We start from the raw sequence: 288358 nt of genomic DNA, 5'->3' as shown, positions 1-288358 counted from the left end.
ACTGTTCCCTTGTCCTGTTTGTCCTCATCAATTATCATTTCAATCCATCCTAAATACCATCTCAGTGAAGTTTCTGCTAGAAGAGTTATTCCATCTCGGGTGCCGAGCATCCATCCTTTGCATTCTTGTCAGGAACGCCAAGAACACAAAAACTCTGACTGCTCTTTATCCTGGTTAGTTCTCAGCTTCGTGCTTACAGAGAGCCGTCTTGAGGGCTGATGCAGCTTCTTGCTTGCTGCTCACTATAAAAATGGTAAGTTCCTTAAGCTCGCGGTTCCTCTCCTATAACACAACACTTGGCATGTGCAAGCATCCATCTAGCCCCACCTGCATGCCCCATGGGATTGGGGAGGCAAGGGGTTCTGATGCCAATATCATGCTAGTGCTGGTCACTGTGCTGTGACTAATAGTCATTTGTCTCTGCCCTAGAAATCGTGTATCTTCTCCCAGTATCTATGAAACATTACCAGCCTAGCCTGTTAACTTCCAAGTAGGGTTGTTGTTTAGTCACCAAGTCATGTCCAACTCTTTTGCAATCCCATGGACTGTAGCCCACCAGGCTCCTCTGTCCATGAGATTCCTGGGCAAGAATACTGGAGTGGGTTGCCATTTCCTTTCCCAGGGGATCTTCCAGACCCTGGGATCAAACCCAAGTTTCCTGCATTGGCAGGCAGATTCTTTACTACTGAGCCACTAGGGAAGCCCCTCTAAGTAGGGCAAAATCCCATATTCTTCACAGACGTTGATAGTTTCCCTTCTCTCCAGATAAGGTCTGTGGCCTCTTCTATCTGTGATCCCACAATATTTGCACAAATAAAATATTATTACAGGAGGGCATGGTTTATGGCATATGGGAAATGTTAAAATAAAATGTGTCAAATAACTATTTTCAGTGTAGTAAAGGTCTGTGCTCTGAGAACTGCTTCACTGTCGCCTAAAACTGGACCTATTTAAATAGAATAGAAAAAGGGAGACTGTTCTTTCATTGTCTAAGGCGAAAGTGAAAGTCGCTGAATCGTGTCTGACTCTTTGTGATCCCCATGGACTATGCAGACCGTGGAATTCTCCAGGCCAGGATACTGGAGTGGGTAGACATTCCCTTCTCCAGGGAATCTTCCCAACCAAGGGATCACACCCAGGTCTTCCACATTGCAGGTGGATTCTTTACCAGCTGAGCCACAAGGCAAGTGTTCCTGAAATGACTGGTGCTCCGAAGACCTTGGAGAATCCAAGAGTGACAGTATTAGGCTCTTTCAATCTTGCTTCAGGTTCCCCCAGTGGCTCAGATGAGAAAGAATCTGCCTGCAAAGCAGGAGATGCAGTTTGATCCCTGCATTGGGAAGATCTCCTGGAGAAGGAAATGGCAATCCACTCCAGTATTCTTTCCTGGGAAATTTCATGGACAGAGGAGCTGTCCGGCAGCGGTCCATGGGGTTGCAAAGAGTGGGACATGACTAAGTAACCAACACAAACATACAATCTTGCTCAAGTCAATTACATTTGGCCAGCATGATCCTGTTAACAATTCCAAGGCTTAAAAAAATCCATTTGAAAGCATAGTTTTTCTAGTCCGTAGTATATGTTTTCTGTCCTTAAGAATTGAAGGTTGAGTCTACATTTCAACATTTTGAATGATTTTTTTTTTCTTCTGAATGTTGTAAGCTGGGGGGAATAAAAACTCTCATTAATTATTGAATTTTTCCCAGTGATTCTATCATGTTTTTGCAGCCAGAAGGCATGGCAGTATATTAATAAGCTGAAAAAAATAAATGCATTAATAGACTCTTACTTGGTTATGAGATCATGAAGAGAAACTGAAAAAAATGCCAAGTAACAAACAGAAGCAGCTGTTAGAAAGCCCCGGTAGTGGAGATATCATGAAATAATAAGCATCTCTAGCCAAAGGCAATAGGTTGGTGTGCCAGGTGGAAGCCAGAGTCACCTCACTAATGGATGGTACAAGAAACACTTCCTCCTGCCCAAGAGGTGGGAAAGTAGGAATAATGTACTCTATTCACTTCAAAACTAGTTGAATGCTTGTATTTAAATTAACTAAAGTCAAAGACTCTCATGTTTGAAATCAGATTTATGTTGATGAAATATGCAACTGATTTTTAAGATAGCATATGCACAAGGCTAGGGGCTTTCCTGGTGGCTCAGATGGTGAAGAGTCTGCCTGCAATGCAGGAGACTTGGGTTTGATCCCTGGGTCAGGAAGATCCCCTGGAGAAGGAAATGGCAACCCACTCCAGTATTCTTGCCTGGATAATTCCAGGGACAGATGAGCCTGGCAGGCTATAGTCCATGGGGTCACAAAGAGTCAGATACGACTGAGTGACTAACACACACATGTACAGGGTTGAGTTCCTGCTGGAAATGAACCTTTTTTTAAATGCAGGAGGCAGATTCCATCCCTCAGTCCCTGATGGTATGGTGACCCATGAGGTCACCCCAAAGTTACAGCGCTATATGTCTGTGTTCCAAGCAGCACCGTTCACCTCACACCCTGGCTCCAGAGCTCGATTAAGGTGGAGAGTTGAATAAGATAAGGATGTTTAGCCAAAACATTCCAAAATTTGGAGTGGCTTGAGAGAACATTGCACATTTTATTCAATCTTAATCTGCCTTCCTTATTTTTTCCAACATTTGAAAGAAGGAAACAGGAACCATGAAAATACCATTAATCAAAGCAACATGAAAAGAAAGGCAGGATGAGTCTTCTAATAATTGGAGGAAAGGATATCTTCATAATTTTGGCACCTATGCTGTACTCCCCTTACTAAGGCTCAAACCAGAATCTGCATCTTGGGGCTCTGGGAGGTGGGTAGATAACTCCTATGAGCTTTATTCAGGATTTCAGTGCTGCCTCCACTACTGACACAGTTCAGTTCAGTTCAGTTCAGTCACTCAGTCGTGTCTGACTCTTAAAGACCCCATGAATTGCAGCACACCAGGCTGCCCTATCCATCACCAACTCCCAGAGCTTGCTCAAACTCATGTCCATCAAGTCAGTGATGCCATCCATCCATCTCATCCTCTGTCTACCCTTCTCCTCCTGCCTTCAATTTTTCCCAGCATCAGAGTCTTTTCCAATGAGTCAGTTCTTCGAATCAGGTGGCCAAAGTATTGGAGCTTCAGCTTCAGCAGTAGTCCTTCCAGTGAATATTCAGAACTCATTTCCTTTAGGATGGACTGGTTGAATCTCCTTGCAGTCCAAGAGACTCTCAAGAGTCTGCTCCAACACCACAATTCAAAAACATCAGTTCTTCGGAGCTCAGCTTGCTTTATGCTCCAGCTCTCACATCCATACAGGACTACTGGAAAAACCATAGCTTTGACTAGACAGACCTTTGTCGGCAAAGTAATGTCTCTGCTTTTTAATATTCTGTCTAGGTTTATCATAGCTTTTCTTCCAAGGAACAAGTGAAGAAAGAAGCAAAGAAGAAGAAAAGGCAAAGGTGAAAAGGAAAGACATACTCACCTGAATGCAGAGTTCCAAAGAATAGCAAGGAGATATGAGAGCCTTCCTCAGTGATCAATGCAAAAAAATAGAGGAAAATAGTAGAATTGGAAAGACTAGAGATCTCTACAAGAAAATTAGAGATACCAAGGGAACATTTCATGCAAAGACGAGCACAATAAATGACAGAAGCAGTATGGACCTAACAGAAGCAGAAGATATTTAAGAAAAGGTGGCAAGAACACACAGAACTACTGACACAGAGGAGTGGGAAATGAAATGACCTAGGCATGTTCTCTATTTTGGCCATTGTCAATGGCACACACTTATCCTTTTTTTAATCATTTGTTTATTTATTTATTTATTTAGGGCTATGCTGGGTCTTCACTGCTGCTCTCAGGCTTTCTCTAGTTGTGGTGAGTGGGGGCTACTCTTCCTTGTGGTGTGTGGGCTTCTTATTGCAATGGCCTCTCTTGTTGTGGCACACAGGCTCTAGGCTCAAGGGCTTCAGTAGTTGCAGCTCATGAGCTCTAGAGCACAGGCCCAGGAGTTGTAGTGCATGGGCTTAGTTGCTCTGCGGTATGTGGAATCTTCCCGGACCAGGGATCGAACCCATGTTCCCTGCATTGGCAGGCAGATTCTTATCCACTGCACCACCAGGGAAGTCCCACCTCCCCTTTTTACCACAAAGCTGGAATGGCAAGGTACCTTCTCCTTCAAAGCTTCATGTGCCAGTTGTAACTCTCACTCCACCAATAACCTTCATGATAGCTCAGGGGCCAGGAAAAATGAAATTGTGTTAAACCATTAGCCTTGAATGATTAGATCGTTCATTTAGAGAACTCTAGATTCAGTGGTGGATGAGAAATGGGAAATGCTATTGAAAACAAAAACAGTTCAGGAAAAAAGAAAAACTCACCAGTCTCAATACTTCCCTCCCCTATTCATCTTCCCTGTTCTACAAGCCAGGGTCCTTTACCTCCACTCCAAATTCCTATCACCTTGTGGAATCCCACTGACAGCTCCAACAGGGAAGATGGCTGTGATTCCAGACTGTCAAGGATGTATGTTTTGACATGTTCTGTGCTGCAATCTGATCTAGTGGTGTGAAGACCAATGACATCATCCCCAGCACCATCGTGTGTGCTTGGGTAGTAAGACAAGGACCACTGACAGAGACATCACAGGTACCCCAAGGAAATTTCTGGTCTATGCATCCTAATAAAAGTCTCTCTTACCGGTCATTCAGGGTGGTGCTTATATCCACTAGTTGTGGGTTTGGGTTATTCTGGGCTAACCCAGATAAAGCTTTCTGGGGGTTTTGCTTCTATCCTTTCAAACTGGGGAAATAACTAACAAGGGAAAGCTGTTTTTAACTTCTTCATTTGTAGTAAGAAAAGTAATATAACAGGACTCAAAAATGAGGGTCACCTAGTTTCCGCTCTGCTTAAAGTTTGCCTAGTAGGGCTGGTACTTTCCCAGGTTCTCTACAGCAGTATCTGCACAAGCCCCACCCCAGGGTGGAAAGGTAGGGGTCACAGAAACAGCCTTACATACATGTTTCTCAGAAGTCGACTTACTAGAATTCCTAATCATTGGAAAAGACTCTGATGCTGGGAGGGATTGGGGGCAGGAGGAGAAGGGGATGACAGAGGATGAGATGGCTGGATGGCTTCACTGACTCGATGGACAAGAGTTTGGGTGAACTCCGGGAGTTGGTGATGGACAGAGAGGCCTGGCGTGCCGCAATTCATGGGGTCGCAAAGAGTCGAACACGACTGAGCAACTGAACTGAATCTTAGCTAATTTATGTGTGCTGTGCTCAATCGTGTCCATCTCTTTGCAACGCTATGGCCTGTAGCCCGCCAGACTCCTCTGTCCATGGGATTCTCCAAGCAAGAAGACTGGAGTGGACTGCCATTTCCTCATCCAGGGAATCTTTCTGACCCAGGGGTCGAACCCTTGCCTCTTGCATCTCCTATATGGGCAGGCAGATTCTTTGCCATGGCACCACCTGCGAAGCCCCTTGACCAATTCATAAGTACCATTTAAAACTCAATTACCCTAAGCCACATTTCTCACGTAATTCTAAATAGCTGTTATCCATGATCATCGTATTTATGTTAATAGCACCAATATTCTTTTGTTTATCCAGCCATAAAGTATCAGATTATCTCTGACTCCTTCATGAGGCCCCTTCCCCACCCAATCAATTGTCAAATCCCCTGTTGGTGGTAGTTGAGTCTTTCAGTCATGTTCAGGTCTTTGTGACCCCACAGACTATAGCCTGCCAGGCTCCTCTGTCCATGGAATTTCCCAGGCAAGAATACTGGAGTGGGTTGCCATTTCCTCCTCCAGGGGATCTTCCCAACCCAGGGTTCGAACCCATGTCTCCTGCATTGCATGCAGAATCTTTACCACTGACCCACAGGCAAAGCCCCATCAAGTCCCCTGATTCCTTAATAAAATAATCTTCCCTTCTACTAATACCCTAGTTCTGATCCTCCCTGGCTTTAAACGGTCTCCCAGCTCCAGGCCCTTCCTACCTCCATTTGGCAAATGGCAGTTTGATTAATCCTCCTGTTTCATCATTTTGGTTTTAGGACCCATGTGTTTAAAAGTTCTTCAGGACTTTTTTTTTTTTAAGATTTACTTATTTATTTTTTGCAGCTATGAAGATTGCTGCATGCAGGCTTTCTCTAGTTGCAGCAAGAGGGGACTAGTTGCAGTGGGAGGGCTTCTCATTGTGCTGGTTTCTCTTGTTGTTGGAGCACAGGCGCTAGGGCACTCAGGCTCAGTAGTTGCCTCACAGGCTTAGTTGCTCCTCTGCATGCGGATTCTTCCCTGACAGGGATTGAACCAGTGTCTCTTACACTGCAAAGTAGATTCTTAACCACTGGACCACCAGGAAAGCCCCGGGACTTTCTATTTTCTGCAGCAAGGTTTTTCAGCTGGTAACACACAGCACTTTGTCCCTGTTCATTGCATGCTTTGCAAACATCCTGCCACCTTTTGACCAATAAGGTAAATGTAGGTTTGCCCAGCATTCAAACTTTTAACAGCAGTTTCTGTCAAACAGAATGCTGATCTGAGCAACTTGGGGGCGGTGTTACCTAGAGGACCACTTGAGTGGGAGGAAAGAGGCTTGAAGTAACATCAAGAATGTGCCAAGGAAATGATCTTGGGATTACTGGAACTTGTGACATCAGCAGGTGTTTAAGATGCACCATCTGAGAGTAAATAGCTCCATTCCCAAAGAAACACGCTGAAGGCCAACAAAGTAAGCAGTGTGGTATCTATGGATGCTTTCAAAAACAGTTAGACCTTCATTGCACCATACCATGGCTTGTGCTATAAGTGCTGCTGGCTTGTTTACTGTTTCCAGACTTTTAATCTTTTCCACTGTTACAGCACCAGCCCAAAAGACAGAATCACTAGCCAATAAGACTTAAGTCCAAATTCTTTACCACAATCTACAAGGCGCTTCTCACTTTGACCCCAACCTTCCTTTCCTGCCTCAGCTCCCAACACTTTCCCCTTGAGTCACATGGGACCACATGTTGCTCTTTGACTAAACCAGCCATGGTCTTTGGGACTTTGTATGCAGGAGAAATGCTATGTTCTTATTTTTTCTGTGCTCATTCATCAAGACCCAGTTACAATGGCATCTCCTCTCTGGTGTTTTCTCTGACTCTCCCCATGAGGGGTGATGGCTCCCAAATTCTTCACATGGATCTTCATGACAACATGTAAATTAATACCTTCACTTTTTGTAATCAGTTCAGTTCAGTCACTCGGTCATGTCCCACTCTTGGCGACCCCATGGACTGCAGCACACCAGGTTTCCCTGTCCATCACCAACTTCCAGAGCTTGCTCAAACTCATGTCCATCAAGTCAGTGATGCCATCCAACCATCTCATCCTCTGTTGTCCCCTTCTTCTCCTGCCTTCAATCTTTCCCAGCATCAGGGTCTTACCTATGAGTCAGTTCTTCGAATCAGGTGGCCAAATTATTGGAGCTTCAGCTTCAGCAGCAGTCCTTCCCATGAATATTCAGGATTCATATCTTTTAGGATTGACTGGTTTGATGTCCTTGCAGTCCAAGGGACTCTCAAGAGCTTTCTTCAACACCACAGTTCAAAAGCATCAGTTCTTCAGCGCTCGGCTTTCTCTATGGTCCAACTCTCACATCCGTACATGACTACTGGAAAAACCAAAGCTTTGACTAGATGGACCTTTGTTGGCAAATTGCTGTCTCTGCTTTTTATTATACTATCTAGGTTGGTCATAACTTTTCTTCCAAGGAGCAAGCATCTTTTAATTTTGTGACTGCAGTCACCATCTGCAGTGATTTTGGAGTCCAAGAAAATAAAGTATGTCACTGTTCCTGTTGTTTCCTCATCTATTTGTCATGAAGTGATAGGACCAGATGCCATGATCTTTGTTTTTGAATGTTGAGTTTTAAGCCAGCTTTTTCACTCTCCTCTTACACTTTCATTAAGAGGCTCTTTAGTTCCTCTTCACTTTCTGCCATAAGAGTGGTGTCATCTGCATATCTGAGGTTATTGATATTTCTCCCGGCAATCTGGGATTCCAGCTTGTGCTTCATCCAGGTTGGCATTTCTCATGATGTACTCTGCATCAGTTAAATAAGTAGGGTAACAGTATACAGCCTTGACATACTCCTTTCATCAACAGGTAATCGGTGCACTCTGCTATCTCCAAGGCATCAGAGGTTGTATGTCTGAGATACTGAGAGGTTTGCTTCATTCATATTTGAGCTCTCAATTCTTGAGATATTACAAGCCCTCAATAAATGTTTGTAGGACTGTTTTTCCTGAGATTTCATAGGCCATCTATGACCTGTTGCTAACCAATCTTTTGAAAATCACTTCCCACCACTCTGCTTACATGTGCTTTATACTCAAACCCAGTCAGACCTCTCGCTATTCCTGAAACATGACTTCTCCATTCCCACCTCTACAAATGTGCTCATGTAACTCAAAGGATTCTTATATTTGGGACATCCATCCTCTCTCCCTGAAAGCCTTCCACAATATTCTGCCTACCCCAAAAAACCTCACTCAAATCCAAGTTCTCCCAAGATGCCATCCCACATGCTCAAACGAAGCATTTTCTCTGGCCGTCTCCATGTTTTGATTACATGGTTTTCAGGACACTTAAAACAACCTTCTCTGGATCATAGTCACTTGAATATCTTTTTACCTTCCTTACTAGGTTACAATCTCGTTGAAGTAGGAAAAATGCCTTATTAGTTTTTGTTTTCTCAATGACACAAATAAACTTACTTATAAAACCAAAACAGACTCACAAATTTGCAGAACAAACTTACAGTTACCAGGGAGGAAGTGTGGGGGAAAATGATAGACTGGAAGTTTAGGATGGACAGATACACACTGCTATATTTAAAATACATAGCCAACAAGGAAGTCTGTTGGAAGTCTATAGCACAAGGAAGTCTGCTCAGTATTCTGTAATAACTTAAATGGGAAAAGAAGTTGAAAAAAATACACGTATGTATATGTATGACTGAATCACTTTGCTGTACAACTGAAACAAATACAACATTGTTAATCAACTATGCTCCAATATAAAATAAAATTATTTTAAATTTTGTTTTCACATTAGCACCCATGCAACATTTTGCCAACAGAAGGTAGTTTTTCAAATGCATGAATGAATGAAGTGATCATTTGTGCAATGCCTCATACGATACACTGTATTCTATTTACATCTGCCATCATAGAGTTAAGCTGTGGTTTATGTAATAGGAGTCACTGCAACATTTCCTGGGCACATTATGCAATTGTTATCATGGGAAGCAAATTCTTATATCATGTTTTCAACACTATTGCAGGCCTGTTTCCTTAATAAGATAAATTTTTTAAACACTACACAGAATGAAGATGTTAACAAACCTTATCATTGGTAATCATTTCACAATATGTATGTGCATCAACTCGCCATGCTATACACCTTAAACTTTCACGTTAGATGTCAATAGTACCTCAATAAAGCTGAAAAAACCTACACAGGTATTCTCCTCTTACTCCGGAATGTGAAAAATCATAATTTATAACACAGGTAAGAGGACTGACAAGTCCTAATACAAGTGAATTCCTTTTTTTCCACCTGCAGGCAAAGTTGATTTCTCTCTTTACTTCAGTTCACATATCTATTATAGCAATAATTTCTATTGTTTTGTAATTATACGTGTCTACCTTATGTCATCTGCTAAATTTTGAGCTTCTCAAGCCCAAGAATCACGTTTTATCTATCCAGATCTATTGATCAATCTATAATAATCAATTTGCATATATAAATATATGTATATATTTTATTTACTTTATATACTTATGTATAAACATATTTATATACTTAATATTTATATAAATTTATAAATAATATAAATTTACATAACTAATTTGACTGACAATACTTTCCATTTGACAAATATCAACATTACTAAAATAATGAATGGACATTTTAAACAGCACTTTTTATCACTAGCAATTTGTTTTTAGAACTACTAAAAGGAGAAAAGAAATAAAGCAAGGCTATTAAGACCCATTGCCCCTAAATAGTAATTGAAAATGAATACAAAACTCCTATGAAGTAATTTTTTAAAAAGCCAAGACTCAATCATGATTCAATTTTTTAAATTTATTTTTTAATTGGAGGGTAATTGCTTTACAATATTGTATTGGTTTCTGCCATACATCAACATGAATAAGCCATAGGTATACATACGTGTTCCCTCTCTGTTGAATCTCCCTCCCACCTCCCACCCTATCCAACCCCTCTTGGTTATTACAGAGCTTCGGTTTGAGTTCCCTGAATCATACAGCAAATTCCCATTGGCTATCTATTTTACATATGGTAGTGTATATGTTTCCATGCTATTTATCATGATTCAAATTTGACAGGACTTTGTAGTTTAATAGTATTGGTCCATAATTTGATATTATTTAGCCACTGGGGTAATAACGATCTTCCACTGCAGTTTAGAGCAATGTTTCCCAATCTTGGTTAATGAAAAGACCCCTTTTTAAACATCAGAATCCTCCAGACTCATACACTTGCCCTAATTTGTGCTTGTTGCTGTTCAGTCACTCAGTCATGTCCTACTCTTTGTGACCCCATGGACTGCAGCACGCCAGGTTTCTTTGTCCTTCACCATCTCAGGAGCTTGCTCAAACTCATGTTCATTGAGTCAGTGATGCCATCCAACCATTTCATCCTCTGTCATCCCCTTCTCCTGCCTTCAATCTTTCCCAGCATCAAGGTCTTTTTCAGTGAGTCAGCTCTTCCCATCAGGTGGCCAAAGTATTTGAGTTTCAGCTTCAGGATCAGTCCCTCCAATGAACACCCAGGACTGATCTCCTTTAGGATGGACTGGTTGGATCTCCTTGCAGTCCAGGGGACTCTCAAGAGTCTTCTCCAACACCACAGTTCAAAAGCATCGATTCTTCAGAGCTCAGCCTTCTTTATGGTCCAACTCTCACATCCATACAGGACTACTGGAAAAACCATAGCTTTGATTATATGGACCTTTGTTGGCAAAGTAATGTCTGCTTTTTAATACACTACCCAGGTTTGTCATAGCATTTCTTCCAAGGAGCAAGCATCTTTTAACTTCATGGCTGCAGTCACCATCTGCAGTGATTTTGGAGTCCAAGAAAATAAAGGCTGTCAGTATTTCCATTGTTTCCCCATCTATTTGCCATGAAGTGATTCATTTTCTGAATGTTGAGTTTTAAGCCAGCTTTTTCACTCTCCTCTTTCACTTTCATCAAGAAGCGCTTTAGTTCCTCTTCACTTTCTGCCATAAGACTGGTGTCATCTTCATATCTGAGGTTATTAATATTTCTCCCGGCAATCTTGATTTCAGCTTGTGCTTCATTCAGCCCAGCATTTCACATGACATACTCTGCGTATAAGTTAAATAAGCAGGGTGACAATATACAGCCTTGACGTAGTCCAGTCCGTTGTTCCATGTCCAGTTCTAACTGTTGCTTCTTGACATGCATATAGATTTCTCAGGAGGCAGGTCAGGTGATCTGGTATCCCCATCCCTTGAAGAATTTTAAACAGTTTGTTGTGATCCACACAGTCAAAGGTTTTAGCGTAGTCAATGAAACAGAAATAGATGTCTTAACTGGACATTACATGAATTCAAAGTACATGTCCAAATCATTTCGGTGGCCCTTTATTATTTTTTTTCCTAATGTTTACTTATTATGGCTGTGCTGGGTCTTTATTGCTTGTGGACTTTTCCTGTAGTTGCTGCAAGAGGGGTATATTCTCTAGTTGTGGTGCGTGAGCTTCTTATTGCCGTGGCTTCTCTTGTTGCAGAGCACAGGCTCTGGGGCCTGTGGGCTTCAGTAGCTGCTGCTCCCGGGTTCGTGAGCATAGGCTCAATGGTTGTGGCACACTGGCTTTGTCGCTCCAAGGCATGTGGGATGTTCCTGGGTCAGGGATCGAACTCATGTTGCCTGCATTGGCAGGTGGATTCTTTACCACTGAGCCACCAGGAAGCCCTGCCCTTTACCTTTGACTCATTTTGTATGGAATAGAAGTCACAAACAGGAAAAAAAAGAAAAGGAAAAAAAATAGCTTTCTCATCCCTTGTGGCAGCATGGTGAGAAGTGCAGGATCTAACAATGTTGGCAAACTTATGCCCTGTCCACACTTTTCTGATTTCAGCAAGTACTTCTCTGAGAGAAGACCAGCCTGTTTAACTGTACACAAAGTAATAGCAGATCCTCTTTCTTCCATCCTTCACATGTGGCAAAGTTCAATGGAAATGGCTGACAACCCTCAACCTTTTTTTATTTAGGATGAACATTTTATTAATAAACACAGTGTAACTTTTAGAAAGGTGATACAGGATCAAAGAATGCATTGGTGATTTTGTTTCCACTATTATATATAAGATCTATCATCTTATAGAAATCTCCTAACTCTGTTCGTTTCTGTGTTCCCTTCCTCGAAAATCTCTTGTGAGTTCCACCATCTGTTTTTATTTATTTTTTAATTGGAGTATAACTGCTTTACAATGTTGTGTCAGTTTCTCCTATAGGACAATGTGAATCAGCGAGAAGTATACATATATCCCTTCCCTCTAGAGTCTGACTCTTTGCAACTCCATGGACTGTAACCCACCAGGCTCCTCTGTCCAGGGAATTCTCCAGGCAAAAATACTGGAGTGGGTTGCCATGCCCTCCTCCAGGGGATCTTCCTGACCCAGGGATTGAACCCACAACTCCTACGTCTCCTGCATTGCACGCAGATTCTTAACCCACTGAACCACTGGGAAGCCCTAATTTATTTTATCCAGGACAAAATAAATATATCCACTTCAGACAGGCTGGCCTCCTTCACACCAACAATCGTCTCTGAAATTCTACAGGTCATCCAGGTTCAATGGACAGGAAAAAAAAAAAGCTTCACAATCTGCAAATTCTCAGAATCATCCCTTCTTTCTCTTTCTGTCGGCAAACCACAAAGAAATTAGGAGTAGAGGCCAGGAGTCCCTGGTTCCAGACAAGTCCCAACTCCTCTGAAGGGAGAAACCCTACGTGCTGGAGCTGACAGGGCAGCGTATTGACAAACTAGAGTGTGACTACAGTAAAATGGTCTTGGTTATCTGGTAACACAGAAACAGGCTCTAGAGGTAATCTCTAAAATATTTTGATCACCAGCCCAGCCACTGGAATGGAAATTTAGTCTCCTATGCAGATCTTTGATGCACCATTCTGGTCATTGTTTTCTGTTTTTATTTTGCTTTAATATGACTTAGATCAAAGACCACCTCTCTATAAAGCTTTCTTGTCAAAATTAATTGTCCTCTCCACTTTATATCCATAAATGTACTTCTACTGAATATGTTTCATTATATTTTATGTTGTGATTAGTTGTTTAAAATGTTTCATATTGCAAGTCTCTTGAGAGCAGCCATTAATTTTAATCATATTTGTACCCCTTAAGTTCTGTGCTGGTGCTTAGAAATAGCAAGTATTCAATACATGTTTGTTGATTTGGAGTAAAAACCTGCTAAGTTGATATTTAGATTAATAACAACTATAAGAATAGTGAGTCTGTGTCACATGATCTTTAAAACTATGTGGCAGGGCTTCCCTGGTGACTCAGCGGTAAAGAATCCTCCAGCCAATGCAGGAGACATGGTTTCGATCCCTGATCTGGGAAAACCCCACATGTCTTGGAGCAACTAAGCCCCCGCGTCCCAACTATTGAGCCTGTGCCCTAGAACCCGGGAAGCACACCTTTTGAGCCGTTGCACCACAACTACTGAAGGTGGAGCGCCCTAGAGCCCATTCTCTGCAACAAGAGAAGCCACAGCAATGAGAAGCCTGTGCACCACAACTAAAAAGTAGCCCCCGCTCGCTATAGCTAGAGAAAGCCCTGGCAGCAACAAAGACCCAGCACAGGCAAAAAATTTTAAAAAACTACATGGTGGCTAAGAAGTTCAGGCTTTCATGATAATGGACATGGACATCTTTGGAAACATTTTATCCACGATGTATGGGAAGCACTTTGGAAACCTTAGACCATTATAAAAATACTAGTGGTTTCTATTAGGCTCTGAGATGAACAAAGTGTATAGCATTTCTATAGCTAGGTAGTGTAGTCAGGCAATTTTGTTAAATGTGGTTATTTAAAATAAAATGTAGTGTAATAAACATCATGGCTATAATTAACTTGCATTTCACTGAAATCAGAATTCATCATTAGGATCATATGAGCTGAAATATACCTTTACCAATAGCACATGGTTTTGCTAGAGAGAGAGAGAGAGAGAGAGAGAGAGAGAGAGAAGAACAAGAAAGCAAGCTGTTTTCAAAGAGTTTGACAGCCCACATAAAAAAATTACAATAAAGTAATAGTGGTATTGTAAACAACTGTTTTTCACAGAGACAAGTACCAAGGACCACTACTTGCCAACACCCTGGCCCAATGGAGGGGTGTCTCTATGGCTACTGCATTTGAAAATATTAAAGCTGCTTAGCTTCAAAAAATAGCATTCATTCATACTTTTCCTTTAGCACAGTTAGTAAGGTGACTAACACTGGCATAGTTTGTATATCTTCTACATGGTTTATTTTAAATTGTTATGGACATGGCACATCAGAGAAACTAGGAAGTCCAACAGTTACAGAAAAAAATCACTTCAAAAAGATAGTAACGGACAATTAGGGGGAGCGGGGAACCTTCCATTTTTGTGAGCATTCAAGGCAAAAACCTGATGACATTTGCAGCAATGCACTATTGTAAAGCTTAACAGAGGATCCCTCTGCAATTAGCAAAGGAAGATCATAAAGACCAAGATTGTAGAGAACTTAAACACACTGCTACCATTAGAAAATCATAAATTCTGGGGAAAAAAAAAAGAAAATCATAAATTCTGACCCATTGGCATTTAGTCTCATGTGCTACTGTTATTGAACAGCTAATATTTGAGGGACTTCAAACTTCACCCAATGGTAAACACTTTGAACAGAAAGAATGAAAGTAGAAGTTATGCAGCATTTTCAGAAAAACAGGGGTAGAACTCATAAAAGGTCTCAGCAGTTCAGATATATTTCACTGAGTCTAGGTTTCCCATTCTTCAAATTATTTCTGTTACTTTTAAGTGGAAAATAGAAATATTTTCTAATCTCAGTTCAAAAAATTAAGCAAGGCAAACCACTCAGAAGCACTCCCTAAAGTCAGCACTCAAGTGGGAAAGAATTTAATATTGGATTTGAGGAAGTATGTAACCAAAGTCAATGATACTTGCCAAGAAAAGACAAAATTCTATGAACTTTAATTTTAAGGAATAATATCTCATGTGATCATACATTCAGTTTTCTATTATAATTTTTCTGAAATAATATTTGAAATACATTGCAAGTTATTCATGTTTTTCAAGGTATTAAGTAAGCTGTTAATATAAAAATCTCGGTAAATGAAAATGCCACATTACTGTATTTCAGTGTTTTCTCTGTCAGGCCATCTCCTAATCTGATGTCTCATGAACTTATTTTTATATACCTCCTTTATTACTCACATGGAAAAACTAGAAAATATAGACAAGCAAAAAAGAAAAAAATTGTATATTGTTACCATCCAGATAAGCAATATAAACATTTTTATTTATGTCCTTTCAGACTAACTAAAGCTCAATACATTCATCATATTATAAGTTGATTTTTCCCCAATTACTACAATATGAACATCTTTCCATATCAGCATATAGACATACCATCATTTTTTTCCTTTTTTAAAAATTGAAGTATAGTTGATTTACACTATTAGTTTCAGGTGTACAACATAGTAATTCAACATTTTAATAGATTATAATCCATTTAAATTTATTGTAAAATAATGGATATATCCTTATTGCTTATTTTACTAATAATGGTATTAATAATTACAATTGTTGCCTATGTACTATTACTATGTACATGGTAATTTGTATCTCTTAAGCACTAGTAACCACTAGTTTGTCCTCTATCTGTGGGTCTGTTTCTGTTTTATTTGTTCATTTATTTTTTGGATTCCACATGAGTGATAACATACAGCATTTGTCTTTCTCTATATGTATAAGTGTATTTCACTAAGCATTAATACCTTCTAGGTCTGTCCATGTTTTTGCAAATGGCAAAATCTCATTCTTTTTTTACTGCTAAATAGTATTCCATTGTGTGTATGTATGTACATGTGTGTGTGTGTTTATATATACATATATATATGTAGCATTTTCTTTACCCATTTATCCATTGATGTACACTTAGATTGCTTCCATATCTTGCCTATTGTAAATAATGCTGCTATGAACATTGGAGTCCATGTATCTTTCCAGATTAGTGCTTTCATTTTCTTTGGAAATATATCCAGGAGTGGAATTGCTGGATCATATGACATTTACATTTTCAGTTTTCTGAGAAACCATCATACCATTGTTTTATTTAACCAATTCTGCATCAGTAGATGTTTAGGTTGTTTATTATAAAACACTGTGATAAGCAATCTATCCTCTATCCTGTACCCAGAATGAATTTTTAAAACATAAATTAGGTAAGTTATTCCCCTACTGATCATTTCATTTTTCTCTTGGGAAAAAGACTAACTCCTCCCTTAGCCTATAAAACCCTACCTAAAATAGGACCCTGGCTCCTGGCCAAGAACCTCTTCCCCTTGCTCCTCTCACTTATTTACTCTGGCTTCACGTTTCTCTGTGGTCAGACACGTCAACAGTATGGTTTCTGCATCAGGGCCTTTGAACACACTTTTTAACCAGACACTTTGTAGCAAACTCCTCACCATCCAGGCTTCTGTGCCTTGTGGGGCCTTTGCTGACTACCCACCCAACCACCTCTTTTCAGTTATTTCACTTCGTACTGCCTTATAATACCATATTTCTTTATTTTTCTGAATATTTTCTGTCACTCTTCCTAGTTTACATATAAGATGCTGTATGTACTCTTAGTGGAATATCAGACTTCCCTGGTGGCTTAGATGATAAAGAATTCACCTGAAAGGCAGGAGACCCAGATTCAATCCCTAGGTTGGGAAAATCCCCTGGAGAAGAAACTAGCCAAGTATTTTTGCCTGGGAAATCCCATAAACAGAGGAGCCTGAGCCCGGTGGGCTACAATCCACAGGGGCTGCAAACAGTCAGACACGACTGAATGACTAAGCATAGACACACACAGACATACACACACACACACGCCCCTCAACAAGTGTTTGAATTAATCAGTTAATTCAGGACAGAAACTCAACAAATGCTGTCGTTCTTCTTTTGTCTCCTCAGAGGCAGCAACTGCAGAGAAAAACACATTAGTTTAGGAGTAAACCAGCGTTTTCTAATCCTGGGCAGATTAAACGTGTCAGGGAAACCTTGCCTCACTCGTCACCCTTCTCTCCTTTCTGCCACTGCCACACCCTTCCAGACAATACCCAGAAATTTCCCTCTGTGGTAACCACCATAGTGGTTACTAGATTATTCACATCATTATTTGTTTAAAACATTTCTCCTCCAGGAGACCAAAACTCTGTAATAAGACTAGGTCGTATTCCCTGCTGAGTTCCCAGCTCCAGGAGTAATGCCTGGCATGAAATAAGTACACAGAAATTTCTTTTACTTGTTGAATGAAAGAAAGATTAGTCGTCTTTTGACTGCAAACGCTGGGGTTTAAAAATAAATTATAAAGCGCCAAAATTTTTATTTTCTTAAAGCTGCACCAGAACTCTTCTTAGGAAGGGAAACACCTTGGTAAGGAGCAGGAGGTGAACACCTGTGGTCTGTGGGAAGGTGCTGAGGCAACAGAAATGACTTACAGGTTCTGAATGACACAGCAAGAGGAATTTGTTTTGCCTCAGAGTGGCAGGAGGAGCTCAGGTGATGAGAATGTGAAACCAGGGCACCAGGTAAGATGGAGAGAGTGAGAGAGAGTAAAATTTCCCTTGGAATTCTCTACTTCCATCTCTCTCTTAGATCTTCAGTAAGGTCCACTTACTATGCAAACTGGGGCTTCCCACATGGTGCTAGTGGTAAAGCACTATTCTGTACATTTGTGTAATCTTAGAACACAGCCTGATGCAGGAGACTCAGGAGATGGTTTCAATCCTTGGGTTGGGAAGTTCCCCTAGATGAGGAAATGGCAACCCACTCCAGTATTCTTGCCTGGGAAATCCCATAGACAGAGGATCCTGAGTCTCGTGGCTACAGTCTATGGGGTTGCAAAGAGTCGAACATGAGTGACCACACATGAACACACGGTGCAAATCACCTTGTGGGAGCTGTGTGTGGGTAAGAAAACTGGGAAAGAGCCTGAATGTGACATCTGAGTCAATGCATTGCTGAACAGAACCAAACACACGAGACACCAGAACAATCCATAAACAGGAAATAAAAGTTTGGAGCCAGAGGACTTTAAGACAGTTAACTGCCTAGGTATTTAAGGAAACCAGCCACAAGCCTTGGAATTGGAGAACTGATTTCATTCCACATAGACCTCAAGGGACAGGGACACCCCTGGATTAAAACAACCAGGGACTCCTCTTTCTTGTTACCCCAGTTCTGGTTTAGGTTGCAGCTCATCCTTTCAGCAATGTGGAATTTGGGGTCTGAAAGATTGAGAAAAATGGGGAAAGAAAAAAAGGAATGAGAGACCCTTTTCTTTTGTCAGATAAACTCAGCCTCACTAAAATGTCCCTTCCTCCTTGTCTTAGAAGACAGAATATAGCAATTTCGTGATTGAAAGTCCTTTGGGGAAAGGTACTCTATAAATAAGCAACATATCCTTTGCAGTTATAATTGTCACTCAAAGTAAATGCCACATGCTTTTCTTGATTTTACTTGATTACTCAAACAGATTTTTGCCACTTGGAAATTTCTTTGGAGTATGAATTGCATTACTGTTTTCAGCTCCCTACCTAAGGAATCTGTAAGGACAGTCCTATGAAAATCTTTGATGATGACTCATGAGCGACCTGCCAGGAGAAAAATATCTGATATCAAGAGTACTATTCTGTACATTTGTGTAATCTTAAATCACTGCAGGAGGAAGGAAACAGTTGCCCAGTCAGACATAAATTGTTAGAATAAATATATAAGCTGGGTCTTTTCATTTTCACAGAGCTCAATAGGCTGAAGCATGCTTTATACAAGGTTATGTTACAAGTGTGGACACATAAGGGTTTCATGGCTGCCAATGGCTGCTGTTTTCATTGGAACAACCCTGATTCTTCCCAGAAAGAGTTTGCAAACTTTCTTGCCAAAATTTGGTCAACTCATAACTCAACACACACTAACATATTCACTCTACTTCCACTGGCCTCGGAATTTAGAACATGCAGGGCCAACTGGATGGACCACTTACATCCAAAGTAGCTTTATTGATTATAACTAAGGTGTTGTTTCAGATTTTCTTTTTTTTTTTCTTTTTGATGTGGACCATTTTAAAGTCTTTATTGAATTTGTTACAATATTTTTTCTTTCTTTTTAGTGTTTTGGTTTTTTGATTCCAAGGCATGTGGGATCTTAGCTCCCTCACCTGGGATCAAACCCACATCCCCTGCATTGTAAGCAAAGTCTTAACCACCGGACCACCAGGGAAGTCCCAACTAAGGTGTTTTAAGGCAGGAAATTTGTGGTAATATGTTATGGCAGTAGGAAACTAATACAATGGGTAATTCTGGTTATCTTTCCTGGGGGATTTCAAAAGAAAGGGGGTTTGATATTTGCCAAATTTTATATACAGACATACCTCAATTTATTGTGCTTCCATTTATTACGCTTTGCAGATATGGCATTTTTTCATATACTGAAGGTTTATGGTAACCCTGCATTGTCCAACAATAGTTTGCAATTTTTGGCAAGAAAGTATTTTTAAATTAAAGAATGTCCACTATGTTTTTTAGACAGAATTCTAATTTATATTAGAATAATGTAATTATTAAATTATATATTAAATATATTATAATGTAAATTTAACTTTTATATGCACTGGGAAACCAAAAAAAAGTATGACTTACTTTATTGCAATATTTGCTTTATTGTCTGGTCTAGAACTGAAACTGCAGTATCTCCAAGGTATACCCATGATGTATATACATTCAGTTCAGTTCAGTCACTCAGTCATGTCTGACTCTTTGCAACACCATGAATTGCTGCATGCCAGGTCTCCCTGTCCATCACCAACTCCCGGAGTTCACTCAAACTCACGTCCATCGAGTTGGTGATGCCATCCAGCCATCTCATCCTCTGTCGTCCTCTTCTCCTCCTGCCCCCAATCCCTCCCAGCATCAAAGTCTTTTCCAATGAGTCAACTCTTCGCATGAGGTGGCCAAAGTACTGGAGTTTCAGCTTTAGCATCAGTTCTTCCAAAGAAACCCCAGGGCTGATCTCCTTCAGAATGGACTGGTTGGATCTCCTTGCAGTCCAAGGGACTCTCAAGAGTCTTCTCCAACACCACAGTTCAAAAGCATCAATTCTTTGGCGCTCAGCTTTCTTCACAGTCCAACTCTCACATCCATATATGACCACAGGAAAAACCATAGCCTTGACTAGACAGACCTTTGTTGGCAAAGTAATGTCTCTGCTTTTCAATATTCTATCTAGGTTGGTCATAACTTTCCTTTTAAGGAGTAAGCATCTTTTGATTTCATGGCTGCAATCACCATCTGTAGTGATTTTGGAGCCCCAAAAATAAAGTCTGACACTGTTTCCACTGTTTCTCCATCTATTTCCCATGAAGTGATGGGACCAGATGCCATGGTCTTCGTTTTCTGAATGTTGAGCTTTAAGACAACTTTTTCACTTTCCTCTTTCACTTTCATCAAGAGGCTTTTTAGTTCCTCTTCACTTTCTGCCATAAGGGTGATGTCATCTGCATATCTGAGGTTATTGATATTTCTCCTGGCAATCTTGATTCCAGCTTGTGCTTCTTCCAACCCAGCATTTCTCATGATGTACTCTGCATATAAGTTAAATAAGCAGGGTGACAATATACAACCTTGACGTACTCCTTTTCTTCTTTGGAACCAGTGTGTTGTTCCATGTCCACTTCTAACTGTTGCTTCCTGACCTGCATATAGGTTTCTCAAGAGGCAGGTCAGGTGGTCTGGTATTTCCATCTTTCAGAATTTTCCACAGTTTATTGTGATCCACACAGTCAAAGGCTTTGGCATAGTCAATAAAGCAGAAATAGATGTTTTTCTGGAACTCTCTTTCTTTTTCCATGATCCAGCGGATGTTGGCAATTTGGTCTCTGGTTCCTCTGCCTTTTCTAAGACCAGCTTTTATTTATTTATTTTTTACTGAGGTCCTTCTTTTTTAACTGGAGGATATTGCTTTATTATATTGTGTTGGTTTCTGCCATACAGCAACAGGAATCAGCCACAGGTATACATATGTGTGTACACATTACCTTCATAATCATAAAAATATCAGGTTTATTATTTTCTCCCAAAATACTAAAATGGTAATGAGAGCTGTGGTAGAAAGTTTTAAGCACTGAGGCTCAAACTGACAACACTCCAATCCTTAGAGTCTAGTGTCATTTATTGAGAAAATCAGCTTATGAGGATTCATGAAACGAAAAGTGGCAGAGTTTATTTTAATCAAGAACTCATAAACAAATAAAACTCAATTTATTAGACATTTATCGAGGACCTGTTGTATATCAGGCATTATTTGGATCCATCAGGTGTATCTTTTTAACAGACTTCTTTAAAGGACAGAATATAACATTCTCTCTGCACAGGCCAGTGTGCAACCACTTTCTGACACATTTCCAGTGCCTGAGCTTTGTGCCTAGTGGCTGTGGTGGTGCTCCCAGCAGTCAGAGCTGCTGGGGGAGGAGGTTGTCAGACATGGCCATGATCTTCGTTTTCTGAATGTTGAGATTTAAGACAACTTTTTCACTCTCCTCTTTCACTTGTATCAAGAGGTTTTTTAGTTCCTCTTCACTTTCTGCCATAAGGGTGGTGTCAACTGCGTATCTGAGTTTATTGATATATCTCCTGGCAATCTTGATTCCAGCTTGTGCTTCTTACAGTCCAGCGTTTCTCATGATGTACTCTGTGTTTAGGTTAAATAAACAAGGTAACAATATACAGCCTTGACATACTCATTTTCCTATGTGGAACCAGTGTGTTGTTCCATGTCCAGTTTTAATGTTGCTTCCTGACCTGCATGCAGGTTTCTCAAGAGGCAGGTCAGGTGGTCTGGTATTCCCATCTCTTTCAGAATTTTCCACAGTTTATTGTGATCCACACAGTCAAAGGCTTTGGCATAGTCAATAAAGCAGAAATAGATGTTTTTCTGGAACTCTCTTGCTTTTTCCATGATCCAGAAGATGTTGGCAATTTGATCTCTGGTTCCTCTGCCTTTTCTAAAACCAGCTTGAACATCTGGAAGTTCACAGTTCATGTATTGCTAAAGCCTACTTGGAGAATTTTGAGCATTACTTTACTAGCATGTGAGATGAGTGCAATTGTGCGGTAGTTTGAGCATTCTTTGGCACTGCCTTTCTTTGGGATTGGAATGAAAACTGACCTTTCCAGTCCTGTGGCCACTGCTGAGTTATCCAAATTTGCTGGCATATTCAGTGCAGCACTTTCACAGCATCATCTTTCAGGATTTGAAATAACTCAACTGGAATTCCATCACCTCCTCTAGCTTTGCTCATAGTGATGCTTTCTAAGGCCCACTTGACTTCACATTCCAAGATGTCTGGTTCTAGGTGAGTGATCACACCATCGTGCTTATCTTGGTTGTGAAGATCTTTTTTGTACAGTTCTCCTCTGTATTCTTGCCACCTCTTCTTAATATCTTCTGCTTCTGTTAGGTCCAGACCATTTCTGTCCTTTATCGAGCCCATCTTTGCATGAAATGTTCCCTTGGTATCTCTGATTTTCTTAAAGAGATCTCCAGTCTTTCCCATTCTGTTGTTTTCCTCTATTTCTTTGCATTGATTGCTGAGGAAGGCTTTCTTATCTCTCCTTGCCGTTCTTTGGAACTCTGCATTCAGATGCTTATATCTTTCCTTTTCTCCTTTGCTTTTGGCTTCTCTTCTTTTCACAGCTATTTGTAAGGCCTCCTCAGACAGCCATTTTGCTTTCTCCCATTTCTTTTCCATGGGGGTGGTCTTGATCCCTGTCTCCTCTACAGTGTCACGAACCTCCGTCCATAGTTCATCAGGCACTCTGTCTATCAGATCTAGTCCGTTAATTCTATTTCTCACTTCCACTGTATAATCATAAGGGATTTGATTTAGGTCATACCTGAATGGTCTAGTGGTTTTCCCCACTTTCTTCAATTTAAGTCTGAATTTGGCAATAAGGAGTTCATGATCTGAGCCACAATCAGCTGCTGAATGCAAAGAAATAGAGGAAAACAACAGAATGGGAAAGACTAGAGATCTCTTCAAGAAAATTAGAGATACCAAGGGAACGTTTCATGCAAAGATGGGCTCGATAAAGGACAGAAATGGTCTGGACCTAACAGAAGCAGAAGAGATTAAGAAGAGGTGGCAAGAATACACAAAACTGTACAAAAAAGATCTTCACGACCCAGATAATCATGATGATGTGATCACTAATCTAGAGCCAGACATCTTGGAATGTGAAGTCATGTGGGCCTTAGAAAGCATCACTATGAGCAAAGCTAGTGGAGGTGATGGAATTCCAGTTGAGCTGTTCCAAATCCTGAAAGATGATGCTGTGAAAGTGCTGCACTCAATATGCCAGCAAGTTTGGATAACTCAGCAGTGGCCACAGAACTGGAAAAGGTCAGTTTTCATTCCAATTCCAAAGAAAGGCAATGCAAAGAAATGCTCAAACTACCGCACAATTGCACTCATCTCACGTGCTAGTAAAATAATGCTCAAAATTCTCCAAGCCAGACTTCAGCAATATGTGAACCGTGAACTCCCTGATATTCAAGCTGGTTTTAGAAAAGGCAGAGGAACCAGAGATCAAATTGCCAACATCCGCTGGATCATGGAAAAAGCAAGAGAGTTCCAGAAAAACATCTATTTCTGCTTTATTGACTATGCCAAAGCCTTTGACTGTGTGGATCACAATAAACTGTGGAAAATTCTGAAAGAGATGGGAATACCAGACCACCTGACCTGCCTCTTGAGAAACCTATATGCAGGTCAGGAAGCAACAGTTAGAACTGGACATGGAACAACAGACTGGTTCCAAATAGGAAAAGGAGTACGTCAGGGCTGTATATTGTCACCCTGCTTATTTAACTTCTATGCAGAGTACATCATAAGAAACGCTGGACTGTAAGAAGCACAAGCTGGAATCAAGATTGCCAAGAGAAATATCAATAACCTCAGATATGCAGGTGACACCACCCTTATGGCAGAAAGTGAAGAGGAACTAAAAACCTTCCTGATGAAAGTGAAGGAGGAGAGTGAAAAAGTTGGCTTCGACATTCAGAAAACGAAGATCATGGCATCTGGTCCCATCACTTCATGGGAAATAGATGGAGAAACAGTGGAAACAGTGTCAGACTTTATTTTTTGGGGCTCCAAAATCACTGCAGATGGTGACTGCAGCCATGAAATTAAAAGACACTTACTCCTTGGAAGAAAAGTTATGACCAACCTAGATAGTATATTCAAAAAAGAGACATTATTTTGCCAACTAAGGTCCGGCTAGTCAAGGCTATGGTTTCTCCTGTGGTCACGTATGGATGTGAGAGTTGGACTGTGAAGAAGGCTGAGCACCAAAGAATTGATGCTTTTGAACTGTGGTGTTGGAGAAGACTCTTGAGAATCCCTTGGACTGCAAGGAGATCCAACCAGTCCATTCTGAAGGAGATCAACCCTGGGATTTCTTTGGAAGGAACGATGCTAAAGCTGAAACTCCAGTACTTTGGACATCTCATGCAAAGAGTTGACTCATTGGAAAAGACTCTGATGCTGGGAGAGATTGGAGGCAGGAGGAGAAGGGGATGACCCAGGATGAGATGGCTGGATGGCATCACGGACTCGATGGACGTGAGTCTGAGTGAACTCTGGGAGATGGTGATGGACAGGGAGGCCTGGCGTGCTGCGATTCATGGGGTCGCGAAGAGTCGGACACAACTGAGCGACTGAACTGAACTGGACTGAAATGAACTGAACTGAACTGATGGAGCTTCTCCATCTTTGGCTGCAAAGAATATAATCAATCTGATTTTGGTGTTGACCATCTGGTGATGTCCATGTGTAGAGTCTTCTCTTGTGTTGTTAGCAGAGGGTGTTTGCTATGACCAGTGCGCTCTCTTGGCAAAACTCTATTAGCCTTTGCCTTGCTTCATTCCGTACTCCAAGGCTAATTTGCCTGTTACTCCAAGTGTTTCTTGACTTCCTACTTTTGCATTCCAGTCCCCTGTAATGAAAAGGACATCTTTTTGGGGTGTTAGTTCTAAAAGATCTTGGAGGTCTTCATAGAACTGTTCAACTTCAGCTTCTTCAGTGTTACTGGTTGGGGCATAGGCTTGGATTACCGTGATATTGAATGGTTTGCCTTGTAAATGAACAGAGATCATTCTGTCCTTTTTGAAATTGCATCCAAGTACTGCATTTCAGACTCTTTTGTTGACCATGATGGCTACTCCATTTCTTCCGAGGGATTCCTGCCCGCAGTAGCAGATACAATGGTCATCTGAGTTAAATTCACCCATTCCAGTCCATTTTAGTTAGCTGATTCCTAGAATGTCCATGTTCACTCTTGCCATCTCCTGTTTGACCACTTCCAATTTGCCTTGATTCATGGACCTGACATTCGAGGTTCCTATGCAATTTGCTCTTTACAGCATCAGACCTGCTTCTGTCACCAGTCACATCCACAACTGGGTATTGTTTTTGCTTTGGCTCCATCCCTTCATTCTTTCTGGAGTTATTTCTCCACTGATCTCCAGTAGCATATTGGGCACCTAATGACCTGGTGAGTTCCTCTTTCAGTGTCCTATCATTTTGCCTTTTCATACTGTTCATGGGGTTCTCAAGGCAAGAATATAGAAATGGTTTGCCATTCCCTTCTCTAGTGGACCACATTCTGTCAGACCTCTCCACCATGACCCTCCTATCATGGGTGGGCTCACACGGCATGGCTTAGTTTCACTGAGTTAGACAAGGCTGTGGACCGTGTGACCAGATTGGCTAGTTTTCTGTGAGTATGGTTTCAGTGTGTCTGTCCTCTGATGCCCTCTCGCAACACCTACCGTCTTACTTGGGTTTCTCTTACCTTGAGTGAGGGGTATCTCCTCATGGCCCCCCTCCTGACCTTGAACATGGAGTAGCTCTTGGCCCTCCTGCACCCGCGCAGCCACTGCTCCTAGGAAGTGGAGTAGCTCCTCCCGGCCGCCGCCCCTGACCTCGGGCGTGGGGTAGCTCACCTCTGTCACCGCCCCTGACCTCGGACGTGGAGTAGCTCCTCTAGGCCGCTCCTGTGCCGTCGCAGCCTGACACCCTCGGTTGCCGCCTCTGACCTTGGTGAGGGGTAGCTCCTCTTGGCTACGCTTCTGCGCGGTCCGTCGCAGCATAATTAACTTCAATAACCAAGCAGAGACCACTCCCACCCCTACCAGCTGAACTTACTTTTCTCTTATAAAACATGGGGAAGAGGGGTTTGGGGATGACAGATTCTGGGAGACTGGTTTAACCTGTTGGCTCTAATATTCAGGCAAATAAAAGCAATGGAAGTACAAACCAGATTTGAGACTCTGCATGCAGTTACTAAAGAGATTCTCTTTGTGACCCCATAGACTATAGCCCACCAGGCTCCTCTGTCTATGGGATTTTCCAGGCAAGAATACCAGGGTGGGTTGTCATTTCCTTCTCCAGTAGATCTTCCTGACCCAGGGATCAAATCCACATCTCCTGTGTCTCCTGAATTGGCAGGCAGATTCTTTACCCATGTGCCGCCTGGGAAATTAAAGAGATTCAAAGCCAATTAAAAGCAGCACTGATATAAATGAAAACTATTAACATGTCAATTTCACACAAATATTTTCCGTCATTTGAAGAGCAAGGGGGTCTGATCATTCTTAGAAGAAATAATTTGTGGATGCCTTTCAGGAATGGCATCTCCCCAAATTATTTTGTTTATTTGCCACTAAGTGAGGCAAGACTCTAGAAACAAGTACATATTTATAAAATAAAAACTCTAACATAAGCAACACAAAGAGATAGCTCTTTTGTCAAAATCTGTTTATTTCCAAAGTTCAGGGTTAAATTCTATGCTTTGAAAATTTTCTCTTCCTGTTTCTCTCTTTGTGTGTAAAAGTAAATATTTTTTCATTTATTTTACCATATCATGTATTTTGCAAAACTACATAACTATTTAAATTAGAAATAAAAAAGAGAATGTATTTCCCCCAAAATAAAGCTTCCTCATACCAGATTTTTTTTTTTCCTGAAACAAGTGTTTCCAGAAACAGAGACTTCTTTTTGTGGAATGTGTTTTTCCACTTGCGAGAAGGAATGAATTAAAAGAGCCATAACTGTCTGTTGCTGGCTAGAGCAGAAAGTAGGAAAAAACAGTCATTTCCCGCCCCCCCCCCCCCCCACTCTCTCAATGACCTCCTCTTCTCCATCAGGAAAGCATGATTATCCTAGCATCCATGCCCCCTGATCTCTGTGGTCAGAAGGAGGAGGCTGACGAAGACCTGGTACTGAATTCCCTGGAACAACACATACCTAATCTTCAAATATAAAAGCAGAAAGGAAAGGCAATCATGTACAAATACCACCATTTTTCTTCCCCAGTCTTTCTCTCTGAAATATATAACCAGTTATACACATGTTAGCCCTGGGCACATTTTAGAATATGAAGGAATTTTTAAAGGAAAGGAAAATGAGAGTCCATTTTATGAACTCTAGATTCTACTCACCCTTGCCAATGGCCAATTTTGTCATTTAGCAATTATGTTACAACTTCAAAAATGAATGGTTTCCAAGAGTGTTGGTGGACCAGGATCCTTCTAGCTTTCATTTTAGAAGGAAAAATAAAAATGGAAAAAAGCAAGGGGAAGGAGTGGAGCGGGAGTAGGAAAGTTTGCAGCCGTATTCTTCAGGCTAATGTTTATTAACATAACTAGATTCCAAGTCAAGGTTAACTAACCAGGTCTTAATTATATTTCGTGGAGCAAATTTAACCCTCTACAGCAGTAGTGCTCAAACTATCAGAATCACTACAGGATCTTGTTAACACACAGCTGGGCCCTTCTCTCAGATTCAGAACTTCCTTGCTGGCTCAATGGTAAAGAGCCTGTCTGCCAATGAAGAAAACACAAGTTCCATCCCTGGGCCAGAAAGAACCCTGGAGATGGAAATGGCAACCCACTCCAGCATTCTTGCCTGGGAAATCTCATAGACAGAGGAGCCTGGTGGGCTACAGTCCATGGGGTCACAAAGGAGTCGGACACTACTTAGTGACTAAAACAACAACAAACCTGGGAGTCTTGGATTTAGCAGGGCCCAAGCATCTGTCTTTCTAACAGGTTCCCAGGTGATAATGCTGCTATTGGTCCAGGGGCCCCACTTTGAGAGCTGCTGTCCTTTAGCAGCAGCTATTTGCAATCCTGCCTTGCATCAGAAGATTCTTCTTAGAGGGTTTATAAAATCCTGATTCCTAGGCCCCATCCTAGATCCACAGAAATAGAATCTCAGGGGTAACTCTTGTCAAAGACAAATCAATATACCAGTTAAAGCAGTAAGGATAGAGTTTATTCAGTAATAACAACTGTAACAGGGAAGAGAGTCCAGCGTGAATAGAAATCAACTTAGTTGAAACTAAAGACAAGAGACTTCTTTTTTTATTTGGTATGTATTTATTTTATACTGGGGTGTAGCCAATTAACAATGTTGTGGTAGCTTTAGGTGAACAGTGAAGGGACTCAGCCATCCATATACATGTATTCATTCTCCCCCAAACTCCCATCCAGGCTGACACACTGAGCAGAGTTATGTGCTATACAGTAGGTCTTTGTTGGTTATCCATTTTAAATAGAGCAGTGTGTAGGTGACTTTCCCAGCTATCCCTTCCTCCTGACAACCATAAATTCATTTTCTCAGTCTGTGAATCTCTTTCTGTTTTGTAAGTTCATTTGTATCATTTCTTTTTAGATTTCACACATAAGGGGTACCCTGTGACATCTCTCCTTCTCTGACTGACTGACTTCACTTAGTATCACACTCTCGAAGTCCATCCATGTTGCTGCAAATGGCAGTAACATCCTTTCTTTCTTTTTAATGGCTGAGTGATATTCCATTGCATATATGTACCATATTATCTTGACCCCAGTGTTCATTGCAGCACTGCTTACAATAGGCAAGACATGGAAACAACCTAAGAGACTTCTTAAAGATAGGGTATTATAGGGAAAGGAATCAAGTGGTGTTAAGGGTCCACGTGACTAGGCCATTTGGGTTTGTTAATTGATGCTTACCCAGGGGAGAAGCAAACTTCTCCTAGCTTTACAACAGGAGGTTGAGACATCCCTGGTGGCCTAGTGGTTAAGACTTCGCCTTCCAATGCCAGGGGTGCTGGTTTAATCCCTGGTCGGGGAGCTCAGATCCCATATGCCTGATGGCCAAAAAAACAAAATATGTAGAGTGAAAACCCAGCAATATTGTAACAAATCCAGTTGTTGTTGTTTAGTGGCGAAATCAAGTCTGACTCTGTGTGACCCCCTGGACTGTAGCCCACCAGGCTTCTCTGTCCATGGAATTTTCCAGGCAAGAATACTGGAGTGGGTTGCCATTTCCTGCTGTAGGGGATCTTCCCAACCCAGGGATCGAACCCAAATCTTCTGTGTCTCTTGCATTGGCGGGCAGGCTCTTTGCCACTGCGACTCCAGGGAAGCCCAACACATTCAATAGAGATTTGAAAAATGGTCCACATTAAAAAAAAAAAACTCTTAAAAAAAACAGGAGGCAGTGGTGCAAGTTGATGCCCTGAACCCACCAAAGTTCAGCCTTTACTCTCCCTAAAGGACTGGGAGCCAGATTGAAAGGTAGCTCCTTAAAAGTTTACATTTCAAAGAAAGATTCTTGAAATTCCTTTTTTTCCCCTCCTCATCCCCCGACCCACAACTTTTTTTTTTTTTTCTCCTTGAGATTCTTGAGAAAATAGTTCTAGGTGGTAGAGATTAATGGTTCAAAGTGGGATTGAAAGGATTTATAATTGCAAGCTTCCTAAAGTCGGGCTTCCCCTGGTGACTCAGATGATAAAGAATCTGCCTGCAATTCAGGAGACCTGGGTTCAATTCTTGGGTCAAGAAGATCTCATGGAAAATGGGATGGCAACCAATCCACTCTAATATTCTTGCATGGAGAATTCCATAGATAGAGGAGCCTAGCAGGCTGCAGTCCATGGGGTCACAAAGAGTCAGACACAGCTGAGCAACTAACATTTTTCCTAAAGTAACTGCTCTAAGAAGGGGTTTATGAAGTCTATCTGCCTATCACCAGTTTGAGTTGGAACAAACAGTAAATTGTCCTCGCAGCCCTGAGCTTGCTCAGGAAGAAATTTAAGGGGACACAGCCTTGAGTTTTTAGAAACTAGTGTAGTGTTTCTTCAGTTCTCTAGAATATGAGGTTGATGGGGTGGGAGAAAGCAAATCATTTATGCTGAGAGTCTGGTTAAGAACAGGCATCAGAAGAGCCTGACTGGACTTTGGTCAAGGAAAGAATCTTTGTTAGTGCAGGCATCTGTACACTGAAACTGTGAAAACTGTCCATAGATGATTTTAATGACCAGGGTTGAAAGGCAATTCGTACAGTAAGGAGATTTACAATTCTAGATGAGAGGTAAGGTTTGCTTAAAAGTATTTCTTTTATAAGTTGTTCCTAATACTTACACAACTTCAGGGGTAATTGGCAAACAGGAAAGATTTCTGCACTTCTCTATGGTATGGACACATAGCTTTTCAGAGCAGCTACAGTCACCTCATATTTTATAAAGTAACATTTCAAGAAGTTCCAAGTCAAGGAAGATAAGGGACTGAGAAGTAACTGCCAAAAGCACCCTGAACCTTTTTCCCAATATTTAAAAACATGTACTTAAGGACATGTGATTGCTAACTGTGGAAGACCTAGGCCAAGCCCCTGTGTCTCCCAAGTCCAGAGCCACTGCTACACATTCCCAGGGAAAATCAAACCAAGTGACACCCCCTGGCTGCAGCATTTTTGCTCAGGGAAAATTATGTTTAAATAAAGAGTAAGCGTGGGGCTTCCCAGGTGGTGCTAGTGGTAAAGGACCCACCTTCTAGTGCAGAAGACCTAAGAGAATCAGGTTCAATCTCTGGGTCAGGAAGATTCCCTGGAGAAGGGAATGGCAACCCACTCCAATATTCTTGCCTGGAGAATCCCATGGACAGAGGAGCCTGGCAGGCTGCAGTGCATGGGGTTACAAAGAGTCAGACATAACTGAAGCAACTTAGCACACACGTGTGCAAAGAGCAAGCACAGTCTTGATTGGGATAAGAATTCCAAAGGACATGTAGGCTAAGAGGGCAATTTCTTTGATGATCGTGGGAGTGGAATTCTTTGTGGATCTGCTGAGGACTGAATTGGGTCCTCCTGAAATTAATGTGTTGAAACCCTAATCTCCAATGTGACTATTTGGAGATACAGCTTTAAGAGGTAATTAAGGTTGAGGTGGCTCAGATGGTAAAGCGTCTGCTTGCAATGTGGGAGACCCGGGTTCGATTCCTGGGTCGGGAAGATCCCCTGGAGAAGGAAATGGCAATCCACTCCAGCACTCTTGCCTGGAAAATCCCATGGACGGAGGAGCCTGATAGGTTACAGTCCATGGGGTCACAAAGAGTTGGCCACAACTGAGTGACTTCACAAGGTTGAATGTTAAGGTTAAAAGCAGAGAGGTTACTTGGCTGACAAAGGTCTATATAGTCAAAGCTATGGTTTTTCCAATAGTTGTGTATAAATATGAGAGCTGGACCATGAAGAAAGCTGAGCACCAAAGAAGTGATTCTTTTGAACTGTGGTGTTGGAGAAGGCTGTTGAGAGTCCCTTAGACAGCAAGGAGATCAAACCAGTCAATCCTAAAGGAAATCAGTCCTGAATATTAATTGGAAGGACTGATGCTGAAATTGAAGCTCCAATACTTTGGTCACCTAATGCAAAGAGCTGATTCATTGGAAAAGACCCTGATGCTGGGAAAGATTGAAGGCAGGAGGAGAAGAGGACAACAGAGGATGAGATGGTTGGATCGCATCAGCAACTCTATGGACATGAGTTTGAGCAAGCTCTGGGAGTTGGTGATGGACAGGGAAGCCTGGCATGCTGCACTCCATGGGGTCACAAAGAGTCTGATGCAACTGAGTGACTGAACTGAAGGGTGAGTGAGGTCATTAGGGTAGAATCCTAATCCAACAGGATTAGTGGTTTTATAAGAAGAGAGAGAGGGAGAAAGAGAGAGAAAAGAAAAAATGAAAGGAAGAAAGAAAGGAGAGAGGGGAAGATGTCTCCATGCCCACACACTGAGGAAAGGCTATACGAAGAGAAGACACAGCAAAAAGGTGGCCACCTGTGAGCCAGGAAGAAGGCCATCAGTTCAGTTGAGTCACTCAGTAGTGTCCAACTCTGCAACTCCATGAATCGCAGTACGCCAGGCCTCCCTGTCCATCACCAACTCCCGGAGTTCACCCAAACTCATGTGCATCGAGTCGGTGATGCCATCCAGCCATCTCATCCTCTGTTGTCCACTTCTCCTCCTGCTCCAATCCCTCCCAGCGTCAGGGTCTTTCCCAATGAGTCAACTCTTCTCATGAGGTGGCCAAAGTGTTGGAGTTTCAGCCTCAGCATCAGTCCTTTCAATGAACACCCAGGACTGATCTCTTTTAGGATGGACTGGTTGGATCTCCTTGCAGTCCAAGGGACTCTCAAGAGTCTTCTCCAACACCACAGTTCAAAAGCATCAATTCTTCGGCGCTCAGCCTTCTTCACAGTCCAACTCTCACATCCATACATGACCACTGGGAAAAACATAGCCTTGACTAGACGGTCCTTTCTTGGCAAAGATGTATCTCTGCTTTTTAATATGCTAACTAGGTTGATCATAACTTTCCTTTTAAGGATTAAGCATCTTTTAATTTCATGGCTGCAGTCACCATCTGTAGTGATTTTGGAGCCCAAAAAATAAAGTCAGCAACTGTTTCCACTGTTTCCCCATCTATTTCCCATGAAGTGATGGGACCAGATGCCATGATCTTCGTTTTCTGAATGTTGAGCTTTAAGACAACTTTTTCACTTTCCTCCTTCACTTTCATCAAGAGGTTTTTTAGTTCCTCTTCACTTTCTGCCATAAGGGTGGTGTCATCTGCATATCTGAGGTTATTGATATTTCTCCTGGCAATCTTGATTCCAGCTTGTGCTTCTTCCAGCCCAGCATTTCTCATGATGTACTCTGCATATAAGTTAAATAAGCAGGGTGACAATATACAGCCTTGACGGACTCCTTTTCCTATTTGGAACCAGTCTGTTGTTCCATGTCCACTTCTAACTGTTGCTTCCTGACCTGCATACAGGTTTCTCAGGAGGTGGGTAAGGTAGTCTGGTATTCCCATGTCTGTCAGAATTTTCCACAGTTTATTGTGATCCACACAGTCAAAGGCTTTGGCATAGTCAATAAAGCAGAAATAGATGTTTTTCTGGAACTCTCTTTCTTTTTCCATGATCCAGCGGATGTTGGCAATTTGATCTCTGGTTCCTCTGCCTTTTCTAAAACCAGCTTGAACATCTGGAAGTTCACGGTTCACGTATTGCTGAGGCCTACTTGGAGAATTTTGAGCATTAGTTTACTAGCATGTGAGATGAGTGCAATTGTGCAGTAGTTTGAGCATTGTTTGGCATTGCCTTTCTTTGGGATTGGAATGAAAACTGACCTTTACCAGTCTTGTGGCAACCGCTGGGTTTTCCAAATTTGCTGGCATATTGAGTGCAGCACTTTCACAGCATCTTCAGGATTCGAAATGGCTCAACTGGAATTCCATCATCTCCACTAGCTTTGTTCATAGTGATGCTTTCTAAGGCCCACTTGACTTCACATTCCAGGATGTCTGGCTCTAGGTGAGTGATCACACCACTGTGATTATCTCAATCATGAAGATCTTTTTTGTACAGTTCTCCTGTGTATTCTTGCCAGCTCTTCTTAATATCTTCTGCTTCTGTTAGGTCCATACCATTTCTGCCCTTTATCGAGCCCACCTTTGCATGAAATGAGCATCATCACCAGAAACCAAATCATCCACCACCTTGATCTTGGATTTCCGTTTTCCAAAACTGTGAGAAGTGGGTTTCTATGGTTTAAGCCACATGGTCTATGGTAGTTTGTACAGCGGCCTGAGCTAAGACAGGATCATTTGTTTGTTCACTCATTTATTCAACAACTGTCTTTCTTTCAGCCACTCTGGAAATAAAGTTCCAGCCTTTGAGGAGCTTATATTCTAAAGAAGGGCAAAAAAAAAACAACAAAAATCAAAGCAATATGTAGTGTGAGAAATGGTAACTGCCATGGCTCTAGATTAGTGATCACATCATTATGATTATCTGGTTGAAGATCTTTTTTGTACAGTTCTTCCATGTATTCTTGCCACCTCTTCTTAATATCTTCTGCTTCTGTTAGGTCCATACCATTTCTGTCCTTTATCGAGCCCATCTTTGCATGAAATGTTCACTTGGTATCTCTAATTTTTGAAGAGATCTCTAGTCTTTCCCATTCTGTTGTTTTCCTCTATTTCTTTGCATTGATCGCTGAAGAAGGATTTCTTATCTCTTCTTGCTATTCTTTGGAACTCTGCATTCAGATGCTTATATCTTTCCTTTTCTCCCTTGCTCTTTGCTTCTCTTCTTTTCACAGCTATTTGTAAGTCCTCCCCAGACAGCCATTTTGCTTTTTTCATTTCTTTTCCATGGGGATGGTCTTGATCCCTGTCTCCTGTACAATGTCAGGAACCTCATTCCATAGTTCATCAGGCACTCTATCTATCAGATCTAGGCCCTTAAATCTATTTCTCACTTCCACTGTATAATCATAAGGGATTTGATTTAGGTCATACCTGAATGGTCTAGTGGTTTTCTTCACTTTCTTCCATTTAAGTCTGAATTTGGTAATAAGGAGTTCATGGTCTGAGCCACAGTCAGCTCCTGGTCTTGTTTTTGTTGACTGTATAGAGCTTCTCCATCTTTGGCTGCAAAGAATATAATCAATCTGATTTTGGTGTTGACCATCTGGTGATGTCCATGTATAGTGTCTTCTCTTGTGTTGTTGGAAGAGGGTGTTTGCTATGACCAGTGCGTTCTCTTGGCAAAACTCTATTAGCCTTTGCCCTGCTTCATTCCGTACTCCAAGGCCAAATTTCCCTGTTACTCCAGGTGTTTCTTGAGTTCCTACTTTTGCATTCCAGTCCCCTATAATGAAAAGGACATCTTTTTTGGGTATTAGTTCTAAAAGGTCTTGGAGGTCTTCATAGAACTGTTCAACTTCAGCTTCTTCAGCTTTACTGGTTGGGGCATAGACTTGGATAACTGTGATATTGAATGGTTTGCCTTGGAGACGAACAGAGATCATCCTGTCCTTTTTGAAATCGCATCCAAGTACTGCATTTCAGACTCTTTTGTTGACCATGATGGCTACTCCATTTCTTCTGAGGGATTCCTGCCCGCAGTAGCTGATGGTCATCTGAGTTAAATTCACCCATTCCAGTCCATTTTAGTTAGCTGATTCCTAGAATGTCGACGTTCACCCTTGCCATCTCTTGTTTGACCACTTCCAATTTGCCTTGATTCATGGACCTGACATTCGAGGTTCCTATGCAATATTGCTCTTTACAGCATCGGACCTTGCTTCTGTCACCAGTCACATCCACAACTGGGTATTGTTTTTGCTTTGGCTCCATCCCTTCATTCTTTCTGGAGTTATTTCTCCACTGATCTCCAGTAGCATATTGGGCACCTAATGACCTGGGGAGTTCCTCTTTCAGTGTCCTATCATTTTGCCTTTTCATACTGTTCATGGGGTTCTCAAAGCAAGAATACTGAAGTGGCTTGCCATTCCCTTCTCCAGTGAACCACGCTCTGTCAGACCTCTCCACCATGACCCGCCCATCTTGGGTTGACCCGCAGGCATGGCTTAGTTTCATTGAGTTCGACAAGGCTGTGGTCCTAGTGTGATTAGATTGACTAGTTTTCTGTGAGTATGGTTTCAGTGTGTCTGCACTTTGATGCCCTCTTACAACACCTACCATCTTTCTTGGGTTTCTCTTACCTTGGACGTGGGGTATCTCTTCACGGCTGCTCCAGCAAAGCACAGCCGCTGCTCCTTACCTTGGACGAGGGGTATCTTTTTACTGCCGCCGTTCCTGACCTTCAACGTGGGATAGCTCCAGTATTCTTGCCTGGAAAATTCTATGAGCAGAAGAGCTTGGTGGGCTCCAGTCCAGGGGCCTCAGAGAATCGGACATGCCTGAGTGATCAAGCACATGCATGCTAGCACGCGTAAACACACACACACACTTACACCCAGGAGCTTGGATTTTCTTTTTTGACCTTTGGTTCTGGGTCTTTCTAGGATTCCTTTTGGTTCTTCAGTAAAATTCACACAGTTTGCTCACGGACCTGTCTCTATTCTGATATATTATCAACTTGCCTAATAATGTAGGGCTGTTGGCACCATCTTCCTCCAACTCCAGCTTTCCTTTGGCTGTATTTTCTCATGCTTGAAGGTGCACATAAATCCCCTAGGAAGGTCTTTAATTAAAATGTTGGTTCTGATTTGATAGATCTGGGGTAGGTCCCAAAGAGTCTGCATTTCTAGCCAGCTCCCAGTGCTATCTATCCTCAGCCAATATTTTGAAGAGCAAAATACGATTCAAAGGATTTTACACACTTTAGATATTCTTTTTGTGAAGAAAAAAAATCAGACAAATATATACAATTGAGGTAGTAGATAGAGAGGCCCCAGGCAGCTGTAGCTGGTCTCTTGCTGATGCTTCAAGATGGGGTACCAGGAGGAGCATTGGCCCCACTCGGGTGCATTCTTGTGAATTTCCACCCCCCAACACATGCACAGAGAAGGCCCTTAGTCTAGGGGGAGGACAAAAGGAGGGAGAGGCCAGCAGGAATCCATCTTAGGTGAGAGATGTGGAGACGACTGGCCAGAGATAACCCAGAAACCTGCCCCCAGGTAAGCAATCTAAGCCACCCCATTGGGTGCAACTCACTCTGCGCTCACCTGTGTGTTCTTTCATACGTATTTTGCTTTTTCCAAATGTACTTTGCTGCTGACAAAACTTTTATCTTTTTCATAATCTTGGTCTCTTTGCTGAATTCCTTCTTCAAAGAAGATAAGAACCAAGGTCCTTATTCCAGCTTTTCAGTACTGGAATCACTGAGAAATCTATTCTTCAGTATTTTTCTCTTGAGTGAGAATTTTTGACCCCAATAAAGAAATCAAATTATTGTTTCTTCTTTTTCTAGGCAGTTTTTATAAAATGCACAGGTATTCTTTGCAAAGAAGAGGGAATAACATTTATTTTTGTAATAAGCAATGTATTTACAGGGTTCAAAATATAAAATACATAAAATGGTCATCAGTGGTATATTCCAACTCTCACTCCTGAACACTTAATTCTCCTCTTCTATATTCTTCCAGAAACAGTCTAAGCAAATAGTATAAATACACATGCATGTGTATGTATGTATATATACAAACTTTTCCCCCATTTTTGCACAAGTCATAGTGTATTAAGTCTACTATTCTAGTTTGCTTTTTTTACATCTAATATGTATTAGGTGTAATTTCATATCAGTACATTAAAAGCATTCTCATTCCTTATTATGGTTTTGGAATATGCCATTAGATGCATGTGCCATAGTTTATTTAACTAGTCTCAAAAGGTAGCTTTAAATTAATATAATTGGAACTGGCAACTCTAAAAACTGCAAATGAAAACAATTATAATTCAGTTTTCCAACCACAGAGGAAACATATTTATACACAAGATAAAGACTAAATTGTTCCTATAATAAATGCAAATTTGTCTTAAGTATTTAAAAAACTTAAGAGATTTTACTTACCTGCACATCAGTGGTGATATTTTGAAAAGAAAATAATCTTGACATCTTCTAGTATGTAAGGAACTCCTTTGGGATTATGAATAGTGTGTTAGGAAATTGCAGAAACCCTTTTAGTTTGAAAACAGTGGTAAATCACCAAAATGAGCTTTGGAAGTAAGTGTTCCTGTAGTTGTTTAGTTGTTAAGTTGTGTCCGACTCTTCTGCCACCTCATGGACGGTAGCCTGCCAGGCTCCTCTGTCCATGGAATTCTCCAGGCAAGAATACTGGAGTAGGTTGCCATTTCTTTCTCTGGGATATCTTCCCAACCCAAGTATCAAACCTGCATTTCCTGCTTGGTAGGCAGATTCTTTACCACTGAGCCACCTGGTGTTTCAAAAAATATAATTGATTGCAGTGGAATGATTAATACACTTCAAGAGTCTTCCTTACTTACAGGTGAGTGGGATCTTGTGTAATGATCCAAAAAATTCCATTCATGGCCTATCTGGATGATTGAGACTCTTTTATTAACCAGACACATGCCCTCACCAATCCTACTTACTTTTTTTTTTTTTTTTTTACTGCTTGATACAGCAAATCTGTTTCTTTCAATTACCTAAAATATCTATCTTCTGTCCAGTGGGTCCTGATTTAGTAGTTTCATTGAGATACAATTGATATTTGGTGTTAAAAATAGAGGGCTTCCCCAAGGGCTCAGCAGGTAAAGAATCCCCCTGCAATGCAGGAGACACAGCAGACTCAGATTCAATCCCTGGGTTGGGAAGATCCCCTGGAGAAGGAAATGGAAACCTACTCCAGTATTTTTGCCTGGGAAATCCCATGGACAGAGGAACCTGGCGGGTTACAGGCCAATAGGGTGCAAAGAGTTGGACACGGCTGAGCAACTAAGAGGGCTTCTTAAATTATCATATGGTAAAACTGACTTTTTCCAGTGAGCATTTCTATAAATGTGAACACATGTATGTACAGATTCATGTAATCACCACCATAATCAGAATACAGAACATGTTAAGCACTGATATCCTCTCTCCCCCCCATGCAAAAGAAAACAAAATAAAATTAAAAACCTCCTTTGTGCTATCCATATGTCCATAAACACATATTTTCACCCCAGTAGTTTTGTACTACTGTTCATCCATTTACTCAGTGAAAAAGATATGAGTTGTTTCCAATTTTAGTGAGTATGAATAGAATTTCTATAAACGTGTGTGTTAGATATATGAGTGAAAGTCACTCAGTTGTGTCTGACTCTGCGACCCCATGGACTATAGCTCACCAAGCTCCTCTGACCATGGAATTCTCTGGGCAAGAATACTGGAGTGGGTAGCCATTCTTTTCTCCAGGGGATCTTCCCATCCCAGGGATCGAACCCAGGTCTCCCACATTACAGGTGGATTCTTTACCGTCTGAGCCATCAGGGAAGCAAAAACGTACGTGTACATGCTTTTTTTGTGGCTATAACTGTTAATCCCCCTTGGATTAATAGAGAGGGATTGCTGGGTCACAGGGTAAGTGTTTAACTTTATAAGAAACTACCAAACTGTTTCTCCAGAGTTGCTGTGTACATTTTGCATTTCTGACAGCAATGTGGGTTCAAATTCTTCCACATGCTCTCTGGCACCTGATATTGTCCATTTTTTTAGTCATTTTAATAGCTGTGTAGTAGTATCTCATTAGGAGAGGGCAATGGCAACCAACTCCAGTACTCTTGCCTGGAAAATCCCATGGACGGAGGAGCTGCAGCCGTGGGCTGCAGTCCATGGGGTCGCTAAGAGTTGGACATGATTGAGCGACTTCACTTTCAATTTTCATTTTCATGCATTGGAGAAGGAAATGGCAACCCACTCCAGTTTTCTTGTCTGGAGAATCCCAGGGATGGGGAGCCTGGTGAGCTGTTGTCTATGGGGTCACACAGAGTCAGACACAACTGAAGCGACCTAGCAGCAGCAGCAGCAGTATCTCATTGTGTTTTTAATTTGCATTAATGGTTAATTTGTGACCCTTTGGACTGTATCCTGCCAGGCTCCTCTGTTAATCGGGTTTTTAAGGCAAGAGTACTGGAGTGGATGCCATTTCCTTCTCCAGGGGATCTTCCCGACCCAGGGATTGAACCTGAATTTCCTCTGTCTCCTGCATTGGAGGTGTATTCTTTATTTATCCGCTGAGTCATCAGGGAAGCCCTTTTAATGCTTATTTGCATTGTATATCCTCTTTAGTGAAATGTCCAAGCTTTTCACCCATTTTTGAAAATTGGGTTGTTGTTTTTTTAGTAAGTTTCAGGAATTTAAAAAATATATATTCTGAATACAAGTTACTTGTCAGATACATGATTTTCAAGCATTTCCTTCCATTTTGTAATTTGTCTTTTAGCAATGTCTTTCACCGAGCAAACGGTTTAAATTTTGTCAAGTCTAATTTGTTAATTTTTTTCTTTTATAGATCATGATTTTGGTGTCATGAAGAAGAAACTTTTGCCTAACCCTAGCTCATGAAGATATATCCTATGTTTACTTCTGAAAGTTTAATAGCTTTATATTTTACATTTAGGTCTATGACTTATTTTGAGTTCATTTATGTACAAAGTATGACCTTTAGGTTGAGGCTGTTTATTTCTCCCACATATGGATGTCTTAATTTTTTCAACACTATTGACTGAAAAGACTATCCTTTCTTCACTGAATTGTCTTTGAACCTTAGTCAAAAATCAACTGGCTATATTTCTATGAGTCTATATCTGGACTTTCTATTCTGTTCTGTGACCTGAATGTCTATCTTCTAGCCAATGCTGTATGTCTTGATTATCACAACTTTATATTAAGACTTCATATTGGGTATTATGATTCATCCATTTCTATTCTTTAAAAAATTCTTATTACTCTTCTAGTTACATTGCCTTTCCATATAAATCCTAGAATCACCTTCTCTATAACTATAGATTTGAAATTATACTGTACCTATAGATGACATCTTTACCATGTCTTTCCATCCATGAATATGATGTCTCCCCATTTCTTTAGGTCTTCTCTGAGCTCTTTCATGAGCATTTCAAAATTTTCATCATACGATCTTGTATATTTTGTTAGATTTACAATTAAACCTTTTATTTTTGCCTTTATTTTAAATGGTATTTTTAAAAGGTTGGTTTCCAATGCATATGAATAATATGTAAATATAAAATAGATTTTTGTACATTGATTTTGTATCTGACCTTATTAAACTCAGTGATAAGTTCTAGATATATTTTGGTAGATTCCTTGCGATTTTCTGCATAGACAATTATGCTGTCAATGAGGAAAGCCTGTTTCCTCCGTTCTGTGTGCGTCTGTTTTGTTTTACGGTGCTGGCTGGGACCTTCAGTGTGATGCTAAATAGGAGTAGTGAGAATGTACACCCTTGCCTTGTTTCCAATATTAGCATTCAGGTTTTCACTGTTGAATTTTTTCACATTTGAGTATGATGTTGACTATAGCTTAAAAAAAATTTTTTTTCAAGGATACATATTTTTTCAATTTTCTTCATTATTCAATATTTATTGAGCAGTGACCTTTTTTTTTTAATTGGAGGGTAAGAGTTGGGTTTTTTTCTAAGATGTCCCTAATCGAGTTGAGGATGCCTGCTCAGAGTTTTTACAATGAATGAGCGTTGAGTGTTACCACTTGCTTTCCCCTGACCTGTTGATAAGATCATGCAGTTTTTATCTTTTCTTCTGTCAGTGTGGTCAGTTACATTGCTTGGTTTTCTAATATTGAACCTATCTGCATCCTCAAGATGAACCCCTCCTATGGGTTGTGGTGAACTTTCATACACTGCTGAATCTGATTTGCTAATATTTTGTTGAGGATTTTTACATCTATATTCATAGGGGTTATGGTCTGTAATTGTCTTTTTGTATTATTTTTATCTAGCTTTGGTTTCAGGTTTATGCTGGCCTTACGATTTGAGAAGTGTTCCCCTCTTCTATTTTTTGAAGGAGATAGAGTTGATGTTATTTCTTCTTTAAATGTTTGATAGCTTCACTAGTAAATTCTATCTGGGCCTAGAAATTTCTTTTTTCAGAAGGCTTCAGATTACAGTTTCTTTAAAAGACAGGCTTTAAATAAAAATCTCCAAGTAAAAATTTTCTTTAAAAACCTGACCTCCAGAAAATTAATTCTCACTTAGTAATTAATGTGTACTTGTTGTTGGCAGTTGTTTCAAAAGAAATAAAAGATACGGGTCTGCTTCCCAGGTGGCACAGTGGTAAAGAATCCACCTGCCAATGCAGGAGACATGGGTTCTATCCCTGGGTCAGGAAGATCCTCTGGAGAAGGAAATGACAACCCACTCCAGTATTCTTGCCTGGAAAATCCCATGGACAGAGAAGTCTGGTGGGCTACAGGCCATGGGGTCACAAAGAGTTAGACACGACTAAGCAACTGAGTAATTAATGTGTACTAGTTATTGAGAGTACTTTCAAAGGAAAGAAAGATGTGGGCCTGCCTTAATATAATTATGGCACAGCATTGGTCAAAAAGCACTTATTCAAAATGTGACTAAGAAAGACAGGATAGAACAATGGATAAGAGCATGCATGAACTTCGGCAAGGGACAAGTTTATATTTGGTACAATTAACTTCTCTAACCATTTCCCCCTCATTTGTAAAAGAAGAATAATAACATGTACATGGCTGAGTTGTAAGAATTAAATGAGTTAATGCTTGTCAAGGGCTTCATACAAAGTAAACACTTAATAAGTAGTAGTTAACATTAGTGTGACTTTACAGGAAAAATTATAACAATGTATACAGAAAAGAACAGTACCATGGATTGAAAGTAAGTGCTTTCCATCCCTCTAGAGAGAATTATATAACTTTAAATTTTTAATGAAATCTAAGTGCTTATATTTTCAGTTTTATTATTCTGTAAATATTTAGCACTGAATGATTTAAAATTTATGGAAAATTATATTACTTCCAATTTCCAGCTCTAGATTTATAATTTTTTTTTAACCACAACATTTAATTTTTTTGAAACTTCACATTATCAAATACCACCTCTTGGTATTTGATATAGATATAAATTTAATTGCAAATTTGTTTGCTCTTCTTATATTTTCTAGATGAATTTCTTCAACCTACCATGCTCTTCTTTTATCTGTGCTGTTCAGTGTATTTTGACACTTTTTCTGCAGAATAGTGAGCAGGACCTCTGAGTTTAAAGACACATTTTATTCATTTACTTCCTTATTAAACAAGATGAAAACAAGCAGACTGATAAATAAGGAATATCAAGTTTTCAGACTAAACTCTTTAAATGAAAAGCAAGAAAACAGACGAGAAAAATGACTTTGGAGATGGCCTCTCTCATTCATGTCATTATCGTGGTCTCAGCAAAACTGATTATGTTTCTGGATTTAATCCATGTTTCCCATCTTTTACTAAGTTGCCTTCTTTGTGCATGTTAGTTGCTCAGTCGTGTCTAACTCTTTGAAACTCCATGGACTGGAGCCTGCCAGGCTCCTCTGTCCATGGAATTCTCCAGGCAAGAATACTGGAGTGGGTTGCCATTTCCTTCTCTATTGCCTTCTTTATCTTTTCTTAAATCCCTGGTCTCAAAAACTTGCAGTCTGATTAAGCACCACCACGGTTATATACTTAGGTATAAAGTATGAGGTAGACAAAGATATGCGTGCGTGCTCAGTTGCTCAGTCGTGTCCGATTCTTTGCAACCACTCCCAGGCAAGAATACTGGAGTGGGTTGCCATTTCATCCTCCAGGGGATCTTCCTGACACAGGGATTGAACCCAGGTCTCCTTACATTGGCTAGTGGATTCTTTACCACTGAGCCACCTGGGAAGCCCAGAAAAAGTTATACAAGGCTAGAAAAGGGAGGGATTTGTGCTGTTGGAGGTAAAAGGAGAAAACTTAGAAGTGGATGAATTCCACTGAGGTTTGGAAGGTTGGGAAGACTTTGGGGAGAGCGAAAAAAGAGAGGTGGTAGTGGGTGCTCTGGACTGCTGAATGATGAACAAAGGCATACAGGGGCAGGAAAGCTTTGGGTTTGTATGGACGTGTGGTGTGGGGATGAGAGGAAGGGAGGAGGTGGGCATGAGGGAGGAATGGGTTGGAACTTGAGAACCTACATCTGTATTTCAGTGGAGGAGGGAGTGGACAAGGAAGGAGGTTACAAGACTGTTCAGAGGCAGTATGGCTTAGTTGTTTAGAGTACGGGCTCTGGAGCCAGACTTTCCAAGTTGGAATTCTGGCTCTACCACATATAATTTGCATGATGTGGACAAGTCATCTAAATTTTATTATGTCTGTTTCTTCATCTATAAATCAGAAATAATAATGGAAACTTATTTGAGTTATTGTGCTTGGCTTATAATGTGGTGGTGGTTTAGTCGCTAAGTTGTGTCCAACTCTTGCGAACCCATGGACTGTAGCCGCCAGGCTCCTCTGTCCACGGGATTCTTCAGGCAAGAATACTGAAGTGGGTGGCCATTTTCTTCTCCAGGGGATCTTCCTGACCCAGGAATTGAACCCAGGTCTCCTGCATTGCAGGCAACTAAGCTATGAGGGAAGCCTATACTATATGTAAGCTCAATATAAATGTTAATAATTATTGCCATTGCCATTGAGACATTAGTTGGAAGGTCAGAGAAGCATCAGATTACAGAATGTTTTGAGATCACATGAGACTACTGGAGGCATCATAGCTTCTTTTTAGTCAAGTGAATATGATGCTATTTTTGGATGTTAACCAGTCTTGGCTTTTAACATCAGATATACTCAGCATTAATTAAAATTTTATTCACATTTTATTTTCATGCTACATCTATATTTAAAAGGATGATAAAGCACACCAACCAAGACTCTAAGATCTGGGTCAAAGTCTTTCATTGTTTGATATTATTTAATGATCTGGAACCCAAAAAGTCAAGGCAACTAATATACAACAAAGTTATAGACGAAAGAGAAAATGATGAGTGGTAATTAATGATAGGAAGGTGAGATTACAGACAGAGGCAAAAATAGACTCAGTAAAGCAATCATGTATAAGAAAAATATATTTTAACATTTAAAGGATGGAAATTGGTAGAATTTAAGTGTGTGGAAAACAATGAGTCAAATATAAGTAAATACTGAAATTGAATTTATTTAAATAGATTGGATAAGCACCAAGCAGCGACATTAATTTTTAAAGAAGGAAACATACGTACAGGGAAATATACTCAAATTTAATGTAAAAATTGCCTGAGCCTGACATCCCTTCCACTATAATTGAAAATAAAAGAGTAAAAATATCATCTTTCCCTTATCTTTAAAAGGCATCTGCTTTAGCGTCATACTTACTTTTTGCTCCAGACAGGTAAGAGTTAAATGTCTTGAGTTTCAAGTTGGGTAACAGGTGTCCAACTCCCAAGGCTGTGCACCAACCCCCCATAACCCACCCCATCCCACCCCTATCCCCACCACAGTTTGGATGACAGCTAGACTCAGCAAAGGGGAAGATGGATTGTCCTCTGGGAGAAAGGAGGGTGGAGGCCATTACTTCTGATCGTCAGGTCATGTTTCACAGGCGTAGATTCTTCTAAAAATTGTACCCTCACCCTCAGACATGCTCTTATCCCAGTCTAGGCCATCTCAATAAACAGCATTTCTACTCATCCGTGGACTCCAGGCAGAAACATGGCATTCATCGTGATCTCTCCTTTCTCTTTTCTTCCCTCCAATTCATTACTAGATCCTGTCCATTCTGCTACCAAAGTACAACTCAGATCTGTCCACTCTGCTCCATCACCACTGCCATCACTCACAGCACTGGTCAAGCTAACATTTATCCAAGTTAGAAAAAGGAGCCCCTTCCTCTTGGCAGATGCTGGGGCTCAAGTCCAGCCCCATTTTGCTCTGTGCAGGGTGTGGTCTCCCAAGCTTTGCATGATAGTCCAGGACCCCAGCCTAAACCATGTGGCACTGTTGTAACCATCTCCTCACTGTTCTGTCCACATACAATCTCATCCCCTTCTAATTCATTCTACAGATAGAGGGACTACTTTTATATTGCCAATTTGATAACTTAACTCAATAGATTTCCATTGCTAGTGGGATGAAATCCTAAACCCTTAACATGAAGTCCATAACCCTTAACATGCCTGTATGACCTAGTTCCCTCTTTATCTTTACTAGCACCATTTCCCCTTGATAACTTTCAGCCATGCTGCCTTATTCTGGTTCCTGAAACTTGCAAGCTTCTCCCCAACCCCAAGAGACTGCCAGGAATGTTCTTTTCCAACTTAAGTTTGACTAATTTTTCCTCTTCCTTCAGGCCTCAGTTAAATGTTACTTCAGGGAATCATCTCTGAACCCCAAATCTAAAGTAGATCTCCTCATAGCACCTTAATCATACATTTGTGATTATATATTCACTAATGATATACTTTAGTATCTTTTTCCCTACTATATACTGGAAGCTCCTAAGTCACATGTGATCTTGGCTTAACCTAGAGTCTTTCATTCAAAGTTTCAAGTTTCTACCAAATGCATTTTCTGTGCCAGTGACTACACTAGATGCTAGGCTTATAGAAATGGATAGATGACGTTTTTGCTCTGTATTATCCATTAATGAGTATCAAGTGCATTTATTAGGATAAGGCTAGCTGCTCAATATACCCTTTTATTTTGCCCATGTAAAGTCCAAAACAAATATTGGCTGACTCTCCATCAAGTTGTAATTTCAGGGACCTTGGCTCCTTGTAACTTGTGGCTCTGCTGTCTTTAGTGTGTGGCCAATGAAGGGAAAGAGCATGGAAGACTGCTGGTGGAAGATTTTTGTTTTTTTTTAATGAGCTAAATCTGGATGCTAAGTTGCTTCAGTCCTGTCTGACTCGTTGCAACCCTGGGACCGCAGCTGGTCAGGCTCCTGTCCATGTGATTCACCAGGCAAGAATACTGGAGTGGGTTGTCATTTCCTCCTCCAGGGGATCTTCCAGACCCAGGGATCAAATCCATCTCTTATCATCTCCTGAATTGGCAGGCAGGTAGGTTCTTTACCACTAGTGCCACCTGGGAAACCCAAATCTGGATGGCTACACTTAACTGCAAGGGAGACAAGAAAACACAGTATATGTCTGTAATGAAGAGTAAATAGATTCAGTGATCAGCTAGCACCTTCAACAATACCTGGTACAACACTGGCATGACAAAGAAACAAAAATTAGAAATGGAGCTTGTTCTCAAATCTTATTACCTATGAGAGTGAAGACAGAAATCAATAGTATGTCTGATCTAGTATACCAAATCTCTAACTTCCAGGAATCTAGATAGAAACAGCTATTAAAAAAAAAATGAAAAAACAGCTACTGGAGTGAAATTAATCAATTTATGGATTTGTCTCTTAGGATAAGAAAGTTTTAAAAAACTAATCTATTAATACTAGCCCGCTTTAATTCTGGATCACCTTCAAGGTTTCCATTTTTATTTCCCATGGTTTTTAGCCTGCTCCAAATTACAGCCTCTCCTTTTAAGTTTAGTTGGCTGCATTAGGACAAGTCCACAGTCAAGGCCCCTGGAGGAGGGCATGGCATCCTCCTCCAGTATGGTCCTACCGAGTCGGACACGACTGAAAGCGACCAAGCAGCAGCAGCACAGTCACGGGAATCGAATTGATCAGAACAGTGAGAGACACATTCTAATAATTTGAGATCTAGTATTGATAGAGCCACACAGTAGCTTTGAGCTTAGAAAGATGTGCACCTAGATCACCATGTAAACGAATTCTTCCCATTTAATGGTTTCCCTTGTTATTTTCTGTTCTGAATGAAAACACTGTGGAAATCTGAATAATTCTTTGGTATCAAAGTAGGCACACGGTCACCTGTGTGACTGCGGTAATGTTTGTACTTAAAGCTTTTCCATTCTGAAACTGGTTTTCATGTCCTCGACCGAACCTTAGTATTAGAGGTACAGGCAATACAAAGCTCTAAAGGGCCTCGTCAATCAGAAGCATTCATCTGTTCCTTAACTTTAGTCTCAATTCAGAAGAAATCTCAAACCTAGAGATTCCTGATTTACCCTACGGAGATGAAGAAGTGATGAAACATTCGTGCATCCTCGTCAGATCGGCTGTACTCTTCACAAGAGAGAATCCTGAGGTAGTCGGGGGACACGGTCTGGGATCTAGCAGTTTCGTGCAGCTGGTAATTAAATTGAAAAGTCGAGCGCTGCAGGTGGAAACAGTGCCGCCGAGCACCGGCCACGCGGCAGGTGGAACGAGTGCGGTCGAGCTCCGGCCCTGAGGGTGTTTCCGTGAGTCCCAGGGCGGAAGGGGCTGAGCGCGCGCCCACCCACGGGCACTCTGGAAAGGGCGAAGCGCCCGCAGCGGAGCCCGGAGCCGCGTCCGCTCGGCGGCTTCGGCGGCGCCGGGGGTCACCGGAGCCCGAAGCGCCCAGCGCGGCGCCGCAGGACGCCCGCCACGCCCCGCGCCGCCCTGCAGGCGAACGCGGGAGGAGGCGAGGCCCCGCCAGGCCGCCGTAGCGCTGCGGCTCGAGCCGCTCCTCCCGCGCCGCCCTCCGCCCCCTGCCTCCCGGCGCCGCGGCAGCTCTGGGCAGCCAACGCCGCCGCCGCCGCTTCCTCCTCTGCAGCCGTTCGGCCGCTGCGTGACGCGTCGTTTCCTCCCAACATGGCGGCCGGGGCAGGTCGGCGGTGATGGAGGCCAGTCCGCGGCCGCGGCGGGTGCTCGTCCCCACAGGAGCCAGAGCAGCCCTGCTCTCTCCGGGCCTCTGACCCGCCGCCTCGTTTCTCGGTCGCCCAGCCTGACGGCCGCCGGGCTGGGCTCCCTCGCCGTCTCCCGGGCGGAGGGGCGAGTGAGGGGGAAGGTGGTGGTGGTGAGGCCGGGAAGCGACCCCCGGGCCGGGAGAAGCAGAGGTCCCACGGGCGCGGCCCTTTGGGGGACGGCTACGACCTGCGCGCCCCTCGCCCGCCCCGCAGCCGGCCCAGCTCCCCCGCCCCTTCCTGATCCCGCCGCTGCCCTCCACGCCTCCTCCTCTTCCCCACCGCCACCCCCTCTCCTTTCTCTCGGCTCTTCCTCTCCCTCGTCGTCGTCCTCCTCCCCTCCAGCCGCTGGGATCCGCGGGTCGGACGAGCCGCCGCCTCCTTCTCTGCGTCCATGTATGAGGGGAAGAAGACGAAGAACATGTTCCTGACCCGGGCCCTGGAGAAGATTTTGGCCGACAAGGAAGTGAAGAAGGCGCATCACTCCCAGCTGCGCAAAGCGTGCGAGGTGGCGTTAGGTGAGCGGGGAGGAGGCCCGAGGGATGGGGGTGGGGAGGGTGCGGGGCGGGGGGAGGGAGGCCGGCGCGGGAGGTGGGGTCGCCGGGGGCGAGGGGCTCGCCCCTGGGCCGGCGCCACTGACCTCCGGGAGGCCAGGCGAAGCTCTGGGGTTGCGTGGCAGGAGTTGACAGTAACTCGGCTCGATGCGGGGCAGGGTGGAGGAGGAATGGCAGTGAGCCGGGCCGGGTAACGCGGCCGGGCTGGGGGGTGGCGGGGGTCGCCTGGGGAATCTGCGAAGGTTTGGTTGGTGGACCGTGCGGTGCGGCCGGGGCATCACCCTTTGTGAAGAGGCAGGACAGGGGCTGTTGTTTATTCGCTGAGAAAATTGAGGTGGAGCTGACTTGTCAAGATGGGGCGTGGGAAGGGTTCCGTCTCGTAATTTCAAATAACTTTTCGTTTAGCGTGGTACTTTGGGAAGAGAGGCTGAAGTTGTTCCCTTGTTGACAGTGTCGAGAAGGGGTTTGCGAGAGGTGCAGCCTGTACTGACATCTCTGCGCCTCCGCCACGGGAAAAACAGAGAGTAATGTTGTATCCGACTGGGCTGACCTGGAAGAACAAGACCTGAGGTTAAGGGGTGGGGGTGGCGAGATAAAAGCCGGGAAGGAAAGGACCTTTAGATAAGCTGGCTTTAGTGACAAGGAAGGGAGGCTTTGAACGGGGGAAATGAACAAGACAATGACACCCACCAGCCACATGTCTGGACCGTGACAGCTGCTCGCAAGCTTGAATTGTGATTTACAGTTCAGACGAAAGGGATCTAGTGTCGTGAAGCCCATAGCAGGGTAAATGCAAACAATACCTACAGCGAGGACTGGCAGATGAGGAATTGTTAAGGGGGACCACTGATGGATCTTTTGCATTCATCAGGAATGAAATCCTTTAAGGAAGGACCAGGACGTTAAACGCAAAGATGAATTCCTAATGCTTGGCTTTAGTTTATAGCGCTGGAAACAGACTAGATTAAGTTGACGAGAAAAGGAAGCGTGTTAAGTGGGTTTGGAAAAAAGCATTCTTAAAAGGGGCAAAAATCCAGAATAACTTGGATGTATGCTAAAGGGTCAAGATAGCTCAAAAGCAACTTTGCCTTTTAATTATTAAAATAAAGACTTTTTAACTTACTGTAATAAGCGGTTTTTTATCTCCTTTTTGGATCCTCTAAAGTGATGTGAGAAGTATTATTGAAGAAATTTTCATTAAATTTTTTTGAATTTTATGTATAATGAATTAAAAAAATTTTTTATCCCTTCATGGATCAGAAGTTCACCTTTTGTTTTTCTTGTAGCTAGCAAAAGACTATTCTAAATTTATGAGAGGATGTTGTACAGTGGTAAAAATTGAATTTATAGCTGGGTCTTAAAGACATAATTAAGGTGAAGCAGGATGAGGGAAGGAGTGATTTGGGGAGTTTTTTAAAAAAATTGTTATGTGTAGGTTTTTAAATAACTTGTAGGTTAAAGAAGTTAAGAGTTCAAACTAAAGTTTTAGTTTTTGAGGTCAGATTTTCTGTGTTAAAATATACCTTTCATATACTAAAGTATAAGTATTAGAGTGTTAGACTAAGGAAATGGAGTGTTATGTGTGTGTATACATATATATATATATATATATATATTTTTTTTTTTTCCCCCTCTCCAAAATGCTAATATAAGTATCTGTTCTAAACGGAATGCTTACTGGAAGGAGACTCAGATCCTGGCTTTAAATTGCAGTTCTGTTACATTGCAGCATAGTCAGGTCTCTGGGCCTCAGTTTCCTTCTCTGTACAGTTAGTTAGGATATTGAACATAGTGGTTGTAATGTTAGGTTCCCCTCTAATGTGCCACGAATGTGAACACAATTGTTTTGTTAACTTGTACATTCAGAGTATTCCTGTCACTCTTGATTGGCATCTTTAGAGGCTTTAATGGCTTGGTCCTTGCTGTTTTGAGAGGGAGGGACTACTTGCTCCTGTCTGCCTTGGCTCTACAACGATTATTTCAGATTTTGCCAGTTTTCACTTGTTTGTTCCTTCCAAATAGTTAGCAGAAGCTTGTGAGGAATGTCCCAGAGTACTTTCTTTACTTGAGATATATAGGGCTTTTTCCTTGTATTTCATAGTTACATTTAGTCTCCTACAAAATCTCATTGAGCAATCTCAGGATAATTAATCCCTGATGACCTTTGTTTCTTCCCTTTTAGTCATCCATGTACATTACCGCCCAAACATAATTTAATAGAGATGACACTTATCTTTGCAGAAAGTATAATGTCCTGTAGTAGATAGTATCCCCAAATGCATCCCTGGAAACTGTCATAGACCTCCCTCTTCCACTTCACTATTGAGACCTGGGTCAGGCCACCTTTGGTTTCTTGATAATCTGTATGGCTAGCAAGCTGGATGGGAAAGTAAACTGGAATGGCCTGGTTTGGTCATTCCTTATCTCTGGGTTGTGAGTGGGTAGGAGTTGGCTGGTAGTGGTAGAGAGGTGGGTGTTGCTCTAACTCTTCTAAATAGACTTTGTAAATAACCCGCCTAAATATACCTGCCTTCATTTATTCTGTGTGTCGTTCCCCCCACCCCCCACCCCCGTTTTTACTGAGCACCTACCATGTAGCTAAAGGGAACAAGAAAATACATCTAATCCTTTTGTGTTTTAAAATCATGTTAGTGGTGTGTGAGTAGATTTCAGAGCACTAGTATTCAAAATTCAGTTACCTTTTAAAATAAGATGACCTATAATAAATTGATTTTCTGTAAATTATACTCATGAAATTACAGTTCATCTCATGTTCTTAAGAATACTGTATTTTTTTCTTTTTTCTTTGGTCACAATATAGCTTTTTGGAAACCTTACCTAGATAAGGGGAGATTTTACTTTATTAAAACAAAACCCAGTCTCAAAAACACCACATAAAGGAGCTTTTATTTTCATGTAAAGAAAGATAATGAAAACTTTAAAGCAGATTGTTGGAAACTTTTGTAAAATTATCTTACATTTTAGACTTTATTTTGAAGTAAAGTGGTTAAAAAAAAAAGAAAAAACAAAATCCTTCTCACCTTGACTTTATTTTGAAGTAAAGTGATTAAAAAAAAAACAAAACACCCAAATCCCTCCCACCTATGTTGTTGCCATCAGTGTAAAGCCCACAGGCCCAGGAACAGCTCCAGGTTGCCCTCTCTTGGTACCTGCCCCACACCAGCTTTCTGCAGCAGCCACTGAACTTTGCAGAGTCAGGGCCTCCAGGCTGCCCTAGCTTAGCTTGATCCATTCCTGCTCTCTAGAATCCTGAATTAAAAATAGTCTGGCCATCTGCTGGCAGATGAGACAACAGCTGAACTATTTTTAGTTTTAAAGAATTTAGGATTGTTGAGGGATTGGGCTTGAAGGTAGCATTGTTTGTCTTATAGGGAGGGGAGGGTGCAGTTGGGCCGTATTCCAGCCAGGCCTCTAAGTTTCAAGAGTTTCTTTGATGTTAGGGCTATGACTAGTTCAGCTTTTGCCTCTAACATTGAGTATCTGTGAAGATATCCTGCAAATGTTAGGGTGAGTGAGTTCAAGGTTGGAAGCTGGCACTGATAGAGAATAGAAGTGAAAGAGGTGACCAGAAGAAGGTTTTAGAGGCAAGGGAGGCCTGCAGAGGCAGCATTAAGGTTGGGGTCCCTGCAGAGATACTGAGGAATGATGGCAAAAAAGAGGGATTGCTAGGAAAGTAATTTTTGCATCATACAGGGTGTGAATTTGTGTTCATCATGTTCTAAAGTGATCCTACTGATTTTTTTTATGAGTTTGTTGTCTAGCTTATAGTCTTTTCCAGAAATGCAGATATCAATATCATATTTAGGCTAAAAACTTAACAAAACTTGCTTTGTTCTGCACCTCCAGTCTCGCCCTTGTTTTGGTTAGTGGCGTTCTAAAAAAGAAGTATGAGTCGGCGGGGGCAGGATTATTTGAGTGCATTTGATTTTAGTTTTATGCTACTTCTGGTAATTTTATTAATTTTTGTCACTCTTAACTATTTACCAGAAAATGACTTTGTCTCAAATAATACCCTGCAGACAGTGAATTATCTTAATTATAATTTAAATCCATTAGCAAGTCTCTTTTTAAACCTTCCTTGATACCTAAAATAAAAGGTGTTTTCAGTAAGTCAGACTGCCAAAATTTTTGAGGTAGCTAGGAAAGAAGGGCGTGATGAATGAAGTGACTGAAAGAGTATATTAGGTTTGAGTGGAAAAAAATAAGTTTGGGTTACAGTGTATATACTCTTTCCATTGTGGAGATTTATACTGCACATTAACATAGTTAAAATTCTGAAGAGTCCTCTATGAAAAAAAACCGGCTCAGTTTTGCTTAATGAAGTTTTCCCTAAATTTGACCCTTTTCAGTATCTGTTAACACCCCTTGGAAACGTTGTTCCTTGAAATTTACTTTGGAACACTGCTCAAGGGAAAAAAAACAAATGCGGATAGAATGGCCCTAACTACTGAGGGAACCATTCTTATGTTTTTGGAAAGCAGGAGTTTTGTTGATAGTATCTGAAGAAATGAGGTGTAGTTGGACAGAGTGGTATCAGGATCAGAGGGCCGTTTGGTTTCTAGCTCTTTCTTTCCTATCCTGTCTAATGGCAAGCAACTGCTCATCTCCAGTGTTAGTGTTCAACTCTTAGAGAAACTTCTGTCGGTAATTATTGTTTCAAACCAGAGTAAAAATGTATTGTGAATGGGAAATAATTTGGGGGAATATTTGTCACAATATTCATCACAGATTGGATGAGGGAATATCTGAAAAGGGGAAACACATGAACAAATTATTGTTGCCATTCCAAGTTAAGTACATTCTTTATTCAGATACTTGGTTGAACTAGTATGGGCCAGGTAGTGTTTCAGCGCTGGGCATAGAGCAGTGAGCCAAATATGCTTTCATGGAACGTATTTTCTAGTTGAGGCTGAGAGTAAAAAGCTGATGATGTATTGTCAAATTGATAATTGCTATTATCTGAGGAAATAGTTCAGAAAGGTAAAGGGAGAATGGCCAGGGGGGCAAGTATAGGTAGGGCTGTCAGGAAAGGCCTTTTCAGGAGGTGACATGTCAGCAGAGACGTGATAGGTCCAGTTTCTCAGATGGCCTGGGTTTCACAGGCAGAGGGAACAGTGATGCTGGTGTTGTGCTTCGTACCTTCCAGGATGAAAGGAACCTTGTGTGGCTAGAGAGGGAGGAGGAGAGGAAAGCAGCTTTGGCTTTTATTACGTCTGTGCTCTAAGTCCCTGGAGAGTTTTACAGGGGGTGACAAAGCAGGTTTACATGTTAAAAGGCTCTCTTTGGCCAGAGGTGATAGTGATTTAGGCTGATGGTGGTGGAGGGAATGAGAATTGGTTGCATTTGAAATATGTATTTTTTCCCCGTGGGGCACAGGGTGCCACATGCAAAGCCTCAGTTCTTTTTTCGTTGTTGTTGTTGTTGTTGTTTTAATATTCATTGATTTGACTGGTTATGGTTTTAGTTGCAACACATGGGCTCTTCCTAGACCAGAGATCAGACCGTCTGCATTGGTAGGCGGATTCTTATCCACTGTCACCAGGGAAGTCCTGGAATATACTTTGGAGTTGACAGGATTTGCTGATGGGTTGGTTGCCTGACAACAAACAGAACCAGAACCAGGTTATTGGAGAAGGCGTTCACTATGATGGGGAACACCAGGAGAGAAAACATATTAGTAAAACATTTTATTCAACTCTTTGTGTATTTTAGAATTTTTTAATGATAGAATTTCCTGCTGATATAATAGGATATTTTCTACTGAGAAAAAGGCACACTTAAAATGATAGAACATAGTCTAGTGAGAAGGCACAAAACAATTTCAGATTTGACTTGTCAGTTTTTTCTCTGAGGTTTTTTCCTAAGAGAGCGCGTCTTTCACATTGTTTCAGTTACAGTAAACAATTGATCTGGTCCCTTTTCAGGGATAGGAACTTGGCAGATGTAATCAGTTAAAGATCTTGAGATGAAATCATCTTGGATTTAAGGGTAGGTCCTAAGTCCAGTGACTGGTGTCCTATGTTGAGGGAGAAACACAGAGACACACAGAGGAAGAGAGGCATGTGGAAATGGAGGCAGGCAGAGATCGAGGTTATGTTGCTGGAAACCAAGAGATGCCAGGTGTCACCAGGTTGAGACAGGGCAAGGAAGGATTCTTCCTGGAGCTTTTCATTGGTGGAATGGCTCTGCTAACACCTTTAGTTCAGACTTCTGGCCTCCAGAACTGAGAGAAAACGAATTTCTAATGTTTTAAGCCAAGTTTGTGGTAGTTTGTTAATAACAGTTTTCTTTATCCTGACTTTAGACCCACTTTGATTTGTTTGAGCTTCTCTTTAGAGTGCAGAGTGTACTTGAACAACATGGTGGTTAGGGCACCCTCCCTCCAAGCAGTTGAAAATTCAAGTGTAACTTTACAGTCGGCCTTCCCTATCCATGACTCCGCATCCTTGGATTCAGCCAGCCTTGGATCATGTAGTGTTTCTTAAAGAAAATCTGCATATGAGTTCAGAAGACCAAACGTGTATAAATAATAAAATACTGTCTTTGGTCTCTTTCATAAACTTAGAAAGGAATTATTCTCAGGCTTTAATGTTCGTGAGTCTTAGGAAACTTCTTTTAGTAAGAGAGTCCTGGGCCCAAGTGTTTAAAAGTTTTATGTTCTACTTTTGATAAGAATTCACTAATCAGCTGTTTAATAACACTCATCTGTCCACACCTTGCTACGAAATTAATCAGTAAAAATGTAAGCAAGCAAAGTAGTATCATGAAAACCAAGGACTGTTTTCATAGGAGAGTCCTTGTGCCTTTACTCAGTTTACTTTTAATTACATGTAAGTCCAATAAATTTGGCAGTTTACTTTTGTAAAAACATAAATCCTTTTCTTCAAACCATTTTCAAAAGTAGAACTAGGGGTAAAAAAATCACCCATCACAATAGAGGTAACTCTTGTTACCTTTATTAAAAGTTTTATTGAAGTCACAATTTACAGTCTATAAAATATGCCCATTTAAAATATATTTTTTACTAAATTTCATTGAAGTGTGCACCCATCACCATAATCCAGTTTTAGAACATTTCCATCACCCCAGTAAGGGCCCTCATGCCCATTTACAGTTAATCCCAGTTTGCAGACATCCACTAATCCATGTCTTTGCCTTTACTGGAAATCTGTGTGTTACACATATGTGGTCTTTCATGCCTGACTTCACTCAGCATAATGTTTTTGAAGTTCATTCTTGTAGCATGTATCAATATATTTTTTTTTTTTTTTGCTGAATAGTATTCCATAATGTGGATGTGCCTTATTTTTTTTGCTTGTCTTCACACAGTTGATAAGCATTTGGGTTGGACATACAATGCTGCTATGAATATTCAAGTGTAAATCTTTATTCAGGTCTAATATTTTATCTCTGATAAATACCTAGAAGTGGAATTGCTGAGTCATATGATAACTTTGTTTAACTTTTAAAGAAACTAAGTTGTTTTCCAAAGTAATTGCATCGTTTGGCTTTCTCATACAGCCTTGCCAGTCAGTATTTTTTATTTTCTGTTTTTGATTTTAGCCATCCTAGTTAAGATGAAGTTATTTCATTGAAACAGTGTTAGCTTTTTGAGGCATTTTTTTTCCCCCAGACTTTGTACACATACACATGAACAGATAAATTCTTCCAAAAGTTGAGCTATTTAACTTGAGGCAGTAATAGGAGGAAAAGAAATAACTAACATTTATTGAATGTTTACTGTAGTCCAAGTTCTTTGCCAATTAAGTACTTCATTAGCTATATCTCAGTTAGTTGTCAGAACAATCCTGTGCGCTCTGGTGCTATTCTTTGCGTTTTGCAAAGGAAGAAACTGAGGTTTAGAGCTGTGTTTAGTACAGTTGGAATGTGTGTGCCTTTTGGCTTAATGTGGCCGTCCTGAACTGTACCCTAAGTCACAGAACTGTTTACAAGTAACAAATTAAAAAATGAGATAAGAGAGCAATCACAGAAAGAAAGGCATGCTAAGAAAAGATAAGAACAAAATACATAAAAGAGAGAAACAGTCAACCAAAGGCAACGGAAGAAAATATTGCTCTGTACGTTTCAGTGAGTCTTGAGGGTGTTTATGTACTGTGTGTTCATAATGGTGTCCCTGAGTCCATCAATAAAAAATAATTTTATTGTATGTTCTACCTAGAAAGTCAGACAGATTCTTGTGCATTTCTCTGTGTCTTTTGAAGATTTTTACCAAATTTTAAAGTAAGATTTTTATTTGAGCTCTTTGAAAAATTCAGCTGGGCTCTGAGTCCCAAGGACTCTGGGCAGGCTAGCTTTCATTGTTTCTGTAGTCCTAACCCTGTACAAATACACTACTCTCTTGTGCTTTCTTTCTTAATGTTCATAGCATTTCAGATCATTTTAAGAATTGAAATGAAAACAAGATCTTATTAAAATGTCATCTTATGGGAAATTACAAATAAGACTTAACCTAAAAATAACTGGTTGTATATCTCAGTGGCTTCTTTTATAAGTATACAAATGTAACTTTTGTGTAATTGTCATAATTTTTGGTTGTATAGTCTCATTATTTCATATGCTGTATCTGTGTCTTCCTACCTAGCATTTTAATAAGATGTCGTTTATTTAAATGTTTTTGACTTTGGGAGTATTTACATATAAAATTTGCTTCACAGATTTTTCTTTCAGTAATCCCTGCAAAAATTCTTTGAGCATTTTGTTAGGTATGCAGAATTATCTAAACATTAAGATGGAACTCACTGGGGTATTAGAGTGTGGTCACTTACGGTTCTCGTTCTTTAGGCAAAGTTATCATAAATATAGTTGTGCTGGGTATGACTGTACATAACAGCAGAGTATGAGGAAAATAAGTCAGGGTATTCATCCTCTTTAGATTATTGATTTTGATCCATTTTTACTGTAAGCATTCTTTTTCATTGTTTCTTTGCGCTTTTTCTTTTTTGTCCTAAAAGTAGGAATTAAAGACATAAAAACTGTCTTTTTATAGTTAGGATAAGTATAATTTTGTTTTCTATAAATTTTATTAATTTTTTTCATACTTTTTTCCTTGATATTTATTAAGGTATAATGAGTTTTATATTTAATAAGTTCACCTTGTCTCAGAATTGATAATCAGGTATTGAAAAGCAATTACTAAGTTAGAAAAGCATTTTATCACATCTTATTCCAGTATTTCTGTTTAGTGCTTAAATTGTATCAAATATGATTGACTAGTCCTCATTGCCCCTTAACTTTTTTGTAACGTTTGATTTTCTTTCCCAAATAATTTTAGGATTTTCTTCTTTAATATTGTCTTTATATTCTCTTAGTGACTTATTAACATAATACTTAATCAGCATTTGTTACCTTATTCTTGTGTATCAGATAAAAAGTATTATTACACTTGGGAATAAGTTGGTTATTTTGTTTCATCTATTTTATTGGGTCCTCATGCTTCTAGTCTCTTAAGTGTTAATTCTTACAAAATTGAGAATGTATTTAATGCAGTGCTAAGCAAAAGCTTAATTGTGATTTCTAATGTGCTTGTTTGTATCTTTAGAAATGGAGATGGAAAACATGCATCGTCTAGTATTAGGTTGGTGCAAACGTTATTACGTTTTTGCATTGTTGAAATTTGCCATTTAATATTGGAATGCATTCTTAAATGTGGTTATGTTATACATCATTTTAATGTGCATTTCTCGCTTTGTTTTTTTTTGCTAATGACTTATTACTTGATGTTTGTTTATTTTAAACTATGGAAATGATGCTAGACAAAAAGCAAATTCAAGCGATTTTCTTACTTGAGTTCAAAATGGGTAGTAAAGCAGTGGAGACAACTCAAAACATCAACAGTGCATTGGCCCAGTAACTGCTAACAAACATACAGTGCAGTGGTGGTTCAAGATGTTTTGCAAAGGAGATGAGAGCCTTGAAGATGAGGAGCACAATGCCTGGCCGTCAGAAGTTGACAACGACCAATTGAGAGTCATCATCAAAGCTGATCCTCTTAACGACTACATGAGAAGTTGCCAAAGAACTCAAGGTTGCCCATTCTATAGTTGTTTGGCATTTGAAGAAAACTGAAAAGATGAAAAAGCTTGATGAGTGGGTACCTCATTAGCTGACTGCAAATCAAAAAAATTATCGCTTTAAAGTGTTGTCTTCTCTTATCCTATGCAACAACAATGGACCATTTCTCAATCCGATTGTGACGTTCACTGAAAAGTGGATTTTCACAGTGGATTTTCAACCGGTTGTCGCCGGTTGGTCTGAGAAGACACTCCAAAGCACTTCCCAAAGCCAAACTTGCACCAAAAAAAAAAAGTCATGGTCACTTTGGTGGTCTGCTGCTCGTCTGATCCACTGTAACTTTCTGAATCCCGGTAAAACCATTACATCTGAGAAGCATGCTCAGCAAATTGATGAGCTGCACCAAAAACTGCAGTGATTTAGCAGCCAGCATTGGTCAGCAGAATGCGCCCAATTCTCCACGACAATGCCCTACCGCACCTTGCACAGCCAGTGCTTCAAAAGTTGAATGAATTGGACTGTGAAGTTTCGCCGCCTCTGCCATATTCACCTGACCTCTTGCCAACTGACTACCGCTTCTTCAAGCATCTCAACAACTTTTTGCAGAGAAAATGCTTCCATAACCAGCAGGATGCAGGAAAAGTTTTCCAAGAGTTCATCAAATCCTAAAGCACATATTTTCATGCTACAGAAATAAACTTATTTCTCATTGGCAAAAATGTGTTGATTGTAATTGTTCCTAATTTGATTGATAAAGATGTGTTTGACCCTAGTTATAATGAGTTATAATGATTTAAAATTCATGGTCCAAAACCACAATTACTTTTGCACCAACCTATTAATAGAACAGAAATAAGATGTAATATGTTTGATACCAGTTAATAATTAAATTAGCACTTGTTAATAATTAAGCTTTTAAAGCATATACCAGTTCCAAAATGGGTATTTTTTAAATTTTCTTTTCCCACAGTGGGTATTTTATAATGATTAGAGAACAGAAGTTTTACAGTAAATACTGTGTCTGCAGATTATTTTGCCAGGAGAGACATGGACAGAAGGTAAACTTACATTATCAGAATGTACTTTTTTCCTAAATGCAGTGATGAATCTTTGTGTTTGGATATATGAAGTGAAAAAGTATTTTATTCTCTGTTCCCATCTCAGGTCTCATTTTTATGGCTATTGGGGAAGTCTTGAATGGCAGATTAGAAAGAAAGGTACTTTTGTTAGTAATGTGTAGCAACACACACACACACACACACGAGCTTGCTTGGCAGGAGTACTGGAGTGGGTTGCCATTTCCTACTCCAGCGGATCTTCCCACCTCAGGGATCAGACCTGCTTCTCTTGCATCCCCTGCATTGGCAGGCAGATCTTTACCACTGTACCTGCCGCCTGGGAAGCCCCAGTGTGCAGCATATGCTTCCTTACAAAGTCAATGAACATGCCAGAACCAAAGCTTTTGTATGTGGTCATATCTTCATTGAGTTGTTTTCCTTTTGAAATAGTCAAAACAAAGATTTTCAGTTTTTTAGACTTTCTTTTACATTTCAAAAAGCACACTTGATTAGGTGATCAATAATGCTGCAGTCTGGTTCCTTATAATAAAGTTCGGCATTCAAATCATAACCCTTATAATTCTTTTTGTTTGTTTTTTCTTGTTTTGAATGAAAAATGTCTTTAGGAAAGATTAGTCTTTTTCTGTTTTATTACTAAGTTAAAATTACATTCATGAATATTTTCTGAACAGTTTAGGATTTTATGTCAAATTGAATATCTTTTTTAAATGCTTCTACACTTGGTTTCTTTTAATTTGGTCTTATTGAAGTTTTTTATTTTTAACATTTCTTAAGGTTGTATAATTGTTCATTTATAACATTATGACAAATAAGGAGCTTTGATTTTTGCCATTTATGTATGCCTCTTGCTGTTCTGTGTCATGAAGTTCTCTCTCACTAGTTTGCTTGATCAAAGCTTCTTAATGTATATTTTGTTGATTCAGTAAGTTAATGTCCCCAAGTATTTTGTCTAGGATAGTCACTGTTAATAATTTGGCTTTCCAGAAGATGGATTAAAAAAAACAAAAATCTTTTGAGTTTGGAAATTAAATATCAAGAATGTTTGCTTTTCCTCAGTTTTTCCATTTTTTTTTTAAATTTGTTTTTTATCCTAAACTTTTCAGTAAAAAAAATCGCAGTATTTCAGTTCATTTTATGGGAACCATTCCTTTTATGTTCATTTCCTACCTGATTCTCTTTTCTCCTTCTGAAACCTTCATAAAGACATATTTTAAAGCTGTTGAAACAATTTAAAGAGAATCAGTGGGTAATCTGACATCTGGTTAGCAACCTTTGATGTGACCTTCCAAATGACCACTAACTTGTAGAAATGGAGGAAAATTTACTATGTTGTGGAAAACCGTATTGATAGCAGTCTTACTAGACCCAGGAGGAATGAATGAAACTAAAAGAATGAGAGAAAAGAGCACAGGTATGGAGGACAGAAACCAAAACTATTCCACATGAATAGTTTCCTAAACACAGAACAAGAAAATTAAAAATTGGAAATTACAAACAGAAGAATAATCAAAGACATAATAAAGAAAACTTCACCAAGAAACACCTATGTATGAAAACTGCTGTATCCCAGGAAGAAGAAAACTCAATGTAAAGAGACTCTTACAACTTTCAGTCTAGCAGTATTATTTAAAATTAAAGAGAATAAAAAAAATATCCTATGAATTTCTAGGCAGAGATAATAAGCTTTCAAAGAAGCAATTGTAAATTTTTAGTTAAGATTACAAGTTTCACCCTAGGTAAATAGGGTGAAATAATAGAAATGATAGAAATGTGCTAAATAATAGAAATGTGCTGAAAATGATAGATAGCAGCTCTGCTAATAAATTCAGATACAGTGTTTTATGAAGTGAAATATATTTTTATTTTTTTTAAATTGGTCTTACTTCACCTCTTTATTTTCCCTGTTTCTTTTTTCCTCTCCTCCTGTCTCCTTCATCTCCACTCCTCTCATTCCTTTTATCTTAAATTCTACTTCTAAAAAATTATTAGAAAATAATGATGCATGTTGTGAAGATAGATGTACAGATTTATTCATCTTTGTGATTTAACATATTTTTCCTGAACCATCTTTTATTTGCAATCTTTTGTTGATTTCTGTAGAGCAAAGTCAATCAGTTATATATGTATCCACTTTTTAAGATTCTTTTCCTGTACAGGTCATTACAGAATACTGAGTAGAGTTCTCTATGTTCTACAGTAGATCCTTACTAGTTATATCTATCTTATAGTGTGTATATGTCAATCCCAATTTATCCCTCTCCTTTCCTCCACACACTGTAATCATAAATTTATTTTCTATATCTGTGCCTCTTTCTGTTTTGTAAGGTTCATTTGTACCATTCTTTTAGATTCTGCATGTTAAAGTGATATCATATGATATTTGTTTTTCTCTGACTGACTTCACTCAGTATGACAATCTCTAGGTCCATCTATGTTGCTGAAAATGTTACTATTTCATTCTTTTTAATGGCCAAGTAATATTCCACTGTGTATATGTACCACGTCTTTTTTATCTGTTCCTCTCTTGATGGACATTTAAGTTGCTTCCATGTCTTGGCTATTGTAAATAGTGCTGCCATGAACACTGGGGTGCATATATCTTTTTGAATTATGATTTTCTCTGGATATATGCTCTGGAATGGGATGGCTGTATCATATTATAGCTCTGTTTAGTTTTTTAAGGAACCTCCATACTGTTCTTCATAGTGGCTGTACAAATTTACATTCCCACCAGTGTAGGAGGGTTCACTTTTTTGATGATGACCATTCTGACTGATGTGAAGTGATACCTTGTTCTAGTTTTGATCTGCATTTCTCTGATAATAGTGATGTGGAGCATCTTTTAATGTGCTTTTTGGCTGTCTGTATGTTATCTCTGAAGAAATATCTAGTTAGATCTTACACCCATGTTTTGATTGGGTTGGTTTTGTTTTGTTTTTTAATATTGAGCTGCATGAGCTGTTTATATATTTTGGAGAACAAACCCTTGTCCATCTCTTCATTTGCAATGTTGGTTGTCTTTTTGTTTAAGGTTTCCTTTGCTGTGCAAAAGCTTTTAAATTTAATTAGGTCCTATTTGTTTTTGTTTAAACATTATTCTAGGAGGTGGATCAGAAAAGATCTTACTGCAATTTATGTCAAAGTATTCTGCCTATGTTTTCCTCTAAGAATTGTATAGTATCCAGCTTTACAGATAGGTCTTTAATCCATTTTGATTTTATTTTTGTATATGGTGTTAGGGAGTATTCTATTTTCATTCTTTTACAAGTGGTTGACCAGTTTTCCCAGCACCACTTATTGAAGAGACTGTCTTTTCTCCATTGTATATTCTTGCCTACTTTGTCACTGATTAGGTGGCCACAGGTGCGTGTGTTATCTCTGGAGTTTCAGTCTTTTTCCATTGATCTATATTCCTGTTTTTGTGCCAGTATCATATTGTTTTGATTACTTTAGTAGTATAGTATGAGGCAGGGAACCTGATTCCTTTAGCTCTGTTCTTCTCTTTCAAGATTGCTTTCACTATTGAGAGTCTTTTGTGTTTCCATGCAAAATGTAAAATTTTTTGTTCTAATTCTGTGAAAAATGCCGTTGGTAATTTGATAGGAATTGCATTGAATCTATAGATAGCTTTGGGTTGTATAGTCATTTTCACAATATTGATTCCTCCAATTCAAGAACATGGTCTTCCTCTCCATCTGTGTGTGTCATCTTTGATTTCTTTCATTGGTGTCTTATAGTTTTTCAAGTACGGATCTTTTGCCTCCTTCAATTCAGTTCAGTCACTCAGTCCATGTCTGACTCTTTGCAACTGCATGGACTGCAGCACGCCAGGCCTCCCTGTCCATCACCAACTCCCAGAGTTCACTCAAACTCATATCCATTGAGTTGGTGATGCCATCCAGCCATCTCATCCTCTGTCGTCCCCTTCTCCTCCTGCCCCCAATCCCTCCCAGCATCAGGGTCTTTTCAGATGAGTCAGTTCTTCACATGAGGTGGCCAAAGTACTGGAGTTTCAGCTTCAACATCAGTCCTTCCAGTGAACACCCAGGACTGATCTCCTTTAGAATGGACTGGTTAGGTAGGTTTATTTCTAGCTATTTTATTCTTTATGATGTGATGGTAAATGGAATTGTTTCCTTAATCTCTCTGATCTTTCATTGTTAGGGTATAGGAATGCATAGATTTCTGTGTATTAATTTTGTATCCTGCAACTCTACCAGATTCATTCATGAGCTCTAGTAGTTTTTTGGTAGCATCTTTAGGATTTTCAATGTATAGTATCATGTTATCTGCAAACAGTGATGGTTTTACTTCTTTTTTTCCAATTTGGATTCCTTTTACTTCTGTTTATTTTCTAATAGTCATGATTAGGACCTCCAAAGCTGTGTTGAATGAAAGTGGTGAGGGTGGACATCGTTGTCTTGGTCCTTGTGTGTGTGTTTGTGTTTTAATTGCTAAGTTGTGTCCGACTCTTGAGATCCCATGGACTGTGCCTGCCAGGCTCCTCTCTCCATGGAATTCTCCAGGGAAGATTACTGGGTTGGGTTGCCATTTCTTTCTTCAGGGGATCTTCCCAACCCAGGGATTGAACCTGGGTCTCTGTCACTGCAAGTAGATTTTTTACCGTCTGACCAACAAGGGAAGCCCCTAAGCCCACTTTCAGGAGAGTTTTTAGTTTTTGGGTTTTGTTTTTGTTTTTTTTTTTTTTTAAATCATAAATGGACATCAAAAGCCTTTTCTGTGTCTATGGAGATGATAACCATATGATTTTTATTCTAAAAATTGTTAATGTTGTATATAACTTTGATTTTGCCTATATTGAAGAATCCTGCATCTCTGGGACAGATCCCACTTGATCGGAGTATATATCTTTTTTCTTTGGCTGTGCAAGGTGACATGTGAAACTTTACCAACTGGGGATCAAACCATGCCCCCTGAATTGTAAGTGTGGAGTTTTAATCACTGGACCGTCAAGAAAGTCCTGTACAGTCCTTTAAATGTATTGTGAATTTGTGTTTGCTAGTATTTTGTTGAGAGTTTTTGAGTATACGTTCATCAGTGAAACTGGCTTGTAATTTTCTTTTTTTGTGATATCTTTGCCTGGGTTTGGTATCAGAGTGGTATTGTAGAATGAGCTTGGGAATGTTCCTTCCTCTGCTATTTTTTGAAAGAGTTCAAAAGGCTAGGTGTTAACTCTTCTGTAAATGTTTGATAGAATTCACCTATAAAGTCATCTGGTCCTGGACTTTGTTTGTGGAAAAATTCTTAATCTGTTTCAATTTCAGTATGCTTGTGATTGGTCCATTCATGTTTTTTGTTTCTTCCTGGTTCACTCTTGGTAAAGGTTATATCTTTTAAAGTATTCATCTGTTTTTCCTAAGTTGTTCATTTTATTGGCATATTGTTACTTGTAATCTTTTATGATTCTTTGTATTTCTGTGGTGTCCATTATAACTTTTTTCATTCTAATTTTATTGATATGAATTCTCTCCCCTTTTCTCTTGATGAGTCTGGCTAAAAGTCTATCAATTTTATCTTCTCAAAGAATCAACTTTTAGTTTCATTGATCTTTGCTAGTGTGTTCTTTGTTCCTGTTTCATTTATTTCTGCTCTCTCTGGTTTCTTTCCTTTTGCTAACTTCGGGTTTTGTTTGTCTTTCTCTCGTTGCTTTAGGTGTAGGGATAGGTTATTTGTTTGAGATTTTTCTCGTTTCTCGAGGTAGGATTGTATTCCTATAAACTTCACTTTTAGAACTGCTTTTGCTGTGTACCATAGGTTTTGGATTGTTGCATTTTCATTGTCATTTTGTCTGTGGGTGTTTTTTTTATTTCCTCTTTGATTTCTTCAGTGATCCATTGGTTATTAAGTAACATTGTTTAACCTCCATGTGTTTGTGTTTTTTACAGGTTTTTTCCTAGAATTTTATTTCTAATCTGATAGTGTTGTGGTTGAAAAAGGTGCTTGATACGGTTTCATTTTTCTTAAATATACTGAGGTTTGATTTGTATCCCAAGATGTGATTTGTCCTGGAGAATGTTCCGTGTGTACTGGAGAAGAAACTATTCTGCTGCTTTTGGATGGAATGTCCTATAAATATCAATTAAGTCTATCTGGCATAATCTGTCCTTTAAGGCTTGTGTTTCCTCATTGATTTTCTGTCTGGATGATCTGTCTATTGGTTTAAGTGGGATGTTAAATCCCCGACTCTTAGTTGTGTTACTGTGAATTTCCCCATTTATGGTTATTAACATTTGCTCTATATATTGAGGGACTCCTATGCTGGGTACATATATAGTTAGTTATAGCTTCTTGGATTGATCCCTTGATCATTGGGTGGTGTCCTTGTCTCCTGTAACAGTCTTCATTTTAAAGTCTGTTTTGTCTGATATAAATATTTCTGCTTGAATAAAAATATTCAATAAATATTTCTGTTTCTTTTTTTCTTCTTTGCATGGAATATCTTTTTCCATCCCCTCACTTTCAATCTATATATGCCCCTAGGTCTGGAGTGGGTCTCTTGTAGACAGCATATATATGGGTCTTGTTTTTGTATCCATTCATCCAGTCTGTGTCTTTTGGTTGGAGCATTTAATCTATTTTTAGTTAAGGTAGTTATTGATCTGTATGTTCCTTATGTCATTTTCTTAATTGTTTTGAGTTTGTTTTTGTAGGTCTTTTTCCCCCCTTACTCTTTTTTCTTTTTTAATTTATCTGTTTTAATTTAATTTATCTGTTTTAATACTGTTTTACAGTATTGTGATGGTTTTTGCCATATATTGACATGAATCAGCCTTGGGTATACATCTGTCCCCCATCCTGAACCCCCTCCCTCCCCATCCCATCCATCAGGGTCATTCCAGTGCAGCAGCCCTGAGCACCCTGTCTCATGTATCAAACTTGGACTGGCGATCTGTTTCACATATGATAATATACATGTTTCAGTGCTATTCTCTCAAATCATCCCACCCTTGCCTTATGCCACAGAGTCCAAAAGACTGTTCTATAAATCTGTGTCTCTTTTGCTTTCTCACATACAGGGTTATTGTTACCATCTTTCTAAATTCCATGTTTATGCGTTAGTATACTATATTGGTGTTTTTCTTTCTGACTTACTTCACTCTGTATAATAGGCTCCAGTTTCATCCACCTTATTAGAACTGATTCAAATGTATTCTTTTTAATGGCTGAGTAATACTCCATTGTGTATATGTACCACAGCTTTCTTATCCATTCATCTGCTGATGGACATCTAGGTTGCTTCCATGTCCTGGCTATTATAAACAGTGCTGCAATGAACATTGGGGTACATGTGTCTCTTTCATTTCTGGTTTCCTCGGTGTGTATGCCCAGCAGTGGGATTGCTGGGTCATAAGGCAGTTCTATTTCCAGTCTTGTAAGGAATCTCCACACTGTTCTCCATAGTGGCTGTACTAGTTTGCATTCCCACCAGCAGTGTAAGAGGGTTCCCTTTTCTCCACACCCTCTCCAGCATTTATTGCTTGTAGACTTTTTGATAGCAGCCATTCTGACCATCATGAGATGGTACTACATTGTGGTTTTGATTTGCATATCTTTGATAATGAGTGATGTTTTAGCATCTTTTCATGTGTTTGTTAGCCATCTGTATGTCTTCTTTGGAGAAATGTCTATTTAGTTCTTTGGCCCATTTTTTTATTGGGTCGTTTATTTTTCTGATATTGAGCTGCATGAGCGGCTTGTATATTTTTGAGATTAATTCTTTGTCAGTTGCTTCGTTTGCTATTATTTTCTCCCATTCTGAAGGCTGTCTTCTCACCTTGCTTAAAGTTTCCTTCTTTGTGCAAAAGCTTTTAAGTTTAATTAGGTCCCATTTATTTATTTTTGCTTTTATTTCCATTACTCTGGGAGGTCGGTCATAGAGGATCCTGCTGTGATTTATATCAGAGAGTGTTTTGCCTATGTTTCTCCTCTAGGAGTTTTATAGTTTCTGGTCTTACGTTTAGATCTTTAATCCATTTTGAGTTTATTTTTGGATATGGTGTTAGAAATGTTCTATTTTCATGGTTTTACAAGTGGTTGACCAGTTTTCCCAGCACCACTTGTTAAAGAGATTGTCTTTTCTCCATTGTATATTCTTGCCTCCTTTGTCGAAGATAAGGTGTCCATAGGTGCATGGATTTATCTCTGGGCTTTCTTTTTTGTTCTGTTGATCTATGTTTCTGTCTTTGTGCCAGTACCATACTGTCTTGATGCTGAAGCTTTGTGCTATAGCCTGAAGTCAGGCAGGTTGATTCCTCCAGTTCCTCCATTGTATATTCTTGCCTCCTTTGTCAAGGATAAGGTGTCCATAGGTGCGTGGATTTATCTCTGGGCTTTCTTTTTTGTTCCATTGATCTATGTTTCTGTCTTTGTGCCAGTACCATACTGTGTTGATACTGAAGCTTTGTGCTATAGCCTGAAGTCAGGCAGGTTGATTCCTCCAGTTCCCTTCGTCTTTCTCAAGATTGCTTTGGCTGTTCGAGGTTTTTTTGTGTTTCCATACAAATTGTGAAATTATTTGTTCTAGTTCTGTGAAAAATACCATTGGTAGCTTGATAGGGATTGCATTGAATCTATAGATTGCTTTGGGTAGTATACTCATTTTCACTATATTGATTCTTCGGATCCATGAACATGGTATATTTCTCCATCTATTTGTGTCATCTTTGATTTCTTTCATCAGTGTTTTATAGTTTTTATATATAGGTCTTTTTGTTTCTTTAGGTAGATTTATTCCTAAGTATTTTATTCTTTTTGTTGCAATGATGAATGGAATTGTTTTCTTAATGTCTATTTTCTCATTGTTAGTGTATAGGAATGCAGTGTATTTCTGCGTGTTAATTTTATATCCTGCAACTTTACTATATTAATTGATTAGCTCTAGTAATTTTCTGGTGGAGTCTTCAGGGTTTTCTGTGTAGAGGATCGTGTCATCTGCAAACAGTGAGAGTTTTACTTCTTTTCCAATCTGGATTCGTTTTATTTATTTTTCTTCTCTGATTGCTCTTTTCTTGTGGTTTGATGACCATCTTTATTGTTGTTTGGGTTGTTTTTTCTCTTTTATGTGTGTATCTTTTGTAGTTTTCTGGTTTGCATTTCCCATGAGGTTCTGATATAGCAGTCTGTATATACACAAGGTTGTTTTATGTTGCTGATCTCTTAATTTCAAACATATTTCCCATTTCCTGCATTGTTTCTAGTTGTGGCCTTCTGGCCTCCCCAACTTCCTCATTGTATTGATAAACGTTTGCCATAGCCCAGTGTTGAAGAGGCAGGGGCTTGAACTTAAGGCCTTGTATTGAGAGCTTAGATCTCAGTAAACCAACAGGACTTCCTAACTGTTTGGGTATAAGAAGTGAAGGAAATGAAGGCATTTAGGATGATTCTGAGGTTTCTAATGGGGGATTTCAGTCTGTTTGATTTCATTCACCAGAAATGGTAGTATATGAATAAAGCACATTTGAGAGCAGGAATTGAGGAAGAAAATGGATTCAGTTAAGGTTAAAATGAGTTTGAGGTGCATACGGAGCATCTAAGTAAAAAGGTTTCATCTTGTTGACAGTTGTTAGTAACTTTTGTTTTTTATTTGTTTATGACAGAAGCTTGAGAGAGAGAGAGCGCTGAGCTGTAAAGAGAAGTTTAGCTATTACCAGTATGTAGTGAACCACTTAGGTCCTTTTGGAGAAAAGGAGATGTATATTAATTTGCCCAGGAAATTTACTCTCATTTACTGTTTCTTCAAGAAACATTTGTTAAGTACCTATTTATTCCAGAGTTTATGCTAAGTTTGAGAAATAGAAATTTAAAGAGGATGACCTTTGCTGTTAAGGAGCTAGTTGAGGGAAATGGACACACAAAATAATTTCAGTGTAATAAGGTAAGCGTTGGTGATAGTGATAACCAGAGGGAGGTATGGGATAGAAAAGTATAATTACTTTAGCTTGGAAGTGCATCAAAAGGGTTTTTTGGACTTGACAGCTGTTTTTTTTTTTCCTAGAATGAATGGGTATGTGCCAGGAGAAGATGGGTGGGAAAAGAATTCTGGGGAGGGAGGAGCATCATTAGGTAAAGGTTTGATCAACAAAAAAACATGAAGTGTGGAAGACAGTTACCCAAAAGATTGGCATTTTAAGGGTCTTAAACATGAGGCAGGAATGGAGGAGATGAGGTCCATGGACAGTGTAAGTGGTGGTGAGCGTGGGCAGAAAACCACTGAAGGTTTTCAGTTGGGAGTGACACAGAACATGTCATGGAAGCTGCTCTGAAAAGTGTCTGCCAGACAAATTCTTGGTGGGGCAGAATTCCAGACAGAGGGTATGGTTTGAGCAAAAGCCTAGAGGTGTGAAATAGCAGATCACTTCAGGGGATTTAGAGTATTCTTTTATTATTGACTTGTGGAACTCAAGGGAGGGCATGCAGAGAGATGAGAGTGACAGGGAGCAGATCTTGGAGAGTCTTGTGTGCCATGCTAAAGTGCTTGAACTTTATCCTGGTAAAGGTCACTCTGGCACTAATAAGGCTCAGGAATGGGGATGAGGAGTCAGTAGGCCTGATGAGAGATGAGGGCCAACCTAATGAAGTAGAAAAATGGAGAAATCAAATTTAAGAAGTTATGTAATAGTTCTCATCCTTGGCTAAACACCAAGATCACCTGTGGAGCATCTTAAAAATGCAACCATCTGCATCACAGTACTGGACGTTGTTATTCACTAAGTTTAAACATGGGCCTGAACATCCTATTTAACTTTTTAAATTTTATGTTTTTCATTAACATAGAGTAAAATTGACTTTTTTTTTTACTGTACAGTTCCATGAATTTTAATCCATATAAAGATTTGTGTAATCTCTGTCAAAACTGAGATACAGAACAGTTCAAGCACCCCAAAATTTTCTGTATTGATCTCTCTTTATAACTGTACCTTTCTCACCATCTCTGATCCCTGGCAAGTTCTGTATCATTATAGTTTTGTCTTTTTGAGACTGTTGTGTACAGTGAAGGCAAGCTTTTGAGACTTACTTCTTTAACTTAGCATATCTTTGAGATTCATCTAGATTGTTGGATGTTTTAATCGTCTGTTCCTTTTTATTGCTCAGTAATATTCAACTGTATAGTTGTACTACAGTTTGTTTATCCATCACTCACTGAAGAACATCTTAGTTGTTCCCAGTTTTTGGCAGTATGACTAGAACTGCTGTAAACATTTGTGTATAGATTTTTATTTGAACATAAGTTTTCATTTCTTTAGATTAGGTACCCAGGAGTGGGATTCCTGGGTCACATGGTAAATATATGTTCAACTTTATAAGAAACTTTTAAAGTGTTTTCCAAAGTGGCCATGCCATTTTACGTTCCCACCATCAGTGTCCAGGAGTTCAGTTGTTTCAGTCTCACCAACTCTTGCTGATGTCCCTATAAACTGTTTTATTAGGGGTGTAGCAGTATCTCATTGTGGTTTTCATTTGTGTTTCTTTAATGGTTAATGATGTTGAACATCGTTTTGTGTATTTGTTTGGCATGCATATATCCCTTTGATGTGTCTTAAGTCTTGCTCAGTTTTTTTTTAATTTGGTTATTTTCTTACCATTGAATTTTAAGTTTTAAAGTAAATATATATTCTGTATATCTAAATATGTATATACAAACACAAAACCTATGTCAGATACATGATTTGCAAATGTCTTCTGTAGCTACCTTTTCATTTTCTTAACAGTGTTTCTCACAGAACAAAAGATTTTAATCTTTATTAAGTCCAATTTAATTTTTCTTGTGTCTTATTGGTCCAACACCATTTGTCAGAAAGACAGTCCTTTTTCCATTGAATTACCTTTGCACTTTTGTTAAAAAACAATTCGTTATGTTTCTGTGTGTCTTTGTTTGGACTCTGTGTCTATCTGTTCTTCAGTACCATGTTGTTTAATTGTAACTTTAAAGTCCTACAGTGAAATCTGTTTCTTCCTACTTTATTCTTTATTAGAATTATTTTATCTATTCTATCGATGTTACATTGCTTTTTTTATTTTATAGGTAGTTACATAGGTCATTCCCTTATCTACGTATGGGACATTCTGCTGGACTGTTACTATCCGTGGCTTAAATCTGTGGACCAGTTGGAGAGAATTGACAAGCCTTTACTGCTTTGAGTTCTCTAATCCATGACGATGATGCGTCTCTCCTATTTAGTTTTTCTTTGATTTCTTTCAGTATACATCCTGTACTTGCTTTGTTAGGTTTATACTTAAGAATTTTATTCTGGGGAGAGCTATTATAAATAGTATAGTTTCTTCAGTTTTGGTTTCCAGTTGTTGGTATATAGAAATTTGATTTATTTTTGTGTGTTTAAACTTTGCACAATAAATGCACTTATAAGTTGTAAGTGTTTTTCTTCCAGATTTCTTGGGATTTTTTTTTTTTTAGATAATTATGTCATTTGTGAATAAGAACATTTTTATCTATTTCTATACAATTTGCGTGACTTTTATTTCTTTTCCTTGTACTATTGACTTGACTGGGATGTTTGGTACAAAGTTGAATAGAAATGGTGACAGTAGCCATTCTTGCCTTGTTCCAGATCTTGGGGGAAAGCATTCAGTTTTTCACCATTAAACTTGGTGTTAGCTGTAAGTTTTTTATAGTTACTTCTTGAAGTTTCTTTATTGCTAGGTTGCTAAGAGTTTCTTTTTAATCATGAATGGATGTTGAATTTTGTCATATGCTTTTTCTGCATCAATTGTTTGATCATGTGATTTTTCTTCTTTTGCCTGTTTATGTGGTAGATTACATTGGTTGACTTTGTCATTGGTCGATCATAATATATAATTCTTTCTATAGGTTTCTGTAGGTTGCTGAGGCTTCCCAGGTGGTGCTTAGTGGCAAAGAACATGCCTGCCAGTGCAGGAGACATAAGCGACACAGGTTTGATTCCTCAGTGGGGAGATTCCCTGAGGAGGGCATGGCAACGCACTCCATATTCTTGCCTGGAGAATCCCATGGACAGAGAAGCCTGGCAGGCTATCTAGTCCATGGAGTTGCAAAGACTCGAGAGATGACTGAAATGACTTAGCACATATAGGTTGCTAGAACAGGTTGTTTTATTTGCTAATATTTAGTTGAGGATTTTGATATTTTTACTCATGAGTGATACTGTTCTCTATTTTCTTTTTCTGTACTGTCCTTACAGTGTAATTCTTACACTACCTACCTGGGATCAGGCCAGATTTAACAGGTTAGGGGCACCGTCCTCCACAAAATGCCTCATTTAAGACCCTAGCCCCAAGGTCCACAGTGTCCAGGTCATTTGTGCTTCTAACCAGTTGGCTACAAATTGGGGGTTCCCACTGTCCCCTTAGATTTGCCAGAACAGCTCACAGAATTCAGATAAGTGCTTTAATTAGGGTTGTAAACATGCACTTGGTTTTATTAGAAAGGATGCACATCAGGACAGTCCCTTGGGGTGAGCTCTCACAGAGCCCCAATTGCAAAGCTTGCGTGGCTTCAGGATGGACCACCCTCTGCCACGCCAGTGTGTATCACCAACCAGGAAAACTCACCCCTAGCTTCGGGTGTCCAGGGTTTTTGTTGGGGCTTCATTTCATGAGCATAATTGATTGTGTAGCCACATGATTGAACCCAGTCTGCAGTCCCCCTCTTCCCCTTTTGGAGGTCAGGCTGAGATCACATGACTGATCTTAGTTGATCTTTCCAGTGTGACTAGCAGCTATCCTGAAACTGCCCTTAGGTCAATCATGAATAAAATGGATACTCTTTTGGGACTTCCACTGCAGGGGTCATGGGTTCAATCCCTGGTTGGGGACTAAGATCCTGCATGTGGCACAGTGCAGGCCCCCCCCCCCCCCCCCCCCCCCGCCAAAAAAAAAGATACTCCTTTAACTGGTAAAATCCAAGGGTTTAGAGACTTTCTTCCTTCCAGCACTAGGGACAAAACCCAGCCAAGACCTTAATTATACAGCAGTCCAGTTTTATCATCAGGGTAATACTGACTTCATAAAATGAATTGAAAAGTGTTCTCTCCTGTTCCATTTTCTGAAGGAGAGTGTAGAGAATTGGTGTCAATTTTTCTGTATTTGGTAGAATTCTCCAGTGAAAACATCTGGTCCTGGAGATTTCATTTGTGGTTGTTTTTAAACTGGAAATTCAGTATCTTTAATAGTTGTAGAGCTATTCAAATTATTTCATATTGGGTGAGTTGTGGTAGTTTGTACCTTTTTGAGAAATTGGTCTGTTTGATCTCAGTTGTTGAATTTAAGCATATAGGGTTGTTCGTGCTAATCCCTTTAATGTCTGGTGTTTGTAGTGATACTCTTATTTTGGATTCTGGTGATAATTTGTGTCTTTTTTTGTTTCAGTATTGCTGGAGGTTTGTTAATTAAATCTTTTCACAGAACCAGCTTTTTCATTCATTTTTTTCTATTGTTTTTCTGTTTTCAGTTTCATTGATTTCTTCATATCTTCATTTCTTTCAGCTGTGAAAGTGAAGTGACAGTTGGGATTAGGTTTATTCTGCTTCTCCTCCTTAAAGTGAGAGGTGAGATTTGAGAACTTTTCTCTATTATAAAAACGCTGAAGTTGATTGGCAAGAATACTTAAGTTCTGCTCTTAGCAGATTTATACTGTATAGTGTTATCAGCTGTATTTACCTCATTATATATTAGGTCTTGATACTTCATACATCTTATGACTGCAAATTTGTACCCTTTTACCAAGCTTTCCCTCTTTGCCTCAGCCCTTGGCAGCCAGTTGTAATTGTGGCTCCTCTCTGTAATTGTGAGTTCAGTATTTTTTCCCACATGTAAGTGATACTGTGCAATATTGGTCTTTTCTGTCTGGCTTATTTCACTTAGCATGTGCCTTCCAGCTTTATTCATGTTGTTGCAAAGCTGAATGATACTTTATTGTATTTATATGCCGTGTCTTTTTCATCTGTTTATCTGTTGATGGACAGACACTTAGGTTGTTTCTGTATCTTAGCTGTTACAAGTAATATGAATGTGGAGAACAGATACCTCATGGAGATAGTGATTTTGTTTCCTTTGGATGTGTACCCCGAAGTAGAATTGCTGGATCATATGATGATTCTATTTTTAATCTCTTGAGGAGCCTTCATACTGTTTCCCACAGTGACTGTACCAGTTTGCGTCCACCTACAGTATAGGGAAAAGGTCAGTTTTCATTCCAATTCCAAAGAAAGGCAATGCCAAAGAATGCTCAAACTACCGCACAATTGCACTCATCTCACATGCTAGTAAAGTAATGCTCAAAATTCTCCAAGCCAGGCTGCAGCAATATGTGAACTGTGAACTTCCTGATGTTCAAGCTGGTTTTAGAAAAGGCAGAGGAACCAGAGATCAAATTGCCAACATCGACTGGATCATGGAAAAAGCAAGAGAGTTCCAGAAAAACATCTATTTCTGCTTTATTGACTATGCCAAAGCCTTTGACTGTGTGGATCACAAGAAACTGTGGAAGGTTCTGAAAGAGATGGGAATACCAGACCACCTGACCTGCCTCTTGAGAAATCTTTATGCAGGTCAGGAAGCAGCAGTTAGAACTGGACATGGAACAACAGATTGGTTCCAGGTAGGAAAAGGAGTATGTCGAGGCTGTATATTGTCACCCTGCTTATTTAACTTCTATGCAGAGTACATCATGAGAAACGCTGGACTGGAAGAAACACAAGCTGGAATCAAGATTGCCGGGAGAAATATCAGTAACCTCAGATATGCAGATGTTACCACCCTTATGGCAGAAAGTGAAGAGGAACTAAAAAGCCTCTTGATGAAAGTGAAAGTGGAGAGTGAAAAAGTTGGCCTAAAGCTCAACATTCAGAAAATGAAGATCATGGCATCTGGTCCCATCACTTCATGGGAAATAGATGGGGAAATAGTGGAAACAGTGTCAGTCTTTATTTTTTTGGGCTCCAAAATCACTGCAGATGGTGATTGCAGCCATGAAATTAAAAGACACTTACTCCTTGGAAGAAAAGTTATGACCAACCTAGATAGTATATTCAAAAGCAGAGACATTACTTTGCCAACAAAGGTCCATCTAGTCCAGGCTATGGTTTTTCCTGTGGTCATGTATGGATGTGAGAGTTGGACTGTGAAGAACGCTGAGTGCTGAAGAATTGATGCGTTTGAACTGTGGTGTTGGAGAAGACTCTTGCGAGTCCCTTGGACTGCAAGGAGAGCCAACCAGTCCATTCTGAAGGAGATCAGTCCTGGGATTTCTTTGGAGAGAATGATGCTGAAGCTGAAACTCCAGTACTTTGACCACCTCATGCGAAGAGTTGACTCACTGGAAAAGACTCTGATGCTGGGAGGGATTGGGGGCAGGAGGAAAAGGGGATGACCGAGGATGAGATGGCTGGATGGCATCACTGACTTAATGCACATGAGTCTGAGTGCACTCCGGGAGTTGGTGATGGATAGGGAGGCCTGGCGTGCTGCGATTCATGGGGTCGCAATGAGTTGGACACGACTGAGCTACTGAACTGAACTGAACTGAACAGTATACCGGGGTTTCCTTTTCTCTGCTTCCTTACCAGCATTTGTTATCAGTTGTAGTTTTGATAATGGACACCATAACAGATAGTAGTATCTCATTGTGATTTTGATGGTGAGCACATCTGATTGACCAGTGATATTTAGCACCTTTTCTCTTACTTGCAGGCTGTTTGTATGACTCTTTGGAAAAATTTCTCTTCAGGTCTTGTGCCCATTTTAATTGGATTATCTGTTTTTTTGTTGTTGAGTTGTATGAGTTCCTTGTATATTTTGGATATTAAACCCTTATCAGGTAAGTGATTTGTGAATATTTTCTCCCTTTCCATAGGTTGCTTTCATTTTATTGATGGTTTCCTTTGCTCTGAAGAAGCTTCTTAGTTTCATATAGTCTCACTTTTTTATCTTGCTTTAGTTGCCTTTGCTTTTGATGTCAAATTCAAAAAAATCATTGATGAGACCAATGTCGAGAAGCTTACTCTTTGTTTTCTTCTAGGAATTTGATAGTTTCATGTCTTCTGTTTGTGTTTAATCCATTTTGAGTTGATTTTTGTGTATGGTGTTAAGATAAGGGTCCAGCTTCATTCTTGAATATGATTCTCTAGGTTTTCCCAACACCAGTTACTTGAAGAGACTATTCCTTTCCCCATTGTATATTCTTGGATCCTTTGTAGAAGATTCATTAACCATATTTTATGAATGGGTTTGTTTCTGGAGCCTGAATTCCGTTTCTTTGATCTGTGTGTCTGTTTTTATGCCAATGCCATAGTTCTTTGGATTACTGTGGCTTTATAATATAGTTTGAGTTCAGGAAATATGATGATTCCAGCTTTGTTCTTCATTCTCAAGATTGCTTTGGCTAGTCAGGGTCTTTTGTGAGTCCATACATATTTCAGGATTGTCTTCTGTGAAAAACGCCATTAGAATTTTGATAGACATCGTATTGACTCTGTGGATTGCTTTGGGTAGTGTGGACATTTTAATGATATTTAATTTTTTCTGTCCATGAATGTGAAGTATCTTTTTGTTGATTTGTGTTCAGTTTCTTTTATCAGTGTCTTACAGTTTTCAGTGTATGGATCTTTCACCTCCTTGGTTATTTCTGATTATTGTATTTTTTTGAGCTGATTGTAAATGGGGTTGATTTCTTAAAAAATTCTCTTTCAGATAGTTCATTGTTGATGTATAGAAGTGCAGCCAACTTCTGAATATTGATTTTTGTACCCTACAACTACTGATTTCTTTTATTAGTTCTGGCAGTTCTTGGGTGGAATCTTTGGGATTATCTATATATAAGAGCGTGTCATCTGGAAATGAACAATTTTACTTCTTCCTTTCCATTTTGGATGCCCTTTATTTATATCATTTTCTTGCCTGTTACCTCTAGCTTAGGGTTTCCAGTACTATATTGAATGGAGTTGGCAAGAAAAGGTATCCTTATCTTGTTTTTGAGCTTAGCGGAAAAGCTTTTCACCACTGATTATGACGTTAGTTATGGGGTTTTAATGTATGGTCTTTATTATGTTGAGTGCATGCCTTCTATATCCAATTTCTTGAGTTCTTACCATGAAAGAAGGTTGAATTTTGTCCATTTTTTCCTGCATGTCTTGAAATGATATGGCTTTTATCTTTCATTTTGTTAATGTTACAGATTTTGGTATGTTGAACTATTGTTGCATCCCGGGAATAACTTCCACTTGATCTTCTTTTCTAATGTAAACATTCACAGCTGTAAATCTCCCTCTCAGTACATTTTAGTTGTGTTTGTAGTAGTTTTGCTTTCATTTGGTTTCTGTATTTTTTAAATTTCACTCTGGACTTCTTGACCCTTAAATTGTTTAGAAGTGTATTACTTAATTTCCAGGTGTTTGGAAAATTTACTGTTATCCCTGTTCATTTCTAGTTTTATTCCATTGTGGCCAGACAATATATTCTGTATAATTTCTGTTCTAAATTTGTCGATGTTTATTTTATGACCTAGAATATGGAGTGTCTTGGTGAATATTTATGGGCGTTTGAAAAGAATGTATTCTTCTCTTGTTGAGGAGCGTGTTCTGTGAGTTCAGATCCTGTTTGTTCTGGATCCTTGAAGTTTTTGTCTAGTAGCTCTGTTGTGAGTGGGGTATTGCAGTCTTCCATTGATAGTGTAGATTCTGTTGTTGCATGCGCATGTAGGATTGCTATGTGTTCTTGTATTGGACTCTCTTACCATTATGTAATGCATGTCCTTTGTTCCTGGTCATTTTCTTTTTTGTTCTATCAGTACTTTGTCTGGTATTGATTAATCATTCCTGCTGTCTTTCAATTACAGTTAATATGGTATATCTTTTCTGTTCATTTACTTCTAACCTACGTGTATCATCATATTTGAAGTAGTTTGATGTAGATAGCATATAGTTAGTTCATACTTTTTGAATCTAGTCTGCCAAACTGTCTTTAATTGTTATGTTTAGACCATTTACATTTAATGCAATACTGCTATGTTAGAGCTTGATTCTGCCTTTTATTTTTGCTTTTTGTTATTCCTTCTGTTTTTTCCCCGTGTGTCACTTTTCCTGCCTTCATGCGGGTTGCTTGAACAGATTTTTAGAATTCAATTTCAGTTTTTGTTTCAGTTGAACTTTTAGGGTAGATCTAGTGGTGACAACTTTCTTTTTTCTTTTTCTAAGATTTTGGTTTTACCTTCATTGATAGTTTCACTTAATATGGAACCCTGGGTGACAGTTCTTTTCTTTCAGCTCTTGAAAATGTGACACTGCCTTCAAATACTGGCCTCCCTAGTTTCTGATGAGAAATCCACTGTCATTTGAATCATGCTCCTCTACAGATAATATGTCTTTTTTTTTTTTAACCTGCTTTCAAGTTTTCTTTGTACTTAATTTTGTGAAGTTTGATTATGATACATTTTGGCATGGGTTCCTTTTAATCCCTGTCCTGTTTGGATTTGCTCAGCTTCTTAAGTCTATGGTTTGCACATTTTGTCACATTTGGAAGATTTCATCCTTGACTTCTTCATATACAGCTAAGCCTTGAACATTGTGGGGGCTGGGGCACCAGTCTCTTCACTGATGTGTGCAGGCATCTTTATGTGTGGCTTTATAGTCAGTCCTCTGTATCCACAGTTCCCTGTTCATGGATTTAACAAAACATGGATAGTATAGTACCATAGCATTTATTGGGAAAAAAAAATCTGCGTATAAGTGAACCTGTGCAGTTCAAGCCCATGTTGTTCCGTGGTTATCTGTACTCTTTCGGCCCCCTCCTCTGTTTTTGTTTTAAATGATGGCCACTTTAAAATCCTGGTGGTGTGTGTTTGTGTGAGTCGCTCAAGTTGTGTCCAGCTCCTTTGCAACCCCATGGATTGTAGCCCGCCAGGCTCTTCTGTCGATGGAATTCTCCAGGCAAGAATACTGAAATGGATAGCCAGTCCTTTCTTCAGGGGAGCTTCCTGACCCAGAGATCGAACCCCAGTCTCCTGTATTGCAGGCTGATTCTGTTTGCAATCTGAGCCACCAGGGAAGCCCTAAATTCTGGTTAGATAAGTCAAATATCTGTGTCGCTTGGGATTGGCACCTGTCAATTCTATTTGCTCACTGAAGTTAATTTAAGATTTTCCTGGTACTTGGTATGATGGATGATTTTCAGTTGTATTCTGGGTGTTTCTATGTTATGTTGTAAGATTCTGGATCCTATGTATGGCTCGCTTTGCAGTTCCCCAGTTTAGGTGTAGTGCACACAGGTTCAGGCAGCACCAGAGTAGATGAAAACAAAGGGCCTACTTAAACTGTCTAGTTGCTGCTGGGCTGGGAGGTGAAATTCAACTCTCCCTCACTGGACCCTTCTGACACTATCTCTGTCAGGAAAGAGGATTGCCAAGCTAGCATCACCGAGCATCGCTTCATCCTGCCTTTTTGCTGTCTTGTGGGATTGGGAGTTGAACTGCCCCATTGACATCACCTTAGTGGGAAAAGCTCATGGTCACTTGTCCTGCCTCACTGACACCAGGTGGGACCTAAGTCCAACTTGCCTCACTGGCACTGCAGGTGTAGTTTTTTCCTTTAGTCTTTGGTTAAAATTGGGCACACGTACTAACAAAAAGTTTTCTGTTCTGTTGGCTACTTTTCCCTGTCCTTTGGCTAGAGAGACAGGGCTTTTCCTGAGGGTGTTTTTCGTTTGTTTTTGATATGTGCCTGTTGGCAGTTACAGGTTGGAGGCTTCTTCAGCATGCCATTAAGGATGTATGGGAGACTCAGAGAAACCCAGGGAGTTCACTGTGCTGCTCCGAAAGTCCCAGGGTCCCTGAGGCATTTTGCCTTCTTTCTACCATTCAGTCGTCCTTTGTGTGTTGTATTACGTACCCTAGGAGTTTTTAGTTGTAAGGGGGAGGACTGGCAAGGAATAGGGCTTACTCCATCTTGGCCAAAACAAATTATCTATGAGTCTTTTTTCTTTATAATTGTGAAAAAATAGACATATCATAAAATTTATCATCTTAGCCTTTTTTTTTGTTTTGTTTTGGTTGCACTACACAGCTTGCAGGACCATAAGTTCCCTGACCTGGGATTGACTCCTGGGCCACAGCAGTGAAAGCACCAAGTCCTAACCACTAGACCACCAGGGAACTCTCCATCTTAGCCATTTTTAAGTGTGGTACAGTTAAATAATCTTAAGTACATTCACATTGTTGTGCAACTCATCTCCAGAATTTTCTTCATCTTGCAAAACTAATGCTTATTACTGTTGAACAGCTTTTCCACTCTCCCTCCTTTCCTCCAGTCCCCAGCAGCTATTGTTTATTCTGCTTTCTGTCTTTATGAATTTGATTACTCTAGGTTCTTCTTATAAATGAACTCATACAGTATCTGTCTTTTTATGACTGGCTTATTTCACAAAATGTAACGTCTTCAAGGTTAATCCATGTTGTAGCACATGTCAGAATTTCCTTCCTTTATCAGGCGTAATAATAGTCCACTGTATATGCAGTTGACCCTTAAAACAACATAGGTTTGAACTACAGGAGTCCACATATACGTGGTTTTTTTCCGTTGGTAAATACTACAGACCTACATGAGCCATAGTTGGTTGAACCTACAGATTTGGAACTACGGATAGGGAGGAATCGCAGGTCTGGAAGAATTATAGCTACGTCAGTCAACTTAGCTGACTCTAAGTTGCTTGTAAATTTTCCACTGAGTGGAGAAAGTTGGTGCCCCTAACCCCTGAATTGCTCATGGGTCAACCGCATTTTGGTTATTGTGAATAATGCTGCTGTGAACCTGGATGTACAAATGTTTGAGACCCTGCTTATAATTCTTTTGGGTATATATTCAGGAGTGAAATTACTAGATCATATTATATTTTAAGTGTTTTGAGGGATTGCCATACTGTTTTCAGTAAGCAGCTATACCAGTTTATATATTCCCCCAAACAGTGCACAAGGAGTTCAATTTCTCCACCTCCTCACCTCTTGCTGCCTTTTTTTGACAGTAGCCATTCTGATGGCTGTGAAGTAGTATCTCAATGGGGTTGCTATTTGCATTTCCCTGATGATTAGTGATGTCGAGCATCTTTTCATGTTCTGGTTGGCCCATTTGTCTTTGGAGAAATGTCTGTTCAAGTCCTTTGCCCACTTTTAAGTCAGAGTTTTGTTTGTTGAAGTTCCTTATATATTCTGAGTATTAACTCTTGAATAAATGAGTTGCAAATATTCTCTCCCATTCCTTAAACTACCTCTTCACTCTCTTGATTATATTATTTGATGCACAGTTTTGGGTTATTATGTAGTCTAATTTATTTTTACTTTTGTTTCCTGTGCTTTTGGTATCATATCCAACAAATCATTGCCAAATCCAGTGTCATGAAGCTTTTCCTTTATATTTTTTTCTACAAATTTTAGCTTTTACTTTTAGATATTTGATCCATTTTGAGTTAATTTCTGCATATGGTGTAAGGTAAGAGTTCATATATTTGTCTCTTTTAACATCAGTCTTAGTTTTAGAAAGATAACAAAAGCCTTTAATAGTAGAAGTTGTTAATAAGCACAAAATTCTAAACAGATTTGAGTTGCTTGGTTATTAGACGTCTCTTTTTAACTTTGGTGACCTGCTAAAGCTTCTGTAGTAATGCACACAAATGTACTTAAGCTACTCTTTTATAAAAATAATATTACTGTTTAAATTGTCTATGGTAGCCATGAGTGTTGTGTAAAAAAGTAGAAAAACAAGTAATTATAGAATAAGAGAGAAGGACCAGCATTCTCTTTTTGTTTTTTTTTATAGTGTTCCAGCTAGATTTCATGGTATGGTGGGAAAAAACCCAGATAGGCAATTTTTAATCTGGATTTTGTTATTTATTAGCTCTGAGACCAAGTTGTCAAGTTTCTTTGGATCTCTTTTGTTCATCTGTAGTGCCTCCTTCATAGTTATTATAGAATTAAATGAGATAGTATATATAGGCAATAAATGTGAAGTTCTTACCCCCTATATTGTGATTTTCAAAGAATGTATATACAATTTATTTACAAAACTAAGTATCTGCATAATATTAAAATAGTTGTTTAAGTCATTTGAGTTTAAGTCATTGAGTTTTCAAAGTAAAGTGACAGTTACCCTTTACTGTTTGTGAAGGAGAGGCTATTGAGCTTACAACTCTTATAACACTTATTACTCATATATCTTCCACCATATATATTATACTTTAATAAAAAGATTACTCTCAAAATATTCTACAGTATAGTGTTAACTAGATTTATATCTATATTCTGGGATCATGGTTGGTGTTTTTTTTCTTTTTTATACTTTCCCTATCTTTTCCAGATTTTCTGAACTGATCATGGTTACTTTTAAAATTACGTTGTAAAAGACATTTTAAAGGTAATTTCATACTGAAGTGTTTATAGATTAAATGGTATGCCTTGAATTTGTGTACCATTGAACTGAACTCATTGGGGAGGGGAGCGTGAAGTGGGTGGAGGGTATAAGTGGAGCATGGTCATTGTTGAAGGTAGATAATGGGACATGGGGATTCGGTATATTATCCTCTACTGTCAAATGTGTTTGGAATTTTCAGTAATAAAAATTTTTTTTCACTATTAAAATGAAAGAGTACACTGTGAAATGGGAGACTTAAAAAGGACTAAAGAATAAGATGATTTTCTTTTTTCAAGAAGAGCAGTTTTTTTAATCTCAAAGTTGCTCTGTGATGTGTGGGATCTTCCCTGATCAGGGATCAAACCCATGTCTCCTGCACTGGCATGTGGATTTGTTACCGCTGAGTCACCAGGGAAGCCCTGATCCACTCTTTTTGACATTCTTTTCCCATTTAGGTCATTACAGAGGATTGAGTTACAGTTACCTGTGCTAGGTCCTGACTAGCGATTTTATATGTAGTAAAGAACCATAACTTTCTTCAATTCTCTAAAGGCTAAGAGAGGTAAGGAAACTGCAGAAGCAAAGGTTGAAGCTGGCAAAGATTGGTTCATGAGGGTTAAGAAAAGAAGCTGTCTCTAGAATATGAAAGGGCAAGGAGAAGCAGGAATTGCTGCTGTAGAAGCTGCAGAAGTTTCCAGAAGATCTAGCCAAGATCACTAATGAGGATGGCTGCCCTAAAAAGCAACTTTTCACTATCAGTGAAGCAGCCTTGTATTTCAGTATCAATGAAACAGTGAAACCATAACCACTGGATCACCAAGGGATTCCCCCAAAGTATTTTTTAATTAGAGTATGGACATGTTTTTAAGGCATAATGCTATTTTGGCACACTTAATAGATTACAGTATAGTATAAATATAACTTTTATAGGCCCTGGGATGCCATCTAGGACTTTCATAGCTAGAGAGGAGAAGTCAGTGACTGGTTTCAAGGCTTTGAAGGACAGGCTGACTCTCTGCTGCTGCTGCTGCTGCTGCTGCTGCTGCTGCTGCTAAGTCGCTTCAGTTGTGTCTGACTCTGTGCAACCCCGTAGATGGCAGCCCACCAGGCTCCCCCGTCCCTGGGATTCTCCAGGCAAGAATACTGGAGTGGGTTGCCATTTCCTTCTCCAATGCATGAAAGTGAAAAGTGAAAGTGAAGTCGCTCAGTCATGTCCAACTCTTCGCGATCCCATGGACTGCAGCCTACCAGGCTCCTCCATCCATGGGATTTTCCAGGCAAGAGTACTGGAGTGGGGTGCATTGCCTTCTCCGCTGACTCTCTAGTTAGGGGCTAATTAATGCGGCTGGTGACTTTAAGTTAAAGCCAATCTTTATTTGCCATTATGAAAGTCCTCAGGGCCCTTAAGAATCATGCTAAGACTCCTCTGCCTGTGCTCGGTCAATGCAGCAACAAAGCCTGGGGGATAGCATATCTGTTTACAGCAGGGTTACTGAATATTTTAAGCCCACTTTGGAGACCTACTGGTTAGACAAAAGATTCCTTTCAGAGGGTTACTGCTCACTGACAGTATTCCTGGTAACTGAAGAGCTCTGTGGAGATGCACAACGAGATTCATGATGTTTTCATTCCTGTTAATAACGCATTATCCATCCTGCAGCCCTCAGAGCAAGAAGTAATTTCCACTTTCAAGTCTTATTAATGAAGAAATATGTTTTGTAAGGCTATACCTGCCATAATAGTGATTCCTTTGATGTTTCTGGGCAGAGTAAATGAAAACCTCTGGAAAGGATCCACCATTCTAAATGCCATTAGCATTTGACTCATGGGAGCAGATCAAATACCAACATTAACAGGAGATTGGAAGAAGTTGATTTCAACCCTCATGGGTGACTTTAAGGAATTTGAGGGTTCAGTGGAGGAAGTAACTGCAGATGTGGTGGAAATGGCAAGAGAAGTAGAATTAAAAATGGAGCCTGAAGATGTGACTGAATTGCTGCAGTCTCATGATAAAGCTTTAACAGATGAGGAGCTGCTTTTTATGGATGAGCAAAAGAAAGTAGTTTCTTTAGGTGTAATCTATTCCTGGTGAAGATGCTGTGAAGATTATTGGAATGACAACAAAGGATTTAGAATATAACATAAATTTTGTTGATAAAGCAGCAGCAGATTTTGAGAGGATTGACTCCAATTTTGAAAATTCTATTGTGGGTAAAACACTGTAAAATAGCATTGCATGCTACAGAGAAATTGTTCCTGAAAGGAATAGTCAATTGATGTGGCAGACTTCATTGATGTCTTATTTTAAGAAATTGCCATAGCCACCCCACTCAGCAACCCCCACCCTCATCAGTCAGCAGCCATCAACTCCAAGCAAGACCCTCCACAAGGTGAAGGTTTGGATGACTGATAGTATTTTTAGCAATAAAATATTTTTTGTGTTGTTTTGGGAGGAGTGGTACCACACCGCCTGGCTTTCAGGATCTTAGTTCCCAGACCAGGGATGGAACCTGTACCTGTGCATTGAGAGCGTGAAGCCATAACCACTGGATCACCAGGGGATTCCCCCAAAGTATCTTTTAATTAGAGTATGGACATGTTTTTAAGGCATGATGCTATTATGGCACACTTAATAGATTACAGTATAGTATAAACACAACTTTTATAGGCCCTGGAAACCAAACATTTGTGTGCCTTTATTGTGATACTTGCTGTATTGCAGTGGTCTGGGACTGAACCCTCCAGGATCTCTGAGGTATGCTTGTATACATTTATGAAATGCTTTCATAAAATCAAGCTTGGTTGGTTGTCCGCTGCTGCTGCTGCTGCTGCTGCTGCTGCTGCTAAGTCGCTTCAGTTGTGTCCGACTCTGTGCAACCCCATAGACGGCAGCCCACCAGGCTTCTCCGTCCATGGGATTTTCCCGGCAAGAGTACTTACTGGAGTGGGCTGCCATTGCCTTCTCCATCACACTTCCTGGATGCTCCTAATATTCTTATGAGTGGTTGTTTAGTTGCTAAGTCATGTCCAACACTTTTGCGACCCCACAGACCGTAGCCCGTCAGGCTTCTCTGTCCATGGGATGTCCAATGCAAGAATACTAGAGTGCATTTCCATTTCCTTCTCCAGGGCATCTTCCCAACCCAGGGGTCAAACCCCTGTCTCCTGCATTGGCAGGCAGAGTCTTTACTGCTGAGCCACTGGGGAATCCCCATTCTTAGGAGATAGAAATCTAAATATTATTATGCCTGTTTGAAAAGTCTATAAACTGAAGTGTAGGAAGGTCATACAGTGGCAGACCTGGGGTTTCACTCTCAATATTTCGGGGTTTCTAACCCATTTCTTGCTACTGTATTTTGCTTATCTAGCCAAGTTGAAATAGAACTCAAGGGCCTGAATTAACACAAGTGCAGTATTCTTTCCATGATCCCATAGCTGTGGCTTCTGCATATCTTCCTTTGAGCAGAATCTATGAAATGTCGATTGTTTATTTACCAGTAGGGATGTTAACACTGAGAACAATAACTGTTCTTGTTGATTTTCACTGTAGCCACTGCAAGTTGTTAATCGAAGACAGCCGCTGCATTCCTTTCTGTCCAAATATTTAGTTCTGTTAAAGGACGATGTTCATAATTCATGGTTTCACTAAGAGTTTATCTTAGTTTTCTTTAAATTTGGCTTACCTATATTTATCCCTTTAGTGTCATTAGACAGGCACTTGATCTGAATTCTATTGAGATTTTTTATTTTGTATTTTATACATGAAGTCTGGAAAAGAATGATTGAGTTGAAATATTTACTATTCAAATTACATTTCTAATTTTGATTTTCAAAATATGATTTTTTTCTACTTCTGAATTAACAGGCAGCACAGTGGTTTTTCTTTTGTTAGAACTTGTGTGGGCACATTGGAAAACTACAAAAACAACGTTGTTCTAAAATTAATATTCTTTTAAAATTAATATGTCATTGAAATTTAGTCCTTTGATTTATGCTTATTCCATAGCAAGTCATACTTAAATCATTCTAAATCCTTCTTGTCATCTTGGGTAAGTCACTTCAGGTTTTTTATTCAGGTTATTTAATCTGTAAAATGGACATGTTGTCAGTACTGTCTGGTGTTCTAAGAAATATATGTAGAACTTCTTGGTAAATTGTAACATGCTACACAAATACAAGATATTTTTGTTGTTTATTAGACTTGTTTGTATTTGTGTAATTTTGGTGAGCTAATCAACAATTTTCATTATCTTAGAAGACATTTCTCACTAATCTCGGTATTATTGATGTACCACACATTGAAGAAACAGTTTCAGTCTATTAGAATTTTTCTTTCCTAGTTTTAAGTTATTTACCATGGAAAAATTACTTAAGTACATATGAGAACTTAAATTTCAGTAGTATGCCACGTCTGCAGGGAATGTTCCAAAATCCCCAGTGGATGCTTGGAACAGTGGGTAGCTATTGAACCATCTGTATGCTGTGTTTTTACCTAAACGTACATACCTATGGTACAGTTTAAGTACAGTAAATTATGAACAATTAACATAGAACAATTAAAGCAATATAAGGTAATAAGATTATGTAAATATGGTCTCTTTCTCTAAATATATCTTATTGTAAAAATTTAATGCCTTTTCCATCTTAACTAAGCACTTAACACACTATGGCTGTAACTTTTGCAGTTTGAGGTGTGACAGCAAAATTAACACAAATTTCTTTTTCTGTCTTCACAATTTTGTATGTAGAAGGTTCGTTTTTACCAAAGATTTTAGCAACCTGAGTCTTCAGTTTTTTCCTTTCCTTGTTATGTCAAGAACTTACACCTTTTCACTTAAGGAAAGCACGTTTAGTTACATGAACACGTGCTCAGCTGTGTCCTACTCTTTGTGACCCCATGGACTCTAGCCCGCCCGATTCTTCTGTCCATGGGATTTCTCGGGAGAGATTACTGAAGTGGGTTGCCATTTCCTTCTCCAGGGGATCTTCCCAACCTAGAAACCGAACCCACATCTCTTGCTTCTAGGGATCAAACCTATGTCCCTTACATCTCCTGCATTGGCAGGTGGATTCCTTATTCCTGCACTACCTGGGAAGCCCAAAAGAAAGCACTTTAAGTGAAGCTAAAACTTCTCTTTGCCAGCATCACTGCTCTTGCACTTTGAGGTCATTTTTCAGTCACATACGGGTTACTTGAACACAGCACTATGATACCATCTGTGACTGTTGATCCTGATAACCAAGAGTGATAATAAGTCAGAGCAGGAAACTCTGAAGAGATAGATGGTTCATGCCCTTGATGGGACCAAGCAGGATGGTGTGGGTCAGCACAGGATTTCATCACACTGCTCAGCATATCATGCAGTTTAAAACTTCCGTTTATTTCTGGAACTTTCCATATAATATTTTCAGACTGCAGTTGACATTGGGTAATTGAAATTTCAGAAAGGGAACCATGAAAGGCGGTCTACTGTACATGTAATCTTTGGCTAGAAATCAGGGTCTAAATTTAAAAGTTGTACAGTGCCTTTCTGTTACAAGTAATGAACAATCTTTTCAAATGTTAACTTTGGGGATTTTAAGTTTGAGTGACCTCAGGCTGACTGTGGCTCTTGTGTCCAGTTTTCATTTAAGTGGGAACATCCCGTCTCTTCCCCTTAGGTGGCTTCTCCTGCTTTATGGTGGCAATTTCACTTTACACCTTTATTCTGAAAATTTCACCAATATTCAACCCATTGAGGATAGTTAGAATGTTTGCAGTCAGAATTTTGCCCTTTTTGACACATCCTCCAGAACCATATTGGGTTTCCCAGGTAGCTCAGTCGGTAAAGAATCCTCCTGTCAATGCAGGAGACATGTGTTTGATTCCTGGGTCAGGAAGATCCCCTGGGGAAGGAAATGACAACCCACTCCAGTATTCTTGTCTGAAGAATTGCATGGACAGGGGAGCCTGGCAGACTGTCGTCACTGGGGTCACAGAAGAGCCGGACTCGACTTAGCGACTAAGCACACACGCACACTGGAGCAATAGTATCAAGTGGGGCTCTGCTGGCTTTCAGTAGGGAGGGCAGGAATATTGGCTTTTGAATGAAAATCTATTCTTCTCCCTTTCATATTTCAGAAAATAGCCGTGCCTGTCTAGTCCTGACTGTGATACAAAAACATTTATTTGGCATTCAGCAGGAAATTTGGTAATACAAAGGACTGCTCAGTTTGGTTTGTGGTGCTTGTTTCCTTTTATAGAAGACTGCAAGGTAGATTTTAGCTTAGCTCAGGGCCAAATGATTACAAATACATAATCAGTAAACTTTCTAAGCTGTGTAAGAGTACTTAAATTATTGCATTGATAGCTGAGGCAGTTTTTATTGTAAGCCATGGCGATTGATAAAATCTTACAGTATAAGATCTTTTTGCTTCCTTTAGATTGGAAGGAAGATGGTGGTGGGAGTAGTAGTGTTAGGAAAGTTACCTTTCTGTTTTCTGGCTGCTAAAAAGAAACTTCAACTGGTCTTTTGTTTTAAATCGCTTTGTACTTCATAGCTATCAGTTGTTTATATATGATTTAGTCATAATTTTGTAAATGAATTTTGCAGAGGACCTCCAAGTCCTGAGGAGGCTGCTAAATATATTACAAGGGTAGACGTCCAGGCTGCATTTTTATACCTGTTAATCACCTGGACTCCAGTTGCTCAGAATCCACTGGAACTTTCCACATTCCTGGCAGGTTTTCTTTATGTGTGTATGTGTGCTCCTCAGTTAGCTGTCTCTCCCATTTGCCAGAGTTATTTCAAACCCCAGTCTCCTCCCACCTCCTTAGCCCTTTCTTAGGAGGCCCAGTTACCTATTGCTGTATGGTAGACCAGTCCAAGACTTAGTGATGTGACTCAACGACCATTTTATTATGCTCAGAGTCTCTGTGTGTCAGGAATTCAGGTGAGCCATGTTGCTGCTCCACAGTGTCGGGAGTCTCAGCTGAGAAGACGCAAATGCTGGGGGAGACGTGATTGGCCGAGAACTGGAATCCTCGGGAGGGTTCTTCACTCAACGTGTTTGGTGCCTGGGCTGTGATGACTTGAAAGCTGGACTCAGCTGGTGGTGTTGACTGAACAACTTACATACAGCTTCCCAGTGGCTTGGACTTCCCACATCAGGGCCTTTGTGTTCCATGAGTGGGTGTCTGGAGACCCAGCATTCCAGAATTGGTCAGGAGCTGTTTGGCCTTTTCTGACCTGAATCTTGGTGGTGTTCCCTGTCACTTCCACTGTATGCTGTTGGTTATGAATGAATTTCTGAGGCCAGCCATACGTAAGAAGGATGAAATTAGACTGTCTTCTCTTGGTGAGGTGTGCAAGGTTGCTTTGCAGAAGGGCATGTGGGGGTGGAAAATAAAATAGTGACCATTTTTGAAAATACAGTCTGTCACATTATCTCTTGATCTTCAAATTCATACACCTGAGTGCCTGCTGAATGCTGCCACGTGAACATCCCCATTGCTTAAAACAAGATAATACCAAATTTTCCTCCTCTTCACCTTCACCCCAGCTAGTGCACAGGGAGAAAACTCGTGTCTAAATTAGTGGTACCTTTATTATCCAGTTAGGCAAGCCCCATCTTCTCTTCTTGCTCCTTCTCCTCCTCCTAGATAAATGAGATTGTTTCATTGTTTTTCCTCCCACGATGTCCATGGAATCACATTTACTCATCCCTGGTGTCACAGCTTTTGTTCAAGCCATTATCTCTCTCTTCCATAAATACTGTAACATTCTATTTAATGCCTGTATTTTTGTTTAATCCTTAACTGTATGAAATGTGATGCTAAAGTCATAGGATTGGCTTTGAAAAAGTAAACCTAACACAATATATATACATCCAAAGGCATGTTATTTTTCAAAGTGATCCCTTACATTTATGTAGTATTTTAGAAATGTTTTGTTTAAAATTGCTTAAATGTATAGTCATCTTTAGTCATTGTTGATCCAAATTACTGCTTTTAATTAATCCTATATCATCTTTATAGGTTGGGTTACAGACTTCTTTCAGAATCCAATGAGAGTTACATACTTTTTCTAAAACACTGCTTGCAAACTGACAATTTGCCATGATTTGCAGAAGCACTGAAGTTAAGAACTTTCGTTTTGAGGTCACATACCATTCTTCATGCTTGGCTCCAAACCAGTTGTGGTTAATTGGTGGTTAGACTTTGATTCCTTTTCTAGAGATTTTTTCCTTCTATGAGATTATTCATTTAAAAGAAGGAAGCAGGCAGGAAAGAACTGCAGGCAATGAATTCCACAAATATTTTTGAATACTGGCAGTATTATGATAATCGAAGCATAACCTCCTACAATTACTGTTTTTAAGGAGACAGTACATTGGACGTGTAAGTTTTAATATGTTTATTACAGACTCTTCCATTTGGCTTTGTCTTTCCTTAGATTGGAAGCTTCCCTGGTGGCTCATATGGTAAAAAGTGTCTGCTTGCAATGCGGGAGATCCGGGTTTGATCCCTGGGCTGGGAATATTCCCTGGAGAAGGAAATGGCAACCCACTCCAGTACTCATGCCTGGAAAATTCCATGGATGGAGGAGCCTTGTAGGCTACAGTCCATGGGGTTGCAAAGAGTCAGACAAGATTGAACAACTTCATTTTCACTTTTCCTTAGACTGGGGCTTCCCTTGTGGCTCAGCTGGTAAAGAATCCACCTGCAATGCGGGAGACCTGGGTTCAATCCCTGGTTTGGGAATAACACCTGGAGAAGGGAAAGGCTACCCACTTCAGTATTCTGGCCTAGAGAATTTCATGGACTGTATAGTCCATGGGATCACAAAGAGTCAAACAACTGAGCGACTTTCACTTCACTTCTTTAAATTATCAGTTTGCTTTGAGTAAGTGCTGTTGCTCTGTAAGCTGTAAGACAGTGATGTCATGAGAAGTGAAGTGATGTCATGAGAGGTAGGTGTAAATCACATGTATCGTACGTATGCATTTTAATAGAATTTCTTGAAATCTGTATAAATGTCATTTTGAAGTTTATATTGTACTGTCAGTGGAGGAAAAGAAAACTGCTCAGCAAGTTGATGGAAATCATATTATGAGAGAGAATATTGAATATACTTGGGGAACCAGGTACATAACTTGCATGTGATCAGCTTTTTTTTTTTTAAATAAATCATTCTTTCCTGCTCATTAAACAAGTCCTGTGCCTTATTAACTGTTCTGGTAATTTAATATACTTCGTTTGCAGTAACTTAATGTACCCGAAAGGAGTAAAACTTGTGTTTCTTTTAAAATACTTTAAAATCTATACTTTTCTGCTAATTTACACTGACCTATTTCCTCCAATTTTTAACCTTTTCCTTTTATATATAATATAGTGGTTGTTTCTAAGGTTTTAGAAACATTGTACAAAAATGGTTGTGAAGGGATAGGGCGAGTTAATGGCTAGAGAGAGAATGATTCCTGAAAGAATGTCAGTAATAAAGTGTTATGACTACATATTTAAAACAAACAAATCCAGTGTCTGGTTTTTGTCTTATTTCAGCTCAAGAGTGAGGACTTTTATTATCACATCTGGTATTGTCTAGTTGCGTCGTCTAGTGTTTCCAGAGCAATGTCAGAACTATTTTGCTGTTTGTGGTCATCCTTGTAATGAGTCTGACTTTAATGGGAAAGTATTTCACAGTTAAGCACCAAGTGGTTTTGAATTTGAGTATACTATTTCTTAATTTGATACGTTAGTATTTTGTTTCTTCTGGGTTTTTTTTCTTTAATAATTGAGAATTAATTAGTTTACAGTTGAGCCTTGAACAGTGCAGATTTGAACTGCGTGAGTCCACATGTACATGGATATTTTTCAGTAGTAAATACTGCAGTAGCACACAGTCCTTGGTAGATAGAATCATGGATACAGAGGAACAGCAGAAGTGGAGGGCTGACTGTAATTTAGCCCTCACCTTGTTCAAGGGTCAACTGTACTTCTTGATTCTTCTGTTGAAGGCCAACCTGAAGCAAACTCTTTCCAAGCCCTGATTTATCAGAGAGGCAGTTTCCTTGAATGAGGTGTTACCAGGCATTTATTGCAAGTTAAGAAATATGTTAGTCCATGTAAAACGTAATAGTGCTTATCCCATAGTAAATACTCAATAACTGTGGTTATTATTAATGGTATATTTGAATGCTTTTCTTACAAATTTCCTACAGGTTTAATCAATTAACCAGATTCCTCAATTTATTATTAAATTTAAGGTTATTCTGTGACAGGTACAATTCCTCAAATTTACCTCATCTCTTATGGATATAAATAGCAAAAGGGAAAATTTCCCATTAAACTGGGCATGTGTATATTATAGTGCCTTGTATAGTCATAAGTAGAAAAAATGGTTAAATGTCAACATATCTGTACATGATCAAGAAGTTATAGTCCTGGCCTGATAATCTCCTTGAGATAATCCCAAGGGGGTGTCTTGAGTTATTTTCCTCACTCACATGTGTCTTATATTTTGTCATTTGAATACAGTATACATATTATTCTGTTCTTAATACTAATGCCTCTGGTTAATGCAAATACTAACTTGACCCTCCTCCCCCAAGAAAAAACTACTTTGAGAAAAGGAAATGCTTTGAAAATTAGTAATCTGTAATTTGTACCTATTCTTGTGGTTGTTAATGTATGTTCTTCGTAAGTCTTATAGAATTACATTATTTGTGCAAATGAATACATTTGGCAGCAACAGAGTTTTAGTACCTAATTTTTTTTTGAAATTGTATCCTTCCTGACATCTTATAGAAGTTATAAATTAAAGCCTGTAATCAGATTAGTGAATGATCTTTCTCTTGTCAAGTTTTCTAATGTATGCTTCTTTTCTCCCCCCGCCCCCAACCAGAGGAAATAAAAGCGGAAACTGAAAAGCAGAGGTTTGTGGGTTTTTCTTTCCTTCAGTAAAAATAATTTGCAAACTTATTAGTCTTGGCAAAATAACAATGTAATCATCTCTGTTTGGATGTGGCAGATTTTCTGTATGTGACCTTTATAATAAAATCAATTGTGAAAAAATGATTTTGAGAAATATTATAAACATACTTATAAATACAAAAAGATTTTATAAATAAGGGTATTTCTGAAATACTGTAAGATATGCTTTGTCTTTGCTTAAAGACTGACTCATGTTAAGAAAGATGACTAAATATTTAGTAACCTATATAATTTAAAAATTAATTGTTTAATTAATTAAATAATTTTCTTAAGTTTAGTTATAGCTTTGATGACTAGCTTATGACCTGTAGCAAATCACTTCACTTCTCTGGGCTTTGGTTTCCTCATGGAATATGAGAAAATGAAGATTGGTTTAGCACAGTGCCTTTTAGAATTGGAATTAGAGTGAGAATATCATCAAGATGATGAGTATGATATTCTAATCAAACTCTTCTTTTTTCCTTTAGTCCTCCTCATGGAGAAGCAAAAGCTGGATCAAGCACCCTTCCACCAGTGAAATCAAAGACAAATTTTATTGAAGCAGACAAGTACTTCCTCCCCTTTGAATTGGCATGCCAGTCCAAATGTCCCCGCATAGTCAGTACGTCTCTAGATTGTTTACAGGTATGTATAAAATGGCACTATCTAAAAACCCTCCAATTTGAATGTATTCCTATATATTACAGTTGATGAATAGCTCAGGCATTTTCTGTGAAAGCCTTGATTATTCTTTTTGTGGTAAGAAACTAAATGGTTTCTTACACTCAAGAGAAACAGTAGTTGGAAAAAGATGTTTCTAGGTTAAGGGTAATACAGATCATTAGTTAGCTTAGTGAGAGGCAGTCTTTTCTAAGGTTATTAATAATGAAGGTTAACCTGCTGGTGATTTTGCATACGTCATTATTTGCAGTGATTTTACTAGATGCTTGCTGTTTTATGTAAAGTGGTAGGTTAATACTAACAGTTCAATATTTATACTTACTACAAAACTTTAGCACTGACCTTTTTTATATCAGAAAATTCTTTTTTGTTTTCTATTTTACTTAACACACACAAACGTGCACGTGCGCATGTGTGTATACAGATTCTCTTAGATATTTGTGAGACAAAACTCCAGAGAGAGAGTCCTTCTCTTTTCAGGTATTTTCATGTTTGGGGATTATACCTTTTAAACTAACAATTGAGTGGAAAAAATCATATCCATATGATTTGTTGTTAAGATAGGTTAAGGATAAGTTCATTTGATTTGTGGCCTTGTTTCTCTGAAAAATCAAAATTATAATATCTAAGGCCTTCCTTCCAGGGTTGTAATGATAATGATACATGAACAAATATGTGATACATTGTGGCCAGTGTGTGGAAATTGGGTTTCAGCATATTCACAGATCTAATTTGGAAACAGATTTGGATTGTTTGAGTGTGTTAAGATAGCTTTCACAAAAGCAGTATTAGTAATGTTTGAATAGAAAGCAGTGAGTTGTTACAACTCATCAGAGACAAGTTCTAAGGCCTGCCTTTGTCAAAGTATTGCCTGATGGTTTTGTTATCATTATTTTGCTGTTTTTGTGATTATTACAAGTGTAAATGTTTTCACATGTTTATAGCTAATAAAGCTTTCTTCAGGAAAAGTTGGTATAGCCTTGACTTTTGCTATATCTTAATATTTTTGTGTAAAAGTTTAACATATAATCAATTTGTATATTATAATTTTAATGTGTATTTCATTACTGTGTGTGTGTGTGTGTGTGTGTGTGTGTGTGTGTGTGTATTTGTTAGCTTAATTAGGATCTTTTATCTTCTTTCTTGGTTTCAGAAACTTATTGCTTATGGGCACTTGACTGGCAATGCTCCAGATAGTACAACACCAGGCAAAAAATTAATTGATAGAATTATTGAAACAATTTGTGGCTGTTTCCAAGGTCCTCAAACAGATGAAGGAGTTCAGTTACAAATAATAAAGGTAATTAATTATAAGAACTGAATTTGTTATTCATTATCTGTACTCTTTAAAATCAGAAGCCTTTTACCTTGACTTCCCTGGTGGCTCAGAGGGTAAAGCATCTGCCTACAATGCGGGAGACCCAAGTTTGATCCCTGGGTCAGGAAGATCCCCTGGAGAAGGGCAGCCCACTCCAGTACTCTTACCTAGAAAATCCCATGGACAGAGGAGCATGGTAGGCTATAGTCCATGGGGTCACAAAGAGTCGGACATGACTGAGCGACTTCACATTCACTTTTACCTTGAGAACATTGGGAAAAATCATTTTATGTGCTTTCCAGATAAGATAAAGTTCATTTGGGGGCTTTTTAGATTCTGTTTCAGGGGACTTTATTGTTAAATGCTGAGAGTTCACTAGGCGAAGACTCTTATTTTGAAGGTCCCAATTTAGGCCCCCAGAATCTTCCAGAGCTTTTCAGTTTCTGGCCTGATCTATCTTTTGAGCTTCAGGGCCCCATGTGAAGGCCCCGTGGCCCTTCTGGTTTCTTGTTCTCCTGCCATACCCCTTGTAGTCTGCTTTCTAGTCCCAGGCTTCACCATGTGAAACACTTGTGCACATTTCCCTGCTTCCCTTACCTGTCAGTCTGCTGAACCTGCTCGGGTGATCGTCCTAGGTTTGTGCTCTGATACACCTGGGTCATTAAACTCCTTTAAAGAAAAATCACTCATCTGTGTTTTCAGTCTGCTATGTAAATAATCAATTTTTAATGTTACTGCTAATAGTAGTGGTGGTATGTTGATTTGTCAGCAAAATTCTCTTGTACTATTAGTACTTTAGTTTACATGTATAATGTGTTCCTTTATGTGTGGTTATCACCCCTCTGAGCTTTTCAGTCTCATAGCAGCATTCTCTTCATAAATCATAAAATATCTTGATTCTAAAAAAGCGATCCAGTCTGGCCTCTCACTTGCAGTTTCATGTCAGCTGTGGTTTGTTTAGTATGTGCTCAGTGCTGGCCTGCATAGCACTGAACAGCATATTAATGGAAGGACAAAGATACGAGTCCTTGCTTTTGAGAAATTGAGTAATGTGTGACAGTTCACATAAATTAAAGCTGTTCGTTTTATTGGAGGATTATTTTAAATGTTTTATTTTAAAACAGTTATCTTCAACAATAACAACAGCACACTGAGTTCAGTCTATAAGTTAGATCTCAGAAAAATTTGAAAGTGAATAGGACACAATATGTATTCTGTAAAGTTGACGTTTAGCTCAACAGATACATCATATGAAGCATATATCTGCTATACTATGACAGTATTAATGTTGTGCATTTCAGTAGACTAAAATAATATTTCTGTTAAAATGACACAGTTGATGATATATTTAAGGTAGGTAGAAGCTCTTGTATACTTTACTTTAAAGTGGTAATGGTGTCTGAAAGGTTTAATTCTGATACAAAAATAGCCATGTATTTTTGTACTGAAACTCTGGATGTGAAAAATTGCTTTATCTTTGTTTTCTTTTTCTATTTTTTTTAAGGCTTTACTAACTGCAGTAACATCTCAACACATAGAAATTCATGAAGGAACTGTACTGCAAGCTGTGAGAACATGTTACAATATATATCTAGCAAGCAAAAATCTCATCAATCAGACAACAGCCAAAGCTACTCTCACTCAGATGTTAAATGTTATCTTTGCACGCATGGAAAACCAAGCAGTAAGTATTAAAAAATGAGAGAGATGGTATAGAACACCACAGGCACCAACTATAGAAAAGATTTTGCAAAAATTATAATAAAATCTTTTGTGACTGTGCAGAAAATATCTTTGTTTACAGTTTTATGTACTGGAGATCTGTGGTATTTTGTTTTGACCGGCTTACTGACTTGTTTGGTTTTGGATTAAAATGTTTTGTGTTTTTTTTCTCATCACAAATAGAATTTGAAAGAGATTGATTGGTATCCTGATGGAAGTGTTTATGAAGTGATATTTTTATTGCTCTCAAGCTTAGATCAGTGAATGTAGTTAGAAAGTTACCTAGTTTGATCTATTCTTATAGAAAATTATTCATTGAGCCTTTAAAAAGTGAAATAAATTTCTGTAGTAATGGAACATATTTGGGGAGGAAAGTAAGAGACCAGCAGCTAGAGAATCTTTTTTAATTGTTTCAGTTCAGTTCAATTCAGTCGCTCAGTCATGTCCGACTCTTTGCGACTGCGACCCCATGAATCGCAGCACGCCGGGCCATCCTGTCCATCACCAACTCCCGGAGTTCACTCAGACTCTCGTTCATCGAGTCAGTGGTGCCATCTAGCCATCTTATTCTCTGTTGTCCCCTTCTCCTCCTGCCCCCAATCCCTCCCAGCATCAGAGTCTTTTCCAGTGAGTCAACTCTTCACATGAGGTGGCCTAATTGTTTAGGTCTTCATAATTAAAAACCAACTTCTGACTTTTTATTTTGAACTGATTTTAAACTTAAAAATTGCAGAGGTATTTGCAGAGATTCTCTTTATTCTACTTTTCTTAATACCGATGTCTTGCATAATCATATTACAATGTTGAGAAACAGGAATTTACACTGGTATAATACTATTAAGTACAGTAACCCTGATTACTTGCTTAAAGTGGTATCTTCCAGGTTCCTCTACTGAAAATTTATTCTTTTACATTTAATAAATATCTTGGAGATTCTTTTGCACTCCCCCACACCCAATTTGAGTATCCCTCAGTAGATCTTGTTGGCAACAGTTATTACTGCAATGTTTTCCTGGTGCAGGTTTTTGTTTCCCTCTCCTTATATATTTATTAACCAGAGTTAACTCCCCTTTCATATTTTTTCATTCAGTTTTTAATTTCTATCAGTCTGTATTCATGAGTGTTTATTCTGTGGTTTCTAATCTAATTCTGTTATTTTGTTGCCCCAAATATTCCAGCTTTGGCCTCTGTCCTTTTTGACAAGCCCCTGTCCTTTTTTGAGTACTTCTGGAATCTCAAGTTGTTCCTGGCTCATTTTGAATTTTTTCTGCTTTATTTTTATTTATTTATTTTTTTTTTAGAAACTGATTGAGACCTTTATTTTTTAAAATTGGTTACATACAAACATTTAAACAATGAATATTAATTGAGTGTTTACTCTATGACTGGGCACTGTTCTTAATTCCTTCTATCAAGATTTTTTTTTATAGTTTTTTATTTTTTTAATTTTAAAATCTTTAATTCTTACATGTGTTCCCAAACATGAACCCCCCTCCCACCTCCCTCCCCATAACATCTCTGTGGGTCATCCCCATGCACCAGCCCCAAGCATGCTGTATCCTGCGTCAGACATAGACTGGCGATTCAATTCTTACATGATAGTATACATGATAGAATGCCATTCTCCCAAATCATCCCACCCTCTCCCTCTCCCTCTGAGTCCAAAAGTCCATTACACACAGCTGTGTCTTTTTTCCTGTCTTGCATACAGGGTCGTCATTGCCATCTTTCTAAATTCCATATATATGTGTTAGTATACTGTATTGGTGTTTTTCTTTCTGGCTTACTTCACTCTGTATAATCGGCTCCAGTTTCATCCATCTCATCAGAACTGATTCAAATGAATTCTTTTTAACGGCTGAGTAATACTCCATTGTGTATATGTACCACAGCTTTCTTATCCATTCATCTGCTGATGGACATCTAGGTTGTTTCCATGTCCTGGCTATTATAAACAGTGCTGCGATGAACATTGGGGTACATGTGTCTCTTTCAATTCTGGTTTCCTTGGTGTGTATGCCCAGCAGTGGGATTGCTGGGTCATAAGAGAGTTCTATTTGCAATTTTTTAAGGAATCTCCACACTGTTCTCCATAGTGGCTGTACTAGTTTGCATTCCCACCAACAGTGTAGGAGGGTTCCCTTTTCTCCACACCCTCTCCAGCATTTATTGCTTGCAGATTTTTGGATCGCAGCCATTCTGACTGGTGTGAAGTGGTACCTCATTGTGGTTTTGATTTGCATTTCTCTGATAATGAGTGATGTTGAGCATCTTTTCATGTGTTTGTTAGCCATCCGTATGTCGTCTTTGGAGAAATGTCTATTTAGTTCTTTGGCCCATTTTTTGATTGGGTCGTTTATTTTTCTGGAATTGAGCTGCATAAGTTGCTTGTATATTTTTGAGATTAGTTGTTTGTCAGTTGCTTCATTTGCTATTATTTTCTCCCATTCAGAAGGCTGTCTTTTCACCTTGCTTATATTTTCCTTTGTTGTGCAGAAGCTTTTAATTTTAATTAGGTCCCATTTGTTTATTTTTGCTTTTATTTCCAGAATTCTGGGAGGTGGATCATAGAGGATCCTGCTGTGATTTATGTCTGAGAGTGTTTTGCCTATGTTCTCCTCTAGGAGTTTTATAGTTTCTGGTCTTACATTTAGATCTTTAATCCATTTTGAGTTTATTTTTGTGTGTGGTGTTAGAAAGTGATCTAGTTTCATTCTTTTACAAGTGGTTGACCAGTTTTCCCAGCACCACTTGTTAAAGAGATTGTCTTTACTCCATTGTATATTCTTGCCTCCTTTGTCAAAGATAAGGTGTCCATATGTGTGTGGATTTATCTCTGGGCTTTCTATTTTGTTCCATTGATCTATATGTCTGTCTTTGTGCCAGTACCATACTGTTTTGATGACTGTGGCTTTGTAGTAGAGCCTGAAGTCAGGCAAGTTGATTCCTCCAGTTCCATTCTTCTTTCTCAAGATTGCTTTGGCAATTCGAGGTTTTTTGTATTTCCATACAGATCTTGAAATTATTTGTTCTAGTTCTGTGAAAAATATGGCTGGTAGCTTGATAGGGATTGCATTGAATTTGTAAATTGCTTTGGTAGTATACTCATTTTCACTATATTGATTCTTCCGATCCATGAACATGGTATATTTCTCCATCTATTAGTGTCCTCTTTGATTTCTTTCATCAGTGTTTTATAGTTTTCTATATATAGGTCTTTAGTTTCTTTGGGTAGATATATTCCTAAGTATTTTATTCTTTTTGTTGCAGTGATGAATGGAATTGTTTCCTTAGTTTCTTTTTCTACTTTTTCATTATTGGTGTATAGGAATGCAAGGGATTTCTGTGTGTTGATTTTATATCCTGCAACTTTACTATATTCATTGATGAGCTCTAGTAATTTTCTGGTGGAGTCTTTAGGGTTTTCCATGTAGAGGATCATGTCATCTGCAAACAGTGAGAGTTTTACTTCTTCTTTTCCAATTTGGATTCCTTTTATTTCTTTTTCTGCTCTGATTGCTGTGGCCAAAACTTCCAGAACTATGTTGAATAGTAGCGGTGAAAGTGGACACCCTTATCTTGTTCCTGACTTTAGGGGAAATGCTTTCAATTTTTCACCATTGAGGATAATGTTTGCTGTGGGTTTGTCATATATAGCTTTTATTATGTTGAGGTATGTTCCTTCTATTCCTGCTTTCTGGAGAGTTTTTATCATAAATGGATGTTGAATTTTGTCAAAGGCCTTCTCTGCATCTATTGAGATAATCATATGGTTTTTATTTTTCAATTTGTTAATGTGGTGAATTACATTGATTGATTTGTGGATATTGAAGAATCCTTGCATCCCTGGGATAAAGCCCACTTGGTCATGGTGTATGATCTTTTTAGTGTGTTGTTGGATTCTGATTGCTAGAATTTTGTTGAGGATTTTTGCATCTATGTTCATCAGTGATATTGGCCTGTAGTTTTCTTTTTTTGTGACATCTTTGTCAGGTTTTGGTATTAGGGTGATGGTGGCCTCATAGAATGAGTTTGGAAGTTTACCTTCCTCTGCAATTTTCTGGAAGAGTTTGAGTAGGATAGGTGTTAGCTCTTCTCGAAATTTTTGGTAGAATTCAGCTGTGAAGCCGTCTGGACCTGGGCTTTTGTTTGCTGGAAGATTTCTGATTACAGTTTCAATTTCCGTGCTTGTGATGGGTCTGTTAAGATTTTCTATTTCTTCCTGGTTCAGTTTTGGAAAATTGTACTTTTCTAAGAATTTGTCCATTTCTTCCACGTTGTCCATTTTATTGGCATACAACTGCTGATAGTAGTCTCTTATGATCCTTTGTATTTCTGTGTTGTCTGTTGTGATCTCTCCATTTTCATTTCTAATTTTATTGATTTGATTTTTCTCTCTTTGCTTCTTGATGAGTCTGGCTAGTGGTTTGTCAATTTTATTTATCCTTTCAAAGAACCAGCTTTTGGCTTTGTTGATTTTTGCTATCTGGAGTAGTAGACACATAAACAGGGAGCCCTGGCTCCTTTGAATGGTAATAGGAACCAAAATCTGAGGTCTAGGTGTGTTCGTTGCAGCTGGGTTGTTATTGCTTCCCTCTCAGCAGATTGAACTAGGAAATACATGTGTGCATACTAACTACCCACCCTACCCTACCTCCCCCACATCTGTATGTGACTACACATCCATATGTATTAAAACTTATGTGTTCATACTGATACTTCTAATTCCAATACCACAGGGTTCATTGCAGCCTCCTCTCTTTATTTGTAACTTCTCTTTATACAGTGAGATAAAAGGCTTTCATTTTCTGTGATAAACATTATTTGTTCAGGCCTATTACATACATATGATAGTTTTTTAATTGCTGACTCATTCCACTGTGAGAAGCAAATTTATAACATTATAACATTTTTTTTTTTTGTCTTCTGCCTTATAGTATCTATCCATTTAGAGTGGTTCCCAGAGTTACTTAGGTTAGTTCTTTTCTTCTCCATACTCTTCAATGGTATAATATTATTACTTTATAATACAGTTAAGTTCATTTATTACTGCCTGTTTTCCATTTCAGTACCCCTCACGTTCTGGTTTAATTGCTTGCTTGTTTTTTAAGTAATTTAAACCCTACTGTGCCTTAAGAGGTAGAGATCTACAGAAGGTCTGCTCATTCTTACCATGCCAGTCCTCTCCCTCCTGCCTTTCCTCCTCTTGGATGTAGCTCATCTCTGTGGTTTTTGGTTTATCCTTCTGCATTTCTTGAGCACAAGTGAGCACATGTATGTATGGTTTCATGTATCACCTTCTGTACATATCTATCACTGCATAGCAGATCACCTCAAACTTCAGCTGCTTAAACCTCATAGTTTAGCTGCTCATCTCTTATAGTTTCTGAGGGTCCAGAACCCGAGTGTCTTAGCTGGTGGCTGTGGCTTGGATTTCACATGAGGTTGCAGTTAGTTGGCTGTGTGGATCACAGTATTAACTGGGGATGGGGTCATTTAAAGCCTTTACTGGGCTAGAGAATGAGAAGAGAGAGGAACAAGGCAGAAGCCATTATACATTGTCTGTCTCATGATCTGAAGTATCACCCAGACCACCCTGGCACGGTGTGGGAGGGAACTGTACTGGGGAAGTGAGGGTCGGAAGTGGAGATGGCTGGTGGCCGTCCTGGGAAGACTGGCTTCCACACTGCTCTGGATACTCTTTCCTACTTTACTTTTTTCAGTCAGCAGTATTTCCTGGAAAGCATTCCATGTCTGTCCTTTAAGAACTTCCTCATTCTTTTTGACTGATGGTATAGTACTCAAGGATGTACCATAGTCTATTCAGTCACTCTTCCTGTGTTTTAGATTATTAGCATTGGATTATTGCTCATATTTTACAACCACAAAAAATAGTTTTGATGCTTTTTGAGGAACCACTACAGTATTGTAAAGTAATTAGCCTCCAATTAAAATAAATAAATTTATATGGAAAAAAAGAAGTGAATGAGACTAACTTTATCACTTTTTAATGACTCGATCAGCAAATTATGCTGTGTTCTTTTTATTTTCTTGGCACTGTTCTTATTCTCAGTTATACAGTGCTGGACAAAACCAGCACTGAATGGACATTACTCTCAAAGAGCTTAAAATCTGTGGAGAATAGAGGGAAAAGTGAGTTTTAAATAATCACACAAATAAATATATAACTGAATTATGATAAAGGCTATGAACATGTGTCAAGTCATGAAGCATATTTACTTCTGTGCTATGGATAATTAGAGAAAAGTAGGAAAGGGAAGAGAGTGAAAATTAAAAGGGGGACAGAGTGATTTTCCATGTATCCTAAAATATGCTAAGCTGGATGTGTAATTCATTTATATATATAACTGATAACTTTTCCTCACCTTTCCAAATAAAATCACTGTAAAGTGTTCACTTCTAAAATTTTTAAGGAGAAAATGCTAGTTTCTTTCTCTAGAGTGGTCGTCTTCAACTGGAGGTGCCCAAAGCCACATTTGAAACACTTGCTGGGGTGAGTCATGACCTGTCATGGACTGGGATGTTGCTAAATTCTGTTCAGTACACCAGCCAGTGTCCACCCCATCCCAGCTCCACTCACATATAATAAAGGATCATCTGATTCAAATGTCAGTCGTACTGATAGTGAGAAATCCTGCTCTAGAAAGTGTGAGAGTATATAGAAAATGTTTAAAGTGTGAGAATATATAGAAAATGTTTAAAGGTTATTTTCAGTACCCTTTCTAGGGTTTATACAAGTCTGGGATAAGTAGAAGAAAGCTAGAATGCAACACTGTGCTTGTCTGTAGTTCCAAAACGTGTGCTTACCCTACTAAACCGTAGTACAAATTAGCTGAGGTTAGGCTGAGGGTGAAATTGGACTGCAGGTCACAGGTTCCTCACTGTTAATTTGGAAGTTGACTTTCTCATAAATGGGCTAAAGCTTTGGTTTGAGAAGTCTCTTCTGATTCTGTGTGCAACTCGTCATGCCCATTTCCTTATCTGTAAAACAAGGGAGTTAGATGATGTTGATTATAAGTCTCTTCCTACCTTTTGAGCATTAAAATATTTTAATTCAACTTTAATTTATAAATTCATATAACTAATTCTGATATTTCTACATAACCTAGAATTTTTAATTTTTTAAATTAATTTTTATTGGAATATAGTTGCTTCACATGTTATGTTAATTTCTGCTGTACAACAAAGTGAATCAAAAAGAAAAAAAAGAATATATATATACACACACATATTCCCTCTTTTTTAGTTTTATGATACACATAACCTGGAACGTTACTAGAAGTATGAAATGTTCATATTTGACACTGTAAAGTATTTATCTTTGTGGAAATTAATTCTGTGAGAATGTTTCTTAATGGTCATGAAGACCAAAAGAGATGTGTCTAAAAGCAATAAAGTGCTAAAAAAATGAAACCCTGTGATCTTGATTATTACTGTTCTTAGCATCCTGTAAGTGAGCTAGTTTTACACGTGGTATTATATACATAAAAATGACAGGTCTCCTAAATAAAACTGGAACATTTATAGATAGTTTTTTCATTCTTTAAATGACTGGTCAGAGGCATTTAAGTACTTACTGCCATTTTATTTATTCACTGTAATTTTATTATCTTTAATACATTTGACAAGGTGACAGAAGAACATACTACAGAAAGGTATTCACTGAAAAGTTCCCTCCACTTTCCTAACTTGTATCCCCTATAGGTAACCATTATTACTAGCTTCTTATATATATTTGTCTAGACTCTGTTTCTGTATATGTAAGTAAAAATGAATGTGTGTGTATTTTATTTCCCCGTCTACATTTTTTCTCCCTTAGTGAAACTTTTATTTGATTTTAAGTAAGTCTGCTTTTCTGTTGGCAACAATCTAGTTATCATCCTAAGGTTATTTTTAAAAATTTGTTTTTTCTTTTAAGTAATACATTTACATTATTTAAACACCAAAAATATTGACAAGAGGATATAGTGAAAGACGTCCATCTCTGTTCTTATTGCCAAATACAGGAAACTGTTTTCTTTCTTTGCAGTTGCAGGAAGCCAAACAAATGGAAAAAGAAAGGCATCGACAGCACCACCATCTGTTGCAGTCTCCAGTAAGCCATCATGAGCCTGAATCACCTCAACTCAGATACTTGCCACCTCAGACTGTTGACCACATATCCCAAGAACACGAAGGGGACCTTGATCCCCAGACAAATGATGTGGACAAAAGCCTTCAGGATGATACAGAGCCCGAAAATGGATCTGATATTTCCAGTGCAGAAAATGAGCAGACTGAAGCTGATCAGGCAACTGCAGCTGAAAGTAATCTTTTTGAGAAAGTGTTTGTGGGGGTGGGGAGTGTGTATTAAGGGAAGAATGTAGGAAGGCAATTCTGGTAAAGAAATGTGAAAAGAGTAATACGACCTAATGGATATCGGACACATTGTAGTAATTGTGGACTTTTTCCAGCCTAGTCGGTAAAGTTAATTTCACTTCAGCCCATAAGACATCTATTAGCGATATTATGCATTCATTAGTATTTCACAAGCATGATGATTTACAGATGGGTTTGGAGGAGATATGTTGCTAACGAGGGTCATAAATGTCTGTGAGCGTGTTATGTAGGCGCTTCAGGTTTCTTAAAATTAGTTTATAGCAAACAGGAGACCTGTTTATTTGTAAGGTTTTCTGGAATGTGACTGAAAATTTTAGGACATCATTTTAAACTCACAAAATACTGTTGTCAAAAGAGTACTGAAATTAAATATGAAAAGAAATCTTGTGAGTAACCACCTGACATATAAAAATACTTATTTTTAAATCCTGACATGTAATAGTCAATGATATTTAGATATTCTCTGGCAGTGTTTTTTCTAAGTGTACTTATTTATAAGAAAAAGGTTACAAGATTACAAAAATTAAACTGTATTTATTTATATTACAAATTTGTTTCTCTAAAGATAATCACATGCAATCATTTTTCCCCTCAAACATTGTTCTCAGCTTTAGCTATTCTATAAAATTGCCAGGCAGTGAGTTTCTTCCCTTCATCCCTCCTTAGCTTAATGTCAAAAAATGATGGAAATTGTTACCTTTCCAATAGAGTTAGGATGGTTAGGGTTTAGTTACAGTTCATGTGAATTCTGTTTTCACTTTCCTTTGAGGAAAATCTTCTATTGTAATTTTCAACTCTTGACTTTTTTAAACCACATCTTTTCTGTAACAGTGGCATGAACATTGGCAGTGGCATGAATAGGTGGCTTTTTACTCTCTTGTGCTTTATTTAGTGTTTATTTGTTTATTTTAAAAGGGACACTTTTGATAAACCAAGCATTCTCAGTATTCATGCTAATAGTAAATCCATACTGCCTATAATATGATTTACGTTTTTCTAGTCTGCCCTTGATAAAATTTCCCCTTCTTTCACTGTAAACTGATAAAGGGGCTGATTCAAAGAGCTGATCTATAAGAAAGCTGCAACTTTATTTATTCTTCCGTTTCTTCATCCATGCTTTCAGCAAACATTGATTCCACATACTATGTCCCAGCCACTGTGCTAGGAATTGGGGGTTAGAAAGCTGGTAAAGGTGTAGCCATTGCTCTTAGGGTGTCTGTCATCTGCCTGGAAGGTCAGGCGTGTATAAATGAGTTATACCCTGCAAGCGGCATGCGTGAGATAATTCTGTCGAGGAAAGTTAGGAGGTACTTTTGTAGAGAAAGTGATGTTTTAGCTGGATCTTGTTCGGGTAAAGGTAGGAGTTGACTGGCTAGAAAATTTAGGAAGTTTTCTAATAGAAAGAACAGCATAGGCCAAGACCCAAGGAATGGAAGCACCTACTGTGTAGTAGATACCGCTCTAGGTGCTTTCAGGATGCAGAGCTACAAATACAACATAATTCCTGCATCATTTTGTGATTACTTTGACTTTAAAGGTGTTTTTCTCCCTGTAGCTGCATAAATGAAAATTTTGCCTGTGAGCTATTGGTTCAGAGTGCATGCTCTAGAGTGGGGTCACCTGCTTTGAATCACATCTCTGACACTTCCTGGCTATGTGACTTCAGCCATAACAGTTAACTTCTGTAATGGTTTCCCATGTGTAATAAATATTTTTCACTATTACTTTAATCTGTTTCTGTCAAATGACTTAAAAGAGAATTGACTTTTGATTCACTAATCATTTTGTGCAAAATTTAGTGACTATATTTAGTTACATTGAAACTATTAATTTTTAGACTCTTGGTAATAATTTTAGCCAAGTAGAGTGCAGAAACACACACCTTAAGAGTGATGGAAAGATTATCTCTCAAGACATTTATGTTTTTACTCCACGGAAGAATCTAAATGTTGTTGTATTGAATTTTTTGTAAAGTTACTGACTTGACATGCTTATTTATCAAATTTCTTATGTGACATTCAGTATTTTGCAGAATGCGGCAAACAGTAGATTAGGAGCAGTGAACAGCAGGAAGAATGGACTTCTGGAAGCCAGAATATAAGTAGTGGTTTTATCGTAGGGTGAGTGGAGATCAGGGTGTGTAGACAGTGGCACTGTCAGCTCACATGCGGTCTGAGGCTGTTTGGTGTAGGGCAGTGGCTCCCAGAACAGGGTCCCAGTTCCCAAAGCAGCACAAAGTGCTGGTTGAGCCTTCCGGAGATACTTTCAGCATTTCAGAAAACCCAGTGGAAATCCTATTTTTATCTGCAGTAGTCTGTACAGGCTTGCCAGCTATATCAAGTTCTATTAGTTTCTTGTGTGTTCAGAATTTCTGATTGGCAGTTATATCTGTTTTCAATTAGTGTTAAATTGAGGGATGAATTCTTTTTTACTTATTATATTTAGTTTTATTAATACATTGGATATGTGGAGTCTGTTGGGGAAGAAATAGTAAGGAAGGGCCCAGATAGCCCTGTCTCTGGTTCTTCAGTGACCCTGTTACATTAGAGCACAGTAATGAGCTTGTTGTTATTGGTGGGTCTCATTAATCAAAACAAGGTTTAATTACATTTAATATTATTTGATTAGCATGTGGGACATGTTAGAAATGTTTCCTTCAGAATACTTTAAAATTTTTTGATTTTTAAAGGATTAATGTAAACTATAGGATTAAAGGATTAGTCTTCTAGAAAACTTGAAGTTGAATAATTATTTAATATTAATAGCTTGTCAAATGAATAATTTTTGAAGTTGACTTGAAATTATAAAACATTTAAAAATATGGTTTGGTTAAAATATTGAAGATTTAAAGAATAATTGCATTGAGTTTCATATACCTATTTGATTTTTTTCCTTTTATTCTTAATTTCTTAGGTTTTTTCCATTATAAATGTTTAGTAAAAATTTCTAAAAAGCTAAAATAATATTTTCTTAATTTTTCTCTCTTTTAAAGCATTGTCTAAAAATGATATATTATATGATGGAGAAAACCATGACTGTGAGGAAAAGCCACAAGACATTGTACAGAGCATTGTAGAAGAAATGGTGAACATTGTTGTTGGAGGTAGTGTATCTGACTTGAAATTAATTTATTCTGTCTTATGTTATTTTATCTAACAGTGGAGATAGTTTTTATGTTGTGTGGAACAAAAAAGGCTAAAATTGTATGCAGAAAAAATTTTTAAGTGTCTTTGCTTATAAAAGAGTAATTCCTTTTTCTCCAGTTTCAGTGATAATTTTTTAAAAAGTAAAAATCCACTATTTCCACTGCATTAAAAAAAGTTGATACCATTTTTTTTATTATTGTTATTTTTCATTTGGTGGGATACAGGCAGGGTATATTCTTCATCCTCCTAAATATGCTAAGCTTTATAAATTAGAAAATGTTTAAATTTATTTGGTTTTTAGTATTTTATATCTTTGAAAAAATTGTGATTTTTTTATACCTTTATTATTACGACCAAGTCATAATATAGGGTATAGGGTCAAGTCCTACCATGTGGATTGTATTATAAAAAATTTATAAAGTCTCTTAGGAATTTCACTCACTTTTTTTGTAAACAATATAGATTTATAGATAGCATTAGATTCAAGACCAATCCATTGAAGCTTATTTAATTCTTGTATCTTGCATAGGACTAAGCATAGTACCTTGCTACAGATGCTCTAGAAATATAATTAAATGTACAGTATGGATCTTGAATGACAATAGTACTATTTCAACCATACCTGATTTCATTTATAGCATCATTTCTAGTAATATATTTCCATCTTTAGTTTGAACACTTGAAGCACATATTCATCTGATTGCATCTTAATTTCTCATACATCTTTTCATTCAACAAATACTTAAGCAGCACATAAAATTTCATGGTTCTGTTCAGTTCAGTCACTCAGCTGAGTGTGACTCTTTGCGACCCCATGGACGCCAGTCCTCCCTGTCCATCACTAACTCCCAGAGTTTACCCAAACTCATGTCCATTGAGTCGGTGATGCCATCCAGCTATCTCATCTTCTGTCATCCCCTTCTCCTCCCGCTTTCAATCTTTCCCAGCATCAGGGTCTTTTCAAATGAGTCAGTTCTTCTCATCAGGTGACCAGAGTATTGGATTTTCATCTTCAGCATCAGTCCTTCCAATGAATATTCAGGACTGATTATTTGGGATGGACTGGTTGCACAGTCCAAGGGAATCTCAAGAGTCTTCTCTAACACCACAGTGCAAAAGCATCAATTCTTTGGCGCTCATCTTTCTTTACAGTCCAACTCGCACATCCATATATGACTACTAGAAAAACCATAGTGTTGACTAGATAGACATTGTTGGCAAAGTAATGTCTCTGCTTTTTAACATTCTATCTAGGTTGGTCATAACTTTTCTTCCAAGGAGCAAGTGTCTTTTAATTTCATGGCTGCAGTCATCATCTGCAGTGATTTTGGAACCCCCCAAAAATAAAGTCTCTTCCTTTTTCCTTTGTTTCCCCATCTATTTGCCATGAAGTGATGGGACCAGATGCCATGATCTTAGTTTTCTGAATGTTGGATTTTAAGCCAACTTTTTCACTCTCTACTTTCCTTTTCATCAAGAGGCTCTTTAGTTCTTCTTCACTTTGTGCCATAAGGGTGGTATCATCTGCATATCTGAGGTTATTGATGTTTCTCCTGGCAGTCTTGATTCCAGCTTGTGCTTCATCCAGCCCAGCGTTTCTCGTGATGTACTCTGCATATAAGTTAAATAAGCAGGGTGACAATATACAGCCTTTATGTACTCTTTTCCCAATTTGGAACCAGTCTGTTGTTCCATGTCCAGGTCTAACTGTTGCTTCCTGACCTGCATACAGATTTCTCAAGAGGCAGGTTAGGTGGTCTGGTATTCCCATCTCTTTCAGAATTTTCCACAGTTGATTGTGATCCACACAGTCAAAGGCTTGGGCACAGTCAATAAAGCAGAAGTAGGTGTTTTCTGGAACTCTCTTGATTTTTCGATGATCCAGCAGATGCTGGCAATTTGATCTCTGGTTCCTCTGCCTTTTCTAAATCCAGCTTGAACATCTGGAAGTTCATAGTTCACATATTGCTGAAACCTGGCTTGTAGAATTTTGAGCATTATTTTGCTAGCGTGTGCGATGAGTGCAACTGTGTGGTAGTTTGATCATTCTTTGGTGTTGCCTTTCTTTGGGATTGGAATGAAAAGTGACCTTTTCCGGTGCTGTGGCCACTGCTGAGTTTTCCAAATTTGCTGGCATATTGAGTGCAGCACTTTCACAGCATCATCTTTTAGGATTTGAAACAGCTCAACTGGAATTCCACCACCTCCACTAGCTTTGTTCGTAGTGATGCTTCCTAAGGCCTATTTGACTTCTCATTCCAGGATATCTGGCTCTAGGTTGGTGATCACACCATCGTGATTATCTGGGTCATGAAGCTCTTTTTTATACAGTTCTTCTGTGTATTCTTGCCACCTCTTCTTAACATCTTCTGCTTCTGTTAGGTCCATACCATTTCTGTCCTTTATTGTGCCCATCTTTGCATGAAATGTTCCCTTGGTATCTCTAATTTTCTTGAAGAGATCTCTAGTCTTTCCCATTCTGTTGTTTTCCTCTATTTCTTTGCACTGATCTCTGAGGAAGGCTTTCTTATCTCTCCTTGCTGTTCTTTGGAACTCTGCATTCAAATGGGTATATCTTTCCTTTTCTCCTTTGCCTTTCACTTCTCTTCTTTTCATAGCTGTTTGTAAGGCCTCCTCAGACAACCATTTTGACTTTCTTTTTCTTGGGGGTGGTCTTGATCACTGCCTACTGTACAATGTCATGAACCTCTGTCCATAGTTCTTCAGGCACTCTTATCTATCAGATGTAATCCCTTGAATCTATTTGTTATTTCCACTGTATAGTCGTAAGGGATTTGATTTAGGTCATACTTGAATGGTGTAGTCATTTTCCCTACTTTATTCAATTTCAGTCTGAATTTGGCAATAAGGAGTTCATGGTCTGAGCCACAGTCAGCTCCTGGTCGTGTTTTTGCTGACTGTATAGAGGTTCTCCATCTTTGGCTGCAAAGAATATAATCAGTCTGATTCGGTATTGACCATCTGGTGGTATCCATGTGTAGAGTCTTCTCTTGCGTTGCTGGAAGAAGTTGTTTGCTATGACCAGTGTGTTCTCTTGGCAAAACTCTATTAGCCTTTGCCCTGCTTCATTCTGTACTTCAAGGCCACATTTTGCCTGTTACTCCAGGTATTTCTTGACTTCCTACTTTTGCATTCTAGTCCATTCATAAGCCCTCTTGGAGGAGGTCGTCATTACCCCACCATAGAGCCACCAGAACTGACACAGGACTGGGGAAACAGACTCTGGGAGGGCACACACAGAACCTTGTGCACACCAGGACCCAGGAGAAGGGAGCAGTGACCCCACAAGAGACTGACCCAGACTTGCCCATGAGTGTCCAGGAGTCTCTGGTGGAAGCGTGGGGTGGTGGTGGCATGGCTCTGTAGGGAGATACGAAAGTTTATCTGAAATAGACCATGCTCTGGAGGAAAAGGGTTCTGGAGTGTAGGAATGTAAGATAAGTGCCATTAGAAAGAAACAGCTAAAATGCTATTAAAATTCAGAAAAAAGGAATGGTTATTTCTAGCTAGAATTATGCAAGAAGGCTTCATATAGGAGATGACACTGGAACTTAGACTCTATGGATTCATGCAGGTAGGGAGTGGTGTTTTATGGTTGGACACTGTTCATGTTGGTGTGGGGAGTGGTGGTGATGGTTGTACACTGTTGGCTAAAGTCTGGAGAGAATAATTTGTGAATCAGCAGGCATTGGTTTGGGTAAAGTGGAGAGGATGTTGTGTCATATGGTAGAAAATAAGTCTGAAATAGTTAGGAGCCAACCAATGGTTGGCAACTTCCCTGGTGGCTCAGACAGTAAAGCATCTGCCTACAATGCAAGAGACCCGGGTTCGATCCCTGGGTCGGGACGATCCCCTGGAGAAGGAAATGGCAACCCACTCCAGTATTCTTGCTTGGAAAATCCTATGGACAGAGGAGCCTGGTTGGCTACTGTCCATGGCGTCGCAGAGTTGGAGACGACTGAGTGACTTCACTTAAGCGATTCACTTAACCAATGGTTGGTTATACATTCCAGGCTTAGGATTTTGGACTTTGTCCTAGGGCAAAATAAATTACCACTGAAGATTTTAGAACTAAAAAATGAACTTATCAGAATAACATTCTAAGAAGCTAAGTGGAGAAATAGAAAGTTACAAAAGTTCAGTGTATAATAATCTAAAATTAAATAGGATAGTAACAGTGGAAATGGAGAGGAAAAACTGAATGAGAAGTGAAATAGTAGATGTTGAATCAAGAACAGCTTGCAGATGATTGACATCTAGGTGAAAGAGAAAATGAAGCGTCAGGAGTTCCCAGGATTTCCGGAGGATATGGTGATTCCCTGGCAGGACACATGGCGCTCATCATACAGTTACATTCAGCACTGTGATTTGTTACAAATCACGGTACAAGGCAAAATCATCAAAGGGAAAAGGCGTGCAGAGTAAAGTCTGAGGAAGTCAGGTGCACATTTCCAGGAGTCCTCTCCCAGTGAAGCTGCCTGAGAAACTTAATTCCTCCGACACTGAACCGAGAAGTGTTGTCTACCTGGGAAGGTCTTAGAGACTGGAGTGCCCAGAGTTTTTACTGGGGCCTGGTCCTGTAGGCACCCTCGAGCTGCATATTCCTAGATTCCAGGTTCCCAGAGAGAACACTGGTGTTGCAGCATGAACCACATTATTTGCACAAACTGTTGGGGCACAGTGAGCCACTTCAGTAGTTCTGGGGATGGTAGAAACCCTTCCGAAGTACAAGTTCTGAGGTTCCAGCCACGGGTCAACCTTACAAGCAGGGCTTTCTGAGCATAGGCAGTCTGAGGCCTGCTATATTAGCTCTTCCTGCCCAGGCAGTCACCCAGTTTTGAGCCTAAATGGTTAAGTAAGTGATAGAATTATTGACAGAATTGTTGAAGTAGAGGTAGGCATGGAAAAAAAGGGGCTAAATTTTATTTTGACATTGAACTTGACCTTCAGGCGTGCCATTCATGTGAAAATGTGCATGAAATATATAATGGAAATATAACACCTGCCTTGATATCTCTTAGAACTCTGGCCTGAGAGATATCAAGTGGGTGTTATAGGTGGGAGTCATTCTGTTAAAATTAGTACTTGAAGTAGATTACCAAACAGAAAGTTGTAGAGGCTAAAGAAGACAGCATTATCTTAGGGAGTATGAATTTTTCACCGAAAAACCGTGAACTTATAAAAGATGAAAGAAAGAGCATTAGGTACCCATGCATTGTTTTATAATCTCACCATGTATATTAGGAGTTGGAAGACTGATCTGCGAATCAAATTTGACCCATCACCAATTTTTGTAAATAAAGTGGCGTTGGAATACAGTCATGCTCGTTTGTTTATATATTGCTTATGGTGGCTGCCTTTGCACTACAAAAGTAAATTTGAGTAGTGGCAACAAAGATCATATGGCCCACAAAGCCTAAATGTTAATTGTCTGGCTCTTTACCAGAAAGACTTGCTAGTTTCTAATGCATATGAATACAGACTGTGAAGTGAAAATTTTTTCCATTGTTTTGCTCTTTTTATTTAGAAAGTTTTCAAACTTAGAGAATAGCTCAAAGAACAGTACAGTGAAAACTGTATGTGCTTTTCTAGGGCACTAATTAACAATTTTGCTACATTTTAAAAATTGTCTTTAAATAGACCTGTGTGTGTGTGTGTGTAATTAACAATTTTGCTACATTTTAAAAATTGTCTTTAAATAGACTTGTGTGTGTGTGTGTCTTTGCTGAACTATTTGAAAATAGCCTATATACAACATGACACTTTCACCCTAAATAACTCAGCATATATCTTCTAAGAATAAGGGCATTCTCATATGTGACCACAATTCCATTTTTACACCTAACAAAAATAACACTCTTTTAAGAATATCTAATATAAAATTTAAAAATGCTTCCAGTTGTCCCCAAATGTGTTTCTTATGTCCTTTTTTTCCTAGTCCAGGACACACTCCAGGGACACGTGCTGCATTTGACTTTCTCTTGGGTCTCATTAGTTTAGAACAAGTCCCCTTGGCTTTTCCCATCTTTCATAACATTTATTTTTAAGAGTATAATATTGTTTTGTATACTGTTCCACATTTTGAATTGATCTGATAGTTTCCTTATTTTGATTTACAGTAAATATATTTGGCAGAATACTGCATTGGTAATATTGGTATATTACATCATATAAATTGGTACATAATGAAGTTACCACCTGTTGGTATGTTTAGATTACTTGGTAAAGATAGTGACCACCAGCTCTCTTCACTGTAAGGGAACCATTTTCCCTTTATCATTAATAAGTAATCTGAGAGTGACACTTTGAGATCGTATGAAGATACATTCACTTAGTAGCTTTAAAATCAGTGTAGTGATTTCATAATGCTAATAAACTAACGTTTTTTCTGTGAAGGGCATCTCCCTTTAAAAAAAATACTATGAGCTCATAAATTCTTTTATTGTTCAGTGTGTTGCAATTCTTTACCATCAGGAATCCCTTCAGGGTAATTCTCATGTCCTTTTGATGTGATTGCATTACTCTTTGAGCAGATTACTTAAGTTGAAATCTCATATTTATCCTAAATGTATCTATTGGTGTTTTCTATACAGTTACATTGAGCTATTTATTCTTATCCAATGTTGAATTGCTCTGACAGTCTTTCCTAATTTCCGTCATTTTGTCTTATGATTCTGTATTCAAAGAGAATGTTACAAGGGGCTTTCCAATACTTTATTCATTAACGTCCATTCTGCTGCTTTTCATATTTTTTTATTTCAGTGATTTTGTTTTTGTCTCAAAGAATCCTGTTTTTCTTGAGCTTTTTTTTTTTTCATAGCACTTTGTTCCTGTTTGATACAGTATTCTTCTACATATATCTGGGAGTACTAATTAAAATTGTTCCAGCTATAAAATATGTCTCACCAGGAAACCATTTGCTCAGAGTGCTGACCTTTGTCCTTACTTTTGAGCTATAGACTTTGCATTTCTGTCTATTTGGAGACTAGAAAGACTAGGAACCCTCTTACACTGTTGGTGGGAATGTTAATTTTTAAAAGCCACTATGTAGAACAGTATGGAGGTTCCTGAAAACAGTAAAATAAAAAGACTAGAAAGGGTAGATTTGATCAGTATATAAAGAGCTTTCTCAGTCATTTTGTGTGCTCCGTTTCCAGTTCTCACGAGGCTTTCCTCTCCAGAATTTGCGAGCTGACTGTGATCCAAAGGCAGACCTTGTTTCACAGCTGAGAACTAACCATAAGAAGCACAGGCCTCGCTTAAGCAGAGTGTGGTGTAGTGGTCCTTGGGCTGTGCTGTAAGCACAAACTGAAGCCAAGTGAAGCTTAGGATAAATGCTCTTTGAACATTTCGTAAATTGTAGACTTGGAGTTGGGGGTATTCTTCCAACTTGTTGGTTTGTTCCCATCCTTTGCCAGGAAATCTTAGGCTGCCTTCCTTCAGTTAGGGCTTTATTTAGCATTAGTTGAGCAGAAACAGATAGTTAGAATGGAAGCTCAGAACTTGTACTTGTAGGAGATTTCACTGCTCTACCAGGTTGGTTTTCCCTGTTTATTGCAGCACTCTGAGTGAGCTGGGATACTGCTGTCTCCCCTACTACCTTCTTCTTAGATTGTGAGACCTACCACGCAAATCCTGCACTTCAGTTAACAGGCTGATTTCTAATGAATTCTCCATGATAACAGCTGCGGACAGCTCTTCTGGTAGACACTGGCATGATTCCCCAGGCACTCCCCTCCTACCCCATAGCCCTTGGCCTTCTTTCTACTAGGCTTCAGAGTTTATTGGAACCCACAGGGCACAATTCAGCAACCCCTCAGGTAACTCTGTCCTTTGTACATGTTCAGTCACAGGCTTTTGACATTGGCTTTTCTGTTGATCTGAACCTATCTATTTTTTGGAGGGGGTCATGTTATGCCGCTTGTGGAATCTTAATTCCCTGACCAGAGACTGAACCCAGGCCTCCAGCAGTGAAAACACTGAGTCCTAACCACTGGACCGTCAAGGAATTCCCAGAAACTCTTCTTAACCTTTAGGAATACTTTGAAGGTTTTGGTCTCTTGATTGTATCCTCCTTAGTTTTCCAGTGCTACTGAAGACAATTTTTCCTATTTATATTTTTTCCTAGGAATTTCAGTGAGATTTATGAAAGGAGAAGATATATTAAGTGGGCTCAGCTCACCACCTTGTAAACAGAAGTCTGCACTAATTGTTTAGGGCACAATTAGAGGGAGAATTAGAGGAAAAACATAGAGAATAATAATATCTGTTAAGTGCTTTCCTTGTATCCTTAATGATTTTATGTTTTACTTGTGTTTATTCATTTAATCCTCCCCAGACTTGGAGATGTTTAGATACTATTATGATTCCCTTTTTTACACATGAGAAAATTGAAGCACTGAGAGATTGGTAACCTGTAAGAAGTGGTAAAGTGAAGACTCCAATCTAAGGATGTCTGGCTTCAAAGCCTGACAATAAAAGAATGTTTTCAGTTCTTTCGAGAAATGTCCTAAGAAGGAAGGTATTATCAGTGATTATTAATTCCTTTAGAAATTTGATTAAAAAAGAAAAATAGACAGTAGCTGGTATGTGGCAAGAGTTGAAGGAAGATTATGTTTTTACACTGTAAAGACTTGAGTGTGTTGGTTGAGTATTGGGGAAGATCCAGTTATGTGCATAAATTGAAAATGTAATATTACAAGAAAACATTCAGGGGAGAAACATACTACTGAATTAGGCAAGAAGAGATGAATTTTTGAGGCTGAATGAATGGTGTACCAGGTACAAATGTGAAGGAATGTTTTTTTCCCTGAAATGAGAGGGAAGAAAAAGATGATTGTTGATGTTAAGGAACTTTCTGATGGGGTGAGAAAGAGTGGGGATGCCTGTGTTAAATTATCTACTTGGTTAGAAAGTCGAAGTTGTTCATTAAGGGAAGGGCAGTGTAAAGAGCTATAATTGGGTACAGAAAAAAAGGTTTGGAGTAAGTGTTTTGGGAAACAATTACCAGTTTCTGATAATCATTATTAAATTTTTTGTGCCTTCTTCCCAGGAGTTCTTTGTAAATTCCTCATCTGGTTTTCCTTATATCTATATAATAATTCTTTACATATATATAGAAAGCCATAATAGTATTTAGTGTGGCAGACATTAGTGTATTACCAGGTACACTCCTTTCATTACCCAAATCAGTTAAAAAAAAAATTGGGCACATGTTATCAATTATCAGCAAAATCAGTAATAGCTACCACTCATTGAGAACCAATTGTGTTCTTTTTGTATTGTGCATGTATGTGTTTGTTGGTGATCGCTCACAGACATGGTTATAGACATTGTTATCTTCGTTACTTAAAAAACTGAAGCAAAAGATGACGAAATGACAAGTAACTTATCCAGTTAAATGGTAGAGACGGGTGAAACAAGGGTCTTTCATATTCTGAAATCTGTGCTCCTTCTAGTCATTGTATTTCCCTTATGCTAGCCTATAACTTCTTTTACTTGGTAGCATGAAAGGAGTGGTTCTTTGCCAGACAACTACTGAGTTATGGCCACAGACATGTATGTGTTCCTTTTTTTATTCATATTTTTTCCATTATGATTTATTACAAGATATTGAATATAGTTGCTGGGCTATACAGTAGGACCTTGTTGTTTATTCATTCTGTATATTGATATAACATTAATAGTTGACGTCTTCTAAACCCAACTCCCAGTGCATCCCTCCCCCATTTCCCCTACTCCTGTAACCATTAGTCTGTTCTGTGTGTCTGTGGGTCTTTTCTGTTTTGTAGATAAGTTTATTTGTGTTATATTTTAGATCCCACATATAAGTGATGTCATGTAGTATTTTTCTGTCTCTTTCTAAAGACTTCATTTAAGTATGATAATCTCTAGGTCCTACGTTACATCAAAGGGCATTATTTCATTCTTTTTTTTAAGCTGAGTATTATTGCTGTGTGTGTGTGTCTGTGTGTCTGTGTGTCTGTGTGTGTGTAAGGTTGGCCAGAATGTTTGGGTTTTTCCATAAGATGTTACCAGAAAACCTCAATGAACATTTTGACCAATCCTACACACACACACAAACCAGAAAACCTGAAAGAACATTTGGGCCGTCGTGCACACACACACACATCTTATTCATTCACCTACTGATGAACCAGAAAACATGAAAGAACATTTTGGCCAATCCTACACACCCATGCACCCATCCCCAAACACACACACACACCTTCATCTACTGGTGAACATTTAGATTGTTTCTTTTCTTGGCCACCACTGCAGGGCTTGTGGAATCTTAGTTCCCTGACCAGACACTGAACCCAGGTCCTTGGCAGTAAAAGTGTCACGTTCTAACCACTGGGCCCAGGGAATTGCTTACATTGTTTCCATGCCTTGGCTAATGTAAATAATGCTGCTATGAAGTGTTCCTTTTTTAAAGTAATATATATTACCCCTAGAGTAGTTCTAAAACTTGGTATTATTTCATTATCTGTGTTCTACTAGAAGTCATTTATTTCTGTTTATCTTACGAGTATGATTACTCAGAGTGACATACTGCAGTATATTCAGGGCCATTATTTCCATAATTGTTCCAAAGAATGCATATTATTAGAGGTATTAATAGGTATTCTAAAAAAAGGGGAGTCTCATGATAAAATGAATTTTGGAAACACTGCATATTATATATCCCCTTTGGAGAACTCAGTGGGTATTAGAGAATTAAAATCTATAATAAAGATACATATTTTCCATCATTTCATTACTTTACTTGAAAATGGAATTTTGTTTGGAAGAATTTTCTTCTCATTTTCTTAAGGCATTAGCATTCATTAGAACTCAGTTTAGTAAATGCTAATATATCAGTAGACTACAACTAAGCCTCTGTTTTGGCACATCCTGGTTAGCCTTTCATCAGCTGCGTGTGTTTCACTGCTAGAGCTACTTACAGATCATGTTTGGATGTATTCCAAATGAATACTTACTCGTTTATGCTAACCTTTAAATGGTGCCAATACATCTTGCTTCCCATTGCTTTTATGCTACTGTTTCGTTTTAAATAGTCTATGCTTTTTCAGCACACTTCAGTTAGAAATGGTTGCATGTTTTTTATTCTTGCCATTTCAGATATGGGAGAAAGGACTACCATAAATGTAAGTGCAGATGGCAACAATGGAACCATAGAGGATGGTAGCGACAGTGAAAATATTCAAGCAAACGGAATTCCAGGAACACCGATTTCTGTTGCTTATACACCGTCCTTACCTGATGACAGATTGTCTGTCTCTTCCAATGATACTCAGGTAGAAATAAAGGAAAAAGTCCTCTTCATCTTAAACATTGATAGGCTACCAACACCTTGTAGTGAATATATCCAGTTGATAGTGCTGGCTAATTTCAGTTTGAGGAAATAAAAACTTTTTTTTAGTTGATATAAATCTGAGCAGTTTATTTCTTTAAAATATTGATCGCTAAATTTCCAACTTGGAATGTGTCTTGTAGGTGTTCATATCTCCCTCCCATTGAAATTACATTAAAAAAAATTCTTATCACATATTTATAGGATAATTCTAGTATATTAGGAGAAGAAAGAACTTTTAGCTAGAGAACATTGTCTTTGTTTAGGGCTACAGTGAAATCCATACTGTAGTAGTGATAGGTCCTCCTCATCCTTCCTCCCCTGTATTTGGTATATTTTTTCCTTACCTTTTTAGATAAGGGAATCCTACCCTGAATCATGCCCCATGCATAGGGGTAAGTCTTATTGGCCTTGCTGGCCTTCATCAGTTAACAACTTTTAAACATTGCCTGGATAGTCTCAACTGTCTTACGTCTTATCTGCACAGAGTAGATAAAATATAAAATAGGACAAAAAGATAAAATACCCAAAGACGGGTAGTAGAAAGCATAGCTTAGGCCATGGATGAAGTATCTTATCAAGGCATGATGTGCTTTTAATAGTTTCTGTTAGTAATAGTATAAACCAAGTAAACGTTAAGAGTTTGGTAGCGGGGGGAATGTTTTAAAAGAGATATTTATTGTTGAGGATGGGAGTGGCATGTCACCATAAAGAAAAGCCATGTGGCCCATTCCTCATCTGATTTTCCTTCCAGTAGAATCCCATACCCTACTAATTGAGTAAAGTGTATCAAAGACTGATGTGATTTTATACTTGCAGATGCCTTTATTCACGTGGTGTGTTCACTCGTTTAGGAATCTGGAAACTCTTCAGGACCTTCACCTGGTGCTAAGTTTTCCCACATTTTACAAAAGGATGCCTTTCTAGTATTCAGGTCATTGTGTAAACTGTCAATGAAACCACTATCGGATGGACCACCGGATCCAAAGTAAGTCCTCAGCTGTTCTGCCTGACTGATGCAGGTTTTGAAGCTTGAACCTTCTTGTGTCTTTGGGGTTTCTTTTTTCCTCTTTGTCTTTTAGGACCTTCAAAATTATTTTTTAGGGTTATTTTACTTAAAAAGGAATTAAAAAACAGTGAGTGTCAAAATTTAGCTAGAGTAGATGCCTTGCACTATTTCTGAAAGCACACGAACAGCAATATAGAATTGTGTCTGGTTCATTGTAGGTGCTCAGCAGGGATTGAATGACTGAGTGAATTATTTTTACAGTATAGTAAGTAACACTGGAAGTAATGTAGCCCTTTACATGTATTCTTACGCTAGGCATCTGAAAGCTGCCAGTTGAAAGGTAATAAAACCTAAGAGAAATAAATCTTAAAAGTCAGAATGTAAGATAATAACACACTTATTAAGGTCTGAAAAAATGCCATAAGATAATATTCTCCTGTGGGGAGCAGGAAATACTTTAAGATAGGAGTCACTTGTCTGATTCTCATCATATATATTAAACAGTAGAGAAGTGCCATTTTTCTAAGTCATAAATTGGCAAATGTCTTTCCATTTAGATGATTCCAATGCAACTGATTCCTGCTGAAGATTGAGTTTGGAAGTTACTAGAGAGCTCTGCTCCTCTGATGTTGCAACATGATGTGTTATATAGAACGTCAGTTTTAGGAGAACTTTGTGGAATAAGAGCTTGGAGAAGGCCTGAGTGATTTTTAGAAAGGAATATTGAAATAGGAGGAAGTACATTTTAAAATTCATTTAAAAACTCTTATTTCAGTTTCTAGATGTCAACTGGGAAGAGGACTGGAGACAGTTATAATAAAAACTTAATTTAATTAATGTAAATTATCCTCCTCCATGGTGGGCTTAAATCAAATACTAGGAAATTTTGTTGGACCATAAAAAAAACCTTCTTGACCACCAGAGTCATTAAATACTGGAACTGAATTTTGAAAGATATCAGATTTGCCACCCCTAAAACTGTTCTTTTTCCAGAATATATGATTTTCTGTCTTGAATGGTATTTTTCTAAAATTAATGATCTCTTATATATAGTTACATAATTTTCTTTTTTGTGTTTGCTTCTCTTTATATTTTGTGGCCTTTCTAAGATGATGATCCAGGAATTGTTCTTTAAGCTGGAATCATATTAATAATTTGAAACTACCCCATGAAAAACTGCAAACCTGTAATTTCCAGCTTCTTTGCCTGTCAGAAGTATACTTGTGTTGTAAGACAGTGATTTGCTCATTTCTTCATTGATAGATATCTTATACTTAGTAGATACTTAACGATTAGTACATGAATAAAATCCATTGATTATTTTGATCCATGCTAACAAGGCATTCTGTTAGATGCTGGGAATACAACTGGTAAAACATTAAAACTCCTGTGTTAGAGAATGGTAAGCTACAGGATTTAGTTACCGTTGGAATTGAGCGAAAAGGGTGATAAATGTGAGCTAGACTAGGAAATAGCAGTAGTGGATAAGCCTGGGAAAGCTCGGCATCAGTACCTGGCCCACTCTGTATTTTCCTGTAGCTATTCAGTCTTAGCTCTCACTGTTTCTGACTTGATTTATCTACTTTTTGGCAGAGTGGTTGGTTTTGGTTTTGGTAATACTATATTTGCTGTACATACAGATTCTTAGATTGAGAGGCATAGGCAGGCCATCTTGGAAACATGACTGTGTATTACTGAGCTGTGATATTATTGGTTCCAGTTTCATTTCAAAGATGGCAGTATTTTTTGTGATTCCTATTTGCGTAAAATTAAATATTCCCTGTTAGTTTTAGGTCCTTGAGTCACCTGACACTTTAACCATAAAATTTTTAAGGTAGAAATCAAGAGCAATTAAGTTTACTATATGGTGGAAATGTGACTGAGTACAATTTGGAATAAATAAACATAAGAACCATCTGCTGAGCATTTAAATGTGTCCTGTATTCGCAAAGTTGCCAAGGATGAATCACTCAATCTCCTTGGTCTATTGGACTTAAAAAACCTGTTTCAATGGGAGAAAAATTGTATTTGTGAAATCCTGATAATTAAAATTCTAGATATTGATCAGAAAAATAAATTTTTAAATTTAAACTTACATGTATTTTTCAGCTTTTCATTATAAAAATATTTATTAATAGAGTGAATGGGTAAGCTACTAAGAGGTACAAGTATTCTAAAAGCCTCTTTTTTTTTTTTTTTAAGTTTAAATGGTTACTGAAAAAGTAAGCTTTAAATAATGCTTTGTTAATGCCCTAATAGTGTTTTTTTATTATTGTTCAGGATTTTTGAGTAGCATAACTTGAAAAAAAGTACTTTGGAACCTATTTATACTAAATTTGGCCCTTCATCCGCGAAGTTCACAATGATTTCTAAAGAGTGAAATACATTTGTTAAAGAAGAGAACAAGGCATAAATCTTTTCTTGTTCAAAGGAACAGTAAGCTGATGTTAGATATGTGTGAATGGTTGTTTTCCCGTTTAAAAAGTTCTTGAAGTTATGTGGTAGAAGAGAACACCAGTGGAACTACCTATTACTAGTGGCTAAACTTATCTGTGTACTTTTCTTTTTTTATGCTGTAGAGTTTTCTCTCTTTCCATGTAAGGTTTATGAAATTACGTGGTATAGGAAATATCTTCAGAACAACCCGTTGTCACCATGATGCTAAACTTCTCCACATACTGTGCCTTCTTTTTTGCATTTTAGGTCTCATGAGTTACGATCCAAGATTCTTTCACTGCAGTTACTTCTATCCATTCTGCAGAATGCAGGACCTATTTTCAGGACAAATGAGATGTTTATTAATGCTATAAAGCAGTATCTGTGTGTTGCACTCTCAAAAAATGGAGTTTCATCTGTCCCAGAGGTTTTTGAGCTTTCTCTTTCCATATTTCTTACTTTGTTGTCAAACTTCAAGACACATCTGAAGATGCAGATTGAGGTATGTTCTGCATTTGGGCATTGTTGGATATTTCATTTGTTTCATGTTAAATCATATTTTAACACACTGGGAAGTTTAGAACGTGAAATAATATTTGTGTACTGTTGTGTCAACATATGCCTACAAAATGCTAAGCACTCAGCAAGCACTAAGAATGCCAAATCAGATTAAGACATAGCTCCTGCCTTCACGGAGTTTATAGTAGTTCCACGAATGATTTTAATTGTCTTGAATTAATTTGGTCCTCACAATAACTTTCCTATTGTATGTATGGTATGTAATAGTGAATTTGGTTATCTTGAAAGGAAGTTCTAAATAAATACTTTGTCTACGTGGTTTTAAGCTATTTAAGTTTTTAGTACTTTAAAGAGGTGATCATGAAGAATTATATTTTAGGGGTTATATTTAGGAGATTTGAAATTTTAACTTTTGTATTTTTTCCCCAATGTACTTATATTCCTCAAGTTTTCTCTCAACATCTTTGAAACTAGAATAACAGTTACATCATTCTAAAATATTTCCAGAGACTTAGCAAAATGAAACTAGGGAATGTTTCCAACCATGACATGTATTATGCAAGTGTACCAATTCATGATCTTTTTTTCACACCTTCATATAATTCTGTATATAAAAACAGTACTTTATGTTTTACCTATTTAATGGGTTTCTTTTTACAGTTTGTCCTTTGTGGAAATATTGTTTTGATTGGGACATGATATATTTTAGAAACACTTTTCTGCTAGGCAACTTGTACCTTCATGTTCTGTTTGATATGGTATGCAGGTTACATTTTAATTTTTAATCCTGACTCAAAACTAATAATTTATTAGCTCACAGGAAGGATAAATTATTTTCCCAGAGTTTTGATATCTCCTTTATTGTAAATGTTCTGTAGTATCAAAATTCATGTAGAACATTATTATAGGAATGAGACAGAATAAAGCTTTGGTATTTAAAGTAAAAATTTTTTAATTTGGGTCCTATTTTTGGACAGGAAGCAGTTTCTGGTACATTTTTGTTGCAAAGTTTTTGAAGTTTGCCGTATATGTGTTAAAATAATACAAGGCAAAACTAGAAAGTTACTACTTTTAGATAGTTTTTTCTCATTATCTTCAGGAACTACAAATAAGAGACTTTAAAATAAAAACTTGTGGAACTTTTGCTTCTGTAGCAAACCAAAAGTATTTCATTTGATGATGAGGCATTTAAATTGACATTAGAGAATTTTGGAAGACTTTTGTGCATTCAGTTACTACTACTCTGAGATGACTACTTTAAATACTGTTTAGATGACTGTGTGAAGTATAAATTCTTATGGAACCAGGTACCATAAAGCTCATTTAAGTTGTGATTACTGTTTCTATAAAGTAAATTTGATATAAAAAAATTTGTGTAGGCATGAATTTAAAGGGAAATTCTTACAGAAATTTCCTATCTGTTCATAGATGGTAGATTCTCATTAAAACTATTGTAGTAATAGTCTGTTGTTGTTTTTTTTAAGTGATCAGGTTTATTTCACTCTCGATTGTCCCCTGTGGGGAGAATATGAAGATAAAACAAGATAAATATAGATATGCTTTTGAGAGTACTGAACATATTCAAATACAGGATGAACTGTGTTCCAGTTGGAGAAAAGCCAACATAAGACAACCTAAATTTGCAAAACAGAATTGAGATGGTTGTTACATGAAGATTTATTTTATGAGAATATTCACTTCAGAGTTTTTATAATATGATTTTTCCTTGGGTAGTAACTTACATATCTATTTCAGAAAGTACAGTTTATACACACTTTTTCAAGACAATATCTATTATGTGAAGACAAAGTACTTCTGTTGTTTTACATGTTATTTCATGATAGGTGCTCTGTAAATCTATAGAATTTGTTTTTCAGACCCCCTGTTGATTGACATGCTGTCTTAAATTACTCTGATAGTCTTTTGATTATTAGTGCAGTTCAATAACCTATGCTGCTGCTGCTGCTAAGTTGCTTCAGTCATGTCCGACTCTGTGCGACACCGTAGATGGCAGCCCACCAGGCTCCCCCATCCCTGGGCTTCTCCAGGCAAGAACACTGGAGTGGGTTGCCATTTCCTTCTCCAATGCATGAAAATGAAAAGTGAAACTGAAGTCGGTCAGTTGTGGCCAACTCTTCGTGACCCCATGGACTGCAGCCTACCAGGCTCCTCCTCCCTCCATGGGATTTTCCAGGCAAGAGTACTGGAGTGGGTCGCCATTGCCTTCTCCGTCAATAACCCATAGATAATAGCTAAAGACTTTTTCCTCCTGTTTCTCCAAGTTTGTGTTTTTTATTTATCCCAGAAATGAGAGAGATTCACACTGATTCACAGCACCCTTAGAGCTTCTCATCTTTCCATGGTGTACTTACTCCAGACGAAATATCCAACAGTTCCATTTCTTAAACAGTTAGGTCCAAACAACTAAACAATAGTTTTTCTGAACAATGAAGTCTGCATTAAATTGAAGAAAGTAGAGAAAACCACTAGCCCATTGAGGTATGACCTAAATCAAATACCTTACGATTATACAGTGGAAGTGACAAATAGATTCAAGTGATTAGATCTGACAGTCTGCCTGAAGAACTATGGACTGAGGTTCCTGACATTGTACAGGAGGCAGTGATCAAAACCATCCCCAAGAAAAAGAAATGCAAAAAGGGAAAATGATTGTCTGAGGAGGCCTTACAGATAGCTGTGAAAAGAAGAGAAGATAAAGGCAAAGGAGAAAAGGAAAGATATACCCATTTGAATGCAGAGTTCCCAAGAATAGCAAGGAGAGATAAGAAAGCCTTCCTCAGTGATCAGTGTAAAGAAATAGAGGAAAACAACAGAATGGGAAAGACTAGAGATCTCTTCAAGAAAATTAGAGCAAGGGAACATTTCATGCCAAGATGAGCACAATAAAGGACCAAAATGGTATGTACATAACAGAAGCAGAAGATATTAAGAAGAGCTGGTAAGAATACACAGGAGACCTATACAAAAAAGATCTTCACAACCCAGATAATCACAATGGTGTGATCACCAACCTAGAGCCAGACATCCTGGAATGCAAAGTCAAGTGGGCCTTAGGAAGCATCACTATGAACAAAGCTAGTGGAGGTAATGGAATTCCAGTTGAGCTATTTCAAATCCTAAAAGATGATGCTGTGAAAGTGCTGCACTCAGTATGCTAGCAAATTTAGAAAACTCAGCAGTGGCCAGAGGACTGTAAAAGGTCAGTTTTCATTCCAGTCCCAAAGAAAGGCAGTGCCAAAGAATGCTTGAACCACCGCACAGTTGCACTCATCTCACATGCTAGTAAAGTAATGCTCAAAATTCTCCAAGCCTGGCTTCAGTAATATGTGAACTGTGAACTTCCAGATGTTCAATCTGGTTTTAGAAAAGGCAGAGGAACCAGAGATCAAATTGCCAGCATCCGTTGGATCATCAAAAAAACAAGAGTTCAAGAAAAACACCTGCTTTATTGACTGTGCCAAAGTCTTTGACTGTGTGGATCACAGTACACTGTAGAAAATTCTGAAAGAGATGGGAATACCACACCGCCTGACCTTCCTCCTGAGAAATCTGTATGCAGGTCAGGAAGCAACAGTTGGAGCTGGAATGGAACAACAGACTGGTTCCACAATGGAACGGAGTATGTCAAGGCTGTATATTGTCACCCTGCTTATTTAACTTATATGCGGAGTACATCATGAGAAACGCTGGGCTGGATGAAACACGAGCTGGAATCAACATTGCTGTGAGAAATATCAATAACCTCAGATATGCAGATGACACCATCCTTATGGCAGAAAGCGAAGAAGAACTAAAGAGCCTCTTGATGAAAGGGAAGTACTTTCATTTGAAAGAGGTGAGTTAAAAAGTTGGCTTAAAACTCAGCATTCAGAAAACTGAGATCATGGCATCTGGTCCCACCACTTCATGGCAAATAGATAGGGAAACAGGGACAGACTTTATTTTTCTGGGCTCCAAAATCACTGCACATGATGACTGCAGCCATGAAATTAAAAGACGCTTGTTCCTTGGAAGAAAAGTTACGACCAACCTAGATAGTATATTCAAAAGCAGAGATATTACTTTGCCGACTAAGGTCCTTCTAGTCAAGGCTATGGTTTTTCCAGTGGTCATGTATGGATGTGAGAGTTGGACCATAAAGAAAGCTGAACACCAAAGAATTGATGCTTTTGAACTGTGGTGTTGGAGAAGACTCTTGAGAGTCCCTTGGACTGCAACGAGATCCAACCAGTCCATCCTAAAGGAGATCAGTCCTGAATAGTCATTGGAAGGACTAATGCTGAAGCTGAAGCTCCAATACTTTGGCCACCTGATGGGAAGAACTGACTCATTTGAAAAGACCCTGATGCTGGGAAAGATTGAAGGCAGGAGGAGAAGGGGACGACAGAGGATGAGATGGTTGGATGGCATCACCGACTCAATGGACATGAGTTTGAGTAAACTCCGGGAGTTGGTGCTGGACAGGGAGGCCTGGCGTGCTGCAGTCCATGGGGTCACAAAGAGTCAGACAGGACTGAGCCACTGAACTGAACTGAAGTCTGCATTTGGGGGCGGGGTAGGAAGCACACATAAATTGAAAGAAAAAATGTTTAATGTCATTGTTAAATAGTTAGCGGTTACTGACTACTGGAATGTATCAGCCTAGAGGACGCTGCACAACTTCTTAGACCTTGAAATCAAATTGGACACTGCCACCCTCATTTCTTCCTTTGATTTTCATGCACTACCTGCTTCTTCTCATAGCAACCACTAAACCCCAGGTTTGTGAAAAGGATGATGTCATTGAAAGGAATGTAGTGTGATCTAATTGATGATGAATCTGTGAACAGTATTTTGAGGTATCCACAGATACTCAGAGGGACTGTTTTATTTCCCTCTGAATTTTCCCTCAGAATTTCTCGTGGCATCCCTCTTGAGTTTGCTGCAACATTCTGGGGTGTCTTGGTGCCGTATTTGGGAACTGTGGCTGCAAATATGCATTGAAGGCCTACAGTATTTGCCATGCAGTGTAGACACAATGCTTAGCAAGAATGACTTATATCTACCCTCGGAGAGCTTACAGTCTTACAGGAAATACTGACATTGGGCAAGTCAGAAATATGTTAAATTTTGTGAAAGAAAAGCTCATTACAAGGGTATATCACCTGTTTTGGGAGGAGAAGATGTTAGTAGTCCTAAATTATAAATATGAATTTTTGGATTCATAATAGCATGTGCCATAAAAGTTATTTTGTTGTTCTAGGTTTTCTTTATCACTCATCCCTTCTTAAGTTACAGTTACTTTTCCAAAATAAATATGAGTCTGAAAATTCTTAGCTCTTAAATTGAAATTAATTAGGTTAACTAAACCCTTTGTGCTGGACATTAGTTGATGTAAAGAATAGTTAGAAATAGTTTTGTAGTTTTCAGACAGAGATTTCCACTTGTGTGAATAATTATAAAAATATAACAGTATATGAGAATTAGATCCTTTTTATTATGTAGATTATAACATTAGTTACTTTAAAATCTAGGAACCCTCAGGCTGGCCCAGTACTATAATATCTGAAAAAAATGTAACTGATGAATAGAATATAGTTTATGGTCTATGGGGGATTAAAAAATGAAATAGGAGTTTTCTTAATTTTGTAAATATATTTAAGAAGTAATCTCCCAGAACTCCAGGTTTTTGCAGATTTCATCTGTAGTGACTGTGATAACAAAATACGGTGATGTGAAGTACAGTTCTTTTATTGCAAAGGCCAGTGGAAGTGACCAACTCACGTTATTGAAGTCCTGATACTTCAGAAACAACTCTAAAGGAGTTGAACCCCAGGACCCTGGGTCCTGATCTTTGCTTTACAACTAAGGGACATTTACAAAGTGATCACATATATGAATTATAAACAATATTTTAAGTAGAGGTTTTTCCCTAATCCCAGGTGTTCTTTAAAGAAATTTTCCTATATATTTTGGAGACCTCCACCAGCTCATTTGACCACAAATGGATGGTTATTCAGACATTAACAAGGATTTGTGCAGGTATTTGAAATTACCCTTCTTTATTATCTCTTTCTTACTGTGAGATATTTAAAAGGCCATATTCTAGATGCCTTTTGTTAAAATTAACATACTACTCTGTTACAGATGCTCAGAGTGTAGTGGATATATATGTAAACTATGATTGTGACTTAAATGCAGCAAACATATTTGAACGACTAGTAAATGATCTGTCAAAAATTGCCCAAGGACGAGGCAGTCAAGAACTTGGTATGAGTAATGTTCAGGTAAGAACTTGAAAAACATTTTCAAACTGGAACTTTGCCAAGGAAGAGCTGTTTGTTTTCTTTAAAAGATTTGTTGTTGTTTTAATTGCTTTTATGAATTCTTTTGTAGGAACTGAGCCTAAGGAAAAAAGGCTTAGAATGCTTAGTGTCAATTTTGAAGTGCATGGTTGAATGGAGCAAGGATCAGTATGTGAATCCCAACTCACAGACAACCCTTGGTAAGCTGACATTTGAACCTACTTTTTCGTCATTTAAGTAAGTAATACTGTGGAGGATGGTTGCAGATGCCACTGAAACAGTTTCATGACACATTTCCCATTTAGCTGATGAAGCAGAGTTCTCTGTGAGTTAAATAACAAAACTTAAAATTATGAATTTCCCAACTTAGTTATCCAGTCTTTTTTCTTTCTAAATCTTCCAAAGGTATTTTGAATATCATATTAAAGTGAATCACATTTATGCAGTTTTGTTGAAGTTAGTTGAAAGTTGAAAATTAAGTCGTTCAGTCGTGTCTGACTCTTTGCGACCCCATGGACTGTAGCCCACCAGGCTCCTCCATCCATGGGATTCTCCAGGCAAGAATACTGGAGTGGGTTGCCATTTCTTTCTCCAGAGGATCTTCCTGACCCAGGGATTGAACCCACGTCTCCCGCATTAGAGGCAGATGTTTTAACCTCTGAGCCACCAGGGAAGCAGTTTTGTTAGAGGATAATTTTAGAAGAAACAAAAACCGGAAATATTTTAAGAAGATTGACTTGTTCATTTGTGTTTGACATTTATCCTTACTCAGAGAAAAACTCATAGCTGCAGAATCATCTTGGTGTTATCTTAGTCAAGAGTGCTTTGAGGGGAAACTATTCCAAAACTGTTCCTTGAGCAGAGAGCAGAAACCCAGTGAATACTCAGCACTGTAGTTGTGAAAAGAACTGATGGTGCAAATTGTACACGTACTAATTGCAGTGTGTTGTAGTGTCAGTGTGTATGATCTGTTACAGGACTTAATACGTTATTTGTATTAAATAATAGATATTAAGCAACATGAAAGTATCTTGCCTTACTTGAGAAATCTTTTTCCTTTGACAGAGTAATTTATTGAGGCAGTTTTTCTACTTACAGGTCAGGAAAAACCCTTAGAGCAAGAGACGAGTGAAATAAAACACCCAGAGACAATAAACAGATATGGAAGTTTAAATTCCCTGGAGTCAACGTCATCATCAGGAATAGGCAGCTACAGCACACAGATGTCTGGCACTGATAATCCGGAGCAGTTCGAAGTCCTCAAGCAACAAAAAGAAATAATAGAACAAGGGATAGACTTGTGAGTGTACGATTTTAAGGAGAAATGTTACTGAATATTCCTCTGCCAGTTCTGTGCCGCCTTGTCCTGGGTTTCTTTACATCTCTAGATTATATTTAGTCCCTTCTTATTCCCACCCTTCAGTGAATAAAATGAGGTACAGTTCTCCCAGACCCAAGACTTCCAGTGACTCCTTAGTCCGTGCCCCTTGTTTGTTGGAGTCTAGCCCAGACAGACCCTTGTGATGCGCGTTAATTTTGTACCATGTTTTACATGCTGTTGAACATCACCCGAGCAGTTTTGCTTTGTTCATTTAGCTCAGTTAAAGAATCCCCGATTGTATTCCCTAAGCAGGTGAGAACTCAAAAAATTTCAAGTATAGAATGTTTCCTGCCAGTGTTGCTCCTTTATAGGTTTCATATTTTCCTCACTTCAGTTGCAGATGTGTTACTCTTATTAGTGATTTATTGTTACTGCTTGCATTTTTATATGTTGATAAGGTGATCACCTCCTTTTCAGACTTGAATGCTGTACCAGACCTTGCTCTTGTGAAGTTAGTTTTCCTGCTAAGCTGTGTGCTATCAGCTCCTGGGCTGTTTTGGGTCTAAACAGGCCCATACTACTTTCCTTCCTCTTATCACCCATCTCTTCTTTCAAAGAGATTCTCTAAGGAAAACTGAACTTGCTGGCCTTTCTCCATGAATCTCAATCCATGAATCTAAACTGTTAAATTCCCTTGTATGTTTACTTGACTTGCTGCTTCCACTGTAAAGCATTTCTTCCTGAATCTTAAGCAGCAGCTTTTGCTAAATGTTCAGGGGTCCCTTTTCACTGTTAATGTAAAAGAAAAAAAGTTGATAAAATGTACAGATACTCATTGTCATAAAACTATAAAATCTCAAAAGTAGCCTCAGAAACAGCCATCAATACTTCATTTATTCTAACTGTTCAGTCAGTATTTTTTGAAGTCCCATCTGTTGCAGACATTATGCAAAGTGCTGGGAAACCTGATGAGTGAAACAATCCTTGTTTCTGGGGTCACAGGGTCTAGTATGTGCAAACAGATGCTCATATCGAAATTTTGTAAGTCACTCAGCAAACACGTTTGGTACTTGGGACTGTTTACCAAGAACCATGACGGTTCAGTTCAGTTCAGTGGCTCAGTTGTGTCTGACTTTGCAACCCCATGGACAGCAGCACGCCAGGCCTCCCTGTCCATCACCCAACTCCTGAAGCCTACTCAAACTCATGTCCATTGAGTCGGTGATGCCATCCAACCATCTCATCCTCTGTCATCCCATTCTCCTCCTGCCCTCAATCTTTCCCAGCATCAGGGTCTTTTCAAATGAGTCAGCTCTTCGCATCAGGTGGCCACCAAGTATTGGAGTTTCACCTTCAACATCAGTCCTTCCAATGAACACCCAGGACTGATCTCCTTTAGAATGGGCTGGTTGGATCTCCTTGCAGTTGAAGGGATTCAAGAGTCTTCTCCAACACCACAGTTCAAAAGCATCAATTCCTTAGTGCTCAGCTTTCTTTATAGTCCAACTCTCATATCCATACATGACTACTGGAAAAACCATAGCCTTGACTAGACAGACCTTTGTTGGCAAAGTAATGTCTCTGCTTTTTATTATGCTGTCCAGGTTGGTCATAACTGTCCTTTCAAGGAGTAAGTGTCTTTTAATTATACGGCTGTAATTACCATCTGCAGTGATTTTGGAGCCCCAAAGAATAAAGTCAGCCAGTTTCCCCATCTTATTTGCCATGAAGTGATGGGACCAGATGCCATGATCTTCGTTTTCTGAATGTCGAGCTTTAAGCCAACTTTTTCACTCTCCTCTTTGACTTTCATCAAGAGGCTTTTTAGTTCTTCTTCACTTTCTGCCATAAGGGTGGTGTCATCTGCATATCTGAGGTTATCCTTATATTCGATATTACAGTCCAAGTATGGGCAAAATATATTTTCTACTAGTACTGAGTGATGTCCATAGTGAAATGTGTACAGAGTTATGCCAAGGTAGGAAAATTCATTTTGAAGTATTAATACTCAGGAGTGAGGGAGCACTCACTGGGCCCCTGAGTGGACATGTCCCCTGCCTCCAGTTCTCCTCCTAGCCACTGTGCTTGCGTTCTGCTTCACACTTCAGTGAGCACAATGTGCTCGCAAGGTACTCTTCCTCAGCTCTTCCTTTCATGACACCGCTCTGTCTGGTCCCTCCTGCCTGCTGACCATGCCATCTCAGTCTTGGTATGGGCTCTTCATCCAGACCACATGTCTTAACATTTCCAGTGTCTGTCCCTCATGACTTCAACTACTGTGTGCTAACATCTCACAACCCTCAAGTGTTATTTTCCCATAGAAATTCTACTGAACTCCAGACTCTTCTCTAATTGCCCATTGGACATCTCTCCCCTGGACACTGCATAACTTCTCACACTCGGCATGTCCATAACCATATTTATCAGTCTCCATAATCAACTCCCCGGTACAACCCAAAGCAAATGACAAACACAAAACCCTATTGTTTCCCATTCAGAATAGTAACCCCAGCATGTTAGTAAGTTATGAGCTAGAATCGCAGGAGTTACCTTAGATTTCCTCAGTTGATCTGATTTTTCACTAAATCCAGTTGATTCTACTTCCAGAATATTTCCACAGTTTATTGTCTTTATCTCCCCACAGTTGCTTTCTCAAGTCATGCCATCACCATTTCGTGCCTTGAGTAGTAAACTGTTTTAGTTGGCTTGCCTTTCGTTGGTCTTATTTATTCTCTCATGTTTTCTTACACTTAGCTGGAGTCATCTTTCTTTGAATGAAATCTGCTTCTGTTTCCCTCCTCTCTCCCTCTTACAGAGGATAAAGCTGCAGCTTTTTCTAATAGCACATAATACCCTCATGATTTAAATCTGCTGGTCTCTTAGGTACGTCTTCATCTCACCTGATTTTTCCAACAATGCAGAGCTATTTAATATCATGCTGTTTTATGCTTTTGTGTATTTGTATGACCTCTTCCTCTCTAGCATGATTTTTCTGACTGTTCATGAGAGTTGTAAGCATTCATCAAAGCTCAGCTCCACAGTTGCCTTCCCAGGAACTCGATCACGGTCATCTCTCTTAGCCAGTCACCTCCTCTGCTATGCTGTCTTCTCAATAATACGTTATTTGTTGCATTTTTCACTGTTACATGTTTTCTTAATTTATAAAAATTTTAAAATAATTTTTACTATTACAGTTAAATTTTTTTCCCTTAGAGTGAGAGCTTCTCAAGAGCAGAGGTTGTGTTTATCTCTGGGAAGAATGCTTGATTTTGATTTATGTATGTGACAGTTTAATTAGGAATTGATAGGGGCGTGTTGGGAGGACAAGCAGGGGAGGACATTTCAGACAGAATGGCACTGGCAGAGGGACAGGAGGACGTTTGAGGACTGTGGTTAAGCACAGCAGGAGGTGACATGAGAGCATTGAGTTGGATCCAGATTACAGTTCAGTTCAGTTCAGTCGCTCAGTCGTGTCCGACTCTTTGTGACCCCATGAACTGCAGCACGCCAGGCCTCCCTGTCCATCACCATCTCCCGGAGTTCACCCAGACTCACGTCCATCGAATCCGTGATGCCATCCAGCCATCTCATCCTCAGTCGTCCCCTTCTCCTCCTGCCCCCAATCCCTCCCAGCATCAAAGTCTTTTCCAATGAGTCAACTCTTCGCATGAGGTGGCCAAAGTACTGGAGCTTCAGCTTTAGCATCATTCCCACCAAAGAAATCCCAGGGTTGATCTCCTTCAGAATGGACTGGTTGGATCTCCTTGCAGTCCAAGGGACTCTCAAGAGTCTTCTCCAACACCACAGTTCAAAAGCATCAATTCTTTGGCACTCAGCCTTCTTCTCAGTCCAACTCTCACATCCATACATGACCACTGGAAAAACCATAGCCTTGACTAGACGGACCTTGGTCAGCAAAGTAATGTCTCTGCTTTTGAATATGCTATCTAGGTTGGTCATAACTTTTCTTCCAAGGAGTAAGTGACTTTTAATTTCATGGCTGCAGTCACCATCTGCAGTGATTTTGGAGCCCCCCAAAATAAAGTTTGACACTGTTTCCACTGTTTCCCCATCCATTCCCGTGAAGTGATGGGCCTGGATGCCATGATCTTCGTTTTCTGAATGTTGAACTTTAAGACAACTTTTTCACTCTCCTCTTTCACTTTCATCAAGAGGCTTTTTAGCTCCTCTTCACTTTCTGCCATAAGGGTGGTGTCATCTGCATATCTGAGGTTATTGATATTTCTCCCAGCAATCTTGATTCCAGCTTGTGCTTCTTCCAGCCCAGTGTTTCTCATGATGTACTCTGCATATAAGTTAAATAAACAGGGTGACAATATATAGCCTTGATGTACTCCTTTTCCTATTTGGAACCAGTCTGTTGTTCCATGTCCAGTTCTAACTGTTGCTTCCTGACCTGCATACAGATTTCTCAAGAAGTAGGTTAGGTGGTCTGGTAATTCCCATGTCTATCAGAATTTTCCACAGTTTATTGTGATCCACACAGTCAAAGGCTTTCGCTTAGTCAATAAAGCAGAAATAGATGTTTTTCTGGAACTCTCTTGCTTTTTCCATGATCCCGCGGATGTTGGCAATTTGATCTCTGGTTCCTCTGCCTTTTCTAAAACCAGCTTGAACATCAGGGAGTTCACGGTTCACGTATTGCTGAAGCCTGGCTTGGAGAATTTTGAGCATTAATTTACTAGCATGTGAGATGAGTGCAATTGTGCGGTAGTTTGAGCATTCTTTGGCATTGCCTTTCTTTGGGATTGGAATGGAAACTGACCTTTACCGGTGCTGTGGCCACTGCTGAGTTTTCCAAATTTGCTGGCATATTGAGTGCAGCACTTTCACAGCATCATCTTTCAGGATTTGAAACAGCTCAACTGAAATTCTATCACCTCCACTAGCTTTGTTCGTAGTGATGCTTTCTAAGGCCCACTTGACTTCACATTCCAAGATGTCTGGCTCTAGATTAGTGATCACATCATCATGATTATCTGGGTCGTGAAGATCTTTTCTGTACAGTTCTTCTGTGTATTCTTGCCACCTCTTCTTAATATCTTCTGCTCCTGTTAGGTCCATACCATTTCTGTCCTTTATTGTGCCCATCTTTGCATGAAATGTTCCCTTGGTATCTCTAATTTTCTTGAAGAGATCTCTAGTCTTTCCCATTCTGTTGTTTTCCTCTATTTCTTTGCATTGATCGCTGAAGAAGGCTTTCTTATCTTTTCTTGCTATTCTTTGGAACTCTGCATTCAGATGCTTATATCCAGATTACAGGGGCCTCTTTTCTCCGTGTAAAGGAGGTTTTGTCTTGTTCTCGGCGTTGGTATGCTATTGAAGGATTTTAAGCCAGATGTCCAGCAGTGACAGATTTCTGTTTTCAACACATGGCTTTGCCAGCAGCTATAAGAAATTATTGGAATGTGAGCAAAACGCGAGATAGGGAGACCAGTTAGGAACTCTTGCAATACCCAGTTGATGGGGCCCCAAACTAATTATTGGACCAATGAAGGGAGAAAGGAAATGATTTAGAAACAGAGAGGTGACACTTGACTTAGATATTAAGCCATGAAGGAGAATTCTCCAGTGACTGGAGCACAAGGGCATGTGGAGGAAATAAGACTCTGTAAATGCTTTTTGTTTAGGGAATGAGAAGGAGGTGCATGGAGGTGGATGAGAGAGGAACAAACTGTATGTAGGAAGGTTTTTTTGTATGTCTGTCTAATCAGTGTGACGTTTATTTTGAAAACACTGGGTGTATAAATTTTTTTTTTATAAAGGAAATAATGCCATCAGGTTATAGTTAAAACAGTCACCAAAATTCCAGTTGTGTGTTTTAAAAGCAGGAAACTTAGAATTAATCATTGAAGAAAAGGAAAATGAGCCAAGATTTCTTGAGCATTTGCTTCTGCTAAAGTCGCTTCAGTCGTGTCCAACTCTGTGCAACCCCAGAGACGGCAGCCCACCAGGCTCTGCTGTCCCTGGGATTCTCAAGGCAAGAACACTGGAGTGGGTTGCCTTCCTTCTCTTTTGCGTGAAAGTGAAGTTGCTCAGCTGTGTCCGACTCCTTAGCGACCCCATGGACTGCAGCCCACCAGGCTCCTTCGTCCATGGGATTTTCTAGGCAAGAGTACTGGAGTGGGGTGCCATTGCCTTCTCCATGAGCACTTAGGGAGACTCTATATTAAAAGCATGAGATATTTAGTATTCATATCCTTACTCAGAGTTCATCTACTTAAGGGCCTTATCTCACATAACATGTGAAATGATCTGTATCAATGATAAAGATTGCCCTCCATTTGAGATTCTTGTCTAAGAAGAAAAAATAAAACTTTGTATAATGTATTATTTTTTGTGCATTTGTTCATTGATTATTTTAAGTAAAGTGCTGGAAAGCTAGTTTACTGTAGTTTTAGATCTTTTCAGGGAATATGAATGGTTTTCTGTTTCTAATGTTCCTTTTAACTTTAACATCATCCAGATTTACTAAGAAACCAAAGAGAGGAATCCAGTATCTTCAAGAACAAGGGATGCTTGGCACCACCCCTGAAGACATTGCCCAGTTCTTACACCAAGAGGAAAGATTAGACTCAGTAAGAACATCATGTTACTTCATCCTAGCCTTTTTTATAGGATTTCTTTTTAAGTTAATAATAATATGTGTTGCTGCCCCTTTCAAATGCCCTCCTAAGTATGTAAAAATAAGCTAGCTGTTCTTAATTTTGCTTTTTAATTTTCTATACTCAAAAAATATTTTGATTTTTGTTTTTTAATGCATTTGGTATGTTTAACTTCACATTCAAAATAGTTAATTAACCCTGTGGTTACTGGACTAGTTAACTGTGGATCTTATGGTCTTCTCTGCTTATTAAAAAATTGGGTGTGTGGGAAATGTAACGTTCCACTAGGATATCAATTTCTGTCTTTTATTCTTCAGACTCAAGTGGGTGAATTCCTGGGAGATAATGATAAATTTAACAAAGAAGTCATGTATGCTTATGTGGACCAACATGACTTTTCAGGAAAAGATTTTGTTTCAGCCCTTCGTATGTTTCTGGAGGGATTCCGTCTTCCAGGGGAAGCTCAGAAAATTGATCGATTAATGGAAAAATTTGCTGCAAGATATCTAGAATGCAACCAAGGGTAAGCAGGATTCAGACTCAAATGTTTGCTTATTGATTGCTGGCTGTATCCAGACCCTCTTCTGGGAGCCTTGGGTGATCCATAACCCCGTGCCCCAGGGAACTTAGATTGTCTGCGACCTGGAAGTGATGAGACAGTTCCATAAAGTGTTATGAGATAGAACATAAATCTTGAGAGAGAAAATGAAAAGTGATATGGGGTTAGAGGTAAGTTATTTAAATGACGCATGTAAACAGTATAAGTTTATATCATGACACTTTTCTTTTTCCAGACAAACCCTTTTTGCTAGTGCGGATACTGCTTATGTTTTGGCTTATTCAATTATCATGCTGACCACAGATCTTCACAGTCCACAGGTATGGTATTAACCATAATTTTAAAATATCAGACATCCAAGAAATGTTTGAATTTCATTTGCTTCATAAAATTGTAATTCCTTCTTAAATATTAAGGAACTGTCTGTCACTTGATTTCTGATAGCCACTAATAAAAACATTATTTTTAAGGTTTTAGGTTTAGTTTCCAAAAACTTGGGAAAAATTATCTTTATAAATAAACCTATTTGCAAGAATTTAATGCTTCTTAGAGATGAGCTCCTAATGATACCTGTTGCTCTTAAGAGAAGAAATAAACTATATACTTATTATAAGTTGAGATGAACTGGACAAATTGTAAAGTTTGAGATTAAACTTTATAGGAATTTTTTGGAAATGTATTTTGAGATGTTTAAGGCAGCATTGATACAGAAAATATTGACCACATGTAAGATTTTAATCATTTAAAATTTGTCTGTGGTTTGCTACTGGCAGTATTGTAGAAGCAACTCACTTCCAGGGCTTGCATTATCTAGCATGACACTTTTTTCCATGGTTTTATAAAGCAGTCTACAGATAAAGACTTATTTGAATATTTTCATATCAAGAATTTTCTGTCAGGTTTTTCACTCTAAACCAAAAGTAACTTTACATTTACACTGCCTCCCTTTGTTTTTAGAAGGTCATGCTTGTAACAGATTTTGTTCTGTTAATGAATTATAATGTTATACGCACCTGTGTCATATCTTCTTAATTTTCTTTTTTATTGTAGTTGATTTACAGTGTTGTGCCAGTCTCTGCTATACAGCAAAGTGACTGAGTTATACCCATGTGAAAGTGATAGTTGCTCGGTCGTGTCTGGCTCTTTGCAACCCCGTGGACTTTAGCCCTCCAGGCTTCTCTGTCCATGGGATTCTCCGGGCAAGAATACTGGTGTGGGTTGCCATTCCCATCTCCAAGGGATCTTCCCTACCTAGGAATAGAACCCACATCTCCCACGTTGCAGGCAGATTCTTTACCATCTGAGCCACCAGGGAAGCCCCAGTCATACACATAGACATTCTTTTTTTAATACTCTTATCGATTATGGTTTATCCTAGGATATTGAATATAATCCCCTGTTCTGTATAGTACAACCTTGTTGTTTATCCATCCTCTATATAATAATTTACATCTGCTAATCACATACTCCCAGTTCTTCCTTCTTCCTCTCTTCGCTTCCCCTTGGCAACCACAAGTCTCTTCTCTAGGTCTGTTGAGTCTTTCTGTTTTGTAGATGAGTTCATTTGTGCCATGTTTTAGATTCCTCATACATTCTTATATATGTACACTCTCGTGTAGGTTATTTTCTTCTAAAACTTCCTTGAATGTTCTTTCACAGTTTCCACATTGTTAAAAATTTCTGGACACATACCAGTTAGGGAGCATTCTCTTGAAATCAGTGTCATATCTTTGTGGCCCTGTTGCTGTCACTGCGCATGTGCCTGGAGTCCCACTCCAGCAGTGCTTACTGCCTCTGAGATGCTGCTCTGTGTCAGGCTGGTGTCCTTGCTCCCATTCAGCCTGCCGGCTCTCAGACAGCTTAGGAGTCCCTGTGAGGATAGGTGGCTTATTAGAAAATTGAACCCCGTAATCAGGACCCCATGTAATTTATGATGCAGGACTAGATGAACTATAACAAATGGTAGCTTTTTATTTAAATAACACAAGTAACTTTAAAGAATTTTCTTAAAACTAATTCTCCGCATTCTTAATTGTTTTCAGAGTTAAAATACAAGTGAATTTCACAAGTCATTTATGTTCCTTTGCTAACTAGAACATTTATAGTTAGACTACCTTTGATATATAGTGTGAATCAGTTTTTAAATTTTGAGATATATTTAAAACATATTAAATTTTTTTGTTTATTCATTTTCATCAGTGGTAACAATTGGCTTGAAGAGGTTTAAGCATTAAAACTTAATTAGGCACAGCTTAGTTTAAGCACATGAAAATAAACGTCAAGAGTAAAGTGTTCCATAAAAGATGAGCCGGAGAAGAAAAGTAGGATTATGTTTAACACTACTCCCAGAACCCTACTGTGGCAGAAATGTTCCATTTGAGCAATGTGTTTTTATTTTCTGTACCTGAAACTGATGTGTTCTCTTCTCTAACGTGCTGGGAACTCCTTCCCCTCCCTCCCAACCTAGATCCACAAATATACTTTATTGCTACTTCAGATTTTCTGCCAAGATTTGTTTTGTGTCTATCTCTGTCTCTCGTTGGTATGATGTTAAAATATTGTACCATGTTGAGAATTTCCAGTGATGTTAATCTTCTTGTAGCCTCTTACTGGAAGCACTTATGTGGTCATTTATTTTTATGTCCCTGGGTCATTGCTTTTTTAGTACTCATTAGAAATTTAGGTGAAATGGCTTTCTTTTAATGTTTTTTAAGTGCCTTAACTCAAGTTTTTAAAGTTTTAGTATATTAGAGTGTTTTTCCCTTGAGTAATAATGATTACATTTGAAAACTTTTATGGTAACCTTTTTACTTTTTTGTAGGAAAACTGCTCCTTTCATCTTTTCTGACATTCTAGAAAGATGTGTTTGCAGAGTAGTCAGAACAGGTGGTGCAGTGGTAAAGAACCCGTCTGCCAGTGTAGGAGTCGTAAGAGAGGCGGGTTTGATCCCTGGGTCAGGAAGATCCCCTGGAGGAGGGCACAGCAACCCACTCCAGTATTCTTGCCTGGAGAATTCCACGGACAGAGGAGCCTAGTGGGCTACAGTCCATGGGGTCGCAAAGAGTCAGACACGACTGAGCGCGCACAAACACAAAACTAGTTAAATGTTTGTATCCCAGTTATTATGTCTTCTGGACCTTCTGGTTTCTCTGTAGTTATTTTTGCAAACTTCTGATGATTTACTTCTGATGTTGATTGTTATTCTGTGTACCTTCTTAGAAATTTACAAGACCCTTATCTTTAGAGGTGCCTTAAATTCTTTGTGGAAAGTGGTAGGAATATATTTAACTAATAAGTAAATACAGAGATGTCATGACTTCTGGGTTTTATCCATGGGCAGAAAAGTTTTGGTTGTGCTAGTTACCAAGTCCAGCGGCAGGGCCACCATCTTACATACGACAGATTTATTCTCCACAGACTTGCCATGGTATATGGCATGATGGTACTGTTGTGTGTACTCTTAAACAAGAAGATGAAAAGTTCAAAGAATACTTTGCCCACATCACCTAGCATTCAGTTAACCACACTGATTCAGTCAGCAAGGTTGTTATCTGATTTTAAATAAATTTCAGCTCTTATTATTCTCATATCCACTGTTACATAAAATCAGTTCTCAAATCATTAGCAAACACACTTATGTTCTTTTGAATGAAGATCTGAATCTTTTTGGTAGCATAAGTTTCTAATGATTGTCATGATCCTTTTTTAAAGACTCTGGCTAGAACTCTTAAACCTTGGGCAGAAACAATTTCATTATTCCATCTGCCTGTTTTCTTGTCGACAGATCACTCGGGGACATCACAGCAAGGTGAATTAGCATATTGCCCACCTGGGTCTTTGCTACATTGTCCTCATTTTCTGTGACTTTCTTTTTTTCACTTTCACGTCTGCCTTGTTTAGTATTTTCCACTTTCTGTCTCAAAGTATTTATAAATTCTCTTATATGAGTATTTTTCTGTTCATTTTTAAGAATTATAACAGTTGTTCATTTCTAGGTTAAAAATAAAATGACCAAGGAACAGTACATTAAGATGAATAGAGGCATCAATGACAGTAAAGATCTCCCTGAAGAGTATCTGTCAGCCATCTATAATGAAATAGCTGGAAAAAAGATATCAATGAAAGAAACGAAGGAGCTGACAATCCCTGCAAAGTCAAGTAAACAGAGTAAGTGTCCAGATCAACTGAATCCTGGTTGTTTAGGAGGAAAAAATACAGTTCTTAAAAAGTTAAGTTAGAGTAGACCAAGTATCACTTATTCTAATGAAAAGTATTATAATACATTGTTTGATGATCTGATTATGTCTTTCTCCATATCCTGAAGAAAGATAGCACTGACCAATGAGAAATGGGAAATGCTACATACCACGCGTGAATTAGCGTGCGTGAGTATACACTTGTCCACGAGGCAGTTAACCTCAGCCTGGACTTGGAGAGCAGGCAGATTGGTTAGGCAGCGCCAGTGGTCAGACTTCAGCTCTTCTTTCTTCTGCCTCCTTGTTGTCTACAAGCAACTTATTTCCATTGGTTCACCTATCATTACACGTTAACAGAAGCTAGAAGTAGGGGTGATTCAAGGAGATGGGGAAGGTTAGGATCATGGGGGAGCTCAGGAGGTTGGAAATCACTACTTGACATGCACCACAAATTATATCACTCTGGCCTTCCTAGATCTGACCAGCCTCAGGAGCGACCTGTGCCTGGCTCCATTCTCAACATTCTGTATGTGTAGACAGTGGTGATTCAAGTAGAGCTAAAATCGGGCTACAGGCGTGAGGTTAGGGTAGGGGCCCAGGAATACAGAAGGAGAGCTCCTGCCTTTCTGAGCAGCTTCCACTTGGAAATGAAATCTCAAGCTTCATCAACAAGAACAGATTGTAGCAGCAAAATGCTGCTGAAAGGTTACTGGTGTTCAGTTGCTAAGTCGTGTCCGACTCTTTGCGACCCCATAGACTATGGCTGTTGACAGGAGAGAGTCCAGAAGGCCTGTGTGATATGTGTTTCTAGGCGTTGATGAAGAATTACAGGGTGGAAGTCAGAGGCTCTGGAGATAATGTTAGGAGTGATAGTGGAGTGTAAGTGGCCTTCTCTTTGGGGAGCAGAGGAGTGGGCCTGAGGAGTGTTAGTAAGTTCTCCTCCATTTTGTAGACAAGGAATCAAAAGTGCAGAGAGATTAGGACACCTAGAATCAGAGAAGCTAGGTGCAGTGCGAAAGCCTTCATTAAATCCCTGTGCCTAAACCCTGACGAGTGGCAAAGGCTGGCCCAGAAGTCGGCGTCCTTGGCCCTTACTGCAGTCCAGCACCAGCCGGCAGTTCACAGGGTAGCGTCATCCTCTTCTACTTGAAAAACTGGATAAGAAAGCTGTGGTACATATGCACAATGGAGTATTACTCAGCTATTAAAAAGAATACATTTGAATCAGTTCTGATGAGATGGATGAAACTGGAGCTGATTATACAGAGTGAAGTAAGCCAGAAAGAAAAACACCAATACAGTATACTAACACATATATATGGAATTTAGAAAGATGGCAATGACGACCCTGTTTGCAAGACAGCAAAAGAGACACAGATGTGTATAACGGACTTTTGGACTCAGAGGGAGAGGGAGAGGGTGGGATGATTTGGGAGAATGGCATTGAAACATGTATACTATCATGTAAGAATCAAATCGCCAGTCTATGTCCGACGCAGGGTACAGCATGCTTGGGGCTGGTGCACGGTGATGACCCAGAGAGATGTTATGGGGAGGGAGGTGGGAGGGGGGTTCATGTTTGGGAATGCATGTACACCTGTGGTGGATTCATGTCAATATATGGCAAAACCAATACAGTATTGTAAAGTAAAATAAAGTAAAAATAAAAATTTAAAAAAATACATTAAAAAGAAAAAAAAATTTTTTAAAAAAAAGGAAAAGAAAAACTGTAAAGTGTATTGATCAGGATTTCATTTTTACACCTGAGTAGATGCCAGTTATCTGATTTCATTTTCTTTTTCGTACCCACATAATGACATCTTCCTATCCCTCTTTCTCTGGCCTGCTCTGTGTACAGTGAGGAAGTCATTGAGAGAGCTGGGTGTGGGAAGCGGGTGGCAGTGGGCTGACATTCTACAGTCATCCTGCGTGTGAGGCCTCTGTTTTCTTGTTAACTCAGGAGACCCCTCAAGTCACACAGGTGAACCATGGCCCCTTGTCTGTTCTCCTAGCCCTTGATTAGGCTGTTTCCCTGGCGCTGTCAGTGTGACAGATTCGTGCCGACTCTTTTCCCTTTGCATAGATTTCCTGCATATCCCTGGAGCCTAGTTGAGGATATTTTTTTTCCCCATTTTTGAGGTGAAATTCATATAACGCAAGATGAGCTGTTTGAAGTGAACAGTTACTGGTATTTAGTACCTTCAGAGTGTTGTGCAATCACCACCTTGATATAGTTCCAAAATACTTCATCACTCCCAATAAAACCCCATATCCATTAAGCAGTTCTTCTATGTTCCCTGCCTTTCCTCAGCCTCTGGCTGGCACCAGTCTGCTTTCTCTTTTATGGATTTACTACTCTGGATATTTCATCTAAATGGAATCATATGTTATATGGCCTTTGCATCTGGCTTCTTAGGACCATTTTGAATTAGTATTCATTGGTTGATGATTTTATGCTGAAACATCAAAATATCATTCTTAAAGGCTTTATATATTAAATGCTAATAGTGTTTGCTGTTTCAGACGTAGCCAGTGAAAAACAAAGAAGACTCCTGTATAACTTAGAGATGGAACAGATGGCCAAGACCGCTAAAGCTCTCATGGAGGCTGTGAGCCACGTTCAGGCACCTTTTACGAGTGCAACACATTTGGAGCATGTGAGACCCATGTTTAAGGTAAGAGTTATTAACGACTTTCGGTTGCAGTATATACATTTATATATACTGCTATTCAGCATATTTTTAAGTTAAAGCAGTATGGTGATACAGCCCATTAGTAGAGACCCAGAAGTGAGAGCCGTATTATTTAGGTATGCATGATTAGTAATTGATAGGTGTGTGACCTTAAGAATAGAAAGGTTTGGGAGAATTAATCTCTGGCCTGGTTTTCTCTGAGCTCTCTTTAGATCTCTAGAGTTCCCTGACATCTCAAAGTGACCTTGAGCCTCTTGCTGTCTTCCAATGCCTATGGCCCAAGGGCTAATCTGAGGGTTCTGAGTGCTCCTGGGGCCCAGAAAGTAGCACTGGGAACAAAAGGGAGCTTTCTTTTATGTTTATAGATCTAGTAAGAATGGTACTTACTGCTTCTTTATAATTTGATTTTCCATTTCTTCTTCATTTTCCTATGCTTTTTTCCTGTCCTTTCTTTAAATTCCAGAATGAGTAAGCAGTGCATCATAAGAGTTATAGGGAAGTGGACGGGAGTCTAGTTAAGGAAAGTGGGAATTTTTCCTAGAGAAGGAAAAATGGGTCAAGTACATGTCCATTTTTGAGACAGTGCAGTTAGATGGTCTGTGGAGGTTAAAGGTTATCACTTGAGTTCTTCAGACATTAACTGCATTTGTGTGGGTAGTAAAAGATGATGATATTTCAGCTCTAATATGTTATAGTTCTACCCTTGCTTTAAGGTCTGCGTGATCGTGATACTTCTAAAAGTTGATGGAGAGTTACAGGCTCAGAGTGGGAATTTGGGGAGAGAATGTTAGAAGAAATAGTGAAGTATCACCAGCCTCTCTTTTACCGTAATATAGGAAATGAGATTGAAATTAAGAGCACTTATTATGAAATAAATTACAAACCAAGTTTTTGTTCTGTTTTGAATAATCTTATACCTTTGTTTTGTTTGCAAATGTTTTTGGCAGACAGGAGGTGGAGGATGAAAAAAAAAAAGAATAAGGAAGCAGTCATAATTCAGCCACTCAGAACATTTCTCTTACTATATTTACATACTACTTTTCCTCTTGTTAAACAGTTGTGATTCTACTGTGTATAGAATCTTGTAACTTGCTGTTTCTCACATGAGTGTTTTCCCATGTTATTGGGAATTCTTCGTAAAGAGCTTTCATGATCTCTTCTCTGGATTAGGTGTCATTTGTTTCTTCCTCTGAGCTGGAATTGAGAACCTTTCCTCTCCCTGCCATTTCTACTGTCGTTACTTTTCAGACAGTGTCCTTCATTTCTCACTCTTAATGCTGGAGTGTTCTCCTGGCTGGTGTCTGTGTCTACTTTTGTGCTTCTCTTACCCATTTACAGAGCACAGAATGTTTAAAATACAAATGAACTGTCACCTTCTTCCTTAAAGCTATTCACTGATTTTGCAGCTGTGGTGAAACCTAACACAACCCGAGGGTCCGAATACCATGCGTGGTCGGCTCCACCTGCCTCCAGCCTCATCATCAGATTTCCTCTTCCCGTGCTGCAGTCACACTGGCATTCTTTCCATTTCTAGAATATCCTACATTATTTTCTCGTCAGAGCATTCGCACAAGCTGTGTCCTTTGTCTAGAACGCTCTTTCCTTCATTGCCCAAGTCATTTCTGCTTTCGGTGTTACCTTCTTAGTGAGTTCTGCCCTGGCCTCTCTAAGTCAGGTCTCCTTTCATACGTGCTATGTTCTTCCTTCATTGTATTTATGTGTATTTACACATTTATTTACTGTAAACCTTATTGTCTGTGCTAGACTTTAAACTCTGAGAGGTAAGGGAGTACCTCTGTTCTGGTGACTTTTCTCCAAGTCTGACACAGTTCCTGGCTTGGAGTTAGTGCTCGTAAGTAAGCATTGATTGGGTCAAGGAATAATGAAATAAATGAAAGACTCCTAGAAATGATGTGATATTAAGGGATGTCGTTAAGAACCTTTTTACATATGGCCAGATCGTTTTCTACAGAGGTTTATACACTTGAGCAGAAAATTTCACTGTCCCCTGGCTGTTATTTAGGTATAATTTGATAACACAGATCGTTCTTTAATTTGCAGTGGGGCTGTCACAGGCTTAAGAAGCTTATACTTTTCCTTGTATATATTACATAGGTTTCCAAATAGAGATGTGTTGTTTCTTCACTTAGCATAGGATGCATAATGCATTACTCTCCTGTGGTGCTTTGTATTTTAAAGTCCTACCCGTCATTTGCTTCCCATAGCATCTCTATGTAGTGGCAGTCCTGGTACTAAAGAAAATGAGGTTCAGAAAAAAAAGAGGTGAAATAAGTGACAAGGCTAAGACTGAAAGTTAGGTACTGTGACTTATGTTCCTTTGTTTAGGAATTAAACTTCTGAACTTCCTGAGGTTACAAAGCTGGGGGTAATTCTGTCTTAATAATGCAGAAATTTTCTTTTAGATCTTTTAAAAATTCCAATTATTGTTTCTGTACCATGTTGTCATAAATATTCTTTATCTGTATGACTATATATAGTTCTGCTTCATTTTGATTTATTTATTAAAAGAAGTAAATAGTCTTATATCAGACATTTCAAGGTTACACACACACACACAGATATACATGCCAGTATATACACACCAGTATATACATACATGTTTTGATATGAGGACTTTCAGTAGTCAGGGATACCTTTCTTTTTTTTAAATTTTACGTTACAGTTTCAGAAGGTATTCAGTTTTAATAAAATTTAGTGTTTGTTGACTTTCATAGTCTGTAAAGAAGATGTATTTTATTTAACTGTATTTTAAAATATTGTCCAACTAGGAGCCAGGGATATCACTGCTGTCTCAATGTAAAATATTAATATTTTACTACAAGAAACAATAAGGCTAAATGACACCCACAGAACAGGCTTAAAGAAAAGAGAGTAATGTAAGTCTTACAAGTAGAAAATGGTTAAAAGGATTTTTTTGGAAATAAAACTAGTCCATGAAATATTGCAAGAGACACAGCTTGCAGAGAGAGATGAGCTCTGAAGTCAGAGATAAAATCAATATAATTCATGAATATAGACTATCCTCATTTTTTATTAATGTGAATAACTCATAGGTGCTGTGCTTAAAATGTATCTACCATCTTCTCTTGAATTTACAATTTTGCTCTCCCACTTACTTAAGCCCAGGCAGCATTATATAGTTTCTCCTCTTTTTCTAAGAAAGCTCTCCCAATAACTATGCCTAGAAACTTACTGCTCTTTTTCGAACTTCCCACAAATCATTCATTGTCTGAAAACATTGAGAAATGTTACTGTGGTCTCACCTTAAAGTCTGATTACCATTTGATGTTCATGACCTATTTTAAATTTCTACCTTTTCTAGCTGGCTTGGACCCCTTTTCTGGCTGCATTCAGTGTGGGTCTACAAGACTGTGATGATACTGAAGTAGCCTCTCTTTGCCTGGAAGGTATAAGATGTGCAATCAGAATTGCGTGCATTTTCAGCATTCAGGTAACAGAATTTTGTGTTTGTAGCCAGTCTGGAAAATGTAAATTACTTATGTCATTACTATAGTTTAAATTATTTCCTGTGTTGACACTGTTAAAAAACTAATTTCAAGTTTACAGTGGAGTTTAAGTGAATCTTAATGTTTTAAGTTTCCAAGAAGCTGTGACAGGACTGGGTAGTTCTCTGTTGATGTGTCTACCATTCATCATAATAACTTCGTGTTGCAGGGTGTTTTTGTAAAGAATATTAGCTGTGTGGGAAATTTCCAAGAGTTTGAATTCCTGTATTGTAATTTGAATATCTTATTTATATTGTATGTTCTTATTTATTGAATCATATAATACTTTTTCATATTTTATATATTTATAGATATTATTTTATAACTTTACTTAACCCTAAGAACAGGTTAACTTTAAGAGATTCAAGTATCAAGGACATAATTCTTATGAAGATAGTTCTTTCTAATAAACTATATGCTTTGTCTGATAATAAATTTTATCCAGTGCTTGCCTACTTTCTTTTTGAAAGCCCATTTCTCATTTAATTATGAATGTTATAGCATAAAAAGCATAGTCTTAACTGTAGGGGGAACATGAGCCAATTTGTAAATCGAGTTTCTGCTGCTTCACACAAGTCACTTGAAGCATGTGTTCAATGAATGCTTGCTTACTATATGATTTATTGTTGCCGAAATTTCATCTTGATTTGACACCACCATTGCCTTTCAGTTTTAAAAATTCATCCTTTTTGGCTTCATTCATATTAAAATTTAAAGAACTATAGTTTTGAGGTATCATATGTAATTCATGACATAGTTGAAAACTTACTAATTAAGTAAACAGTTGATCGTTGGGAACCAGCGCCTACTCTGTTGTGCTTACAACCCTGTGAGTTCTCTTCCTCTGTCTCTTTCAACAGCTGGAAAGAGATGCATACGTCCAGGCACTGGCAAGATTTACCTTACTCACAGTGAGTTCTGGGATTACTGAAATGAAGCAGAAGAACATTGACACAATCAAAACGCTTATCACAGTGGCTCATACAGATGGAAATTACTTAGGAAATTCATGGCATGAGGTATAAGCACTTTCTTTTTTCTTTTGCAATTTGGTTTATAAAATGAGCTAATGCTAAATATTATATCACTGACATGCTTAAGTGTTATGGGAGAAAATTAATCTAGTACATTCAGGATTAAGTACATTTAACTTTTTTATGCTGATTTATAATGTAGCCTGTGTTTAAATTGTGACTTTGTACATTTAAATATTTTTATGAAGATTTTTAACACGGAATTCAAATTTGTTTTTCTTGTAATTAAGATTCTGAAGTGCATCAGTCAGCTGGAGCTTGCTCAACTTATAGGAACTGGAGTGAAGCCTCGGTACATTTCTGGAACAGTACGAGGCAGAGAAGGATCACTTACTGGAGCGAAAGATCAGGCTCCTGATGAATTTGTGGGGCTAGGGCTAGGTGAGAATTTTTTGAATTATTTTTGTGAAGTATCACAGTTGTTTCTAACTTGCTCAATGTAAGTAACTTTATTGTATGAGCGAAATATAATTAGAGGGCTAGGATAAAATGCCCTTTGGCTAACCTTATAAAGGTTAAGCAAGATAACATTGTAAGTCTTTTTTGCCTGGTCCAGTTTGCAATATTAAATGACCCTTAGTCTTAACCACATAGTTGAGGGTGGGAGAAAGGTGCAGTTTAAAATTATCTCCTTTTACATTAAAAAAAAAGAATGAAATGATTCCATTTAAAGCAACCTGAATGGACTGAGAGAATATTATACTTGTGAACTAAATCAGACAGAGAAACACAAATATTATATGATATCACTTACATGTGGAATCTAAAAATTAATACGAGTGACTCTGTATACAAAACAGAAATGGACTCACAAGCATAGAAAGCAAATTTATGGTCACTGAAAGGAACAGGGAGAGAGGAAGGGATAAATTAGGAGTATGCAATTAACAGATACAAACTACTATACAGAAAATAGATAAGTAACAAGGATTTACTGTGTAATACAGGGAACTATATCCAATATTTATAGTAATTTATAATGGAAAATAATCTGAAAAAATGTCTTAAAGAATTACCTGCTTTTGAGACTAAGCAGAGAAGTTAAATGAGTGAAGGCTTGTTTAAGATGATAAATAGTTGGGGACACCTGGAGAAGGCATTCACATGCAGATATTTTTAACAGCACTGTCAGACATAACCCAAGTCTTATGCCGGCTCCCCTTGAGTTCAGTGCAGCCAGGAGCATCCAGGTTTAACCCAGCAGGAAAAAAAGGAAGGTACTGTCAAAAGCAGATAAAGAAGAACCAAAACCATACATTTCTAGTCATAAGTGGAAAACGTTCTACCAGGGAAGAAACAAAGTTTAGACTGTCTTTGACTTTGAATGTGTACTTCTGGGTTTGAATTCTTCCATGTTTCTTCTTCACTTATGCTTCTTCTGCACTTGTGCAAGATGTGTGTGCAAGTTACTTTAATTCTCTGAGCTTCAGGTTCCTCTTTTCCAAACGAACAGTAGTATCTACTTAGAGAGTTGCCAGGATTACAATATATTAACATATAAGCGGACTTAGTGCTGCTGTACTGTTTCTGGACTGTTGTTGTTGTTCGGTCCCCAAGTCATGTCTCACTCTTTGCGACCCCATGGACTGCAGCACACCAGGCTTCCCTGTCCTCCACTGTCTCCTGGAGTTTGCTGAAAATCATGTGCATTGAGCCTGTGATGCCATCCAACCATCTCATCCTCTGTTGGCCTCTTCCCCTCCTGCCCTCAATTTTCCCAGCTTCAGGGTGTTTTGCAGTGAGTCAGCTCTTCGCATCAGGTGGCCAAAGTATTGGAGCTTCAGTGTTAGCATCAGTCCTTCCAATGAATATTCAGGGTTGATTTCCTTTAGGATTGACTGGTTTGATCACCTTGCTGTCCAAGGGACTCTCACGAGTTTTCTCCCATACCACAGTTAGAAAGCATCAGTTCTTCAGTGCTCAGCCTTCTTTATGATCCAACTCTCGCATGTTTCTGGATTATTCTTTATCTGGCCTCCCTACCTCACTTCCAACAGAGAAATCTAGAGATACAGCCTAAAAAAAAAACATGAAGGAATACACCTGAGGTCTAAAAATACTTATATTTACCTTTTAAGGCTTTGTGCTATATATAACATTGTACTTCTGGACTTTCTCTTTTTATCATTTAGTGATTTCTTCATTTTGCTAGCAATAAAAAGTCTTAGGAAATTCAGAAGAATTTCAGGCTTGAAAAACAACCCACAGGGAGGGGAGTAAAGACAAGGACCATGTTGTGGCTTCAAGTTGAGTGAGTTTGCAGTAGTAATTCAGCAGTGCAGTCTGCACCTCACTTGTAAAATACCAGTGGTTCTCTGTGGTTCAGGGAGGTGCAGGTACAACTGCAGGATTTAGAACTGCTTGAGCACCCGCATGGTTGATGACTTATGTAACATAGAAGTCTGACTCAGACATTAGAACTCTTAATTGTTCCAGAAGGTAGCATGAGATACAGATGAAAAATATTTACAGGCAAGTGAAGTAAAGGTGCATTGATTGATTCAACTGCTTTTGAACAGTCTTTATTTCTAAGGCCTTGGGAGTAGAGGAGAGCCCAAATAAAGAGGGGTGAGATCGCCAGGGCTCAGTTTTGGCAAGTAACAGAAGTAGGTTACACTAAAAATAAAATACCAGGGGAATATTTTATTTTCTACCAGTGTTAGTAAAACAAGAGAAATCATCCTTGCTGATCATGTTTACTGGAATACTTGAAAATGAGTTAAAATTAATTTGATCATTGTGCTGCTCTGCTGCTTAGGTTGCAAAGAGGTGATCTGACCTGCTTTCTCCCTTCAGGAAAAGGGAATTTATATTAAACACATTTGGAATCTGGAACTGTGATTGAGATAAAAATTCCAGGCCTCCAAGCCACACGAGTGACTGACCACGCTGTTCACCTCTCGTGCTTTCTCTGTGCCATCCACCTCTCTCTGCTCCACGGCCTGCTCCCTTCTGCTCTCATTGCTGAGGGATCAGGTCTTAGGTTCTAGTCTGCGTTCTAGAGGGAGCCCCTATGCTGACTCAGCCCCTGTAGGGCAGAGCTCCCCCTGAGTTGAGCTCATCTCAGTAGTTGGTTCCTGGCTCGCCCAGCCTGGCAGGTGTCCTGTTCAGCGGTGTCCTGGCACCTACTCAGGATGCTTTAGTCCATACCGAAGCTGGAGAAGGTGGTGGTGCAGACGATTGAGCTGGTTTCATCTGTATATAATTTGTTTTTTAAAAATAAACTATTAGCCTCCTTTGTCAACAGAATCTATACCCCAAATATTGATGTAACCAAGTTAATAGGGCTGAGTGTATATTTATCTCACTTCCTTACAGATGTGGTACAAAACTATACTTTTAATTTTTAGAAACAGGAAACTTGTTATTAAGAATAAATAGCTTATAAATTATTAGATTTGAATTATATGCATACTGTTGTATGTATTAAAAGTTTTAAAATTCAGTTGCTTGGTCATATAAATCTTGAGTGAATATTATGACATATTATATCTTTGTTCTTAGTTAATCTAAATGTTTGTTCTTTTGAGTCATTTCTTTGGTAAAACTGAAACTATTGGCTTATTACTTGTACTGTCATATAAATGTTTGACAGATGTCATATATTATGAAATTGGTTCTTGGATTGTTAGGCATTTTAAATCTTCTTTAAATGGGTTCAATGATTACAAATTATTATATCTAAATAGAGAAGGTACAGAAATACCTTCTGTGGGTATTTGAAGAATACCCACAGAAATGTGGGAAGGACATTCAGTTGATACACAGACGAAGTTATGTAGTACCGGGCATTTTTTTCTCACAGATTTTTCTTCATTAAATTCCTGTAACATGCCACATACCTCATATTGCTTGACACTGTCCTCCTGCCACCCCGTTTCCCAGTCGCTTATTTCAGGCTTTCATCCTTGTTCACTTGTGCTACAGAAATAGACCCTTAATTTGTCTGCATGGCTTCCGTGATGCTTCATGTTTCACTATGTTCTACAGATATTACCAGAATTATTTTTCAGAAAATAGACTGGATCATGTCAGTCTTTTAAAAGATCTAATGGTTCCCTGTCTTCAAAAGTAGAACATTAAACACGATGGTCAAAGTTCTTCACATTCTGTTTCTGGTCTGTCTGTCCAGCTCCATCTCTTACTGCTTGTTTCTCTCTCTCCTTCCTTCTCCCCTGCCAGATCACCCTCCATTATGGCTACATCTGAGTGTGTTGGAACATGAACTTCACTTGCCTGCTTCCATTACTTCATATATGTTGCTCCTTCTTCCTGAATTGCTTTTTCTTCTTTCTTTCTCTCATGATGATCCTTTCAGATCTAACTTGAATTAATATTTCATCATATGTGAAAACTTTCCATGAGCTAACAACACCTGCATTCTCCCTTCCCCCTATAAAAAATAGTTCTGTTTAGCCACACTTGTGTTGTATATAATTAGTTGAGTTCAGCCATGAAATAATCATCAGAGTATATTAAAGTAGGTAATAAGTCTGTCCCTCCTGGTAAATCATTAACTGCGTGAGGACAGGGATCACATTCTTTTCCCTTTGTTCAGTTCCTGGAGTAGGTTTTGAGTTCAGCTGGTTTAAATAAAACCATCTGTTACATCTGCATTCAAAAAGTCATTTGAGTGTCTAGTCAGTCAACAAGTACTTGTTGAGCATCTGCTTTGAGTAAGGTAGAGGAAGACAAAAAAAAGTGTATGATTTGCTTCCTAACCTGGGAACTTTTTATCTGGCTGAGAAGGCAACAGGGACACACCTGAAGTAATTTATAGTAAGAAAGTAAATGGAAGAAATTCTGAGTTGAGCAGTACTAATTTAAGTAAACACTTCATTCAGAGGAAGGTGAAGGGGAATCCTTCATTGAGAACTCAGGTTGGGTCTCAGTAGGTAAACTTTAGATGATGACCTGAACAGAGGCATATGTTGGAGGGAGCTCACTTAAGTCCTAGGCTGAAAAGTTTATACTTTATCCTGAAACTAACAGTAAGCAAAATAAAGGTGGTGATTTAGGAAAATTAATCTCCAGAAGAAGAAAGGAGATTAAAGGGTGTGTAGGCGGAATCAGCAAAAAGGAAGGCAGTAAACTGTTACAGTAATCCAGTCCTGAAATGATAATGGTCTAAACTAAGTAGGAATGAAAATGCATGAATCAAATGAAAAACAGGCCAGCAGAAAGATTTAGTGATAATGGAAGAAGAGAAAGATATTTAAGAGCTTGAGAACTGGGGGAATTGTTTTGCTGTCTACAAACACATGGGACCAATCTTGGGGGAAAAAACCAAGTGATTCTTTTGAATCTTATAGCATACCAGTTGAATTTTCAGTGAACATTTGTAAACGAGGAACTAAAGATTACATTATAGGAGAGATCTAATTGTATGGAATTGGGAATCCTAAGTTGATACATTTGGAACTAGGGTTGGTTCTGTTTCTTACATGCTGAGGGAGGGGTTTCCCTGGTGAGCTAGTGATTAAGACTCCACGCTTCTGCTGCTGGGGGCACAGGTTCTGTCCCTGGTTGGGGAGATTCTGTATGCTGTGCAGTGTAGGGGTGAGTGGTTGGGGAAGGGGGTTTCTCTTAAATATTAAGAGAAATTCTGCCTAATGTCATTGAGTGATTAAAAATTTCAGTGTCCCTAATTTGTGTGATCTTTGCAAACAAGTTTGTGTTTTTACCCATTTCTGTATACCACTCAGTATAACTCAGTAAGTCACAGATGCCAAAAAGAATTGTTCACCCAAGCTTTCTTTCATTAGGGAAATAACTTATGTTATTAGAAATGTGTTTTAGAACTGTAAGTACGTTCTTTCACTGAGCTATCTTCACACTGAAATGCCCTCTTTTCTGTGTGGTAGTTGGAGGAAATGTGGACTGGAAGCAGATAGCAAGTATTCAGGAATCCATTGGAGAAACCAGTTCTCAAAGTGTTGTTGTTGCTGTAGATAGGTAAGGTATCTGTTTTATTCCCTTTTCAGATGAATACTGTTTTAATTCTGTAGCATTTAGATGTGTGTTGCTCATTAGTAAAAAAAAAATGATTGCCAAAATATCTTACCTTAGGTAATATAAGACTATATTGTGATATGCTATGACTTAAATGATGAAGTACCTACAATTTTGCTTTTAAGTCACAGAATATAGGAAGGAGATAAACAGTATGAAAATTTAAGTGACAGTAGACATTAGTGGGCATTAGGGAAATGCTAACCTTGATGAGAAAGAACACAGTTTTTCTTTTCCTGTATTTTTTAAAAATATCCTTTATAAAAAATGTACTCCCCTTATTATTCCTATTTGAAAATAGAGTATAATTTATCTTCCTGAGTGTATGATATGGGATTGCATTATGGGGAAAATGAAAGGGTTTGCTGGCAGTTCTCACTGGGGAGAATTATATTTTATAGTATATACATTAAGTATATAGTATATACATATGCATAGTATATATAGTATATACTATATACATATAGTATATACATTCCTCATGTCTAGTCTGGTTTTCTAAAAGACTATTTCTAAATATTTCTAAAAGAATATATTATGGTTTGTTTTACTATAAATATTGTAGAATATTTACTATAGAATATTCTAGATTTTAAAAATCCCCAGTGTTCAAAATAATGTCTAGTTTTTGATTTTTTTTAAAGAAGATGAACGTTTTCCATATGGATGCCCAAATAATTGAAACATTTTGTAACACTGGTGTTTACGTTTTAACACTTCTGATGGGAACTGTCAAAAATACAGTGTGTATTATAATCTTTCCTTGATGCCTAGAGACTCCCACTGATCTATTATTTTACTTTCCTGTAGATGAAAACTTTTTGCTCTTAGATCGAACTAGAGTGTTTAGTTGTTACTGACCCTTGCAGTACTCCCTGGAACTTCTTACTTGGAAAGAATTCTTAGTGTCCATGTGCCCACTTGCTTTTTGGGGGGTGGAGGGAGGGGCTTAATTTGCCTTTTTCTTAGGATGGTTGAAAAGAGATTGTGTATCATTTTATATCTACTATATAACTCAGAGTCTTAACATGTGTTTTTCAGAGTGCTTTCTGGGAAGGGAATTTTTAAAAAGAGTGGATGTATGTATAACTGATTATATTAAACAAACAGAAAAGATGCTTTCCATGTGTTACTTCATTTAATCCTCTTAGTAGCCTATAAGATACGTATTATTACTGTCCTCAATTTACAGATGAGGAAACTGAGACGAGGGGAATCAGATAACTTGCTCCTTCCTGCAGGCAGGCCAGTCTGGTCGTGATGATTACAGCGACACTTTCATTAGCAGAGAATCTGAGGAATAGCGCCAGCTGTAGTGTCTGTCCTTCTGCTGCCAGGGTAGACCTCCTCCAGATGGTTTTCTAGCCACCCAAAAGCGCATCATCACTGTTAGGAGAATCTACCCAGACAAGAGTCAAGTTTTACTTACTAGTCTTGTTGCCATAGCATACTTCATGTGACCAAAGCCAGTTCTGATTTATCCAGCTGGCCACTTTGCTGCAGAGAAACATGTCAGTCATTTGAACAGGTAATCTGCCTCTCCATTTTAAGAGTTTGTGCCATTTCAGAGGAGTCTTAGCACAGATTCTATTAGTACGTCACTGTCTCAAACTCATCATCACCAGATACTTCTACAACATAAATTCAGGGTCCACACTTCTACGCACAACCTCAATATTTACATTTTACCTTATAGTGAAAACATCAAAAATTACATCTTTGATTTGTTACAAGATTTATATTATTATGTGGTACATATCACAATTTCTCATTAAATCACTTCTGAGTTTCTTTCTGAGTATCTTAATTTAGTTTTATTTGTGATATTCTGATTCCATAGGCTGACTCAGGGAGACAGCCCTGGAAGTCAAAACAGTGGTTGAGAGTATTGTCAGGCATCATCCTTGAAAGTCCTGTACTTGTTCAGCAAAAATGTTGTTTTTCTGACCTTAGGCCTATTCTGAATAATCTGTTGTGATAAGTATAAGAACTAAACATGCAAAATGAAAATAATAATTCTTTGCTTAATTATAAATAGGTTCTGTTTTTTAATGGAAAAAATTTTATTCCATTCAAAGCTTTAAAATGGTAAAATTTTCTGATTATCTTCACTTTTGTGTTTGGAATCCTTTATTATTAGAACTTAAGAGTATAAAGGCACTTTAACCTGGAGTCCCTGATCCTCTCAGATTTGCTAGGAAAACATTTCTAGGCGTTGTTGAACCAGCTATTGCTTAAATGTTACTCAACTTCGCGGGGGGTGAATTTTGTCCAGGAACGATTTACCCCTAAAAGTCAAAAGTTATGTAGCACCATAGTTTTTTAATAGTTTTTTTTTTTAAGCATACCAGATCTGGCTATATATTGACCTGTCCCACACTTTGGAATATTCTGTCACCTATCAGAAAATATGGACTACTCCTCCCTGACTGTTTTCTCATAAACGTCTTTAAGTTGAGTCTAAGCCATAAATGTTACCTCTGATATTTTCACTATGAAGACTTTAGATACACAGTCATTTCATCTGCCTGTGTGTTGCATACAGCTTGAAGTTGATTTGATCTAGAATCTGCAAATTTCAACCTTTTTTTTTGCATTGTCTCATCACTATCATAATGTGTAAGACAGGAAATCTGTCAGTCTTTTTTTCCTACTTGTACTTTTCAGGGGTGTGTCTTTTAATGTTAACACACAAGATTCTCATGCTTCTGTTCTCTGCTTTTCACACAGGCGTGTAGAATCCATTTTATAGTTGATGTTGTGAAGCATAGCTCTTTTCTGCCTTAGTACATAAAGGCTTTACTATAAATGCCTCCCTAGACCACTCTGCTCTCCTATATGACTTATCTTTAATGGAGCATTTCTTGAAATACAGTGACCCCTCAGAGGCTACCAGAGTGAGTGGAAATCAAAATGCCCTTTCCCAGGATGGATGCTCCCCTGCTCACACCGTCACCCGAGCCTGCAGAGCCTGGCTGTTTGCTTGCCGTTCTCTCCGGCCGTCTTCACAGGGGTCCTTGCAGCTTTCCCTGGAGTTTGCTGCTGTTCTTTCCTCCCCTGCTCTTTGTCATTTGCGTCCTCCTTGCTTACAAAAGGTTGTTTCCTCTGTTGTTTTTCCTGTTGTTCCCCTTGTACTGTTCAGGTTGGACTTCGTTTGTGGTGTGGGTTTTATAGCCACTGCCTTCCAGGAGCACCCCTCTAGTTTGAGAAACAGCTAATGACATTCATAATGCAGAGTCCAGCACTTCTCATTTTTGTTCATGTGAGAGGTCTGTAGCCTTTATTTTACATTTCGGGTTCACTGAGGCCCCGTTACTCTTCCTCCCTGGCCCCCATAATGTTTTCAGTCAGATTTTTGAACTTTTGTTTTGTTCTACTCACAAGAGCAATAGAGGAAATGTGAAGATATCTCTTTAGCCGGAGATCAGATTCTGAGTTACTACCTTGTCAGTTTTTAAACTGCTTTTCCTTCTTGTTTTCATTATTCTGTTGCCAGGATGCATAGACCTTCAAGGGCATAGAGGTTGAAAAATCATGATATACTCAGAACATTTAGACTGTGGTAGTAGGAAAAAACTAGAATGTATTGTAAATGTTTAAATTCTGTTTTGCTCAGATAAGTGTGGGGTGGTTGAGAGGGTGGACTTTGGGGTCAGCCTGTCCTGGTTTGACTGGCTCTAGTACGTAGTAGGCTTGTGGTTTTTAGACAGTTGTTATAGATCTTTGTGCCTCAGTTTCTGTGTTGATAAGGTTGGGAGTCTGACGTGCTCCGTAGTATCTGTGGGTGTTACATGAGTGGATGGATAGGTAGGTAGGTAGATACAGATATAAAGCACTCTGGGTAGTGCCCACCCTGTGATTGCTGGTAGCTGTACTGTTACTATGATTCCCTTTGTTTCTAAGTTTGATATTTGATCTGCTCCTGCTTTTGAGGTTTCCTTTTTATCGTCCAAACCCTATCATGTACAGTTTACATTGAGGAGTATCAGTTTATCCTTGAAGTCACCACATGCAGACTTTAAAGTAAGAGGACTAATGTGTTTATGCTGAAATCTTTTATGAAACTTTGAAACAGAAAAAGAGCTCAAGTGAAGAGGCAGGGGCAAAGCTGGATAGCATAGCTTAACTCTGAATGTTTGAATGCTCTAAGAAAAGGGGTTAGTTACTTGTTAGTTAAACTGTTGAAAACTATTTGTAAGGTTTTATTCATTACTTGTAATTCACCATGAGTTTTTTTAATCAGATGTATATTATTTATAAAAAAAAAAGTAGAAGTTTTCATTTTAAGAACATGTTTAAACTAGTAAATACTCAGGAAAATTGAGAAGTGTGTTTTGTGTATGCCAGTTATTAGTTTTATAAATTAATAGTCTCTTATTTTGAGGCTCATGAAATACCCATCCTAGTGTTGATAAATTTACTAGTAAAATTGCAGCAATGTATTCATTCTCTAATATCATTCAGTACAAGGGTGGGGGGTACATTCCAACTACACTTGTTATTAAACTATCTGGTAAAAAGTACACACTCAGTTACATATAAAAGTAGCTAGTAAACTAGGCCACTTGTTTTTGAATTGATACATCAGATATGAGTCTTTATAAATTTTTGCATTGTGATTTTTGTTTTTTCCTTTAGAATATTTACAGGGTCCACAAGGCTAGATGGAAATGCCATTGGTAAGTATGTACATTCAGTTAAAAAACTGACTTTTGGGTTAAAAGACTTTAAGCTTTAAAGTAAATGTTAATCTATTTCTGTTATAGTGGATTTTGTCCGTTGGCTCTGTGCTGTGTCTATGGATGAATTACTTTCTACTACGCATCCAAGAATGTTTAGTCTGCAAAAAATAGTAGAAATATCATATTACAACATGGGAAGAATAAGATTGCAATGGTCTCGAATTTGGGAAGTTATTGGAGATCATTTTAATAAGGTATTTGAGTAATTATACAGTTTGCTTAATTTGTAATTTATTTTTGTTTAAAATTCCCTTACCATAATCTAGTTAAGACCTTTTTCCTTTCTAAGCAGTATTTTTATTACATTTTTTTGTAATTAGATTAGAAAACACTTTGTCTTGTTTTTTTCTTCTAGAAATAATTGTTCTAGGTTTTAAGAATTTAGTTAAAATATGTTCTTCTTGTTGAGAAATATTGTTAGCATACTTAGTGCCGCATGGAGAATCTTTGAATTTACCTGTCTTTGCTATTAATGATATATTTTTCAAGAAAATTACCGATTTTTCTGCTGATATTAGCATCCTCTATTTCTGTTGTTGTTACAGGTTGGCTGTAATCCTAATGAAGATGTAGCTATTTTTGCAGTAGACTCCCTGAGGCAGCTGTCAATGAAGTTCTTAGAGAAAGGGGAGCTTGCTAATTTCAGATTCCAGAAGGATTTCTTAAGACCTTTTGAACATATAATGAAACGGAACAGGTATTATATTTGTTGAACTGCTTAACATCAGGAAAATAGTGTATTTTCCACAGTGGTGGGTGGGAGGGGGACAGGTGGAACAGAAGAGAAGGGGGAAAAACAAAACCTGATGAGAGTTATCCAAGCAATTATATTACTACTTTAGGTCTCCAACGATTCGCGATATGGTTGTACGGTGTATAGCACAGATGGTTAACTCTCAAGCTGCTAACATTCGGTCCGGATGGAAGAACATCTTCTCTGTATTTCATCTTGCTGCATCAGATCAAGATGAAAGCATAGTTGAGCTTGCATTTCAGACAACGGGACATATTGTCAGTGAGTATCCCCTAAGCTCTGTTCAAGTTGGAACACAGCACAACACAGCTTGAGTGTGTTCAGAGGATAGCTGAAGTGTAAGGTTATTGGCTTGTCATGGGCTTTACCAAGTTTTGCCTATAGAAGCAGAGTAAAAAGTGATAGTATTACCATTATTATAATATTATAGTTAACATTTATTGAATGTTTACTGCATGGCAAGCACTATACGAACTTTGCATGTATTTTCTTCAATTTTCACAATAACTATATGAGAAAAATATCTTTATTATCTTTTTTTTTAATTAGATAAGGAAACGCAGATCAAGTGAGGTTATGTAATTTATTTGTCTAAAGACACAAAACTAATGAGTGATGGATTGAGGCACAAAACCAGAGTCTTAAGACATAGCCTTTGTTTCTGACTACTGTACTACATAACCTCCTTTGACTTTGAAACACCTAAGATGTCAAATAAGCCTCTCTTAGAAGATAATGATGACCATCATTGTCATCAACATCAAGAATGACATCACCATAGCTATCATTTGTTGTTTGCTTAAATTTAGTAAATGAAGTATTGTGCTAATAATAAGCACTTTGTAGTTGTTTAGTCATTGAGTCATGTCCGACTCTTTGCAACCCCATAGACTTGCCTACCAGACTCCTGTCCCTGGAATTTGCCAGGCAAGAATACTGGAGTGGGTTACCATGCCCTTCTCCAGGGAATCTTCCTCACCCAGGTACTGAACTCAGGTCTCCTGCATTGCAGGTGGATTCTTTACCATCTGAGTGTACCAGTCTCTGTTAGGTGCTGGGTTTATAGTATAAACAAAACACAGACCTATCTCTCTGTTCCCACTACCCATGGCAGTCAGGTGACTGGTCAAGACAGACTTTGGAACCCATATCTTTTGGAATCAAAACCCTTAACCTTCAAGAAATATCCATTACATCTAGAGCTCGGCGTATTTGGGTATAATTAGGAATAATTGAAAATCTTTAATTATTTGGATATGTTTTTCTCCCTTATAGCCCTTGTGTTTGAAAAACACTTTCCAGCGACCATTGATTCTTTCCAGGATGCAGTGAAATGTTTGTCTGAATTTGCGTGCAATGCAGCTTTCCCAGATACAAGTATGGAAGCAATCCGACTTATTCGCCATTGTGCAAAATACGTGTCTGATAGACCTCAGGTATAGCATCATTTAGTAAACAAAATGTGACTTAGCATTTATTTCTAGTCTGAGGTCTAAGTTTATTTGGGAATCTAGGGGATATGAAGCATTTTTCAAAATTATCTTGAGTTGTCACATTTATTGAAGACGGGGTATTTTTCTGAGTGTTTCACATGTATAAACTTGTTTAATTTTCAATAACAGCTTTATGGGATAGATTGTGTTATAGCCCCATTAAATAAGGAATCTGAGGCACAAAGAAGCTCGAAATGTGCCCCTGCTCATAGGGATAGTGAAGGAGACAGGATTTGAATCCAGGCCTGTGTGTTCAGCCATTACCTTGATACACTGTTTTTTGTGTGTCAAGCTCTGCAGCACTGAAGGTAACTGTGGATGAGTGTGGTTGTAAGCACTGGAGTGAAAGCTTGAATTGGCAGCCCGGCAGCCAGCTTTGACTTGCATATCTTTGTAACTGTCAATAGGAGAAAAGATGGCTTCATAGATTTTCTGTCACATGCTGACGTGGACCTGTGGTGTGTTCAGTACTTACATGCATTCAATCCGCACACCTCCCCAGTGTGGTGGTGTGGCTATGTGATGTTATAACCACTTAAATGCCTGAAATGGAAGGCTGATGATGGAGTTGGAGCTGAAAGCAGCTTTTGGACTCTATTCCATGCTCTGTAGGCAGTTATAATCTCCATCTTTTTATAAGTGTTTTTAAATCAAATTGCTCATTTTTGATTTGCAAAATGTTTAAAAACTGCTTTCGAGAAATGTGTATAGGTGTTAATGCCTTGTCTTTAATAAACCTACCTTTCTTTTTAAAGGCTTTCAAGGAGTACACAAGTGACGACATGAATGTGGCACCTGAAGACAGAGTGTGGGTGAGAGGCTGGTTCCCAATTCTCTTCGAGTTATCATGTATCATCAATAGATGCAAATTAGATGTAAGAACCAGGTAACAATCAGTATTTGTAATTAAAACTTTGCAAGGGTTATTTTGACTTTAATCAAATTAACCTTTTTTATGTGAATATAAGTTTAACTTGATCAAATATAGTAATTATTACGTAGGCAAATTTTAAAATATGTTAAATAGAGCAACAAAAAATGGAAATAGATTACTTTTCCTTAAATTTTGATTATTTCCGAGTTTGAATTTTAGATTCCGTGTTAATTTACACATTCTGTCTTTTCATACTTTTGTTTCCAATCAGAAATTGAAGTTAGTCCCAAACTTTATTTTCTGTTGAATGAGAAAAGAATTTCCAAATGCATGTCCCTGGTGGCTTTTAGGTAAAGAATCATTTCTCTTTGAAGACTGGCCAGTAACCTAGTTTTGAGTAACATAGGCCTGTTGAAAGAGAACTCTTTCAAAAGTGTATTCTCAATAAAAGATCTGTGTGACTGTCCCGTGCATTTGTGAAGAAACTGCTATGGGTGTGATGGAACCAGACGAGTGCTCGGTGCTCACATTTTACACGCACAAGAACTTGTTGTGAATTTCTTAGCATTCTTATCAATCCCGTAATGTAGTTTTCCTCACTCCGTATTTTTGACTGCCGCATTGAAATGACCAACTTGAGTATCCTAATATCTGTCAGCAGGACATCAGAAAGGTAGTATAGACTTGTAACAAATCAGTGATAGAATGTAATAAAAGAATGAATCTCTCCTTCCTCCCTCCTCTTATGCCAGAATCACACCCATCCCTAGCCAAGGTTAAATTTGTTTTATAGCCTAAGAAGTTTTTGATTTTTAGAGTGTTATTTGTTACAACAGATTCTTAGGAAATTTAAAATAATCCAAAATATTCTCACACCTTGGAAACTTCTCACAGAATTTAGTCATCACAAGCACATTTGACATTCATTTCACATTTAGGCCCTGAGGAGTTTTTGTCAATGGACCTGTTAGGAAACTTGATAAAATTCAAGCTAGCCCCCTGATTGATTATATATACCACTCTCAGATGTCCACCACTTCAGTAGAGCAACTAAGATGTGGTAACTGAAAGTCACAGAAACTCAGCACTCCCTCCCTGCCCATGTTTATTTGTAGAAATCTCTTTGGCCGGGGACGGACGGACCTGCTTTCTTACTCTCTTACCTGTCCTTGTCTGGGACCATGCTCCCTTGCTTTTCACTGTATCCTATGTTCAGATTATGGATGGGTTTAGTTCTTAAGAAGATAAAATAAGTGTTCTAGGTGGTAAAGAGAGAGAAAATGTGAGTAAGCTTTGTCCAGGGATGGCTTTGATTTTCTTACCTCACGCCAGGATTTGTAAAGGCAGTTATTTCAATTACATCTAAAAATGCAGCACTGCGATTTGTATAACACACTAGTTATAGAGTACTTTCACATGCATTCTCATTTGAGTCCCTCAAAATTCTATAGATTTGGGTTAAATAATTAACTTAGAGCCCTCCATATTCTTTTCCGTATACCAGCAACTTAAATATTCAGCAGAACTCCTTCAGTAGGTGAAAAGCCTTGGGAACCTCTGTGGATCTGTGTTTGCTCTGGGGGCCTGAAAGAAGCAGGATGTTCATGTCTGCCCAGCCCAGCCATGGGGGTTATTCAGCATCCAGTTACTTGGAGTGGGAGGAAGAACCAGCCCTGTCTCATTGTGTGTGTGTGGGAGGGCGGGGGGGGGGGGGACAGGGTGGGGGGAGGAGGGGTGGGCACGGGTTTTCTGGGAAACATACAGTGTGTTTCTTCCACAGAAATTGCCTTACTGTAGTTTTACACATTAGGTATCTTACAGAGCAAACAAACGTAACTTGCCTTAGAACCAAACTACCGTAATGTGATTTTACATCCGTTGAACCACGGCGTCATCCTGTGTACCACGTGTGTATCGGTACCAGGCCCAGGGGGTAGCATTGCAGCAACTGAGCTAGACCATCTCAGGGAGCCCTCAAGTCCTCAAGGAGTGTTTCACAGGAAATATTGTTCTGACTTATGACCAGACTTTGGGAAATACAAATCTTTTCTAAGTGGAAGGGTACCTATATTTTCTTAAAAGAAATTTAACAAGAGAGAAAAGATCAAGCTTTTTAATGGTTACATGAAGGCATTATTTCAAGAAGGATAATAAGGAATCAGAAGGCAATTTTGAGTTTCAGTTTTAACACTTATTCAGAAGAGAATGAGTGGAATACTAAAGCAGCTTACTCTCAAGGAACACTTCCCTCTGCACCCTGTGGTGACACGTGCTGCTCTGGCCCAGCACACTGGGGAATGACGCCTGCCCACACAAGCGAGGGTCCTAGTGAATTGGTTTGAGAAGTCCTTTAGTTTGAGGGTATTACATGAACAGGTGGGGTATAAGCTAGAAATTCCTTTAGTTCTTTGAAAAAGATTCTCCAGAATCTAATTTTATTTGTTCTTAGACATATCAGTATACTTTCTTCCATGGGCATGAGCCACAGAATTGGTACTGCCGAAATTGTGATCTCCCTCACTCTGTAGCCCCCATGCACCTTCTTAAAATGCTGCAGTGATGGGGGTGGGAGTGGAAGGAAAGTAAGCACTGAAGGCCAGGGCCTGTGGAGTTTTCCCCAAACAGTGCATCCTGAAAACCTCTGTTCTACAGCCTAAATTTCTCAAAAGTTTAGTATCGAGTGTTTTAAACTTAGCTTTCAGTAACTTTGTGAAATGACTTATAAAAATAAGTACTGATGTATCATACTAGCTTTTCTAATTATATTTTTTCATTTTAGGGGTTTAACAGTAATGTTTGAAATAATGAAAACTTACGGCCACACATATGAAAAACACTGGTGGCAGGATTTATTTAGAATTGTTTTCAGAATCTTTGACAACATGAAATTGCCAGAACAGCAGACAGAGGTGAGATTTTTATTTAATATAGTCAAGTCAAAAGGTTCTTTTTTCCTAATACATTTTAGTCTTTCAAATTAAGCACAGTGAACAGAAGAAAAATCCTAGAGATTTCTTCTTTAAGGCATTATGATATAGTAGTGTATCTTTGTAGCGTGTTTTCTGTCATCAAAACAATGCAGTTTTGACAATAGAAGTGAATTAAGGTTTTCACTATTTTTGTTGAACTTTCAGTATCTTTTCCTCATTTTAATACTGTCACAGCTAAAACATCAGTAGTTCTATTTAGTATTCATAGTGACTTATTATTCTAAATTGAATAAAGAGTACATGGTAAGTTTATTTCACTCTTAATTTTTTTAATTTTTGAGTTTGGCTGATTTACAATATTGTGTTAGTTTCTGCTTTACAGCAGTGATTCATTTATACATCTATCTACTCACTGTGATTCCTTTCCCATATAGACCATTCGGTTCAGTTCAGTCGCTCAGTTGTGTTCGACTCTTTGCGACCCCATGAATCGCAGCACTCCAGGCCTCCCTATCCATCACCAACTCCAGGAGTTTACTCAAACTCATGTCCATCGAGTCGGTGATGCCATCCAGCCATCTCATCCTCTGTCATCCCCTTCTCCTCCTGCCCCCAATCCCTCCCAGCATCAGAGTCTTTTCCAATGAGTCAACTCGTCACATGAGGTGGCCAAAGTACTGGAGTTTCAGCTTTAGCATCATTCCTTCCAAAGAACACCCAGGACTGATCTCCTTTAGAATGGACTGGTTGGATTTCCTTGCAGTCCAAGGGACTCTCAGGAGTTTTCTCCAACACCACAGTTCAAAAGCATCAATTCTTCGGCACTCAGCTTTCTTCACAGTCCAACTCTCACATCCATACGTGACCACTGGAAAAACCATAGACCATTACAGAGTATTAAGTAGAGTTCCTGTAATGTTCAGTAGATTCCCATTAGTTATCTACTTCATACATAGTAGTATATATATATCAATCCCAATCTCCCAATTTATCCCTCTCCCTACCGAACTCCCAACTCCCTGGTAACCATAAGTTTGTTTTCTGCATCTGTACCTCTGTATCTGTTTTTGTAGATAAATTCACTTATACCCTTTTTTTTAGATTCCACATGTAAGTGATACTGTATGGTATTTTTCTTTCTCTGACTTTCCTCAATACAACAGTCTCCAGGTCCTTCCATGTTCTTGCACATGACATTCTTTCATTCCTTTTTATGACTGATACACATATGCACCACATTGTCTTTATCCACTCCCCTGTTGATGGACATCTAGGTTGCTTCCGTGTCTTGGCTATTGTAAACAGAGCTGCAATGAACATCAGGGTACATGTATCATTTTGGATCATGTTTTTTTCCAGATATATGTCCAGGAATGGGATTGCTGGATCCTCCAGTACTCTTGCCTAGAAAATCCCATGGACAGAGGAGCCTGGTGGGCTGCCATCTATGGGGTCGCACCGAGTTGGACATGACTGAGTGACTTCACTTTTCACTTTCATGCATTGGAGAAGGCAGTGGCAACCCACTCCAGTGTTCTTGCCTGGAAAATCCCAGGGACGGGGGAGCCTGGTGGGCTGCCATCTATGGGGTCGCACAGAGTCGGACACGACTGAAGCGACTTAGCAGCAGCAGCAGCTGGTAGCCGTAGCTCTATTTTTAGTTTTTAAGGAACCTCCATACTCTTCTCCATAGTGGCGCACCAATTTACATTCCCACCAGCTATGTAAGCGCGTCTCCTTTTCTCCACACCTTCTCCGCATTTATAATTTGTAGATTTTTTTGATGATGGCCATTCTGACCGGTCTGAAGTGATACTTCATGATAGTTTTGATTTGCATTTCTCTGATAACTAATGATGTTGAGACTCTTTTAATGTGCTTTTTGGCCATCTGTATGTCTTCTTTAGAGAAATGTCTCTTTAGATCTCTTTCCATTGTTTAATTTGTTTTTTGATATTGAGCTGCATGAGCTGTTTGTATATTTTGGAGATGAATCCCTTGTCAGGCTTCCCTCATAGCTCAGTCAGTAAAGAATCTGCCTGCAGTGCAGGAGACCTGGGTTCAATTCCTGGGTCAGGACGATCCCCTGGAGAAGGAAATGGCAATCCACTCCAGTATTCTTGCCTGGAAAATCCCATGACAGAGGATCCTGGTGGGCTACAGTCCATGGGGTCACAAGAGTCGCACATGACTTAGCGACTAAACCACCACCAGTCCATTGTCAGCTGCTGCTTTTGCATATATTTTCTCCCATTCTGAGGGTGTTTTTTGTTTGTTTCCTTTGCTGTGCAAAAGCTTTTAAGTTTAATTAGGTCTTTTATTACAAACCAGTTACAGAATGTGTTTCAGTGTTTGTGGGGAGAGAAGATCAGGTCTTTGTGTTTCGTTCTATGTAGTGTGTTAAATGCAAATTTGGGGGCCTCTCTGGCCTGCAGACTTTACTTTAGATCTATAGGTAGGCTCTTACTTAAAACATGTTATTAAGTAGACATATGTTTATTCAGGGGCATAAAACCATGAGTGAATGAATCAGATTAGTCCATTTGAGAAAAATGAATTACTTACACCAGTTTTATTTTAAACCTATGCTAACCCCACTTGGAAAATTCTTATCATTTCCTTCCTCTTATTTTTTTTTCCATGTTCTGTCATATTCTGAAGCAAGACCAATTGTTGCAATTAATGCTATGACTTTTAAGTAGCAGACACTAATAACAGGACAATGCAGTGATGGTTTTTTATAATCAAAACAGTGCAGAAAATAGTTATTCTATGCATAGATTTATGAGATTATGAGAAATAGGTATCAGATATGAAGTTGAGGTGAGTATATTCTAGAGGGAGTTAAGCACTCTGAAAGGAACATGGACAGTCTTATTTTAAATATGCAAGCATTTTCTTTGTAACTAATGAGTGGCCTGACCTTCATGTGATTACTGTCTCCCTTGTAGAAAGCCGAGTGGATGACGACAACATGTAATCATGCGCTCTATGCGATCTGTGATGTGTTCACCCAGTATTTAGAAGTGCTCAGTGATGTCCTTTTGGATGACATTTTTGCCCAGCTCTACTGGTGTGTGCAGCAAGGTAGGTCTGTCCCAATAAATGACACAGTGTTAAATGTGACCCTGGTGATACACAAATGAATTGCTCTTTTCTTTTCCAGACAATGAGCAGTTGGCACGATCTGGTACAAACTGCTTAGAGAATGTTGTTATTCTGAATGGTGAAAAATTTACACTAGAAATCTGGGATAAAACCTGCAACTGCACACTGGACATCTTCAAAACCACAATCCCACATGCGTAAGATTTTATACCACTTTGTATTGAATGATGGACATAAAAGATTTGATAGTAACTAGTGATTTCTCATAACAAATGCTTTGTCAGATATCTCAGTGTTCTATGAATTTGTGTTTATTACAGACCAAACTCCTATAAACCATAACAGATATATGAATTGTTTTATAAACCAGAACCTTTAGTCTCATCATCTAAATTTGGGTCACAATGAAGTGCTTTTATTTGGGTCACATTTTATTCATGCAGATTAAACCAAGCAGTGGTTCTGAATTTTCTTAAAATCTCAGCATTTATTTTACTGTGAATAGTCTAAGGAAACTTCATTTGTAAACACTATTTCGTAGTTATTTGTCATCCTTTTCTGAGGGATAAGTTTGGAATTGAATCGTAGGTGAGTTTTTACTAGTGGGGAAACTAAGACATAGTCCTGCTGCCTGACAGTTGATGGCACCTGAATCATTTGTAGGACAACTTGAACTTCCCCAGCTTATTTTATTTCAAAGTGTGTTGGCTGTGGCATGTCTCACGCTCTCAGTGATTGGTATGGTTTTGGTATTTCAAAGGCTCTTGACCTGGCGTCCCATTTCTGGAGAAACTGCTCCCCCCACCCCATCTCCTGTGAGTGAAAACCAGTTGGTAAGTTTAAATAAATCAAGCTTACTTTAAATCATTGAACTATTCATGATAAGAAATTTTACCATGGGGCAGATCCTTTAATAGGGGCCCAGCTCCTTTAGAAAGATGGTGCAAAATATAGATGGTTCTGAGACGAAGATTAACATGATTTCTCAAGTGCCTGCATGATACCAGTTTACATAAGGGTGTACATGCCAGGCTGAAGATGTTATTGGGTATCATTTAAACATCAAATTTTGATAAAAATTGTACCTTAGAGAAAAGTTGGAAAAGCAGTGTAAAGAATTCCAGCAGACCCTCATCCTGCATATTTGTTTCCTGGGTGTGTGGTCACAAATTACTAATAAACTTAGCAGCTTAAAGCAGCAGCAGTTGATTCTCTCACAGTTCTGGGGCCCAGAGGTCCAAACTGAAGGCATCGGCAGGACCACACTCCTTCCCTGGGTTTGCTGCCTCTAGCTTCTGCTGGCTGCTGACAACCCCTGCCGTTCCTTGGCTTGTACACACACACTCCATTCACAGCCTCCATCTCTATGTAGCTGTGTAAAGTCAGATCTGTGTATCAGATCTCTCTTTTAGGGACACTAGTCATTCGATTTAGGGTCCACCCTAAATTCAGAATGACTTCAAAGTTCCTTAACTCTAAAGACCCTATTTCCATGTAGTCTTCATAAGTACCAAAGGTTAGGACTCAGACTTAGCTTTTTGGGGCCACTATTTAACCCACTGCAGTCTACCCTCTGGTGCCCCCAAATTCATGTCTGTCTTCTGGGCTAAGACATTATCCCATCCCAACATTCCCAAAGTCTCAATTTATTGTAGCATCAGCACTAAGTCCAAAATCTCATGTAAATATGATCGTATCAGAAGTTCCAGATCTTGTCCTCTAAGTCATCAGGCACATGGGCTGTTTTGGAGCAAAATTTCTCTGTGGATCCGTGAACCTGTAAAATAAATGACCCCCTTGCAAAATACAGTGGTGGGCAAGCATGGGTACAAATTGTCATTCCAAAAGTGAAAATTGAAAGAAATTAAAAGGGTCCCTTGTGGAAGCCGGCAGTGATTTTCACAGTCTCTTCCTTGGCTCTGAGACCTGCAGCTGCCCTGGCTCTGCTTCTGGCCTCATGCTGGAACCAGGTGGAGCTGCCAGAGTAGTCATGTCAGCCCCCACAGACCGTCTGACACTGCAGGTGCCTTGCATTTACTACCAAATCCTCCACAACCTGCTCATTTTCAGACCAGAATACCTCAGCTTAGAACTAGATCCCTGGCTTTCCCAGGGTTACACGTAGCTGGAACTGGACTCTGGTGTGGTTCTGTGGACCTGTCAGCTTCTCTGCAGGGCCAGTTTCCTTGTCGGCCACCTTCTCACTGCCCTTTCTGGATGCTGGTCTGGGGTGACAGGACACCCTTCCTTTACAGAGCGTTCCTGGGCTCAGCCTGCACCAAGTGTGCACAGACCGCACCCACTACGTACGTTCTGTCTGGATTTCACGACAGTTCATGGATATTGCTGACAAGTTTTGCCACACAGTGAAGCTTAGCGTTTTTATCTGTTGCCCTTGAGTGGTGTCAGGCCTTATCTCAGTGAGGGTCAGGAAGTAAGCTTTTCTTTAAAAGATTGCCAGCTCTTATCTGTGTGTAGTGATATTAAATAATTTCCCATTATGTCCATTATTGCAGTGTGTGCAGTGTCATTTTCATAGGGACACAATGTAAATTACTTTTTTAAAGACAATGTAATAGAAACTGTTTTCATCATTAAGCTTTATTTGTTGTACTTAAAATGAATTTTTTTTACTAGGATACAATATCACAGAAATCTGTAGATATTCATGATTCTATTCAACCAAGATCGGCAGATAATAGACAGCAAGCTCCGTTGGCTTCTGTCTCTACTGTGAATGAAGAAATCAGCAAAATTAAACCCACAGCAAGTGAGTTATTTGTCTTAATCAGTTATGTATTTTGTTTTGTGTATGCAAGACTTTATAAATGAAAGTTTTGCTTTTACTCACACACACGTACTGTAGTTGGTTATGCGGTCACTTTATTATTGAGTTTGCCGCAGCTTGGACATCCCTGATAGAGGCTGTCTTGCAGGTGGTCAGGACTCTGCTGACACCTGCAAGGCTCATTTTTTTCCTACAGTGCTCTCAGCTGATGTTTGTTACAAGCACGTGGGTATTCTTCCTGCAGAAGAGGTGTCTTCCTCTGTCCTCAGCAAGAGGGGAGGTAGCGGCCAGGGCATCCAAGGAGCACTCTGCTGGCCAACCCCCCCCCCCCCGACTCCCGGTGCTCCTCTGCACCTCCCCTCACCTTTAGTTCTTTTCACAAAGGAGGAGGACTCCCTTGTTTTTCACGAAATTGGTTCAATTTCATTTATTGAACAAAAGTTAACAACACTGAGAAAAGACAGCCTCCTTCCTGGAGGAAAACGGGAAATGTGTTCCACAGTGGCTGCATGATTTTATATTCCCACCAGCAATTCCATTTTTTCCACATCCTCACAAACATTTCAGTCTTCTCTTTCTCTCGTTAATAATAGCCATCCTAGTGGGTATAAAATGTTGTCTCATTGTGGTTTTACTCTGCATTTCCCGATTGATTAATGATGTTGAGTATTTTTTCACGTGCTTTTTGGCCATTTGTAATCATTTTTGGAGAAATACTTATTCATGTCCTTTGCTAATTTTTAATTGGGTTGGTTGTTGTTGAGTTGTAGGAGTTTCTCACATACTCTGGGCACTATCCCCATATCACATACACAATTTGCAGGGGTTTATTTTCTCCCATTCTGTAGGTCATCTTTTCACTTCTGATGATATGCTCTGATTGCATGAAAGTTCTTATTTTGCTGAAGTTCAGTTTGTCTTGCTGTTGCTCACATGTCTGGTGTCATGGTTAGGAACCAACCGCAGCCCAAACTAAGGTCAGGGAGATCTTCCCTAGTGTTGTCTTCCAAGAATTTTATACTTACAGCTCTTACATTTAAGGAATTGATCCATTTTCAGTTTATTGTTTTCAGGGTATTTTTATTAACCCTCGGTATTTATACTTGTTGTTGAGGGAAGACAGATTTTGTACCTCCTGGAAAGGAGCCTCTAGCTTCAGTTACTGTGTCTCGCTTCTTAGAAGGGAGATAGGTGGTGGTGAGTTGTCCATTTTCGTTTTTCATTCCTGTTTTCTGAAGCACAGCTGTTAGAATCCATACCAGCTCCGGTCTACCCTGGAAAATGCCACAGTACATGGCTTTGCTCTCTCTCAACCCCAGGACTGGACCTTGGAAGGGAAAGACGTAGTTGCAAGTTTTCACTGAGCTGATCTGGGCACAGGCCTTGAACTGGAGTGGAGAGTGCTGCCCCCTGCCCCCCGATCTGAGGGCTCATGTTTCCTTCCTCCCGCCACCCCCTCGCAGTCCTTTAGGAAGAGCTCCTGTGTCCCCCAAGATCCCTCCGTGCAGGGGACGGGGCGGTGGTGCCCAAGGAGGTGGCTCAGAGGAGCACAGATTGCAGCTGCTCCGGTCCTCCTTCACGCTCAGAAGCTGGTGCTGCCCCAGTGAAATGGTCCTTAACATGAGTTGGTGAAGCAGACTTGTTCAGATAGAAATTGTCCCCCAGACACACTGCTGGTCCCTGCTGGTGAGGCTGAGTCCAGCTCCTCACCTGCGACAGCTCTGAATGCCCACGCAGACGTGGTGGCTGGTGAGAACACGTCTCCTCAGCCTCAGTCTCCCCGAGTCTGGGGTGTGGCCAGCATGTCCTGCCCCAGAAACCTGAGAGTGTAGTTATGACTTGGATGAGGGAGGGCTAGGAAAGGACAACTTGGACTTGGGGGGGTGTCTTTGGTTTATTACATTTTTTGACTTGAGACCTAATACTAAGAACTGAATGTTCAGTACAGCAACATTTCTGAAATCTGGAAAGGAGCCATCATGACCTAATAGAGAATAAATTTAAGTAAGTTGTTTGGCTACCTACCCCAAATTCCTAAAACCTGAATTAACTTCTGGAAATTGGGGGATTCCCTGGCGGGTCCAAGTGGTGAGGACTCAGGGCTCTCGCTGCCATGGTGCAGGTTCAGAGAGCTAAGACCCTGCAAGCTGCAGGTGTGGCCAAAAACAAAAAAACTAAATTCTAGAAATTGGTGCCAGGAAAGGGAGTTTGTGATAAAAGCAAAGTAGAGAAAATCTGAATGGTTGTCAAGGTGTCCAGTGCTGGAGCTGATGTCCTGAGGCCAGTGTACGGGCCTCCCCGACCCCACTGCACCAGGGACGACCATCCAGCTCCTGGAAGGCTTCCCGGAGAACTGACCTTGGCTGGGTCACTGCTGCTGGCTCTTGAGCATCTCAGTAGCTGAGTTGTCTTTCCTAAACTTGGGTTTCTACATCTGCTCACCTGACGCCATGGAGATGGAAAGTCCTTCCTTCCATGAGTCTGTATGTCCTTACAGAAATGGCCCTTCGAAGCACAGTGGTTCAGGCCAGAGGAAGGCAGCCGTGTTCCACCCCAGGCCATGTCTGAGCACTGGTCACCTCCAGGGTGGTTGCTCTTACAGTCCTGCACTAGGCATGACTGCATGGACTTCTGGGCTTATGCTTTAGAAACAGGAGGCCATTTTAGATGCACCCACCAACCTGGATCCAAATAAAGCATGTACTCTGGTTGACCCTCCATGTCTTCCAGTTGGTCACAGTTCTAGCCCCTCACTCCCTGCCTCACAGATCTAGCTCCTGTTGTTTTCTTCTGGCTTTTTTATATTCAGTTCAGTTGCTCAGTCGTGTCCGACTCTGCGACCCCATGAATCACAGCATGCCAGGCCTCCCTGTCCATCACCAACTCCCGGAGTTTACTCAAACTCATGTCCATCGAGTCAGTGATGTCATCCAGCCATCTCATCCTCTGTCCTCCCCTTCTCCTCCTGCCCCCAATCCCTCCCAGCATCAGAGTCTTTTCCAATGAGTCAGCTCTTCGCATGAGGTGGCCAAAGTACTGTAGTTTCAGCTTAAGCATCAGTCCTTCCAAAGAACACCCAGGACTGATCTCCTTCAGAATGGACTGGTTGGATCTCCTTGCAGTCCAAGGGACTCGCAAGAGTCTTCTCCAACACCACACAGTTCAAAAGCATCAATTCTTCGGCACTCAGCTTTCTTCACAGTCCAGCTCTCACATCCATACATGACCACTGGAAAAACCATAGCCTTGACTAGACGGACCTTTGCTGGCAAAGTAAATGTCTCTGCTTTTGAATATGTTATCTAGGTTGGTCGTAACTTTCCTTCCAAGGAGTAAATGTCTTTTAATTTCATGGCTGCAATCACCATCTGCAGTGCTTTTGGAGCCCCCAAAAATAAAGTCTGACACTGTTTCCACTGTTTCCCCATCTATTTCCCATGAAGTGATGGGACCAGATGCCATGATCTTCGTTTTCTGAATGTTGAACTTTAAGCCAACTTTTTCACTCTCCTTTCACTTTCATCAAGAGGCTTTTTAGTTCTTCACTTTCTGCCATAAGGGTGGTGTCATCTGCATATCTGAGGTTATTGATATTTCTCCCGCAATCTTGATTCCAGCTTGTGTTTCTTCCAGCCCAGCGTTTCTCATGCTGTACTCTGCATAGAAGTTAAATAAGCAGGGTGACAATATACAGCCGTGACGAACTCCTTTTCCTATTTGGAACCAGTCTGTTGTTCCATGTCCAGTTCTAACTGTTGCCTCCTGACCTGCATATAGGTTTCTCAAGAGGCAGGTCAGGTGGTCTGGTATTCCCATCTCTTTCAGGATTTTCCAGTTTCTTGTGATCCACACAGTCAAAGGCTTTGGCATAGTCAATTTATATTACCTGTAGTCAAAGGTCAAACTTGGGTTTGTAGCAAATGCTATTGAAACTGTAGCTTTTAATCCATTTGATACATTTTATTCAGGAATAACCTAAATATTACTTTAAAATTTGTCCTGGCACCTTCTTGAATGTATTCACTGTTCAGTTATTTTGAATATTTTTGTTTACTGAAGAAGTGAATTTTCTAAGGCTTTTCTAAATACTGATTAAATGCAGCTTTTACTGAGTGCTCATGTGCAGAAGCAGGCTGTCCTTCAATGTGATGTGTGCAAGTTACCTTCATACATGTTAATGTTTCCTTAGCATTGTAATGTCACAGAAATTATAAAGGATTCAAAATAATTTTTGTTTGCATGTGCATTGGGGTGGGTTTCCTCACAGAATTTCCAGAACAAAAATTGTTTGCCGCCCTGTTGATTAAATGTGTTGTGCAGCTGGAACTCATCCAGACTATCGACAACATCGTGTTCTTCCCCGCCACAAGTAGGAAGGAGGACGCGGAAAACTTAGCCGCGGCGCAGGTGAGTGGGTGCAGGGGGTCAGCTCTGCTGTCTGGGCTTCCGAGCAGAGGCGAAGCGAGAGGGGCTATTTGGGGGCCATCATCACCCCACGGCTGTCAGCCCAGACCATGGGACTGAGGACACAGCCACGGCTGAGTGCGGGCACAGCGGGGAGGGGTTTCGGGATTGAGCCTGGGGCCTGGTGGTTGAGAGCTTACGATGAAGCAGCGGGTGAAAAGCTTGGAGGCAAGAACCAGGGAGCCAGGAGGAGCCATGAGCCAGTGCTGCCTTGCAGCTCCATGAGGAAGCTGTACTGAGAAGGCTGCAGTCAGCTGTACTAGGGCAAGTGATCCTTCATCCATTGCGGAGTAGGGGCTTTGCCAGCTAGTTGCTAAAGGGGTGAGGGGTAGGTTATGCACAAGGATATTTATGATTACAGTCCACAGCCTCAAACTGGTTAACGGAAGTGAGGACCTAAGCAGGGCGAGGAACGTGAAGGGGGCAGAGGCTGAGGGTCTCCTGGGGCAGAGCTCTGGGGTCAAGAGTTGTGGGCAGGAAGCCACAGATATTGGGGGTGGTGCTCAGTGAGAAGGGTGCAAGGAACAAAGATTCTGGAGATTTAATAAGAGAAGGTGGTCTTTTACTGTTGAGACAGATTAAGTTCTATGGCTTGCTCATAGAAGTGGTCTTTGGTTCTGTGACTGTGGGTGCCTATGCTATGGTGGTTTGTTTTCCAAAGAGAGACGCTGTGGACTTTGATGTTCGAGTGGACACTCAAGACCAAGGAATGTATCGCTTTTTAACATCACAACAACTCTTCAAGCTACTGGACTGCTTGTTAGAGTCACACAGATTTGCAAAAGCTTTCAACTCCAACAACGAACAGAGGACAGCTCTGTGGAAGGCGGGTAAGCCATGCTGTGCAGGCCATGCCCTTAGCGGGCAAGCAGCAGGGTCACACAAGGGGACTCACAGCGTGAACGTTGAGTCCTCACCAGCTGTTGGCAAACAGTCCATCAACGGGTCTTTCTCCGGCCTAGAAAATGCCGAATAACTGCCTGGGTGGATGAGTCTCCCGTGTTTAATCACACTGTTAACTGGTTTTCACATTGTTTTTCACTTTCTGTGCTCAGCCTGGGCCTTCCTATCGATACCGTCTGCTTACTAGAACTGAGAAAAAGTGGGAGGGTCCCAGGCATGAAGGCATCTGTATTGAGTGCCTGTTCCCCAGAGTGTGGCCAGAACATAAGAGGGAGGGAGATTTGTTTTTGAACAAGTTAAATTTAAGAAGCAAGCTTTTTAACAATTTTACTGACGGTGTTATTTTTTTAAGAAATAGTTACTTGGGGCCAGTTAGGTGCAGAACAGTGCTGAGAGTGAGAGGCTGAAGAATATGCATAAAAAAGGAGGACGCTGCTGTTCCTTGAACAGAAAAGTCCTCTGACAGAGTGCTGAGTGCTGTAGGAATTTTCTTTCATCCATGTTGTCTCTTTACAGCCTCATTAAACCCACCCAGGCTCTGTTCATTCTCTCCCTTCTTGTACAGCCTTGCTTCTGTAAATAGATGGTACTTAACTTTTTCCCCTTGATTCAACCCAAGTTGTGGCCACTGTTCAGCTGAGACTTCCTGCCAAGGGCCCCGGGCTCCTCACTTCCCTGGGCCTGCAGGCTGCTGACCTTTGACCGTTCTGCATTCCACGCAGGCTGTGCACCTTCACTAGATGCTCCCCTCCTGTTAACTCCGACTTCCCCTCTGCAGGCTTCAAGGGCAAATCCAAGCCCAACCTTCTGAAGCAGGAGACGAGCAGTCTGGCCTGCGGGCTGCGCATTCTCTTCCGGATGTACACAGATGAGAGCCGGGCCAGCGCCTGGGAGGAGGTCCAGCAGAGGCTCTTAAAGTAAGACTCGGGGCTTTGGCCCATGTGGCTGCTCAGCACAGTGTGCGGAGGGCCGCACTGTGCCTGGGGAGTCCGCAGCTGGGCAGATTACTTGGGGCCTGCGGAAGAGATTGTAAAAGCTAACACAGTCTTATAGACAAATGTGCTTCCGCAGAGTTGTTGAGATGTAAGCAAATTGTCTATTTTTGCTGTTACAGGACAAAGGAGGAAGTGCTAGGTCTTAATTTTTAGGCTCTTTTTCATGTCATCGATAGATTTGTTTTTAGAAACTGATCCATTTCTGAAAATGAAAAACATTCCTGCTGACATTTAGTTTGAAAAAGTATGTGGAGTTCCTGTTGGTGTTTTAGTTTTGTTTGCATTCCATTTTTACTCCGTGACAACTTAAGATTTTGTCCTTTCAGAAAGAATACAGTCTTTTACCTTGTATTCTTTTGTCTTCTTGAGAGAATAGATTTTCTCAGAAACCAACTAATTTCATTTTAGAATTTCTGGCAGTCACCTGGGCCGTTTCCCCAGTTCTTGATGAGGCTGTTAAGGCCCCAAAGCATCGAGGTCACAGTGCAGGAGGGGAAGGGCCACCCCGGGTTTCAGCTGCAGTCTCGACACCAGTGCCGTGCTTGTGCTCTCCATGGCGGTTTAGCTTATAAGAGAACTTCCAAAGGGAAGAAAATGTGGGTTTCCCTATAGGCTCCAGTTGACGTTAGTTACCGTTCACTGTCCTCCTGGCCTCAGTTGTTCCTGCATGGTGATGTCAGGCCAGCAGGTGCAACCACCAGCAAGCGTGATGGGGAACCTTTTCCGTTTCAGTGTCTGCAGCGAAGCGCTCAGTTACTTTCTTACTCTAACGTCGGAAAGTCATCGGGAAGCCTGGACTAACTTACTGCTCTTATTTCTGACTAAAGTCCTGAAGATCAGCGATAATAGGGTGAGTACCAGGCACCTTGTCTACCAGCATCCCCAGCCTGAGGGGCGCATGCCCGAGTGGGAGGTGGGGGTGGAGGCCCTCCCCACCCCACTCTTCTCCAGTGAGTGATCCTGTAGGGCTGCACTAGGGGAGGAATCAGAATCCGCTGGGACAGTTCCCCCACCCGCCCCTGCTGCGGCTCCCATCCCGACCCCGGGAGTCTCTCCTGTCACATCCAGGACAGCTGCCAGGCGTGGCCGCGATCATGGTTGCATTGGGGCAACAGGCTCCTGTTGTTCCTCTGGCAGAGGGACTGATTCTGTGGGAATGGGCTGTCAACTCATTTAAGAATTTTAACCAGTAGAAAACAAAGATCAGATGTATAATGTACAGATGTATATACCATTTAGACTTTTCAGAAACACACATTTTACTTGTTAAAAAATGTACCAACGTACAGCCCACATAAATGGAAATGGGGGTTCCTGTGATCCCTAAAAAGGTTTAAAAATACCTAATCTGGTGGCTGACACTGTGGGCCCCACAGATGCCATGTAATGCCGCTCTGTGCCCATGTGTGTGCCCCTCTAACCTGGGCCAGGTAGAGCTTGGAGAAGTACCTTCCGGCAACCAACAGCCAAGTGGACGAGAAGGACCTCCAACCCATCTGCCTTGTCCCACACTTTGCCTTCTTACCAGTGTGTCACACCGCTCCCTCATACCTCATGAGGTGGGAGAACAGACAAGGAGAGAAAACAGGCAGACAGCTAGTATTGAGAGATTAAACTACAACAAAAATATAATAGAATGCATGGAGCCCTCATATTTTATATTACAATATTAGATAGAATTTGAAGTTTTAGAGACAACTCTGTTTACCAGACAGAATAGTTTCAGTAACCCATAGCTTATAAAAACTGTGATTCTTGCTTGGCTTCTTTCTTTTGCTTATTATCCGAGGGAAAACAATGATAAATACTAAATGCTTGTCCTAAGTTTGTCAAGGAAATGTAATGAAAAATGTTTTCCAAAATAAGGATGGATAACTAAGTGAATCTTGTACGTATTAAGTTCTGAATACATCTCAGTCGTTCAGGCGCATGATCAGTAATCACTGCTCTACGCAGATGCGTCTCCTGTCTTCACTCTCAGGGCACTGTCCCCAAGTGGGTTCCTTCTAAAGGCACTTTGAGGTTCTGTGGTTTGCAATGAGAGCATTACTAACAGAATTCATTTCCCCCCAGTTTAAAGCTCATGCATCATTCTACTACCCTCTCTTATGTGAAATTATGCAATTTGACTTGATTCCTGAACTTCGTGCTGTTCTTAGAAGATTTTTTCTGAGAATTGGAGTAGTTTTTCAGATATCACAACCACCTGAACAGGAACTTGGAATAAACAAGCAATGATGGGAACTTCATATTTTTCTGTTGGCGTTTACATCCCTCCGTTCTTTAAAAGGACCCCGGAGCTGAGGTTTCCTACATGAAAAATGGTTTCTCTGGATTGCTGTGTCTAAAGGTTACTTCTAAGAAGCTTAGAATTTCAGTTCGAACCTGCAGTGCTCCCGTCCATCCCTTTTGTAACCTGGTGGATTCTGTTTGTCGTGTTGGGCTCACAAGCAAAAAACCTGTTCCCACAGTGTCAGCTTGTATGCTCACATGTCCTTCCCTGTTCTCAGTGGCAGGGAGAGCCCTACATATTTCTGGCAGGTATGGAAGTGAAACTTACCCAAAGAACTCTAGATGTAAAGATTTGAACTTCTGCAAGAAGTACAACTCAGGAGAGCTGTATTTTGAAGGATAAAATGTTTATAATTGGGGGTTGGGGGGAGAAGAAGAAATTATTGTTCATGGTAAAAGTTATTTAGCAACTATGGTATTCTTATTCTGAAGATTTTTGCACACTCAGGCTATCTGAGATACTGGTAATGATCCTTCTGTGAAAAATGTACAGAGATGCAGGTCTGTAATATAAAAATCTTAAGACATTATAGAGTTCTTCCTGCACTGTTTTATTTCTTTATTTTCTTATTCATTTGCTAAATACCTATAATATTTTGTCAAATGCACTAAACATTTGGGTTGAACTTCTTGTCTTTTTTATTTCGTGGGGATTTGGTTTTACCCTTTTTACAGGGTGGTTATTTTGAGGGTTTAACATGCCCAGAAGCTGTTGTGGCTGACACTTGTCATGATCAACACCAACAAAGGTGGAACATACCCCTGCTGATGTACCTACCTGTAATACACTTCTCTTAGGGCTTTGAAAGATGAGCCATTAAAATAGAATGATCCTTCGTGGACCGAAACTTGAATCACTGCAGAATGAATCTCGGTTGCTGTCACTTCCTTTTCTTTTCTTTTGGGTGGTGGGGCTTGATGTAGATTTCACTCTATGTACAGAATTTAATGTTGAATATATTAAAATAACAAATCTGGCATGGTTTGGGGAGGTTAGATTTACTGGAAACGTATTCATACTGTGAATTGTGCTCTGATGGTTAAAAAAACAAGATTGTCAAGCATTCCGTATTAACAGTGGATGTAGAAAATTTTTTCAGATGGATAAAATGTATATGGTACAGATGTAAAGTTTTCTATGTAAAAAATTCTGTACAACTTTCTGTACAATATTGATTCTCATCTGGCATATTCTAATCAGGTTATAGGTCAATAAAGTTTTTGGATTATTTCATCAGTGCAATCAAAACCTATGTCATCCACGGCCCCATGTTTCATTGACTTTTTTTTTTTTTTCCTTAAAAGCCTAACTAAGGAAAGGATATTCTCATTGAAAGCTCTATGTGAATTCAATGTCCTTTAGTTGTGATATTTTCTTTCCAGCTCCTGGCATTTGATCCTCCCCCATATCCTGCTTTCTCAACTATAGGCTATTTATAGTTTAATATTTTGTGCATTTATGAACCCAGAATAGGGCAGTACTATGTGAACGAACACTGAGAGAAAGAGCTAAAGTTACCTTTGCGGCAGCTTGCAGGGTGGCGGTGTGTGTCCTCAGAGTTGAGTGGTACAACAACCTGAAAAGAAAAAAGAGAACACGTAAAGACTATTTATTTTGATGGTTGTGTTAAAAAAACCGAGAGCATTCAGTCTTAGTCCTTGCATCTCTCAGGTCACCAAGCAGTCACTGAGCAGAACATTTGTAAGTGCACTGCATTTGTTACCCCAGGGCCTGGCCCTGTGCAAGCCCAACTGGATGCTGCAAGAGCCAGGAGCCCCCATGGCCATCTTGGCCTGTCCCAGGGTATTTTAGAGGACCTGGCTGTGTGTATTAATATTTATGGCATAAAATCAGGACTTTTCTCCAGCTGAGGCTTTCATCTTACTTTCAGGTGAAGACATAAGAAAAAAAATTCTCATAAATGATTTCATTACAAAAATTAACATGGCATTTATATGCAACTAAAATTCCAAATATCTGAGAAGTTTCCACCTAAGGGTGTGCTTACCTGATCTTAGAAGCATACCATCAGTGCCTAGGCGTATTCTCGGCTCTCATTACTAGAATCTAAACAAGAAATATTTCCAAGGATTTGAATTAGTCTTCCCTTTTTTAAAGACACCTCTTAGCGTTTAGGAGGGCTGATGACTCACCACAGGGTCCTCAGCCATGCGGCAAGGGATCCCCATCCTTGACTCCGGGGTCCTCCTGCCTCTCCTCGACTTCTATATAGAAACCTCAACTCCAGTTAAAGTAAGAAACTGACACTGGTAATAAAAATAATTTATTTTTATCAAGTAGTTACATTATATAAAGAGCAAACTTACTGCCCTCATTGGCACAAAAATAGAGGCAGAAAGATGTGACATGTAAGTGCATGGCTCACAAGGATAACATCACTAACAACTATTATAATTTATACTGAATCAGTAGTTACAAATGAAATGAAAATAGCACATCTGATTCTGATTACAGAGCGACAGCTATCACCAGTCTATTTGCTAAGTGAAAAGATGGTTCTGAATAGTGAAAACAGCAGCAGATGTACACACAGCAAAGAGTACTCTCACAGTGCTGTTAACACTTGTTTTATTCACCTTCTCTTACAAGCAGAATTTAAAATAATGCACATACGGTAGTTGATTCCAAGAGTTCATTACCACCCTACTTTATGGCAAAGTTGTGGAAAAATACTTCTATACAATTCTATATTATATAAATTAATAGCCATGGCTCGTTATTTATGTACATAATATAAATACATCATATATATCATCATGGAAAAAATATACCTTATATACAGATGGAATATGAGTAACTGCCATGTACAGGCCAAAAGTAGCACATATTATTCAGGTTCAGGTTTCACATTCCTTTCAGCTTCAAAGGCACTACTGGGTCCAGTACAGACTGATTTTAACCGTGTGCAGTGGACAGGCCCTGCCACGTGAAAGCACCTGGCTTGCCAGGACCCTGCTGCTGCTCCTGCCTCAGCTGTTCCGCCATGAATTGCTTCAGTGTTTCTGAGGTGCCTGGGCGGAGCCAGGGCTCAGTGGCTACAGAATTTGACCCGTCGTCACCCCGGTGCCTCATGATGTCATCAGGGTCAACCAGTGAACTCTCATCATCTGAAGGAGGCAAGAGAGACTTGACTCAGGTAACAGGAGCGGCAGGTAGGTGATGGGAACAGACCTCCTGCATTCTGACCCATTAAGCGCTGCATTTCTCCACAGCATTGTGTTCTAAACCGTCCCGTTTTGTCCACACCCCTCCATATAGAGATAGGAAAGCAAACCCAGGAACAGGCCAGTGATATGGAACAAAACAGGACCACCTGAGCAAGATGACTGTATGGTCCCAGCACCCACAGGGATTCAGGACAGCAGATGACACCAGATGACTAGAAAGTGTCCACAGTCTTACTTTGTGTCCCCTGAAGGATGCCACACCAAACTTTTTTCTATTTTTAGCAAGGTTTTGGAACTACTTCTGACACTGTTTTAAGGAAATAAGGTCTTTTTAGGAAAACATTGGACAGGGATGAAATTACTTCCATTCTTATATCTAATCTAAGAGGTTGTATTTATTCCATTAAGACGTAGCTCTCATTTTTCATTCTTTAAATTGGTTATATGCAGAGCTTCTAAATCTATTTACCTTCTCATTAGATATAATAATGGGAAAACCTATCTTCCCTACCCTGTGATGTCAATTTCTTTTTTTTTTTTAATTACATCTTCTGGTCTGTGAAGCATTAGTTCAACAAATGGACATGTGCAATCAATGCAATGAGCAATCAATCTACATCATACTAAAAAGCTGTTTGAAAGGACAGTGTGTTTTAAAAAGTTTGTAAGTTGAAAGTCTTCTGAAAAAGATACTTCAGATGGTTTATTTTCTCTCAGTTTAAGTATATCCTTGTTCAGAGGTAGTTCTCAGTACAGATTAAAATGTCTTTTAGCCAGAAAGCAAGCATTCTCTCCCACTGTCCACGTTTTTCTAGGTATGGTATGAAAAGTACTTCTCTTGTCCATCTACCATGTTGTCTGGTATTTGGTAAGAAATTCCTACAATCAGAACACATGATATCTTGATAGAGATGGTATGAGTACAGTTTTAAATTAATGCAACATTAAAGGCTGAATCTAAATCTTTCAAAAATCTTAAAAAAAGTTATTATTTAGAAATTATTGTAATGTAGTCTAACAGAATAAGGTGAATTGTTCAAATAGACCACTCTGCTATTTGCTATAGCTAATAATAGGGCTTATTACTATAGTATCATCCTCTTATCCTCATGACTGATAGCAGTGCCATAAAGAAGGTGGCCAAGAGCTGGCAGAGGAGCTCAACAGTTGCCTAAGGAAGTGTCCTGCCTGCCTGTGCTCAGTGAGCAAGCTTTTAACCCGCTGTTCACCAAAGATGTGAGATATGGCAATGCCTTGCATGATAAAAAAAAAGTCTATATTTTGACATTTAAAAAGGAAACACTATCCTGAAGCTTTTTTGCTTTATCCACATACAGAAGGCCAAGTAAAAAGGTTAAAAAAAATTTCTTTGTACCACTACAAATTTATAAAAGATGTGTTCTATAAAGAACAAGGTTTTAAAGTTGACTTCTGGTAATCTGTCACTTCAGTCCAGACATCCTGGAATGCGAAGTCAAGTGGGCCTTAGGAAGCATCACTACAAACAAAGCTAGTGGAGGTGATGGAATTCCAGTTGAGCTATTTCAGATCCTAAAAGATGATGCTGTGAAAGTGCTGCACTCAATATGCCAGCAAGTTTGGAAAACTCAGCAGTGGCCACAGGACTGGAAAAGGTCAGTTTTCGTTCCAATCCCAAAGGTGGTCAGTGCCAAACAATGTTCAAACTACTGCACAACTGCACTCATCTCACACGCCAGTAAAGTAATGCTCAAAATTCTCCAAGCCAGGCTTCAACAGTACATGAACTGTGAACTTCTAGATGTTCAAGCTGGATTTAGAAAAGGCAGAGGAACCAAAGATCAAATTGCCAACATCTGCTGGATCACAGAAAAAGCAAGAGAATTCCAGAAAAACATCTACTACTGCTTTATTGATTATGCCGAAGCCTTTGACTGTGTAGATCACAACAAACCATGGAAAATTCTTCGAGATGGGAATACCAGACCACCTTTCCTGCCTCCTGAGAAATCTGTATGCAGGTCAAGAAGCAACAGTTAGAACCGGACATGAACAACAGACTGGTTCCAAATAGGGAAAGGAGTACATCAAGGCTGTATATTGTCACCCTGCTTATTTAACACATGCAGAGTACATCATGCAAAGTGTCAGACTGGATGAAGCACAAGCTGGAATCAAGATTGCCAGGAGAAATGTCACTAACTTCAGATACACAGATGACACCACCCTTATGGCAGAAAGCAAAGGGGAACTAAAGAGCCACTTGATGAAAGTAAAAGAGGAGAGTGAAAAAGCTGGCTTAAAATACAATAAAAAAACGAAGATCATGGCATCCAGTCCCATCATTTCATGGCAAACAGGTGGGGAAACAGTGGAAACAGTGACAGACTCTATTTTCTTGGGCTCCAAAATCACTGCAGATGGTAACTGCAGCCATGAAAGTTAAACATGCTTGCTCCTTGGAAGGAAAGCTATGACCAACCAAGACAGCATATTAAAAAGCAGAGACATTTGCCAACAAAAGTCCATCTAATCAAAGCTATGGTTTTTCCAGTAGTCGTGTATGGATGTGAGAGTTGGACTACAAAGAAAGTTGAGCACCGAAGAATTGATGCTTTTGAACTGCGGTGTTGGAGAAGACTCTTGAGTGTCCCTTGGATGGCAAGGAGATCCAGCCAGTCCATCCTAAAGGAAATCAGTCCTGAATATTCACTGGAAGGACTGAAGCTGAAGCTCCTATACTTTGGCCACCTGATGCGAAGAAGTGACTCCTTGGAAAAGACCCTGATGTTGGGAAAGATTGAAGGCAGGAGGAGAAGGGGACGACAGAGGATGAGGTGGTTGGATGGCATCACTGAATCGATGGACATGAGTTTGAGCAAGCTCCAGGAGTTGGTGATGGACAGGGAAACCTGGCGTGCTGCAGTCCATGGGGTCGCAAAGAGTCAGACACGACTGAGCAACGGAACAACTTCTTCAGTAGGGAAGCAAGATGCCAGTACAAATCAACATTTTCCCTGCTGAAAGCAAAGTCTTGATATGTTTAACACAAAAAAACCTTATCTGTTCAGAGTCCACTTGAAAAGGGGTACGCCCTCTGGTAGAAACAATCTGCTGCAAAATTAATCCTTAGGCTCTACAACTCAAAGGATTTCAGAACTCATTTCCTCTCTCAGCCATCAGTGAAAACTTCCATGAAGCAGGTTTGAGTTTTCACCGAATCTGCTGTTGGCTATTATACTTGGCCTTTTACCTGTAGTAATATGTTTATTCTGAAGTTCACTCAGTCTTCGCATTCGTTCTTCATTTCTCATTCTAAGCTGATCAATATTTATACTGGATACAGATTTTAAAGAGACACCATCTGGTGGCACATCAGGGTGACTGTTATCCTGTAATTAAGAAAACAGAACTTCAGAAATGATCATTAACATAAAATATGTTCAAAATAAGTGAATCAAAACATGTTCTTAACCTTGATAAATGTATAGTGATGAACAAAATTATATCTGTAGCATTTATATTCTAACTTGTGTTTATCCTTGCAGGCTCAGATAAAGGTAAAGCATTTGGTGATAACATATAAATGCTACCAGAGTGGATAAAGGTGGGGAATTACAAAACACAAAAGGAAAAACTGAAACATCAGGGGCTAAGAATCAGTCCAGCTATACTAATCAAGACAGGGTGGTCCTGGCCTAAGGGTAGACATAGATGAGTGGAACAGAAATAGAGAGTCCAGCTAAGCCCTTATACCTAGGGGCAGAAAAACCAATAAAATTCACTAGGATTTTTTTCAACAAATGGTAGCAGAATAACAATATCTACATGTAAATAACGAATTTGGACCCTTACGTTTGCAAAAATTAGCTCAAAGTAGATTCACTGACCTAAATTTAAGAGCTAAAACTCTTAGAAGAAAACACAGAAATAGCTTTCACGATCATGGGTTAAGCAATGGTTTCTTAGATATGACAGCAAAAGCATGAGCAAAAATAAGATTGGTAAGCTGTACCTCTGTCAAGATCAAAAGCTTCTGTGCTTCAATGGACACCATCAAGAAAATATCTATTAAGTCATACATCTAATATAGGACTTGTATCCAGAATCTATAAAGAGCTTAGAACTCAACAATGAAAAGGTGACCCGATCAGAAAACGGGCCAAAGATTTGAACAGACCTATCTCCAGAGAAGATCTCCAAACAGCTAAGAAGCACAAGAAAGGATGCTCAGTATCATTTTGTCAGAAAAATACAAAATCAAATCCACAATTAAATAATACTTTACACTCACTAACAAATGTTGACCAGGGTGTAGAGAAACTGGAACCTTCACAGACTGTGGGTGGGAATGTAAAGTGGAGCAGCCACTTTGGGAAACAGTCTGGTAGTTCCTCAAGATGTTACAGGAAAAGAAAACATAACATCTGTATGCTAATGTTAAAAGCTGCTGTCCTGATAACAGAGAAAAAGTGGGAACAACCCAAATGTCTATCAAACAATTGGGGAAAAAAAAATCACAATGAAATGAAATATTATTATGAAATGAAAGATCACTTGGCAATAATAAGGAATCAATTATATGTTATGACTCAGAGGGCCTTTGTGTCCCAGTAACCTGCTCACGGTCATCCAGCATTTGGTGGCAGAGCCTCTGTTCAGACCCATGTCCAGCCTAATCGAGAGCATGTTCTCTTTCTTTACTGGACCACACCAGTTTATCCATGAGTCAGCCCAGACCTTTCCTTCCTAAACTTGAAAAAACAAAAGGACACTTCATACATACGAAGTCCAGTCCTTTCAGTTTGTTCCTCCTGCGCTCTCTGGCAGAGGGCAGCGGAGACAGCAGCAGGAAGCCACCATCCTCAATGGCAGGGTACGTCTCGCCATGCGCACCTAGAGAACACGGGGGGAAGCTGTGAATGTCCACCTTTCACATCTCCATTCAGAGCTAATCCAAGACTGTCTCTTAATAGTTTTATTATTTACATATGATAAAATCTGCCCACAATAAACATACAGTGATTTTTAAGGAACTGCACGATCACTATACTCTAGTTTTAGAACATTTTGATCACCTTAAAAATTAAAAAGCGCACTTGTGCTCACTGACAAAATCACTCTTCCCCCACTTCTACCTGCCAAGCCCCTGTGAACATTGATCTGCCTTCAGTCTGGAGATGTACTGTTCCTAAGATTCCATATGGAATTCTACAATGTAATATTTTGTGGGGACTTATTTATTTTTTGCAGAATAAAAAATAGTAAGCTGAAGACATCATGATACTTCGTCCCTAAATGCTTTAGCAGAGGCCATCTAAGAACAAGGGCCACAGACTGTACAGCCACAGTCTCAGTACCACATTCAGGAAATGTTACATTGATAAAATACTATCATTTAATATATAACTGATAGTCAAATTTATGAAATTTAATGTATAGTTTTTTTTTAAGCAGCAATAACTGTATTCTATTGAATGAGATATGGGATTTTCTAAAACTCCAAAAATAAAGTTTTCTGATTTCTTTATTATACCCCACCAGTAACTCACTTGCTCTTTTTTTTAAAGGCTTTGTTTACAAGTTTTTAAGGTCAGTAAAACTGAGTGGAGGGACAGAGAATTCCTATTAAACCCCCTGCCACCACATATTCAGAGCTTACCCATCTATCAGCAGCCCCCACAAAATGGCACATTTGTTAAAACCAATGAACTGACACTGACAGATCATTTTTGCTGAAAGTCCATAATTAGGGTTCATTCCTGGGGTTGTACATCCTATGGCTTTTAACATATCCACCATTCTAGTATCATACAGGATAGCACCTCCATTCATTCCTCCCCCTGCTGTAACCTTGTGGCAACCACTTTCTTTTTTAACTGCCTCCATAGTTTTACCTTTTCCAGAAAGTCATAGTTAGAACCATACAGTATGTAGATTATTCAGACTGACTCCTTTCCCTTACAAACATTCAAGGCTCCTCCATTTCTCTTCCTGGCTCTGTAGCTCAATGCTTTTTAGCACCGAATGCTACTGCATTGTCCGAATCTATCACTGTATATCGATCCATTCATCTACTCGGAGACAACTTGGTTGCTTCCAGATTTTAGCAATTATGGATAAACTGCTAAAAACATCTGTGTGCAGATTTCTGTGTGAACGTAAGTCTCAACTCCTTTGGGTAAATACCAAGGAGTGTGAATGCTGGATAATATGGTAAGGGTATGTTTACTTTTGTAAGAAACCACCAAACTGTCTTCCAAAGTGATGGTACTGATTTCCATTCCCACCAGCGATGAGTTAGCGTTCCTATGGCTCCATATTCTGCCAGCATTTGGAAGTGTCCGTGTTCCAAATCTGGGTCATTCTATAGCTATATGGTGGTGTCTTGTGTTGATTTGAGTTTCCCTGATGACACATGACCTGTGTTTCCCTAATGACAGTGATGTACATGGGGCACCTTTTCATATGCTTACTTGCCATCTTATCTGTGGTGAAGTGGCTGGATCTTTTGCACATCTTTTAACAGGGCTGTTCTCCTAACTGTTTTAAGAGTTCCTAATGTACTTGGGATAGGAGTCCTTTATTAGACATGTCTTCTGCAAATATTTTCTCCCTGTCTCTGGCTTGTCTTATTTTCTTACCATTTGCAGAGCACTGAAGTTTAATTTTAATGAGTTCCAAACAAAAGAGTGGGCTTCCCTCATAGCTCAGCTGTAAAGAGTCTGCCTGCAATGCAGGAGACCTAGGTTCGATTCCTGGGTCAGGAACATCCCCTGGAGAAGGAAATGGCAACCCACTCCAGTATTCTTGCCTGGAGAATCTCATGGACAGAGGAGCCTGGCGGGCTACAGTCCATGGGGTCCCAAGAGTGGGACATAATTGAGCAATTAAGCACAGCACAAACAGAGTAAAGTACTGATTTTTTAGGTATGGAGAAAAACACTTGAATATAAATAATGCTAAATATTTAAACAAATAGGTTGGTAAAATAAACATACTCACCAATAAAAGCACTATCAGATTCTAATAATGAGTTTTTCAAGAAAGCATCAGTGTCCTCTCTGGGCTAAAAGAAACATCATATATTGATGACTATTTTTATTAGTCCTGTGTAGAAAAACAACAAATCTGTACAAAGAGGCACAAGTCTCCACACTCCCCAAAACTAGCAAAAGTGAGAGAAGCTGGTAGAAACCACAGGAAAAGACCTTTGAAGAGTTACATTACGACTGATAAAAATATAACAGAGTGTGAAGCAATGAACCAAATTAAACATCTAAAGTCTTTACATCACTGTCAAGATTTATTCATTCTCTCAATAAATCTGCCGAGTACACTTAGTATTTCCTGCATGTGAGGAACTGGAGGTAGAAAGAGGAGTAGGAGTTCCTGCTATGGAGTGGGTCACGCTCCCATGGGGAGAGGCATGCCCTCGGATAACGACAGCCCCGTGGGATGGCGTGTCACAGACACAGCACAGACAGACAGGGACGTAAGAGTAGGGAAAGTAATGCTAGGGTCGGGCTTGTAATGAGCTCTCAAATTAGAGGTAGGAAATTTACATCTAGGGTTTACAACAGAGAATGTCCTCTTACACACTGGAAGAAATCTAAAATCACCCCACACCCTTCCCTGCACTTCCCTACCAGATTTCTAGGATGTGCTAGAATACTCCAGTGAAGAGCTGTCCACTAACCTCTAAGGAAGTGCACACACTGAGACATGTATTGGTTACCAGAAAGTTCTTATCTTTCACTGAGTTCTTCCATATAGTGAACTGAATTCTTTTACCTTTAACACCTAAAGATTGTACTTCTGCCTTCAAGAATGACAGTGATGGTGATAATAGCTTCTCAAATTACCAAATGGTCTGAACCAGCAGCTGTCCTTAACATTGTGCGTACACTGTCCAGCCTCTCTTCTGTTTCACAGTCCTTCCCACACTGGAAAGAGTGACCACCTCAGCCCAACCTTCTCCACAACAATCTTCCCCAGTCTCACCTTGAGTTTCCCTATAATCCAGTCTCTAGAAAGGTGAGCCCCAAACCTATTAGCTTTTCTTTTGTAATGGCCATGTTAAACTGTTGGCTCATGCTCAGTTTCTATGCAGCAAAACATGGTGTTTTAACTAAAATCTCAGTAGTTAAATTTCAGTGCCTTTTCACTGAGAAATGTGGTTGCCATATAAAGAGAAAGCTACAGCATGTTCAGAAAAGATGTCCATATATCTCAGGTAACGTGGGACAGGGAAGGGCTCTGGAGTTCAGCCTGAGTCCAGACATGGACTTTACTGCTCACTGGCTGTGTGATCGTGGCCTGAGTCTCCTCTCAAGTAAAATGGGAGTAGGCAGACCTTGTTGTGAACTTCAGAGCAAATGCACACCAAGTACCTTGCAGGTAGTATGGGTACAGACTTGCTGCTGTGAGACTGTTACCACCACTATCAGTTCAAAACCAGCACCAACTGGTAACACTGAGCAAATAGCAGCATAGTTGAGCCTTATTTTTAAAATCTGAAAATGGAGATAACATTACCTGTATTATTAGTGTGGGGAAGATTAAATTTATTTCCAACCTCAATCTTTCCCCAAACTTTTCCTCTTGGCCATCTATTCACCACCTCCCAACTGTCTGTCTAGTGGGCATCTTAGACCTACCCACTAAATATTTTATAATTTCTCCTTGTTTCTTGGCTTCCCTTGTGGCTCAGCTAGTAAAGAGTCTGCCTGCATTGCAGGAGACCTGGGTTCAATCCCTGGCTTGGGAATATCCCCTGGAGAAAGAAAAAGCTACTCACTCCAGTATTCTGACCTGGAGAATTCCACGGACAGTACAGTCCATGGGGTCACAAAGAGTCAGACACAACTGAGTGCGAGTAATCCCTCAGAGGGCAAAGATTTTTGTTCACTCCTGTGCCCCCAGGCATGTACAATATTATCTGGTCCACAGTAAGTATTCCACAAATATTTGCTGAACAAAAATGGCTGGTCCCCTCCCTCTTCAGTCTTCGCACAGATGTCCCTTTCTCAGGATAAGTTATGCCCTTTACAGGTCTCACCACTGCATGTATTACAGACTCTTATTCCCACCACTACTGACTGCGCTAAACTGATCACATTCATTATGGGGCAGGCTGCACAAGGGTTTTAATGTTTTATCTCATTTAATCCTCACAACAGCCTTTGAGCCATTTTTTAATCCAGTTAATAATTTTATGGAGAAATTACTACATGCTAAGGCCTATCCTTATGTGCTTGCAGATACTGACTTTAATCTTATAGCCACCCTCAGAGATAAGTACTACCATCCCATTTTACAGACTAGGAAACTGAGGCAAAGAAAGATTAAATAAAAGATTAAATTCCTTGCCTAAAGTCACACAGCTAACAACATACTAACTTGAACAGCCTAGCCCTAGAGTCCTATTCTTGGTCATTACACTATGCTTTCTCTACGTATTAGACTTTAGCTACCCATAACATTGATGGGACAAGATTTAAATTCTTTCTTAACTCAGTATTTCTGAAGAATTCAAAATTGGAATACTCCCTTATCATGTTCCTAAAATCTTCTATCACTCAAAAACTAGCTTGAAAAATTATAACTGTTTTCTTACCATTCTGTGATCTCGTACTTTAGTGCTTGGGACAGCATCCAAGTCAACTGTAGTCAATGAGGGGTAAAAATGAGATAAAAGGTTAGAAAATACTTTACAGATAAATTTTAGAGCATCTTTTGTAATTAATTACTTACTGGAAATTACTTTTCAATGATCACATTTCAGAATATTTTAAAGATACTACTTGTTTATTGATAAACAAAACCCAGCATCCAATTCATTCCAGCTGCATACAATTCTTCCATTCACATTTAATAAATAAAACAAGTAAAATCACTGTGAATTTAAAACTGATGCCTATAGAAACATAACCATCTCCTCTCATATTTCTGCAATCTCTGTAGAAAATTGTTGAGAAGAGTTAACTCCCTTATGTGGAATTGAAGGAAATGAATTCAACTCCAAGCACCTGGTTTCAGGGGTGAAGGTTTTTGGATCAGCTATCCCAAAGGCCTCTCTGATTTGACTAGGGTTCGATGTGTTCCTCTGAACAGCGCATTTTAGCCTTTTAGCTATTGCCTTTGGGAATAAATACACTACTACTGGTAGCCTGTATTCCTTTATAGCCATGTTTTTTATTGTTGTGAGTTAAATCATCTTCTTTGGAATTCAGTCATCACAGTGTTTGGTAGAAACTGGGGTGGTTGCCATAGGGGGTGTATACCCTCAGTGCCAAAATGGACCTGTATCCACATAGACTGAGATTAGCCTATAAGCAGTCCCCGAGTTGCCAAGATCACACCAGATCAGATCATCAGCTAGGTCACCTAAGGGAGAGCTCCACCAAAATGGGTGTAATGACTGAAGACTGTACTTGCTTCTCTCCTCTCTCCTGATGATATGCCTACTCTTTATCATGACTTTGGGTTACTCTGCTGTCAGAGGGTGATTAAGAAGACCACTGGTAAAAATTCTGTACAGACGGAGGGAGGACGTGCCCTATCCCCTGCACTGAAGTCTTGCCCTGTGACCTGGCCTTAAATGGTACACAACTTACTCCTGTGATCCTCTCATGTGGTCAAAACAGGCTCCTCAGTTTCTGCTGGTCAGACAAGCCTGCTAAGTAGGGTTTTTAATTTTCCTAAAAATAACTGGTAGGACCATCTCCTTCTATTCTTGTTACTTAACTGTTGTATTTTTATGACTCATTTTCAATGGCTGCACTCAATGGCCTGAAGGCAGGCAAAACTGGTGCAATATTGCGAGGGTCATGCAGGACCATCACTGTTCTGAGGCCACTAGCGCCACCGCTGGGTGCCCACGCCACCTCCCGTTACACACTCCCAAGGGACCCTAGATTTCTCCTTTGCAACATTCATCACACTTACACTTACTGAGCATCTAACTTCTCCAATAGAGTATACATTCCTTGAGAGCAGCAGCATATTTCATTCATCCCTGTTTTCCCTGGATATGGGGCAGTACCCGCACTCATAGCAGGCACTCAGTAAGTTATCTGCTGATTAGCTAATTACACAGAGATATACTTATAGCCCAGTATGGAGCTTATTTATAAAGATTTTACGCTCTGTCAAAACCCACAAACACACACGGTAGAAATGTCCCCCAGGACACTGGTGTGTATGCCAGGCATTCTTTCCCCTGATGCAGATGTCTCCTGGCCTCATCAAGGTACTCAACCCTTCTGGCTACAGTGAATGGATGGACTCCTCTCATGCATGGACAGCCAATCACGGCCCTCTCTGGGACTTACTCTTTTCTGGGACTACAGACCAAAGGGGCATGTGAGCATGGGGCTGCCAGTGGAGGCAGCCTGCCTTGGACTGAAATCAATATTAGAGATGGAGAAAGAAAGCCGACAGAAAAACAACCCATGAAACGATCTGAAATAGCAATGATTATTTTTTGCCTTTAGCACCTTCCTGCATTTTCAGTTTATTCAGTCTCTTCTGCTGCTCTCTTAGCAAGGCTTGCTGTTCTATCTCCAAGGTGTCATTATCTTTTGGATCATCTGGGTACACAGATTTCGGATCAGCTCGTGTTTCTGAGTCTGGTACAAAAATAAGTTGTATAACCAAGTTAAATCTTGTTTCCAAATGAGATTTTATAAAACTTCACTATAGATAACATATGAATAACCTAAATTCAAAATCAAAGAACAATATAAATAATGAGACATCAGCAAAGTCAAAGCACATCATCATACAACTAATGAACATGAAATTAATATTCTTTAAATAAATACATTTTCACAAACTCAACATTATAAGGGAGCCCCAGAACAAGCAGCACCTTATTGCCACATACTCCATCCCAACTCCCCACTTCCCCAAGACACTACCCAGAGCCTGCAACCATGTGCAGGAGCATCCAAGCCGTCAGTCAGTCAGATGTCTGTGACTCTGGCAGCCACCAGACACTGAATCACAGCTGGGCCCTCAAATATACTGGAAAAACGAAAACATAATGTTACTGACCAATTAATATTTGTAAATATCATGCCAAAAAACAAAAACAAGGTAAAAATACAGGCTGGCTGGAGCTTTAAGAGGGACATCATTTCTGGAGGAAATGACAGTCTAAGAATTCACCTATGGCACAAGTTCAAGAATATCACTGATCAGAATGAAAACGTTAAACCTTAATTTTTAAATCTTGAGAATAAAGATATAATTCACACATTTAAAAAGTCTTTTGACCTATAGTAGAATCAAGCAGAATCCTGTGCCTCACCCCCCACCCCCTTGTTTATAGAAAGGCTGAAATCTCCTGGGCCTCCATGAGTCACCAAAGAGCGGGTTCAAGCAGCTAATGATTAGGACAACAAAGTTCCAGATTTGTGTCTGCTCCAATTCCTGAGTTGTTCTACAGATACTCTTAACTCTTACCAGAGGGAAAGTGCATGATGACCGGACTGCAACCACGACATAAACTGCTCCATCTTGAGCAGTACTGAATTTATGGCTATGACAATTCCAAGAGAATTTCAAGAGAATGGGATTAATACTTTTGCTCATACTAATCAGTATCTTTGTGGGCATCAAAATAGTTGTAGCTTGTTCTGCCCATATATGTAAATAGGCAACTACGACTGCCAGCAGAGATGCTACAGAGCATGTCAACATCTCTAATACAGCATCCTGTGAAACCATGAAGTTACAGAAAAGGGACCTTCACACGTGATCCCACAGAAATGGAAAGATGTTCTGACAAGTGGGGGTTGATAAGCAGCTTCTGGCAGGAAAGAATTCTCTGCAGGCAGTCCCTTTGTCTTGACACTAACCTTAAACTAGGCACCCCAAGCTCTACTTACCTCAAGCCCTAGCACACCTTTCAAATCTTTTGATCATGCAATACCCTGCCTAATTTGTTGACTCTTTCCATATATCAAAGTAGAAATGAAGAACAGGTGATTAACAGATGACCACATCTCTTCCCTAGCTTCCCCTTCAGTAATCTCGTAAACAAACCGTGTGAATCAGACGGCATCTAAAGAAAGATCAGGAGTCCACAAGCCTGCACGGATTGGGGGAGGGCGAAGACTCTGACCCCCATCTCACTGATTAACTGAGATTACTTCCCTTCTTCCAGTCCAGCAGAATCTTCGGAGATGGTTTTGAGGGGGACAATGAGTCTACCATCTCCCTAGATTGTCAGCATTTTGATTGAAAACAACTTTCCTTCCTACCAACCTTTTTAAGTATTGACTTTTTTAAGCAACAAGCAGCCAGCCAGACCTTATTCCATAACAACAGTGGGAAATGGGAACATGCTGAATATCTAAGAGAAAATGATTAAGAGCAAAGTTAACAGAAGAGGCTCTGGACACATGGACTTGGCTTCACCTTACTTTCCCACTTCCAGACTGTTTCCTTTCTGTAAAAACAAGAGACATTAACAACTAAGACATATGACGAATGAGGACTAGTTGGGGTAAGAGGGAAATGAATGCCTCAATTTTATGATTTAAATCTTTTTGTTTTCAAGACCTCCTTACCTTCTTAAAAGTTAAAGACCCCCAAAGAGCTTTCATTCACCACTGTCCCACACATCACATTAGAAATTAAAACTAAGAAACTTTTAAAACATGAAAATACAAAAATACATTCTATTAGCTTCAGAGCAATGAAGTTATCACATGTCATATAACTTCTCAAAAACCTGTACACACAGGAAAGAATAAAAATTAAAAGGGCAAATAATGTCTTAGTTTATAATGAAAATAGTTTTGACCTCAAAAAGTCCCCTGACCAAATTCTAAGACCTACTGGATTAATATAACGCCTGGCATATAATAAGCAATCAATAAATGATAGCATAAAAACATAACTATGGTATATGTACTTGATGACATGTATATCTGAATAACATAATTACATCTAGCTTTTATCTTTTTCATTTTAATTAAGCTCAGAAAGACTAGTAAATATACCAAATATCAACTGGTTTTATATTTAGGTGATTTGAGTAAAGAGATGTTTCCCTCTCTTTCTAAATTTTTAAAACTTCTAAAATAGATACTACTTTCAAAATGAGAAACAGAAGTAAACTCATCTGGTATAGGTTATATGACCACCATCCAACAGCTTGCCTCCTCTGCTCCAAAGGATGCTCTGAGAGTGCTCCTGAATAAAAATCACATAACACATTCTGGTTCCCCTACACATTTTCAGTCTCCCAGGCCTTTGTTACCTTGGCAAGCCAACTTCCCTAATTAGCTTTCTCTCCTCCTCCTAAGTGGCTGCATCAGATCTTTTTACTCCCTTCCTTCAACAATCCTTTATTTCCTCCACTGCTCAGGGACTCTGCTCTCTTCAACAGTCATTCCCTCCTTCCCCTATACTATAAGCCTCTTACTTCTCTAACAGCTTTCACATCAGCATCCTAACAAGTCCTCCAGTTCCAGACCCTGTGATTCCCCCCTTCCCAGCCATGCTTCTTCCAAGGATTCTTATGCTTATTGCCTCCAATACCGTGCTTCCTAATTATTCAATCCTCATTCCAAAGGTGATTGGCTTCTGATCCAATAATTCTGCCAAAAAAGAGCTATTTGAGGTCACCGCTGACCTATGATGTGACTGACACCTTCCAATATTAACTTTACACAACCCTTCTCCCTGGCAGACTCTGTTCCCTCAGTTTCAGGACTGACATTCTCCTGCTTTTCCTCCAATCACTGACTTTTTCTTCGTCTCCTTCCTAAGCTCATCTTGCTGTCCATCCTCCACTAAATGCCAGGTGCCACTCTTCATACTATGTCACTGATCTAATCCACTCCTGTGGCTTTAAGAGCTGTATGCCCTGCAAAAGAAAATAGCTACAGCAAAGCTCTATCCCCACCAGACTGATAAACTGAAGAACTAGAGCAATACAGAAGTCTTATTCATTATCACTTAAAATAGATACCATAAATGAAACTTTACTTGAGAAAAAGGATACAAATGTCTTTAAAGACCCTTGAGTATGGGTAGAACACTCTGGCTCTACCTTTAAAATAACAGCATTCTTACCTCTATCTTTCAGCTCCTTAAAGTCATGAATATTCTGCGAAGAAGCAGAGTCTAAGCTCTTAGGTGACGGTCTTCTGACGGGAGCTTGTAACCGATGTCTGGCCATATCAAATACATCCATGGAACTTTCTCTTTTCCTATAGATAGTAACAAATTATGATAAACGCGTTTTTATAAGAAGAAAATCTGAGTTGACATTTAACTCCCTATAAAAGAAATCTGGCATCTTTCACTACAGTGTATTATAAAAATTTATTCTAGTAGCTGTTATTTCAATTCCCTGTATTAAAATAGGTTATTTATAAGGTCACTGTAATCTTTCAAAATGCTCAGAAGCAAAGTATCTTATTGGAAGAACAGAACGAGTTAGCTTTACCTTAAAATGTTAAGGTAGTGAAACAGTAGTCTTTGGTCAAAGAAATCAAGATTCAGAGACTAGCTCTGCTACTTACTATACATTTGACTGCATCATCTGTGCCTAACATATATGAGCAACTCAATAATATGGTGAATTAATTAACAAATAAGAGATTCTTTTTGTGAAACTATTTATAAAACTGGAATAAAGAACCAACACTAAGATGTCTCTAATCACAATACACAGTGAAAACTACACCGAAGTAAAATATATTTAACCAATTCTTACTAAATGATGGCAATTCTAACATATATTATCTAACTTAAGTTAGCACACAGAATTTACAAGTTACTTTCCAATACATACATCTATTTATTCTTCACTAGAATCTCATGGGGTAGAAATTATTATGCAAGATTTGCAAGTGAGAAAACTGAAAAGCTGCCTGGTTTCTCTTTCTTATACTGATTTGCCAGAAAAGAGCACGTATGGTCTTCAGTTTATGAATGAAAAGAAATAAAATGTCAATAATCCATTACATTTAATTGAATATGCATATCTGGAATATGGAAAGTTGCAACAGTTAAGGCATTTATAACATCTTGAAAGTAAATATAGAAAACCAATACTGACCTATTACTTCGAAGTAGTTGACCTACTACAGAAGAATTCTTCGTTGAAAATTACCACCTTGGGTTAATATTCCATTACCTAGCCAGTCTATATCTTGACATTTCCTCACCTTGTTTACTTAGCCAGAACACGCCTAGAGAATGCTAACAAAAATCTAAGTGAAGCATAATTACGCAGGTTAACATGCTACATTAAAATCCTACCATATCCTGGACTACAGTCATAAATATCAGTATAATTGAAGCATATACAAATTGATAGACACAACAATAACAGATGTTTATGACTTAGTATATATACATATGTATATTATCTAGTTATGTCCACCAAGAGCCTGGTTTATAGACACGGTTCTCCAAGAGGAACCAGGACTCCTTAGAGAAATGGCTGATTCCAGGGCAGGGGCAAGGAATACACAAGAGGGTCCTGGAGCCTCCTGCAGCAACAGAGTACAAAACTGCTCAAAAAACAAAAGGATGGGACATGTCAAAGAGACACAAGAGCCAAGAGGAAAGACCTCTCAGTAGCCAAAGCTGCAACAACTTAAAGTGAAAGTGAAGTCGCTCAGTTGTGTCTGACTCTTTGCGACCCCATGGACTAGGGGCCTACCAGGTTCCACCGTCCATGGAATTTTCCAGGCAAGAGTACTGGAGTGGGTTGCCATTTTCTTCTCCAGATCTTCCCGACCCAGGGACTGAACTTGGGTCTCCTACATTGTAGACACTGTAGGCAGACACTTTACCGTCTGAGCCACCAGGGAAGTAAGCAACACCACAAATAACACTGGATGGTAACAAAAAGTACAAAAGAAATGTACACAAAACAACAGTGATATAAGTAAATGGTTGCATAACTAAACAAAGAGAGGAGAAGGGACATTCTTTCTTATAGAAAAATTCTAACAGAAGAACTCTAAATATATATAGGTAACACCCTCTCCAGGAGATAAAGCTTATTCCCACCACCTCTCAATTCTTGCAAGTGTGCTAAACTTAGACTGTGCTAAACTTAGAGGTTCCATCATATGCACATCTTGTACCCTCTGATACAATGTGATGAAAAGGCTACCCTGTATTATTCTTTCCAAAACCCCTTAACCCTGGCCTAATAATGAGAAAACATCAGGCAAATGTAGAGTGGGGGACATTCTATAGGACAGCCAGACAATATCTCCCTAGGCTGTCATAGTCATAAAAATACAAGGGAAGATTGAAAAACTGTCCTGGATCAGAGGAGACTAGGAGACATGACAACTAAACGCAATGTGGTGCCCTGTACTGACTAAATCCTGGAACAGAAAGAAGATACTGACAGAAGAACTGGAGAAATCCATAAAGTCTAGAATTTAGATTGTGGTTAATATTCCAACATCAGCTTCTTAGTTGTGACAAATATCCTGTGAATGTAAGATGTTAACAATAGGGAGAACTGGGTTGAGGGGTCTATAGAAACTATGTTTGCAACTTTCCTATGATCTAAAATTATGCCAAAATAAAGCTTTTTTTTTTAGATAAACACTCTTCAAAGAAAATGTGGTAGTTACCCACTTACATTGATTTTACAAGCTACTAAAAGACTGCAACCTACAGTTTGAAGAATATTGCTTTAGAAAACTTCTGAGGCCTTTTGGCAAAAATGATCAGAAGTGTTTGACAGTCTGTAAGCTATTTTGCTGGAACAAAAATATTTCAGGAAACAATACACTGCTGAAGGAAAATATTTTAAAAACAGTTTTAAAAAGTAACTGTATTTGGTTATTCCACCTCTGAAGTTTTCTGCTATTATTTTCCCTTCAAGGACCAAGTTTCTATGCCTGACGTTTTAGAAGACCAAAAAGGAGAGGTAAGGAGATTGTTTCATAATTGTCTAGTCTATGTCTATGTATGGATGTGAGAGTTGGACTGTGAAGAAAGCTGAGCACCGAAGAATTGATGCTTTTGAACTGTGATGTTGGAGAAGACTCTTGAGAGTCCCTTGGACTGCAAGGAAATCCAACCAGTCCAATTCTAAAAGTGATCTGCCCTGGGTGTTCATTCGAAGGACTGATGTTGAAGCTGAAACTCCAATACTTTGGCCACCTGATGAGAAGAGCTAATTCACTGGAAAAGATTCTGATGCTGGGAAAGATTGCGGACAGGAGAAGGGGACGACAGAGGATGAGATGGTTGGATGGCATCACTGACTCAATGGACATGGGTTTGGGTGGACTCCGGCAGTTGGTGATGGACAGGGAGGCCTGGTGTGCTGCAGTTCATGGGGTCGCAAAGAGTCGGACCCGACTGAGCGACTGAACTGAACTGAACTGAGTCTATGTCTCCTTCAACTATCACTTTCCTATCTTGGAATTCCTTACCACCTAGATTAGCTTATGAAGCAACTTCTGAATCCATCTGAGTCCTAAATTAGTCAATTATTTTTCATGCAGTGATTTCTCTGTAGTGAGACTATCCTAAAGACAGAGATTGAAGAATAGCCTGTTCCCACTACTGATTTGTCACTGTCTAATCCTATTAAAATGTCATGGTTAGGGATAAGACTCTTGGTTTGCCTTAAGAAAGTCCTACTTCTTTCTTTTTTTCTTTCTTCCTCCTATCAATACTACCACTGTCATCACCACTCATAAATACATTACTGGCAGTACAGAGGGACAATTAAAACGCTCAACTTAAATATTTTATATTTACTTAAATCAATATTCATTAGATATCTCATATTTTCAGTGAATAGATTTCACAACTGTAATGAAACATTTTATGAAGGCAACTTTATCTACATAAAATTCAAGAATGTGAATTAAATAGCATATTAGCTAATTAAAGAGAGAGCTCTTATGCCAAAAAAGAAAAGAAAGAAACTATATCATATACTACAAAAACAAATAGACTAAAGAAATCACACATTATTTTGTATTAGTTGTACTGAGTCCCTCCCTTGCTTGTTGCTTGTGAAATGTGCTTAGTCGTGTCTGACTCTTTGTGACTCCACGGACCACAGCCTGCCAGGCTCCTCTGTGCATAGGTTTCGCAGGCAAGAATACTAGAGTGCGTTGCCATTTCCTACTTCAGGGGATCTTCCTGACCCAAGGATTGAACCCATGTCTCCTGTGTCTCCTGCACTGGCAGGCCAATTCTTTACCACTAACTAGAACCACCTAGTGAGTCCCCCCACTAGACTATAATTATTTAGCTTATTTCTTCGGGGGGGGGGTGGGAGTGGGGAGCTATTTTCAATCATTACAATTTCATCAATAATCCATTAAAAACATTTTTCAAGCTTGCGAAATTCTAATAGATGTGGGCTTATGATAATTAATCCTGTTCCAAAACTGTAGAATTACTGGACAGCTTCTGATTCCCAATTCTGACAGAAGAGAATACAAGAACAGACAAAAATATGGAATTCAGAACTTGCCTTATATGAACGTCGTCGTCACTGTCAATGTGTAGTAACCGCCCCTGCAGACGTCGCTCTTCACTACGAAGCTGTTTTCTCATTTCTGATAATTCCATAATTACATTTTTTTTCTCCTCTGAAAATTCCCATCAATAAATGAAAAATGAGAGAGGTACATGAATAAAAGGTTAAACACTAAACATAACCTTTATGACTTATAAAGCTAAAATGCTCAGTTACATTTTTATGGAAAGTTATTTTTAAGGCTTTATATATAGATGCATTGTATGAACATTATTAAGACCCATAAACACACTTCTGATCATACAAGAATTTCAAACATTTAGAAACATTCCTGAAGGGAGGGAGAGACTGCCTTCCCCTATTAAGGGGCAGCAAAATGGAGTTCCTTTGTGATGATGGACAGTTCTGTAACCTTGATTGTGTGGGTAGTTACACAATTTACACATGATAAAAATGCGCAGAACTACACACACAAACACATAAATTAGTGTAAGTGAAACCAGACGCAGGTCCATAGAGCATGCCAGTGTCAACTCCTGGTTGTGATATTGCACCACTGAGGGAAGCTATGGGGAGGGTGCACAGCACCTCTCTATACTACTTGACAATATTCTGTGATTCGTATTTTTCAGAACAAGAAAAAGCTAGAAAAAAGGAAACAGTATAGATTACAGGCTTAATAGTCAGCTCTACCTTCTGCACGAAGCTGGTTCTTCCTGGCAGGTACCGGAGGAGACTGTGCCATGGACATGGAACTGTCCTGTTTAACAATCACGACAAAGATAAAGTCAGTATATGTCTTCCCTACTCAGAAGCTTTAAAAGAAGAACTTTAAAAATAAAGAAAGAAAGAAGAGAAACCAGATTCCCAACCAATCTATCTATAAACTTACCTACATTTATATTTATTTTTTCTTCCCACTACCATGGGAGAGGCCTTGCCCTAGCCAAAGACAGTACTCTCACCTGTGCTCTGTATCTGACAGGGGACCCCCATCTCCTCCATCCCTGACTCTTCTTTCTCTACCACCTTTCTATCAGGCTGTGCTTAAAAAACTAACCTCACCCTTCATCACTCACTATCTATCATCCATTCTCTCCTTCCTTCACAGCCATTCTTAAAAAAGAAAAAAAAAAGTATGTGCAGTAGTATGGCGCCTGCTTCCTTATTCCCATTAACACCTCACCTCGCAGCCACTGCCTTTGCAGCTCCCTCAGCGATGCATTCTATGGGCATTTTAAGGCCTTATTTTACTTAGCTAGTAGCAACTACTATCATTGACACTTTATTTCCTTGCTCTAAGTGGTGATAATTCTCTGCTGTTAGATCCTCAGCCCTCTACTTCCCCTGAACACACACGAGTCAATCGTACTACTTAGGCAGTAATGTTAGTAGTCTTCAAACTACAAATCCGGTGCAGAGCTCCTTCCTTGGCCACGACCTATATTTTCAACCGCCTACTCTATATAAAGTTGTCACTGACTTCCACCCACCACACACAGTATACCACTATCTGTGTTTCATAAACATATCTTGAAGTTGTCACCCTTTCTCAGTTCTTAATGTCACTGCCATTGTTTAGGTCCTCAAAATCACATCTGGACTTCTACAAAAGCATCTTAACTTTACAGTTTTGCTCCACCTCCATGATGCATCTCCATACCACTGCCTGAGAGAACATTATGCAAGACAAACACGGCCATGTCATTTTCCTACTTAAAACATTACATGAACACCATACATGACCACAGACCTACTAAATCAGAACCACAGAGGGTGGGGCTGAGGAAGACATTCTAATACATTTCTTTGTCTATTCTAGTAATTGGTCTCTTTGGTATCCTATAGAATGAAGTCAAGCCCGCTAGCACTCCATACAACATCCTGCATATGTTCTAACCTTCACCTCCCCTACATCATGGTCAGGAATTATCAGGCCAGACCAAACCATGTATTCTCCATGCTGCCACATGGCTTACAGTTCCCTCCAAGATTCTGCATGTGTTGGAAGTTGATCCTCCTCATCCTCTTTTTGGCAAATTCCTATTCATTCTTTAAGAGTCAACTCAAGGATCAACCCTTTCTGGAACATTTTCCTGGTTGTCTTTTAATTGTAATTCAGTCTAAAGTACAAAGGACTTTATCAGCATAACTACAACTAGCTAGTAGATATATTATCAAAGAAAAAGCCTTCCTGAGAGACCTGACCAAGAGCCACATGCTAAATTATGAGCTGTCAAAAGAACTGAAACTTCAGGGCACCAAAGTTTTATCATTTGTAAGTATTACCATTACAACTGAAGAAACAGACAAATTAATGTAAACATCACCTATGTTTCAGATCTGAAAAAAGTAATCTAGCTAATTAAGATGAATAAGAAAATCTCATTCAATCCCCTTAATCTTAGATGAATAAATCAAAAGAAAAAGCATATACCTGAGTAAAGGAAGTTATAATGCTGTCAACTGAAGGAGGTCTTTGGACTCTGCTTGCAATCTTATTCTGAAGAGCAGGAACCACAGGAGAAGGCTGTCTCAAGTGCTGATGTGAGGGGAGGGGCGGGAAATATATATATATATATATATACACACACACACACATAAACACACATATTCCCCAACATATGTCTTTGTGTGTATACACACAGCCAAACATGTATGTGTGTGCTAACACACACACACATATATGCATACATAGACATATGCAAACACACATACCCCTAGTAGTTAACAAGACCACCAAAGAGGTTCAGACTACTATTGCTTTAATTTAATAAAATATTTACCAAAAAATCTATAAAAATATTAGATCTCTATGTTGTGCACTCAAAACCAATATATTAATATTGTAAATCAACTACCTTCCATTAAAAAACATATCTACCCAAGAAGCCAGAAATTCAATTCTGCACAATTGCACTCATCTCACATGCTAGTAAAATAATGCTCAAAATTCTCCAAGCCAGGCTTTAGCAATACATGAACCGTGAACTTCCAGATGTTCAAGCTGGTTTTAGAAGAGGCAGAGGAACCAGAGATCAAATTGCAAACATCCACTGGATCATCGAAAAAGCAAGAGAGTTCCAGAAAAAACATCTATTTCTGCTTTATTGACTAAGCCAAAGCCTTTGACTGTGTGGATCACAATAAACTGTGGAAAATTCTGAAAGAGATGGGAATACCAGACCACCTGACCTGCCTCTTGAGAAATCTGTATGCAGGTCAGGAAGCAACAGGTAGAACTGGTCATGGAACAACAGACTGGTTCCAAATAGGAAAAGGAGTACGTCAAGGCTGTATACTGTCACCCTGCTTGTTTAACTTATATGCAGAGTACATCATGAGAAACGCTGGACTGGAAGAAACACAAGCTGGAATCAAGATTGCTGGGAGAAATATCAATAACCTCAGATATGCAGATGATACCACCCTTATGGCAGAAAGTGAAGAGGAACTAAAAAGCCTCTTGATGAAAGTGAAAGTGGAGAGTGAAAAAGCTGACCTAAAGCTCAACATTCAGAAAATGAAGATCATGGCATCTGGTCCCATCACTTCATGGGAAATAGATGGGGAAACAGTGGAAACAGTGTCAGACTTTATCTTTTTGGGCTCCAAAATCACTGCAGATGGTGATTGCAGCCATGAAATTAAAAGACGCTTACTCCTTGGAAGGAAAGTTACGACCAACCTAGATAACATATTCAAAAGCAGAGACATTACTTTGCCAACAAAGGTCCGTCTAGTCAAGGCTATGGTTTTTCCTGTGGTCATGTATGGATGTGAGAGTTGGACTGTGAAGAAAGCTAAGCACTGAAGAATTGATGCTTTTGAACTGGGGTGTTGGAGAAGACTCTTGAGAGTCCCTTGGACTGCAAGGAGACCCAACCAGTCCATTCTAAAGGAGATCAGTCTTGGGTGTTCTTTGGAAGGAATGATGCTAAAGCTGAAACTCCAATACTTTGGCCACCTCATGTAAAGAGTTGACTCATTGGAAAAGACTTTGATGCTGGGAGGGATTGGGGGCAGGAGGAAAAGGGGACGACAGAGGCTGAGATGGCTGGATGGCATCACCAACTCGATGCACATGAGTATGGGTGAACTCTGGGAGTTGGTGATGGATAGGGAGGCCTGGCGTGCTGCAATTCATGGGGTCGCCAAGACTCAGCCACAATTGAGCGACTGAATGGTATGGGCTCGGTGGTAAGAATCTGCTTGCCAACGCGGGAGATGTAGGTTCAATCTGTGGGTCAGGAAGATCCACTGGAGAAGCAAATGGAAACCCACTCCAGTATCCTTGCCTGGGAAATCCCATGGACAGAAGAGTCTGTGGGCTACAGTCCATGGGGGTTGCAAAATAGATGGACATGACAGTAACTAAACAAGTGATACTGTACATACTACATTTTAAATATAGCTCTGATTAACAAGCAAAGATATGAACTGGATTTTCATAAGGGCAAACTGATTTTCTAAAGAGAAAACACCTAATAACTGATTCACACACCTAAGGGTGAATCAACCCCCATCTCAGAAACATGGACTTCAAATCAATCTGCAGTGAGCCACAAGTTTCTTTTTTAATTTCCAATCCATCATGGACAGATGCATAAAAGAGTAAGAATAAATTATGGTTGATCCTTGAACAATGCAGGTTTGAACCACACAGGTCCACTTCCACAGAGGTATTTTTCTGTATCAAATGCTGCAGTACTACAGGCAGTGGTGGGCTGATTATACAGATGTGTAGGAACTGCAAGTATGGAGGGCCAATTATCAATTACACACATGGATTAACCCCTGGGCTTAACCCTGGTTCAAGGGTCAACTGTACTAGCTAAATAAAAAATTTTAACAGATGTTTCAAAATCCAAACCCATGTTTGTTTTTTTTTACACAGATTCAACAGACATAAAATTATAATGACAAATTGCTATGAAAGTTTCCAAACACTTTCAATCTTATCAGAACAGTTCCTGAGGTGCTTGTCCACGGACCCGTGGGAACAAGACTACTCTGTTCACAGCAGGGAAAATACAACAAAGCACAGTGACATCACCTAGTACAGAAAGTTCAGTGCGTTGCACCCAGAAAAGCACCACGACGGAAGTAGAGACAAAAGCACCTCCTCTGCTTTGTGCTAACCACTCTACTTTTACAGGGAAAATGGGTTAAACAATGGGTTCCACAGACATTTTTCTCTGAAACTTACCTTTGTATCGTCCCCAATCATGTTTTCTCTTTCATAGTAATGCTGAAGTTGTAGGTTATGTTTTTCTTCTTCTTCTTTCTTCTTTCTTTCTGCTTCTTTTCGTCTTTCTTCAGCTAACCGAATAAGCTCTTCGTTTTTCAGTCTTTGCTTTAAAATAAAGAAAAAATACACACTCCATACACACATTCAGTTCATTCATATTTGTGTGAAATAAAGAGATAAAACGGAGGTTACAGACGATATGTGCTCAAGTCACTCAGTTGTGTCCGATCCTTTGCAACCCTTTGGACTGTAGCCCACCAGGCTCCTCTGGCCATGGGATTTTCCAGGCAAGAATACTGGAGTGGGTTGCCATTTCCTCCTCCAGGGGATCCTCTTGACCTAGGGATCAAACCTGTGTCTCCTGCACTGCAGGCAGATTCTTTACTGCTGAGTCATCAAGGAAACCCGTAGATGACATACTGGTCTGTTTAATAATAAAATATTAGGCATCTAAAATATTACAACATGCTAGTCAGTCTAAACTATTTTTTGGCTGTAAAAAATAGTTTATCTCTTTTCTTAATTTAGTATTTCTTAATTATCTCTTTTCTTAATTTAGTATCTCTTTTAATTTAGTATTTTATTTTTATAAAATAACATCTAACAAATGCATATTGATCTGCTATTTTCTAAATGTATTCCAAGACTGTTCTCCTTTGTGAGTAATAGGTATCTTTTCAAGTCAAAGTAAGGAGTTCGTTCTCAGACTAAGCAGAAAAAGAGAGTAGGGAAAAAATGCACCTCCTCCTCTTTCTCCCTTTTCTTTTCCTGCTCCTCTTCATACTCTTGCTGGATTCGAGCTCTCTGTTCTGCAAGCCGTTTTTCTTCTTTTTCTTCAGCAATTCTTAATCTCTCTCGCTCTGCTTCTTCTCTTTGTTTCTTTTCCTCAATCTAAAGAATTAAACCTAGTTATTACTTTGTGAAACTCATGAAAAGTTAGAATACCACTTAATTTACCCTGTTATCCTATGAATTCAACCTTTATATCCTGCTTTTGTAAGTAAAGGTAAGTTCCTAAATTTTTCAGTTTTCTATATTGTATTAGAGGCCACATGATATAATGATAAGAGCTCTAAGTAAAATTCCAGCTCCCACAGACCTTACAAAACTTTCTGGTTCAGTTTTGTCATTTGGTAAAAAAGAGTTACTAACGTCTATATCTCAAAGTGGTGCTCAAAGATTGAAATGAATATATGTATGTAAAAAACATAAAAGTTCCTATGTAGAAGGTCCAGTACTTAGTAATTCATGATTATATTCTTCTATAATGACTACTACTGCTGCTGCTGCTAAGTCACTTCAGTCGTGTCCAACTCTGTGTGACCCCATAGACGGCAGCCCGCCAGGCTCCCCCGTCCCTGGCATTCTCCAGGCAAGAACACTGGAGTGGGTTGCCATTTCCTTCTCCAATGCATGAAAGTGAAAAGTGAAAGGGAAGTCGCTCAGTCGTATCCGACTCTTAGCGACCCCATGGACTGCAGCCCATAGGCTCCCCCATCCATAGGATTTTCCAGGCAAGAGTACTGGAGTGGGGTGCCATTGCCTTCTCCAATGACTACTACCACTATGTCTCAAAGTTCCTTGTGACTAGTATCCTGAAACAGCAGTGAAATGTTTTAGCAACCATTCTTTAAGTAGAAATCTCTTCCCTAGAACAGCCTTTCTTCTTTTCTTTCTAATGACAAGATGTAAGGTTTATGAAGATGTCAGCTACAAGGATTCGTAATTAAGTTTGTTTGAATGCCACCTGAAACCTGCAGTGCTGAGTGTTCTAGGCGAATATTATAAGGCAAAGTCTAAGATGTGACAGGAGGAAGACCCTAAGAGATAGTCTACATCCTTCATGAATGAGACACAGAAGAATGACAGCATGGGACCCGAGGATTCATGATGCTGGTTTAAAGATATCAATAAATTTTTATTCCTCTTAAGTATGGATTGATCATGACTATTCACAATATTTTAAGAGTTCTTATCTGTATTTCCTCTAGTCTCAAGGTTGCTATATTTAGTGCTGTCAAACTTTTGAGCTATAACAACTGTAGTCTTCTTACCTATGCCACAACTTTACATGCTAGGGCTTTTTCCAACATTTATCACAAACCTTTTAAATATGTACACTCCTAATATTTAGGACTAAGTGGTGTGTATGTAATCAGCTCCTCAATTACAACAGCCCTAAAGAAAACATCATTCATGAACCATACAATAAAACCACACATTTAACACTCAGTTCCCTTTTTCTCCTCCATGAAAAAAATAATCACAATCACCAGGTCACTTCACCATTAATGAGTCACAATCATAAATGATCTCACACCTAATGAATCCACAGAAATATCATTCCAACAAAAATGCCACACAGCTCTTCCACAGAAAGAGAAAAGTTATTGCTCAGATCAATGGTTTGCAAACCATATAATACAAAAGTAGTTCAATGGTCCTGCAAATAGTTTGTTAAACTTGCTAATTATTTTCAAAGTTGCAGTTTAAAATGACATCTAAACACTCACATGTATTATTCACCAAATTTGAAGCACATGAAGACTATTGCTACACTAAAACTAATGGTATAAGTTTTTTAGTGTTAAAACTTATTTATGCAGACATGGAGCTAAGGCTTCCTTTGCATCTTTGTGCACAGATCTGAACATTTTATAACATTTATTTTAACACTTAAGTTTGGGGATTCTTTTTTGTCTGACACTATATTGTTATATTAATAAATACCATTTAGCTATTTTACATTTTTTTGGAGCTCTGGAATAGATTTTGTTTGAGGGGAAAGCAGGAGATTTTAACAGATTCCTAAAAGAAAAATACATAAACCATCACGTTATAGGCTGGGAGAACTGAAGGTTGAACTTATTCTGAAACTAGTAAGTCAGTTTCCCACAATACTACTATTTTTTTCCCAGAAGACAGACACTGAAGAGTGTGGAGTCTCTAGGTATGACACTTGAAGGCAGGAGACTTGGGGCCAATGTCCTAGTTCTGCCAACACAGGAGAGCCTCAGCCTTTTTTTGGTCTTAAAATAAAAATAGTAATACCTTCCTCAGAGAATTGTGAGGTTTAATAAGAAAACATATGTAAACCAACCTTACAAACAATAAAAGACTACAGAATGACAAGATTTATTTATTTTTCCCTAAATTCTACCCTCAGTTCAGTCGGTCAGTCACGTCCAACTCTTTGCGACTCCAAGGACTGCAGCATGCCAGGCTTCCCTGTCTATCGCCAACTCCCAGACTTTAAATTCATGTCCGTCAAGTTGGTGATGCCATCCAACTATCTCATTCTCTGTCATCCTCTTCTCTTCCTGCCTTCAATCTTTCCCAGCATCAGGGTCTTTTCCAGTTAGTCAGTTCTTCCCATCAGGTGGCCAAAGTATTGGAGCTTCAGTTTCAGCATCAGTCCTTCCAATGAATATACAGGACTGATCTCCTTTAGGATGGACTGGTTGGATCTCCTTCCAGTCCAAGGGACTCTCTCAAGAGTCTTATCAACACCACAGTTCAAAAGCATCAATTCTTCACTGCCCTGCTTTCTTTATGATCCAACTCTCACATCTATACATGGCAACTGGGAAAACCATAGCTTTGACTAGATGGACTTTTGTTGGCAATGTCTCTGCTTTTGAATATGCTATCTAGGTTGGTCATAACTTTCCTTTCAAGGAGTAAGCGTCTTTTAATTTCATGGCTGCAGTCACCATTTGCAGTGATTTTGGAGCCCATAAAAATAAAGTCAGCCACTGTTTCCCCATCTATTTTCCAAGAAGTGATGGGACCAGATGCCATGATCTTCGTTTTCTGAATGCTGAGCTTTAAGACAACTTTTTCACTCTCCTCTTTCCCTTTCATCAAGAGGCTCTATAGTTCTTCTTCACTTTCTGTCATAAGGGTGGTGTCATCTGCATATCTGAGGTTATTGAGATTTCTCCCAGCAATCTTGATTCCAGCTTGTGCTTCTTCCAGTCCAGCGTTTCTCATGATGTACTTTGCATGTAAGTTAAATAAGCAGGGTGACAATATACAGCCTTGACGTACTCCTTTTCCTATTTGGAACCAGTCTGTTGTTCCAAGTCTAGTTCTACCTGTTGCTTCCTGAGCTGCATATAGGTTTCTCAAGAGGCAGGTCAGGTGGTCTCATATTTCCTCCCATCTCTTTCAGAATTTTCCACAGTTTAGTGTGAGCCACACAGTCAAAGGCTTTGGCATAGTCAATAAAGCAGAAACAGGTGTTTTTCTGGAACTTTCTTGCTTTTTCAATGATCCAGTGGATGTTGGCAATTTGATCTCTGGTTCCTCTGCCTTTTCTAAAACCAGCTTGAACATCTAGAAGTTCATGGTTCATGTATTGCTGAAGCCTGGCTTGGAGAATTTTAAGCATTACTTTACTAGCATGTGAAATGAGTGCAATTGCGCAGTAGTTTGAGTATTCTTTGGCATTGCCTTTCTTTGGCACTGGAATAAAAACTGACCTTTTCCAGTCCTGTGGCTACTGTTGAGTTTTCCAAATTTGCTGGCATATTGAGTACAGCACTTTCCCAGTATCATCTTTTAGGATTTGAAATAGCTCAACTGGAATCCCATCACCTCCACTAACTTTGTTCATAATGACACTCCTTAAGGCCTACTTGACGTCACATTCCAAGATGTCTGGCTCTAGGTGAGTGATCACGCCATCGTGATTATCTGGGTCGTGAAGTTCTTTTTTGTACAGTTCTTCTGTGTATTCTGGGCTTCCCTGGTGGCTCAGACATTAAAACGTCTGCCTGCAATGCAGGAGACCTGGGTTCGATCCCTGGGTTGGGAAGACCCCCTGGAGAAGGAAATGGCATCCCACTCCAGTATTCTTGCCTGGAGAATCCCATGGACGGAGGAGCCTGGTGGGCTACAGTCCACGGGGTCACAAAGAGTCGGACACGACTGAGCGACTTCACTTTCACTCTGTGTATTCTTGCCACCTCTTCTTAATATCTTCTGCTTCTGTTCAGTCCATACCCTTTCTGTCCTTTAATGTGCCCATCTTTGCATAAAATGTTCCCTAGGTAGCTCTAATTTTCTTGAAGAGATCTCTAGTCTTTCCATTGTATTGTTTTCCTCTATTTCTTTGCACTGATCTCTGAGGAAGGCTTTCTTATCTCTCCTTGCTATTCTTTGGAACTCTGCATTCAAATGGGTATGTCTTTCCTCTTCTCCTTTGCTTTTCACTTCCTTTCTTTTCACAGCTATTTGTAAGGCCTCCTGAGACAGCCATTTTGCTTGTTTGCATTTCTTTTTCTTGGAGATGGTCTTGATCCCTGTCTCCTATACAATGTCACGAACCTCTGTTCATAGTTCATCAGGTACTCTATCAGATCTAGTCCCTTAAATCTGTTTCTCACTTCCACTGTACAGTCATAAGGGATTTGATTAGGTCATACCTGAATGGTCTAGTGGTTTTCTTCACTTTCTTCAATTTCAGTCTGAATTTGGCAATAAGGAGTTCATGATCTCAGCCATAGTCAGCTCCTGGTCTTGTTTTTGCTGAGTGTATAGAGCTTCTCCATCTTTGGCTGCAAAGAATGTAATCAATCTGATTTCGGTGTTGACCATCTGGTGATGTCCATGTGTAGTCTTCTCTTGTGTTGCTGGAAGATGTGTAGTCTTCTCTTGTGTTGTTGGAAGAGGGTGTTTGCTGTGACCAGTGTGTTCTCTTGGCAGAACTCTATTAGCCTTTGCCCTGCTTCATTCTGTACTCCAAGGACAAATTTACCTGTTATTCCAGGTGTTTCTTGACTTTCTACTTTCACATTCCAGTCCCCTATAATGAAAAGGACATCTTTTGGGGGTGTTAGTTCTAAAAGGTCTTGTGGGTCTTCATAGAACTGTTCAACTTCAGCTCCTTCAGCATTACTGGTCGGGGCATAGTCTTGGATTACTGTGATACTGAATGGTTTGCCTTGGAAACGAACAGAGATCATTCTGTCATTTTTGAGACTGCATCCCAGTACTGCATTTTGGACTCTTTTGTTGACAATGATGGCTACTGCAGTTCTTCTTAGGGAATCATGCCCACAGTATTAGATATAATGGTCATCTGAGTCATATTCATCCATTCCAGTCCACCTTAGTTCGCTGATTCCTAGAATGTCGATGTTCACTCTAGTCATCTCCTGTTTGACCACTTCCAATTTGCCTTGATTAATGGACCTAATATTCCAGATTCCTATGCAACATTGCTCTTTACAGCATCAGACCTTGCTTCTTTCACCAGTCACATCCACAACTGGGTGTTGCTTTTGCTTTGGCTCCTTCCTGTCATTCTTTCTGGATTTATTTCTCCACTGATCTCCAGTAGTGTATAGGGCAAGAATACTGAAGTGGTTTGCCATTCCCTTCTCCAGTGGTCTGCATTCTGTCTGACCTCTCCACCATGACCCGTCTGTCTTGGGTGGTTCCACATGGTATGGCTTAGTTTCACTGAGTTAGACAAGGCTGTGGTCCATGTGATCAGATTGGCTAGTTGTCTGTGACCCATGCTTCCAGTCCTTTAAATCCACCCAAAATACTTCAGCTGTATTGATAGATCAATTATCCTTAGGACCACATCCATTATGTCACTGCCTTATTTAAGAGTCCATAATAATTAGGATCAAAAAGATGGCATCTTTGAGTAGACTCTCTTTAAGAATTTAGGAGGCTGGGATCAGACTGGATAGCCTTAAGTGTCAGACTAAGGAATATGGACATTTTATTTAGAAAAGCTACTGACAGATTATAAATAAAGAAGAAAAGTGTGAGAAATTATATCAAAGGAAGATTAACCTGGCCAAAGATTAATCTGACACTGGGTTGTAAGTGTGGGTATGGAAGGGAGGATGGTAAGAAGAGAAAATATTGTGAGCCCACTATGGGCAGGTGTCTAATTCACCTCAGGCTCCATCCCAAGGGTGGACACAGTATGAGAGTTCAATAAACCCATTTGCTTAATAAACACCTGATGCCCAAGTGTCTTTCTCTGGGCATTTCTAGTGTTTCAAATGCAATTTGTTTACACATATAAATGAAGCAAATAAATACAAAATGTGAGAGTATTTTTAATATTTACTTACAAACTAAACAACTGAGTCAAGAATATAAAATCAATTAGAAAAAAACTATTTCTATTAACACATAAATAACTAGAAAGATTCATTTTATGCCTAATAGGTGAACATTTTAAGAGTTTCAGTTTTAGAAATTCTAGCACTCTCTAACACTTAATGATTTAACAAAATTTTAAAAAGATTAAGTCAACTGGTATTCCTAACATGTCTCCTTATTCCTTTTTCATATATAAAACAGTATAATAATATAAATTAAATAATATAATTTCTATCTAATATGAATTAAATATTTTAGATAACTGCATGGCATTTTAGAATTTATTCTTTATCTTGTGGATAAAATCTTTCAAGTTTATTAAAACTTTCATGAAACTTTGAAACCATGATCAAATAAGCATTTCACCTGAAAACGAAGAAAATTCTTGTATAATTCCTGCTGTTTAATCTGAAGTTCAGTTGGAGGCTCACTAAAAATATTTCCCCGAGCAAAAGGAGAGCTCTGTGTCTGCATATGACCTTGAAAAGGAAAATTTGCAAAAACATACCATTAGCCAGTGCATAGAAAACATAAAAGCTAAAGAATAAAGACTCTGCTAAATAAACTGAAATTTTGAAAAAATGTGCGAAATATGGAAGCCCAGAGGCTAAACTCAGAATCTGACGACCAAGATTAGAATCTAAAGACCAGATGAAAAGAGAGGGAAAATTGGTGAAACTAAAATTAATACACAGTTGAAAAATCATAATATAGCTCTATCTGAAAGTCATCAAGGAAACATAAAAGTAACCTAAGCAACTCTCACTGCAGCAAAGGCTTTAAAATAAAATTTATAAAGCACACATTTAAGTTCTTATGTATGATATAAATATCCTTTTCTTAAGAATACTGCTTAATTACACATTAAATGTATTATGTATACACATATAAAAATTTTCTAAAATTGCTTTTAAAAAATCAGTGGATTCCTATCCATGGTTTAAAACACAGATTAGAAAATCAGCTCTAAAAACATTTTTAATTTTTACAAAATTAAAATGACAATCACTGTAATACTTTTTACTTAAAAATTATATCAGATTAATGGTATAAATTTGAAGATTAAAAATATGCTATATATATGTTATTTATAAATAGTATTAAACATTCTGGGAAAGGAAAAATACTATTTTATAAAAGCAGCCTGGAAAATAAGTATATCACAGCAGTCTTTCGAATGCAGAAAAAAACTGCATGCAAATTTAAGGCTCACATAACTTTTTAATATCATTTTATATTTATATAAAAATATGTCATTTATTAGTTTCCTTATACCATCAATCTAAAGCATTTATTTCTCTCACTCATATAGTGGTTGTAAGCCAATTGCTTTGCAGTTGAGCTGTCATCTAGGTCTCTTTTCCTTTGTATTTAAATTTACTAATGCTTACTTGAATAGATAGCAGAAAGGCAAATCAATACCTAAACATTAAAAGCTTAGGTTATGGTGGAAAAGCTTATCAGCAAAACAAAACTGAGTAGTTTGTTTCACACTGAGATCTGTCAAATTCTAAACCTTTGAGGCAATTAGAGAAGAAGTATTGTTAGAGACAGGCAAGGTAAGTTCCTTTAAACATAAAAGCATTATAAAAAAAAAAAACCAAAGGGAAAGACATACTCTAAACAAAGAAAACGAAAATGCATTCAAGCATCATAATAAGCAAAAAAATAAATTTAATCCAAATTAGTATGAACTTTATAAACATGATTTTTCATCCAAAAACCATGAAGTAAAAGAAAAACAACAAACATTAAGAAGACCTTTTAAAACAGGCCTAATGAAGACAAAATATTAGAGGATAGTGAATCTCAAGTATATATTAAGATATTCAACTTCCAGGCATATTTGAGCTCCCTTAAGGCGTTTAGGAGAAGGCAATGGCAACCCACTCCAGTACTCTTGCCTGGAAAATCCCATGGACGGAGGAACCTGGGTGGCTGCAGTCCATGGGGTCGCACAGAGTTGGACACAACTGAAGCAACTTAGCAGCAGTAGCAGTAGCAGCAAGGCCTTTAAAATACTACATGTCACATATGTATATTGTATGTGTGAACACATGTATACAAATACACACACACACATACATAAACTCATATACATATATGATGGCACAGCAACAAATTAGATGACTCTCAATAGTTTTTTTGCATTCAGAAAGTCTATTTTAGGTTAATTCTTAGGAAATGAAAGTTAATTTAGGGAATTTCAATGCACAAAAAAGGGGAATTTAAACATTTTATGATTTCGTAAACTAGAGCATCCTGACCACATCCTGGCCACGAATTAGCAACAAAACCCTGGTGTTAGACACAATAAAAATAGATAACAAATTCTGCTGTGCATATTCAATCATCAAGGTTGTGCTCTTTTTTGGGAAAGAGTCATGGAAACTTTCTATTTTTCCTGTGTTTTTGCTTGGTAGGCAAAGCTAGATGCCTGACGTGTTATTATGACGACAGAGAAAGTTCTAAGCTAAGAGGGAACTATGTACAAACAATACAGGGGGTGGAAGAGAGGAGTAGTGAAGGGGTCTATACCACTGATCTCAATACAGACTGCTCCAGAAGCAGCAGCCAATGAAGAGAAAAATAATGGTAATCAGAAAGAAGCAAAAATTCTCTACAATAAAATGAAAAGGTGTTTTGATATACAAAGAAATAAAATAAGTTTACTTTGACTTCTGGTCACATTCCCCATTTATTTACAGTAAACGCTCTGTGCTCTCTCAAAAATTTTAATTTTAGACAAGAACACTGTATTAAAGAGTCCTTTCAAAATATCCCTGACTGATCATACAGTCTTTTAAAAAATTTTTTAAATGTTTAATACATATGACTTATTGGCCAAACAGGTAGACTAAATGGTGAGCTCTGATTCAAATTACTAGCCTTGCATCTTTCAAGCCTTTGATAGCAGCACTAATTTCTGCAGTCTTTTGGAACACTTCAAGAGATGTACTGTAGGTTGTTTCCATGGACAGCCTGTATCACTATTAAATCTCTAATTATAAGAAAATACTTTGATCCACAGTAGATTCTTACACAGTGAATCTAGTTCTGATTTTTGGACTACTAAAAAGTAGAATTTTTGATGAAATTATTAATTTGGCTCTCACTCCTTAATAATTCAATTTGCTGTAAATAAATGGTTATTTTTATAGGCATCAAAATATAAGGCAGTATATTCTTTAAACTTTACTTGAATTCTAAATATATAACATATTTTCCCATATACTTGATAAAGAAAGATGATTACAAATTTTCCTGGCAAGTCATAAAGATACTGAATAATCTTTAATTTACAGAATCTTTAAAGGACCCTGTTTAATACCAAACCAAAGGTATATGCTTATGAAAGGGAGATGTGACCAGAAGTCAAAGTAAATTATTTACTTCTTTGTACACTGTGGCTTATAAGGGAGGGCAAATGTTTATAAAACAAACAAAAAATGAATTTCACTGTATAATTTATCATACAATATCTGGTATGTTCTCACTAATTTAAACTAATTCTTATGGGTGTAAGAACCAAACTCTATATGGGTGAAAAAAAAAATAAGAAAACTATTTAAGAAATGTCCTTCCCACTAGCAAAATGAAGCTGTTAGCACAGCTAAAATACACATAAGAACTAATAAAGCTGAGAAGAAACACATAGTATAATATTAAGGAGCAAAATGTATCTCTTTATTCATTTTTTCAAAATACCTATATAGAAAAGTTATTGTAAATAGCATAAATAATGTGTTATGCTTTCTGACTCAGAAAAAGCAAATTCTCAAAATCTTAATAAGAACTTTGTTGGAGAACAGAAGAGAAATACTACTGAACAACTTCAGAAACGTAAAAATATATATATATATGATTAAAAACCTGAGTTTTTATTTGCAGCATCTTCTTGGTTCTCAGCATTGGAAGTGGCTAAAGTTTGGTCTAGAGATACAACAGCCCTTTTATCTTCATATGTTCTTGCATCTGGGTTATGGTAGGCATCTATATTTTGTCTGTGCATTCTATTCAAATCAGCTGAGAGGGAAAAAATAAGCCATTTATTTCAATAAACACACTCCTATAATTAATATGCTTAATAGAAATGAAGAGAACCAATAGGACCAGAGCTGGAATAATTAAATGGTATCTTGGTACCCTGAAAACAGAAACAAGATTATCAAAACTTTTAAGATATTCTTCAAAAATAATGTTACAAAATAAATTCAAAATTAGTAGAGAACTTTAAGAGTGTATACGTTTTTGACGATCCATAAAAACCTTATTTATATGTACCTTACCTTAGAACTTTGACTATCTAAATATAGAACAAATAGTAGCAATTCAAAACAAGTCACAGTGAAATTTACCCAACATCATTAGTACTCCTAATGAAAAAATATCATGTGGAATGGAGTTTTAAAACATATTCATAAATTTTCTTTTATATAAACATTCCTTAAAAGATGGAGCTCTATTCCCCTCCTCTAGAGTGCAGATTACTTCTTATGAAAAGGATTCTGCGTAATGATGGTATAAAACTTTCAAGGCTACTTCATAAAAGACATTATGTTTCCATCTTGCTAGATCTATTGGTTCACTCACTCCGAAGAAAGCCAACTACCATTCCATAATGAACACTCAAAGGAGCTCTAAGGGGAAGCCCACGTGGCAAGGAACTGAGGCCCCCTGAGTCATGTGAGGGAGCCATAGAGAAAACAGATTCTCCAATTCCAATCAAGCCTTTGATTTATAGCCCTGACTGACACATTAAAAGGGTCAATTCTATCATATGCAAATTATCTCTCAATAAATCACATAAAAACAAACATAAATCTAACTGGGGCATATATAATGCATAAAAAATATTTAAATACCTAATCAAATATACGTGAAGCAATCTTGCTATTAATCAATTAGAACTATGAGATATTTTTGTTATCTTTCAAACTGGTTTTTTTAATTTTTTTTTCAACTTTTTCTCTTAGTGTACAATTTTTAAAAATTTTAATACACAGTCAAGTAACATCACCATAATCAGGAATGGGAACAGTCCCATCACCCCCCAAATTTCCATCATAGTTACTCCCTGTCCTCAGCCATAATCTTGGTACCAGTGACTTGTTCTCCATTTCTACAGTTCTGTTATTTTGAGAATATATGTGTTATGTAAAAGGGCTTCTTTCCCTTAGGTCTTCTCTTTGGAGTCTTCCAAATTGTTCTGTGAATCAACAGTTCATTCTTTTTTTTAACTGCTAAGTAGCATCCCATCATATGAATGTACCACAGTTTATCCATTCACTCACTATAGAATATACTCGGTTTTTTCTTTATGGGAACTTTAAAAAAACTTGAGAAAGGAAACAGATGTTAAATGTATTACAAATAATCAAAATGAGAGGTACTTACTCTCAAAGGGTTGATGCTATGTTAAAATTGTATGGGTAACAGATTTTGATATTTTATTAATAACTACCTTACAAAGAGATCTTTCTCAGAGAGCTAAGAATATGGTTAACATTCAATTTCTTAAATTTCTTTGTAATAAAAGATGAAACAGGAGTAATTAGAAAAGCCAGCAGCTGAATTAAAGTCATCCAACATAATCCCTGTTATATGGTCTTGGCCATCTAATGAAGTAAAAGAAAACACTGATTTTTACTACATATTGGGAATATAATAGGAAAATTAGGTTCCCTCTCTTTCTCTCAAATGTAACAGCTAAATACAAAACAAACATATTCTTCAAGTTTACTTGCTTTGAAAATACCATTAAAAAACAGTTCCACTGCATTTGATAAAATAGCACACCTTTTTTATTTCATGGCATAACTGAAGCATTAAATAAGCAAACTAAACATTACCATTAAAAATAAATATCTCAGAAAGGTTTGCTCCATTCCTGTTAGGTCAAGCAATTCTAAAACAATATTTTATAATTCAATAACAAACACTTATCCCACTCACTTCCACCAATTAAACACATATAGGACACTATAATTACATTCTCTGAACTGGAAATAATCTTTGAGGCAAGCTGGAAACTTCTAGGAAATTATTCCAGTGTTTCCTAAAGTTTCTGTTACATAAACACTTCCTTCATGGTAACTATTATGCTTCTATCAATTCATAATTTAAATTTATTATAGCAAAGACTGGGTAGATCTTTATCAATTTTATGTCCTCCGCCTGGGTATAAAGAAACCCTTCCAGCCTCCCAATAAGTTACTTTAGAACCTTGTAACTAGGTTTGAAGAACTGAACAAAGACAAAAGAGATATTTCTCCACCTTTAGGTCAGGCCCCATCAAAATTCTCAACTTGTTCTCCCATCCTCTGGACCATGTCTGTGCAGCTAGGAATGAAAGACTGCAAAATTGTAAGAGTGACACACTGGAAGAGGCAGATTCCCAAGTCAGCTCTTGGAGAACCACTCAAATAGCATCAGAATGCAGCTTAAGTGAGAAGTAACTTACACTGCCTTAAGCCTCTGAGAAACGGGAGTTCTTTGTTAGACCACTTTTCATTTAAATGCCTTTACTTTCAAAGGAAATGTTACAGTACCATCCCTAAATGGAAAACCAGTAATATATATTTTTTCCAGTAATATATATTTTTAAATATATATTCAAATAAACATTTAATTCCAAATATTAGAAATGTTAACCATGGATCACCTAAAATCATTTTATTTATAAACAGAATAAGACTTTTACTCTTCAAAATTGTGAACAAAGTATGAGATGAATATAGGAAAGGAATAAATCCATCGGGAAAGAAAAGAGTTACCTCATTAATCTAAGTGGGCCTCAAATATATCTTTTTAAAAAGTCATCTTTAACAGAGAATCAAAGGCATAGCCATTAAGAACTCTAGTAACTCAATACCCCCAATGTCTTCTGACTGCAGCACTCAGTTATTCCTACAACAAAGCATAAACCTGAAGAACATCAAATTTACTTTGCATCACTCTAATGGGTTTTCTAATTATTCGTTTCCCATTTCTAATTAAATGATTTTTAAAAACCCATTATCTTTCTCTGCTTTTATTATAAGCTAATTGAAGACCATCCGAACATATATAACAAGTTGCAAAAAGTCTCTTTTCAAAGTGCCCATTGTGTGATTTCTAGATGAAACATTTTTAAGAATACATAATTGAAAGATAAATCAATATAATTCTACAATCTGCCAAACATTTCTGAGGCCAGGTTTTTGTCGAGAGCCCCTGCATTGTGCAGGCATATGGCATATAAGAATTAAACATAACATTCCACAACTACATCAGATCACTTAAGACACCTTATTAGTTTAAAAATACTGTGGTAAGGATTTCATTATTTTTACTAGAAAACTAAAAAATTCAAATTACTAGATTCAGTAAAAACTTGCTAACTAACATAAACTTTTCTCTGCAATCGAGTTATTATCATTACAGGGTGAAAAATTTGTAATAATAATAAATGAAGAAAGGCTTTTTAACATGCTGTCATGCTTACTATCAAAATACCTCCTCTGCATCAAGCTGTATAAAAAGAGACCTTTCCTTACAGACTATGATTCCCACTTCTTTCTACTCCCCATTCTTTTAAAAGTTAAACTTAGATTCTTTTAAAAACAACAAATCAGGGACTTCCCTGGTTGTTCGGTGGCTAGGACTCTGCTCCCACTGCAGGGGACCAGGTCCAACCCCTGATCAGTGTACTGGATCCCACATGCTGCAACCAAGACCTGATGCAGCCAAATAAATAAATATTTTTTAAAAGTCAATAGAAATAACATACTTATCAGATTTCCTTTGTCATCTCTCAGAGGAGCACCACCTCCACCTTTCCCCCAGGGGTTGTAATTTCTCATTTCAGCTTCTAATTTGGCTTCATATACTTCTTTTTCTTCACGTTCTTTCTTTCTTCTTTCTTGTCTTTCTTGAATCTTAACATTAAGAAACACTTGTAAGAACTAACTGCTAACAAGTATTCTGATACAAAAAATTAGTTTTAAGATCAGATTTTATTTTTCCTATTAGAAAACTAGACTTTTTCCCAGTATACTTTACTATAAATTTAATATCACAAATATATGTAAAAACAATTAAAAAATACTTTGGTAGCTGGAATATATAGCTGCTACTCCCTCACATCCTGTCACTTGGGCCCTTTCCAACCACTGGTGCCACTTGGACTAAGGTAGCTTCATCTTCCCAACTCCCAGCTTCTACCTGAGGTATTCCCTTCCTAACCTCACCATTTTCATGGGCTCCAACAGACTCTCCCTACCTTCATTTTCTTCATCTACCCTTTCATGGTACCTGGCCAGCCACAAACTACTCCCCACACCTCTGAGACCTGGGCCAACTACTCCCTACCCATCACCAGACCTACTCTACCTTGAGCAAACTCCATTCCCAAAGTTCAAAGATACTGAAGGTTCAAAGCTCTCTAGAGAAAGCCAGGCTATTTAAGTATACTTTATGAAAGCACACAAAATGGTCTTATCACCATCAAGTGTAAGCAAAGGGTTGGTCTTTAAAGACATATAAATAGGCAATGAATAAAGATCTACATTTTGGAAAGTTACTTTTAAAATCATTACCATATGCATGGCAAATTTAAGCAACTACTTTAGGAAGGTCAAGGAAGTCATCACGTATAAAAAATTCTAGGGTTAGGAAATCTGGTTCTGTCAGTGGTGTTTTTAATATGCTCATCTGAAAACAGACAAATACAGCCTCTTGTTTGTAGATTCCTAACACAAAAAAATAATGTTGGTAATTCTGTAATTTTGAAAAAGCCCACTTTTCAAGGAGGTTGCCCAGTGTAGAAAATAGAATAAAAATCTGAGCTTTAGAAGAAATCCAGTGGAATTTTGTAGAAGGGTACCCCAGGTGAATATATATACCTAGAGTTCCAGGGACCTCTCTGGAGAAGATATAACTATTCCCCCCAAAAATCCACACATTTGATACAGTTATTCCTAAGTAAACTCTCTCCAAATATTACAAACCACAATAGAATGTTATCTTCCTCCCTAAGTGTTCTGCCTCTGTTCTCCCTATCCTTAAGAGTTCATAGCTTTATCATCCTCTTAGATTACAACACTTAGAATCATCTTAAAGCCCTGTTCTTTCCTCAGTCTCTAAATTTAAGTCCTATTAATGAAATCCAAGAAATGTCTCTTTTGATGTCCTATCCATCTTCCCCACCTGGTACAGGACCTGGTTACTTCCTGGCTGGACTAACTAACAGTTTTACTAAAAGGTTTCTCTGCCACATCTTTCCCAACCATCCACATCACAACCAGATATCTTCCTAAAAGCCACATCTGCTCACATCAATTATAATACTTCTTTCACTCTTTGGCTTAAGATTTCTTCCCTTTGGCTGTCGATAGATAACAAGATGAAACTGGAAACCCGTTACTTGCTATCTTTCACAATCCAGTATAATCTAACACTCCAGCCCCTTCTCCTACATCAATTCCATTCCCTGAATACACCAGGAATTTCATATTTATTCACTGTATAACATGCAACTCAAAAGCCATCAATCATGCGAAGTCCTCCTAATAGCCAAGGCAATTACTCTCCCTATCCCATGCATTCCAGCCTGTCTATATCAAACTTTATCACATTTAATGATAAATAAATGGAATTCTTTCTCAGCCACACTCTGAGTTTTAAAGGGCCACTGTACTAAGACATAAGATGTTTAACATTATATGAATGAACAATTGAAAAAAATGAAATGGATACCTGCTGCTGCAAAGCTTCCTGGTAAGACTGAAATGACTGTTTTGAAGGCTTTGGTTTATCTTCAAAAAACAATCCTGAATTTATTGCTCGATTACTTATAATTTTCAGCTCATTCTGTCCAACTGTACTCCTACATCAAATACACAATTAATAATTTAAATTCCTTTATGAGAAAACAAGAAGAAGATGCAACACTTCTTTGAAATAGCATGGCATATAAGTACATTTAAAATAGAGAAATGGCAACCCACTTCAGTATTCTTGCCTGGGAAATCCCATGACAGAGGAGCCTGGTGGGCTATAGTCCATGGGGTCGCAAAGAGTCAGACATGATAAAGAGACTAACACACACACAAAGTAGAGAAATTATTTCTTTATAGTTCAAAGAGAAAATTTTAAGTAAATGCCCCTTATCTCTGCTTTCAAAATTAATGGAACTTTCAAATTTACTGAATCTATTTCCTAATCTAGGTGGCAGTTACATGCAAGTAAAACGTTCACATACAAATAAAAACACTTGTGATAATTCATCAAGCAGTATACATATGACTTATGCACTTCTCTGAATGCAGTGGAAGTTCCTCAAGTAATATCATAACTAATGATTTACTTAATAAATTTACTCCAAAACAAAGTAATAACTTCCTAGCCATTTTAAGAATAAAACAAAGAATTATAGTAAAAAGTCTGACTATCAGAAAAAAGTAAAACTTTTTTCACTGAGTCATAGATTTTATTAATGGCATTGATGGTATAAGGTTAATAAAATCCCTAAAACCTTGCCCTGTTTATGGAGGCCTAGGATGGGAATTTTGTCAAAGTTCTAACTGTTGGGTAAAATTACAGCAATGATTCCCTAGTAATTGAAGGCCCTTTCTACTCTTCCGTTTTATTTATTATTTTCATTTCCCCTGGTAATCCAGGGCTTGTACTTCTTAGAAATTATGCATACAGAACTCAACAAACTCAGAGCAAAAAGGCTCAGAGATCCATAGCTATACACATCATGGTCAAGGTGCCAAAAGAAAAAGAGAAGAACTGCAAAAGCAGCAAGAAAATAAAAACTCATCATATACAAGGGATCTTCAGTAAGATTAACAGCTCATCAGAAATCCTATGAAGGCCAATAGGCAAGGAAATGACATATTCAGAGAGATGACGGTGGGGGGCGAGGGGGAAGTCAACTAAGAATTCTATATCCAGGAAAACTACGCCTCACAAATAAAAGTGAAATTAGAACATTATTAAATAAAACTCAGAGAAGACATCACCAACAGACCTGTCTTATAAGAAAGAGTGAATGATGCACTTCAGGTTGAAATAAAAACCACTTGACAGTAACCAGAGTGAACACAAAGAAATAAAGAACACCAGTTAACAGGAACTACATAGGTAAAGGTTAAAGATATTACTAATATGCTTTTATTTGCAGCTATATTCTCTGATTTAAAAGACAACTACATAAAGGAAAGAAGGAACAGTTAAAAACTATTGATGAGCTTAAATATATAACAATATACTCTGTATGCAATAGTGGCATCAAGAAGGGAAGGAATGGCATTATACTGGAGAAAACATTTTACATATTATGGAAATTAAACTGGTGTTAATATGAACTCAGTTCTTTTCAATTAAAAACATAAATTTCAGTCTGCAAGGAAACCACAAAGAAAATGACACACAAATTATACTAAAAGCAGCAAGAGAATTAAAATGGAATGCTATATTTAACACTAAAGAAAAAGCATTATTGGAACCAAAAAAGGAATCATTTTTATTGATAAGGGTCAACTTATCAGTAAGATATAACAATTATGAGCACATGTACACATAGCTACAGAGATTCAAAACACAGGAAACAAAAACTGACAAAACTGAAGAGAGAAATAAAAATAATAACTGGAGACTTCCATACACTACTTCTAATAATAAACAACTGCACAGGAGCTCAATAAGGAAATACAGAAAATAAACAACACTATAAACCAACTATATCTCAGTCACATTGATAGAACTATCCATCCAACAACAGGAAAATGCTAATTTTCTCAAGTGCATATGAAACGTTCTACAGCACAGAACACATGTTATAAGCCTCAGTCTTAAAATAAACCTTAATAAGTTAAAAAAAAACACACACAAAGTATGTTCTCTAACTGCAATGCTGCTGCTAAGTCACTTCAGTCATGTCTGACTCTGTGCGACCCCATAGTCAGCACCCACCAGGCTCCTTTGTCAAGAGGAGCCAAGACCTTGTCTCCTCCAGGCAAGAATATTGGAGTGGGTTGCCATTTCCTTCTCTACTAACTGCAATGGAATTATGTTAAAGCGCTATTAAAAATTTCCACAATTTTCCACAATGAGATAAATGAAAACAAAAAGACAATGTATAAAATTTAAGGAAGAAGCTAAAACAATAAGAGGAAAATTTACAGTTGTAATATACACATATTAAAAAAGAAGACACTATATCAATAACCTAAGCTTCCACCTTCAAAAACTAGAAAATACACGAGCAAACTGAACCCAAAGGAAACAGAAAGAAGAAAATAAAAAGATGAGGAGAAATAATATGAAATGGAGATGAAAAGCACAGCAGAGAAAATCAACTAGACCAAGAGCTGATTCATTAACAAGATCAACAAGACTGACAAATGTTTAGTCAAAACGTACAATAACAAGACTAAAATTATTGAAATAAAAAAATAAAATAAGCAACATTACTATTGACCTTATAAAAACAAAACAGATTGTAAGGGAATACTATGAACAACTATATGCCAACACATTAGATTATCTTGACAAAATGGGTAAACTTCTAGAAAGACACAAACTATCAAAACTGTTGCAAGAAAACAATTTTAAATATGAATTAACCAATGACAAGGAAGATTAAATTAGTAATCAGGAAATTATCCATAAAGAAAAGATGAGGGTAAACTGGATTCCTGGTGAATTCTACCTCACTGAAAAAATTAACAATGCTTCACACAACACTCTCTCCAAAGTAGTAGAAAAGGGAAGAGCACATACAACTAATTCTATTAGGCCAGTATCATCCTAATACCAAAATCAGACAGATTTCAAAAGAAAACAAAAACCATAGACCAGTATCACTCATAAATACAGACAAAAGTCCTCAACAAAAAATTAATCAACTGAAAGGTTCAGCAAGATGAAAAGGACTGTACTTCCTGACCATGTGAGATTTACCACAGGAACGCAAGTTGATTTAATATGTCTGAATCCAATACATATATCCCCACCATACTAACAGAATGAAGAATAAAAACCACAGGATATCTCAATAAACACAGAAAAAGCATTTCACAAAATTCAATTTCCAACTCAGTAATATGTTGAAAGAACATACCAAATACCCCTTCCTGAATCACAAAGAATACAAGGGGACGTCCTCAAGTTAATAAAAGCAATAAGAAAAATCTGCAACAAACATCATACTTAATGGTTAAAGACTGAATGCCTTCCACCTAACAGCAAAATAAAATGAAAATGCCCACTCTCATAATATCTATTCAACATTGCACTGGATGCTCTAGTCAGGGCAATTTAACAAGAAAAAGAAAAAGCATTAGATGGAAAGGAAGTAACGTCTATTAACTGATGACATATTATATATACAGAAAAATGCTAAGAAACCCACCAAAAACTGTTAGTAATGATAAAAAGAGTTCAGCAAAATTGCAGGATAAAAGAATTAATATACAAATTTCAACTGTATTTCTATAAACCAGTAATAAATAACATGAAAATGAAATTAAGAAAAGAATATTCATAACACCATCAAAAAGTGTTAAATATTTTAGAATAAATTAAACAACAGCTAGTCTAAAAACCACAAAATACTGTTGAAAGAAATTTTTAAATCTCAAATAAATTAAAAGACATCCATGCTCACAGACTGGAGACTTAATGTAGTTAAAATGTATGGCTAAATTACAAAGACATAGAAAATCTGAATAAACCTACAACTAATAAGGAGATTGACTCCCTGATCAAAAATCTCCTAAGAGAGTAAAGCCCAGGATCTGATGGTTCTGACAGTGAATTCAACCAAACACTTAAAGAGCACCAGTCCTTCAATTTTTCCAAAAACTTCAAGAGGAGGAAACACATACTGATTCATTCTAGGAGGCCAGCATTACCCTGATATCAAAACAAGACAAAGACATTACACAAAAAGAAAACTACAGACCAATATCCCTTATGACCACAGATGCAAAAATCCTCAATAAAATATTAGGAAGCCAAACTCAGCAGAACCTTAAAAGGATTAAATGCCATGGCCAAATGGGATTTACTCCTGGGATACAAGGACGGTTCAACATATAAAAACTAATCAATATAATAGATAATATGAACAGAATGACAGGGGGAAAAAAAAAACACAAAAACCTCAATTGATAAGGAAAAAGCATTTAACAAAATTCAACAAACTTTCATGATAAAAACACACAACAAGCTAGAAGTAGAAGGAAACCATCTAAATACAATAAATGTCACATATATAAAATCCAAAGTGAACCTAACATTCAACGAAGACTAAAAGCTCATCCTAAGATCAGGAACAAGGCAAAGGTGCCTGCTTTCACAATTTCTACAAAATACAGTACTGGAACAATTAGGAAAGAAAAAAAACATTTTTAAGGCAGGTAAATTGGAAAGAAAGAAAGGTAAAATTATGTTTGCAGATATGATATTATATTCAGAAAAGCCTAATGATTACACACACACACAGTTCAGTTCAGTCACTCAATCGTGCCCGATTCTTTGCGACCCCCACGGACTGCAGCGCACCAGGGCTCCCTGTCCATCACCAATTCCCGGAGTTTACTCAAACTCATGTACACTGAATCAGTGATGCCATCCAACCATTTCACCCTCTGTCATCCCCTTCTCCTGCTTTCAATCTTTCCCAGCATCACGGTCTTTTCAAATGTGTCAGTTCTTCGCATCTGGTGGCCAAAGTATTGGAGTTTCAGCTTCAGCATCAGTCCCTCCAACGAATATTCAAGACTGATTTCCTTTAGGATGGACTGGTTGGATCTCCTTGCAGTCCAAGGGACTCTCAAGAGTCTTCTCCAACACCACAGTTCAGAAGCATCAATTCTTCTGTGCTCAGCTTTCCTTATATTCCAGCTCTCACATCCATGCAGGACTACTGGAGAAACCACAGCTTTCACTAGATGGACCTTTGTTGGCAAAGTAATGTGTCTGCTTTTGAATATGCTGTCTAGGTTGGTCATAACTTTTCTTCCAAGGGGCAAGCGTCTTTTAATTTCATGGCTGCAGTCATCAACTGCAGTGATATTGGAATCCAAGAAAATAAAGTCTCTCACTGTTTCCATTATTTCCCCATCTATTTGCCATGAAGTGATGGGACCAGATGCCATGATCTTTGTTTTCTGAATGTTGAGCTTTAAGCCAACTTTTTCACTCTCCTCTTTCACTTTCATCAAGTGGCTCTTTAGTTCTTCTTTGCTTTCTGCCATAAGGGCGGTGTCATCTGCATAGCTGAGGTTGTTGATATTTCTCCTGGCAATCTTGGATTCCAGCCTGTGCTTCATCCAGCCCAGCATTTCTCATGATGTACTCTGCATATAAGTTAAATAAGCACAGTGACAATATACAGCCTTGACGTACTCCTTTCCCTATTTGGAACCAGTCTATTGTTCCATGTCCAGTTCTAACTGTTGCTTCTTGACCTGCATACAGATTTCTCAAGAGGCAGGTCAGGTGGTCCAGTATGCCTATCTCTTTCAGAATTTTCCAGTTTGTTGTGGTCCACACACATGCAAACTGTTAGTAAAATGAATTCAGTGAAGTAGCAGAATACAAAGTCAACACAAAAAATCAGTTTCATGTCTATACACAAACAATAAGCAATCTGAAAAAGAAATTACAATAACAATTCTATTTATAATAGCATTAAAAAACACAACTTAGGATTTAACTTGACCAAAGCAGAAGACTTATACAGTGAAAATTACCAAACACTGCTGAAAGAAATTAAAGAGGTCATAAATAAATGGAAACACATCCTTTATCCATGGATTGGGAAACTTACTATTGTTAAGATGTCAAAACTACCCAAAATGATTTACAGATTCAACATAAGCCCTATAAAAAATCCTAATGACCTTTTTTTGCCAAATTAGAAAAACTCTTCCCCAAATTTATATGGTATCTCAAGGGACTCCAAATAGCTAAATAAATTTTGAAACCAAACCAGCTAGAGGATTCCCATTTCTTAATTTCCAAACATAGTACAAAGCTACAGTAGTCAAAATAGCACAGGACTGGCACACAGACAGATACAACAATTGAACAGAACAGAAAATTGAGAAATAAATCCACACATATAAAGTCAAATGATTCTTGACAAGGGTACCAAGATCATACAGTGGGGAATGGACAGTCTTTTCAATAAATGGTGCTGCAAAAATGATACCCACATGCAAAGAATCAAACTGGACCCTTACTTAACACTGTATACAAAAGGTAACTCAAAATCATAATCCTCAACGTAAAACCCAGAACTGCAAAGCTCTTAGAAGAAAATGCAGGGCAAAAGGTTCACAACTCTGGATTTGGCAATGATTTTCTTAGATATGACACCAAACACAGGCAAGAAATGAAAAAACAGACAAACTGGACTTCACAAAAATTAAAACTGTGTATGAATCTATAGCATTGCTATATACTAACAGAGTAAAAAAATAATACCCAGAATGAGAGAAAATATTTGCAAATTATATATCTGATAATGGATTAATATCCAGAGTATACAAAGACTCTTAAAAACATAACAACAAATAAATAAAGTATCTGATTCAAAAATGAGCAAATAACTTGAAAAGACATTCTCCAAAGACAAACAACTGGCCAAAAAGCAGATGAAAAGATGCTCAACATCGATAATCACACAGAAATGTAAATCAAAGGCACAATGAGATCCACATCACCCCCATTAAGATGGCGACTAACAAAACGAAAACAAAAACTAGTAACTGTTGGTGAGGATGTGTAAATGTCAGAACCTTGTGCATAGCTGTTGGGGATATACAATGGGGTAGCTTCTGTAGAGAACAGTACAGTGGTTTTTCAAAATATTAAAAACAGATTGACCATATGATCCAGCAACTTCACTTCTTTGTATATGCCTAAGAGAACTGAAAGCAGAGTCTCAACCACAGTTGTACACCCATATTCACAGCAGCCTATTCACAATACTTAAACTGCATAAGCAACCCAAGCACTCATCACTGAATGAGTAGATAAGCAAAATGTGGTAAATACATAAAATACAATCAAATGTTATTCAGTTTTATAAAGGAAGAAAATTTTCTGGGAACTAAGATCCCATAAGCCACGTACATGGCAAAAAAGTAAGGAAATTTTGACTTATGTCACAGTATGGATAAACCTTGAGAACATTATGATTAAGCAATAAAAGCCACACACACAAATCTTGTATGATTTCATTTTTATGAGGTACCTAAACTAGCCAAAATCATAGGAAAAGTAGAATATGGTTGCCAGGAACATAGGGGAGAGGAAATAGGGAGATATCGTTTAGTAAGTATAGAGTCTCAGTTTTACAAGATGAAAAATTCTGGAAACAGATGATGGTGATGGTAACTCAACAGTATGAATATACTTAACATCACTGAACTATATACTACAAATGCTTTCAAATGATGTTATGTGTATGTTACTGTAATTTTAAAAATGAAAAAAAATATTAAGACGGTAATACTAAGCAGTACTAAATGCAGTACTTGGATGCAATCTCAAAAACGACAGAATGCTCTCTGTTTGTTTCCAAGGCAAACCATTTAATATCACAGTAATTCAAGTCTATGCCTCAACCAGTAATGCTAAGAAGCTGAAGTTGAACACTTCTATGAAGATATACAAGACCTTCTAGAACTACACCCAAAAAAGATATCCTTTTCATTATAGGGGACTGGAATGCAAAAGTAGAAAGTCAAGAAACACCTGGAATAACAGGCAAATTTTGCCTTGGAGTACAGAATGAAGCAGGGCAAAGGCTAATAGAGTTCTGCCAAGAGAATGCACTGGTTATAACAAACACCCTCTTCCAACAACATGAGAGAAGACTCTACACATGGACATCACCAGATGGTCAACACCAAAATCAGACTGATTATATTCTTTGCAGCCAAAGATGAAAAAGCTCTATACACTCAGCAAAAACAAGACCAGGAGCTGACTATGGCTGAGATCATGAATTCCTTATTGCCAAATTCAGACTTAAATTCAAGAAAGTAGGGAAAACCACTAAACCATTCAGGTATGACTAAAATTAAATCCCTTACAATTATACAGTGGAAGTGAGAAAAACATTCAAGGGATTAGACCTGATGGAGGGAGTACCTGATGAACTATGGACAAAGGTTCGTGACATTGTATAGGAGACAGGGATCAAGACCATCCCCATGGAAAAGAAATGCAAAACAGCAGAATGGCTGTCTGAGGAGGCCTTACAAATAGCTGTGAAAAGAAGAGAAGCCAAAAGCAAAGGAGAAAAGGAAAGATATACTCGTTTGAATGCAGAGTTCCAAAGAACAGCAAGGAGAGGTAAGAAAGCCTTCCTCAGTGATCAGTGCAAAGAAATAGAGGAAAACAATAGAATGGGAAAGACTAGAGATCTCTTCAAGAAATCAGAGATACCAAGGGAACATTTTATGCAAAGATGGGCTCATTAAAGGACAGAAAGGGTATGGACTGAACAGAAGCAGAAGATATTAAGAAGAGGTAACAAGAATACACAGAAGAACTGTACAAAAAAGATCTTCATGACCCAGATAATCATGACGGTGTAATCACTCACCTAGAGCCAGACATCCTGGAATGTGAAGTCAAGTGGGCCTTAGGAAGCATCATTATGAATAAAGCTAGTGGAGGTGATGGAATTCCAGTTGAGGTATTTCAAATCCTAAAAGATGATGCTGTGAAAGTGCTACACTTTCACAAATATGCCAGCAATTTGGAAAACTCAGCAGTGCCCACAGGACTGGAAAAGGTCAGTTTTCATTTCAATCCCAAAGAAAGGCAATGCCAAAGAATGCTCAAACTATCACACAATTGCACACATCTCACAAGCTAGTAAAGTAATGCTCAAAATTCTCCAAGCCAGACTTCAACAGTATGTAAACTGTGAACTTCCAGATATTCAAGCTGGCTTTAGAAACAGCAGAGGAACCAAAGATCAAATTGCCAACATCCACTGGATCATCAAAAAAGCAAGAGAATTCCAGAAAAACATCTACTTCTGCTTTATTAACTATGCCAAAGCCTTTAACTGTGTGGATCACCACTAACTAGAAAATTCTGAAAGAGATGGGAATACCAGACCACCTGACCTGCCTCTTGAGAAATCTGTAGGCAGGTCAGAAAGCAACAGTTAGAACTGCACATGGTACAGTAGACTGGTTCCAAATAGAGAAAGCAGTACGTCAAGGCTGTATATTGTCACTGTGCTTATTTAACTTATATGCAGAGTACATCATGAGAAATGCTGGGCTGGAAGCACAGCTGGAATCAAGATTGCCAGGAGAAATATCAGTAACCTCAGATATGCAGATGACACCGCCCTTATGGCAGAAAGCAAAGAAGAACTAAAGAGCCACTTGATGAAAGTGAAAGAGGAGAGTGAAAAAGTTGGCTTAAAGCTCAACATTCAGAAAACAAAGATCATGGCATCTGGTCCCATCACTTCATGGCAAATAGATGGGGAAATAATGGAAACAGTGAGAGACTTTATTTTCTTGGATTCCAATATCACTGCAGTTGATGACTGCAGCCATGAAATTAAAAGACGCTTGCCCCTTGGAAGAAAAGTTATGACCAACCTAGACAGCATATTCAAAAGCAGACACATTACTTTGCCAACAAAGGTCCATCTAGTGAAAGCTGTGGTTTCTCCAGTAGTCCTGCATGGATGTGAGAGTTGGAATATAAGGAAAGCTGAGCACAGAAGAATTGATGCTTCTGAACTGTGGTGTTGGAGAAGACTCTTGAGAGTCCCTTGGACTGCAAGGAGATCCAACCAGTCCATCCTAAAGGAAATCAGTCTTGAATATTCGTTGGAGGGACTGATGCTGAAGCTGAAACTCCAATACTTTGGCTACCAGATGTGAAGAAATGACACATTTGAAAAGACACTTATGCTGGGAAAGATAGATGGCGGGAGGAGAAGGGGATGACAAAGGATGAGATGGTTAGATGGCATCACTGATTGAATGGACATGAATTTGAGTAAACTCTGGGAACTGGTGATGGACAGGGAGGCCTGGCGTGCTGCAGTCCATGGGGTCTCAAAGAGTTGGACACGATTGAGTGACTGAACTGAACACTAAATAGATTTATAGATCTTATATACTCTCCAACAAAATCTCAAACTGAGCAGCTCATCCCAAGTAAGATTCACATGGAAATACAAAGGATCTAGAATAGTCAAAAAAGAATCTTGGAAAAAAGAACTCATATTTCTCTATTTCCCAACTTCCACAGAGCTACAATTATCAAGTGACACCAAGACAAGGACAGACACACAGAACAATGGAAGAGAATAATCCCAGAAAGAGACTCATACAAACATGCCCAACTGTTTTTGATAAAGGTATAAAACCCATTCCCAGGAAAAAGGATCTTGTCAACCAATGGTCCTGGGAACTACTGCACACTCACATGGCAGGGAATGGGTGCTCTGACCTAAATCTAACACCTTACCCAAAAAATAACTCAAAATGGATTACGAAGTTAAATGTAAAACTACAAAAACTTTCAGGAAAACAAAGAACTAAAGAGTTCGTTTATTTTTTAAAAACAAAACAGTAGAAAATCTTTTGGATCCAGGCTTAGGAAACAAATACCTAGATACTTGATACTGAAAGCATGATCCACAGAAAAAAGCTGATATATTGGACTTATTTAAAATTTACAAGTACCCTACTAAAAGGATGAAAAGACAAACTTTAGACGGAGAGAAAATATTTGCAAACCGCGTATCTGACAAAGAACTAATATTTAGGATATATGAAGAACTCTTAAAAACTCAGTATTAAAAAAAAAAAATGCTCCAATTGGAAAATGTGCAAAAGACATCAACAGAAAGTAAAAGAGTGGAAAGTGGAAGTCTGAGTCGCTCAGTTATGTTGAACTCTTTGCAACGCCATGGACTGTAGCTCACCAGGCTCCTCTGTCCATGGGATTCTCCAGGCAAGAATACTAGAGTGCGTTGTCATTCCCTTCTCCAGGGGATCTTGCCAACCCAGGGATTGAGCCTGGGTCTCCTATGTTGCAGGCAGATTCTTTACCATCTGAGCCGTATCAACAGATGTTTCACCAAAGACTTACAGATGGTAAATAAACACATGAAAAGACGTTCAACATTATCATTATTAGGAAACTACATTAAAACCCCAATCACTATATATACACCTATCAGAATGGCCTAAATACAAGTCACATGCCAAATATTGGGGAAGATATGGAGAAACAGGTTTTTGTTTGTTTTTTTTAAAAAAACAGGTTTTTAATACATTGCTGATACAAAGGAAAATAGTACAGTCTCTCTGAAAACTGTCTGGCAGTTTCTTACAAAAGCAGGCTGTAACTACCATACAACCCAACAATAACAAACACTCCTAGGCAATATCCTAAAGAAATACTGTGTTTACAAAAAAAAAAACCTGTACAAGAATGTCTACAGCAGCTCTATTTGTAACTTCAGTTCAGTTGCTCAGTCGTGTCCTACTCTTTGCGACCTCATGAATTGCAGTACGCCAGGCCTCCCTGTCCATCACCAACTCCTGGAGTTCACTCAGACTCACGTCCATTGAGTCGGTGATGCCATCCAGCTATCTTATCCTCTGTCATCCCCTTCTTCTGCCCCCAATCCCTCCTAGCATCAGAGTCTTTTCCAATGAGTCAACTCTTCACATGAGGTGGCCAAAGTATTGGAGTTTCAGCCTTAGCATCAGTCCTTCCAAAGAACACCCAGGACTAATCTCCTTTAGAATGGACTGGTTGGATCTCCTTGCAGTCCAAGGGACTCTCAAGAGTCTTCTCCAACACCACAGTTCAAAAGCATCAATTCATAATAACTTAGATGATCTTTAATAAGTGAATGGTTAAACTGTGGTACATTCCCCACCATTGAATGCTACTAACAATTAAAACAAATGAACTATTTACACATGCAAAAACCTGGATGAATCTCCAGACAGTTAAGCTAACTCTAAAAAGTCAACCCCTAAAGGTTACATATTTTAAAAATCCACTTATAAAACATACTTGCAGTATTACAGAAATAGAAAATAGATCAGTTACTGCCAGTGGCTAAGGAGAAAATTGGGGTAGGCCAGAACTATGTCTGGCTATAAGAGGGCATCGTCAGGAATCCCTGCAATGATGGGAGTGTATCTTCACTGTATTCAGTGTTATATATCCGAGTGATACTGAACACAGTTTTGCAAAATATTAGCAACTGAATATTGAAAATGCTGAAAAAAACTAAAAGGTACACAGGATGTCTCTATACTGCTTCTTATAATTTCACCATAGGAATCTATGTTTATCTCTAAATAAAAACGTCATTTTTTTAAAAAGATGCTATAGTGTGTTCTGTATATATTTTTGTGGTTGTATTTGTACATAAAATGGGTTCTTGAATACATATTTAGATATATCTACCTCTGGATGAATGAGATTTTAGGTGATTTCAATTTTTTATACATCTGTTTGTACTCTTTTTTTACCAATAAGACACACAAATGACTTTTCTAATAACAGAAAGAGAGGTTATTCTTAATTTTTTTAATGTGCTTTCTATGAAATATGAAACACTGACTTAAAAGCACTACACATAACGTTGTTGTTATTCAATCACTAAGTTGTGTCAGACTCTTTGCAACCCCATGAACTAATAGCATGCCAGGCTTCCCTGTCCTTCACTACCTCTCACAGTTTCTTCAAATTCATCTCCATTGAGTGGGTGATGCCATTCAACCATTTCATCCTGTGTGGTCCCCTGCCCTCAATCTTTTCCAGCATTGTGCACTGGTTATATAATAACTGTAAATTAAAATAAGTTATATCTGTTCTGAACAAAAAAGAGTGCACTGAATAATACAGGTTCAATGGAAGACAAATTAATCTTGAAACAAAGTATTATTTTAACTACTTACACAATAGGCTGTACTGGCTGGTGGGTGACGATGGGCTGTGCTGGCTGGTGGGAGACAGGAGCTGTAACATAAGCAGCAGGAGCAGGCTGTACTCCCATCATCCCTGAACCATCTAAAAAGAAAACACACACATTTGTGTCAAGAGTACTCACTTAATAACACTTTATCCCTAAAGAAAAAGTCACATACCAAAAATGCTACCTAAGGAAAAAAAACATATTTCCTTCTGAGTTAAGAGTTAGCAAAGAATAATGCGAGAAAACATGAAATAGTTATTTCTTAAATCTAGATAAAAAGGAAATAACTACAAATTATAACTGAGTTTTAAAGTAGAGCATTTACTAAATCAATAAATATATAATATTGGAATTAAGTAAAGTTGTGCTTTTCTCATTGATATATTTTTGCTTGCACAGAAACCAATTTTCCTGACTGAACTGCTGTACAGTAATGTTTACCCCACAGATAACTTACAATAAGCAAGACCAGGATCCAAAGTATTCCTGGCCCCATAGAAATAGTACACATCATCGTAAGGAGTTCGGTAGTTCGCAGCCAAAGGGGGCAGCATGGGAGGTGGAGGCAGAGGTGCAACTCTGTACCAACAGAAAATTGGGAAATTCTTCTCATATTTCATTGCAACTTAAAAAAAAAAATCAAGATAGTATTCCTTTACAAAAATCTTACTGAAAATCTAATTGTTACTTTAGGAAAAGTCATTATCTTGCCTCAATCTCTTATCAAAAATTATAATTCAAAAAGCAAAAAATATAAAATGTTAGAATTTAAGGGACCACAGTTAGTCAATGAGTATCTTATTTGTCACCATCTGCCAGTACTGAACAAATATGATCTCTGTCCCTCAGAAATAATACAGAAATAAAACAGCCATTATAGCAGAGTATAGCAAAGCGGTTTTCCAGGTGGCACTAATAGTAAAAACAAAAAAACCTGCCTGCCAATGCAGAAGACATAATGAGACACAAGTCCAATCCCTGGGTTGGGAAGGTCCCCTGGAGGAAGGCCTGGGAACCGACTCCAGTATTCCTGCCTGGAGAATCTCATGGACAGAGAAGTCTGGTGGACTACAGTCCATGGGGTTGCAAAGATTTGAACACGACTGAAGCAATTTAGCACAGCACAGAGCAGATGAAGCAATACAAGGAGACATGGGGTGTCAAAAGAACAGGAACATTTAGATTATATGGAGTAGGAACATTTAGATCACATAGAGAAGGGGAGGAAGTATAAGGATGCTTTCCAAGAAAGGCAATGCTTCAACCACGCTGCCAGAGTGAATCACAGAGGAGGAGGATACAAGAAGAAAAGGCAGAGGTACAGAATGGCGTTACAAGTGGTTCCATGTGACTGAGAGAAAGGTGTATTTTTTTTTTAACTCTAAAAATACATTGTTCTTTCAAAGGAATTAAACTATAATGTGAAAAAGAAACTACTTAAATATCAACAGTAAATTTCTGACTTAATTTTCAGCACTTCATAAAGTCAAAACTTCTGAAAATGTCTACATCAGCACTTCATTAATGATTAAGAAGTATCTCTGTACTTCCACCAAGGCAATATTTTCCATTTGTTAAAAGGTAAAAAGCAGATTCATTTAGATGAACAGAAAGAGAAAGGAGGCATCCTAGAATGTCTTCACATTTGAGTGTGTATCTTAGGTTCTCCTTCGTATACTTCAAATAATTCTGAAGCACTGAGAAGGCATTAAAGTTCTCTTCAGTCATGAATATTCTTCACATTTACTAAGATTTATGTGTCTAATCTTACTATCCTCACTCTGTAGATACATCAACAAAACAGCTGAAAAATTACTATAAAAGAAAACTTTCAGTATCATTAAAGCTTAAATTTTTAGAGATTTATACAAGATTTACTCCTCATAACAATCCTCTAACTGTAGATTTAAAAACACATATACACACTCACACACACATATGTATGTTACTATTCTACTTTTACAAGTGAGAAAACTGAAGTTCAATAAAAGCATAGTTTGCCCAAACTCCAGCCAGTGAAGCAACCATTTTAATCCCTAAATCAACACTGATATCATCATACCATGCTCTATAATTTCAATCCCATCTAGCCTTTTGAGTTGGGAAGCCATCAGATGAAACAAACTAAACATCTGATAAATACAGTAAACATGGTCAGACAATTTGTTAGCAGTAAATAAAAGATGATACCAAGTCTTACTGAAGGAATGTATAGCCCAGAAAGCATTGATGTTAAAAAGGAAAAACATCTGATTAAATGCAATCCGTCAACTAATACATTAGTAGTGAACAAAAAATAAGCAAAAATCCTGAAAGAAAGTACAGACCAGAAAATACCAATATTAACAAGATTTTCTTTATGTTTAGTCCAATATAGTATGATGCCTTTTACCTGTGACATCAAATCTTTACCCTAATACCTAAATTACAGGTTTTATAATCTCAACACTTTATTTCAGATACTTGAGTTGCATAGCCTGTAAGTAATCACAGAGAAAGAGTTGAAGAAAACAAACTAAAGTAATATATATAAAACAATCACATTAGAAACTTTTTCTGCATTAACTGAAGGAAGTATTCAATGTTTGCCAAGTGGAAATTACAAAATTGAAAATGTCCAGGTTTATATGTTAAAAGATATTAAAAACAGACATTTCAAAATGTGACCTAAAACTAAATACTAAATGTATTTAGTTATACATTTTAAAAATACTGAAGCATCTTTAAACAATAAAAGAATGTTATAAGAATTTCCCTTGTTTTTTAACAGAGCAAAGATCAACAATAAAAACACATTTCAACAGAAATTATTTGACAAAATCCATTAATTGTATGAAAATCTCTGAAGGATATCATCATCTGCTTCAGCAACTACTTCTAAATATAAAATATAATAATACCTTACCTAATTCCCAAACACAAAACATTTTAAACAAGCACCTGGGAGGCACCATGTCACCAAGAGTGCTGCTGAGTCCACTGTGCACATCTTCATTCTGAGATGGGATGGAGTAAACTGATGGGATGGGTGGGACAGATGGGGCGGACAGAGGAGGGAGAGGTGTCTGGAAAGCTACTCTGGGTCTCTCAGGTGGTATCGTCTCTTCAAAGTGTCTTGGTGCCACACTAAACTGCTTCAGTCTATCAGGCTAAAATAAAGAGGAAAATCTGTGTGTCACATGTAATCATAAAATTTAAAGGTGGAAGAGATCTCAAAAGACCCTCTATCCCAGACTGCCAGCAGGCACTTAAGTCAGACAGAGAGCAGAGACAGAAAAATTTGGGGATTTCCCAGGTGGCTCAGTGGTAAAGAATCTGCCTGCCAATGCAGGAGACCTGGGTTTGATCCTAGGGTTTAGAAGATCCCCTGGAGGAAATGGCAACCCACTCCAGTATTCTTGCCTGGAGAATCCCATGGACAGAGGAGCCTGGAGGGCTACAGTCCATAGGGTCACAAAGAGTAAGACATGACTGAGCACACACAACAGAATTTTACAGCTATTAAGAGATTTTTAAGATACAATTCTTATTTTATAAAATGAGTAACTGAGTCTCTATGAAAGTACATAAATCACCTAAAGTTTCACCATTAATAAATAAGCAAAGACTAGAGCCAGATATTAATTCTAAATATAAAACTCTATTATACTACAACACTATGCTGCTTTACTACTCTCAATTGTCATCAAAGTATTCTAACATTAAAGTTTCTCTAGAGCAGAGTGAGCAAACGTTTTCTGTGAAGAGCCAGTTAGTAAATATATCAGACTTTGCAAGCCATGAGATCTCTTCGTAACTTCTAAAGTAGACCAGAACAGTATATAAGCAAATTAGCAAGGAAGGTGTGATGCAATAAAACTTGACAAAAACAGACAGCAAATGGATTTGGCCACAGGTTATAGTTTGCTAACCTCTGCTCCAGAACATCATTTAAGTGCCCTTTTCTAAGATTTGCACATCAAAAATAAACCAAAAAGTGATGGTCTAAATAACTATTACATGTAACATTTTTATTTATTCTCATAAAATAAACTTGACACTCTAAAAGTTGTTTACATATAAATAAGAAGATCCATCAAACACAAAGGTAACTATAAATGTGAGGTTTAACATGCCATCACATTACATTAAAAAGTTCAAGATTCTAAAAGGAAATTCGTGACTGTCAAAACTACTTGGAAGGTATTTATTGACAGAGGAAAATATATTCAGTTTTGGAATTTATTCTTTTTTCCTAGCACTCTTAATTTCTCAAGAATGATTTCTCAGATTAATCTTAAAGTTTTACTCTATGAGAAGTCAAAAAGCACACTCAAGAGTGATACTGGTGCAGTATCAAAGTTTTTAAAATGAAGAATCCACAGGTTATATTTAGCATAAGAAAAAGTAAGACAAAAGTTGCCCACAACAGAATTATTTTCAGTTGCTGTATTCTTTTTAAGAATAAACTTTTTAATGTAATTTTTAAAGAAATTAAAGTTTCTTAGAGATGAAACAAAAATTTGCCCTAGCAAATAAATTCTACACATCCAACTAAAAAAAAAAAGTAGCTTTTGAGAAGAGTAATAAATTATTCCCTTCTCCTTACTCAACTGCAATGATGTGTATAATTCATTCCAATTATGAAAATTAAAAAATTAAAGTAATGTAAGGTTATTACCTCTAGACTGACATTAAGTAAAAATTACTAAAATGCTTCAAGACTAGAAATTAAAGATTTCAGTTTCTCTGGATACCCCTCTTGCCGGGAGCCAGCGTGGGGAATCCCGCCCATGGCAAAGGTCATGAGGAAGAGGCCTGATGGGCAAAGGCGAGATCAGGCCTCGAGGGGACCCCTTCTCGAGCATCTCCCCCAAAACCAGAATCTGTCTGTCTTACTGTTTTGTGTCCTTTCACCAACTCCTCTGACATTAACAGGGGGCTATCCCTGACTACCTTTCTCTGCAAAAATCAACTTAGGGCTCTAGCTAATAAGTCTCCTGGACATGAGAGGAATATTTCAATTCAAACCCCCTCTGTTAGCATTCTAGCTTGCTTGGCAGGTTTATTCAGACTCTTACAGCTACGCATGTGATTATTTATAGCCTCCCAACTGTGAGAGGCACGAGAAGCCTAAAACATAGAGCCTTTCAAAGAGTTAAAAGCTATTAGAGTAGTGCTGGTGTAGGATTTCATTATTGGGCCAATGCTTGTTGCTAAGTTCCCATATCTCTTACCCACTGTGCACCTGGGAGTGCATTAGTTAACATAGTTGGAATGTAAGAAAAACAAGTGTGGCCTTGAAATTAACCACATCAGACTTTTGAGCTAAGTGGTTCTTTCTTTGTTGTAACTCACTGCACCTTTGCTCCCTGAGAAATGTAACTCTGTTCAACATTTTCTGAGGCTGACATAGATTAGAAATATAAAGAAAAAACATTTCAAGGGAAAATAAGTTTTCTAGTTGAGCAGCCTTTATCAAAAGAGGGTCATAAAATGTTCACAGGCCTCCAAGGCCAGAAGATAATGTACACAATATTGTTTATGGGAAAGGTACGCAGAAAAAACCCTGGTTTTGATAAAGACAAAACAGATGTAATGTTTGGGCTGACTGTGTATGACTTTGCATCTTTCATTTCCCTCTATGTACAAGTTAAGGTATAAAAGTCCCTTTTAAAAATAAAATAATGGGCCTCGCTCACTGAAGAAGCTTGGTCACCCCGTGTTTTTCTTTTTTTCTCTCTCTCTCTTTCTCTCTCCCTCCCTCTCTTTTTCAGGCTGATCCCGTGGAACACAGAGGCTCTCTGCGTTCACTTTCCTGCCTGAGCTTCTAAGACTTTATTAGCTTTCTGTGTAAACCAAGGAATATCAGCCTCTTTCTCTCCTCTATTTTCTTATCTACAACATTCTTTCCTTATCTCTCTCTAAATCATCTGCCGAAGCCGTTTCTCCTTCAGGTTCCCCTGGATCCTGCGGGGGCTGGACCCCGGCACCCTCTAATACAACAAACATTATCAAAATACAATGAAGATTAACATTCATTGTATATTAAACTAAAATACTGCACGAAAATAAAGTGAAAGGACTAATTTATAAGAAACTTTAAAAATACATATATGAAAAGGGAAACATTATCTTAGAGAAGTAAACAAGAGTTAGAACTACTGAATTTAGTTTATTACTGTTAAGCTTGTCTACTCTTACATTTTCCCCAATATGCTCTGTCTCTACCTGCCACTACATCTGAGCCTTATTTGAATGAAAGATTAAACATTAAAAGATGGCAAGAACTCTTACCGATTTCTCAGGGTCTTGAGCTCCAGAAGCTGCAACCCTGAGATCCAAATCTTTTTCTCTAAACAAAATTAAAGTTTTATATATTTCAAGGTTGTAATAAACAGTATCAAAATCATAATCATTAGTGAAACAAACTTACAAAGTCCATGCAATGACATCTCCAAAAATAAATAGTAAATAATTTCTTTAATTAACAATAAAACCTTAAATAATTCTGAAAACTAAATTTTCTGATTTGGTGGTAAGTAAACAAGCATTCACATGCAAAATGACTTGGAATAAATATCTCTAAACCAGTGCCTGGGATACTTCAAAGTCTAAGCAATTTATACGAATAAAGAAGTAAAGCAAAGTCTTAGTAAAACAAATAAAAACTTCTTTTAGGTACATGTATATCTTCAGTTCACAAAAGAGAGGATTAAAAATTAAAAATTAACATGATACTCTCCAGTAAGAGTATTCAAGAAAAATGATCTTAAATATGTCTAATACCAGACAAGAGATACTGGCTTCCTCTAAGAAAAAGGCAAAACTAAAAGGTGACAGGTCTCGAATTCTCTACAACCAAAGTATCTATCCCTAATTTTAAACTGGAATTATTATTTCAGAGATCTTTCTACATGAATGATTACAAACTCTGAAAGTTGTATACAATATAAATATCTGTGGATCTCTCATGATTATTTTTATATGGTATGTACATATATGTGTGCTTACCATTTCATTGTTAAAAGACAAAACACTTTTTACTTGCTACTATATATGGGATAACACAGTGGGCATGTAGATAACATTAAATGCACCCCTAAAATTGAAGAATTAATGAGAGTATGTACAAGCCTTATTATAGAATGAACACACAGTCTCTTTTGTTACCTGTGATGAAGAAAATGATCACCCTCAAAGTATCTGTTTTATTACCCTGGCTGATTTGCAATGTGGAGACTGAAATAGAATGATTTATAAACACCGAACTGTATTAGGAAAAATATTCCCTTATTTTACCATGTAACAGTTACTACCATGTCATTTTAAACAAACATATTTAAATTCAAAACATCTTTGTTAAATGCAAACCTTTCATTACCGTCTCTTGTTCCTCTGTTGTTCAGCCATTTGTTCCAGTAGTTCTTGTCTATATTTCTCTTTCCTTCTCTGAATAAGTTCTCGATCTTCACCCCCTAGAAAATGATAAAAAAAAAAAAAAAAAAAAAAAAAAAAAGCAGTCTTAACTCTGCAGTAACACACGTAACTGCAAAGTCAATATTTTAATTTCCATTGTAATTATATCAGAGTATAATTATTACATATGCAGCAAATGTAGATGGTAAAATCACATGTATCCTTACCTATTCAATTTTAGTTTTATAATTTATGAATAACTACTATGTGTCAAACACAAGGCACATTAATCCTTCCCAAAATTCTACATCAGTCAAAAACCTTCTTAAATAAAAGATAATTTCTATTCCCACTTTCCAAAAATCAGGATACTATCTCCATTAATATTTCCCACAAGCCCCTTAAATTTAACAAGTGTGTTCAAACGGACATCACAAAAGCAACTGTCCCTTTGTTTTCTGTTAGCGACCTAATCATCGAGCCTCAAAACGTCACTATAACCTTGCTATCTCATCCTTTCTTATTTATTTTATGTGAGGTCCCTCTTCTCTACTGTAATGGCCATCAACCTTGGATAGGAACTCTACATTTCACCTGAATTGTAGCAATAACCTTTTAACTTGTCTCCACAACTTCTTCCCTCCCTATTCTAATACATCTAGCACACTTACGTATGTTAACTGTCCTAAAATGCAATATTAATCATGATGACACCCTGCTCAAAAAATTTCAATGGTTATTTCAATTCTACATAAAAAAATATGTGAACCTTTTACTCTGGTATCACTTACATGAAAATCCAGTCATGCAAAATTTGGAAAACTATACAAATCACAGGATATCAAAAATGCAACTGAACCAGAAATTTCTCTACTACCTTCATTATTAGTTTCCTTTTGTCCATTAAGCACAGATGTCAGCAACACTGAAGCTCCCATAAGGTAATATAAATCATAGTAAGGTTAATAATAATAGTTTACAATCAAAGTTGATATGTCCATTCTGCTTCTGATCATGATGGAATTAACAAGCACAAAACTCAGCCTTCTTCCATTAAAAAAAAAAAAAATTTAACATGGGAAACAGTTAAATTGAGCAAATAAAGGTCAAAATTAGGAAAGCTAAAGTGACTAGAAGTTTGGGCCAAAGATTCAAAAAGAAGCGTAAAAAGGCTCTGGAAATCTGTAAAGGGGTTCCTCTGAATTTTACTGTGAACTAGTCAGTGTATGCAGAGTGAAATTCCATTAGGCTGGGCAAAAAATTACGGAGAACCCATAAATTGAATTCACAGACCTCCTCCAATGAAGTGGGGAGAAATTTAAGCTCCAGCCAGCTAGACTGGAGTTCTTGGTGATCCTTTAAGAGTATTCAGGGAAGAGGAGCAAGCAGGAAGGCTGAGCAATCTTTCTCGAGGGAAGTTTGCTCTAGATGTTCCAGATGAGGTTAAAATAAGGCCTCAGAGAGACTGGTCCTTAGGTAACAGAAAAACATGAATGTGGCAGACAAAGTTCTCAGACATATCTACATTCTTTCTCTGCCTTCTGGTGCAAACTTCCTGTACAAACCTTCCCCTGAGTGTGGCAGGACCAATGACTTGCTTCCAGCCAATGAATGTGGCAAAGGTAAAAGGAATCTGCAGATGTATTTAATTAAGCCACCAAATCAATTTTGAACTAATTAAAAGGGAGATGATCTTGGGTGGGTCTGACATAAGCAGATAAAAGTTCTCATTGAGTTCAGAGATTCTCCTTGGTGGCATGATACAATGAGCAGTCTTGGTGGAAAAGTCCATGTGGCAAGAAATAGCAGACGGCCTCCAGGAACTGAGGACAGTGTCTAGCAGATGCACAGTAAGAAGCCAGGGCCCTTAGTAATGCAGCCACAAAAAAAATGAATTGAGCCAAAAATCTGAATGTGCTTCTTTCCCTATAAGGCCCCAGATGAAAAACAGCCTGGCTGACACCTTATGAGATCCTAAGCAGAGGACCCAAATTAATGTCGTACAACTCAGATGTGTGACATTTTGAGCCACTAAATCTTGCTAATCTGTAATGCAACAACAGAAAAGCAACACAGTGACCCCTAACCATTAAAAAAGTTTATCAGTTGAAAAAAAATCACAGAAACAGAGATGATGGAACAATGAATAAAGATGTTAAAACAGCTACCAAAACTATGCCCAATATTTAAGTGAAAATAGTAATAAGGATAAAATGAAAGTATTATAAAGAACCAAATAGGGACTCCTGCTTAGAAAGTAGAAAGCCACAAGAGAACATTGTTCATACACTACAATAGGAAAAAGCTCATCTACAAAATCGTAACTTTTAAAAAGCCCGTCAGAGAGCTAAGGTTATAAGCAACCAGGTAAACTGAATTTCAAACGGTATGAAAACCAACTCATAGAAGGATGGGACAAGACAAGTGTTTTACCTTTACCAGAGTTTGGAGAAACGGGCAGCGGCCTTAACAGTAAGAAATCTGCCTACAATGCAGGACACTTGGGTTTGTTTCCTGGGTCAGGAAACTCCCCTGGAGAAAGTAACGGCAACCCACACCAGTATTCCTGCCTGGAGAATTCCATGGACAGAGAAGCCTGGCAGGCTACAGTCCACAAGGTAGCAAAGAGTCAGAAATGACAGAGTGAGTAATACTTTCACTTTAAAAGTAGTTCTGATGAGATGGACGAAACTGGAGCCGATTATACAGAGTGAAGTAAGCCAGAAAGAAAAACACCAATACAGTATACTAACACATATATATGGAATTTAGAAAGATGGCAATGACGACCCTGTATGCAAGACAGGAAAAAAGACGCAGCTGTCTATAACGGACTTTTGGGCTCAGAGGGAGAGGGAGAGGGTGGGATGATATGGGAGAATGGCATTCTATCATGTATACTATCATGTAAGAATTGAATCGCTAGTCTATGTCTGACGCAGGATACAGCATGCTTGGGGCTGGTGCATGGGGATGACCCACAGAGATGTTATGGGGAGGGAGGTGGGAGGGGGGTTCATGTTTGGGAACACATGTAAGAATTAAAGATTTTAAAATTAAAAAAAATTAAAAAAAATAAATAAATAAAATAAAAGTAGGTAAAAAGAAAACTGAAATGGTAATGAATTCTTAAAGGTTTGTGTGGGGTTGGAGTAGCAGTGTAGCTTCTCTGAAAGCCCCAGACACAAGGGGAATCTGCACTCACTTGCTGCCTTCACCTGACACTCATGAGAGGCTGGAGATGGGGCAACCCAAGACACCTGGAAGACAGCATTCCGAGGCAAAACCAACCAACCAACCAACCACTGCCCACCGCCCACCTTCCAGACTCTTCTCTCATATACAGAAATCTATTGGTTGAAGGACAGAAAACCCTGGACCCAGAGTTCTGCCCTCATACAAAGCAAAAGTCTGCTACTGCTAGGGGAGGAGCAGGAAATGCTTCCATAGAAGACCCTCCACAAACACAAAGGAGAGCTCGGCTACCACTCTGGGGAGAAGCAGAACACTAAGAAAGACTCATTGCTGAGAACCAAATGCACAGGGCCAGCCTTGCATCGAGGAACAAGACAGCAAACCACTGCTGAGCAAGGAAAACTGGCGAGAGAGAGACTGTCTGTCGGGGGCATGCAGGAAACTGCGGAAGGTGCAGAAAACGCTGCGAAAATCCCTCCAGGCCCTACACCAAGAACAAGGTAGTCAGGAATTGAACACTTCTCTCTAAACAAGTCATTAAAGATGTATAAGACATGAACATCACTATCAGTCAAATGGCTTGACATTTATAAACTATTATACTCCACAACCACACAATGCACATTCTTTCAAGTACACATTTAACATTCACCAAGACAGACCAAATTCTGAGCCACTGTTTAAAATTTTACTTTAAAAATTCAATTTTGAAATAATTGAAATTTAAAAATTATTTTCCCCACAAGGGAATTAAACTAGCAGTCAATGACAAAAAGACAGCAGGAAAATCCCCAAATAATGGAAATTTAAAAACATACTTTTGAATGATCCATGATTCCATTATAAACCCCACAATATATTATTTTTGCTGTCAGCAGTCAACTGTCCTAATTCTTTAAAGAAAGCAAAAGGCTCCAAACAAGATCCTTGGGGAAAAATTACAGGAAGACAAATTCGAGCTCAAGAGAAATGAGAATACTGCAACTATCAGAGTCACCTCAAGTTGGAGTGTATTGCCTCAGGGGAGAGTTAGTTCCCTAAGGGGACACACAAATATAGCTAGGGAAAAAAGATCCAACTATGTGGTAAATCACTGAATTAAATGAGCTTAATAGTGTATTCCAAGCAACAGAGTCTATTATCAAATATCAATCTATAATTCCTGGATTGAATTAATGATAAATTCTTACTATTTATCTTTAAAATTTTAGGGTATAGTAATCCATTTACTGATAAAATTGTCAGTGGGTTTCCAACACAGAAAAGTATTTCTCCAATTCTTAACCATGTTTAACAAAAAAAGAATCCTAAGAAGGAAGCCATTACTCTGACTTATTGATAGGTTAAATTGGTCAATTCTCATTTAAAGACATTCCAATAAAACTCTGGGTATTATGCCATTTTTCTCATAATAGCCATTTCAAGGAAACAAAATGAGAATAGCACACAAATATATATCTCTAAGCCAAAATTTGCTGGGAATTTTTGAAGGCAGGATTGCTAGGAAAAATTGAAGGCAGGAGGAGAAGGGGACGACAGAGGATGAGATGGTTGGATGGCATCACCGACTTGATAAATATGAGTATGAGCAGGCTCTGGGGGTTGGTGATGGACAGGGAAGCCTGGTGTGTTGCAGTCCATGGGGTCGCAGAGTCAGACACGACTGAGCGACTGAACTGAAGCCAAAATTTAAATTACTGATTGATTTTAGGTTGAATGAATATAAATTGCATTCTTATACTCCAATTTCTTCATATACTTCACTGAAATAGAATCCCAGGCAATTTTTCTAACATATTTACACAAAGAACAGACCACTTTTCTACTTAAAAGTTACACAGAGGAAATACCCTCTCTTCACACCATTTCTGAAATTAAATGTAACAAGTTAATAGAACAAATCAACATGCTTAAGCAATGACCTTCATTTCTGACAAAATAAACAGAATATCTGGATTATAATCATTATTTGACCAAAACACTTTCTCAGAAACTAAATGGAAAGAACATGGCAAAGGATTTTATCAAGAGATAAAAAGGTTTCATTCAGGGGAGCTAAACTAAAATGTACGGCACTTTTGTGCTAGCTAAAGAAAAAGAATCAAGAAAAAAAACTATTACATATAAAAAATATAAGAAACAGCAACACTACAATAAAGTGAAATATGGATTTTAAAGATTTTATTGAACTAAATACTTCAATTATCATCTACAGAAAGTTCATCACTAAATAAAAGCTATTTAGCTTTAAAATTATACACAGAGCTATGCAATACATACTAAATGTTTAGAATAGTGCCTATCACAGAGTAAGCACTAGAGAAATTTTTCTATTATTAGTAAGAGTGGTACTAATTACAACACTGAGTTCTCACTAAAGATCTTTTATAAAACACTCCACAAAAATCTAACTAACTGGAGGGCATGTACACACCAAAGAGCATTCCCGCAAAAGGACTGCACATCTCTCGATAAGTAGGTTTGGATGGTTCATTGTCTCGAGCACTAAAAACAAAAAAACAAAAAGAATCAAGACTCAAACAATTTTCAGGAAAAAAAAGTTAAAGAGAAATGTAGGTGTGAGTTATTGGCCTTTCAACATACTGTGGATATTACTAACATAACAGTTATTACATGTTTTTAAAATAAAGGTAAAATCATGGCATTTTCTCTCTTTATACAGTGGTACTCCAAGGCATTCACATAAATATGTGACCTTTTTCTTCAGCCAGCTTCACTGACTCCAGATTCCCAATAAAACCCTTTTTCATAAGAACAGTTACCCCGGTAAGGAAAATGAACATCTAAGTACACATAAATAAATCCTAAAAAAAGAGGATGATATCTATACCACCCACACTCTGAAAAGATAATCTTTAAACTAAACTCCTTCCTTGAAAGACAGAATCAAGGGGGAGAAAAAAAAAAAAGACAACTCTTTCAAAGTAAATTTAATTTGACTCAAATAGAAAATCCAAATACAGATAGACTCAAAATAGACAACTTTTCTGACACACAAAATTATCTTCATTATGCACTATAAATTCAGAACCACTGTGTACAACACAAGAAAGCCACCAAAAGATAAAAAACTATAGAAAAAGAACATGAATATAAAATGCATATAATTTCCTTTTTTACCCCAATATAACACAATTATGTATGAGCACTTACTTTACAAAGTAAGCAAAAATGTTATCTACTCAATGTTGAAAATGATAGTTTTGAAAAGGAAACTCATACTACAAGAACATTCTCAATTTATTTCAAGTTATGTCCCCTCCATAACTCTAAGATATTTTAAATTGATCTTTGGTCCATTAAATTATATGTTTATTTTTCCTTTCATTAGTTCAAATTTATAGATTTTATAATGATAGGACTCAAAACACCTTGGCACACTTTATAATCAAAACTTGCCCTTCAAGAGAATGCTGTAAAGTACCAAAAAGTTTCATATAACACAATTCTTCCCTCCTCCACTTTCCCCTAAATCCTCTCTCACTAATAAGCAAGGCTCTTAACATACTATACCTTTCTAGTTTTCCAGCAAACCAGTTTTAGCAGTTGCTGTTTTACAGTGCAATGGCTGAAGGGCAGAATTTATATTACATACTATACCTTTGATTTCCAGCAGATGAAATTCGTATGTTTGACTGTTCTGTGACATCACCATCATACTCCATAGGAGGCTCATTGCCTCGTCTGTTCCCGTACATCCTTAAAAACATATTAGCTTATAGAGCTTGTTCCACATACAGTGGACTTCTCTTATCTTTCTTTGGTGATTTTACATTTGATGTTGGAAATATTAAAGGGAACAAAGCGTTATAACGAAGTTTTACTGTAAATACATTTGAAAATTAACTCAAATGACATCTGACAATATGATCTGCTGGTTAATGAGACACTAAGAGTTTAGATTCAATAGTCTTTAAAACAAAGGGAGATCAATTATAAATTATTTCAATATAACTTCTAGAAAATCTTAATATTAAAAATATGAAAATACTAATAAGACTTTTCATTATTCAATTAGTCAAAGAGTATTTATTGAGCACCTACTACATGCCAAGTACTATTCCAGGCACTGAGTATGTGGACATGGTCCTTGCTCTTATGAATATCAGTCAAATTTCAAAAATGAGATCTTTTTTTTACATCAGAATTCACAGATTCTGAGAATTATTTCACTGCATATACAAACCTTTTAACTTACAAATACAGCAGTAGTCTTACTATGAAATTAAACCAAATGTAGCAAGCCACAACATTTGCTAACACTGTAAATCACATGAAATACTAAATAATACCCACAGGTGAAGAGAGAACATTATAAGCAAACAGGCTGATACATGAGTAGAAAATGGTTAGGTCATTTTACTCACAATTTCATGAACAAGAAAGAGGAAGATTAGAATTTTTTAATTTATTTCCTTAAGAATTCTTTCCAGAAAATAACTTTTCAGTGTTTTTTAATTTTTTATTTCCACTTGGCAAACAAGGATTCCTTGAGCTTAATTTCTCACATCAAGAAACCAACATGACTTTTCACACCAACCTTTATCAGCACCCATGAAAATCAGCATTTCATAAGTCATATTTCTTTGCATGGCTGTTAAGCTATAATCTCTCTCATGAGGTCAACTGGTAAGAAATGTGATTATTTAAGTATTATCCAATATTTTAGTGAATTTCATTATCACATTAAGAAAAAGCAATTTTCAGAAGAAAAGGAACTTATCACTCTCCACAGAGCCAGCATATAAAATCTTCTCTTTGTTTCCATCACACTTTTCAGTATCCCCTGTGGAGGAAAGACTACCCAGAACTGTAACCTTACTACTATATGAACTGTGGCAGAACAGATATATGGCTTCCGTTTTTTATCCACATCTAAAACAGAATCCTCCCCAATCCCTTTCAAAACACAATTTCAAATTATTTCAATTTATCACAACACAGCTGATTTTATATCTAAACCCAAAGGACTCAACTCTCTCTTTTAAACTGACACATCGGTTTACTGTTATTCCTTACTTCTACCACTTAAAGAACAGGGATATATAAACTTTTTAAGTCAGCTTTGGAGTAAATAGTGCCAGGCAACCAGATTTAGTTATACTGCATCTATACAAACACACATGGGCAGAAAAGGGTAAACAGCAGGCCTGAGACCACCACCCTTAACAAAGGCCTGTTTGCAAGAAGGCCCTTAGGGGTACCTGGAACACAGACTGTGGGAGGAGTCCACCATTCTCAGAACTGGTAAGTGTGACCCACTGTGCCTCAACTGTCTATACAAGCAAGAAAGTTTATGCTGAACTCCTTCCTCTCAGCAAGTGTAAAATTTGGGCATATGCTAGGAAAAGGGTGCCTACATGACCAGCCCCCAATAATAACATTGGGCACTGAGTTTCTAATGCACTTTCCTGGTAGACAACACTTCACCCCTGTTTTCACACTTTGATACTGCAGGAATTAAGCATGTCCTTGGCAGAGGACTCTTGGAAGCCTGTTCCTGGTTTCCTTCAGACTTTGTCCCATGCAATTTTTCATTTGCTGATTTTACTGTGTATTCTTCCACTGTTAATAAACCACAGCCATGAACATAACTACATACACAAAGTGCTGTGAGTCCTAGTGAATTACCAGACCTGGGGGTGGTCTTACAAAATCCACAACACAACAAACAGAAGTGAATTAGTTAACGTGATAAAGCAGAGCATACACCAGTGAAAGTATTCAAATACAAAGACATTTAAAGTTACACATTTTAAAAGACATAACTTGGAATTAAATCAGGATTAACCAGAATTAAAGACTAAGACATACAAAAATTCTCTCTAAAATTTATTGAAAAGTTTGTGGCTTCCTGTATTTTCAGTTGTCTAAAAACAACATTTGGACTTGTAATTGTGGCTTATCTTTATACAGTTGCCCCCATAGTATGGGCTTCCCTGATGGCTCAGTGGGTAAAGAATCTGCCTGCGATGTAGGAGACACAGGAGACCTGAGTTTGATCCCTGAGTCAGGAAGATCCCCTGGAGGAGGAAATGGCAACCCACTCCAGTATTCTTGCCTGAAGAATCCCACGGAGAGAGGAGCCTGACTACAGTCCAGAGGGTTGCAAAGAGACACGACTGAACAATTAAGCACTCCCAAAGTATGGAAAAGGTCAGTTTTCATTCCAATTCCAAAGAAAGGAAATGCAAAAGAATGCTCAAACTACCGCACAACTGCACTCACCTCACATGCTAGTAAAGTAATGCTCAAAATTCTCCAAGCCAGGCTTCAGCAATACATGAACTGTGAACTCCCTGATGTTCAAGCTGGTTTTAGAAAAGGCAGAGGAACCAGAGATCAAATCGCCAACATCCGCTGGATCATGGAAAAAGCAAGAGTTCCAGAAGAACATCTATTTCTGCTTTATTGACTATGCCAAAGCCTTTGACTGTGAGGATCACAAGAAACTGTGGAAAATTCTGAAAGAGATGGGAATACCAGACCACCTGACCTGCCTCTTGAGAAATCTGTATGCGGGTCAGGAAGCAACAGTTAGAACTGGACATGGAACAACAGACTGGTTCCAAATAGGAAAAGGAGTACATCAAGGCCGTATATTGTCACCTTGCTTATTTAACTTCTATGCAGAGTACATCATGAGAAACGCTGGACTGGAAGAAACACAAGCTAGAATCAAGATTGTGGGAGAAATATCAATAACCTCAGATATGCAGATGACACCACCCTTATGGCAGAAAGTGAAGAGGAGCTAAAAAGCCTCTTGATGAAAGTGAAAGAGGAGAGTGAAAAAGTTGGCTTAAAGCTCAACATTCAGAAAACGAAGATCATGGCATCCGGTCCCATCACTTCATGGGAAATAGATGGGGAAACAGTGGAAACAGTGTCAGACTTTATTTTGGGGGGCTCCAAAATCACTGCAGATGGTGACTGCAAGCCATGAAATTAAAAGACACTTACTCCTTGGAAGGAAAGTTATGACCAACCTACATAGTATATTCAAAAGCAGAGACATTACTTTGCTGACTAAGGTCCGGCTAGTCAAGGCTATGGTTTTTCCTGTGGTGTATGGTGCATGTATGGATGTGAGAGTTGGACTGTGAAGAAACCTGAGTGCCGAAGAATTGATGCTTTTGAACTGTGGTGCTGGAGAAGACTCTTGAGAGTCCCTTGGACTGCAAGGAGATCCAACCAGTCCTTTCTGAAGGAGATCAACCCTGAGATTTCTTTGGAGGGAATGATGCTAAAGCTGAAACTCCAGTACTTTGGCCACCTCATGAGAAGAGTTGACTCATTGGGAAAAATCTCTGATGCTGGGAGGGATTGGGGGCAGGAGGAGAAGGGGACGACAGAGGATGAGATGGCTGGATGGCATCACAGACTTGATGGACGTGAGTCTGAGTGAACTCTGGGAGATGGTGATGAACAGGGAGGCCTGGCGTGCTGCGATTCATAGGGTCGCAAAGAGTCAGACACGACTGAGCAACTGAACTGAACTGAAAGTATGTTATATTTAGCACATCTACAATGTTTTATCAGCTCTTCACTATATAGAAATGTATCTTAATAAAGCAAGCACCAAAAATGCAAAAAGAAATTTCAAAGATTATTCTAAATTAAAGAAATTTAAGAAATGATTTTTTGTATAAATAAGGTCAAGGTCTCTGCTAAATTCTCAGTAAAACCATACAGATTTCCTAACAAAAAGACCATATGAAAGATAATTCAAAATATACCCTTTCACTAAAGGAAAAAAATTAATTAAATCATAAAAGTCCCCTTCTGTCACTTGTAATAATAATAAATTCAAGACTGGAGAAATATTTAAGAAGCCAAAAAAGAACAAAGATATGCATTTCACTAAAATAATAAAATCTTAAGACACCCTACTCAATTTTATGAAATGACTGATGACATGATTGTGCTTGCTTTGTTAAATCAAGAAGAAATTACTACTTACAAATAGAGATTCATAATGTGGGAGACCCGGGTTCAATCCCTGGGTTTGGAAGATCCCCTGGAGAAGGAAACGGCAATCCACTCCAGTACTATTGCCTGGAAAATCCCATGGACAGAGGAGCCTGGTAGGCTACAGCCCATGGGGTCGCAAATAGTCGGACACGACTGAGCGACTTTACCTTTTTAAATATTTTTTTAATTACTAATACAAGACCTTTAAAAAAAAAAAGTAAAGACGCAAACAAAAAACCTAGAAAGCAACCTAACAAGCTGTGAAGTCAAATTATAGTTTGGAAAGTTAACCACCTTACTTATTACTAAAATGTCCCTATAATTATAATGGAACTTCCTTCATTTATTGAACTCTCCTTCATATTTCCAATAAATTTATCATTTAATCACTCTTAACTATCCCAGTGAGTTGGCTTTAACTGGTTTTATAAGGCTCTCACAGTTTATTTTTATTTTATTGAAGCAAATGAAGTCCCAAGACAAGGGAACTGGTGAGAGCCAGCAACGCTTTCACCATTTGTATCTTCTTATCTCTTCAGCCCTCTTCACATTAAGGGGCAACTGACAGATGATAAAATCCACAAGTAGTGAACTCATCAATCATCTAAGAACAGCCTAATTTTATTCAGATCCAGGGATTCCAGTTAGGGCCAGTAAATTCCTTCTGTTTAGCTATAACTTGGGAGCCAGTTTCACATTAAAACCATCCCTGTGACCCAGAACTAATTTATCTAAATATTCTACCACCTCTGATCCACAGGTTCACTTACCACACCTCAAGCAACCGAGGTTTTTTCAGAAAGGGACAGCTCTCATAAAAGGAAAACTTTACTTCCTTTGACATATCAAATCAGATTTGATTGAGGGAATAAAATAATTATAAAATATTTCACCATCTCACTATCAAAAAAAGTTAAATCTATGCTAAATGGAAAAAGCTTTTTCTATTTCCTTGAAGACATGGGTCAGTAATTCCAGGTAATCAGGTTCAAATTTCAAGGCCCAAAGAAAACAGGTATGGGTAGAGGCCAAGTTTACTCTAAAAATTAACACGTTTATCTTTTAAAAACTAATTACTCTCTTACAGAAGAAAAAGCAAGTTGTTTAAAACCACAAGTATTTTCAGCTAAGTTAAATGTGAATGAACAATTTCTAACTGATAATAAAAACATTTTTCATTAATAAACCACAGAATCAAAAAAGTCCTTCAGGAATAAATTTACAATGTTTATGCTGTCAAGAATGACATAAAATATTTACCACCCATTGGTCCTGACACAGCTTACAGGGAGAAAGAACCAAGTTCCTCCTTACTTAAATCATAAAATTCATAATGGTTACACCACCTGTTTTCACATAAAAAATTTCTCTAATGTAAATGAATTTTGCTAGAGGGACTCTCAATTATAGAAATTATTAGAAAACTACTGAGCTATTAAATGGTAGTCACTATTTTTCTCCTTGTTTTCTGTTCTTTTCCAATTTTCATATTCACTTTAATTCAATAATGGGTTTTTCTAATATTGATCCCATCTTTAAAGTGGTGAAAATTACATTAAAATGGGTCTTTCCAAATAAAAATGAAAAGTAACTAAGAAAAAAAAGTAATACCAAGTTTAATAAACTCATGTTCTAATAAGCCATTTCTCCTCATTTATACCTTACATATTAAGCATGCACACTTACTTAAGAGTGTCCTACACTAAGCAAGCACTTAGTCTATTGAGTCAGATTCTATCTCAGATTCTAATTTCACATGAAGCACAATTTCAGAATTTTCTTAAATGAAAATCACAATTACAAACTAACAAATTCAAGAGTTAAACTGCAAGTGCTAACTGCCTTAATCATGTAAAAACTTTAAAAAAGAAACATTTTCAAGGCTAAAAATCTCCTTTACCCATTACATGAACATTGGTTGTAAAATAAAACATAATAAGGTAGTTAGTATATTAACTTCTACAGCTCAAGTTAATAAAGACTAGGATGACTATCTTTTTTAAAATCATGTAAAAGTTTCAAAGTATTATAAAACAGTATTATATTCAACTTCAGAAAGCTCCTAAAACATTAATTTACTTAAATTAGCAAATATGTATCAAAGTACACACACATACACACACACACAGTGCAACTGTCAAACTAATGCTAACCATCTGTTACCTATTTTAAAACACTGTCAGTGATTGATTAATTTAAGAAAGTAAAATCATTCCTGGGCTTTATCTTCTCATATTTAAAGTGAGGGAAATATTTCATTAATAAATACATAACAGTATATAGAAAAGTTAATAGGGTAATTAGAAAAGAACTAAGATTAAAAACCTAAAAATCAAAATCAAAACTAGAATTCACTGCATGTTCACTATTCAAAGGAAAAAAAAAAAAAGAACATGGGAAATTTAGAAGTATGAAGAACTTTGTTCTTCTCACAATCAGCAGTGATTGTTTTTAAGAACTTATGGTTAAGTAGACAGTAAACCAACTATATACTCCAATAAAATTAATTTAAAAAGAAAAGAAAATGACCTGCAGAGCCAAAAGATGATTACCGTATACAGTCAGCCCTCTGTATCTGTGGGGGTTTCCCTGCTGGCTTAAACGGTGAAGAATCTGCCTGCAGTGCAGGAGACACAGGTTCGATCCCTGAGTGGGGAAGATCCCCTGGAAGAGGGAATGGCTTACTACTCAAGCATTCTCGTCTAGAGAATTCCATGGACAGAGGAGCCTGGTCGGCTCTAGTCCCTGGGGTCGCAAAGAGTCAGACACAACTGAGTAACTAACACTTTCACTTTATGTATCTGTGGGTTCTGCAACCAATCTCAGATAGAAAGTATTTGAGGGGAAAAAAATTCCAGAAAGTTTCAAAAGGCAAAACTTGAATTTCTTACGAACAGGTAACTATTTCCATAGCACTTACAACTATTTACATAACATTTACATTGTATTAGATATTATAAGTAAACTAGAGATGATTTAAAGCATAAGGGAAGATGTGCATAGATTATAAGGAAACACTACACCACTTTACCGAAGGGACTTGAGCATCCAAAGATTTTTATATTCCTGAGGGGTCCTGAAATGGATCCCCCTTGAATACCAAGGAACAACAGTTTTAAGATAGTTAAAGCAAGAGACCAAATGATGGTAGACATTTCTTTAGTCTCAAAAATTTCACTAACAAGCAGAGTGATTTTTCCTAGCAACCACTCTGCCTGCTAAATAAATCTAGTCATCAATGTGAAATCTTTTCTTTTTTGCTGGAAATAAGATATCTACAAATCTGAAATACAGAAATCCAATTTTAACCTCAACTGCCAGTACTCTTGCCTGGAAAATCCCATGGATGGAGAGGCCTGGTAGGCTGCAGTCCATGGGGTCACTAAGAGTCAGACACGACTGAGCAACTTCACTTTCACTTTTCACTTTCACACATTGGAAAAGGAAATGGCAACCCACTCCAGTGTTCTTGCCTGGAGAATCCCAGGGACAGCGGAGCCTGGTGGGCTGCGGTCTATGGGGTCACACAGAGTCGGACATGACTGAAGCGACTTAGCAGCAGCAGCCGCCATTGAGACATATGTGAAAGACCTTACACTTAGAGACGTAAAAGTTTACACAATAACAAAATGTATAATAATGATTCACATTTTTAAGAAATATTGTTAAAAACATTAAAATGTATAACAGGCATTAGTCTCACTGACCTATATATTTAATCTAAACTACTGCTTGGGGAAGATTTTATATAGAAATTTCATTTCATTCATGGGATACATAAGAAAAAAGATTGCTCTCAAATAATTGGGCTGAAATTGATTTGTTAGTTCATGTAAAAATTATCACAAGGTATAATTACAAAAATAATGGATTAAAATACGTTAAAAACAAAACAACCATAGTAAGTTTTTTTTAATTCCAATCTTAAAAGGTATACATTACATAACACTCTAAACATAAATTGACACCATAAGGGAAAAAAGTTCTCATGTACAAATTAAGGCAGTACCAAGAGTCCAAAAATATCTGTGTTTCCCCAACTGAGACTTCCTGTAGTTCAGGCAGCCTTTGACGACCTCTAGATACAAACATTTTCAAATATAACATGTTACAGAATTTGGAGCATTTTCTGAAGTACAACTAGATCCAAACAAGAAATAAACTATAATTGGCATTACAAAATTCTAATCCTTCAGATTACCTAAATCAAAGTGAATATGTTGTACAGCAGAAACTAACACAACCTAGTAAAGCAATTATCCTCCAATTAAAAAACTAAAAATTAAAAAAAAAGACTGGATATGAGCAGAATATAATAACTACAGAATAAAGAGCAGATAAGAAAGAACTGCAAAGGCTTTGTATGATTATTAATAATTAGAATCATCATGCAGCACTGTGTCTCAGAAAATTTTCTAAAATATTTAAAAAATAATCTATTTGGATGAATGAATGAAACAAGTCCCATAAACTGTTCAATATTTACCTGTAATCCCTACAGGTTACCTAGTCAATGAAAATATAAGATCCTGTCATATCTCTATCTCCAAATCAAAAGTTAGATTAAAGCAAGCTTTGAGTATTAAGACAAATGACTTAATAAAATAAGACCCCATTGTAGTAATTAATAAATTACAAATAGTGTCACAGAAACAACATCCAAAAGAACTGACAAGCACCTAAAAATCTGATCAAAATTAGTAAGTGCCATTTCACTTAAATAAATCTTCAATAAGTAACTTAAAGGCAAAAATGTTGATAAAAGTACTTAGAGCATAGAAACATTAAAGGAATGAACTGTATTTCATCTATTTTAAAGTGCTTTCCCCCCTCACACATTTTAACATCTGAAACTCAAAAAGCCTTGAATCTGGCTGTGAGTCAATTATTGCAGGGAAAAGTTATTTTTCTCATGCCAGTCACCATGGCGCCCTATGAGAATGAGATAACTGAATTCTCACCTCAGGGCTGTTTTGGACAATGCTGCTAAGTCGCTTCAGTCATGTCCGACTCTGTGTGACCCCATAGACAGTAGCCCACCAGGTTCCTCTGTCCCTGGGCTTCTCCAGGCAAGAACACTGGAGTGGGTTGCCATTTCCTTCTCCCATGCATGAAAGTGAAGAGTGAAAGTGAAGTTGCTCAGTCGTGTCCTACTCTTAGCGACCCCATGGACTGCAGCCTACCAGGCTCCTCGTCCACGGGATTTTCCAGGCAAGAGTACTGGAGTGGGTTGCCATTTCCTTCTCCGGTTTTGGACAATACTGCAGAATGAATTGAGACTGAAAACCTGAATCAGTACTGGCTTACAGTTCAAATTCTCAGGGAAGTTCTTTTTAACTCCCTCCACTCAGTGCCAAGGTTGAGAAGTGGAAGTTTCTTTTCTGTCCTTTTCTGTGGGAAAGTTTATTTCCCTTTTAATTTTATATTTACCTAAGTTGTAGCCTTTTAGTGTCCTAGCTTTTTAATTGGTTCCCCTTTTCCTTACCATGGGTTGTTTTCTTTGTTCTTCAGTGACACATAAATTATGGTATAAAACTGATAGCATCCTAAAATTAATCAAATATGTACATGAAATGAAACAGCATCTAACATAATAATAAAAAGTAACAAGAGTAATATTAAGCAAATAAAGAAAATAAAAATGAAGTTGTAAATACCTGTCTTTTGTATAAACTCTCAAAAGTCTTCTATCAAAATCACTTTCATATCTAAACCTCTCATCCATGTCTTCACTTACTTCTGGATCACAGCCTGGTCTGTAAGACTGTTTATCAAAAGCACGATCCTCATTAAACCTGTGAAATCTTCTATCTGGAATGTCAGTCTTGCTGTCAAACCTTTGATGTGTTTTACTGGAAACGCCCAGTTCTTCATCAGTTTTTTTAATGACTCTTCTATTGTTCCTTAATTCAATTTCATCATCTAATTTTCGGTACCTGTCCTCTTCTAGTCGTCTTTGGTTTAGAAGTTCTTCATATGCTTCTGAAGGAGTTAAGACATCTTTTCTAGGACCCTCTGAATTTTCGCAAGATGACTGTATTTGTGAAGGTAAATCAGGTTTAACCTGACTAATAGGTTTTTTACTTCTTAGATTCTTCTGCTGGTTAACAAAAAAAAGAAGAAAAAGATCTTAATGAGATGCTATCTTCTAAAAGGTAATTAAATTCTCAAATGATGCTTAATCTATTTATCATCTCAAATCAAAGGCTTAATCACCCATAAGAAATATCTTTTCTTTAGGAAATAACCTCCAAAGAAGTGTTATCCTTTAATAAAACTTAATAAATACAAAATAAATAGGCAACATTAATATGGATAGATGATTACAAAAAGAGAAGATAAACTATCCCAAGGAGACTTTACACGTATTTTGGCAGTTAAATATTTGTTCAGAGTATTTCAAATTAAATGCCTTCTCAACACACAGAATATAGGATGCAGTAAATTTTTCAACCACTCTTAAATTTGGTTATATTTCTTTACATATATATGTATATACATACATACAGCTAGAAATTTGTCAGTACAAAAAATCACTTAAAAATAAAATATAAACAAACATTACTTAAAACCAATCTCTAAAATTAAATCCCCTCCATGAAGTTCAAGTTAAAAAGCAGAGTAAGTTCTTCAGTATGAGATAAAACCATTTACAAAATTAAATCTCTCTCCTGTGTTTGGTTCAGTTTGGCTTAACTTTTTAAATATTTATATAAAAACTGAGTGAAATGTTTAATAATATAAAAATATTTTCAAGTGAGTACAAATATTCAGCATGTAAAGATTTATTTAGAAGCAAAACCTACCTCAGTACTCTTTTCTACCTGTCTGAACTTTTCAGTGGATTCTTCCTTATCCCTGAGAAATTGATTGTATTCTTTGTTACGTTCAAGTTTCAACCTTTCCTTAAAATAGAAAACCAAAAGGTAATGTTAAAAAAAAAAAAAAAGGCAATGCTAATTTCAACATTAGGAAAAAGTACCTAACAGTCAAATCAGACTCATACAATTCAGAGATCCTGCTTAGCATCAAACTTTACTAATAATGTCAAAGGCAGGAATAGTTGTAAGGCACAGGAGATGCAGGAAGAGATCAGAGACCACCAGTGCAGTTCCCCTCGTCCATTCTGGCCACATTAAAATAAGGTTTACTACACGCTTAAGTTCCAATTAACACAGGCAATCTCTAACATGAGGGCATGGCTTTGATTTTGAAATGCTGACATTTTATACTCCAATAGTTACTTGACTTAGATGATACCTTCCTAGGAGCTGTGAAAAGTCCCTGAATTCTCTGTTTACCAACAGCAATCCTAGAGAATCCCAGTGCACTCTGCCGAAAGCATTCATAAATAAATCTCTTCCACCAGGAAGTGCATGAATGTGTTTGCCAGTAGGTCTGTCATTAGCATGTTTCCAAGACTTGACCAGGCTACCTTCCTACTTTCCTTCTCAAAGGTATCTCTTGCCTCCAATTCCTCACACCGCACCCTTGAAAGACCTGCTTCTATCCATTTCCTTCCCAAGTTTAAGGAAAGATCTTCGTTCTATTTAAAACATAAAAACGTAAAATTATCATAGTAACTAAAATGTTATAACATCAATGTTCTGTTGAAACATAAATATATTGTATTAGGAAATGTTCTTAAGCCCCAATACCTTCAGCATCATTGAAACAGCACAATCTAAAAAGTTTTGTAAGAAGTAAGGCTGTCTTTTGAAACTTACTGTCTATTTGCCTTATATATCATAATTCTGATCTAGCTTGGGAATTTGAATATCTGCAAGAGGAATACAGTGCTTAATCACTACCCCCTGTTAAGATAATATACACTTATTTGTGATAGGAACACATATTCAAATAGCCCAAAAATCACCTATATAAAAGCTCAGTATACTCTCATCCACTCATCCCACTGATAATTTTTTTCACATACCCTGAACTTTATAGCTTAGAAACCAATGCTTTAAAAAAATGAATTCTGAACATTTAATTAATATATTAAAGGAATATAGCATATTACATGGTTACAAATTTAACATTCCAAAACATTTTTTAAACAGCATTAGAGACTCAACAGATTTTGAAAAAAATCAAGTATGGAAATGACGTAAACTTGTTTGCATTTAAATCAAGAATATACTCTTTCATGATTTTGATGCCTCAAGAAACTGCTATCCATAACAACTATTCCTATCCACCTACCTTAGCAGATAACCTCTCACCAATAGGAAGAGAAACTCCCAGAGTAGATGAATCTGTTTCACTCGCGGATAGAAAATTTTTCTGTATATAGACACACACATTAAAAAAATACATTACCTAACTGCCTTTATAAAATGTTTCATAAATGTGCTTTATATTCTATTAATATAGCCTAAATTATTACATTATACAGAGCAACAGAATGAAATGGAGATGAAGACAGAAGCTACAAATGTGTGAAGACTATACCAAAATTAGAAAAAAAGAGAATTTTCTAATTTCTCTGCAATTAATGGATATGTATTTAAATGCCATAAGGCATAAACTATGAACATTATTTCTCTCTGAGCCTCTCCATTCCTGTCCATTAAGCATTTATGTAATGCAATGTGACAGAGCATCAGACTAGGAATCCAAAGGCCTGGGCTCTTGGACCAGCTACAACAATTTTCAGCTGTGCTACACTGAGCAAGTCACTTAATCTCTCTGATCCAGACTTTCTTCTGTAAAATGAAACTGGAATCTATTTTGCCTTAACAAAGCTGCTACAAGATCAAGAAGGATTTAAGATATGTAAAATCTCTTTGAACACCATAAAACAAACACAAGGGATTTATAAAAAATATATACAATCCCCAACTTTCTGGTACTAGTGCTGAGTAGTCATATAATCTGGAGAAGTTTCTTAATTTATCTGCTTCTGTTTCTTTGTAAAACAATAATAATAAAGTCTATATTATTAGGTAATGAGGATTAAATCAATCAATACTTATTAACCTAATTCTATGACTTTTCTGTATTCATAAAACAAGCAATCTAATACTTTTCTGTTACTTTTACAGGTGGTAAGGAGAAAAAGATAAGTATATGTTCCCTATATTTAAGAGATTTATAATTCAAATGAAGAAACAAACATGGAAACAAATAACTACAATATAATGTACTGCAACAGAGTTATACTCAAAACATCATGGGAACAAAATAATTGATAAAACAGACTAATCTGAATTTAGAAATAAACTGTGCTACAAAAGCTAATTTGAAAGGCAGTTACATAAATTCTAAGCTTATTTATTAAGAGAAACAATTTGACACACAACTAGATCCCTGAGTCAGTTTGATCCCTATATACCAAAGTACAATGTAAACCTAGTCATTTTGTAGTTACACATGTATCAAAACACACAGAGTTCCAATTTTGAGCATACAGAGATACTGCATCCTTATTCCTTCATTAAGCCATGCCCCACTCTAAACATGGGCCCAGAATGATGTCTGTATTTTTCAATAAAATGAAAAAAACTAATAATAAGGATGACACAGTGAGCTTCGCTGAACTTTAATCATTCACTCATTCATTTAGTAATTACTGAGTGCCCAATATGTCTACACTGTTTGATACACCTGGGACTTTTCAGTGAAGAAAACAAAAGATCTTTGCCTTCCCAAAGTTCACATTCCAGCAGGGGAAACTGACAAGAAATAATAAACACAACGAAGAGTAATTCTACAGTATGTTAGAAGGTGGTAAGTGCTGTGGCCAAAAAATAAATAAATAAAATGACAAGAATAGTTGATAGGTAGCCTACAGGCTTCTAGGGGATGGGAGTCGAAAAGATTGGAAATCTGGAGTTCCCTTGTTAGACATGCTCAACACAAGATACCCACTAGATTTCTAAGTGAAAATGTCAAGAGTCTGAGGTTCAGGAGAGAGGTCTGGGCTGGAAATAATTTACTGACTCAGTTTAAAAACTTCTTCTGAGAATATGTTCTTTTTGTGTTTAGATGGCCAAGTGTTTTTTATTCTAAAGACAAGAAAGAAGATGGTAGTTAATTGTTTAAGTGGCTCTTCTTGGCAGAAAAGATTTGATCATTTTTTAAAGTTAATACTCTTACAAAAGTCTGGAAGCCACAAGAAATCCAGAGAGAATGGGACTTGGAAACTGTACATATTCCAGGAGTCAAGGAACCATGGCAGCTGCCTCCCCATATCCTACATAATTTTCTTTTTCCCTTGCTTTCCTCTCCACTCCCGCCTTCTCAGATGTCAACCAAAAATTGTCTTTGTCATATTAAGGAACAACTGTTCCTCTACCACAACTATATTCTTAATGATCTAAGACCAAAAATTCCTTCACAGCCCTTTACATTTAAAGATTTGTGCTCCTAGATTCTTCTCTTTCATAAAGGCAATTTCTTCTTATACCTTCCATTGCCATTCTTTTTTAAAAACGTTGTGTCTATAAAATAATGTAAAATCCACAAGTGAAAGTGGTGGTGCTTTAGTCGCAAGTTTTGTCCAACTCTTGCAGCCCCACGGACTGTAGCAGATACTAAAGGAAAACCTCAGCCAACGAGCGGTAGGGAAAGGGAGAGGACAATGAGGCCCAAGGCCAGGGAGGCAGGCTGGATCGTGAAGAGACTACTCATGTCATGCTAAGCAACTTGGGTTTTTATCCTGAAGGCAGAGAGGAGACACAGCAGGATTTCAACTGGTAAGGGACAAGATCATGCTGGAAAGTAGCATGGAGAATGGATTGAGAATTAGGGCAAGGAGATCAGTCAAAAATCTGGAGGCCTTTCCTGATCATTACAGTACCTGCCTTGTTAAGATTTATCACTGTCTGAATTGTATAAATGTTATCTCTACAACTAGATTCTAAGCCCCTTGAAGACAAAATTCATACCAGATTCATCTCAATGACAAGTGTTTAAAAAGTGTTGGCTGAAAGATAAATGGATGTGTGAGATTCATTTTAAAAACAGTTTTATAATATGTTTTCTTCATTTTCCAATATAAGTTTGCAAATGTAATCCACAGGTTTGGGAACCAAAATATCAAGTAATCCAGACTGACAACAAACAGTTCAAAAATATCTTAGAATATCTTAAATATTCTGTCGTTTTATTAATCTTAATGCAACTAGTACAATTATAATTATTTTGAAGAACAAAAACGTGCATGCTGAGAACAAATGAATTTACAATAGCTGCAGAATATTTCTAAAAGATGCATAAGAAAGCAACAAAAACAAATGCAAAGCAGGAATCAAAAAGAATGACTGATTGCACTAATGGAAACGTATGATGTATAGAGTGTCATTTTGCTAAAAGCAAGGATCCAAAATGGTGCCATTAAAAAGTCTCTGAATCACAAATGAAGTTATTTTTATTAGTTTGCGAACAACAATATCATATATGCAAATAATCACAAGCTACTAGATCTAAAACAAAACAGTAAAGAACAACATTTTGCAGGCAACCCTACCTTTCTTTTTGCTTGTGTAATACCCTAAAGTCAAGGGAAACAAACCATAGGTAAAATGTATTCAAAGTCCTTTCTCTTCATGTCAAATCAAAATAAATAAGAGACGATGCATACATGTGGAATAAACATTATAAAGTAGGAAGAAACTAAAGAATCTCTTGGGATGACTAGAAACATGATGACAGTTTTAGATACATTTATAACCTAATAAACTATATTTTAAAACTTATAATAATTAGCTATCATATAATTTAACAAAAAATACTTAAAACAAGAGTTCCACTAAGTAAATAGATTAAATCATAAAGCAAAACCTGATGGTTAAGGAAATATGCTGAATGACGTTTTATAAGCTTAGTTCTTAAGAAAATAATTAGAAACTAGAACTCCACATGTCATTTTAATACATGGTTGAGGGGAACAGAGTAGTAGGCTGGGCTATTTTATACCATGACTACTCTATAAAAAACATGAACAACAAGAATTTACAATCTCATTTAAAATTAGAACCCACTGTCCTCCTTAAAAGGTCAAGAGTCTGTGTTATTTCATGGCACCAATTCTCAGAATCATTTTTTTCTCTATCAATGTCATATATATCACTTACCTTTTGTTACAGTACATTGCTAGATACCCCTAAAAACATAAATATTAATGTATATGACTAAAAAATCTTATGAAACTAAATTCAGGAGGTAAATTCTAAAGCACAAAACCAAACGAGTTACTAGAACTCATTACCTGAGTAAGATAGCGTCTGTAATCTTGTCGCAGTTCTTCTTTCAGTTTATGTTTCTTCTGTTCATAGTCTTCCCCAAGTGGTAGACTTAATCCATAATCAATTCCTAGAAAGAAAACAACTTCTTAAGCAATGTAGCTCATTGCAACCCAATCTCAACTTCAATGCAATGTCCTGTAACAAAGCACAGTAGGAAGGAACACAGTCACGTGGATTCTGAGACTTGGATCAGGATAATAAATTTTTTATTTGAAATGTTTCAATAGTTAATACATTCAAACAATGGAAAATATCCCTCCCATCCACTTCTCCCACCTAGAACAACCAACACTGCTGTTTCTGTGTCTTCTTCCAGAGGCTTTTTATACATCTATAAAAGGTGTCTTCATAGTACTATGTGGGGGTGTGTGGGTTATATTTAGTTCTTCCCCCTTTAGATACATGGCTCTGTACTGTTTGCCATCGTGCCTTTCTTTTTTTCTTTTTGAGTTGGACCATTTTTAAAGTCTTTAACTGAACTTGTTACAACATTGTCTCTGCTCTATATCTGGTTTTTTGGCTGTAAGACTTGCAAGATGCCAGCTCCCCAAACAGGGATCTGTTCCCACACCCCCTAGATTGAAAGGTGAGGTCTCAACCACTGGACTGCCAGGGAAGTCCCTGCCATCTCGCTTTTTTAAGCACAGCAAAACTAAAGCAAAGGAAAGCCAATTACCTTTTCTTCTTCATTTAATTCTGCTGAAATTTCTTTTAAAACACCTACAACAACTTTAATATGTGTCTTTCAGTCTGTGAAAATTAATAATGTGGTATTCTGACATAAAAGTATATATGTCATAACAATTTTTTAATTAAGTTAGAACTGGACATGGAACAACAGACTGGTTCCAAATAGGAAAAGGAGTACATCAAGGCTGTATATTGTCACCCTGCTTATTTAACCTATATGCAGAGTACATCATGAGAAACACTGGGCTGGAAGAAACACAAGCTGGAATCAAGATTGCCAGAAGAAATATCAATAACCTCAGATATGCAGATGACACCACCCTTATGGCAGAAAGTGAAGAGGAGCTAAAAAGCCTCTTGATGAAAGTGAAAGAGGAGAGTGAAAAAGTTGGCTTAAAGCTCAACATTCAGAAAACGAAGATCATGGCATCTGGTCCCATCACTTCATGGGAAATAGATGGGGAAACAGTGGAAACAGTGTCAGACTTTATTTTGGGGGGCTCCAAAATCACTGCAGATGGTGACTGCAGCCATGAAATTAAAAGACGCTTACTCCTTGGAAGAAAAGTTATGACCAACCTAGATAGTATATTCAAAAGCAGAGACATTACTTTGCCGACTAAGGTCCGTCTAGTTAAGGCTATGGTTTTTCCTGTGGTCATGTATGGATGTGAGAGTTGGACTGTGAAGAAGGCTGAGTGCCGAAGAATTGATGCGTTTGAACTGTGGTATTGGAGAAGACTCTTGAGAGTCCCTTGGACTGCAACGAGATCCAACCAGTCCATTCTGAAGGAGATCAGCCCTGGGATTTCTTTGGAAGGAATGATGCTAAAGCTAAAACTCCAGTACTTCGGACACCTCATGCGAAGAGTTGACTCATTGGAAAAGACTCTGATGCTGGGAGGGATTGGGGAAAGGAGGAGAAGGGGACGACCCAGGATGAGATGGCTGGATGGCATCACTGACTCGATGGACGTGAGTCTGGGTGAACTCCGGGAGTTGGTGATGGACAGGGAGGCCTGGTGTGCTGCGATTCATGGGGTCACAAAGAGTCGGACACGACTGAGCGACTGAACTGAACTGAACTGATAGCTGATTTACAATGTTGTGCTAATTTCTGCTGTACAGCAAAGTTATTTAGTTATACATATACATGTCAAAATGAAAGTGAAGTCGCTCAGTCGTGTCCGACTCTTTATGACCCCATCGACTGTATAGTCCATGGAATTCTCTAGGCCAGAATACTGGAGTGGGTAGCCTTTCCCTTCTCCAGGGGATCTTCTGAACCCAGGGAGTTTTTCATATTCCTTTCCATTATGGTTTATCACAAGATATTGAATATAACATGTCTGATAAAAACAGCCATGCATGGTTTAGGCTGAAATTTCCAAAAAATTTTAAAGCTGCCATTTCTGATTTCATATAAATGGATATTAATTTTTATTGTGGTAAAACAGACATTTTAACCATTTTCAGGCATACAATTCACTGGTATTAAGTACATTCAAAATGTGCAATCATTACCACTACCCATTTCCAGAGTTTGGTCATTCCAAATAGAAACTCTGTAAAAGAATCTTAGTCCTCTAAGAAAAACTTCCATTTTGAGTAGGGCTTCCTTATGCAAGAGTTCAAAAATTGAATTACATTTTAGGATGATGACCACAGCGATGGATGCACAACTTGTAAATACACTGAAGACCACTGAATTGTACAATTTAAATGGGTAAACTTTATGGTATGTAAATTATATCTTAATAAAACAGTTAAAATCAAATTGTATACTTTAAAAATATTTTTAATACTAAAACACTATGTCAAGCACCAATAGCACGTACGTGTTACAATTTCTGAAGCTTCTTTCGCTTTTTTAGTCCTACTAGGCAATACTAAAGTATAAAATATTATTTCTGAACAAAATTAATTTTCCTCAAAGTCAGCTACAAGAAATACAGATGAAACAACTGACTGTAAGTAATACACCAATATGGATATTACCATTTTTTCTGCCTTATTCCTCATAACGCATCTAAATGATGGAAACTGTTCATGACTGTGTCATATCACTGCTTCGTTATATCACTAAAATGTTTCAGGAGCAAAAATAAAACCAAAGTCTTTTAAATATAAATGAATGTCTATTGATTTTTATGTAATACTAAATTCCCCTTTCTACCATAAAAACCCAAATTCTCTTCATAAGCACTCCTGGCCTACTTAACTCCTAATGATGAGGGTATGACAGAGGACTCCTTAAAGACACCTCTTACTCATGTTCCTAATTCTCTTCCAGAAAAATCTAAAGCATTCCATATAAATTCATTTGAGAAAGACATTCTTTCCTCACAAAGAAAATTTAAAAACCTATTTTCAAAGAGACAGAATTTAAGCCTAAAGAGAAAAATGGTTTGCTTCTCACATTCAGAAAGGAATTTCAGACATGAAATTAAACTATAAAATCCATGAACGCACTGTCCATGCTTTATTCAACTTTACAATAAATGTGTATATGAATATATAAATGAATGCTTGAGTAAGAGAAAGATTAAGAAGAAAAACACTATTCTGAGTATTTCATCTCTGCTTTTAGGAGTATGACTGCATAGAAAGAGTAAGCATAATGACTAGTAACCAGAGTTCTATGTCTCTAGTTACACAGGGTCACAATGGATGCACTATTGTGTCAAGGAGGAAAAGAAAACAATGCTATAAGGATGATGCCCCCCAGTGTGCTCAGCTTTCCTACTCAGCAGAACAAGTTAACTTACAGCTTTTTAAGTCACGTGTTTAAGGTGGCTTTTGCTGCTGATTTTCAGCTCTGCTTGGTGGGTTTATATGAAAGAAAATAAAGAAAAATATGGTTCATTTTCATCTATAATTACTATTCATATGAAGTTTATCATGAGTATCTGCTTTTCACTATTGATTCAGATAGTATTTGTAATAACTGTCTTAAAAGATGAGTGAGAATACATAATGCCTTCAGAATTATTTAAAATTTTATTAACTAAATGGTCAGTCAACAGAAAATACTTTTTAATTATTTTTGTTATCTGGTACCAATATTTTACAATATCAGAGGTAAGTCATAGACATAAAATTAAGAACTGTATAGAACAATTTAAATATTCTGTGCACTTTAAACTAAGTATTAACAATGGGATCCTAACTGACTTAATGAACTGAGAAACATGGTGAGACTTACTTTTGCAGGGCAGTTGTCTTCTGATTGTTCCAGGGGCAAGTAAAGCATCAGTGTCACCTTAGGGTCAGTTGAAGTGATGTCACTTCACCAAATACAACATCAGTGACTGACTCTAAGTTAACACTATGCTTCAGAGCTAGAGCAATTAAAAGTATCTGGTTTCCATAGTGGGTATGGGTTAAATATTTAAAACTACACTGTGTAACCTTTTTAAAATTAGTTTTTATTTTCTAAATAGCACTCATAGTAAATATTTTAAAGATTACCATGGAACACTTAGTTTCTTCTTTTCATTATTATATTACCATCAACAAGTATTATGTCAAAATAATCAAAGGACAAATTATAGGAAATAATACTAAGCCTTTCCATAAGCAAATGACTTATCAAGAGATGCAAATAAATACTTTGAGGAGAACTTCAGCTAAAAGACATTATTACAAAGGACCCATTTGACTTGTACAAACTACACCAAAGAGGCAGAATGTTTGGGATTTAACTTGGAATAAGAGAAACCTAAGACCACATATGCTACAAGGAGTGACAGTTAAAAGTACTACTAAAAATTAGTAAAAACGATTTTCTTTTCTTTTGCCTAATATCCAAAATCTTTTTTTAGCTTAAACCCTAGAATGACGCTGCAGTATGAAACTCTGCTGTTGCTTCTTTTCTGATATTAATTTTAAATTGCAGCAGTGTAATTTTCCTTCCTTATAATTCTTTTACAAATTTCCACAAGCACAACTGTATTGAGAATGAATCATACTAATTTCTAGTAACAGGAATAAAATTTTTTCTTACGTCAATAATCTGCAAACTTTTTGCTTGTAGATTTACTTGACTTCTAAGAATGAAAGCTAAAATAAATTTGGGACATTTTGGAGCCTGAAATCAATGGCACTTTGATATAAGTGAGAGATATTGCCTAGAAATGGCGGACAGATAAAAAACACCTAGGGCCTACAAACATTAAAGATGGATTCTGGAGTATCCAAAGTTTAGAGGTGAGGGAGATAGAAAGGAACCAGAAAAAATAAAGACTGAAAAGGAATGTGTTGGGAGTCTTCAAAGCCATCCCCAGGTTTGGTGACTTGACAGGACTCACAGAATGCAGAAGCCATTATACTCACAATTATGGTTTACTACCCCGAAAGGATACAAAGCAAACTAACAAAGGAATGCGGCACTGTCCAGGGTAAACTAGGTTCAAACTTCAAGAGTTCTTCCCCAGTGGAATCATACAGGATGTGCCTAATTCCTGCACAACAAGCTGTGACAGCACACATGAAGTGTCATCTCCCAGGGAAGCTCCCTACTCAGTGTCCAGGGTTTTTAATAGGAGCTGGTCACTCAGGCACCCTCTGCCTAGTAGGTACCGAAATTCTAGACTCTACAGACAGAAAGCAGGTACTCTACATAAACCATATGGTTTATATAAAGTTTAGGCACAATAAGCCATTCTTTTCATCAGTGTAAGAAACTATTTACAAGCTAAGTTCCAAACAGCAGCCAAGAGCCAGTCTGCAGTGGAAACCCTAGCAGCAGACAGTAACTGCTCCAGGTCTGTCAACAAACAGTAAGGTTCTTTTTAATCTCAGGAGGTCATGGTCATGCCCCTATACTGTAAATGGTGGTATCTTCAAATGCACAACAGGATTTATGCTACCATATACAGAAAAAGAAGAGAGGGTTATACACATGTGTGCAGTCTAGTCATGAAACTGCATACAAGAAACTGCTAAATAACTAGAGGACAAGGTTAGGAGGATCATCAATTCTCATGCTATATATACTTCTGTGTCATTTTTTTTTTACCATGTGCACGTTTTCCTTTATTTCTTTAATGAAAAACACAGCGGGGAAAAAATCTTAAATACAGCAATGCTCTCATCCTTATCACTGAGCCATGAACTACACTTTAAAATCAGTACAAAATCTATGGATGTAGAGTCAAAATACACACATATTAAAAAAATGTTGAAAGTATTTACTATATTGTTTCATTTGTTAAAAATGTCTTCCAGGATATAAAACATCAAAATGAAAAGAATAATCCTCAACCAATCTAAGGGGAAATGTTCAACTGCTCTAAAGAAGAGAAAGAATGAGGGGATGATCTTTGACTGAGGTATGACAGAACTAAATTTAAAAGATTAAAGGAAGCATTTCTCATCAATAATGCTTATGAAACATGAAAATGAGCTGGTCAGAAAAGTTTAGGATTTTTAAATAAAATAATAATAAGTATTATGCCTAGAAATGGTTTAGGGAGATGGAAAACAGCATTTGCTTTTACAGATTGTTTTTAGCCAATTTTCTCATAATTTCATTAAATCTAAGTAATTCTAACAAACTCCTTATCAATGACACCATTTCATCAGCATATATCAACTAAGCCATGCACATGCTGAGTATAAGAATCTAGCTAGCCTCTGTCTCTGGGAGGTAACTTCTAAATTCTTGGAATCTTCTGAGTCATGAGATCATATGTTACTCATCACAGGTCTCCAGAACAAACCCCTAAGTTGATACTAATAAGGTGACTCACAATGAGTCTCTAGATGGTTTAAGCTAAAGAGATAATACAGATGGGGACTGTTCACACCAAAAAGATCAAACATGTAGTTGGAGGGTTGGCCCTTTGACCCATGCGACATCAGCCTGACCAGGAAAGTAGGAGGTCTGGAGAGAATAAGCCACATGGACAGTGACAAAATCATTCACGCTTATACAATGAAACCCCTGTAAAAATTCTAGACACCAAAGCTCGGGTGAGCATCCTAGGTGGCAATACTCTATACTGTCACCTATTGATGTGCTAGGAGGGTAACACATCCCTGAGGCTGATGGAAGCTTCACATGTGGACCCTCCCAGACCAGGCCCTGTGTGTCTCTTCCTTTGGCTGGCTGATCTGTATCCTTTTGCTATAATAAACCTGTAACGATAAGTACAGCACTTTCCTGAGCTCTGGGAGTCACCTAGCGAGTTATCAAACTTGAAGAGGTGGTAGAAACAGTTCGTCTGAAGGAAGGATGGCCCGTGAACTCCACACTTGCACCTGGTATGTGAAGTAAGAGAAGCCTTGTAGATTAAGACTTGTAGAAGTCTTAACACTCCTCAAATCCTTTGGTCAGAGGTATAACTGGTGGAAGAAGGAGCTACATGGATAAGCATTATCCATGAATATCATCGTCTAACAGAAATGAATTTACATAATCATAAAAATGTAGTGGTACATGACAACTGTACAATGAGCTATTAATAGGCTGTCTTCATTGGCTAAAACAAATATTGCTAATTTACCTATCACTGATAGCTACTATGCTTAATTACTCATTCAAAGTATGGTGTCACTGAGCTTAATTCAATGTATAAATTTTAGACCACTTTGTTTTATAATGCCTCAAATCACTTACGGAAAACTGTTGCCAAGTTACTTTACATTTTTCCTAACATCAAAAATTAAGTATTTGGCCTAATCTTAAGACCACAATTATTCAGGCAAGAAATCAGTAACTGAATGCTCAAAGATACAATATCAAATTATTATTCTTTAGAAAGATTCAATGTGCATCAAAAATAATTATACTCCAGTTGGCAATTAAAAAAATAATCCATGAAAATTAAATTTTACACACCTAACAAAATTGCTTATTTTTGCCATGGGACCTTCATTCATTCAAAATATCTTTTCTAAACACCAAAGTGCCAGACACAGTGTTAGGCAATGAACACACAATGGCAGAAAAGCTGGGGTGCTACTGAGGTAAAACAGAGAGCTGAACAAGTTCAAAACTGTTCTTCAGGGGGAGAGCCAATGTCACAGGAATATAAGGTAGGAATGGCCAACACAATCTGGTAAGGGTAATAAAAGAGTAAAATCACCCTAACAGAAATAAGAAGCCATTGAAGGGTTTGAAATAGAGACTAACATGATCCGATTCGGTTTGGGGGAAGACATCAACTGGGAGTGCAGAGACTTAACAGAGAAGGCTAGATGGTACAACAAAAAGAACACTAGGAAAAAATATCTAAGTGAAAGCCAATGGACACCTATATAAAATGATCTCTATGGAATTAGAGAAAAGTCAACTTATTTGAGGTTTAGATGTTAGAATATCTGAACTATGTAATTATTCGCTGTGGGATACAAAAAGGAAAAAAGGTGTCAAAGATGACCACAAAGCCAGCTCACTAACGTTTGAGAGGAGTCAATTTTGTACATGTTGATTCTGAGTCCAAGACATCCAAGTACAGATGTCATTAAAACATTAGACATATGGGTCTGGAGCTCACCAAAGAAACTGGAATTAGGATAGAGATTAAGGAGTAATGAGCACACTAATGTTAAATAAAGCCCTGTGAATAAATAAGGGATACCAGTTAAGGAAGAGGGAGAAGTCATTATCTGTTAAATTGGACTTTAAACTCTACATGATTTGTGAATGTAATAAAGAATAAGTTTTAATATAGTTCTTAAAAATAAAAAACCTAGTTTAAAAATGTAAAAAGTCATGAAAATTAGTATTTATTGTCCATCATTAATGGGCCACTCATCTTTTCATACATATTCAACCTCTGCCACAATAACCTTTTAAGATAGACACAATTCTTAAGATGAGGAAACAAAGAGCTTAAATAATTGATGCCAGGTTGCAAAGGCATGACAGCCGCATTCCAAAGCAACTCATAGCTCCAGAAAGTCACTGATTCACCTTAGTGCTTGAGAGAACCTACTATCAAACTTTCAAAACACTATCTCTCAGAATAATTAAATTTTCAATTCGTAAAAATTTAGGGCTAGAAGATAATCTAAACCTCTTTATGTTATAAAGAAACTAAGTGCCTTAGAGATTAAGGCACTTAACCAATATAATACTTAGTTCACTAAAGCTACAGGCATGTGTGCGTGCTCAGTCATGTCTGACTCTCTGCAACCCCATGAGCTATATAGCCCGCCAGGCTCCTCTGTCCATGGGATTTTCCCAGGCAAGAATACTAGAGTGGGTTGTTATTTCCTCCTTCAAAAGCTGTATGCTGTTGCTGCTAAGTCGCTTCAGTCATGTCCGACCCTGTGCAACCCCATAGACGGCAGCCCACCAGGCTCCCCCTGTCCCTGGGATTCTCCAGGCAAGAACACTGGAGTGGGTTGCCATTTCCTTCTCCAGTGCATGAAAGTGAAAAGTCAAAGTCGCTCAGTCGTGTCCGACTCTTAACGACCCCATGGACTGCAGCCTACTGGTAGGCTGGCTCCTCTGTCCATGGGATTTTCCAGTCAAGACTACTGGAGTGGGGTGCCACTACTTTCTCCTCAAAAGCTGTACATTAGCCAATAATTTGTAACAGACCCAGAATGGAAAAGGTTTTCTATATATATGATACTAAAAGTATGGCATTCATTTTGAGCTGTTTTTCTAGTAGAGATAGAGAGCCCACTAAACTATTCAGCAGTCTTTTGGCCAACATCCCCATGTACTCCTAGCAGAATACAAATGCAAAGCAACTAACAACTTAGGAGTATACTCATGGCCATGAAAAGTCATCCACATGAGAATAATGCTTTAACCAAATGGATTAATCATATCTGACTTCTTTAATGTGAAAAAGGTTCAGTTATCATCAGTAATTCACAAGGCAATTTTTAAATATTCATATATTTTCTTAAAAGAAAAAATACACCTACCGAAAAGCTAAAATGAGGTAGTATCCCAAATATTTTCATACCAAACCATAATCAAAGACTCAATATACCTAAATATTAACTTATTTATAATTTCAAAATAGTCATCAGTAATGTTTTCTATCTTTTAAGCATAGTTTTGATTTTTTATATAAAAGCAAGTCCACCATTATTATTCAACAATTAACACACTTTCTCACACAAATGCCATTCAAAATTTTCAATTATGATACATACTTATTGCTATGATTTCTATAAATCATAACCAAGACAATAACAGTTACAATGAGAACAAGTTTCTCAGTATACATTCTATTTCATATGTAGACCACACTGTCACATACAAGATTCCAGACAGGAAGGAGTTACTAGGATTCAAAAATTGTCTTTTTTTCTGACAAGACAAAGCTCCTTCATAACAGCCTGCTAAGAATATCTTAAATTCAGTTTAGCACACCTAAAGACATACCTAAAGAACCCCTTGTCTGTTGACTGTTTGGTGGTATGTTTTCCTTAGCCATGGAGATTAATATTTTACTGTTTTCAGAAAGCTTCTCTGATGCTTTTCCCTGAAAGAGACATAATATTTACAAAAGCAGTGGGGGAAAAAAAAAATTTCAAAAATGTACAATTAATTTCAGTGGTATTTTTTAAAACGAAATTTAAGTGTAAGGTTTGAGGAATTACTCAAAGGTATTTACTAGCGCTGCAATGTTGTATTATTTAGCTCACTGACTTATCAACAAATATTCACTGAGTTCCCACCAGATATTGTCCTAGGCATCAAAAACAGGTAGTGAAGAAATACTAAAGGATCTCTGCCATCACAGAGCTTATAAACTACTGTGATAACAAACAAGTGAGTGACACAGAGGAGAAACAGAAAAAAAAAAAAGAACAACTGTAAGGAGGCCCAGAAATGATAACAGAGGAACTGCAAGGCCTGACTGAGTAGGTGATACTTGATCTAAGACTTGAAGATTATTATCTATTTGCTACAGTATTAGAAATCATAATGCTGCTGCTAAGTTGCTTCAGTCATGTCCAACTCTGTGCGACCCCATAGACGGCAGCCCACCAGGCTCCGCCGTCCCTGGGATTCTCCAGGCAAGAACACTGGAGTGGGTAGAAATGATAATAAAGCTATATTTAAAGCTATCTAATAACTCCCTCCTAAACCTGTCAGTCCTGAGTACTGAAAAATGGTTAAGGGCATAAAATGTGGAGCTGGACACATGAATCCAATCTTGTACGTGCCTGGACGATTTACTTAACCCCTTAAGCCTCATTTTTGGAATCTGTAAAACAAACAAAAATTCTGCCTACTTCACTGAGACTTTATGATTAAATGCTATCATACATGTAAAGTCCTTGGCACAGCTCCTTGTACATGGCAGGTACTATGGAAGCAAAGATAGTTAAGAGAATAAACACTGTATTCAGGTTGCCAGGGGTCAAAGCCTAGTTCTACTATTCTATCACCTAAGTCTCATACTTAACGTCACTATGTACCAGTTTACTCATTTGGAAAATGACAACAGTACTTATCTCATAGATTCATGATGCAAAGTATCAGTGTAACCGCTAAAGACTTTATGCCTCATCCATAGTTAGCACACAATAAATGTTAGCTATATGAATAAAATTATTTTATAATTATGGTGTCCATGTTATTTATCATTTCCACCAAGATACCTCTGTCCAGGGCAAATGCTAAACCAGATGAGACACTGGGACAACAAGAAAAGCAAGACTGTCTTGGGCAAGTCATTATATTCGATTCCTCTAATTAAGATGACCCATATGGCACAGATTAACATACATCCTGTTTCTTATTACACACACTGAGCCTACGGGAAAAAGCACCACATCTGTCTAGACCATGGCTATATTCTCTGAGCCCAGCACAGTACCCAGCAGCCTCAATAAATATCATAGCTAGAAAAGTTTTAAGAAAGCTTTTTCAGACACTGCTTTCAGAAACATTTTAACAGATTTATATTCTGAAAAGTAAATACACAAAAGAAACTATCCTTATAAACTCATTTTTGTAGATTTCAAAAATGTTTAAGATACTGATTCATTAAAAAAATGAACCTTTTCACAAAGAGTATAAGAAATTGCTTTTACATCTCTTCTGTTTATATTCTGAAAGTTCCTTCCATTAGAACTAGTCTCCTAATCATGTTAGGAAGCACATAACTTATTAATTAAAACTCTAATAAGAGAGAAAAGAAACTGTGAGGTACAAAACACCACAGAAGAAAAATTGCATTCAAAATTACTGAAATCTTATCCAGGTTCAGGGTCTCAGACTTAGAATGATAGTACAGTTAAACTAAACTGAAACAGAAGTTTCTCACTCCCAGAAGAAGATATTTTGCACTTAAAGAGGGTAATCTTCAGACAATTTAATGAAACACGTTAGAAGAAAATTATTATCTTTACCTTCATTTCCATGTACGGTGGTTCACTTTCCAATTCTGCTTTGTCTCTGGCCAATTTGGCTTTTCGCTCTTCAATAAATTCATCCAAATTATCAGCCATTTTGAAGATACTAAAAGTAAAAAAAAAATTTAATAAATTTTTAGGGCTTCCCTGGTGGCCTAGTTGTAAAGAATCCTACTGCCAAGGTAGGAGCCATGGGTTCGATCCCTGATATGGGAAGATCTCACATGCCCTGGAGTAACTAAGCCTGTGTACAACTACTGAGCCTGTGCTCTAGAGCCTGGGATCCACAGCTAACAAGGCCGTGCACCCTAGAGCCCATGCTCCACAACAAGAGAAGCCACCACAATGAGAAGCCCAAGCACCTTAACTGAAGAGCAGCCCCTCTCTCTGCAACTAGAGAAAAGCCTGCACAGCAACGAAGACCCAGCACAGCCAAAAGTAAATAAATTATCTTTTAAAAAAGATCACAGTCTAAATATTTAAAAACCCTTCAGTGAGCATAGCTATATCAGAATATCTTTAGGCTAATTATTAACATGCAGTCTACATTTAGTACTCAGTGTCAATTATCAAATTGAGGACATCAAACAAGCTTGAATGAAATTTGCCTACCAGCTTTCAATCTCAACTCCCCCCCAAACCTACAACATATTTAAAATAGCAGAAAAGAAAATGAATATCAGAAAAGGAAAATGAACAACTACCACCACATCAGAAAAAAAAAACCTTTGAACCTTAAATCAAAACTTTTATTAAAATTTATTTTAACCATTTAGAGATAATTCTGACTTTCAAAAAAAGCAGCAACAGGAACAGTACAGAGAACACCTGTACATTATTTATCCATTCTCTATTGCTTAAGATCTTGCACCTCTTGCTTTACCTCTGTGCACACAAGTTTGTCCTCTTTCCACAATTTTTTCTAAAGTTATTCACAGCATGAATTACATATATCAGTGCTCTTTACCCCTAAACATTTCAGTGTGTATTAAGAATTATTTTCTTACATAATCTCAACATACTTGTCAACTTCAGTAACATTTTTTAATCTATTGTCCATGTTCCAACATTGTCACCTGATCTAATACTACCCACTACACCATATATTTCTCTCTCTTCCATCTAGGAGCCAGTCTAGGTTAGGTATACCATTTCACTGTTATGTCTCTTTACTCATCACTTTGCAACATTTCTACAACCTTACTGTCGTTTATGACACTAATATTTTGTAATACAGCCCACCCACCAACTACTCTTTTAACAGAACAGTCCTTATTTGGAGTCTGCCTAATGTTTCTTTGTGACTAAATTCAGGTTATGCATCATCAGAAAGAATATTACATAGGTGAAACGTCCATTACAAGTAGAAGCAGATAAATTAATTATAATACTTTTATTGTTATAATTAATTTATCAGCTTCTACTTGTAATGGACACTGGAGCTCTGTTGGTTTGGGGGTATTATGCACAACAGTGCTACAAACAGCGAGAGTATGTGCCCACATTTCTCCTGGATATATACCTGGGAGTAAGGATTCTAGATCGTAGAGCATGTGTAGCTTCAGTTTCAGCAGACAATACAAAGCTGTAATCCAAAGTTGTTATACCAACTTACATACCCACTAGCAGGTTATGAAGGCTGTAGCTGCTCCACATTCTAGCTAGTGGAGGTGATGGAATTCCAGTTGAACTGTTTCAAATCCTAAAAGATGATGCTGTGAAAGTGCTGCACTCAATATGCCAGCAAATTTGGAAAACTCAGCAGTGGCCGCAGGACTGGAAAAGGTCAGTTTTCATTCCAATTCCAAAGAAAGGCAATGCCAAAGAATGCTCAAACTACGGCACAATTGCACTCATCTCACATGCTAGTCAAGTAATGCTCAAAATTCTCCAAGCCAGGCTTCAGCAATACGTGAACTGTGAACTTCCAGATGTTCAAGCTGGTTTTAGAAAAGGCAGAGGAACCAGAGATCAAATTGGCAACATCCGCTGGATCATGGAAAAAGCAAGAGAGTTCCAGAAAAACATCTATTTCTGCTTTATTGACTATGCCAAAGCCTCTGACTGTGTGGATCACAATAAACTGTGGAAAATTCTGAAAGAGATGGGAATACCAGACCATCTGACCTGCCTCTTGAGAAACCTATATGCAAGTCAGGAAGCAACAGTTAGAACTGGACATGGAATAACAGACTGGTTCCAAATAGGAAAAGGAGTACGTCAAGGCTGTATATTGTCACCCTGCTTCTTTAACTTGCATGCAGAGTACATCATGAGAAACGCTGGACTGGAAGAAGCACGAGCTGGAATCAAGATTGCTGGGAGAAATATCAATAACCTCAGATATGCAGATGACACCACCCTTATGGCAGAAAGTCAAGAGGAACTAAAGGGCCTCTCGATGAAAGTGAAAGAGGAGAGTGAAAAAGTTGGCTTAAAGCTCAACATTCAGAAAACGAAGATCATGGCATCCGGTCCCATCACTTCATGGGAAATAGATGGGGAAATAGTGTCAGACTTATTTTGGGGGGCTCCAAAATCACTGCAGATGGTGACTGCAGCCATGAAATTAAAAGACACTCACTCCTTGGAAGAAAAGTTATAACCAACCTAGATAGCATATTCAAAAGCAGACACATTACTTTGCCAACAAAGGTCAAGGCTATGGTTTTTCCAGTGGTCATGTATGGATGTGAGAGTTGGACTGTGAAGAAGGCTGAGCACCGAAGAATTGATGCTTTTGAACTGTGGTGTTGAAGAAGACTCTTGAGAGTCCCTCGGACTGCAAGGAGATCCAACCAGTCCATTCTAAAGGAGATCAGCCCTGGGTGTTCTTTGGAAGGAATGATGCTCAAGCTGAAACTCCAGTACTTTGGCCACCTCATGCAAAGAGTTGACTCACTGGAAAAGACTGATGCTGGGAGGAATTGTGGGCAGGAGGAGAAGGGGAAGACAGAGGATGAGATGGCTGGATAGCATCACCAACTCGATGAACGTTGAGTTTGAGTGAACTCCTGGAATTGGTGATAGACAGGGAGGCCTGGCGTGCTGCAATTCATGGGGTCGCAAAGAGTCGGACACGACTGAGCGACTGAACTAAACTGAACTGATGTGTCCTAAAGGTGTCAACAATGACAGACACACGTTCACCTGCTCTTTACTAGTGATGTTACTTTTTATCACATGGTGGTCAAGACTGATCTCTGCACTACTGTTTCCTTGTAAGTAATAAGCAGTCTATAAAATGGTATTTTTACACCATGCAAATATTCTGCTCCTAAACAAAATTTCCAAGATTTAGCATCAACTGGTGATTCTTAACTGATCTAACCTTTGATTCCTGTTGCCTGCAAAATGCTAATTTTCCAATTTTATCACTCCCTGCATATATATTTATCAGTTGCCACTGATTTATTTTTCAGTTTATTGTAAGACTTCATGCAATGTTTTTTTTTTTCTATAAGTCCTGGATTTTTTTAAATCCAAAGTTGTTGGTTTTCTTGAGGAATAACTTACATGCCACACAACTCACTGATTTAAGTGAACAGAAGTTTTAGTAAATTCACACAGTAGTACAATTATCACCACAGTCATACTTTATAATGCTTTCATAACCCCAAAAAAGTTCTCTCATGCCCCTTTGCAGTCTATCCTCACTCCCACCCCTGACTTGGGCATCGAAGATTTGTTTTCTGTCTACTTTTCCCTAATCTTGAAGTTTCATATAGATGTCTTTTTTATATGGTTTCTTTCACTTAATGTAATGTTTCCAAGATTCATCCTTATAGTTGCATCTATCAGTAAGCAGTTGTTTTTTACTACTGTGTGTGTTCAGTCACTCAGTTGTGTCCAACTCTCTGAAACCCTATGAACTGTGTGGCCTGCCAAGCTCCTCTGTCCATGGGATTTCTTAGACAAGAACACTGGAGTGGGTTGCCATTTCCTCCTCCAGGGGATCTTCCCAACCCAGGGATCGAACCCAGGGATCGAACCCACGTCTCCGGTGTCTCCTGCGTGGTAAGCAGATAGCATCCAATTATATGGAAATGTTTTTTATCTATTCATACCTTGGTAGACATTTGAGTTGTTTCCATTTGAAAGCTTGCTTAAGAATAATGCTGCTATGAATATCTGTATAGAGGTTTCTATGTGCTTTCAACTCTGTTCTATAAATACCTAGGAGCGGAATTGCTGAGTCATCTGTAACTCTGCTTTAACATTTTGAGAAACTGTTCCCCTCATTCCAACCAGCAGTGTATGAGAGTTGCAATTGCTATATATCCTCGCTAACGCTTGGTACGTTCAGTCTTTTCTACAGTCATTCTAGTGGGTATGT

At 38.3% G+C, this 288358-nt stretch overlaps 2 protein-coding genes across 2 annotated transcripts; one reads left to right on the top strand and one right to left on the bottom strand.

Moving 5' to 3' along the window:
- The first annotated feature begins 49143 nt into the window (after positions 1 to 49143).
- ARFGEF1 (ADP ribosylation factor guanine nucleotide exchange factor 1) lies at positions 49144 to 184314 on the top strand. Its single transcript, XM_052651913.1, has 39 exons — positions 49144 to 49364; positions 94821 to 94851; positions 95377 to 95533; positions 96723 to 96869; positions 98392 to 98571; positions 106660 to 106936; positions 110002 to 110112; positions 121301 to 121476; positions 122387 to 122520; positions 125245 to 125479; positions 131439 to 131538; positions 131644 to 131783; positions 131893 to 132001; positions 132900 to 133101; positions 139610 to 139721; positions 140066 to 140271; positions 140543 to 140627; positions 144303 to 144474; positions 147027 to 147178; positions 150540 to 150668; positions 151584 to 151742; positions 151988 to 152138; positions 157622 to 157712; positions 162408 to 162448; positions 162536 to 162705; positions 163057 to 163208; positions 163354 to 163526; positions 164541 to 164701; positions 165514 to 165644; positions 168412 to 168541; positions 171514 to 171649; positions 171729 to 171867; positions 172431 to 172503; positions 174308 to 174440; positions 178726 to 178865; positions 179584 to 179752; positions 180604 to 180742; positions 181553 to 181670; positions 183111 to 184314. The coding sequence occupies exons 1-39, from the start codon at positions 49241 to 49243 to the stop codon at positions 183453 to 183455; spliced, it is 5730 nt and encodes a 1909-aa protein (XP_052507873.1). The 5' UTR covers positions 49144 to 49240; the 3' UTR covers positions 183456 to 184314.
- A 1715-nt stretch (positions 184315 to 186029) lies between these two features.
- Positions 186030 to 284118, bottom strand: CSPP1 (centrosome and spindle pole associated protein 1). The gene is made up of 30 exons (XM_052651701.1): positions 284020 to 284118; positions 282041 to 282140; positions 271959 to 272062; positions 271218 to 271241; positions 267950 to 268030; positions 266551 to 266649; positions 265402 to 265844; positions 255371 to 255469; positions 254184 to 254254; positions 248520 to 248613; positions 247433 to 247490; positions 244097 to 244305; positions 241614 to 241735; positions 241140 to 241251; positions 227902 to 228031; positions 225935 to 226082; positions 222037 to 222189; positions 218530 to 218642; positions 211774 to 211923; positions 210991 to 211137; positions 208219 to 208323; positions 206475 to 206541; positions 205776 to 205893; positions 201374 to 201510; positions 197782 to 197913; positions 195900 to 195946; positions 193286 to 193349; positions 191067 to 191176; positions 189534 to 189672; positions 186030 to 186241 (listed from the first exon to the last, which is right to left on the bottom strand). The coding sequence occupies exons 1-30, from the start codon at positions 284116 to 284118 to the stop codon at positions 186030 to 186032; spliced, it is 3687 nt and encodes a 1228-aa protein (XP_052507661.1).
- Positions 284119 to 288358: the final 4240 nt, after the last annotated feature.

Source organism: Budorcas taxicolor, chromosome 14 (assembly GCF_023091745.1).
Source record: "Budorcas taxicolor isolate Tak-1 chromosome 14, Takin1.1, whole genome shotgun sequence".
NCBI lineage: Eukaryota > Metazoa > Chordata > Mammalia > Artiodactyla > Bovidae > Budorcas > Budorcas taxicolor.
Note: the sequence above shows the minus strand (reverse complement) of the source record. Positions and strands in the feature narration are given on the sequence as shown.

Excerpts from the sequence above, each read along its gene's own strand:
- CSPP1 (XM_052651701.1), bottom strand. The coding sequence starts at position 284,118 with ATGGCTGATAATTTGGATGAATTTATTGAAGAGCGAAAAGCCAAATTG. Across the intron at positions 271,242-271,958 it reads ACAGACGCTATCTTACTCAG|GGTATTACACAAGCAAAAAG; the intron begins GTAATGAGTTCT and ends CCTTGACTTTAG. Across the intron at positions 241,736-244,096 it reads GGTGACATGGTGCCTCCCAG|AGTTGCACCTCTGCCTCCAC; the intron begins GTGCTTGTTTAA and ends CTGTTGGTACAG.
- ARFGEF1 (XM_052651913.1), top strand. The coding sequence starts at position 49,241 with ATGTATGAGGGGAAGAAGACGAAGAACATGTTCCTGACCCGGGCCCTG. Across the intron at positions 151,743-151,987 it reads TAGGAAATTCATGGCATGAG|ATTCTGAAGTGCATCAGTCA; the intron begins GTATAAGCACTT and ends CTTGTAATTAAG. Across the intron at positions 165,645-168,411 it reads AAATTAGATGTAAGAACCAG|GGGTTTAACAGTAATGTTTG; the intron begins GTAACAATCAGT and ends TTTTCATTTTAG.